This window comes from Pteronotus mesoamericanus, unplaced genomic scaffold (assembly GCF_021234165.1).
Source record: "Pteronotus mesoamericanus isolate MK-2021 breed Mesoamerican mustached bat unplaced genomic scaffold, CSHL_Meso_final scaffold_125, whole genome shotgun sequence".
Taxonomy (NCBI): Eukaryota; Metazoa; Chordata; class Mammalia; order Chiroptera; family Mormoopidae; genus Pteronotus; species Pteronotus mesoamericanus.
This window is the reverse complement of record NW_026555304.1, coordinates 11,862,868-12,151,225: the sequence shown is the minus strand read 5'-3', so window position 1 is coordinate 12,151,225 and position 288,358 is coordinate 11,862,868. Positions and strand designations below refer to the sequence as shown.

Here is a 288,358-nt window from a genome sequence, read left to right as displayed (position 1 = left end):
TAATAGAGTAAAAGAAACTGACTTACTCCTCCATAACAGATATCTAAAAAAAATACCAACTACATGAGATAGTATTTAGACTCTAGACAACAAGCAGTGTAGACAGGGATACTTGAGAATAGGGAAATAAATAGGTGAGCTCTACGATTATCACTACTTACAGGTAAGAGACCTTCCAACCTATAACACAAAAAGAAACCAAAAGAGAGGCCAGCTTACTCAGTAAAATGAGAAAACAGAAATGGATTTTAAGGAAGCTATAGCAACTAGAATTTGTAGGATGAAATATCAGAGAAGAGAGATATACTGATGAAGAGTCTTGGAGACCTGCAGAAAGGTCTCCTGAGTTCTAACTTGTGCACGCATATAAGAAAAACACTGGCGGTTGGGGAAAGACCAGAGAAAAAGAGTAAACAGAAAATCACCAAAGCCTGCACAGAGTTAGAAAGTTTCTGTTCCCATAAGTCAAGGTAGAAAAACTTCCTAATTTATGGCCAAGAAAGGAGAATAACCAGAATGATATTTATTACCCTGGCAGAGGAGCCAAATTAGTCCAAGACTAAAATGAGCTATGTATCTAACATAATAAAACAAACCTTGAAAGGATCAAATTACTCACAAATAACTTAGTTACATCCTAGAAAAAGCCCCCCAAAATTTAAAATAACATGACAAGATGTTATAAAATTTGTAATATCCAACATCTAACAAAAATTACTAAGAATGAACCCAAGTAGGGATATATAACTCTTATCAAGGAGAAAAATCAGAGAGTAGCAACAGAGTAAGAAATGACACATATAAAATTAATAATCAAGGCCATTAAAAAAGTGAGTGTGTATGTTTGAGAGGAAAAAGAGAAACATGAACGTGATGAGAAGAAACAGGGAATTTTTTTAAAAGTTCCAAACTAAAATTCTAAATATAAAAAAATACCTGAAATGGGAAAACCAACCAACCATAAAACAAATAAGAAAACACTCGATAGGATTTATAAAAGTATAGATACAACATAAGTATAGATGATATAAAACAGATTGGTAAATTTATGGCATAGTTAAGCTATGATAATTTTAAACTATAAAAGAAAAAACCCATAGTGAAAAAGGATTGGAAAATAGTAAGCAGAATTATCTGTGACCTGTGGGACAATAACAAGTTATATAGCATGTGTGGTATAAGTAGCATTTCAGAAGAAAAAAAGGAGGAAGAAAAAAAATATTTGAAGAAATAAAGAGCAATGTTCAAATTTTGATGAAATATGTAAACTCTGAGATCCAAGAAATTACATGAATGCCAAGGAAGAAATGAAGAAAACCACATTAAGGTACATTCTAATCTAATTGCTGAAAACCACTGACAAAGAAAAAATCTTAGACAGAAAAAAACATAATATGTGCAGAAGAGCAAAGATAAGAATGAATGTCAGACTTCCAGCCAAGATAGAGGCATAAGGAGATATACTTTGTCTCTTCACACAAACACAATAATGGAAACAACAAATTTTAAAACAAAAAAATAACCAGAACTGCTAGAAAATTGAACCATATGGAAGTCCAACAACCAAGGAGTTAAAGAAGAAACATTCATCCAGGCTGGTACAAGGGACAGAGACGGACAGCTCGGCAAAGAGGATGTGTGGCAAGGCAGCAGCTGGTGGACTGGGTGGTTCCACATTTGTGTGCAGATAAACCTTGAGGAACAGCATGGGAGTGATACATACCATACAATCCAGTGTTCCAATGCAAGAAAAGAAAGCCTCAAAACCTCTGGTTGTAAAAATATGTGGAACTTGTGGCAACAAGAGAAACTCCCAGCCTCACAGGGGAGTTTGTTGGAAAAACCCAAGGGATCATAGAAGGTACACAACCCACCAACCTGAGAATCAGCACCAGAAAGGGCACAATCTCTTTCTGTGGAGTGGGGGAAGTGACAGAAAGTGGAGTGAGAGCCATGCAGGTGGCATTGTCCCTGCTTGGACCCCTCCCCCACATACAGCATCACAATGCAGTGACCTGGGATGCCCTACACTGGCAAATACCTAAGGCTCCACCTCTTCCAACATAACAGGTGCACTGAGATAAAGAAATATGGTCCAAATGAAAGAACAGATCAAAACTCCAGAAAAAGAACTAAGCGAGAAGGAGATAGACAGTCCATCATATGCAGAGTTGACAACACTGGTAATCAGGATGCTCACAAAAATGGTTGGTTATGGTCACAAAATGGAGGAAAAAGTGAAGGCTATGCAAAGTGAAATAAAGAAAAATATACAGGGAACCAACAGTAAAAGGAAGGAAACCGGGACTCAAAGCAATGATTTGGAGCAGAAGGAAGACATAAACATTCAACCAGAACAGAATGAAGAAATAAGAATTCAAATAAAATGAGGAGAGGCTTAGGAACCTCAGGGACAACTTTAAACATTTGAACATTCAAATCATAGGGGTGCCACAAGAAGGGGAGGAAGAACAAGAAATTGAAAACTTACTTGAAAAAATAATGAAGGAGAACCTCCCCTATCTGGTCAAGGAAATAGACTTCCAGAAGATCCAGGAAGCTCAGAGAGTCCCAAATAAGTTGGACCCAAGAAGCACACACCAATGCATATCATAATTACAGTCCCCAAGATTAAAGTTAAGGAGAGAATCTTAAAACCAGCAAGAGAAAAGGAGACAATTACCTACAAAAGAGTTCCCATAAGACTATCAGTTGATTTCTCAAAAGGAATCTTGCAGGCAAGAAGGGGCTAGAAAGAAGTATTCAAAGTCATGAAAGTCATGGACTTAACATCCAAGATCACTCTGTCTAGCAAAGCTATCATTTAGAATGGAAGGGCAGATTAAGTGCTTCCCAGATAAGATAAAGTTAAAGAGGTTCATCATTACTAAGCTCTTATTATATGAAATGTTAAAGGGACTGATCTAAGAAATAAAAAAATATCAAGAACTATGAACATTAAAATGACAACTCACAACTATAAAAAACTGAACCTAAAGAAAAAAAAACACACAAAGCAAGCAACTAGAACAGTAATAGAATCACAGGAATGGAGATCAGAGGGGTGGGGGAGAGAGGGGAATGGGGGGAAAGGTACAGGAAATAAGAAGTATAAATAAGAAGTACAAAACAGACAGGGGAAGGTTAAGAATAGCATAGGAAATGGAGAAGCCAAAGGACTTATATGTATGACACATGGACATGAACTAAGGGGTGGAGGAACGTTCATTGGGGGGTGCAGCAGGGAGGGGAATAAGGAGAGAGAAAAAGATGGGACAACCATAATAGCATAACCTATAAAATATATACTTAAAAAAAAGAATGAATGCCTACTTCTAGTCATAAATTATATACAATGGTCAGAAGACAACGAACTGACAATTTAGTAGTACTGAAAGAGACACAAGATACTATGGCAGATTATGAATGAATCAAGATGGCGGAGGACTGAATGGAAGTCACACTGACCTTCTCCCAGGACCAATCTGGAATTACAACTAAATTGTGGAAAAATCACCTGGAACAAACAACTGAACAATAGTGAGAAAGGAGCTTTGTAACCTCAGACAGACAGAGAATCAGCTTTAGTGCAATGTAACTGGTAAGGAGTGCAGTAGAGACTTGAAAAGACAGGAGGCAGCACCAGAGGATATTGAAATGGCCAGCTGGGTCCCCCTGAGATGAGCGGGATCTAAACCATAAACAGATATCTCCAGCCTGCAGCACCAGAGCTCCAAAAGTGCAGATAGCAGCCAGCTGCAAAAAAGCAGCAGGGTTGCTCTCATTCAGAGATAGACAGCTGGAGATGCAAAATGCCATTTAAAGGGCCAACACATAAATTTTTATTTGCAGCCACTTACTCTGGTCTCTGGCAAAGGCAGGGGCAGAGTGCGCTAGAGACGCTGGAAGAGAGACTGAGGAAGGAGGCTTTGGAGTGAGAACTGAGACCTTAGCTGGCAGGATCCCGATGCTAACTCATCCCCCATATGGCACCAGCCATCTTGCTCAGGCAGACCGCTCCCCTGAGCATCAGCAGCATGAGAGGACCCAATAACCCGACCCCCAGGAGGGACTCTGCCCCACCCTGTGGTGTCTCTAAGCCCACCTGCTGAGTGCAGAGTGACTAGATTAACAGCTGAAGGAGACAGCCACAGACAGTAGATTCCTGGAAGCCTGAACAGGCTTGCCTAAGGTCAGATAGGGTCAACATCTGACATCATCAGAGGCAGATCCAGGAAGAAAAAACAGCGGTCTCCTACCATAGAATTTCACACTACAAAGTCGGAAAATCAAGACAGATCAATTTAAGAAGGAGAAGCAAAAGAGAAGAGTCTCACAAATAATGGGAACAGAAAGAAACACCCCTTCCATTGAACAGAAAGAAGGAATCCCCACAAAAAGGACTAAATGAAATAGAGGCAAGTAAACTATCAGATATTGAGTTCAAAACAATGATTCTAAGGAAGCTCAACAAGATCTGTGACCTCCAAGAAAATTACAAAAAACTACAAGGAAACTACGAAGAACTTACTGCAAACTATAACAGCATGAAAAAGGACATAGAAATTATCAATCAGAGACAAGAGGAAATGAAGAATACATTTTCTGAATTGAAGAACCCTGTAAAAGGAATTAAAAGCAGGCTAGATGAAGCAGAGGATCAAATTAGCGAGCTGGAGGATAAGTTGGGAAAAAAGCTCCCAGAAAGAGCAAGAAATTGAAAAAAGATTCAAAAAGAATGAAGAGGTGTTTAGAGAAATGCAGGACAACCTGAAACATAATAATATCCATATAATAGGTATATCAGAAGGAGAAGAAGAGGAGCAAGGGATAGAGAACCTGTTTGAAAAAGTAATGATGGAAAACTTCCCTAATTTGAAGACAGAAAAAGACACATAAGTCCAGTAAGCACAGAGGGTCCCATTCAAGAGGAACCCAATGAGGCCCACTACAAGACACATCATTAAAATGGCAAATATCAAAGACAAACAAAGAATCCTAAAGGCAGCAAGGGAGAAAGAGGTAATAACATATAAGGGAGCCCCAGTACGGCCAACAGCTGACTTCTCAACAGAAATACTACAAGCCAGAAGGGAATGGCAAGAAATATTCCAAGTAATGAAAAGCAAAATCAAAGGCCTGTACCCCAGACTGCTCTACCCAGCTAGGCTCTCAATTAAAATAGAAAGCAAAATAAGGAGTTTCCCAGACAAAAGAAGGCTAAAAGAATACACCTTCACCAAACCAGCATTGCAAAATATGCTAAAGAGCCCGCATTAAAAAGATGAATAAAAAGAGTCTATGAATACCCAGTTCCTTTCACAGTTGCCAATACTTGATATTACCAATATTTTTAACTTATTAATATGCATGTGACAGTGATGTGTTATTCTAATTGTTCCTTTATTATTTGTTGAAACTAAACCTGTTTTGTATATTTCTTGCCTATTTCTATTATTTTTAAAAAACTTTAAATTACTTTTTGGTATTTTTTACCTTAAGTTTTAGTGGGTTTTCATAACTGTTCTCTGGAGTGGGGAGGCTGAAAAGGCAGATAAACAAATATGATAATCTGTGTAATCTAGCTGAAATGATGTAACAAACATAATTTTAGAAGGAAAGGGAGATAATGAGGGAGTGTAATGGGAATAAAGTGAGGAGGAGAAGGAAGACAATGAAATATTGTAAGGAAACGTGGGGACCAAAGAAGACCGCTGAAAATTCTCTACTCTGTAAAAGAAATGAGAAAATAAGTAAAACACACGCACACACACACCCCAAAGTCAATTATCAAAGATCTGGAAATTAATCAAAGGCTTGTAGTCACCAGGGGAGTATTTATTCAGGAAAAATAGCTGTATCTTGGAAAGAACTGCCACCCTTGGGGCATTTTAGCTTTCTCTATTCCCATCTCCTGCTGTCCCAACATTTGCAAGTGAAGAGCAACAGGGCCCACCAGATGGAGCTGGAAAGGGCTCGATCTCTCTCGATCTTTTTCAAAGAGTCACTCTCAAAGAACTGCCATTATTTGACGTGTCCAGTGGTTCCCTGGAAGACTCCACTTGCAAAGCTCTACTGACATGCCTTGGAACTGCCCAGGGTGAACAACCATTTCCCTGAGGGATTTGTAAGGGAGGGCATTTGTCATAAAAGAAAATAAAGGCAATTGTTTAACTTCATCATTTCTTGAGGCAGTAGATAACAGAGCAAACAATAGTATAAACAAAAGCTTCAAAGGAAAAGCTGGAAATAGATGTGTGTAAGGCTTGAGAAAGCTCTGCAATATTACTTGAAATCCAGAAGGCCACACACAGGTGCAGAGCACCTGCCCCAGACAGTGTTCTTTCTTTCTCAGGAAAGTCATAGGAAGACCCTCTGCTTTCATCTCTGGCTGAGCGTGAGGCTCCATGGAGCAGGAAGTGAAGGCAAACACAGAGGGAGTGTTGCCACTTGGGGAGTGTTGAAGCTATGCCCCTCAGCACATACGGGCTGCATTTTTGCCAAAATTCAGTTGTCCTTACACAGTGGGGATCTACTTCTGGACGCTCTGTCATGTGCCATTGATCTACAACACCACACTCTTCTGAGTGCTATAGCTTTACAATCTTTTCTTCTTTTTCAGGGTTTTGTTGTTGTTGTTGTTTTTACTTGGGTACTTTTCATTTCTGAATGAATTTAGTATGAGCTTTATTTTATCAAATAATTATTTTTCTTATTTTCAAAATGATTACTTTGAAAATATAGGTCAAACTGCAGAGAACTGATAAATGTGTTAGGCCTTCTGACCAATGAACAAGATATATATCTCCATTTATTCGGGCTTCAAAACTTTTTTAACTAGTGTTTTTCATTTTTCAGTGTTTGGATTATTCCAATATTTAGCCAGATTTATTCTTAAGTAGTTTAAACTCTATGTTAGTTTAAATGGTATTTTTAAAGTTTCAATCTCATATTGTGCATAAATATAATTGGTTTGTGCACAGTCATCTTGTACCCTGCAAATCTTGCTAAATTCATATATTAGTTCTGGTAGCTTTTGTTATATATTCCATTTAGGATTTTCTACCTAGATGATCATGCCATCAGTGAATCAAACAGTCATAGTTCTTCCTTTCCAGATTGGATGTATTTTATTTCTTTTTTCCCCAATTTGCAGTGGCTAGAACATTCACTACAATGTCTAATAGCAGTGGTAAGGCTAGATTTCCTTGGCTTTTTATTGTCTTAGGGGGAATGTTTTAATGTTCTACCAATTAGTATACTGCCTTTAAAAAAGATTTTCTTTTACAGGCTGAAGAAGTACCTTTCTTGTCCTAGTTAGGTGAAGGTTTTGTTTTGTTTTGTTTTATATTCTTAATCAGGAATCATAATTAATTCTGTATCCCAAATGTGGACATTCATTCATTTAGTAAATGTTTATTGAACACCTAAGATATGCCAGATAATGTTCTAAATGATGGTGACAACAAGAAAAATTCTTGATCCTCTTCAGCTTCCCTATAGTACAACTAGTTGTATTATAGTACAAAGTAGGTAAAAACAAAAAGCACAATACACATATCAGTTTGCAACACATCGATACCACAGGTGGCCATGCTTGTAGCTTCGGGAAAAAAATCCCAGATAGTCACATAACAGTTCAAAAAGTCTGTGTGAGGGTTTATAAGGACAAGAGTCAAACTGAACTAAATAGACATATATCTCTGCACAAATGTCATTTATCATATGTTGGGTAGTTTGGAGGAAGGTAAAATGATTAGGATCTCAGAATTTTGGCCAAAACCTTGCTTTCATATTCTATAAAATCTGAACAAATGCTGCTTATTGTTTCAGGCATAGTTGTCTATTCCCCTCTCTCACCAAACCAAGAGAACACAGACAGCTGAGAAACACTTATTATTACTTTTTCAGTCACAGTTTTCATCTTGAAAAAGGGGCATTGGCAGGAGAAAGCTGGGAATGACCAGAGCCTGGATGTCACGCACTCTCCAGTTAGAACACAACAAAGTGTCATTCCTAATGAAGCCCAGACCAAGTGACCTCTTAACTGGGAGGCCTTGTACATTTATTAAAAATGTGTGTTATGTGTGTGTGTGTGTTTTTAGCTTGTTTCCCAGGTGCTCTTTCTGATTAACCTCATCTGCCATCCCTTCTTTTGCCCTGGCCTGTTGGATAATAGCTGAGGGAAATTGTGTTATGGGATCCCTCAATCGCTAAAGCCAACTCCACTCAATGACACTACTATCCCATTCAACACACTCCATTCTGTATAGAGCCATATAAATATAGAGCCTGTCAGACTCAAAAATAGAAGTAGATTTTTTTAGTATAAGGCTACTAGTTTAGCAATTTATAATCTATTTCCCAAAAGAGGGAAACCAGTACAGTATTTTTCTTCTCTTAAAAATTCCTTAGCCCATTTGCTACCAAAAAGCAACCTTTTGGGTTGTTGAAAGCAAAAGAGTTCTAAAATTACCCCACTATGCAGTTATGGCCTTCAGTGTAAGGAGATAAGGTATGTTTATTATGTTATCTCTCACCATTTGAAACTGGAAATTTTACAACATATTATATATTTAAAGCTAGCAGGCAGACAATTAAAAACAGGCTAATTTTCCCAGTATGCATTTTCTCCCCATTCTTACAAAGTCAGGGGTAAAGGAAAAAGGTAAAACACAAATCAAAACTCAGAATCCACTGTAACACAACTCAATCATAAGAGCACAAAATAGCACTGGCTGGTGTGGCTCAGTGGATTGAACACTGGCCTTTGAACCAAAATGTCACAGGTTCAATTCCCAGTCAGGGTTCATGGCTGGGTTACAGACCAGGTCCTCAGTGGGGGGTGTGCGAGAGGCATCCAATCAATGTATCTCTCACACATCAATGTTTCTCTCCCTCTTTCTCCCTTCCTCCTTATCTCTCTAAAATAAATAAATAAAATCTTTTTTTTTTTAAAAGCACACAATATTTGATTCTATCCATAAATCTGAAGGACACAGGATCCATCTTTGTCCACAGGCAACGTAGCATTCTTGGGAATCTCCTGGAAATACCTGCCCCCTTTTTCTCTCTTTCCCAAGCAGGCTGCAACATTGAAAGATGGACTGTTTTAGGATGGGTGGAGGGAGAGGAAAAAAGGGAAATCCTTCTGATTCTGCCTCTAGGCTGGCATAAATCCACAGGATTTATGTTCTTTTAGAACATAAATTAGAAACAGTGCTATGAAGATAAGTGCCAAGTGCTCTTCTGTTACCAGTTCATCATGGAACTTCTGTTGAGGGTCATGACAAACACTTGGCTACTTCCTCCAGATCCTACAGATGCAAAAAAGTACTTTATCATTTCTTTCACATAGAAACTTTAGGAGTTCTGGCCAAGTGGAGGCATAGGTAGAAATACTTCACTTCCTCGCACAACCAAAAGAAGGATAAAAGCCAATTTAAAAACAACCAGAACTGCCAGAAAATCAAACTGCATGGAAGTCCAACAACCAAGGAGGTAAAGAAACATCCAGACTGGTAGGAGGGGTGGAGAAAGGGGCAGAGAGGACACGTGGCAAGGGAACACTATGAACCACTAGGGCAATCCCACATTTACACACTGATAAGCCAGTAGAAACAACTGGGGAGCGAGATAAACCACAAAATCCAGGGTCTCAGCCCAGGAAACTAAAGACTCAAAACTTCTGGCTATAAAACTCTGTGGGGGTTGCAGTGGTGGGAGAAACTCCCAATTTCACATAAGAGTCAGTTGTAAAGGCCCACAGGATCCTAGAATGTACAAAAACCCACCCACCTGTGAATAAGCACCTGAAAGGGCACGATCTGCTTGTGAGAAGTGAGACAAAAGTGATGGAAAGTGGGGCAAGAGCTGAGCAAGTAGCATTGTTCCCCCTCTGACCCCTCCCCTACAGACAGCATCATAATGCAGCAAAGAGGGTTGCCCTGCCCTGGCAATACATAAGACTCCACCCCACACAATGTAATAGCTGCGCCGAGACAAAGAAATATGGCCCAAATGAAAGAACAGGTCAAAGCTCCAGAAAAAGAACTAAGGGACAAGGAGATAGACAATCTATCTTATGCAAAGTTCAAAACACTGGTAATCAGGATGCTCACAGAAATGATTAAGCTTGGTTGCAAAATGAAGGAAGAAATGAGGGCTGTACAAAGTAAAATAAAGGAAAATATACAGGGAACCATCAGTAAAGGGAAGGAAACCAGTACTCAAATCAATGATTTGGAACAAAAGGAAGAAGTAAACATCCAACCAGAACAGAATGAAGAGAAAAGAATTCAGGAAAAAAATAAGAATATGCTTAGGAACCTCTGGGACAACTTTAAATGCTCCAACATCCGAATCATAGGAGGCCAAAAGGAAAAAAGGAAGAGCAAGAGATTGAAAACTTATTTTAGAAAATAATAAAGGAGAACTTCCCCAATCTGGCAAAAGAAATAGACTTCCTGGAAGTCCAGGAAACTCAGAGTCCCAAAGAAATTGGACCCAAGGAGGAACACACCAAGACACATCATAATTAGTTACTCAATATTAAAGCTAAGAAAAGAATCTTAAAAGCAGCAAGAGAAAGGGAGACAGATATCTACAAAGGAGTTCCCACAAGGCTGTCAGCTGATTTCTCAAAAGAAAGTTTACAGGCCAGAAGGGACTACAAAGAAATATCCCACCCTGGCTGGTATGGCTCAGTGGATTGTGTGCCGGCCTGCAAAGGGTCACTGGTTCGATTCCCAGTTAGGGTACATGCCTGGCTTGCAGGCCAGATCCCCAGTGGGGCACATACGAAAGGCAACCATGCACTGATGTTTCTCTTCCTCTTTTTCTCCCTACCTTCCCTTCTCTCTAAAAATAAAAAAATAAAATATTTTGTTAAAGTATTCAAAGTCACGAAAAGCAAGGACCTACATCCAAGATTACTCTATCCAGCAAAGCTATCATTTAGAATGGAAGGGCAGATGAAGTGCTTACCAGATAAGGTAAAGATAAAATAGTTCATCAGTACCAAGCCCTTACTATATGAAATGTTAAAGAAACTTATTTAAGAAAAAGAAGATCAAAACCTATGAACAGTAAAATGACAACAAACTTACAACTATTAACAACCGAACCTAAAAAAACAAAAACAAAAATTAAGCAAACAACTAGAACAGGAACAGAATCACAGAAATGGCGATCACATGGAGGGTTATCGGGGGAGTCGGGGAGGGGGTAAATGGGAGTAAAGGTACAGGGAATAAGAAGTATAATAAGTAGGCACAAAATATACAGGTGGAGGTTAAGAATAGTATAGGAAATGGAAAAGCCAAGGAACTTATATGTACAACCCATAGACATGAACTAAGGGGGGTGGGGGTATGCTAGAGGGTGCGGGGGGTGCAGGGAGGAAGAGAGAGAGAACAAAGGGGAGAAAAAAAGTGGGACAACTGTAATAGCATAATTAATAAAATATACTTTAAAAAATTTAAAGAAGAAACTTTAACCTTTGAGCTCCCTTAGACATAAACGCTTCATCCAAATGTGCTATTTCCACTCACCAGATCTCAATAGCTTTCTTGCCCCAGCCCATTATCTTGATTGGAATGAATGTAGGACACAGACGTGGGCATTTCTTCCCATTGGAGCACCACATCCTTAGTTATCAGCCTGTAGGTATTTACGTACACCTCCCCATCATCATAGCAAACAAGCATTTCCATCCCAACTCTTTTAGGCAAGATGACAATGGCATGAGAACTGATATTGCCCCAAATATGAAATGGCATGTAGATATCATAAGTTTCCTGAATCAACATAAATTACATGGAAACCAGTGTGTGAACCAAAAATAACCTTTAATCTTTGTCCTTCTTCTATTGTGAGATCAACAAGCAGTGGCTTGTGCTGGAGATCTGCAAAAGACTTAAATGCCATAAATTTATGATATGGTTTAGGAGCCCAAGCTTCTGTCTCTACAGCATTCTTTAAGACAATCATAAAGAATTTGATCCTTTCATATTTGACATTGTAATGTATACAGCCTATGAAGTCCCCAGCGATGATTCAGCCTTGTTTCTTTTCCACTTCTGGGTCCTAATGTAATATTCTTTCTTAACCATGAAAGATAGTGAACTCATAGCTTATTTTTCTTTCCTGATGTTGTCACAAGAACATTCAGTCCCTCTAGCACATCCATCTGTTGAAATTGCTTCTTATTGAACAGATTAGAGACTTTGCCTTGACCACTTCAGTCCAAAGGCATGAGGGCATTTTCAGTTCCCATCAGGACATTTACACCCCATAGAGCTGCACGAAGTATTTCTGCATTGAATCATTTCTTGTATTTTCTGATTTCCAGTGTGTCACTATAAGGCTGAATGTTGGTTGAGTTTACATTTACCAATGAAATCTTACTTGCTTCATTGAATTTGGTTTGTTCTTGCCTAAGAAGTTCGCTAATAAATAGAGCCATGGCTGATGATTCTTCATCCTCTTCATCTTCATCAGTGGGAGATGTCTGGGATGTCCTGGGGTCCACAAATGGGGTGAAGGATGTTCTATTACTGCTCCCCATGCCACACTCAGTCCCGGAGTCCCTCTCCTGGAAATGGGTGGAGACGCGTCCCAGGCCCTCAGTTGGGTCCCAACCGGAGAATGACTCTGCTTTACCAGGTCCGGGAGGTTGACAAAGCCATTGCTGTCACTGTGGCAGGATTGCTTCTTCTCTCCAGAGGTCTCCCTTATCGTCAAAGTTCCTTCTCTTGAAATACTGCCGCTGACCGATTTCCCGTGAGAGGTCTCCAGCCGGTGCGTGCCAACCACCCTACGTCGTAGTGCTCCCTATCCCCGGGAGCTCCTGTTGGTATCCGTCCGGCTATGTAGCTGCCAGCCACCATCCCGTCATGGGTCTCGCTCTCTCCATCTTCCTCCTCTCCATCCCCTTCATCACTACCTTCCGACTCCTCAGTCAGTCACTTCGGCGGGAGATTGTTTCTTTAGTTCAGAGTTCTCTTAATTCTTTGGCTAATGGTATCAGATGAGCTAGTGGATTAGATCGGGTTATGTCACTGGACTCCTCTAGTTTAACCTTGGAAGGCTCATGGGGAAGCACAAGTGGACTTGCTGTTGGCTCGCACTCTGGTCTGCTCACGGGACCCTGCTTGCAATCGGGCTGCGAGCCACCTTGGGAGCTGGGCTGGGAGCTGGAAGTGCAGGAGCTGGAGGAACTGCTACTGTTCATCCTCTGTAAGGGGCTCTGCAACACTGCTCGGTTCTCCAGAGGTCAGGGTTGTTTGCTCTGATGGGTTGAAATCCTAGTCTGGGTTCCAGAGCACTACCATTTGCAGTAGAGTTCTTTCTGGCTATCACTGCAGATATAGAAGTCGTTCTCTGGGGCACTTTTGGTGCAGTGTCTTCTTCCTGTCAGAGCCAAGAGCTTCAGTCAAACTCCTAAATAAGTGGGGAGAGGAGGGTTTTCCAAGATGGGATCCGAGTTCGGTATGACATCTCAAAGCGGCAAGAGGTCACGTTCAGAGCTTCCTGAAACCCGGAGAGGTCCTTGGTGGGCTGCTCCTGTACTGGCTGGAAGGCAGACAAGAAAGGTCCCTGGGATTTTACAGCCAACAGATGTGGGATCTCCTTCGCCCATGTTGGTTTCTCACTAGGATTCATCCCTTCATGATGTTGATGCTGCGGCTTCCTCTCCTCAGGCCTCTGCCCGTGCCGTTGATGCTGAAGGGAAACCAAGTAGTCTCTCTCTTGCTTTAGCTGTCTCTGCAGTCTTTCTTCTTGTCTCTGTTCTTCCAATTGTTTGCGCTTATATTCCTACTCACGCTCTGCAAACTTCCTCTCCTCCTCCTGGCGCATCTGCTTCTCGTAGTGCAGGCGCTGCTCTAGCTCCTGCTGCTGCCGCGGCACCTTCTCTTGCCTTTGTTGTTCCTCCAGGCGCCACAGGAGCTGCTTCTGCTCCTCTTGGCACCTCTGGCGCTCTGCCAGCAGCCGTCTCTGGTGCTCCTGGTTCTCCTGGTTCTCCCGCTGCTGTTGCTCCAGTTGCTGCAACCGCAGGGCTTCAGCCACTCTTTTTTGACCAGCTGCAGCCTCAGAAGTCCTGCTGCAGTGCTGGCTCCCCTGGCAGGGTCAGAATGCAGTTGAGCTCTCCTGAGTCATTCTACTCTACTTCTGCACTTCCACTGTACTCATATTCTGTCTCATCTTTCTCTCCTCTCTTCTTGAGTTGAACGTGGACCTGTCATTCATTGGGTTGGTCTCCCATAAATGGATGCTTCATCAGTTGCTGTCGCTGGTCGCTGGTCATTATTCCTTACCAAGCAGCTCTCAATAAACAGCTGAATTTTTTTTTTTTGACCACTTAGACTTCAGCTGAGGGACTGGGTTCCAGGGGATGAGGAAGAGAGCTCTCATTGGGTGCATGTTGCAGAGAGGGGGAGCACCTTCTGTCATCTATATAATGGTGATTCCCAGAGACCACAAGTCACTCTTAAAATCATATGTGACATCTGGGTTTTTGTCACAGGCAATAACTTCTGGTGCAATTCACTTGGGAGGACCGATGAAAGTAGTCCTCCTGCCCACTGTTCCATCAAGCTGGGCACTGACTCCAAAGTCCACCGTTTACTGCATTTTCAGTTAGCAAGACATTTTGTCTTTTAGTATGTTGATGAATCACTTTATGCTGGTGCAGGTGACTCAGCCCTTGTAAGATCTCTCTGAAGATGTATGCAATCTACTCTTCCTTCCTTCAACATGTTACCTTTTGTGTTCTTGATCAGCTCAATGACAAAGCAAGCTCCACAAAACTCCATCACCAACCAAAGCTGGGAGGGTTCTTTTTAGTAAAAGCACTGTAGTATGTAGCAATATTCCGGTAGCTACAAGAATATTTTTCAACATGTTAATTTCTTGTTTGATTTCTTCCTCTTCACCCCCTGTGACATCTATAAACTTAATGGCTGCAAGCTGGCCTGTTTTGACATGATGACCCTTATGAACTTGTCCATCTGCTCCATTTCCAACAAGTTCCACCAATTCAAAGATCCCTGAAGGGTCTCTCAGTGCCAAGAGATCGATTTCATCCAGGCTGTGAGCCAGGGAATCGATCACCATGTCTATTTATTTGCCAGAGAAATGGACCAAAACCACCCTAAAGCTTCTCCCTTGGAAATTCGACCTTGGTCTCCTTCACTCGCGTCCTCGTGCAAGTGTCGCCCTAGAAGCACTGAAGCCCAGCCTCCACTACCCTCCCTGGGTCCACAGCATTGAATCCCAATCCTCCCCACCTCATTAAGTGGATTGGGGAACCCAACCAGCACAGACCTCCAAGCCAGAGCCGAGGTGCCTGTGCGCTGTGCACCCTGATTAGCCAAGTGCGCTCGGGCTGCGTGGATGTATTAAAATAGGACATATTTCTTTGCTTGTGCGTGCATGGGGTTTAAAAAAAATACATTTATACACCCTTTTCTTTTTATCCCACGACACTTTATTTTAGGTCTGTCTCTTTAAAACAGGACATAAACGAATTTTTGTTTTTAATCACCATGAAATATTTGTGTTTTAATAGGGAAAGTAATATGTTTATTAAAAATAAGTAAGACATTTACAAACTTTGTCCAAATGTCTATTGCTTGATTATAGTCTCCCATTTAGTGTTACGGAGGCAACTTGATTTTTTTTAAATTCATTTGTAGAATACCTATTTTCATCCGTCTAGAGCCTTATTAAGCAATGGTTCTAAAAGTGAGGTCTGGAGACCTAAGGGTCTCAGGATCCTTCAGGGAGTCCATAAAGTCAAAACTGTTTTTATAATATTACTAAGATATTTTTTTCTTTTATGGCATTAACATTTGCATTAATAGTGCAAACAAAAGCAATGATGCCTTAGGAAGAATCAAGGCAATGGCTCCAAATTGCACTAGGCACAGTATATTCTATTTGGTGATAAAGAGACGGACACATAAAACACTTCTGCAACATATCTAAGTACAATGGCTATCTTTAGAAAACCACTTGGGCAATTGTTTGAATTGTATACTGAACTAGCTAATGTTCAAGGAACAGTCTTTTTATCTGAAAAAATAAGTAACAAAGTATGGTAAACCAAACTTAGGTATTTCTCAAACATTTTTCTTCTTTTTTTTAATCCTCACCAGAGGATATGTTCATGGGTTTTTAGAGAGAGAGGAAGGGAGAGAGAAAGTAATGTTGATGTGAGAGAGAAACATTGATTGGTTGCCTCTCATACATGCCCTGGCCGGGGATTGAACCTGTGACTTAGGTATGTGCGCTGGCCTGGGAGCAGACCTGCAAGCTTTTGGTGTATGCGATGATGTTCCAACGAACTAAGGCACACGAGCCAAGGCTCAAACATTTAAACATTTTCATAAAAGTGAACTGAGACTACCACTTCAAGGAAAAAAACTGGCAGTATTTGTTGTCAATGACAATATTTGAGCTTCCAGGTGAAATTATAATTTTGGGAATCTTTTAACCACATGTGATTTGGCTAGCTTTTCAATACTTAGACTTTTCTGCTGATATCAATGGCAATATTAATAAATGTGATCATTAAAAATTTTATAATGTATGTGTTCACATTCGGAAGGTTTGAATAACTCAGAAAAACAATATATTTCCAAGTTATAATTTATGATGTTATATAGGGAAAGATTCAAATTATAAGACAGACAAATGGATTTTACTGTAACTGAACATGAAGAGTTATATAATATAATTTCAGTTCCCATAATATAATTAACCTTTAAAAACTACCACTTTTCAAGTTTTGGTGTAGTATTTTATTTATTTTTCATGAATTCATTTATTTTTTTTATTTTTTTATTTTTAAATTAACTGTATTGGGGTGATATTGCTTAATAAGATTATATAGGTCACAAGTATATATTTCTATGGCACATCTGTACATTGCACTGTGCCCCCACCACCCAAAGTCAAAATCATCTTCCATCACCATATTCGGTCCCCTATTTTATACTTGTATTTTTCCATGCCATTTATGCCCTTTATACCTCCCTTCCCCCACCAAGCACCACCATGTTGTCCATGTCCATGAGTCTTTTTGCCTTTTTGCTCCATCCCTCCACCCTTTAACCCCCCCCCATAGCTGTCATCCTGCCCTCTATGAGTCTGTCTCTATTTTGCATGTTAGCTAAGTTTGTCCATTATATTCCCCATATGAGTGAAATCATGTGGTATTTGTCTTTCTCTGACTGGCTTATTTCACTTAGCAAAATGTTCTCCAGGTCCATCCATGCCGTTACAAATGGTAAAATTTTCTCTTTTTTTATGGCCAAGTAGAATTCCATTGTGTAAATGTCCCACAGTTGTTTTATCCACTCATCTACTGATGGACACTTGAGCTGCTTCCATATCTTGGTGATTGTAAGCAACTAACATTTTTCAAGCTTTGGTGTACTATTTTAAAAACATCTGCAATTGTCTGCTAAAATACTCTCTAACTACATATTTGTGTGATGCTTGCTACATATTTTTCATATATTTTATCCAAAACAACATATTAAAACAAATTGCATGCAAAAGCAAATATGACTCCTTCTGCCTTCTAGTAAACCACATTTTGAAGAGATTTGTAAAACTGTGCAGCAATGTCACTTTTTCCACATTTTTTGTTTTGGAAAGTATAGGATTTTTTTCACAAAAATATGTTTTTTTATGTTAATATGCATCAGGCTTAATATTTTAATGAATGCATGCATATTTTTTATTCTGTTTTAATTTCTAAAGTGGTAAACACTGGGAGATATAATCTACATAAACAAAGCACTTTGCGGTCCTTCCTTAGTCATTTTTAAGAATGCAAAGGGCATTGTGAGACCAAGAAGTTTGAAGAGTGCTGTTGCCGAGTATATAGCCGTATATCAAAAGTACTGCCAAGGTGTGGCCAAAAGTGAGTCCTTTTTTGATTTTGCCTGTATGAGCCACCTTAATCCATACATCATTGTTTCTCTCAGGCATATTTTCTTATATATATAGCATTGATTATTGACTGTTGTCTGTGTACTCCCATTTAGAAACACCAACAATCCACGTCAGTTTTCATCATTCTCTGTCCTCCATGTCAATCATCTTCTCTCTCATCAGTCTTGTTTAATTTTCTTGTTACTTTATTCCATGGATTTTATTTCTGTTATTGTAATCCTCCTGTATTTTATACATCTTCATTGCAGCTTGTTCTTTTGCCTTTTATCTCCTCATGGCTTTCTATTTCGGTTTCATAGAGACAATGTACTAGTCTTTTCTTTTTTAGAAAAAGATTTTATTTATTTAGTTTTAGACAGAGGGGAAGGGAGGGAGAAAGAGAGGGAGAGAAACATCAGTGTGTGGTTGCCTCTTGCACACCTCCAACTGAGAATCTGGCCAACAACCCAGGCATGTGACCTGACTGGAAATCGAACTTGTGACCCTTTGGTTCACAGGCCAGCACTCAATCCACTGAGCCACACCACCTGGGGCCCCTCTAAGTCTTTTCTTATTATGTAGCATTCTTTGGCTTTAGCTAGATTTTCTTTTTTTCCCCTCTTCTTTTTTTAATGTTTTCCTTTGATAATCCTTTAATTAGAGAATTCTTTCAAATTTGTTTGTTTTGATGTGAGGTGACCTTGGCCCTGCTCGCTACCTCTGGTATGTAACAATTCCTCCTCTTTCCACAACTACATCTGGAAGACAGAATGACATGCACTGAGTCCCAATGTCATTAGGGCTTTTACCTGGTTCAGATCTACTTTGCTTGGTAATATGCACCCTTCTCTCCATAACCTGATTCTTGTACCTGTGGACCAACATAATACATGAGAAACTATACACCTTGATGTACCATTATCTGCCACCTGCCTCTTGTCCAGATCATTAATATGGCAACCCCTACCTCGGACGGATATAATCTGATGGTTGGGAGTAAGGAAGATTGTAACAGAGTACTCATGCTGCCTCATAATTCATACCTCTAGTTGAATTCTAAGTAATCTGTTTTCAGTACACTTCCACCTGCCTTGTACTTCTAATCAGCAGAGATTCACTGCCAGATAGTGCCAGTGGGTTGTCTATTAATCTTAGTTTTCAGTATTGATTTGTTTTCTTCTCTTTTTTCCCTTGTATCTTTACAACTACTGTATTTGGTTATGGGAGTAATGTAAGTTATTACAACTCTGTGAACACTATGAATACACCTCTGCATGAGTTCTTCTATTGCGAATACAGATCAAACTTCTTACAGGATAAACAGGGTATCTAATTCCCCTGTAAGGTGGCTGGGGCAGTCCCAATGTAAATGCCAATCAAATAGACAGTTGTCAAGATTAGGTCCGGGGTTTTAGGATCTTGAACAGGCCAAAGCAGGTAGTCCCAGGATGTAAGTATTAATGTTAGGGGAAAGACTCAAAGGTCAAAGCAGAAAAGGCTTCTTAGTCCAAGAAATATGGCTAATGATGCTCAAGGTCATTCATTCGATGATATTCATTCATAAGTATTCATTGAGTGAAGATTATATTATTAGTGCTCAAGCCAAGGAAAAGTAGAACTCAAGCAGGAAGAAGGAATAAAGTGAACAGGGGAGGTCTAGAACTTTTGTGGAAGTGAAGCTATGATGGTCAAAGCCTTTTCCTCTCAGATGCTGGGTTTCCTGACTTAAAAGAAACAGGATCAAGATAGACACTGAGAAACATTTCCATGGCATCATGCACACCCTGTGCATCTCTCCATTTGATCTGCCATCAATGCTAAATGGTCTTGGAACACACACAATTGTTCAAAGAAGAAACTGGCCTTATGCTCTAAATTATAGGAACTCAGTATTAGGTTCTACCAAAAAGCCTCTGGTCAGCTTCCCAAAGATACTGACTGGTCATTTTCTCTTTGTCTCTAAAGTGGGAAGAAACACTGAGGCACATTATATCCCTTGAAGAAACATGTCAGGTTAAAAGCCTGTCTGCAAGTGACTTTTAGAGAATGTATTTTCCACTTGTGACTGTCTCTTCGTGAAAGGCAGGATGAAGGGGAAGATTCAACTGAATCCAAGTCAAGCTCCCTTGGAAAGTCTCTCATAATTTCTTTCCTTACACAAGGAATAGCTCTGGCTTGGTATTTTCAGAGGTGCCTCTACTGTGTTCTCTTGGCTTCTCTGACACTGATTTTGGATGCTGCTTCCCTTAGCAAACATTGATTTAGGATATGTACAACTTAATGAAAAGAAAGCCAAAGAGGAATAAAAGCTTTAAAGCACAAAATTATGCAGATGGTAATGCATTCATTGCTTCTGCTGCCAGCAGAGAGAAAAAAAATAATGGTATATGTAGCAGCAGACAAATTTAGGGTAGACACCAGAGGAAACTAGACATTACTAATCAAAGGATGAAAATAACGTATCCTAGCTTTCCCAAGGGAGATTGTGTAGTTTCCACAGTAAGTTTTTGAAAGCAGTATTCGACAATGATATTTTTTGAAATATGCAAATAGAGTTCTGTTCAGAGAGAGGAGACAGTACTTGTTAATTGTCCCCTGCCTGTCCTTCGCCATCAATGATTATAAGTCACACATCTGTAATAATTCATTGACCTGAAAAAGGACTCTTTCCTCTATTTCCTTCTCCCTAAGCACTATCCTTTCTGAGTTGAAATCTGCTCATGGGTTGATATTTTGTCCTGAATTCGCTGTTCATTTATCAAGCTGATGAAAGTGTGTATACCCCATAAGACCTTTTAATTGTAATGAAATCCAGAAATCTTCCATTAATCAAACAAACAAACAAAAGAAAAAAATGAAAAAGTAGGTTTTAGCAGGGTGAAATGCAGACAGACTGTTTTGTGCTTGCATTAAAGTCCAGGCCCAAAAAGTTTACCAAAGGTTCTTTTCAGGTTCTTTCCAGGATCAGAGCAAACATCAAACCACCATAAAACAATCGGAGATGGGAACTATCATATTTTTGTCTCCAAAGTAGACTGACAAGTCTCAACTGTACTTTTTAGGTGCCACAATTCTATGATTTGTTCTTTTTTTAAAATATATGTAAAAAGATTTCTGATATATAATGCCTTGATAACGGTGAAATGTTAGGAATTTCTTCCCCAAGTCTTCTTCTACCCATGTATTCTCAAACCACACCTCTCCTGACAATTTCACAAGTCCCCTTAAATAACCACTCACCCCTGAGCATGTCATGAAGACACTTTGTGTTATGCTGACTAGTTGCATTATTTCAGGCAACATTTTTATGATGTTACAAATTTAATTAAGTGCCCTTCGGTTGCATTTTTTTTCACATCTTTCATCATAAGTACAGATATTTGTGCAAGGTCTATTTTTCACCAGATTCAAAGTTCATGAATGTGGGAACTTTGTCCAAGTTCACTTTCTATTGCCAACATATAGTACAGTGCCCAACACTTAGTAAGTATTCAACAAATATTTTAACTTAGTTTATTCATTCATTCATACATTTTGAATATACCAATGCTTCTATTAACACTCAAAAATGTTAATAATACTTATTATTACCACATATTCAAGTTTTCAGTCTTAATGTTTTATTTCACAATTAGCATTTATGTACAATTACTTCTACCTGGTCATTTGCCTCTTGAGGGAGGGTTTCTTTTTGTTTGTTTGTTTTTTGTTTTTTTCTTCTCATTTTCATTTCCTTCCACTGCCACCCATCCTTCTGGCTCTTTTAGCTTAGAAAGAAGTAAAATTCTCATAGGTATATTCTTCCTTGAAACATTGTGATCTCTCTGGAATCTAACCTATCCAATAGGTATAAATCTATAAAGGTTATTCATTCAAGTGGGAGAAACAGATTTCTTGGAATTATCCCATTTCTGGAATTTTGAGGAAATCCTGCTTATACTTGACCTTGTTCAGATGCTGCTAATTCCATTAGCAGGTGAGATGTTGAATTTCACAATCAGAGCTATGGCTTTCAATGTAAGTCCTTACAAGAAAAATTGTACTTTTCTCCACGAGTGTTTTAGAATGATAAACGCTGGGGCTTCTCCCAGCACTACTGAATCAGAATGCCAGTTTTACCAGGATCCTCAGATCACTTGTGTGTACATTAAAGTTTGAGAAGCACTGGTTTAATACATCAGTGGATATAATCAAATCAGAATGTCGATGGCTAATTAGGGACTATTTATTATCTGGTCCTCGTGTCCATTGAGGGAGCTTCTCCATCCCTTCTTACATTATTTGAACCAGAGACAGAATGCAAAATCTAAAATGAAAATGTCCTTACATGGCAAACCTGAAGAACCTTATGTAAAATGTTGTTGATCCACACCTCAAAATAATTCCACTTCAAAATCACTAGGGGATTTGGAAGGAAAAGCAGAGGATACCAGTGCTTGTAGATATGATCATGAGTGATAACTGTGTTCACCTGTGACAAGAAACACTAAAATAAGAAAACGGTAGCGTTAACTCGTTGAAAATCTTTGCCATATTGCCTACAAGTGTTGGTAATTGGAGCCTCATTTGCCAGCACCCGGCTATTTATATTGATTTTTCTAGTGCTGCAAACTGGAAGTTTGGGATGCAGAATCAAGAAATAATTGCAAGCAAGATCTTGCTGGATGGAAAAAAGAAAAGCATCTAGTCAAACTAAGAAAGCAATCCTCGATAATTTTCTATACTTGTCTAGACAGAAAGCAAGGCAAACTCAAAGCGAGGTTTTAGAACCCTGAGCATTTGCTGGTCTGCTTAAACACTTTACACATGATTCAGGGAAAATCAGTCACACTGTGTATACAGACAGCCTTAAAGACTTCCTTTTACGTAAAAGAAACTTATGGGAATGAGATTTAAGTTATTCATCCTCTTTACCATATGAGATTACCTCACTTGGTATCAGGTGTTCTTGAAAATAATCAGACACTTCCTTATAGCAAAGGAGAATTGTTGGATGTATGGCTTGGGTTTAAACCTATAAGAGGCATTCCACTCTGAGTGACCTCATGTCCCCAAAGCAATAATCGCCTCAGGGTGTCAGTGTGAGGGGAGCCCTGCCACCATGGACACTCCGCAGAGTATGGGCCAGCCTTCTTTCTCCCTGCTCAGACTGCTGGGGAGTGTGGTCTCTGGGGCTCTGGGAGAGAACTCGCCTGAAGGTGAGCCATTTCACTGAACGCAGTGAGGCACTGTAGGGTCAATGGAGGCAGTCTGACTTCCTCACCCGGGTGTCTGGGTAACTAAGGAGAGCAGTTTCTCACAATCTTGGAGGGGCCTGACAAAGTAGTGTTCTCATAGCCTTGAAACAGGGTCTGATAAATGGTTTCCATAACATGAAGTGGGCTCCCATGCGTGGAATCACACTATGTAATATAATATTTTTGACCATTGCCAGATTTGTTGTCTTTAGTGCTTAAGGGGATAGAGGCTTCTCACCAGATTCCCAGATACAGACACGCAACTTGCAGCATGAGCACATCGCGCACCCTTGAATAAAGGCGTGCCAAGCACCCCCACAGCTCCATGGATTTTCTTCTGTCTACCTGAGTCTATAGTGGACCTGCCAGGCCTTGACCAGCTGCTACACAGGCACACCTGCTGCTTGCTTTTTAAAAAAAAAAAATTTTATTGTTCAGATATATTTGTCTCCATTTTCCTGCCATCATTTTCCCCTGCCCCACCCACTCCCACCTCCCACCCTCAGTCCTTCCCCATTTTGGTTTTGTCCATCGGTCCTTTATACATGTTCCTTGACTAGACCTTTCCCCTTCTTTTCCCCATTACTACCCTCTCTCTTCTCCTCTGGTTATAGTTGGTTTGTTTTTTCTTTCAATGTTGCTGGTTATATTATTCTTGCTTATTTGTTTTGTTGATTAGATTCCACTTACAGGTGAGATCATGTGATATTTGTCTTTCACCCCCTGGTTTATTTCACTTAGCATAATGCTCTCCAGTTCCATCCATGCTTTCACGAAGGGTAGTAGCTCTTTCTTTCTGCTGTGTGGTATTCCATTGTGAAAATGTACCATAATTTTTTGATCCACTCATTTATTCATGGGCACTTAGGTTGTTTCCAATACTTGGCTACTGTAAATTGTGCTGCTATGAACTATGGGGTGCATAGGTTCTTTTGAATTGGTGTTTTGGGATTCTTAGGGTAAAATCCCAGCAGTGAAATTGCTGGGTCAAAAGACAGTCCCATTTTTACCATTGTGAGGAAATTCCAAACTGTTTTCCACAGTGGCTGCACCAGTCTGCATTCCCACCAACAGTGTACTAGTGTTCCCTTTTCTCCACAGCCTTGCCAGCACTTGTTGTTTGTTGATTTGTTTATGGTAGCCATTCTGACTGGTGTGAAGTGGTATCTCATTGTGGTTTTAATCTGCATTTCTCTGATGGCTAGTGATGCTGAGCATCCTTTCAAATGTCTCTGGGGCCTCTGTATCTCTTCCTTGGAAAAGCATCTGCCCAGGTCCTTTGCCTGTTTTTTTTTATTGTGACCCCACCTACTTTGATCTTCTTTCTCAAAATTGCTGCAGCTATTCTGGATCATTTATGGTTCCATATAAATTTTTGAAATGTTTTTTCTGTGAAATACATCATTGGTATTTTAATATGGATTGTGTTGAATCTATAAATTGCTTTGGGTAGTGTGGACATTTTGATGATGTTAATTCTTCCAACCCATAAACACAATATATGCTTCCATTTGTTTGTGTCTTCCTTAATTTCTTCCTTCAGTCTTGTGTAGTTTTCTCAGTACAGGTCTTTTATTTCCTGGGTTAAGTTTATTCTTAGGTACTTTATTTTTCTTGTTGCTATAGCAAAGGGAATTTTTCCCCTGATTTCTTATTCTGATATTTCATTGTTGGTGTACAAAAATGCCTTTGATTTCTGAATACTGACTCTGTATCCCGCTGTTGTGCCAAATTCACTTAGTAGGTGGAGTAGTTTTTTGGTGGAGTCTATAGGGTTTTCCATGTACACTATCATGTCATCTGCAAACAATGACTGTTTTACTTCCTCCTTTCTAATTTGGATGCCTTTTATTTCTTTTTCTTGTCTTATCACTGTGGCTAGGACTTCCAATACTATGTTGAATAGAAGTGGTGAAAGCAGACATCCTTGTCTTGTTCCTGATCTTAATGGGAAAGCTTTTAGTTTTTGGCTGTTGAATATGATGTTGGCTGTGGGTTTTTCACATATGGCCATTATTATGTTGAGATATGCCCCCTTTTACTCCCACTTTGCTGAGTGATTTTATCATAAATGGGTGCTGTACCTTATCAAATGCTTTTTCTGCATCTATTGATATGATCATGTGGTCTTTTGTTTATGTGATTCATTATGTTTATTGATTTGCAAATATTGAACCATCCTTGCATCCCTGGGATGAATCCCACTTGATCATGGTGGATGGTCTTTTTATGCATTGCTGGATGTGGTTTGCCAATATTTTGTTGAGGTTTAGCATCTATGTTCATTAGCGATACTGGCCTGTAGTTTTCTTTCTTTGTTGTGTCTTTATCCAGTTTTGGGATTAGGATGATGCTGGCCTCATAAAACAAGATTGGGAGTCTTCCCTCTTCTTGGAGTTTTTGGAATAGCCTGAGAAGGACAGGGGTTAGTTCTTCCTCAAATGTTTTGTAAAATTCTCCTGTGAAACCATCCAGTCCAGGACTTTTGTGTGCTGGGAGTTTTTTGATTACTGCTTCAGTTTCACCAGCTGTTAATCAGCCTGTTCAGTTTCTGCTTTTTCTTCATTCAGTGTTGGAAGGTTATATTTTTCTAGAAATTTGTCCCTTTCACCCACATTTTCAAATTTCCTGGCATATAATTGTTCATAGTAATTTCTTACAATCCTTTGTATTTCTGTGATATCAGTTGTAATTTCTTCTCTTTCAATTCTGACATTATTTATTTGGTCCTTTCCCTATTTTTCTTGATGAGTCTGCTTAAAGGCTTGTCAATTTTGTTTATCTTTTCAAAGAACCAGCTCTTGGATATGTTGATCCTTTGAATTGTTCTCTTAGTCTCTATGTCATTCACTTCTGCTGTGATCCCTGTACTTTCTCTGGGCTTTGTTTTTTGTTGTTTTTGCAGTTTTTGAAGCTGTAGGATTAGGTCATTCATTTGAAATGTTTCTATATTTTTTAGGTAGGCCTGTATTGCAATGAACTTCCCTCTCAGGACTGCCTTCACTGTGTCCCATAGGTTTTGGATTGTTGTGTGTTCATTTTCATTTGTTTCCAGATTTTTTTTATTCCTTCTTTGATCTCATTATTGGCTCATTCATTGTTAAGTGGGTAAGTGACTACAAATAAAAATTTATGTGTTGGCCCTTTAAATGGCTCTTTGCATCTCCAGCCGCCTGTCTCTGGCAGAGAACAACCCTGCCGCTTTTCACACCTGGCTGTTATCTGTGTACTTTTTAGGCTCTGGTGCAATAGGCTGGAGATCCCCACTTATGGTTTAGACCCCACTCTTCTCAGGAGGATCCAAATGGCTGCTTAAATACCCTCCAGCGCTGCTGCCTGTGGGCACCCAGCCAGCCTTCTTGAGTCTCCACCACAGTCCTTACCAGTTAGATTGCACTAAAGCTGATTCTTCTGTCTGTCTGAGGTTATAAGGCTTATCTCTCTCTATTGTTCAGTTGTTTGTTCCAGGTGATTTCTCCACAATTTAATTGTAATTCCAGGTTGGTCCTGGGAGGAGGTCAGTGTGACTTCCATTCACTCCTCTACCATCTTGATGAGACTATTTCCTTAAAGTCTTTATTTCTCTGAGCATGTCTTGATCCATTATATTAAAGACCACAGATATGTTCCTTTTTATATATACATATTAAAATATGTATGTGTATATTAGTATAAGGTACTATATATACTTTCATATATATTTAATCTATCATACATATGCATTGTATATTATAGAGTCATTATTTATATTTGTAAACATAGGCTATACATTATAGATTACACATATTTATGTCCTATTATATACATATATTTACATAATTTAATTTGTATACTGAATTTAATAAATTATATCTAAAGTATATTTTATGTTAGTGTTCATCATATATACTTTTTACAAAAATTAAATTATAAAAATAAATTTGCATATGTCCTCTTCAATAAATATATCACAGATATATCCCTATATCAGTGAGTATTCTCTGAAAATGTGATTTTTAATGGTTAATGGTATTCTATTATATGGAAACCACAATACATATTATATAAATACCACAATTGCGTATACCCTGATTTCTATTCTTGTCTTGATTTTCTCTTATTTCCAATTACTCTTCAGAAACAACAATGCTTTGTTGAATGTTCTTGTACATAAGTTTTTATGCACTGACTATTGCTTTCAGCCAAGATGGGAAAACAGAGATCAGATTTATACTCCCATGTCAAAGGATGACAAAAATAGGAGAAAATATGAAACAGTGGTTGAAGACATTGAACAACAGGCCGCTTAGCACAGTGATCCCTGGGAGGGGGCGGGGAACAAATGACAGCAATCCCACGACTGCCCCCAACTCGTTACCTGGGAAGAGATAACAGACCACCTCCCAGGAAGGGAGAATCCAGGCAAAGGTCAGGGGGTTGTCCTGGTTTCTAGAGATGGCGTTGGGGCTTCAAGAAATCTCAGGTGGCAGAAGAAGAGAGTGACAAATCTGAAGTGTCAAAGGAGAGGGCTGCACTATTCGACTGGTTACCAGAGTATTGCAGAGATCTGCACAGGAAGCCCACTCTCACTTGTCCCAGCACATGTGTGTGAGGAAACTCTGAGGACAAAGGAACAGGTGAAATAACCATGCAGTTCACGCAGGCCAGGAAGAGTCTATGTTCCCGAGGACCACTGAAAAAGTCTCATATGACCTGGGGTATCAAGAAGCGTGCTCAGAAGGGGAAAAATTAGCCATAGATTAGACGCTGCCCTGGATCCACCTAATAAGGCCCCAGAGCAAAGACCAGAAAGGACAAAACGATTCCAAGGAATTTACCTGCATCACCTGGTACTATTTGCTCATAGGCGAAATGAGGAAAAACTCCCAGAGGAATGCAGTACATCATCACAACAGTGCCACGCTGCACCTAAGGAGAAATATTGGGAGGAGACAAGACCACCCTGCTGAAGAGGAAAGGATATTCTGGTCCCTTAATATACATTCATTCGTTAATTCGTTAATATACATTCAGGTACATAAGGAGCACCTACCATGCACCATGCACCTCCATGCATTTTAGTACAGCCAACCCTTCTGCACACTCCATTCATAGAGCTGGGACTCAGCCAGTGTTTCAGGGACTGGAATGTAGCCAATTCCATTGCACCCCCTGGCCAGCCTCTCTGGAATATGCCAGGATGGTAAAAAAAAGTATCTGATGAACATGTCAAGTCTCGTTTCTTAAGATATGACCAAACTGCACTTGCTCTGAAGGCTTGCTTTGACTCGTGCTAAGCCAACCAGAGGACGAGCTGGTCAAGACCACCCTGTTATGACACTCGCTGACACTCTATGGCCAGAGCAGGACAGACAGGGTTCTCCTTTATTCCTGACCTTGGATCTCACACTCGATGAAGGGACCGTCTGGGATGTGTTGAATTTCTGCCATTCATTCCAAAATTGGCTGTTAGATGGTTTCAATTTGAGACACTTTTAAAGCCATGATTGCATTGAACTAGAATCTAATTGGGGAAAAGTAATTTCTGGCACAATCCCAAGCCAGGGGATTTTCTAACTTAGACAATTATCTATTGGGGCTGCCAACTCAGAAAGGAAAGCTTGGCAGCACTGAGCACAACTTTGCCATTGTTCTTTTCTGTACCCTGTATTTGATGAAGAGGCACACGGGACAAGGCAGAAGTTACTGGGATTTATTCCTCAGTTGTCTCAAGACCAAAGAATGAGACAGGTGTGCCAAGTGTTGAAGACACTCAGTGATGTCCAGCCCATTTTCCCACTCCAGGAGCTCAGCACATGCCACGCCTGTGCTCAAACCACTCCCACGCTGGAAAGCATGCCATTCTCGCATCTCAAAATCTACCCAAAATGTCCTGAAAACTCACCTTATCCAAAAGCTCCTGCTGTCTGCTCCAGCCCTCAGGCATTTCCCTCTCTGCCTGCCTGCAGAGGTTAGGGCCCTTAAGCATTTAGTGAGGTGTGGTTTCTAAAGGATCATTTGTTCTTTTCTGAATGTTTTGATGGAGAGGGCCACATCCATCTCAGCAGTGAATTCAATTCAAGGGCCTCCTTCCCCCTGAGTAGCGGACTCCAAGGGTCTCACTGGATCCTGGGCTTGCTTCCTTCTCAGCCTCCCTTGGGCTGGCACTGTGTTGAGGTCTTCTCAATGCTTGTGTCTCTCAACCACCAAACGAGAGATCCTTGAAGCCTGAGATCACATGAAGATGCACTAACATTTCTAGAGCAGAATAGAAAGTAAAAACCCCATGGATACTTATGGAATGAAAAGAAGTGAGACAGTGAATGAAGCTCAGTACGTTCTTATTGACCAAGTCATTGACTCTGGGGCAGGAGAGCAGAAGAACGATTGTTTTCCTCTGTCTTCAATGAAAGTTGAAGATAATAAGTAACTTGACCATCCTTAGCAAGCATGAGTTGTGATACAGGGAAGATAGGAGAAACAAATGCAACCGCTTGTTGCATCTAGCCCTGTTAAGACCCAACATTCAAGACCAGCTATGCAAGCACACTAGTCTCCATCTTTTGACAAACTGAACACAGTCTTTTTCTATTCTCCTTCCCCAGGGATCTCAACCTCTACCCCTTGAGAGGAAAATTGCATCTCTCAGTCTCATTTCATCTGGTAGGTTTAGGCTGGAAATATATCTTGGCAGAGACTGATAGCCTCACCTACCATACCACCATCATGCCCAGCCAAAAATAACACCTCCCTTCTTAGCAGCTAGGTGTAGCCAAATAACTGGGTGCCGGCCAATAGAGAATGAGCAGAATCCGAGGCACACGGCCTCTGCAGCATTTTCCCAAAAGAAGGAAGCATGATCTCCCCTCTCCTTCTGTCCTTTTCCCAGAAGCTGTAAGGTGGAGGAGGGCAGCACAACAGCCTGGAAAGAGGCAGCATCCCGGACATCAGACTACGTATTAGCCAGTGCAGAAAAAGGGCCTAAAGAGAAACTCACCCTCCTGAACCCAAGGGTCTAATGTGCATCTGGTGGCTCACGTGTGGCCTATTTGACCTCACTATAGAGCTTCTGAGAGTTGTTTTAAACTTAAAAATAATTATTTAATGCACAAGAATTATGCAGTGAGAATCAACTGCCTACCAGCCAATAGTAGTGCATACCTTACTGTCCTCAGCTGTTCATTTATGGGCACAGATGAGTGAGTCACTGTACAGAAGCCGAAAGAAATTCATTATACACATTCAAATGATCTAAATTTAAGTCTGCTATGTTCCTGACAGTATGGTAGGGATACAGTGAAGGATGAATGACAAAACATAAACATAAATGAGAGTTCTTGATTATGAATTAGGATTAGTGCTTTCAGGTTGCCATTGTGGACTCACCCTTACGTCAAAAATAAAACTGGGAATGCTGATCTCAAATATATAGTTTGTTTTTAATTTTAGTTTAAGTCACATATTCAACTAAAAAAAAGCTTAGGTGTTCCTATCAACAATTCACCCTCGAATTTGCTTCTGAAAAATCAGTTGAAGGTAAGAAATAAAAAGCATTTTCAAAAATGGTCTGCATGACTCCAACAATGAAACATGAGGAAATCATTTAAGACAAGAAAATGACAGGCTGAAATCTCAGGAATATAGATTCTGTAACAAACAGATACAGGGAAGTCCCTGCCTTCTGGTGTTCATGCCCTTGTATGATCCCCTGCCCCCTGAGTGTGGATGGAAGCCGTGACTTGCTTCTCACCAGTGGCAAAAAGGCAGGATGTCACTGCCACAACCACATTGCATTTACATGATTTTCCTTGCAAATAACCAAAATTCCATTTCGGATGAAAATGAACCCAAATATGTGAGCAGCACAAAAAGGCACCTGTGGCAAGATTCCAATTCTAGGAGACACCCTGAGTAGGTAAAGGAGCAGAGACAGAAAGCACATCAGGGGTTGCCAGGGGTGGGTGGAGTGGGGAGTGAGTATTTAGGGCGCAGGCTTTTCTTTTGGGGGATGGATCATTCTGCAACTAGGTAGCGGAGTCCGCTGCACCGCATCGTGAGTGTACCTCATGCTCAGGTATAACACAATTTAAAACATAAACAGTCACTTTTATTTTTTACTTAAATAAACCACATGGCGGCGAAGATAAAGGGATACCATAAAAATTACAATAAGCTCAGCGCATGGGGGTAAAACAAGTTGTGATGGGAGTGGGAGAGCCCGGGGAACAAGTGGCTCCAGCGCCGGCCCTGGTGCGTTGTCCTCCTCTCCGGCAGGGCCTGGGGCAGGCTCCAGGGAGGGCTCTCCAGGCCGGGGTGGCGGGACCTCAGTCAGGTCAGGAGGAGCTGCACAGGCCTGCGCCGGCTCCAGACCTTCCGCTGGAGCGGCTGGGGGAGGTGGCAGGACCGGTGGAGTAGGACACGCCTCCGGGTCTGGGGCAGCCCCTGCATCGGGCTCCTCGGGCCAGGCGACAGAGGGTACAGGTGGAGCTGGCGCGGCCTCCTGGGCTGGTGCTGGAGTTGGGAGAGGAGAAAAGATCACGCACGTGCCCACATTTCCCTGTGGCCCCTCCCCAGCACAGAGCTCAGCCTCAGCCCAGGACCCTCGCCAGGATTCCTCCCCACAGGCAGTTCAGCAGGTGGGTGTTCTGAGGCTGGTCTTGGCTCCTGGCCAGCCTCTGTGGGTGCTCCCTGTCTGTCTTGCACCCACCCTTCCCCATAAGCTCACCTGCACCTACACGCCCCGATTCTCTCCCACATTGCCCACCTTCTCACCTTTGGGCTCTGCCCCTTCCAGCTCCAGGTCATCTGGCTCAGTGTCTTTAATGGGGACAGAGTGCTCCAGGCGGGCATCCAGAATCCTGAGCTGCTTGGGGAGCCTGGACAGCTTCGCGGGAGGAGTCTTCCTCCGGCCATTCCTGGGCCCTGGTTCCCCGGGCCCCCAGGTGGCCACATTTACTTGGGGCCTGCTCCGGTCGTCCCTGCTGCAACTCGCCTGCCCCTCGCTGACAGAGGAGGGGCGGGGGTCCCTGTCATCCAGCATTTGCTCTTCCTTGCCCCGGGCTGAGCTCTGCAATGACAGGGACCAGCAGCCTGGCCAGAGGCCTCAGTCCCGTCCCACCCTCGTTGCTGCTGCTCTGCCCACTGCGCCTTCTGCTTTCTGTCCAGGACCAGCCCTGTGCCCGCACAGACCTTCACCCAGGAGAAACGAGATTCACCTCCAGGGCTCGCGATAAACCTCGGCAGAGGACGCCACCCATACTCCACGTCCACCCGGCCAGCCTTGACCTGGGGTGTGGACGTAACCGGACCACCAGGCTTCTCACCTGTTCCTGCTCAGGGCAGGCCCTCCCATATGAATCCCCCCTCCGTCAAACACACAAGCGGGAAGGGACATAGGGCTGCTCAGGTGAGACCCGAGTGGTGGCCTGGCCCGAACAAAGCCGCCCTGGGCCTCCCTGTGTTACCTCTGGGTCCCTCCGTGTAAAGGGCCACAGGCGCCTGGACTGAGTCCGCACCCAGCGGCGGCCGCGGTGGAAAATAGTATCGTGGCTGCCCCTTTGGAGGCCACGGCCACGGGAAATGGGCATACAACACGAGAACATCCTTCCCTCGCAAGTGACACCAACCAAGTGGGCTGGAAAGGGGCAGTTTTAGAATGTGGCTGCCTGGTTACCAGGGTTCCAAGTTCACTTGGGCTCTGTTGTCAGGAAGTGAGGTCACCGCCTGGGTCCCATACCCCCTGTGTCACCTCAGACAGGAGCAGTGACTTCACTTAAATACAAACCACAACCAGGAAACATTCCTCACACCCAAGGCCAGAGACAGGTGTAGCATCCCTGTGGTACAGAGAACTCTCGAGAGTTGGTGTTTTCTAAAGGGCAAGCACGGTGCTTCCAACAAGAGGCGGTGCACACTCCAGCACGTGTCCGGGATGCCCGCCCTCCCAGGTGTTAACACGCACTGTGCGCACTGGGGGCAGCGCAGTGCTGCCTTCAGGCTTTTGGTCTGGTGGCAACCAGCCCTGAGGACAAAGTAGGAAGCAGAGGCGCCAGCAGGGCCCCTGAGGAGGGCAGGGAAAGGCCCTGCTCCTGGAGAACAGTGTGCAGGACGCACCAAAGATCCACAGGTACACACCTTCCCCTGGAAGTGCTCGTCCTAGGAGGTTACCCACAGAAATTCTTGAAAAATTTTTCAAATATGTATTTTCAGTACTACTCATCAGAGAACAGACGAAAGAACCAGGAATTGTTGAGGGGGGCAAACACTAATGTCCATGGAGAGAGAGTGGGATCCACCGATCCTGTTACACTTCTGCCAATAGGTGCCAGAACTTAGAGAAAAGAAATTTCTGTTGTTTAAGCCACTCAGTCTGTGGTAGTCTATTATTGCAGCCTGAGCAGATAAGACAAGGGGGAATGAAAACCTCTTCTTAACGAAGAAAATCAACTGATAAAATTAGAAGAAATGATGGTAGTTTCAAAAAATCACTCTTTGGTATCCATGGTAAAAGTTGATTGGGTCGAGAAGCATAAATAAATGGTAAAACTAGTGGGTGGAAATTTGAGGATTCCCATGATATTTATAGCTTCAAAGTACCTTCCCACAAAATGCATATATTAGAATTTTTTAAAAAGGTGATTCTCATGGAGAAACTTGGCAAACATCACCAGTACTGGACCAGGTGACCGCATGTGCCTCCTGGGGTGACACACTGAGAGCTCAGCATCACTTCTGTGGTATTGCAGCCGAAGGTGCACAACCTAGATCTAATCATAAGGAAACATCCTACCATCGAAAGTGAAGGGAATTCACCATATTATATATACCAAATATGCCAGAGCTGGGAACGCAAAGATAGGCTGTGGTACTGTTCAAGATTAAGGATGACTAAACAGATGTGACAACAGAATGCAATGTGTGAGATTGATTTTTTTCCAAATGATAATTATATAATAGAAATTTATCAATATTAATTTCCTGATTTTGATAATATACTGATGTTTTGTAAGAGAAATCTTTGTTTTTAGGAGATATACACAGATGCACTTAGGAATAGAAAGAGATCGTACTGCACTCATTCTTCAACACTTCAGTAAAAATTATGAATCTATAACCAATTACCTATCCCCATATGCATCCATCTATATGAGAGAAAGGGAAAGAGAAAGTTAATGTAGTAAAGTGATAATGCTTTCGGGAATTCATTGTGAAGGGCATCCATCATTCTTGTAGCTTTTCCATAAATTTGAAATTATGTGAAAATATAAAAATTATGGAAAAGAGTTTAGAAACATAATTTATTCATTTTTACCGTATAAAAAACCAGAATAATATTACTTTCACACAATAGTACAGTAAATAATTTTACTTAACCATGTAGGAAACCTTTCCCTCCAAGTGTTATAAATTTTTCACAAAGGTCACCCTGGACAGAGCTACATCACAAGAATGCTCTGAACAGGTCAAATATAGGAAGAGTATATTTCCATGATTAGCCCAGGCTACTCAGGGCATATCTCCGCATCATCCAGAGGTGAGATGTCTCTGACCATAAGGAAAAAGTAGTAGATGGGTCCTGGACAGCCAATCAATTGAATCTGTTAAACCACATACCATTTTTTTCAAAGTAAATTCAGAAATATTAGTGATGGTGGTAATATTAATAATACCTAACATGCACATCACATGCCATGTGCCTGGCATTTTATATTTTATTTAGATAAATTTGTTTATTTTTAAAATATAGACTTTTATTTTCTTGTACTTTTTAAAATTACATTTATTGGGGAAACATCAATTAGTAACAGTTTATAAATTTTAGGTTTATAAATTTATAATATGGTATCTATATACTCTATTGTATGCTCCCCACCCAGAGTCTAGTCTTCTGTTACTGTGTATATGATCCCTTTACCTTCTTTCTGTCCCACTCTAGTAACTGCCATTCTGTTGCCTGTATCCTTGCAGTTTTCTCTGTTTTTATGTTTGCTTTGTGTATTCAATTGTTGCTTTTTTTTTTTGTATCCCACATATAAGTGGAATAAAACAGTTCTTGTCCTTTTCATTCTGACTTCTTTCACTTGGCGTAATACCCTCAAGGTCCATCCATGTTGTCACAAATGGCAATGTTTCTTTTTTATGGGCGAGTAGTATGCCATTATAGGTATGTACCACATTTTCTTTATCCAATCGTCTATCAGAGAACACTTAGGTTGTTTTCATATTTTGTCTATTCTGAATAATGCTCTCATGATCTTAAAGATATGTGTGTGTATGTAAAGATACACATATATATTTTTATATATGTGATTTACACATATATGTAAAGAAACACATATATATCTTTAAGATTAAGTTTTTTCAGATTTCTTGGGTAGATATTCAGCAGAGGGTTTGCTAGGTCATATGGTAACACTATTCTTAAGTTTTTGTGGGACCTCTAGGCTCTTTCCACAGAGGATGAAATAATTTACATCCCCTCTTGTGGTTTTTGAGGGTTCCCATTTCTCCACATCTTCTTCAATACTTATTATTTCTTGGCTTTTCACAATAGCCATTCAAATGGTTATGAGATGATATCTCATTGAGGTTTCATGATTTACATTTCCCTTGGTACCAGTGATACTGAGCATCTTTTTACTGTATCTCTGTATTTTCCTTGGAAATGTGTCTATTGAGATCCTCTGCTCAGTTTGTAAAATTAAATTTTTTTATTGTTGTTTTTGAGTTGTATGAGTTTTTAATTATATTTTGAATATTAGCCCCTTATTGGAAGTATTGTTTGTACATATATTTTCCCATTTGTCTGGTTGCTTTTTTGTCATAATGATGGTATCATTACCATCACTGGTAATGATAGTGTAAACACTGTCTTTTGCTGTAAAAAGCATTTTTGTTTGATGTACTCCCATTAATTTATTTTTGCTTTTATTTCTTTTGCCTTTCAAGTTCACAAATACCCTTTTGAGACAAAGGTTGATAACTTTGGTGACAAAGTTTTCTTTTATGTATTTTGTTGCTTCAGGTCTTCTATTCAAGTCCTAAATTCATTGTGAGTTAATTTTTTTTTTTTTTGTACAGCATCAGATAGCAGTCTAGGTTTTTTCCTTTGCATGTGGCTTTCTAGTTTTTACAACTCCCTTTGTTGAAGGTATTTCCCTTCTCCACTCTATGCTTTTGGCTCCTTTGTTGAAAGTTAGTTGTCCATATATGCGTGGCTTTATTTCTGTCCTCTCAGTTCTGTTCCATTCATTTGTGTGTCTGTTTTTCTGCCAATGCCATACTGTTCTCATTATTGTAGCTTTGTCATAGTTTGAAGTCAGACAGAGCCTGTGGTACCTCTGGGGGGTTTTTCTCCCAGGATTACTTTGACTATTCAAGGTCTTTTGCAGTTCTAGACAAATTGGAGGATTTTTTTGTTCAGTATCTGTGAGAAATGCCATTTGGATTTTGATGGGAATTGTATTAACTCTTTATATTGCTTTAGGTCATTGAATTTCAACCAGTGTGCCACAATACACAGGTATGCCTCAAAAATTTTTAAAACGTGCAATACCTGACTATCTAGTCAGGGAAACTGACCTCTTTTCCTTTAGATTGTAAAATTAAATAATGACCATAGCCAACACAACTGTAGCAGCCATGCTGAGAATGGCCTGTCTAGAACCATAAATACATAGGTAATATAATAAAATTACATCTTATCAGTCACATTGCTTAATAAGTTTGTGTCTTACTGGCTTATTCTTGGTACTAGAAATCCTTATATACAAGTATAGGCACCTGATTTTTTGATTTTTTATTTGTTTTATTTCTTGAAAAATATTTTATTTGGTTAATTATACATAAAATTTACCATGGTAACCAGTTTTTCATGTACAGTTCAGTGGCATCACCACCATCACCTCATTTTCCCAAACAGACACTCTGTCCCCATTAAACACTAACTCGCTACCACCACCCCCAGACCCTGGCACCCATTGTTCTAATTTCTGTCTCTATGATTTGACAACTGTTTGTGCTTCATGTAAGTGGAATCATACAGCGGCTGTCCCTTGTGACTGGTTTGTTTCCCTGAGCATAGCGTCCTCCAGGCTCGTCCATGTTATAGCAGGAGTCAGAATTTCCTTCGTTTTTAAGCTGAATAATATGCCATTGTGTAGATAAACCACATTTTGTTATCATTCACCTATGGATGGACAATTAGGTTGCTTCCACCTTTTTGCTATTGTGACTAATGATACTGTAAACACTGGTATATAAGTATCTATTTGAGTCCTTTTGGCGATGTACCCAGAAGTGAAATTACTGGGTCATTCTATTTTGTGGTAGTTTTATTTTTAATCTTTTGAAGAACTTCCATATTGTGTTTCATAGTTGCTTCACCAAATTACATTCTCACTAACAGTGCACGAAGGTTCCAGTTTCTCCAATCCTCAGCAACATTTGTTTTGAGCTTCTTTTTAAAGTATATTTTATTAATTATGCTAAAACAATTGTCCCATTTTTGTCCTCCCCTTCATCTCCCTCTTCCCAGTACCCCCATTCCCTCCCTCATTCCCACCCCCTTAGTTCATGTCCATGGGTCCTACATAAAAATTCATTGGCTTCTCCATTTTTGATATACTATTCTTAACCTCCCCCTGTCTATTTTGTACCTACCAATTATGTTTCTTATTTCCTGTACCTTTTCCCCATTCTTCACCTTCCCCCTCCCCGCTGATAACTCTCCAAGTGATCACCATTTATGTGACTCTGTTCCTGTTCTAGTTGTTTGCTTAGTTTGTCTTTGTTTTTATTTTTTTAGGTTCAGCTGTTGGTAGTTGTGAATTTGTTATCATCTTACTGTTCACAGTTTTGATCTTTTTCTTAGATAAGTCCCTTTAACATTTCATATAATGAGGGCTTGGTGATGATGAACTCCTTTAACTTGACCTTATCTGGGAAGCGCTTTATCTGCCCTTCCATTCTAAATGATAGCTTTGCTGGATAGAGTAACCTTGGATGTAGGTCCTTGCCTTTCATGACTTTGAATACTTTCCAGACCCTTCTTGCCTGCAAAGTTTCTTTTAAGAAATCAGCCAATAGTTTTATGGGAATTCCTTTTTAGGTAACTATCTCCTTTTCTCTTGCTGCTTTTAAGATTCTCTCCTTATCTTTAATCATGAGTAACTTAATTATGATGTGTCTTGGTGTGTTCCTCTTTGGGTCCAACTTGTCTGGGATTCTCTGAGCTTCCTGGACTTGTATGTCTATTTCCTTTGCCAGATTGGGGAAGTTTTCTTCACTACTTTTTTCAAATAAGTTTTCGATTTCTTGCTCTTAATCTTCTTCTTCTGGCACCCCTGATTCAGACGTTGGAACATTTAAAGTCGTCCCAGAGGTTCCTCAGCCTCTCCTCATTTTTTTTTTTTAATTCTGTTTCTTCTTTCTGTCCTGGTTGAATGTTTATTTTTTCCTTTTGTTTCAAATCATTGATTTGAATCCTGATTTCCTTCTCTTCACTGTTGGTTCCCTGTATATTTTCCTTTATTTCTCTTTGTATAGCCTTTGGTTCTTCCTTTATTTTGTGTCCATACTAAATCATTTCTCTGAGCTTCCTGATTACCAGTGTTTTGAACTCTGTATTTGATAGGTTGGCTATCTCCTCATTGCTTAGTTCTGTTTCTGGAGTTTTGATCTGTTATTTCACTTGGGTCACATTTTTTTTTTGTCTCAGCGCACCTGTCATGCTGTAAGTGGCAGAGCCTCAGGTATTCGCCAGGATAGAGCAATCCACTTTGCTGCACTATGGTGCTTTACGTGGATGAAGGGTCAGAGAGGGAAAAGCGCTGCTTGCTCAACATTCACCTGGCTTTCAGTCACTTTCACTGCTTCCCACAAGAGAATTGCCCCCTTTCAGATGCTACCCTGGTAGTGATTCTTGGGCGGGTGCGCTTCTGTACATACTAGGAACCCTTGGCCCCCTCCCATGGACTCTCTTGTGAGACTAGGAGTTTCTCCTGCTGCTGTGAGCACCACAGGTTTTTACAGCCTGAGGTTTTGAGGCCTTGCTGGAACCCTGGGTTATGCAGTCTGTCTCGCTTCCCAATTGTTCAGCCCAGTTCATCTGCACATGAATGTGGGACCACCCAGTCCACCAGCCACTGCTTTGCCATGGGTCTTCCCAGCCTCGGCTGTCCATCTCTGCCCCTCCTACCAGTCTTAACAAATGTTTTTTCTTTAACTCTTTGATTGTCAGGCTTCTATACAGTTCAATTTTCTGGCAGTTCTCATTGATTTTTATTTTTTAATTGGCTGTTATCTTTCTTTCAGTTGTGCAAGGAAGTGAAGCATATCTACCTACACCTCCATCTTGGCCAGAACCTGCTTTTTTTTCCTTTTTTTTTTGAGATTAGCCACAGTAACAATCCTAATGGATGTGAGGTGATATGTCATGCAATTTTGATTTGTGTTTCCTTGATGATTAGTGATTCTGAGCATCTTTTCTTGTGCGTGTTGGCCATCTATATCTTCTATTCAGGAAAATGTCTACTCAAGTCCTGATGGCCATTATTTCCATGAAAAGAACAACTTTCCCAGCATGTGTATATTATTTTCAAAATACCTCTGCTTAATTTTGCAAGCAATAATTTGAAAACTAAAACATGAGCTCCCCTTCTGGAGTTATCATCTCATTGACATGACATCCCTGCTTGGGGAAAAGGGCTGTTTACTTCAGTGCCTTGAACTGTGGGCAAATGTTTAAACTCCATCTGCTGTGTCCCATGTTGTATTGTTCAGAGTTAAGTGCTGGTTTTAATTTTTGCCAAGAGTATTTCCTGTTGCCCTGAAATTGCTGTCACCCCCTGCAGGCTGTCCACCCTGGTCATGTGTCTGGCTCTAGGGAAGCACTTTCTACTCCTCTATGGTGCACTGCCCACCTTCCAAGACATTAGGAGGCCCACCAGAGCTCTCCTGATGTAGCAGCTGGCCCACCACAGTCTCCCTCATGCATTGCAGGTGAGGATCCTAGCAAGCAGGGTGCTCAGAGCTTGCTTGGCTGTTTCTGTGTCATGGGTGGGAAGGTAGGTTAGCAGGCATGTTTGTCCTTTCTTTTGCAGCTCTAGAAATCGAGGACATTGTTTTTGCAAGTTAGAAACTTGAATGAGAAATAAAGTCAGTAGTGAAAAACCAAGAAGTGACTGTTGCTGGACAAGCCTGGACCTGGGATTTATCTGAGAACTGTCTTGTTGTACCCCTTCTGCCTGCCCACTGACCCTCAGGGCCCAGTCACCCATCCCTCCTGGGCCACACAAGTTTTCTTAGGACAGTTCCACTGTCCTCACTAGGGGACAAGCTGTATGGGATGCACCCCTGTCCTTTCTGACCTGGAAATTCCATGTGTATCTAACATGCATCCTGGATATCATTCACTCATTGCAGATTTTTGACTTTGCCTTGTTTTCAGGCTCTACTCCTACTCCCTATATGTGCCTGGCACCATCACCCCATTTCTCACCTGGGCTCTGCCTTGACATCCTTTCACACCAGCTCTGTGATCCTGTTAGGAGACATGGTCCCTTTGGTGGCGGCCTGGCCTTCCCTCTACACACACTGACTCCTCTCTGGGGGTCTACACACATGCGCTCCCTCTACCTGGACTGCTTTCCCTAGTTCCACAGGACTCACCACCCACTTCCTGTGCTTCTTCTCCATGGCATGGCCACCCTAGCATGTGCTGTCACCTCTCTGCCTACTTAGGACATGAGCTTATGTGGACCTCATGCCATCTTGTGGAAAGTTGATGAGCCTGAAGCCCAACACCTGTCTTTGCTTGCATCCAGGTTCTGTGGACGTGCCCGGGGCTTGTCCCTTAGTTTAAAGGGAAGAGTGGCTTTCCAACCCTGAGGGATTTAGGCTGGCCAATGGACCATGAGGGATTCATGGACTTGGGGTGAACTCAGCTGTCATACATTGCATGTAGTCCCTGTGTAGCTGGGGCATTTGGCCCTCAGTTGTGAACCTCCAGAGGGTCCAGTGGGTGGCTGAACCCGCCGTGCAGGAAGCCTGATTTCTGGGACACACCTGCAATCATAGGGCATCACCCCAACTGATATGGGCACAACTGAACTCAGGCCTACTGAATGCTTGTGTTCTGCTTTTAGGCTCGAATGTAGAAGGAAGCAAGGAAGCAGTGAGGAGGAACAGGAATGGGAGGGCTGGTCCACAAGCACAGGTGTGAATTTATGGGCCCTTGTGGGAGATCTGTGAGGACAACCAGTTACTGGCACAGAAGCAGCTCTTGGAGATTGCAGGAAGGTGAAGCAGCTTTTCAACAGCCTGGCTGAGCAAGAAGGTGAATGGAAGGCCCTAACTATTCTTGGACTTCTGGCTCAGCACCAGATGCAGAAGAAACTTTCCAGCTGAGACCCGTGCGTAGTCAAACGCACGGGCCATGCACACCCACCTGGGTTCTGCCAGCCCCAGACTGGGCTGCTGTTTGTCCTAACAGCCTCTGCCCTGAGGCGCACCGAAGCTGGCAAGGCGCGGTGGGACACCGCCCCACGGCCCTACAGGGTAGAGGACCCAAAGCCCCACGTCCTTAGAAGGAGGGAGAGGATCACCCCCACTGGAGGGTGGGATCAAATGGGATTGTGTCCTGTTAGCACCTGTGGCGATGAACCCTCTCCTGCCAGGCTTCAGCAACAGCTTCTGACAAGGGATCTCCGGCAGCAGTCATATTTGGGCATTGTTGGAAGTGGCCCTGGGCCAGATGCCACCCAGGACATGGCCTGGAGCTTCCCAGCACAGGCAGGGGTCAGAGGTCTCCACCCAAACCCCCAGCAGCCTGGCTGCAGGGAAGTGGGTGAGTTTAGGAGGCCAAGGGATCTCCAAGACTGACTGTCAGCACAGACCCCTGCCACGGGGAAGAGCTAGGCACCTGATTTTTTTAAAAGCCACTTTGGAGCAAAAAGGGTAGGTAATTATTATCACCATTTTTGTAAATCAATCAAAATTATGCCTATTTTTTGTCAGATTGGTAAAAAATGTGCTTTTCAGTGTGCCGCTCGTTAGTAATTAGTTTATGTATGCCATGAGGGAAAAAAAATGGTTGAAAATTGCTGGGTTTAGTAATACATCCATTTTAACAATGTTAATTCTTCCAATCCATAAATGCTCATATTGCTCCACTTCTTTGTGTCTCAGCCTCTTTCAACAATGTTTCATAGTTTTTAGTGTGCAGGTCCTTCACTTGGTCTGTTATGTTGATTACTAAATAATTTATCCTTTGTGTTGCAGTTATAAACAGGATTGTTTTCTTCGTTCCTATTTCTGATATTTTGTTGTTAGTATATATGAACACAAATGAGTTTTATATATTGATTCTATATCCTGCACCATTACTGTATTTGTTTATTATTTCTGAGAGTCTTTTGGTAGCGTCTTTAGGGTTTTTTCAGGGGTATCCAACCTTTTGGCGTATCTGGGTCACACTGGAAGAAAAGTTGTCTTGGGCCACACGTTAAATACACAAACACTAATGAAAACTGATGAGCAAAAAAAAGGTTTTAAGTAAATTTACAATTTTGTGTTGGGTGGCATTCATAGCCATCCTGGGCTGCACTCTGCCCACGAGCTGCAGGTTGGACACCTCAGATAGAATCATGTCATCTGCAAATAGTGTCACATACTTCTTCATTCCCAATTTAAATGCCTCCCCTCATCCCTTGCCTGGTTGCTCTGGCTAGGACTTCCAGTACTCTGTTGAGTAACAGTGGCAAGAGTGAGGATACTTGCCTTGTTCCTGAAAGCTTTTCCCTGCCGGTGTAATGTTGGCTGTTCGCTTGCTACATATGGTCTTTATTAGGTTGAAGCACTTTCCTTTTATACCTGTGTTGTAAATGGATGTTGTATGTTGTCAAATGCTTTTTTCTGCATCTATTGAGATAATCATATGATTTTTACCTTTCATTTTGTTGACAGGGTCTACTGTGTTGATTAACCTGCGTATGTTGAACCATCCTTGAATCCTTGGATTGACTCTCACTTAATCCTAATGTATTATCTTATTTTTTAAGATTTTATTTATTTATTGTTAGAGAAAGGGGAAAGGGGGGAACAAGAGGGAGAGAAACATCAATGTATGGTTGCCTCTTGCATGCCCTCAATGAGGACCTTGCCGCAACGCAGGCATGTGCTCTGACTAGGAATTGAACCAGCAACCCTTTGGTTCACAGGCTGGCACTCAATCCACAGAGCCACACCAGCAAGGGATAATCCTGAGGTATTATCTTTCTGAAACATTGTTGTATTCCATTATCTAGTATTTTGCTGAGGATTTTTGCACCTATGTTCATCAGAGATATTGGACTGTAACTTTCTTTTGTTGTGATGTCCTTGCCTGACTTTGGCATCAACATAATGTTGGCCTTAAAGTGAATTAGGAAGCATTTCTTCCCTATCAACTTTTTAGAGGTGTTTGAGGAAGATAGGTATTAAATATTCTGTGAATATTTGGAGATTTCTCTGGTGAAGCCTTCTGGTCCTGGACTTTTGGGATTTTGTGGGGAGGTGTCTCTTTACTGTTTCAATTTCCTACTAGTGATCACTCTACCTTGGTTGTTCAGGTCATCATGATTCAGTCTAGGAAGGTTGTGTGCTTCTAAGAATTTTTCCACTTCTTTTAGTTTGTCTAATTTGGTGGTGTATACCCTTTTACAATATTCTTGTGTAATCACGAGTATTTCTATGGTATTTGTTGTAACTTCTCATCTTTTATGTCTGATTTATTTATTTGAGTCTTCTCTCTATTATCTTGATGCATCTAGCTAGGAGTTGTCAATTTTGTTTATCTTTTCAAAGAACCAGTTCTTTGTTTTATTTTTTCTTTTGTTTTTGCTTTTGTAACTTTTTAATCTTTATTGTGTTTTCTCCATTACCATTTCATCCCCTTATACCCCACTCCCCCAGAAATCACCACGCTGTTGTCCATGTCCATGAGTCCTTTTTCTTTTTAGCTCAATCCCTCCACCCCCTAATACCCTCCCACTGGCTGTCATCCTGCTCTCCATCTATGAGTCTCCCCCCATTTTGCTTGTTAGTTTAGTTTGTTCATTAGAGTCCACATATGACTGACATAATATGGTATTTGCCTTTCTCTGACTGGCTTATTTCACTTAGCACAGTGTTCTTCAGGTCCATTCATATTGTTGCAAAGGGTAAAATTTTCTTTTTTTTATGGCCGAGTAGTATTCCAGTGTGTAAATGTCCCATAGCTACTATATCTATTCATCTACTGATGAACATTTGGGCTGCTTCCATATGTTGGATGAATTGTAAATAACACTGCAATGAACATAGAGGTGCTCATGTTCTTTCGAATAAGTGTTTTGGATTCCTTTGGATATATTCCCAGCAGTGGGATCGCTGGGTCAAAAGGCAGATCCATTTTTGGTTTTTTGAGGTATCTCCATACTGCTTTCCACAGTGGCTGCACCAGTCTACATTCCCACCAACTGTGTAAAAGGGTTCCCTTTTCTCCACACTCTGTATTTTGTTTATTTACATTCTAATTTTTGTTATTTCCTTTTTTTGCCGACTTTGGGCTTTACTTTTTCTTCATTTTCTAGTTTCTTAGGGTGTAATGATATATTGTTTATTTGAGTTTTTCCTTATCTGTTAAGGTAGCCTTGTGTTGCTATAAACTTCCCTCTCATGTACTGCTTATGCTGCATCCCCAAAATTTTGGCTTGACGTATCTTCAATTGTCTCTATCTTTTGGATTATTCATTCATCTCTTTTTGACCTAGAAGTTGTTCAGTTGCATGTTGTTTAATATCCACATATTTGTGACTTTTCTTCTAGTACTTTATTTTTAGTTTTATATCATCTTGGTCAGAAAAGATACTCAATATGATGTAAATTTCTAAATAGTTATTGAGACTTGTTTTGTGTCCCAACATATGGTCAACCCTTGAAAATGTTCCATGTGTCCTTAAGAAGAATGTCTTATGTATTTTGGGATGAAATGTTCTATAAATATCTATTAATGCCAATTTTTTTTTGTTGACTTTCTGTCTGGATGATCTATCCATTGCTTTAAGAGGGGGATTAAAATCCTTTACTATTAGTGTAACACTGACTATTTCACCCCTTAGATCTGTAAATATTAAATATTTTCTTAATATGTTTTGGTGCTTCTGGGTTGGGTACAAAAATATTAGTAAATGTTATGTCTTCTTGATGGATTGTGACTTTTATCACTATAAAATGTCCATCTTTTTCTTATTACCTTTTTTTGTCTTGAAATCTATTTTTCTTTGGACACCACTTGCTTGGAGTATCATCTTCCACCCCTTCACTTTAAGCCTTTGTTTTTCTTTGACACTGAAATAGTTTTTCTGAAAGCAGCATATTGTTAGGTCTTGATTTTAATCCATTCAGCTACTGTGTGCCTTTTGGTTGGTGAGTTCATTCCATTTACATTTAGGGCGATTATTATGTGAGGACTTACTACAGTTATGTTACCTTTTTTTGATTGTGCTTATGTTACCTTTTTGGTTCTTTTCCCTTGTGGTTCTGTCTGCTCTTTTAGTTTGGTGGTTTTCTATGATTTTTTCCATTTCTCATTTTTTTTAATGTTTGGTGTCACAAATCTAGATTTTTGTTCTCTGGTTACCATGATGTTTATGTAAAATGTCTCATAGATAAACTAATCTTTTCTCCTCTTACTGCATCTTATCTTCATTTCCTTACACAAGTTCAGTTTTTTTTCCTTCTAGCCTTTTGTTTTTAATTTCACAGATTATACCTTTTTCTGTTGTGAGTTCATTAAAAAATTGCAATAGCAATAGTTATTTTTACTGCTTTGTTCCTTTAACTTTTATAAGGGTTTAATACCCTATTCTGAAATAGGGTTGCAATATTTTACTTCTGTTTTTCACCTTACTCAAAGTTTTGTATATTTTTATCTTTTTGTTTCAGATAGAAGAGCACCTTCCAACATTTCTTGTAATGCACGTCTTATGGTGGTAAATTCCCTCAGCTTCTGTTTTTCTGTGAAATTCTTTATTTCTCCTTCATATTTGAAGGATAATTTTACTGGATATATTATTCATGGCTGGTACTTTTTTCTCTTTCAATATTTTGACTATATCACGCCACTCTCTCCTTTTGTGTTGGTTTTTGTTTTGTTTTTGTTTGAGAAATCTGATAATAATCTGCTGGGGTTTCTTTTGTAAATTATCATCTTTTTCCTGGCTCTCTTGAGAATTTTTGCATCATTAACTTTTGACAGTTTATTATAATGTGTCTTAGAGAAGGTCTTTTTGTGTTGAGATAATTAGGTGTTCTATTAACTTTCTGAACTCAAATGTCCAATTCCTTTCCTGCGTATGAGAAGTGCTCATCAATTATTTCTTTGAGTAAGCCCTCTGTTTTCTTCTCCTTCTCACCCCCTTCTGGGATAGCTATCATCCCATTATCCTTATGTTATTTCTAATGGAGTCAGATAGTTCTCACAGAGTTTTTTTATTTTAAAAAAAAAGAAAAAAGAAAAAAAACTTCTTAGTTTTCTCTCTCTTCTTCTACCTGAATCACTTCTAGATTTCTAACTTTGAGCTCACTAACTCTCTTTTACCTGGTCTGCTTTATCTCTAATGCTTTCTAGTACATTCTTCATCTTATTTATTGAGTTGTTCAGCTCTGGAATTTGTTTGGTTCTCTTTTTATACTTTCCATCTCTTTGGTAAAGTACTGTTTTTGTTTATTAATTTTATTCCTGAGCTCATTGAACAGCTAGGGTTGTGGGTTCAATCCCAGGTCAGGGTACATGCAGGGGTCAGCCAATTAGTACATGGGTACATGGAATAACAGGTCAATGTTTCTTTCTCTCCTTTCCTCTCTTTCTAAAAATCAATTTAAAAAAAATTTTTTTAATGGTTGGATTTTTATCTCCAAGGTTGGGCTTTATCTCTGACTGTCAAGTTGTACAATTCTGTGAATATCAGCTGGGGTTCAGGTTGGGTGCCTCTCCCCAGAGTCATACACTTATGCATTATATTTCAACAACATCTAACCTAACATAGTATGCCAGGTTCTGTGCACAATGCTGAGAATGCAAACATGAATAGCACAGCCCTTCCCTCTCAGGGGAGAAGCACCACCTGTACACAAACACAGATAAAGCGCCGTAGGGACTGGAACATGTGTTGTGAGCAGGCACATGGGAATCAGATCAGAACAGGCTTAGCTTGGCCTACGGATGTCAGGGAAGGCTCCTGAGGGAGGAACAGGGTCTTGGAGGTGGAGTAAGACTTCACCAGAGGAATAGCAAAAGGAAAGGCATTCACACAGGCAGAAGAAGACATGAAAGTGAAGAGGGACACTAAGAATTACAGGGATTTAGCCCTAAGCAAGAGTGTAGGGTTTATGGGAACTGTTACAAGAGGAGGCTAGAGAGGCAGACAGGGATGAGATCCTTAGGCAATGGAGAATCCCTGAAGGTGGAAGAGACAAGACCATCTTCCATGTGAGCACGATCATTCTAACTGTAATGGACTGAAGAATGTGAGACTGCAGGTGAGCATAGCACTTGGGGAAGCTGACGAAATTGAGCTCAGTGATGGTGGGAAAGAAGAGTACTCGGGGGGTGAACTGATAGGACTTAGTGACCCATTGGATGTGAACATAGTGTGTGGCATGCTGAGAGTACGAGGCATGGCAGATGTCTAGGAGTCCAAGTTTCCCACTTGGGTTACTGGGTGGATTATCCTGAATGTCGCTAACTGAGCTAGAGGACATAAGAAGAGAAGCAAGTTGGAGAGAAGAAAATCATGAGTCTAATTTTGAACATGTTGACTCTAAAGACCCCTGGGGTACTCAGAGGCCATGTCTAGAAGTTACACCTGTGACACTGAAGCTCAGACCTGAGGTTAATGTGCAGGCAGGAGTTGCAGCCATGAACATAGGTGATCAGCCTGGAATATTCTACATTAGAGAAGAGGCTGGAGGCAAAGCCCTTCAAAATTTACAGAATGAGCCCTGGCCATTGTGACTCAGTGGACAGAGCATTGTCCCATGTCTGAAGGGTTGAGGGTTTGATTCCTGGTCAGGGCACACATCTAGGTTTCAGGTTTGATACCCTGTCTGGGAGCGTACGAGAGGTAACCAATCAGTGTTTCTCTCTTTTCCTTCTTCTCTATCTAAAAGCAGTGAAAAAAAAAGTTCCTAGGTGATGATAAAAAAAAATTTACAGAATGGGCTGAGGAAAGGGAGATGGAGAATGAGGAGCTGCATAGGAGGTGACCAAGAGAGAAGGGTGCCATGAAAACAGAGGGAGAAGAATGTTTTTGTACGAAGGAGGTGAAATCTAATGACTAAGTATGACAATGAAACAGTCATTGGGGATTTTACCTAGAGTGACTCTACCAATGTGCAATAATTTCGGGGAGAGAATGAAGATGAGGAAATGGAGATATCAGGTGCAAAGGTGAAAGGTGAAAGGGAGGAGGAAAAACATGGGGCCAAGGGAAAGGTTTGTGTGTATTGGTTTATTTTAAAATGGGGGAAGCATCCATGACTGTGGGCAGAGAGGAAGAAATCAGCTGAAAAGGAGACGTTACAGGAGATGAGATGTAAAACAGAGATAGAGAAGGACTGATCTCTAGCAAAAGAAACTTCATCGCTAAAGGTATGGGGCTGAAACATTATTTACTATGGCAGATGAGAAATGACCTTGGAATGAGTCAGTCAACATTTGCATCCTTGGTCTTCAATTCAGTAGTTGTGTGCCCTTGGGCTTTTACTTAACCTCTTTGAGTTGCAGTCTCCTATAAAATAAATAACAATGCCAGTTTTGCAGAATCACTGTGAGAATATGAGGGAGTGCATGATATCTTGTTGACCAGCTCAATAAATGGAAGGTAATATTTTTGCATCAGCAGAACTGCTCCACAGCCCACAACTTCCTAGTGCTTTCATTCTTGTGATGAGCTATGGGCATGAGGGATATTAGTCTGTGCTTTTAACCATTGTTGCTCTTCAGCAGACATTTTCCTTCTCTGATAGCTTTGCATTCTGGGTCAGAAGGGCAGGTGGTGCCCCAGAGCAGCAAGTGAAGAAGATTTTCTAGGATGAAAAATCAGCTTGCCCGTCTCTATCAAATGCAATGGAACTGCTTGTACCAGGGCCCTCAAGACACAGCCTAGCACCTAACCTTGACCCTTGGAATTCCCAAACTCCTCAAATTCAGAGAGAGCCTGGAGCTCAGTGGATATTATAGATCACTGGTCCAATGATGCTCTCGTCACAAGGGAAGAAAATGAGGCCTGGAGAGTTGAGCTGACTTGCCCTTGGTCACCCAGCTTGCAAACAGTGTTGGTTCCAAAATCAGTCTAGAACTCCAGCCTCTGTTCCAACATAGCCTTTGCCTCCCCATCAGGACTATCTACATTCATGCATCTGTGTCCCAGGCTGTCCATCTCCCAATTCAAAAGCCACAGGTCCCGTAGCAAAAACAAAGGAAGAGATTCAGGGAAGTGGAACTGGGGGAAGGAGATATGAGTCAATTCCTAATTAAGTTAAAATAAAAGAAGCCTAAGGTACCAGTTGTGGCTCAGTGTTTCTGATATCTATGCCCCAAACTGCTTTCCAGTTTTATCTCCCACTTAACCCCCAACCATCCCCTTCATTCCTCCTGGGACAATAAATAAAGATGCAGCCACCCTGGAGGCTGATGAGCGCCAGAATGTGTGCTTCAGTGGTATTGCATGGAGCTCTGCCTACGTTGCAGGCATATGCTATACACTGGATTTTCCTCAAGTGATTCAATCCTCACATGATCTGGAGAGGTAAATACTGTTTATTACCATTAACTGATTCTGCATATGACAAAATGAGACCTGAATTTCCCTGGCATCTACCTAAAGGTAGATGTAGCTTTGCTACATGGATGCTGACATGCATGTGCCCAGCTTCCTCAGTGAGCTCCAAGCTCCTTGAGGAAAGTCTGTGTCTGGTTTCCCTTTATACCACTGGTGCCTCCCACCCACTCTGCATCTTACCTCCCTCCAGAGTATTGTCTTCAGAATAAGAGGTGATCCTGCCCCTCCCCTGTTCGAACTCTTACCCACTTCCCTGTTGGCCAAATGACTGAACATGGCATCCAAAGTCCCCAACAAGAAGATGGAAAATCTGTTGTCCCACTGAGAGACAGTGCTTTAGATTCAACTATGACTCATATGTTCCCCCTGAGTCTTTGTCTTTGCTTCTCCCCATGCCTGGAGTTAGTCTACTTTTCACCTGTCATAGTGTTTTAAGGCTCAGATATTGTGCAGCCTATTCTAATATGGCCTCCACCTCTCAGGTCATAATCACATCCCCTGCTGGGGTCCATGTACCTCGGGTTAGTGACTTAATTCATTGCCTGACTTCAAATGTTTTTTGTTAGTTATATACGCATACAGACTTCGAGCTCTTTCTTCAAAGGCAAGAACCCCACATTGTTTATTTGTGTGACCATGCCTTGCTTAGCATGTTTGAATAGCTGGAATCTTATAATAAAAATAAGGCAAATAATTTCCAGAGTTCATTGATCCTTACCATACTACATGTGCTAGCACTGAGCTAGGTGTTTTAATGCAAGGCCTCAATTAGTCTTTTAAACAACTCAATGACATCTGTTATTAATCACATTTTATTAATAAAGAAATTGAGTCATATATGGAAATTAAGTCACTGGCCTAGGTTCACATAATTATTAAGTAAAGTTGTGGAGGTAGGCTTCAAACCCAGTAGCCTGACTCCTAAAACCACACTACGACTACACTCTTCAGAGGGCAAAGAGATGCATGAATAACTAGTGATATTCATTGTACTGTCACTTTGCCTGCTGTGTCCCATAAACATGGCTAAGATGAAATCTCAGCCCCTTGGAGCAATCTAAACATACACAGTGGATGAAACAGACTACAAATGTCTTTCTCAGTTCAAAAAATGATTGCTTTACCCACACAACCCCTCATATACTTGTCAAAACCCACACTTTTGGGAAGGAATGGTTATGCTGGGGTATGAATACACTGAAGGAAGAAGAGGGAAGAGAATAGGGCCATAAGATCAGAGTTCTTGTGTGATGAATCAAAGTTACAAGGAACCGGGCTTTTCCTGGGCTCACAAGCCCTCTTTTAAGGGAGAAGGAAGTTGGTGAGTCAGAGAAAAGAGCCGCTTCTCTTCTGAGCTAGTGGCCACTTCTCTCACCTCCCACTAATCACATCCAGTTACTATAACCTCCAGTTATATGCACAGGACTTTAGCGTAGAGCACAGCATGGGGAATATAGTTGGTACTTTCCTATAATGAAGAAAAGTGGATCATCCAGTTTCCGGGGTGAAGCCCTTTTAGTTACGTACCAAGATGTGGGTCAGTTAATTAGTGAATGAAGAAATGAATGCGACTGAAAAAATCAAGAAGTGATATAAATGTAGTTTGAGCGAAAAAGGCAAAAACAAACAAACAAAAATAACCCAGCAGGCATATCCCCCTAGCCCAGAAAAAAAAATCTGCCAAAGCTCCAACCATGGGATTCTTAAATGGTAAAAGGGGAAGGGAACAGGCCGAGCCTTTGTTGTGGCTGCCATTCATTTGTTCTACACAAACTTACTGGTTGTCCATTATGTACCTGATTCTATTCTAGAAACTGGGGTTTACAACAGTGACTAAAGCAGATTTTAAAAACTATGCATCTTAGATTCTAGCAGAGAACGCAGGATATAAATTAGTAAAACTCATACTATGTTAGTGCTGACAGATGGTAAGGGGACAATTAAAAGCAGAGGTTGTAATTTTGATAGAACAGCATCTGACTTATCTACTGCTACATGACAAATTACCCCCAGATTTAAGAGATTAAAAACAACGGTAAGTTTTATTACCTTTCACAGTTTCTGTGGGAGAAGTGAGCAGGGTATTTCTGACGCAGGGTTTCTCATGAGGTTGCAGTCAAGATGTCAGTGAGGGCTGCAGTCTTCTGAGACACCCAAGGGGAAACTGCTCTTTTTATACTTATCCTCAGAAGTCACATAGAACCCATGATATATTAAGTATTTCTAACTGCTTAATGAATCACCCCAAAAGTTAGTGCCTTAAAACAAAATAAACATGAATGGATTAGTTTCTGTGGGTCCCAAATTGAGAGAGTCCAGTGGATATTGTCTTTGCTCTGCCATGACTCCAGCTAAAGACACAAAGCCTGGGTTTCTGAGAGCACCTGAGCTTGATTGAGACTAAAGGATCAGGACCAGCTGCCAGGGAGCTCACTCGCATCGGGCTAGCTGCGTCTTCTCCACGTGCACTGCTTGGCACATGGGCCTTGCCCAGGGCTGCTTGAATGTCTTCAACATGTCAGCGAATTCCCCAGAGCAATGATCCAAGAGAGAGAGCAGAGTGGAGGCCAACCTTTTAAATCACTTACAACTTGACCTCAGAAGGCACATAGTCTCACTCTTTGAATGGAGAATGGGAGAGGGAATGAAGACCATATTTGTTTGCGTTGCAGTTTATTAAATACATATTTATAAATTGCTCATGATGTGCCAGGTTATAGTTTAGGTGCACTTGTGGGGATATAGCGGTGACTGAAATAGACTAAAAAGTATCATTTTTAGTGAAAAAGACAGAAAATAAGTTGGTAAAATGTATAGTGCATTAGATGGTAACCATCTAATGGCATTATTAAAGAAAACTAAAATAAGGAGGTTTCTGTACTTTGTAGGATGGCCAGGGAAGGAATGAGAAAGACAGATGAATCAAGACCTGAGAAAGATGAGGGAATGCAAACATCTGGATGAGCACTCCGGAGAAAGCAGACATAAATACAAAGGCTTGGAGGAGGGGCACACTGAGTATGCCTAAGGAATATAGAGCAAGGGGTCCAGGGTTGGCAAAGCACAATTAATGAGGGGAGGAGGAGGAGGTGAAGTCAGATGTAAGACGATCCCAACTGTGTAGGCCTCATAGGTACCCCCCCACCCCAAGCCCTGGTCTCCCCTGGATGCAGGCAGCCGTGGCAGAGGGGAGAGCGACCTCTGCTGAGCAGACATAAGAGCAGTGGGTGAGCAGCACTGGCCTGACAGAAGGAGTAGGAGCTACAGGGGTGAAGCATAACAGAAATGAGGGCCCTGATTGGTCTCTTTGTCTAGCCTTTTCTCTGGTTTGTTCTCAGAGCCCAAAGGAGCACTATAAGCATCCTGAGATTGATATGATCACTTATTAATGATGCAATAATACCATTCATTCACTCAACTTTGCCTACATTCACCCATGTCCACATATATGTGGACATATGTATTTAAGCACTCAGAATTTTATTCACTCATGTATTCATATATTCAACACTTCTTTCTCACTAAACTCTCAGTTATTAAAAGGCATACAAGGGTCATTTCTTATACTTTCAATTATTCAAATTTAATTCATTTGTCTAACTTTTGCTAAAGTCAGTTCTTTAATTTTACTCAAATTATATTTGTTCCCAAGTTTCATTTCAATATTTTCATTGCAAGAACTACCATGGAACTATGTGATTTCTTATGTTGCCAATAACAAAAGGACGTGGACAAGACAGCAAAGGAAAAAGGAACCAAGAGGTAAACTGAGCTGGGACAGACTCTCTTGGTTGGATACATAATTCCAGATCATATTCTCCTGCTTGTTCCACATCATTGGGGTTTTTATTAACTGAAACCAAGATTTGAATCAACCAAAAAGAAGACCAGACCAGTAAGAACAAAGGCTAAGTTTGGTGTTGAGATAACCTGGTCTTTCCACGTTAACACCTCTTTGCACAGGGATGTATATAGTCACCTCCTGTGCTAGACTGAATAATGGGCCCCCCAAAGACGTCCACATCTAATCCTCAGAACCTGTGAATGTTACCTTCTGTGGTAAAGCAACATTATATGTGGTAAATGTGATTAAGTTAAAGATTCTGAGCACTGGGTGGTGTGGCTCAGTGGATTGAGTGCTGGCTTGTAAACCAAAGAATTACTGGTTCGATTCCCAGTCAGGGCACATGCCCGCATTGTGGGCCAGGTCTCTAATAGGGGCACACAAGAGGCAACCACACATTGATGTTTCTCTTCCTCTCTTCTCCCTCCTTTCCTCTCTCTCTAAAAATAAATAAATATTTTTTTTTAAAAAAAGATTTTGAGATGGGGAAATTAAACTGGGTTGTATGGGTGGACGCAGTGTAATCATACTGGTTTTTTTAAGGGAAGGCAAGAGATCACAGTAAATAGTAGGAGATTTGAGGATGGACAAAAGGGGTTATAGTGATGTGTGGAAGAGGTCATGAGCCAAGGGATGCAGTTAGCCACTGGAAGCTGACGAGGCAAGGGAGTGGACTCTCACCTCAGAGACTCTAGAACACAACAGCTCTGCTTGACTTTAGTTCAGTGAAAATGATGTTTAACTTTTTAAAAATGTTTTATTGATTATGCTATTACAGTTGTCCTGATTTTTCCCCCTTTATCCCCTTCCACCCAGCACCTCTGACTCCCTCAGACAATCCCCCCCACCATTGTTCATGTAGATGGGTCATGTGTATAAGTTCTTTGGCTACTCCATTTCCTTTACTGTACTTTATATCCCCATGGCTGTTCTGTAACTACCAATTTGTACTTCTTAATACCCTTTCTTCCTCACCCATTCCCACACACACCCCTTCCACTGGGCAACCATCAAAACACTCTCTGTATTCATTTTTCTGTCTCTGTTCTTCTTGATTGCTTAGTTTGTTTTTTACATTGAATTGTTTAGATTTGTATTTTTTGCCATTACCTTGTTCATAGTTCTGATCTTCTTCTTTTTCTTATACAAGTCTCTTTAACATTTCATATAATAATGGTTTTGTGGGGATGAAATCCTTTAGTTTTTTCTTGTCTAGAAAGATCTTTATCTTCCCTTTGATTCTAAATGACAGCTTTGCTGGGTAGAGCAATCTTGGCTGTAGCTCCCTGCTTTTCATGGCTTTGAATAATTCTTGCCAGTCCCTTCTAGTCTGCAAAGTTTCTTTTGAGAAATCAGCTGGCAGTCTTAGGGGAACTTCCCTGTAGGTAACTAACTTCTCTCTTGCTGCTTTTAAGCTTCTCTCTTTCTGCTTTTAAGCTTCTCTCTTTATCTTTAACCTTTGGCATTTTAATTTTGATGTTCCTCGGAGTGGGCCTCCATCTTGTTTGGGACTCCCTGTGCTTTCTGGACTTAAATGTCTATTTTCTTCACCAAATTAAGGAAATTTTATTTCATTATTTTTTCATATAGATTTCCAATTTCTTGCTCTTGCTCTTCTCCTTCTGGCACCCCTATGATGTGAATGTTGGACCTCTCGAAGTTGTCTCAGAGGCAGCTTACACTTTTTTTTTGGATTCTTCATCTTCTTCTTGTTCTGATTGGTTGTTTTTGCCTCCTTATGTTCCATATCATTGATTTGATTCTAGGCGTTATCCACTCTAATGTTGTTTCTTTGTAAATGGTTTCTTTGTAAATGGTTGCTTTGTAAAAAAAATATTATTTATTTTTAGAACGAGGATAAGGAAGGGAGAAAGAGAGGAAGAGAAACATTGTACACACCTCAGTTAGGGACCAGGCCCACAACCCAGGCACATGCACTGACCAGGAATCAAACTGGTGACCTTTCTCTCTGTAGTACAATGCCCAACCAATTGAACCACACTGGTAAGGGCATCCTTAAACTGTTCTTTATTTCAATTCGTGTATCCTTTGTTTCTGATGGGATCTTTTTTATGCTGCTGAGGTCCTCACTAAGTTCCTTGAGCATCTTTATAACCAGTGTTTTAAACTCTGCATCTGATACATTGCTTACCTCCATTTCTTTTAGCTCTTTTTCTGGAGTTTTGATCTGTTCTTTCACTTGGGCCATGTTTCTTTGTCTCCTCATTTTGGCAGCCTCCCTGGGTTTCTTTCTATGTACTAGGTAGAGCTGCTTTGACTCTGTGTCTTGGTAGTGTAGCCCAATGCAGTGGGTGTTCTGTAGGGTCCAGTGGCACAGCCTCCTTATCACCCAAGCTGGGTACTCAAGGTACGCCCTTTGTGAGGGCTGAGTACGCCCTCCTCTTATAGTTGAGCCTTTGTTGCTGTTGGCAGATCAGTGGGAAGGATTTACCCGGGCCAGTCAACTTCAAGGATTGGTTGTGACCACTGACCACCAACCTCTACCCTCCCTGGAGGATCAGCTGTGCAGGGTAAGGTGGTGGTGCTCCAACATGGTCTGTAGCTGTCCACTGGGTGTTCTGGCCTTGGGGTTTCCCATGTAATGCAGGCCAAGGTCAACTCCCACCTGTGTTTTGCCTGGGGCCACCCTTCCGGAGCTATAAAGCAGTCTGATATGGCAGCTGCCAGTGCTAGGCCTGGAGCTCACTGAAGCCATCTGCCACTTGTTTGAGGGGATTTAGGAAGTTGTGAAGCATGAGCCAAGACCAGACATTCGGATGGAAAAGCAGCTCGGGTAGGTGAGGCAGGGTCTCTGGGGCTCTCTAAAGTGGGTCAAACAGTGTTAGCCAGGTTGATGAAGTCTCAAATACAGCTTCAGCTTGCCAGCTCAGCGAGGGAAGGGTTTAGAAAAGGCACAGTGGCCTCCGTTTACCTTGATGCCAGATATTCAGTTTCTCTCTGTATACCACTGGTGCCTTTCAAGCTTCTACTCCAGTGCGGGAGCTTAGAGGGAATGAGTCTGAGTAGGTGAGTCCATGTGTGGGTTCTTTAAGAGGAACTGCTTGGAGTTCCAGGAGTTTCTTCCACCGACTCAATCCCTACTGGTTTTTGCAGCCAGAAGTTGTTGGAACTTATCTTCCTGGCACTGGAACCCTGGGCTGGAAGGTCTGGTGTGGGGCTGGAACTTCTTACTCCTGAAATATCCATCCCTAATTTATGTCCACCACACATGGGCGTGGGACCAGCCCAAAACGTGTTTGCACCCCTCTTACCAGTCTGGATGGATGTGGTTTCTTTAATTCCATAGTTGTCAGACTTTCATTCAGCTGGATTTCTGATGGTTCCGAGTGATGATTGTTCTACATTTTAGTTGTAATTTTGATGTGGTTGTACATAGAGGTGAACCATGTCTGCCTATACTGCTGTTTTGACCAGAAATGATGTTTGAACTTTTGGTCTGCAGAACAGTAAGAATAAATGTATGTTGTTTATACCACTAAGTTTATAGTAATTTGTTACAGCAACAATACAATACGCCATTTTTTGAGGAAGGACAGAACTGACCAAAACTTCTCCAAAACTGACAGGAAGCCCAGGGCTGTGTGGAGGCTTGATTCAGAGCCTTCGGAGACTCCACGCCTGCTCCTGCAGCAGAGGTGGCAGCGCGGGCACACTTTGGGTGCACAGAACGGGGCTCTGACACTTAAGGTGGGCAGATTCAAAAGATGTAGGTGTTCTCATTCCCTGAGGGGTCCCCGGGCCTCTAGCAGATTCCAGCCTGCCAGGGTTGGTTCCAGCCCTTTGTTCGTGCACAGCTCAACAGGGCAATGATACCTTCATTAATAAAAAGTTTAAAAGTGTTAAGTACTGTTACTTCTGTGTTGACCATAAGAAGGTGCTGTTCGCCCACTCATTCTGGAAACTTCAACCTGGAATTTACCAAAGTCAGAAAAGGAAAGGAAGATAAATGTCCAGTATCACAATCCAGTTAACCTGATTTATTTGTCAACTTTCTCACTTTCAACTAGTACTTTACTGTAAACAGGGAAACCTCTGGTCCTCATTCTGGGGCCACCCACAGAGGAAGAATCATATTTAGCCCTGCCACCCAAAAGCTTCTTGCTGGATACCTCAATTCCCATCTTGTCACCTCCCCTCAGGAGGGTCTCCTGACTGAGGACCATACCATTCAGGACTCAGCCCTGAGCCACACCTCCCCAGCAGCATCTCCCATAGTGTGTGAAAAGGACCACTAATGTTCAAACATGTTGAGCCACACCGTTCTGAGCAAATATGGTTTCCAAGAGGTGTGCAAGTCTACCATAGGTTTCAGAACTAAAATCTGGTCTGGGGTGACAGGGGCACACGTGAATGTGTCAGAACTGAGATGTCTTGGAATGATGACAGACAGTCAGGCGCTCTCAAACATGAGGTGAAAGCTGTAACAGACCACTTTGCTATTAAGTCTGAGTGAAAATTTAGATAATACATGTTTTCCAAAACGGGAGTAGTTAACAGAACTAAGGAAGTAGGTCTCGTCAACAATTCACTCTCACATTTTCTCCTCTGAAAACAAAATGCATATAAATTCTTCTATTTATATGTATATAAGCAAACAGCACCATCTAGTGTACTACTCTTGTAACTTCCTCAAACAAGATTACTGAAATACCTACATAGTATATATTCATACATATTATATATTCATACACATGTATATGTATATATACACACATTGAAAACAAAGCAGAAGCGTATATATTACATATATACTATATAAAATATAAAATATATAGCATATATATTATATATATACTATATACTCCTGAAAGCCAGGAGTATATAATATATACTCCTTCAGGAGTAAGCATATATATAATATAGTATATATAATATATAATATATAATGTGTAATGGTGGTTAGCCCTGGTAAAAAGAAAAGTGGAGTTAGAAGGATATTTATTGCAAAATATTTATTTGCCAGTTCTAGATAAACATTGATTCTTTACCACATTTGTTTATCTTCTTCTCACATGAACCAACCTGACACGTGAGACATGATGAGGATTCTAATTCCTTTGTTCCAATCTGACAGAATAATTCAGATAAATTCAGCTTCAGATAAATTCATCGAAACTTACGTTTGATTTTACTTCTGGGCTGTTTTCATTCTGTTGTCAACAACAGGCAAAAAAAATGGTGAGTAGTAAGTTCATTTCGTCCTAACTTATGTCAGTTGTCCCCAGGAAGGAGACATCATTTATAGGTGAAGGGGTTACAGAGAACAACATATGTGACTAAATCTCCTCAAGAATCAACTCTAGATGACAACAGTCACCATCAATCAAAGAATTAGTACAATTTCTGCATTTAGTTACAGCACTGTGGGTGACATGAAGGAAAATAGCATAGAATCAACTTAAATCGAAAGGAAATTTGTTCTCAGCATTTAAAGGTGATTCACACTGAATCTAGGAGCACAGATGCTTCTCCTTCACAGACTTTGCATGTGTGCTTTGCTGTCTTTCTTAGCAGACTGGACTTCTGTGTCCCTCAGGCAACAGAGCAGATGTGTCTTCTCAATGGTGTATACACTTCTGCCCTGTTTAGGAGACCAGCCAGACTGAGATTGAAAAGAGGAAATAGGAAGCTGGGGGGACCAGCCCAGTAGGTCATGTCCATATAACTGACATTTTAGGGAACATCTAGCCTAGTAGTTTCTCTCTCTCTCTCTCTCTCTCTCTAAGATTACACAGACACACTTTTGTAGTTATTCATGCAATCCATAAGTATACATAAGAAAACACCAAAATATCCTTCTAACTCCACTTTTCTCTTCACCAGGGATAACCACCATTACACATTATATATGTATGCTTCCGCTTTGTTTTTAATGTGTGTTTATATATAATATAGTATTATAGTATTATATATTATATATACTACATTATATATATATTAGTATATATAATATATATGCTTCTGCTTTGTTTTCAATGTGTGTATATATATATACACATATATATGTGTATGAATATATAATATCTATGAATATATACTATGTAGGTATTTCAGTAAACTTCCAATAAAGCAGATTACCCTCCATAATGTGGTAGGCCTCATCAAATCATTTGAATGTCTTAATACCAAAGAAAGAGGTTTCCTGAAGAAGTAATTCTCCCTCAAGACAGCAACATAGAAACCCTGCTTGAGTTTCCAGCCTGCATATTTCAGACTCAAGACTGAATCATCAACTCATCCCTCAGTCTCCAGCCTGTTAGAATTCTCTACATTTTCCAAACTTGTAAACCCAATATTGCAGTGGTTTTATTTCTCCAGAGAACCCTAATAAAAATTTTGTACTGAGAGTAGTTCTAAAGGAACAGAATCTTAAAGTTGGGTTTTCTGAATTGGTTCTTGGGGTTTCTGGAATTGGTTTTCTAATCTAATTAGATTTAAAGGTACTAATGTCTCTATTTCCAGTAGTAAAGAGAAAGCTAATAGTCTGTGACATAATGTGGCAATAAAAAACAAAATATCACCTTTGAATATTCCTAATCAAAAACAATAAGAGGCAAGACTCTGTGTGGCCCTGTATTTGATACTTTAGAAGGTTTTGTCTAACTAATGAATATAATGAGATGGGCTGGTTGCTCCTATTTGCACTGTACAAAATGCAGAAAGTAAAAGTGCAGGGATGTAAACTCCCAGTAACTTTACGTTTTCTATGTCTGCTATGAAAAATCGTTCTCCCCTATAGCTGTACAGCTGAGATAGCTGAAAAACAAACATAGACTTTCATCCCAAGATAGCTGAATTACAACACAAATGGAATTCCCATTCTCACAGGGTGTCTATGATTAAAGTGAAACATTGATTGGGAAGAGATGTGATCCTGAAAATTGAAATGGGGATACATGGGAATATCCTGATGAAATAGGACATTTAGCCCTAAATTCTTCTGAGTCTTCTTTGCCGGTAGAAGCAGCCACTCCACTCCCTCTAAGATTTGCCCTGCTTTGTCCAGGGAACCTATAAGGGCCTCTTTTGAAGTAGTGGCCTTGTAAGGCAATGCTGATGTTCCTTAAGACCCACTCCCACCACTTGCCTTGCTTCTAGACTTTTCATTGAACTCAAGTCCCATCAGGCCCCTAAAACTGAGGTTTTGAAATGTGACTCATGAGGAATATATACTATGTGAATATATATGAGGAGGTGCACCACACTCTAAAAAACTATGTGAGTTTTCTAATTTGTACAGGCAGAAATTCAAAAGATAGAATCTGGCCACGATGGAGGCATAGGTAGAAATGCTTTGCTTCCTACAACAACTAAAAGGATAACAACCAATTTAAAAACAATAAACAACCAAAACTGCCAGAAAATCAAAATGCATGGAACTCTAAGAAAGAAAGAGTTAAAGAATTATTCATCCAAACTAAAAGGAGGGGCGGAGACAGGCAGCCAGGTAGGCAGAGAGGACCCAACGCAAGGCGGTGGACTGCCCAGAGCAGACTGTGCTGGCGTGGCTGACTGGGAAGCTACAGACTCAAAACCTCTGGCTGTAAAATCGTGTGGGGGCTTTGAAGGCAGGAGAAACTCCCAGTCTCACAGGAGAGTTCACTGGAGAGACCCACAGGGTTCTAGAACATACACAAACCAACCCACCTGGGAATCAGCACCTAAAAGGGCACAATCCACTTGTGGGAAGGGACGGAAGTGATGGAAAGTGGGGTGAGAGAGGAGCAAGTGAGCAGCATTGTTCCCTCTCTGACCCCTCCCCGACAGACAGCACCACAAGGCAGCAAAGAGGGTTACCCTGCCCTAACAAACACCTAAGGCTCAGCCCCATGCCATATAATAGCTGTAATGAGACAAAGAAACATGGCCCAAATGAAAGAACAGATTGAAACTGCAGAAAAAGAATTAAGTGATGAGGAGATAGATAACTTATCTGATGCAGAGTTCAAAACACGGGTAATCAGGATGCTCACAAAAATGATAGAGCTCTGTCACAAAGTGAAGTTAAAAATGAGGGCTATACAAGGTGAAAAAAGAAAATATACAGGGAACCAACAGTGAAGAGAAGGAAACCAAGATCCAAATCAACAATTTGGAACAAAAGGAAGAAATAAACATCCAACTGGAACAGAATGAAGAAACAATAATTCAAAAAAATGAGAAGACACTTAAGAACTTGTGGGACAACTTTAAGCACTCCAACATCCGAATCATAGGGCTGCTGGAAGGAGAAGATGAAGAGCAAAAAATTGAAAACCTATTTGAAAAAATAATGAAGGAGAACTTACCCAATCTAAAAAGGAAACAGACTTCAAGGAAGTCCAGGAAGCTCAGAGAGTTCCAAAGAAATTGGACCCAAGGAGGAACACACCAAGGCACATCATAATTAAGTTACCCAAGATTAAAGATGAGGAGAGGATCTTAAAAGCAGTGAGAGGAAAGAAGAGAGTTTCCTACAAAGGAATGCCCATAAGACTATCAGCTGATTTCTCAAAAGAAACCCTACAGGCAAGAAGAGGCTGGAAATGAGTATTCAAAGTCATGAAAGGCAAGGAGCTTCATCCAAGATTACTCTATCCAGCAAAGCTATTATTTAGAATACAAGGGCAGATAACATGCTTCCTAGATAAGGTAAAATTAAAGGAGTTCATCATTGCCAAGTCCTTGTTATATGAAATATTAAATGCACTTAGCTAAGAAATAGAAGATCAAAAACTATGAACAACTTGACTGGTGTGGCTCAGTGGATTAAGTGCTAGCCTGTGAATCAAAGTGTCTCTGGTTCGATTCCCAGTCTAGGAAACATGCCTGGGTTGCAGGCCAGGTCCCCAGTAGAGGACACTTGAAAGGCAACCACATATTGGTGTTTCTCTACCTCTCTTTCTGGTGCCCCCTCTTTGAAAATAAATAAAATCTTAAAATAAGAGAGAGCGACTTGGCTCAAATATTTTTTTTAAAAAAAAAGCAAAGCCAAAACTATGAACAGTAAAATGACAACAAACTCACAACTATCAACAACTGAACCTAAAAAACAGACTTCTGGCAAAGGTGGAGGCATAGGTAGATACACTCTGCTTCCTCACACAACAAAAAGAAGGACAGCAACAAATTTAAAAACAAAAAATAACCAGAACTTCCAGAAAATCAAACTGTATGGAAGTCAGACAACCAAGGAACTAAAGAAGAAACATTCATCCAGACTGGTAGGAGAGGCGGAGATGGACAGCCAGGGCAGAGAGGATGTGTGGCAAGGTAGCGACTGGAGGACCAGCTGGGTGAGGCAGTGGCTGATTGACCAGGCAGTCCCACATTTGCATGTGGATAAACCACAAAGAACAGCTGAGGAGCGAGACGGACTGCGCAACCCAGCGTTCCAGTGTGGGAAAAGAAAGCCTCAAAACCTCTGGAGGGAAAAACCTGTGGGGGTTGTGGTGGTGGGAGAAACTCTGAGCCTGACAGGAGAGAGTTCATTGGAGAGACCCACGAGGTCCTAGAACATACACAAACCCACCCACCCACCCAGGAATCAACACCAGAAGGGTCCAATTTGCTTTGGGTAGCAGGGGAAGTGACTAAAGCCAGCTGGGAGCCAAGCAAGTGGCATTGTTCCCTCTTGGACCCTTCGCCCACATACAGCATCACAGTGCAGCAACCTGGGCTGCCCCACCCTGGTGAATACCTAAGGCTCTGCCCATTCCAGTATAACAGAAGCCCTGAGACAAAGAAATATGGCCCAAATGAAAGAACAGATCAAAGCTCCAAAAATAGAACAAAGCAATGAACAGATAGCCAACCCATCAGATGCACAGTTCAAAACACTGGTAATCAGGATGCTCAAAGAATTGGTTGGGTATTGTTGCAAAATGGAGAAAGAAGTGAAAGCTATGCAAAGTGAAATAAAGAAAAATTTACAGGGAGTCAACAGTGGAGAGAGGGAAACTGGGACTCAAACCAATGATTGTGAACAGAAGGAAGAGATAAACTTTCAACCAGAGCAGAATGAAAAAACAAGAATTCAAAAAAATGAGGAGGTTTAGGAACCTCCAGGACAACCTTAAACATCCAAATCATAGGGGCGCCAGAAAGAGAAGAGGAAGAGCAAGAAATTGAAAACATATTTGAAAAAATAATGAAGGAGAACTTCCCCAATCTGGCCAAGGAAATAGACTTACAGGAGATCAAGGAAGCTCAGAGAGTCCCAAAGAATTTGGACCTAAGGAAGCACACACCAAGGTACGTCATAATTACATTACCCAAGATTAAAGATAAGGAGAGAATCTTAAAAGCAGAAAGAGAAAAGGAGACAGTTTTCTACAAAAGAGTTCCCATAAGACCATCAGCTGATTTCTCAAGAGAAATCTTACAGGCAAAAAGGGACTGGAGAGAAGTATTCAAAGTCATGGAAGACAAGGACCTACATCCAAGATTACTCTATCTGGCAAAGCTATCAGTTAGAATGGAAGGGCAGATAAAGTGTTTCCCAGATAAGGTAAAGTTAAAGGAGCTCATCATCACCAAGCTCATATTATATGAAATGTTAAAGGGACTTAACTAAGAAAAAGATGATCAGAAACTATGAACAGTAAAATGATAACAAACTCACAACTATTATCAACAAAACCTTAAAAAACAAAAAATAAAAACAAACCAAGCAAACAATTAGAACAGGAAAAGAATCACAGAAATGGACATCACATGGAGGGTTATCAGTGGGGATGGGGAGGGGGAAGAATGGGGGAAAGGTACAGGGAATAAAAAGCATAAATAGAAGGTACAAAATAGGTGGAGGTTAAGAAAAGTATAGGAAATGGAGAAGCCAAAGAACTCTTATGTATGACCCATGGACATGAACTCTGGGTGGGGGGGAACTCTGGTGGGAGGGGTGTACAGGGAAGAGCAGAATAAAGGGGAGGAAAAAAAATGGGACAACTGTAATAGCATAATCAATAAAATATATATTTAAAGAACTAAACCTAAAATACAAAAACTAAGCAAACAATTAGAACAGGAACAGAATCTCAGAAATGGAGATCACATGGAGGGTTAACAGTAGGAAGGGAAAAGGGAAGAATAAAGGGGGCAAGGCACAGGGAATAAGAAGCATAATTAGTAGGCATAAAATAGACAGGGGGAGGTTAAGAATAGTATAGGAAATAGAGAAATAGAGATTTGATTTTTGGCTTCATCCACTCTACTGTTGTTTTACTGTAAATTGTTCTTTATTTCAATTCGTGTATCCTTTGTTTCTGATGGGATCTTTTTTATGCTGCTGAGGTCCTCACTAAGTTCCTTGAGCATCTTTATAACCAGTGTTTTAAACTCTGCATCTGATACATTGCTTACCTCCATTTCTTTTAGCTCTTTTTCTGGAGTTTTGATCTGTTCTTTCACTTGGGCCATGTTTCTTTGTCTCCTCATTTTGGCAGCCTCCCTGGGTTTCTTTCTATGTACTAGGTAGAGCTGCTTTGACTCTGTGTCTTGGTAGTGTAGCCCAATGCAGTGGGTGTTCTGTAGGGTCCAGTGGCACAGCCTCCTTATCACCCAAGCTGGGTACTCAAGGTACGCCCCTTGTGAGGGCTGAGTACGCCCTCCTCTTATAGTTGGGCCTTTGTTGCTGTTGGCAGATCAGTGGGAAGGATTTACCCGGGCCAGTCAACTTCAAGGATTGGTTGTGACCACTGACCACCAACCTCTACCCTCCCTGGAGGATCAGCTGTGCAGGGTAAGGTGGTGGTGCTCCAACATGGTCTGTAGCTGTCCGCTGGGTGTTCTGGCCTTGGGGTTTCCCATGTAATGCAAGCCAAGGTCAACTCCCACCTGTGTTTTGCCTGGGGCCACCCTTCCTGAGCTGTGACCTGGTTTGGTACTGGGACTCCTTGCTCCCAAGATATCACTCCAAAATTTTTATCCACCACACGTGGCGTGGGAACATCCTGTTCCATGTCTGTGCCTTCCTACTAGTACAGATGGATGTGGTTTCTTTAATTCCATAGTTATCAGACTTCCATTCAACTCAATTTCTGATGGTTCTGAGTAATGACTGTTCTACATTTTAGTTGTAATTTTGATGTGGTTGTGTGAAGAGGTGAGCCTTGGTGCCTACATTGTTATCTTGACTGGAAGTCTCTTCCCATTTTTTATTTTGTTTTTTTATCTTCCTGGTGTGTTGTAAAAGTTCTTTATATTTTGGAGATTAAACCCTTGTCTGATGTTTCATTGGCAAATATGTTCTCCTGCACAGTGGTTTCCCATTTCATTTTGATGATAGTTTCATTTGCTGTGCAGAAGCATTTTAATTTGATGTAGTCCCATTTATTTCTTTCTTTGTTTCCCTTGCCTTAAGAGATATATCAGCAAAATGCTACATGAGTTATCTGAAATTTTAGTAACTATGTTTTCCACTTGGATTTTTATGGTATTGTGATATATTTAAATCTTTTATCCATTTTGAGTTTTTCTGGTGTATGGTGTAAATTAGTGGTTTAGTTTCTTTCTTTTTTTTTTTTTCTTTTTTTCATGTACCAGTCCAGTTCTCCCAACAGCATTTATTGATGGGACAGTCTTTATTCCATTATATGACTGCGACTTATTTGTCAAATACTAATTGACCATAGAGATGTGGGCTTATTTCTAGGCTCTTTATTCTGTTCTATTGATCTATGTTTCTGTTCTTATGCTAGTACCAGACTGTTTTGAATACAGTGGCCTTGTAGTATAGTTTGATATCGAGTATTGTGATCCCTCCTATTTTGTTCTTTTTTCTCAAGATTACTGAGGCTATTTTGGGTCTTTTTTGGTTCTATATAAATATTTGGAATATTTGTTCTAGATCTGTGAAAAATGCCATTGGTATGTTAATAAGAATTGCATTGAATCTATGGATTGTTTTGGGTAGTATGGACATTTTAATGATGTTAATTATTCCAAAACATGAACATGGTATATGCTTCCATTTATGTGTATATTCCTTGTTTCTTTCTTCAGTGTCCTATAATCATCTGAGTACATTACATGCTTTTTACCTTCTTGGTTGACATTATTCCTAGGTACCTTACTTATTTTCGTTGCAATAGGAAATGGGACTGTTTGCTAAGTTTCTCTTTCTGATAGCTCATTATTGGTGTCTAAAAACAACATCAATTTTTAAGAATTGATTTTATATCCAGTTACTTTGCTGAATTCATTTTTTATGTCTAGCAGTTTTTTTGGAGGAGCATATAGGGTTTTATATGTTGGTGAAGATAAAGAGAAAAGGAACTCTCATGCACTGTTGGTGGAAGTGCAGATTGGTAGAGCCACTATGGAAAACAGTATGGTGGGTTCTCAAAAATATTAAAAATGGAACTTTTATGACCCAGCAATTGCATTTCTGAGTATACATCTGAAGAATCCCAAAACATGAATGAATATATGCACCCCTATGTTTATTGCAGTATTGTTTACAATAACCAAGATAAGGAAGCAAATCTAGTGCCCATCAACAGATGAGTAAGAAAAGAATATGTGGTACATATATACAATGGAATGTTACTTAGCCATAAGAAAGAACAAAAACTTACTATTTGTGACAGCATAGATAGACTTAGAAAGTATTATGCTAAATGAAATAAGTCAGTCAGTCACAGAAAGACAAATACCATATGATTTCACTTACGTGTGGAATCTAAAGGACATTATAAATGAACAAACAGAACAGAAATAGACTCATAGATGAAGGGAACAGGTTTATGGTTGCTAGAAGGGATAGGTGTTGGGAGACTGGGTGAAAAAGATGAAAGGGTTAAGAGTACGAATTGGATGTAAAGTACAGCATAGGGAATATAGTCAACAATATTGTAATAACTATGTATGATGCCAGGTAAATACTGAAATTATCAGAGGAACAGTTTGTAAAGTATATGTTTGTTTAACCACTATGCTATATACCTGAAACTAATACAAAATAATATTGAATGTGAACTGTGATTGAAAAATAAAATTAAAAAATAACATGAACATACCCTCTCACTCAGAAATTCCACTTTTAGCAACTTACTGGGGTATATACTTTCCCCCTTCAAAACTGGTGTTTGCATAAGGATGTGACTCAAATGTTATTTGTAATAGCATATATATATACACACACGCCCATCCACACATCATTAGGAAACCAGCTAATTATATTTTTATAAAATCAAGAACATATTATGCAGCAACATTTTAATATGGAAAATCCCATATATACAAAATAGGAGAAATAATAGAATAATGAACCCACATTTATCCATCATGGACCTTCCAAAATTATCATCAACAGACAACAGTATAGTGGTTACCAGAGAGAAAGGGTGGTGGGTGAGGTAGAAGAGAGTAAAAGGTAGGGGATAAATGGTGACAGAAGACTTAACATTGAGTGGTGAACACACAATATAGTATGTAGATGATGTGTTAAAGAATTGTATACTTCAGACCTATAAATTTTATTAATCAAGGCCACCCCAATAAATTCAATAAATGTTTTTTAAATTTTGTTTTAAAAGAATTAACTATCAGGGCAGGGCAAGATGGTGGAGGACTGAAAGGAAGCCACACTCACCTCCTCCCAGGACCAATCTGGAATTACAACTAAATTGTGGAGAAATCACCTGGAACAAACAATGGAACAATAGCAAGAGAAGGGTCTTATAACCTCAGACTGACAGAAGAATCAGCTTTAGAATAACCTGACTGGTAAGGAGTGCAGTAGAGACTTGAGAAGGCGGGCTTGCTGCCCAAGGGTTGCAGTGCCAGAGGTATATTTAAACAGCAAGTTGGATCCCCCTGAGCAGAGTTGGGTCTAAACCATAAGTGGGGATGTCCAGCCTACAGCACCAGAGCCCGAAAAGTACACAGAAAACAGCCAGCTGCAAAAAGAAGCAGAGTTGCTCTCTCCCAGATGGGTGGCTGGAGACGCAAAGAGGCATTTAAAAGGCCAACGCATAAATTTTTATTTGCAGCCAACACCCCAGACTCTGGCAAAGGAGGGGGCAGACTGGGCTAGAGACCCCTGGGGAGAGACTGGGAAAGAAGGCTTTGTGGAGAGATCTGAGGAAATAGCCAATGGGATCCCTGTGCTGACTCATCCCCCACATGGCATCAGCCATCTTGCTCAGGCAGACCACTCCCCTGAGTGGCAGCAAAGTGAGAGGACACAATAGCCCCACCCCCAGGAGAGACTCTGCCCTGGCCCGGTTGTGCTTAAGTTTGACTGCTGAGTATAGAGCAGCAGTGACAAATAGTAGATCCCTGGCAAAAGGGGGCGCAGAGTGCTCTAGAGGCACTTGAGTAGAGACTGGAGATGGAGGCTTTGGGAGAGAACTGAGAGAGTGGTCAGAGGGACCTGGGTGCTGACTCATCCACCATATGGCAGCAGCCATCTGGCTCAGGCAGACACTCCCCTGAGCAGCAAGCAGCTGAGAGGATCCAATAGCCCTGCTCCCAGAAGGGACTCTGCCCAGCCCTGTGGTGCCTCAGCCTGACTGCTGTGTGCAGAGTGACTAGATTAACAACTGAAGGAGAGGGCCACAGAGAGTAGATTCCTAGAAGTCTCGAACAAACTGCCTAAGGTCAGATGGGGTCAATATCTGACATCATCAGAGGCAGATCCAGAGAGAAAAAACAATGGTCTCCTGCCATAAAAGTCCACACCACAAAGTCAGGAGGTCAAGACAGATCAATTTTAGAAGCAGAAGCAAAAACGAAAAGTCTCACAAATAACGGGAGACAAAGAAATACCCCCCAATCAAAGGGATAGGAGGAATCCCCAGAAAGAGAACTAAATAAAATAGAGGCAAGTACACTATCAGATATTGCATTCAAAACAATGGTTCTAAGGAAGCTCAATGAGTTCAGTGAGCTCAGAGACAATTACCAAAAACTACAAGAAACTATGAGGAACTGACTGCAAACTACAGCAGCATGAAAAAGGACGTAGAAACTATCAATAAGAGGCAAGAAGAAATGAAGAATACAATTTCTGAGTTGAAGAACACAGTAGAAGGACTCCAAAACAGGCTAAATGAAGCAGGGGATGAAACCAGCAAGCTGGAGGACACAGTAGAAAAAAGCTCCCAGAAAGAGCAAGAAATTTAAAAAAGACTAAAAAGAATAAAGAGGTGTTTTAGGGAAATTCAGGACAACCTGAAACATAATAATATCCATATAATAGGGATACCTGAAGGAGAAGAGGAGGAAGGGACAGAGAACTTGCTTGAAAAAGTAATGATGGAAAACTTCCTTAACTTGAGGAGAGAAAAAGTCACACAAGTCCAGGAAGCACAGAGGGGCCCATTCAAGAGGAACTCAAGGAGGCTCTCTCCAAACACATGATAGTTAAAGTGACAAATATCAAAGACAAAGAGAGAATCCTAAAGGCAGCAAGGGAGAAACAGGTGGTAACATACAAGGGAGCCCCAATACTGCTAGCAGCTGACTTCTCAACAGAAACACTACAAGCCAGAAAAGAATGACAAGAAATATTCCAAGTCATGAAAAGCAAAAGCAAAGGCCTGCAACCAAGACTGCTGCACCCAGCAAGGCTCTCAATTAAAATGGAAGGCAAAAAAAGGAGTTTCCAAGACAAAAAAAGGCTAAAAGAATGCACCTCCACCAAACCAGCACTGCAAGATATGCTAAAGGGACTGCCTTAAGAAGATGAAGAAAAAGAGTGAGAGAGAGGAACACAGGTACAAAGGGAAAAAATGAATAAGTACCTATCAATAATAACTTAAATGTAAATGGATTAAATGTTCCAATCAAAAGACATAGGGCAGCAGAAGGGTAAGAAAACATGACCCACACATAGGCTGCCTACAAGAGACCCACCTCAGAACACACCTACACAGATTGAAAGTAAAAAGATGGAAAGAAATATTGCAAGCAAATGAACAGGAAAAGATGGCTGGGGTAGCAATATTTAGTCAGACAAAATAGATTTCAAAACAAAGTCCATAAAAAGAGACACAGAAGTACACTTCATAATACTCAAAAAAAGAATCCATCAAGAAGATATGAACACTGTAAACCTATATGCACCAAAAATAGGAGCACCCAAATTTATAAGGAAAATCTTGGAGGACTTCAAGAAAGATGTAGACAGCAACACACTGATAGTAGGGGATTTTAACACCCCACTGTCAAAAATAGATAACTCTTCCAAACAAAACATCACCAAGTATATTGTGGAACTGAACAACACATTAGATTAAATGGACTTACCTGACATATATAGAACCTTTCATCCCAAATTAGCAAAATACACATTCTTCTCAAATGCACATGGGATACTCTCAAAGACAGAACACATGATAGGACACAAAACAAGCCTCAACAAGTTCAAAAAATTGAAATCATAACAAGCATTTTCTTGGACAAAAAGGGCTTGAAACTAGAAACAAACCTCAATGAAAAAACTAAAAAACATTCAAACTCATGGAGAGTGAATAGCACACTATTAAACAATGAATGGGTCAATAATGAGATCAAAGAAGAAATCAAAAAGTTTCTGGAAACAAATGAAAATAAATACACAACATTCCAAAACCTATGGGACACAGCAAAGGAAGTCCTGAAAGCAAAGTTCATAGCAACGCAGGCCTATCTAAAAAAGATAAACACATTTCAAATAAATGACCTAACCCTACAGCTTCAAGAACTGCAGAAACAACAACAAACAAATCCCAGAGTGAGTAGAAGGAAGGAAAAAATTAAGATCAGAGCAGAAGTGAATGACAAAGAGACTAAGAGAACAATTCAAAGGATCAACATATCCAAGAGCTGGTTCTTTGAAAAGATAAACAAAATCACAAGCCTTTAAGCAGACTCATCAAGAAAAATAGGGAGAGGACCCAAATAAATAGTATCAGAAATGAGGAGAAATTACAACTGACACCACAGAAATACAAAGGATTGTAAGAAATTACTGTGAACAATTATATGCCAAGAAATTTGAAAACCTGGGTGAAATGGACAAATTTACAGGAAAATATGACCTTCCAACATTGAAGGAAGAAGAAGCAGAAAGCCTGTAACAAACCGATTAACAGCTGGTGAAATTGAAGCAGTAATCAAAAAACTCCGAACACACAAAAGCCCTGGACTGGACAGTATCACAGGAGAATTTTACAAAACATTTAAGGAAGAGCTCACTCCTGTCCTCCTCAGGTTATTCCAAAAACTGCAAGAAGAGAGGTCTCCTAATCTCATTTTATGATGCCAGCATCATCCTAATCCCAAAACCAGATAAAGACACAACAAAGAAAGGATGGAAAGAAATATTCCAAGTACAGGTCAATATCACTGATGAACATAGATGCTAAAATCCTCAACAAAATATTGGCTAACCGCATCCAGTGATACATTAAAAAGACCATCCACCACGATCAAGTGGGATTCATCCCAGGGATGCAAGGATGGTTCAATATACACAGGTCAATAAACGTAATATATCACATAGACAAAATGAAAGACAAAAACCACACAATCATATCAATAGATGCAGAAAAAGTATTTGATAAGATACAGCACCCATTTATGATAAAATCACTCAGCAAAGTGGGAGTAAAGGGGGCATACCTCAACATAATAAAGGCCATGTATGAAAAACACAGCCAACATCATACTCAAGGGGCAAAAACTAAAAGCTTTCCCATTAAGATCGGGAACAAGACAAGGTTGTCCGCTTTCACCACCTCTATTCAACATAGTATTGGAAGTCCTAGCCACAGTGATCCAAATAAAAGAAATAAATAAAAGAAATAAGACAAGAAAAAGAAATAAAAGGCATCCAAATTGGAAAGGAGGAAGTAAAACGGTCATTGTTTGCAGATGACATAATAGTGTACATGAAAAACCCCATAGACTCCAACAAAAAACTACACGACCTAAGAAACAGAGGCTGGTAAGGAGTGCAGTAGAGACTTGAGAAGGTGGCCTTGCTGCCCAAGGGTTGCAGTGCCAGAGGTATATTTAAACAGCAAGTTTGGCAAAACAGCACGATACAAAGTCCATATTCAGAAATCGAAGGCATTTTTGAACACCAACGATGAAATATCAAAATCAGAAATCAGGGGAAAAATCCCCTTTGCCATAGCAACAAGAAAAATAAAGTACCGAGGAATAAACTTAACCCAGGAGATAAAAGACTTGTACTCAGAAAACTGCACAAGACTGAAGGAAGAAATTAAGGAAGACACAAACAAATGGAAGCATATATTGTGTTCATGGACTGGAAGAAATAACATCATCAAATTGTCCATACTACTCAAAGCAATTTATAGATTCAATGCAATCCCTATTAAAATACCAATGACGTATTTCACAGAACAAACATTTCAAAAATTTATATGGAACCATAAATGATCCAGAATAGCTGCAGCCATTTTGAGAAAGAAGATCAAAGTAGGAGGGATCACAATACCTGATATTAAACTATATTACAAGTCCACTGTAATCAAAATAGTCTGGTACTGGCATAACAGCAAACATAGATCAATGGAACAGAATAGAGAGTCCAGAAATAAATCCATGTCTCTGTGGTCAATTAAAATTTGACCAAGGGGGATCAAACATAAAATGGAGTAAAAATAGCCTCTTCCACAGGCGGTGTTGGGAGAACTGGATAGTTACATGCAAAAAAATTGAAATTTGACCACCAACATACACCATACACAAAAATAAACTCAAGATGGATAAAAGACTTAAATATAAGTCATGACACCATAAAAGTCCTAAGGAGAACATAGGCACTAAACTCTCAGATATTCCACCCGGCAGTATGTTCACTGATATGTCCCCTAGTGCAAGGAACATAAAGGAAAGAATAAACAAGTGGGACCTCATCAAAATAAGAAGCTTCTCCATGGCTAACGAAAACATCAGCAAAATGAAAAGCGAACCAACCATATGGGAAAATATATCTGCCAATGATACCTCTAACCAGGGTTTTATCTCCAAAATATATAAAGAACTCACATGATTCCCATCCATGAAGACAAACAATCCAGTTAAAAAATAGGCAAAGGACCTGAATAGGCACTTCTCCAAGGAGGACATACACAGGGCCCAGAGACATATGAAAAGATACTCAGCATCATTAGCCATCAGAGAAATGCAAATTAAAACCACAATGAGATAGCACTTCACACTGGTCAGAATGGCCACCATAAACAAATCAACAAACAACAAGTGCTGTCGAGGTTGTGGAGAAAAGGGAACCCTCGTACACTGTTGGTCGGAATGCAGACTGCTGTAGCCACTGTGGAAAACAGTTTGGAATTTCCCCAAAAAACTAAAAATGGAACTGCCTTTTGACCCAACAATTTCACTGCTGGGATTTTACCCTAAGAATCCCAAAACACCAATTCAAAAGAACCTATGCACCCCGATGTTCATAGAAGCACAATTTACAGTAGCCAAATATTGGAAGCAACCCAAGTGCCCATGAATAAATAAATAGCTCTAAAAACTATAGTACATTTACATAATGGAATACTACACAGCAAAAAGAAAGAAAGAACTACTATCCTTCCTGAAAGCATGGATGGAACTGGAGAGCATTATGCTAAGTGAAATAAACCAGGGGGTGAAAGACAAATACCATATGATCTCACCTGTAAGTGGAACCTAATCAACAAAACAAACAAGTAAGAAAAAATATAACTAACAACATTGAAAGGAAAAACAAACCGACAGTAACGAGAGGGAAGGAGGGATGGAGGGGTAACGGGGAAAAGAAGGGAAAGGGTCAAATCAAAGAACATGTATAAAGGACCAATGGCCAAAATCAAATTGGGAAGGATTGAGGGTGGGGCATGGAGGTGAGTGGGGCAGGGGAATGTTATGGCCAGAAAATGGAGACAAATGTATTTGAACAATAAAAAAATAAAAATTAAGAGATAATAAATAAATAAATAAAAATGTAAAGGCAGCAATCTATTCCATAAGGCAGAATAGTTTATGAACCAGAGGGAGTAAAGTATGATCTAAAACTTGAGTTTCCAAGCTGTGCACTGAGGTGCATGTGGTACCTCAGTGAATTTCCAGGTTCTCCATGGAATATTTTAAATTTTCAAAATAAACCCAGTGACATCAGTCATTCACCACTTGCAAACGACTAGCTCACTATTACTTTGTGTTACATTCTTATCAATGATGTAATATTTTTTCAAATCAGTTTTCAGTGGAGCTATGATAAAAAGCAAATCCAGCCCAAAATCAATGTAAAAAGGGAGTTAGGATGGCCCTGTTCAAGTAACCTAATTCCAGGGTTTGAAGAGTTGTGTACTACTCAAGTTACACATCTTTAGCCCTGTGGTTATTTGAAAATGAAATAAAAGTATGTTTATTAAAAAAAAAAGACATCTATCAACTTGAAAAAACAATTATCATTTTGCTAATCTTTCTCATCTATTCTTTCACCTTTTCTTTTTTCTATTTTTTTGGGGGGTGGTGGGGCTGGAATAATTTGAAGCAATAGCAAATTCCACTATTATCTTATTTTTTCTTTAAACATTTCAGTATGTATGCCTAACAGAAAGATCTTTTAAAAACACAGTCACATTGACATCACACCTAAAAAATTACAGTAATTCCTTGATATCCTTTAAACTCAGTTTATGCTTTCCGGTGGTTTAAAAACATGACATATTTTTATTGAAATATATTTAACATATAACATCGGGTAAACTTAAGGTGCACAAAATGTTGAATGATACATATGTATTGCAGTAAGATTGCCTACAATGGATTAGCTAATCACTTCACATAATTATCATTTCTTTTTTGTCATTAGAACAATAAAATATAGTCTCTTAGCAAGGTTAATGATTATAATACAATACTGTTATCTACAATCACTGTATCTTGTATTAGATCTCCAGAGCTTATTTATCTACTAGTTGCAAGTTTGTGCACTTAACATCTCTCCTATTTCCCCATGCCTAGCCTCTGGTAACCACCATTTTACTCTCTGTTTTGACAAGTTTAGGTGTTTTAAAATTCCATATATAAGTAATATTACACAGTATTTGTCTTCCTCTGTCTGACTTATCTCAGCAAATTGTCCTTAAGTTCCATCCATGATGTCAAAAATGGCAGTATTTCCTTCTTACTCATGACTGAATAATATTCCTTAAATCTGAGACATATATATGTGTCTATATAGACACATATATATGTATATATGTATAAACCTACATATGTCTATTTATGTATCTCAAATTGAAATATATATAAAATTCCTCCGTTGAATGGTTTTTTCCGTGTCTGAGCTATTGTGATAATGCTGCAACACACATGGGAGTTCATACATTGTTTCAACATCCTGTTTTCATTTCCTTTAGATATATACCCAGAAGTGGAATTTCTGGATTATATGGTAATTGTTTTTAATTTTTTAAGTAATCTCCAGAATATTTTCCACAGTGGCTGTGCCAATTCACATTCCTTCCAACAGTCCACAAAATTCCCATTTTTTCCATATTCTTAACAATACTTATTTTGGTGTCTTTTTAATAATACTCATTCTAACAGGTGTGAAGTGAAAGTTTATTGTGGTTTTGATTTGCATTTCCCTAACGATGAGTGATGATGAGCATCTTTTTGTATACTTGGTTATTTAGATTTCTTCTTTAGAAAAATGTCTTATTTAGTTTCTCTGCCTGTTTTAAAATCAGGTTGTTTGGTGTTTTGTTATTGAGTTATATGAGTTGTTTATATATTCTGAATATTAAAATTATCCAATATATGGTTTACAAATATTTTCACTCCCATTCTGTAGATTATCTTTTCATTTTGTTGATTGTTTCTTTTGCTCTGCAGATGATTTTAGTTTGATACAGTCCCACTTGTTGATTTTTATTTTGTGTGTGTATGTGTTTTTGGTGCCATATCAAAAAACTCATTGCCAAGACCAATGTTGAGGAGATTCTCCTCCATCTTTTCTTCTAGCAGTTTTCTTAGTTTTGGTTTACCCTTTCATTGTTCCTTTCTGAAAACACAAGCAAATACATTTAAATATATTCAAATTCTCTTTCCTTTTTCTTACACAAAATTTGCATACTATAAAATCGTTTCACATCTTGCGTTTTTTACTTAATAATATAGCTTGGAGGTCATTCTCTATCTGCATATAGAGATCTTCCTGCTCGTTTTATAGCTGCATTGTACTCCACTGAATGAATGTAATAGATTTTTGAGGGTTTTTTTAAAGTATATTTTATTGATTTATTACAGTTGTCCCAATTTTCCTCCCCCCTTTATTCCCCTCTGCCCTGCACCACCCCCACCCTCCAGCGTTCCTCCCCCTTAGTTCATGTCCATGGCTTGTTCACATAAGGTCTTTGACTTCTCCGTTTCTTATACTGTTCTTAACCTCCCCCTGTCTATTTTATGCCTTCCAATTATGCTTCTTATTCTCTGTACCTTTTCCCCCCTATTCTCCCCATCTTCCTCCCCACTGATAACCCTCCATGTGATCTTCACTTCTGTGATACTGTTCTTCTAGTTGTTTGCTTAGTTTTTGTTTTTTTAGGTTCAAGTGTTGATAGTTATGAGTTTGTTGTCATTTTATTGTTCATAGTTTTTGCCCTTCTTCTATTTGTTAGATAAGTCCCTTTAACATTTCATGTAATAAGGGCTTGGCAATGATGAACTCCTTTAACTTTACCTTCTCTGAGAAGCACTTTCTCTGCCCTTCCATTCTAAATGATAACTTTGCTGGATAGAGTAATCTTGGATGTAGGCCCTTGCCTTTCATGACTGCAAATATGTCTTTCCAGTCCCATCTTGCATGTAGAGTTTCTTTTGAGAAATCAGCCGATAAGTCTTACGGGCACTCCTTTGTAGGTAACTCTCTTCTTTCCTTTTGCTGCTTTTAAAATCCCCTCCTTATCTTTAATCTTGGGGAACGTAATTATGATGGGCCTTGGTGCATTCCTCCTTGGGTCCAATTTCTTTGGGACTTTCTGGTCTTCCTGGACTTTCTGAAAATCTGTTTCCTTTGCCAGATTGGGTAAGTTCTCCTTCGTTATTTTTTCAAATAAGTTTTCAATTTCTTGCTCTTCCTCTTCTCTTTCTGGCACCCCTATGATTTGGATGTTGGAGTGCTTAAAGTTGTCCCCCAGGTTCCTAAGCCTCTCCTCGTTTTGGGGTTTTTTTTTTAATTCTTGTTTCTTCTTTCTGTTCCAGTTGGGTGTTTGTTTCTTCTTTTGTTCCAGATCATTGATTTTAGTCCCTGTTTCCTTCCCTTCACTGTTGGTTCCCTGTATATTTTGCTTTATTTCACTTTGTGCAGCTTGGTCCTCTACTTTGCGACCAAGCTCAATCAATTCTGTGAGCATCCTGATTACCAGTATTTTGAACTCTGCGTCAGATAGGTTATCTATCTCCTCAACGCTTAGTTCTTTTTCTGGAGTTTTGATCTGTTCTTTCATTTGGGCCATAATTCTCTGTCTGGGTGTGCCTGTTATGTTGTAACGGGCGAAGCCTTAGGTATTCGCCAGGTCAGGGCAACTCTCTTTGCCGCCGTGTAATGCTGTCTCTGAGGGAGGGGTCAAAGAGAGAACAATGCCACTTGCTCAGTCTGCTCTAGGTTCACTCTCCAACGAACTCTCTTTGCGACTGGAAGTTTCTCCTGTCTTTGCAACCTCCACAGTATTTTACAGCTAGAGATTTTGAGTCTTTACTTTCCAGTCAGCCAGCCCCTCCCCACCCACCCACAGTCCGCCCAGGCAGTCTGCCACCTTGCCTTAGGTCCTCTCCACCTGCTTGGCTGCCCGTCTCTGCCCCTCCTACTGGTCCAGATGAATATTTCTTTAAGTCATTGGTTGTTGGAGTTCCATGCAGTTTGCTATTCTGGAAGTTCTGGTTGTTTATTGTTTATAAATTGGTTGTTATCCTTCTCTTGGTTGTGCAAGGAAGCAAAGCATTTCTACCTATGCCTCCATCTTGCCAGAATTCCAATTTTGGGGGGCTTTTTTTAGTTTCCTATGACAGTTTTTTGGATTGTCATGATTGGTTTTGTTACTTAAAGCAGTGCTATAATGAATACATTTGAAATGTGTGGCAATTTTATAAGATCAAAGTTATTTGCATTAAATGCAATAATAAGGTTATAAACATGTTCCAGCACCATGGTAATTATTTATTGTTAGTAATTAGTAACTTACTCCTGAGTTGGCTCCTTACTGAATATTATTTTATTTACCCAGATGTGCACCTCCTACTGTCACTAAGATACACATCACCTATCCCAGTGTCTACTACACAGTTGCAATCTAATTATAAGCCTCGCCTTCCTGGCCACAATGACTGATCTATGCATAGGTATCTAATCTCATTTGGGTCCAGTAAAGGACTTCACACATTTAATCACAATTGATTGGCTTGGATTTAGTAATATGACCAAAATTATGCCATTCAGTCTCTTTTCTGGATTCTAAACTTGCGACTTATAAGAGGGAATCTCAATTCATGTACAGTGGAGTATGTGAGACATAAATCTGGGGATAGCCATGTTCTCTAGTATCATGTAAGAGGAAAATGTGAGAAAAGGAAGCCAGTCCATGGAGAGATGCAGAAAGTGGATAGAGAAGGAAGAAGTTCCTGGTGGCGATATCTCCTGAGACAAGCTAAATCTTTGCCTTTCCTGCTTTTTCTTTTTTTTTTTTTTGCATGAGCCAATAAATTACTTTTATTTTTTAAAAATATTTTATTTATTTATTCTTAGAGAGAGGGGAAGGGAGGGAGAAAGAGAGGGAAAGAAACATCAATCCATTGCCTCTCGCACATGCCCTGACCAGGAACCAGCCAGCAAGCCAGGCATGTGTCCTGACTGGGAAACAAACTCGTGACCTTTCACTTTGTGGGTTGACACCCAATCAACTGAGATACACCAGTAAGGACTCTCTTTTACTTTAAAAAATAAAAAGGAAATTAGGTAGTGGATTAAGAGATTATAGTACAAGTTGAGTTAGCCAACAAGAAAGCTCATACTGGAGTGAAAACTTACTTTCCTACTTCATTATTTTCTCTTAGTTCATTCAGTTTTTCTTTTTCTTTTTTCTTCCCCCAACCCCTTACAGAGATTGAATTCATTCAGTTTTTCAAACAGGAAAATTCACTGGACTCCTTGGCCAGGTAGCTCAGTTGGTTAGGGCATTGTCCCAATATACCAAGGTTGCAGGTTTGATCCCCAGTCAGGGCACATATGAGAAGCAACCAGCAAATGCAAACATAAGTAGAAAAACAAGTAGATGTTTCTCTCTCTCTCTCTTTCTCTGTTCCTCTCTCTAAAAACATTCAATACTTTAAAAAGAAAAGAATAGTTCACTGGGCATAGTAGGTGCTCAATAAATGATTGTTGATGATTAAATTGAGGAATGAGTAAACAATAAACTCATCATCATGAGTTCTTTTCGGTAATGGTTTTCTCAACAATCCAAAAAAGTAGATTACAATTCAGCATGAAATAGAATGTTTCCTAAATCCAAGAGTTCCTGCATTTCAAATTGGTTCTTAAATAACTGGTAAAACATCCTTTCTTCATTTATTTACTACATTATTGTTTGCTACTAACTATTGATAAATTCATAAAGAAACAGTCAATGACACAAAGACATGAAGTGAACAAATGGTGTTGGAAAAATGACACGAGTAGATTTGCTCGATGCAGGGTGGCTGCAAATCAACAAGAACTTTATCTACATGTTACTAAATAACAGTATATACCACAAATGTATATTAAGAAACCACTCTGCAAGTAGAGCAAACATGTTCTATTCATCAAAGGATGCTTACTCTTATTTGCTATAAAAACTTGAATCCATAGTATGTGAAAGAGGCATTCCATTTGCAGGGACTTTTGTTACAATGCAGCAAAGATATAAATCATTAAAATAAGTAACACAACTTGAGATCTTTAATCTCAAGTACAAATCTCAAATATAGTATTAGTTGGGGGCCTACCAAGACATAGAAAATAAATAACTTGAATGGGAAAAAAATTAATATAAAAAACTATTAATGGGAGTGCCCTTCCAGTTGCCAGATGGGATGCTTCCTAATTCATGATTAGCTTAATAAAGCCAATTAAATCCTCAAATTTACTCAGTTAAATTTTTTTTAACTACTCAACATTAAGAACATCATGACTTATAAGCATGCGTTCCTTCCGATTCCTGCCACTGTCCTCCTACAGATGTACCTATGTCTTTGCTTCCATCATGTCTACAGATGCTCTCCTCTTATTCAGTCAAGCCTTACCTGCCTACGTCTGCTTATCCCCTTCTTCCCCGCTTTTCCCCACCTCTGGAACAGTACAGCATTGTTCACTTCTCCTATCTCCTGCATATTTCACTTCTTCCTCTCTTACTTCTCTATACCCGCCCCCAAAAAAGAAACTATTAGTCATTACAGACAGTAACTAAAGGTGAAAAGATAACTGTAAAGAATACCCTAGGGTTCAGGGAGAGTGCTCAAGGAAGGAACAGTCTTGACAGGGTCCCCTTTGCCATGGTGAGGATTCAGGTCTGTCCTGAGAAGATAAGAACCCAGCCCACTGGATAGTGAAGAAGTTTACAGGGTTGCCTGAACCAGAGCTGGTCCAGAGTCACTAGGCAACACCCCTCCAGGTTGCAAGTGGGAAGAGACTATCAGAAACACATGCACAGGGAGTGGGGGTATCAGGGGCCCACTGGGTAATTCTAAGGCCAGAGTTTGCAGTGTTCACATTGGGAGGACCATTGGAAACAACGCTCCGGGGTGCAGGTGAACTGAGGCTGTCAGGTAAGTGAATGGACGGAGTCAGAGCACCAGGAGCCCATCTCTGGGCGGCACAGCGTGAGGCCTTGGGTACATGGTGTTCTCACAGGAAAGGCTGCAGCAAAGTGGTCACTGGGGCTGAACTGAAGCAGCAAGCTCACCAAAGGACCACACACTCCTGGGAGCACAGCTGAGACAGAGCATCGCCGAAGTCCCCGCATGTGCATTCCTGGTCATCACAAAGTTGGAGCGAGATGAGGCAAAAACCACAGCACATTGAAACCAAGAAAAGAAGCCTTACACCTGCAATGTCCTCCAGAGTCCTTGTTTTAAAATGTTTTATTATTATTCAGGCCTGATGAGGACAATAGATCAGGAGATGGTTGCCATTGAAAAGATAGTTCGTTACTTGCAGTTCCCAAAAGCAAAGGGTCGGCCACACAGCGCAGGGCCACACGGGGAAGCACCAGGGTCAGTCAGGAGGCAGAGGGAATGAGGGGAGAGCATGGGTGAGAGTCTTTATTGTGGCTTCCATGGAAAGGAATGGAAGGGGCGGATTAAGTAGGCTACACAGGTTTAGAATTGGCTAGTTTGAATAATTTCAGTGGGCTCCAGGGTGCGGGGGCTACCCCAAGTTGTTGCTTGCTGTAACTGAATGTAGGTCTGGCTGCCTGCCACTGTGAAAGCCAATACTTGAGAGGCAAGTGCTGATGTAAAGGAAAATGGCTTATTTTCAGGTTCAAGCCACCTGGAAGATGGGGGACTCATGTCACAAAGCCCATCTCCTGGGAAGATAGGGGACTCACATCTCAAAGCCCATGTCCATGTCTCAGTGGAGGCAGAGATTTTTTTTCTTTTTAGTATTGTTTCCATTTTAATTTTTTTCAGGGTGTCATTTTTTTTTTATTGGTCAAGTACAGTTGTCTCCATTTCCCCGCCACCACTTTCCCCCGCCGCCCCCATCCCCAGCTCCCAGCCTCAGTCCTTTCCCCCATTGGCTTTGTCCGTGGGTCCTTTATACATGTTCCTTGAGGACTCTTCCCCTTCTTTCCCCCCCTTACCCTCCTCCCGCTTCCCCTCTAGTTACTGTCAGTTTGTTCTTTATTTCAATGTCTCTGGTTCTATTTTGGGAAGCAGAAATTTTTATAAGGAGGAAGAGGGTAATGGAACAAAGAGATCAAGGGAAGGAGTTGAAAAGTTCTCCACATGCAGATGAGCACAGCCAATTCCAATAAGGTGACAGTCCCAAGTGCGTCATCCTGGTTTAGTCATCCTGGATTCATGTCATCTTGGATTCATGTCATCCCAATTTAACATCATCCTAGCTCCATGGATGAAAGTCAGTAAATCCCCTGGAGCAGAGATACCTGAAGGTTGGAGTTTGTATCTTCTGAAGTTATTTCCCAGGATTCTCATAAAAACATGCTGTTTATCTACAAGCTACATAGTAGTCAGAGGCAGCACTTAACAGAAACAATGTCAAAAGAATGGTGGGGTGGGTTACAATTCCCCACTATTACAATCTTCCACTGTTACAGTAACTGGTCCCGACGTGACTAATGCAAGGGAATAGGGGCCCACAGTGTTAGCCACATAAAGGAGTAGTGAAGAGTATGGAACTTGCATCCTTGAGTTGTGCATGTGAAAGTTGTGCTTGTACGCAAGCCCTTCACTATCTCTTGAAGCTGACTAGCTGGAAGTCCTTTTGAGTCATAAAGGCCCCCAGCTGTCAAAACCTCAGAAACACCTGCTTAATTGACAAAGCTTACCATGTGTTTACTGCACAGGAGAAACGCTCCATTACCAGAGAGCAAGTATTGAAGGGTAGATTTGCAGCTGAACTGAATCCATGGATAACCAGCACAACTACAGAGATTGCACATTCTGTTTGAAAATTTGCTACCAGTTGAGTTCATCTCTGATTGCTCTCTTTGTCTATTTTATTACATGACATCATCTTTGGAAAATTGATCGTTCTTTTCTTTGTCCTTGAATTGGTCATTTTGGCCTTCCCCCCAGTGTCTATTCTATCCAAATAATAATCAATTTAAATCAGTCAAGGATATTTAATCCTTTTGCGAGACAGTGGTTCAAGGAAGAATAGGTCTAAGCTAATTTGGGTACACAAACTAAAAGGAGAAGTTTGCCAGGGCTTCTGAAGATGAAGACATTCTAGGTTTCTTTAGGAAATGCCACTCTCTTGCGGCTGGCAACCAGTCTGACAATGTGGGAAGCCAACCTAAGGGCAACACCCACACAGAGGAGGGTAGAGCCAAAAGAATAGCTCAGGGAGAAGTCCTGCTTATACCATACCTAGAACTCAGGCTGGCCCTGACTTATCTGTTATGGTAAATAATATCCTTATGATACAAGACCATTTGAATCAAGGTTTTCTGTTACTTGAAACCAAAAGCATTGTAAGTTCTCACTATACATTAGTCATACTTCTGTTGTATTATTGATTACTCTTCATCACAACTATTATGAGATTATCTTCCCAACTACACTATTAGCTCTTTGCCTTGGGCTTGTCTTAGTTATCTTAATCTTTCTAGTTTATAACATAATGCCTAACACAGGGAAGTTACTGAGTAAATATTTGTTGACTGTGTGAATGGTTCTGTCTTTTACATCTTGAGTGCAAGAATTAAGGAATTTATGAGAAACACAGGTTATATATCCTCAGAAGCTTAAAGGGTAAAGAAAACTATAATACACTGCGATTAATACTCTAAAAAACAAATCCATTGGAAAGTAACCAAATGTAACATCCAAACCAGAATAAGACATATTCTGGGTAAATCATTTGTAACTGTATTCACACTTTTCTCTCTTGTTACTTGGACTCTGGAACATTTTTTAACTTTTCATTTTGAACTAATTTTAGATATACAGATGAATAGCAAACTAGTACAGAGAGTTCCTGTTTAACATTTACTCACCTTCCTCTAACATTAGCATCTTATGTAACTATGATACATTTGTCAAAACTAAAAAGTTAACACTTTTAAAACTAAAGTACAGAGTTTATTTGGATTTTCTAGTTTTCCACTAATGACCTTTTTCTGTTCCAGGAGCCAGTTCAGAATACCACATTGCATTTAGTTCTAATGACTCTGTATCTCCTACAGATGACGGCTTCTTGGTCTTTGTCTTGTATGACTTTCAACACTTTAGAAGAGTATTGATCAAGAATTTTGTAGAATGTCCTTTACTTTTTTTGGATGTCTAAGCATTTTAGAAATTCTTTTGTAGTAATAATGCCTTATAAATGCAGGACATTCTACGGTTTACAAACCAACATCAGTACATTCCCTTGGTGATTCTTACCTACATCTGGAGAAGTAACTCAGGGAGAATGTTTCTCCCTGTAGACAGGAAGGAAATCATGAAAAGATGCTGTAAGGAGTAGATGCAAGGACAACAGCACCTGCTGGAATGAAGCCAGGCCTGAAAGGAGCTGGGCTCAACCTTGTGAGTTACCCTCACAGGTCAGATTCCTTACCTCCATGGGCCTAAGTAGTTTCTAACATCTCTTTCAGTTCTAAAATCCTCAATTATCTATGTACTTCATTTCCTCTGCCAATACTAAACTCAATGACACTAATCATTAATAGCTAATAATAAAACCCCAAAGTTTCCTTTCAGAGATAGCTTTTTACTGTTCTTTCCATTCTCAGGAGCACAGAGTTAGACAAAGAAAGCAAAATGAAACCTTTTACTTCTGCTTTTCTCTGGGCAATGCTTTCTTCAAAAGGCTGATAGGATATATTGGCACCAAGTTACCCCTTCGGCCTAAATTACTTCTTGGCGAAACAACTTTTTGAAGATGACAATCCTTGTTTCAGGAAAACCAAGGTCCATTAGTGACAGCAGTAGAGATAAATAAACCAGTAATGCACTATTTTCAGATCAAGGTACAGCTGCAGAACTCAGCCAGGGTGACACTGGTGGTCAGAGACATAGTAGAGAAGCAAAGAAAAATAGTAAAAGGCTACGGAGTGGGAAGGGCAGGGAGAGGGAAAAGTACAAGAGGAAAACTTAAGGACAAGCAAAAATAAGTTCATCCATTCATGAATACCAACTGGGTACTTTCTATGTACCAGGCTTTGCGATAGATTCTAGATATATACAGAACAAGATAGATATGGACATTGTTTTCAGGGCATTTATAGTCTACTAAAGAAATGGACAAGAAACAAATATAGGCATACATTTTATTATGCTTTGCTTTATTGCACTTCACAGATACTGCATTTTTCACAAATTGAAGGTTTGTGGCAACCCTGCATCAAGCAAGTCTACTGGTGCCCTTTTTTCCAATAGCATTTGCTTACTTCGTGTCTTTGTGTCATGTTTTTGTAATTTTCACAATATGTCAAATAATTATAATGAAAGATTATGATTAACTGAAGACTCAGATGATGGTTTGCATTTTTTAGCAATGAAGTATTTTTAATAAAGGTACGTACATTGTTTTTTAGGCAACGATATTACATTCTCAGTAGAATACTGTATTGTGTGAACATAACTTTTGTATGCACTAGGAAACAAAGAAATTTGTGTGACTTGCTTTATTGTGATACTCACTTTATTATGGTGGTTTGGAACCAAACCCACAGTACCTCTAGGTATGCCTGTAATTAACAAAATTGTAACAAATGCTTTAGAAAAATAAATTGTGCACTGCATCAAATAACCAGAAGTTAGGTCAAGGTTTTCAAATTGGGCTGGAATAGTTGATGAATTAACATATTCCCAGGTTGAACCAGGGAGTTTGAGGGAGTTGCTGGGAGACCAGTGTGAAAACTGTGGTTCGAGTGAAAACTAAGCCAAGGAAATCTGGGCATCTACATTCAGGTTAGGTTCATCCCTGGAATAATCTGAATGGAAATAAAACTGGCTGGGTGTTTAGGTTGATGAGTTTCTGTGGACTGGCCAGCCTGCAGTGGGATGTGTCCTCTGAGCCCTGCCCTACCTGTGTCAGCTAGAAGAAAACATCAGTCTTAGGAGCACTGTAACTCCTCTCCTCCCATTTACACGGGATCCACCTGGCCTGGTAAGAACTCTCCTAGCACCACCAGTTCTGGCCTATTCTATGCATTCACCAATTATAGTGGAGGCCTACTATATGCCAGGCCTTATGCCAGCCTGTGAAGATATTACAGTGCTGCAGAAGGCAAGGAGCTTAGCATCTAATTCAGAGGTTCTCAATTTTTCTTGTTTCACAGCACACTCAAGTTCTCAATAGTTCATCCACAGTACCCTTAGGCCAAAAGAACTTCCTATCATTCCCTTTGTTTAGAAGTTGGGTCCAAACAACTTAGTAAGTATTTATGCCTGATAGCTGTTTGAAGATATATGCATAAATTTCAAGAAAAATTAACATTTTTGTTTCACTCCAGGATGTGCATGCCTGTTGAGCACTACACAACTTCTCAAACCTTAAAATCAGATTGGACCCCACCATCCTCATTTCCTCCTCCTCAGTGATTTTTGTGTGGTTTTGGCTTTTTATTACAACTGTTGAAAACCCAGCTTTACAAAGATATGACATCATCCAAAGAAATGCACTGGAAAAGAAATGTGGTATAAAGCGAAATCATATGCTGTCTCCACTCACAGGCAAGATGTCAAACCGATGTCTCCTGTTTCCCTCGGATATTTAAAATGTTGTGTTTATTTTTATAAAGATTTTTTTCATTGACAGTCAAAATTATTTAGTTTCAGGGGTTAAACATTTATATGTTATAAAGTGATCACCCCGTAAGTCTAGTAGGTACATTTCTAAAATAGGTTTATTATACCAGCTCTTAAAAAGTAGCACTGGAAGAATTTTATCCTGTGATGAAAATGTTCCATATTTTCATGGCGGGGGGTGGATAACAGGGGTGGATAATCAGGCAAAACGCACCTAACTGTGGATAGATGGTAGGTGATAAGTGATAATAGAGTAGCATAAAATGTTAAGAATCTAGGTGGTGGATATAACAGTGCTCACTGTGAAATTCTTTCAACTTTTTGGACGTTTAAAATGCCATCCTAAAATGTTGGAAATTTTTTATTTAATTTGAAAATAAAATCTAACTCTACACTTAAGATCTGTACATTACACTGTAAATAACTCAGAAAAAAAAAAAACCGGGCAAAACTGAGAGGGGGGTGAGTTAAAAACGGAATATGTTAAAACAATAATTCTTTTGGATCCTAGATATGGTTGTCCTCGGTTTAAAAAAAAAAAAAAAAAAAGATCCTTGGTAACTGGTTTTCCTGAGTAGGTAAGAACTAGCGTCAGCCCAACCTGCTATGAAGGGCAGGGACTGCATTCTTCCTAAATAACACTTTCTCGCATCGGACCTATCACACTCTCTCTACTAGAAGCGCCTTTGTCAGCATCGCTCAGGCAATCTGCACTTTTCTGCAGCATCCAGACCTAAGGAGCCGCGTAGAAACCGAGAACCGCAGGGCCTCACCTCGGAGCGGCCAGGCGAACGCAGGCAAATTGGGTGGGCACCCACCCAGAGCCGGTACGGAAAGGAACTCCGCGCAGCCCCGCCTCCCCTGAGCGCCGCCGGGATTGCGCCGGATCCCCGGCGCCCACCACGGCACAGTCCCGCCTGGCACCTCCTCTACGCCCCGCCCGCTCCGGCCGGCGTGAATCCGGCCCGCGGAAGCCGGGCGCGATGGATGCCTCGGCCCCGATCACGCGGCAGGTTAGCGGCCTAATCGCCGCTGCCCCGGTCCCAAGCGGCCGCGAGCGCGGGCAACCACTGGCGGCCGCCGTGGCCGAGCTTCTCGTGCTGGACGCGTCTGGGAGGCGGGTGCCGTTCGGCGCGCTGTTTCGGGAGCGCCGAGCCATCGTGATCTTCGTGCGGGTGAGCGCGGGCGGAGGGGCAGCGCGGAGCCGGGGGCGTCGCCTGCTGGCTGGGAGGGAGGTTGCCTGCACAGCCTCGGCGGGGGGCACATCGGGACCCTCGGACGGTCTGGGGTCGAGATTGGAGTCCGCCCGGCCCTTCCTGTTGTCGTCCGCTAGAGGCGTCCTGAATGCGAAGCGTCCCCTGGCTTCCGGTAACGGGAAGGGACTAACAGCCCTCCAGGCCAGGGCCATTTTCTCAGCGAGCGAGGAAGCCTAGCCGGGACGGTGTGCGGCCCAGTTTTAATGCGCGTTGTGCGTCCCTTAACACCTTTTTCTGCCCACCGTGGGTGTTGACTTAAGAGTCTCGAGAAACGAAGTACTCAGTCCTTTCTGGACCCTGTGAGGTGTTAGTTGCTGACTTGTTCTTTTTGCCGTGTTGGGATTTCAGCATTTCCTGTGTTACACCTGCAAGGAATACGTAGAAGATCTAGCCAAAATCCCCAAGAGTCTCTTACAAGTAAGTTTCCTGAGAGTGAGCAGCAGCGTGCCCTGCTTCAGGGCAACCTTGTGAAAGTCACCCGTCATTTGGAAGAAGTGCAGTGGGGTCGGGTGCCGAGGGCACTGCCTTTCCAGCCCAGATGCTGACAAACCCAGATTATCACTTTTCCACACATCTCTGCAGCACCTCCAAAAATGAGAGACACACTTTAGAAATCTATTTCTGTCTTAATGTATTCGTAACTGCTTGCTTACAAACATACTAACCATAGTAGTAATTTTGATGTTACCTAGTAAGCTGCCTATTCACAACTGTTGAATGATAATGACCAAAAGTACAAATGCTGGCAATTACTGATACTTCTGTCCTTTATTTTTGTAATAAAAACACTCCAAATAATTGTTCATTATATGAAAATATTAATATATCTTAAAGGTGAAAAACTGTATTTGTACACATTCCACATCCCTGTGGCAGCCAAATACATGTGTTTGTCTTCAGGCACATGTATGTTGTCCCCAGGTGAGCTTTTGAGTGAAGGCATTAGTAAAACTCAGGTATGTTTGCAGCTGACCTTACAAACTGTGCAGTGAAAAAATAAAACTGATTAAATAACTAATAGTTTTTGTTCTTTTTTTAAAGTATACTTTGGGGAGGGGAGTACAAAGAATTATTGACAATCTTATTTTAAAGCTGTTACTTAGCAAAAGATCATCTGAATTAAACATTTTAGCATGTATTTCTTTGCTTTGACCCATACAATTTTGCTCTTTATTCCATCCTTCTAGAAGCCTATAGATGGCATTAGAATGGAACAAAAGAGCTGGTTATGGGGAAATTGTAGAAAATATAATTTCTAATAATATGTACATGTGGGTTTTTTTTCTCCTAAAGGAGGCAAATGTCACCCTTATAGTGATTGGACAGTCATCCTACCATCATATTGAGGTAAATATCACAAATTGAAAAACTAACAGACTAAAATTAACTAACAGACATCAAAATTATATGATTTGAACCACTAACTATAGTTAAAATTAGATTATAATTTTAGATTATAATTATAATCTAAAGTTAGATTATAATTACTTTTTTTTAGTTTCTTATAAAAATCCCAAATATTTTCTTTTTGTAGCCTTTCTGCAAACTGACTGGGTATTGTCATGAAATCTATGTTGATCCTGAGAGAGAAATTTATAAAAGATTGGGAATGAAAAGAGGTGAAGAAATTACCTCCTCAGGTAACACATGACATGTCTCAAGTAGAAAACACTGATAGTGTATTTTTACATTTGAATCTATGCATAAGGAAATAAATGGTAAATTAATAAATCAGACTGCTTTTTATGACTCTAGTAAGTGGTCCAGATATACCAGGCTCTAAAAGATTCATTTCCTGGGTGTAATGACATGGAAAGCTGTTTGTAAAGAACTAAATGAAGTTAAAAAGCAGGTTGCAAGACACCGTTTTCAATATGAATCCAGTCCTCTGAAAACTAGAAGATCTATTCCATAAAGATCTGTAGCATGTATGCGTGAATACAATGAAAAAGGTTGTAAAAGATATTGCAGTACTTACCCCAAGGAATGGAAATGAGAAAAGTGGCTTTTTATAAGTTTTTACAATGAGTACATTTTACTTTTGTAATTAAAAGAAAAATAATTGCTTAAGCTAATATATTTTTATACCTCATCATGACTTGAATACCCTATGTTCTTTAATTGATGAAATCTTATTTTTTATTTGAAGCCCAACTCAAAGGGGCTCTTAATAGCTCTTCAGGCAGAGGTAATTGCTTCCCTCATTGTATTTTAATAGCACCTTGTACTTCATTATATACTTAGTTATTGCATGTAAAGTGACTGGGAGTATTGTTAGTTGAAGAGTTTGTTTTATTCACCTTTATGTGGTCAACATTCCCTGCCCTTAGCACAATTCTTTTATAATTAATAAAGCTTAATATGTGAACTGTTGTATGTGTTTTAGGTAGGGGAAACTTGGCTCCTGAAATGCCAAATACGAGAACTCAACTTGAACTCAAATCATTAATTCTCAACAAATATTATTGAGCTCTTGTTTGTTGACAACCACTGTGTTGGATGCTCCAGGAAGATAGTGATGAAAAACACAGCCCCTGCCACCCCAAAGCTCAATAATCTGTTCTGAGTGACAGAAGCAAATAGCTAATTACAATCCAGTATAAGGGCCTGTAAAAGAAAACATGTTCTGGGAATACCTGTGCTAGAAATGTGAGGGGAGCAAGTATCTGGGAAGGCTTCTCAGAGGAGGTGTCATCTAGGCTCACTCTTAAAGGAGTTCGCTGGGTGAAATGAGGCTGAAAAAGGGTGCTGCTGACAGAGCACAGGCAAAAGCACACAGGCATGCAAAAACTTGACTCTTTAGAAGAAGTGCAGGTCCCTGCATCTGGCCAGAGTGTAGGAGCCAGTTTGGGAATTGGTATGAGCAAGAGACAGGTTGTAGCCATTCATGCTGAGTGGGGGCGCGAGAAGCCAAAGAGCTTCGATTTGTTCTGAGGCAGTGGGGGAGTCATACAGGTATTTGATGTGGACACATGATCCAGTCATGTGTCCACAGTGGAGAAGGAATTGGAACTCACCAACCAGAGCCTGTTTGTGACAAGGTTGTAGTAATTTAGAAAGAAATGACAGGGCCTGAAGTAGAGGTGGGTGGACAGGAGGGGATGGATTGGAGAGCCATTTATGAGATAGAGTTGACATGGTCCATTTACTGATGTTTTTAAAGAAAGCAACTTAAACTTTATTAAAACTGTTGATGAGCTAGCATAAACACAGAGTTTGTTCTTTTTCTCTCCTTAGCGTAGGAAATTTCAACAGTATCAGTTGTGGACTGTGCTTTTTGATAGACTGATATCCTGTGCTGTGACAGAGGCTCAGTATGTGTAAAGTCTCTGTGACATTTAGCACTTTAGCTGTAAACTGCGGTTTTCACTTTAGTAGCACCTCACCATGCATTGCCACAACAAAGACACAGAATTGCAAAGAAAACAGATGAATTCTAAACAGGATATACCCTTGCGATTATGAGAGGGTATAGTCAAATCTTTGAAACTTCTTTGACCTGTGTTAAAGTACTGTATTTCCAAATGGAAAACACTAGGTTCTTATAAAATAATTTTAAAAAGTTTCTCCCTGAAACAGAATATATCTCAGAATCAGTCTCAGAATAGTCCTACTTGAAATCAACACACTAAAAAATACAACACAATTATAATGTTAAATTAATGGGACATTTTATAAAGAAAAAACGTAAGAAAGCCATTAAATGCAAGGGAGTTATGTGTTTCCCCAATGGTATTTCATTGTCTTATTTGATAAGCAAATTTATGATATTAAATCTATAGTGATGACTATAGGTGCGAAATAAGTACAATGCAGAAAACATGCCTCTTATAATATTTACTTCACCTAGTGTTTTAAGGTAGAATTTTGATCTTGAGTCCAAGAATCCAACTACACAGGAAAAAACTGAAAAACAACAATTGTATGCATAAGAACTAAATTCAAACTGGCAAAATTAGAGTCTGCTTCACAGCAAAGATTGTTAAGTTCTAGGTTGTGGAATCTCCTTCAGTTGAATTTCTATCATTTCAAAAATATCAAATGACCCTTCCTTTGGACATAAGGAAATAGGTTGGATTTCTGAATATTTATTGTAGGTATAGAATCCTATAAAACAGTAAAAATGACTTTTCCCCATGTCTTGAGGCTAATGAGCCTATATTTGTTTCTTGGTAAGATGAATGTCCATTCTAAGGTAAACATGAAGGGAACAGAAGAGTTCAAGAAATAAAGGAAAATAATAAGTATCTGGGAATATTAAGTCAGGCAGGTCAAAGGCAGCATAATCAAAAAAATTAAAAGCAAGTCATAAAAGACAGGGATAGGAGAAAAATAAAGTTACATGAAGGATAAAGTGAGTAAGTTTCTTCACTCAAAGAGAGTGGAAGTAAAGTATCAGTCACTGTGAGAAAGGAAATAGAAAAACTGACAGCCAAAGAAAGATGGAGAGGTAGCTGTCATAGTTAAAGCTAAACCCCAGAGTCTTAGTAGCATGACATGGTCAAAGGTTTCTTTTCCATCTCAAGAAAGACTCACCTGTTTGGGTGCCTTGTGTCCAAGCAGCAATTCAGAGAGACAATATGGAAGGACCCAGGCCCTTACCACCTTGTGGCTCTGCCATTTTTAGCCCAAGGCTCCCAAGATTGTAGAAGAAACATGGAGAATCACTTGTGGCAGATTTTAGGAGCTGCCACACATCATTTTACTTACTGGTTAGAACACAGCTACATGCCACACCAAACTGTCAGAAAGACTGGGAGATGTAGTTCAGTTGTGGGCCCAGGAAGAAGAAACAGGTTTTGACCAGCATATAACACTGTGCTACAATGTGTCTTGAGGAGTTAGCTACCTACATGTAGGTTAGAGACTAAACAATGAATAAATGGAGAATTTAAAAGGAAAGCACCACCAGTTTGAGAAGTCTGTAGCAGACAGTTTTCTGTGGCAGATAATCTGGGCCTGTCATCACTTTTTCCTTTCAAGCAGAAATCCTCAACCTGGGACAGTTTTTCTCCTCAGAGAACATCTGACATTGTCTGGAGACATTTTTAGTTGTCACAACTTGGTGGATGGTGTGGGTTAAGGCATCTAGTGGGTACAGAGGTCAAGGGTGCTGCTAAACACCCTACATTGCATAGGACAAAGAATAATCTGGACTAAAACATCCACAGTAAAATGCTGAGAAACCATTCTTCGAAGGAAAAAGAAAAAGACAATTCAAGTTAAGAGGTACTAACTAAAAGATAATGTTTTATAGAAGTACTAACATGTTTTTAAATAACTAATTGAATATAAAATGATAACATCTAAAGACACTTTTTAATATTTCAGGACAGAGTCCCCATATAAAGTCAAATATACTCTCAGGGAGCATTCGGAGCCTGTGGCGGGCAGTGACTGGCCCTCTTTTTGATTTTCAAGGAGATCCAATTCAGCAGGGTGGAACCCTCATTTTAGGTCCAGGTAAGCACCAAAGCTCAGGCCTAGCAAGACACTTCTTCTGCCTTTTAGAAGTCCAGAGACCACTTGCTTTCTTCATAAAATAACAATCACATAAAAATGGGCAACTTGACATTTTCCCAGTCAGGATGCTGTGCTTTTGTAGGGGACAACTTTTGTTTTCATGTGTGTAGTTTGGTGTCTGTATGTTGGATGTAGTGTGTCCATCATTCTGTGCCCGAGTGTTTTCAGACATTTGGGATAGGAAAAGCCAGTCTTGATTTGGTGAACTGTATATGGCTATAACACTCTTTAAAAAAATTCAGTGGAGGTGAACATTTCCAAATAGGAGAAAGTCATCAAGCACTTTTTTTTTTTTTGGGGGGGGGGTCAATGGACAAATCAATCTAGTTAATTATATCTAACAAAAGTAGGAGACTTGCTTAGTGTCAGACAGCAAGTCAGCCCCAAGAAAAGCTCGTTCAATAACAGTAAGCCACATGCTCTAGCTTTGTTGATCAGTTTGGACCACCGGAAATTCCTTTAGCCCCACTCTGCTGAATGGTTGAGTGTTGAAGCTTTACCATGTTTAAGTATTGCAATCAGGGACAAACACCCATACATGACAGTGTCAAAATACCTATCACTATGTTGTAAACTATTTTTTCTTAGTCCTTCTTTCTCTTTAAAATTGTCTACATTTTCCCTGACCAGTGTGGCTCGGTTGGTTGGGCGTTGTCCCACAGAGTGAAAGGTTACCAGTTCGATTCCCTGTCAGGGCGTATGCCTGGGTTGCAGGCTAGGTTCCCCAGTAAGGGTGATTGATGTCTCTTACGTCAATGTTTCTTTCCCTCTCCTTCTCCCTCCTTTCTCCCTTCCCCTCTCTCTAAAAATAAATAACATTTAAAAAATCAATGAATAAAATAAAATAGTCCATGTTTGCCCTAGCTGGGTGGTTCAGTCAGTTGGAGTTGTCCCATACACAAAAAGTTTGCAAGTTCGATTCCCTGTCAGGGTACATACCTAGGTTACGAGTTCAGTTTTCATTTGGGGTGAGTATAAGAGGCAACTGATTGATGTTTTTCTCTCTTAGCCTTCCTCTCTCTCTAAAATCAATCAACATAACATTGGGTGAGGATAAAAATGTCCACATTAGTGAGCGTAGCTTCTAAGAGTTACAAAATTTACATTTATTTTAATCAATTCCAGATAGCTAAACAGACGTCTTTAGAAAAGGCGATTTTGACCGAACATTATGACTTTCGGGCTTTTTGCATCGAGAACACTGTAGCTAGCTAAAAACCTGTTATTTAATCTTCCTCTCTCTCTCTCTCTCTCTCTCATGAATTTACATCAGTTAGACTAGCCAAAAAAGAAGCCGTGTTTTATGAGAATGAGTCCTATAATTTATCCCAGAACAGCATTGAGTTATATTTCTGAATGACTCATTTCCATCCTCAGACCTGGGAAGGAGGCATCTTTCTGAGTCCCTCATCTCCATGTCTTGGCATCATTTGACCACATATTCAGTTGTATAAGAATGAAGAGTGCAGGGAGAGTGTCATTTGTGTCCCAAGTTGGGAACATACTTAAAAGAAGATTTTAATACTGCCTACTGGGAAAAATGTAGCTTCTCTAAGGAAAGAGCTAGGTGTACTTAATTATACAAATCTATATCACGGTGAACCCAGTATTTCATTTTGCCTCATTTGCATTATTTGGATAATAAGCCAATTTATTACATTAAATCCATAATGATAATTTACTGTAGACAGCAGATAAATGTAATGCAGAAAACATGCCTCTGATAATGTTTCCTGAATCTAATGTTTTCAGTTAAAATTCTGATCTTGAGACCAAGGAAGAGAACTAGACTATAAATTACGACTTTTTATATTTTAGCAGATAAAAGGATTGTAAACTTCTAAGGACTTAACTTACTGTCTTAATGTCCTTATTATCAGCCTCTTTTGGTCTGTAGTTATAATGCAGATAGACATTTAAATCAGTATTTGAGAGTGGATTTTTGTGAGTGATTTATTCCATTATTACATTTAAAAACAGCCCTGGCCCTGGCCAGTGTGGCTTAGTTGGTTGGAGCATCATACTGTACACCAAAAGGCTGGGGGTTTGATTCCTGGTCAGGACACATACTTAGGTTGTGGGTTTGATTCCTGGTCAAAGCATGTATAAGAGGCAACTAATCAATGTTTCTATCTAACATCTATATCTCTTTCTCTCTCCCTCTCTCTCTAAAATGAATAAACACATTTAAAAAATTAAAAAATACAAAAAACTAAAACAGCCCTGGGTGGGTAGCTGAGTTGGTTAGAGTGTTGTCCCCATACACCGAGGTTGCGGCTTCCATCTCCAGTCAGGGCACATACGAGCAGCAGCCCATGAGAGCATAAGCAGTAGAACCACCAATCAGGCAGTCTCTCTCTCTCACTCCCCTCCTTCCCCCTGCTCTCCCTCCCTCTTCCTTTCTCTCTCTCTAAAAATCAATAAATAAAAAATTTTAAAAGATATGATTTTCCAGTTGACATCTATTTTAGTTCCATATTCTGCCTGTTTGACAGGACATTTTATTTACTTACATTGAATAAAATCTAATAGAAGGTTCTAACTTAAGAACCTTTCCCCTTGGATCTCATAAGACATTAAGGATCACTGTTATTTAACCATATCTTTGTCATGCTTTATTACCTTAATTAAAAATTATTATGGTATTACATATGATATTACATATGCTTTATTACCTTAATTAAAAGTTATGGTATTACATATTACCTGGAACATATGTACTCCAGGTAATTAATTTTTCCCTTTAGACTAATTAAAAGTTGAAAAGCTTCCTTGATTCTAGTAAGCAATCAATCTAGTAGATAATAATAAATGCCAACCTCTGCCTTTTATTCTTATTGTCTTCTAGGTCCCTACATCCATTTTATACATCGTGATAGGAATAGATTGGATCACAAACCCATCAACTCTGTTTTGCAGCTTGTAGGAGTTCAGCATGTGGACTTCACAAACAGACCTTCGGTTATCCATGTGTGACAATACAGACTGACTTTCAGATGGACGCTTGAGATATGGCCTTGTGTAGTATCTAAATTGTTGGTTCCTCGCAGCCTTTGAGGAGTTACGAAGACATAGAGACATGTACCAGTTGATTTATCTTTTGAGAGGCACTGATTGTCAAAAATGTGATGTATATTTATAATTTCATAGATTTTAAAGTTTTAAACAAATAAAATTTTATTTTTACAAAATAAAACTTTAAAAGCTATAAAATTATAAATACCATTCTTTACCTTCTATTACGCTATATCTAGTCAGTAAAAAGGTGGGGTTTTTTTTTTTGCCATGAAAGTCATAGATCCTTATAAAGAACATATAAGGGGAAGGTTAGCAACTCAACACCATTTTATTCAGTGGAAAAAAGGATATTAAATTCTGAATTATTATTATCATATTAACCAATATAATCACATTTTTATATGTATTTGTTTATATTTTTGTTGCTTAGAAAAAAAGACAAAAAATAACTACACCAGAATACTGCCTGTAGGTATCTGTAAGATTTATTTTCTTTTTCACACTTTTCTGTGTTTCCCAACTTACTACATCGTGAGTATGATTCATTTTGGGGCCAGGAAAAGGTCTTTAAAAATTTATGAATATATTCCTACACAACAAGTTCCACAAAGGTTTAGTTATATAGGTGTAGTCCACATATTTCTATCCTAATAGTTTAACTCGGAGGAAATAAGGCAAACCACACCTTCCATAGAGCCTATCCAAAGCCCCTTGTCACAACACACACTATCCATTTCACTAGGACTTTTCTTTTTGGTAAAAGGAGAAAAATTTATTTTAGATGTTTAAGATACATATTTTAAATATGGTGGGCATGCTTTTTGAAAATGAATTTTAAGAATTGTTGAAACTAAAAATATGTTAGAACTTAAATGTGCACTATGGTTTGGTTGTACATTCCGGACAGCTTCCGTTTCTCACCCCCAATTGCTTTTATTTAGTGGAGTATTGTCATCTTTTATTTTTCTAGAATCTTAATATCATATCCCAAAAATTCTGATGAAAAGTACACCAAAATCAAAATACAGAGTGGGGCAAAAGTAGTGGTTTACAATTGTTTGTATGAAAAATAATACAGTTAATAATTAAATAAAATAAGTAAAGGAAGTAAAGTAAAATAATAAATAATATAAGAACAAACTCTGTTTCTCATAAGAATAAACTCTGTTTCTCATACTCACAACTGTAAACCTACTTTTGCCCCACACTGTGTTGGTAATTTTTAGCAAGTAAAATGAATTTACAGTTCTTTTATATCAAGCATATGAAGTCACACAAAAAGTAAATAATGTATCTAAATATTTGAATGTATTTTCATATACATGCACAATCATGTTTTTAATCAGTAAAAATGAAATTTCTCATAAAATTGAAATTAAGCAATTTTGTGCTGTTTTACAGTAAGGAAAGACTAGTGGTAACCCCAGTTCCCTTCACTGATTTTAGACTTAAAACTGCTGAATCATAGCTTACACAAAATTTTATATTTATAAATGAAAACCATATTTTTCTAAAATACATAAACGTTCCTTATGCGACTTTAGGAAGGTACAGTTACATAAAGACAGTGCAGTGGTAAATTGCCTACCCAAACAGACATTTAATATAAAAACTACTTATAATAGTTGTTACGCAATATATAAATATGCTGCACATCCAAATGTACTGGACTCAAAATTTCTTAAAACCTTCCTGCAATAAGTACATAAAAGTACTAGATAAAAGAATAGCAATCTAACGCTTTAATGCTGCTAATTATTTGCCAGGTACTGTTTCAAATGCTTTAGCTCTGTAGAATTGATATCATCATCATCATCCCCATTTTAGAGAAGAGACATCTTTTTTAAAGATGAATTTACAAGAAAGTGAAGAAATCCCACCAGGCTGATGAGCATACACCGAAGCCACCGGCTGCCCTGAGGGTTGTGGCCATCCCAGGAATTAGAGAAGGCTGTCCCTTGGCCAACTCCAAGGACTTGCACGGTGGAGTTAAAACAAAAGCCACTGCATAGAGGACGACCTGAGACCTATGTGTAACGGCTACAGTCACATCCATCCATAGACCAAGTTGCCCAGTGAGGACATGCTGTTAGCCCTCTGCAATGAACCATGGGGGCAACAATTATAATAAAATGAAAGTGTATGTTTAATTTTAAAAATCAAATACTTTTGTTTCTCAAGAAGATTGATGATAGCACTGGCTGGTGTGGCTCAGGGGATTGAGCACCAGCCTGAGAACCCAAAGGTCACCAGTTCAGTATCTGGTCACACAGTACATGCCTAAGTTGGAGGCCGGGTCCCTAGTTGGGGGACTGTGACAGGCAACCATCATGTTTCTCTCCTCTCTTCCTCTCTTCCTCTCTCTCTAAAAGGAAATAAATAAAATTTTTTTAAAAGAAAGACTGATAATAAACTAGTAATTGAATAAAATGTTCATGGTACCATCTACAGTGGGGGGAAGAGCAAAGTGATAAAAATGTTCACCTGAAAACTGGAAGACAAACTGTGAAGAAGCAACATCATCTACTTTCACAGTTCATAGTTGTATTAAGAAGAGTGTTCTAGTGATATTTAGGGCGTGTAGTTGCACAAGATACATTAACATCATTCTGTGAATAATTTTGCATTTATATCAGAGTCCTTTTAAATTATTTTCATGCATTTTCAATTCCAAGTTTTTCTGTGCACATATAAAAAGTGGAATGGTAGCTATTCATGTACTAGCTGTATTAGCAGAAAACTTCAAAAACAGTTACAGGATGAAAGTTTTATATTAAATTCATTCCTGAAAAGGTTATTTAAAAAGATTTCTTTTCGGCCAGTTTATAAAACAAAAGCAAACCTCTGGAAATTCTCTCAAAGATGAAACATCTGCTATTATGATGAATACTAATCCAAATTCAGTTTAAAAATTCAACACTGAAGAAAAAATGATTGTGTGGTGACAATATGAGTATAAATTTGGATGAATACACACTGTGATGAAAATGTTCATCCTAAAAAAAGAAACCCATGGAGCAGAAGTGTACTTGGGATTTTTTGTGATGCACACATAATTTATAAATGTCCAAACAAGCAAACAATCATATTATAGCTGTTAAAGTTTACCAATTAAAAAAAAATTTATTGTGAAATATCATGACATTAAATTTACCATTTTAAACACTTAGAAGGGCAGTTCAGTGGCATTAAGTATATTTGTATTGTTATGCAGCCATCGCCACCATCCACTTCCAGAACTTTGTTATCATCCCATACTGAAACTACAGTTTAAACGCTGTTCCCCACTCCCTCATCCTCCTAGTCCTTGGTAACCGCTGTTTTGGTTTCTTCATAAATTTGAATACTCTAAGAACCTCACACAAGTGGACTCATAAATATCCTTTTATGTATAGCTTATTTCACTTAGCCTAATGTCTTCATACTTCATCCATGTGTAGCATGTATCAAAATTTTATTCCTTTTTAAGGCAGAATATTCCATTGTATCTATGTAGCACATTTTGTTTATTCTTTTACCCATGGACATTTGGATTTTTTTCTACCTTTTGGCTATTGTGAGTAATGTTGCTATGAACACTGGTATAGAGATATCTGGTTGAGTCCCTGCTTAGATCTTTTGTGGATGTATCCAAAAGCGGAATTGCTGAATCATATAGTAATTCTACGCTTAATGTTTTGAGGAACCACCATACTGTTTTCCACAGCAGCTGCACCATTTTACAGTACCAACAGCAGTACACAAGCCTTCCAAATTATCTAACACTTGTTTTTTTATTTTAAATAATAACCACTCTAATGGATGAGAAGTCATTTCTCATTGTAGTTTTGATAAAAGTTGCCGGTTTTTAAAAATGTATGCACAAGGTAACCAAACAACAAAGTATCTGTGAAAGCTGATGTTAAATAATTATTTCTTAAAAAGTGGCACAGCAGTCTGCACTTTTTTGTTGCCCACCACCGAGCAGACATTAGAAATGTTTGAAGCATTGAAGAACTACTCTAAATCAACCTGTGTTGTCCTCATTGATAATGAACAATTTTTTTATACATGGGTTCTGCATGTTTTGAGTTCTTTTGTTTAGCAAGTTGGAAATCTTTTATGAATTTATTCAATGAATGGTGTGCCAAAAAAAACACCTGACCTTTGGAAGCTTTTAGCAAAGCATATGACTGAAAACAAACCACAAATGGAAAGACATTGCAATTTGGCTCTCAAAAAAGGAAACAAAACAAAATAAACAATTGAAGGCTCAACTATGATAAAAGATTTAGTTTTGAAATTCTATAACTTTGCTTTACAGCCGTACATATGTTTTTGTATCCCTACCTGAATATATGTTTATTGATTTTGGAGAGAGAGGGAAACATTGATGTAAAAGGGAAATATCGATTGGTTACCTCCTGCATGCTCCCCAACTGGGTATGTGCCCTGACCAGGGATCAACCCCACAACCTTTTGGTGTACAGAACATGCTTCAATCAACTGCGACACTGGGCAAGAGCTACAGGTCCTATTTTTTTTTTTAAGATTTTATTTATTTTTAGACAGAGGGGAAGGGCGGGAGAAAGAGAGGGAGAGAAACATAAATGGTATCGCTTGGTTGCCTCTCACATGCCTCTTACTGGGGACCTGGCCCGCAACCCAGGCATGTGCCCTGACTGGGAATCGAACCGGTGATCCTTTGGTTTACAGTCCAGCACTCAGTCCACTGAGCCACACCAGCCAGGGCTACAGATCCTATTTTTAATTGAACAAATGTGAACTCTGCATAAGAAAGGAATGAACATAAATAAATAAAGTGATTGATTGATTGATTAATTCTCAGTCAGGACACAGGCCAAGTCCCCAGCTGGGGGTGTGCAAGAGCCAATTGACAGATGTTTTTCTCACACATTGATATTTCTCTCCCTCCTCTCTCCTCTCTCTAAAAATAAATAAAATCTAAATCTTAACATTAAAAAAAAGGACATATGCAATGCATAAAGCAATAAAAAAGATTAATACCAAGAATGTATCAGAACTTCTACAACTCAATTTTAAAACAAGATAAACAACATAATAGGATATGGACAAAAGAAAAGTCACCTATTGCAAACTTAGAGGGCACCATGTAAAGACCATCCTCACTTCTGACACCAACTCTATGTGCTGGGGTTTCCCAAAACCATACTCAGGTTTAGTAATTCTCTAAAAGGATTCACAGAACTCCTTGAAAGCTGTTATACTCACAGTTACAGTTTATCACAAAGAAAGGATTAAAATCAATAGGACTTCAAGATCTTTAAAAGACTAAAATATGAATTATCTGAAACTAATAGAAAAATATTGAATGTAAACTGTAATTGAAAAATAAAATGTTTTGAAAAGGAAAACAAGAAATAAATGACCTATTGAGTCAAAATAAATACAAACAAACATTAAAATGAGCCAAGGAAAAAAAAGCACATAAGGCAGCCCGAAAAGAACCAAATGCAGAGCTCTCAACTGCCTCTTTGGAATCAGGACAGCATTATTTTCCCAGCATCGATGCTTATGTGTGGAACATTGCCAACGAGGGAAGCTTATCCACACGCTGGTGTCCAGAGCCTTTGCTGGGGCTCCGTGGTTGACTGTCCTGGTGGCTGACTTCAGGCTCTAGCTCTATGGAGGCTAGGCTGATACCAAACTCAAATGATAACTCTAAACTACTACCATAAATGATGTCATCAATCACATCATTATGACCCAAGGCCCTCAGGCAAACAAAGACACTCCCCTTAGCAGGACGACATTCCAAGGGCTTAGAGATTACCTCTAAGAAGCTTACGGCAGAGGCCAAATCTCTTTTGGGGACAGATCACATTCTTTACCATACAACCACAAGTTCACAAGGAAAAAAACCTCGTAAATGGCTTATGAACACATGAAAATGCCTAACCTCACTAGCAATTAAGAACTTACAAAATTAAAGCCACAATGAGATATTATTTTATATTCAGGAATTTGGCAAAGTATGAAAGTATGACAAGTTTTGAGGATACAGAGCAGCTATTTTCAACTGGTGTTCCACATTGGTGCCAATTGGTGTCAGACACACTGGTGGGCTGCAAGAATTTTTAAAACATGCAATACCTATCTAGTCAGGGGCACTGACCTCTTTTCCCTTAGAATGTCAAATTAAAAAATAACAAGAGCCGACACAATAGCCATCTGGTGGAGGGAATCAAAATTACCTATTTTTTGTCAGATTGGCAAAAAAAAAATATTTTTTAATGTGTCAGATTGCAAAAAATATATTTTCTGGCACCCTTATAATCTGGACATTGGAGCTTTAAACATTCCAATGTCCAGATCATAGGGGTGCCAGAAGGAGAAGAGGAAGAGCAAGAAATTGAAAACTTATCTGAAAAAATAATGAAAAAAAAACTTCCCTAATTTGGTGAAGGAAATAGACATATAAGTCCAGGAAGGATAGAGAGTCCCCAACAAGACAGACCCAAAGAGGACCACACCAAGCCACATCATAACTAAAATGCCAAAGGTTAAAGAGAAAGAATCTTTTTTTAAAATTTATTTTATTTATTTATTTAGAGGGGAAGAGAGGGAGAAAGAGAGGGAGAGAAACATTAATATGTGGTTTTCTCTTGTGCACCCCCTACTAGGGACCAACAACCTAGGCATGTGCCCTGACTGGGAATTGAACCGGCAACTCTTTCATTTATAGGCTGGCAGTCAGTCCACTGAGCCACAACAGCCAGAGCAAAAAAAAAATCTTAAAAGCAGCAAGAAAAGTAGAGAGTTACCTACAAAGGAGTTCCCATGAGACTGTCAGCTGATTTCCCAAAAGAACTTTGTAGGCTAGAAGGGACTGGCAAGAAGTATTCAAAGTGATGAAAAACAAGGACCTACAACCTAGATTACAAATTTTAGTAATTAGCTTGTGTGTGCCATGAAATGAAAACAGTTGAAAATTGCTAATACAGAGTCATCGGTGTTCTCACACACTGATGGTGAGAGCATATTATTTTTTTTCACTTCACAAATTTGCGTGTCATCCTTGCACAGGTGCCATGCTAATTCTCCCTGTATTGTTCTAATTTTAGTATATGTACTGCCAAAGTGAGCACTAACTTTTTAAATTGATATGTGCATGAAAAAGGGGGTCTATTGAAAGTAACCTCATAGGGTGATTTGATCTTAAATTTGTAACTGGGTAGGTCTGGAGGGTAGTCATGGCCCAGGCCTATGACTTTACTATAACTTTTAGTAAATGGTTTGTCTTTGCCTTAAGCAAGCCCTCTTCATTGTTTTTGTGCTAGGTTAACACACCTTTGAAATAAGTGTAACCATCCTTAAGAAAGCAGATAATCTTGTTAACTACCCAGTAATTCAAGTCCTGATGCTGCAAAAGTGTTATTCTTCAGAGCACTTGAGATCTTATTCCCTGGCATGTTTCAGGTTAGATCAAATAAACTCTTATAAAAATGCTCTGCAGGCTTGGACATTTCTTATGTTGACAGATATAACTGACATATAACATTATATTAGTTTCAGGTGGACAACATAATGATTTGATATATTGCAAAATGATCACAAGTCTAATTAAGCATGTCACCACATATAGTCACAAATTGTTTTTCTTGTGATGAGAACTTTAAAGATTTGCTGTTTCAGCAACTTCCAAAAACGCAATAGAGTATTATTAACCATAGTTACTGTGGGGGTTCAGTATGAGCCACCCCAAGATGTGTATATGTGGTATGTGGATTGTTTTGAGCTAAAGGCAATTTCAGAGCTAAAGAGAGTTAAGCTCCTTCCTACACTACCTAGAAGAATCTGAATTAGGGGCCTTGCCCATAATAAAAGATTATCAGAGATAACCTCTCCTTACCTATCTGTAGGGCAAGAAAACTACTATTTACTGAATATCTGCTTTTTTTATCATCCTGCAATGACCCTTCAAAGCCCCTGAGGCACCTTGCTTCATCCCTAGCTCAGGATGTCTTACATACCCACATTCTATTTCTGTTCTGAACCCATTGTGCATGTGGAGTCTCTCTCTTACGTATTCAGGGTCCTCATACATATGTATGCACTAAATTTGGTAATTTCCACTTGCTAATCTGTTTCAAATCTGTTTGATTATTAGACTAGCCAAAGAATTTTGAGAGTAGAGTTTCTTCCTTCCCCACATTACCATGCTGTAATTACATTGCCACGATTTTTATTTTTTCTTCACTGATTGATTCTGGGCTGAGAGAGGGAGAGAGTGAGAAAGAAAGAGAAACACCAACATGCTGCTCCATCCATCCATGCATTCATGGTGAACTTTTGCATGTGCCCTGGTGGAGGATGGAACCCAAAACCTGGGCACATTGGGACAACATTCCAATCAACTGAGCCACCCGACCAGGGCTGAATTCTTTATTTTGTAACTAGAAGCTAGTACTTTTGGCCACCTTCACCCATTTGCCCCAATCCTACCCCACATCTAGCAATCACTGATCTGTTCTCTGAATCTATGAGTATTATGAGTTCAATTTTTTGTTTTTTACATTTCACATATAAGTGAAGTCATAGAATATTTATCTTTTTGTCTGATTTTTCTTAGCATAATGTCCTCAAGGTCTACCCATGCTACCTAAAAGGCCGCATTTCTTTTTTTATGGCTAATAATATTCAATCGTATATAGCCCATCTTCTTTATCCATTCACCCATCAATGGACACTTAAGTTGTTTCCATGTATTGGCTATTGTAAATAACACCACAATGAACACTGGGGTGCAGATATCTTTTTGAGTTAGCGTTTTTGTTTCCTTTAGCTAAATACCCAGAAGTGGAATTGCTGGATCACTTGGTAGTCTTATTTTTAATTTTTTGAGGAATTTCCATATTGTTTTCGACAGTGGCTGCACTAATGTACATTCCCACCAACAGTGCATGATGGGTTCCCTTTTCTTCACATCTTAGCCATATTTTTGACAGTAACTATCCTAACAGGTGTGAAGCAATAGCTCATTGTTGTTTTGATTTGCATTTCCCTGATGATTAGTGAGGCTGAGCATCTATTCATGTACTTGTGAATCAGCTGTAGGTCTCTTTTGGAAAAATGTCTATTCAGAACCTCTGCCAATTTTTTTAATCATACTGTTTTATGTCGAGTCGTGTGAGTTCTTTATATCTTGGATATTAACTCCTTTTCAGATACATGATTTGCAAATATTTTCTCCAATTCCTTAGGTTGCCTTTTATTTTGTTAAAGGTTTCCTTTGCAGTGCAGAGAAGCCTTTAGTTTGATGTAGAGTGGACAAATTGGAGAATTTAGAGAATAATTTGGCAATATCTAGTAAAATTGAAAACACGTACAGCTCCGGAGTATTATATAAACCAGATAAATGCACAAAAAATGTCTATAGCAACACTGTCAGAGCTATAAACTGGAGACATCCTAAATGTCCATCACCAGGAGAATGAATACATGGATTGTGGTAAAGTACACATTGCTTAAAGTACCTACATATGAGGTCTGTCCAGAAAAAGTCTTAACTAGAATGGTTTGCGTGACATCAATGTAACCTGACAGCCAAGGAGAGTGGACTGGAATGCACATGCATGAACAATGACAACTTCATTGTACTAGTCAACGGGAGTGGTAGACACCATTGAGTGTGTGTACTATGTGGACGTTGCATTCAAACTGAGTGAGTAGAACAATGAATCTGCATCAAATTTTGCATTAAGCTTGAACATTCCTCCATAGAAACTATTCTGATGATTCAGCAGGCCACAGCTATGGGCAGCTGATGACTGGCAGCTTCATCACGACAAAGCACCTGCTCGTGTATCACACCTCATGCAGAGTTTTTTGGTAAAACATCAAGTCACCCAAGTGAGTCAGTCCCCCTACAGCCCAGATTCGGCACCCTGTGACTTCTGGCTTTCCCCAAAACTAAAATTGCCTTTGAAAGGGAAGAGATTTCAGACCATTGATAAGATTCAGGAAAATACGACAGGGCAGCTGATGGTGATTGGGAGAACTGTGTGAGGTCTTAAGGTGCCTACTTTGAAGGGGACTGAGGCATCATTGTCCTATGTATAATGTCTCTTGTATCTCCTTCAATAAATGTCTCTATTTTTCATATTACATGGCTGAACACCTTCTGTGTGTATATATATATATAGATATATCTATCTATCTATGTATTTTGCCATGCATAATGTATACTCTTTGCCCAAATTTTTGAGGGAAAAATAAGGATACGCACTATACATGGGTAGTACTAATTCTGTATCTATATAAATGTTTTTAATTCTTTTATTTATGCCTATCCATTAAAAGTGTAACTCTAGAAAGCAATAATGATATTTGTATGCAAAATAATAATCTGGAATATAACTGTTTTTGTTTCTAAATATAAATTAAAAAATTGAATTAAAACATTAAAATGAAAGTTTTTTTCCCCTGAACGTTTGGGCCCCAAACATGGGTGTGCATTGTACATGGGATTGCATTATACATAGCCTGTTTGTTATGTATTTAATTGGTTTGTGCCTTACATTATTATTCAACATTTGCCTTTATAGCCTAAATGTTGAAAGAGAAGGCAGTTAATAATTTTACATATATACATGTAAATTATACATGCAAAAGTAATACATACAGGTTTACTAAGCTCTAGTTTTGGTTACCACCTGGAATGACAACAGAGGGCATCTTTCTTCTTTGCAATCACAAGGTAGTAAAGTACTGCCTTATGGTGATATGGCCTGATAATCAAGGGAAAGATATTTTCCAGTGCCTATTACATGTTAGAATAAAGGAGAGTTAAAGGACAGATTGCCCCAGTGCGTGTGGCTCAGTGGATTGATGAGCACTAGCCTGGGAACTGAAGGGTCACTCATTCAGTTCTGTGTCAGGGTGCTTGCCTGGGTTGCAGGCCAGGTCCCCAGCTGGGGTGTGCAAGAGGCAACTGATCCATGTTTCTTTCACACATTGAAGTTTCTCTCCCTCTTCTTCTTCCTCCTTTACCTTCTCTCTAAAAAAAAATAATAAACAAATAAATCTTTAAATGACAGATAAAGAATTTCTGCCTTCAATCACTCAGAATATATTTGGGGAAGGCAGGAAGAATGTCAGGATAACTAAGAAAATAGGTAGTAGATAATTAACAGCCCTCTGCAAGGTGTAGTAAACCTTGAAGTGGTCTTGGAGGAAAACACACCAGATTCAAGTGCTTGAAGCTTTGCTCATGATTTAAAAAAATTTTTTTTAAAATTTATTGATGTTAGAGAAAAGGGGGAAAGGTGGGGGTGGGAAGAGAGAGAGATGGATGTCAATTTTTGTTGTTCCATTTATTTATGCATTCATTGGTGGATTCTTGTATGTGCCCTGACTGAGGATCAAATCAGAATCTTGGCACATTGGATCCAACCAACTGAGCTACCCCGCCAGCATTGCACATGACTTTTTAAAGGGGGCTGAGAAGGACCACAGTGTAATTAGCTTTAATCACCATGATGAGGTATTTAATCAAAGCTCTTATGGAAGTAAAACTTGTTTCTAGAAAATCATTTTAAATATTACGCCAATCTTTTAACAGTACCATTTTAAAAAATAGGTAAGTCCTCAGAATATTTTTAAGGCTTCTTTAGAAATAATTTCAACTCTGTTATTTATCTTCACTCTGAGAGCAGCCTGTAATCACTAACATTTTCTGATTTTGACTTCTAGGCCTTAAAATGCCATATGTGAGTATATTTACTGGCTTGATGTAAATAAAGAATAGCTTCATATTTCCAAGCAACATGCATACATGTCTCATAGGCATGACATTCATCTTTCTGCTTCAACCGGTAGCTTTCTTCTCCTTTTTTCTAGGCTGAAAGCTCAGATTTTGATAATTTGTTGTTCATGTCTGTACTGGCAAGCATGAGGGCCTCCTGGGAATTAATTCTGTTGGCCACACAAGGAAAATGGATCAAGAGCAAACACTTTTAAAAATGCACGTGAAAAAAATGATTCATGTATACTGTGAAAAAAAATACAGTATCAGAGACATTCCAGTTGAGAGACCTGTGACTGCAGATAAACAATTTGAGTATCTTTCTGCTTTTTTTTTTTTTAGGAAAGAAAATGTACCCACTGTCCTAATGTTGAGAAATTATTCTAATACTGACTTAGAATCTATGAGCTACAGTGTAATCACACATATGCCTGTTAAAAATTTTAAAAAGTCATTCTGTTGGGTTTTTTTAGGTCATTTAAGATAGAAATGTGAGCCACACACAGGATACATAAAAACATATATGCTTGTATATTATATCTGGATACATAAAATATTGAAAACATTGTGTACCCATAGGAGGGCAAGTGGGTGATTTGGGGACACCAATGAGATGGATTTATTTTATTTTCTTTTTTACAGTGAGGGTAAGGGAGGGGGAAAGAGAAGGCGAGAAATGTTGATGTGAGAGAGAAACCTTGATTGGCTGCCTTCTGTACATGCAACAGGGGACCCAACCTGGGACCCAGGTATGTGCTCTGACTAGGAATTGAACTGGTGACTTTTTGGCTTGTGGGATGATGCCCAGCCAACTGAGCCACACCAGCTGGGGCAAGATGGAAATTCTTTAATATACATTATTTTGTACTTTTGCATTTTGAAACATGTGCATGTATTATCTACTTAATGAACAAATGCAGTTATTTTTATAACTAACAATCATCCTAAATTGTCATTGCACTATAACTTTCTACATTGTTTAATTCTAATTGGTTATAGAAGATTCACATAAAAATGTGGTAAAACAAAGAACATCAACCTCATTGTTTTATAATCCCAGTTCTCATGTTATTTTCGCTAATATTATTTTCTGTTTCCCCAAAACTTAGCAAATATGCTGATTCATACTGGTAAGGGGCAAATGTAAGTTAAAGCAAGGAGATGCCATTTTCTAGCATGTGAGAGGAGTTAAGGAGGAAGTGCTGCCAAGGAGCACCACTCAGTGTGGAATTCAGAGGTGATTAGAGAAGACCACACATCAGTTAATATTTGAATGGTTGTGAAAAAGAGTCAGAATGAGCCCCACAGAAAAACAGTGGTCAAGGCATCCAGGAATAGGCAAGGATATGGAGGAAGATGGCATTCTGGAGACCCTCGGAGGGTATATGTCTGAGCACATGACACAGTAAAGGAATCACAGGAAATATCATAGATGAGATCAGAGCCGGGTCATGGAGGCCTTGTATGCTTACTAAATACCATTCCCCCCTGAAAGGTGCTGGGCCTTCCTGGAAAAATAGCTGAATCCTAGGCAGGTCAGGAAAAGGACAAATTAAATCTGGAACATCCTGTGCCACAAAGTAAGAAAGCACTAAATTATTCATGGGGACATGTCAAAAGGACACAGAAGCCAGTATGAAGTGGCACCCACTAGTCAATCTGAGATAATCTGAGCATCAGAATAAATAATGACAGTAAGGGATTATATCCCACTTTAGAACACAAGAAAGAAATAATCCGTAATTCATCCTATCCATCCACGTATGTGCATGCATACATACATACATACATACATAAAAGGAAGAGGAAAGAAAGCCCTTTTTTCTATAGAATACCAATTAACAAATCTAGAAGATAATTAAAAAAATCATTAGTCTGGACCATTATAGTAACAACTGATTTAGAGTCATCAACATGTACCAAATCATGGAAGTAGAAGTTTGGAGTTTTAAAGTATCTTTCCACAAATTATTTATTAATTACAGAGGGAAAAACTGTACCTTTACAATGGAAAAACCTGGCAGACAACACCTTAATAAACTCAGTGATCAAAGTTCATGAATTTCCCAGAATAGGGCAAATGTCATCCTGAGCTTCCTAATCTGATATAGCACGGATGCACCATCACAGCAGCGAACACCAGCAAATATGTAATATGCACACCCGGATGCTAATCCTCAGAGAAAGGATTGCTTCCTGAGCCAGGAAAAACATGCTATAAAAGACACTATTAGGACAATTGGTGAATTTTGATGATGGACTAAATAGTTGATAACCGTATTGTGGGAATAGTAAGTTTCCTGAATTTGACAATGATATTATGGTTATGTAAGAGAATGTTCCTGATCTTAGGAGATACAGGTCATGACATATATAACGTTCTTTCAGATAGTTCGGATTTTAAGACTTTTCCATAGGGTTTGAAATTTTTCAAACTAAAAAAAAAAAAAAAATGACTCTCATAGAAATATGTAGGATAATCCAGAGAATAAATTTGAGAAGACTTTCCCTAAATGGGGCTGGAAGCTGTTAGAACACTTTCTGAAAAATTTTTAGTCATTGATTTGAGAGAGAGAGAGAAATTGCTTTGTTGTTCCACTTCTTCATGCATTCATTGGTTGCTTCTTGTATGTGCCCTAACCAGGGTGAACTGGGATTGGGACGATGTTCCAACCAACTGAGCTAGCCGGCTAGGGCCCTATTAGAACATTTTAATTGGCAGAATGATTTGACAAGACTCGACATTTTGACAATTTACTAGGGAGCAGGATGGTCCATGGTCCATGATGGCCAGAGGAAAAGTAATACCTAAACTCTTTACTTGGATTTTCAAAATATATTTTAATGTTATTTTGGTAGCCAGATATAACTCAGAAACTTAAGTTTTCTTTATATATAATATTCAATAGTGTGCAAAATAAGTTAATACACTAAGTGTAAAAACATAACTGTTTTTCTTTTTATATTGTTAAATGACAATCTACTTTTACAGATAATTTCTAGAAGCAAATTGCCTATAGTATGCGTCATTTCAGCCTTGTGCTTTTGTCTTTTGCATAGCCCCTAACTTGGGATAAAATAATTCACTGCTGACTTGAATCTACATTTAAAAATAGAAAGAGGAAATTAATGAAGAATACACCTTAATCTGCCCATCTTGTTCTCTAGTGTCATTGCAGAGGGGAAAAAAATTATAAACAGTGAAAATTTCCCACCATTAAAAACGTAAAACGGTAGATCTGCGCATATTACTTTTTCCTATCCTCCCTACTCCTATGGAAAATGATGGACAAGAGTGGAGAACCAAGACTGGGCTAGGACGTCCTCATTGGTGGGAAAACTCGTAACAAAAAGACATAAAAAATCACCCAGTATATTGAAATTGGTAGCCAGTTCTCTTCCAAAGCCAGAGAAGTCTTTGCAGGGAATTTTCTTCCCAGACACAACAGGAGATAGAGGATATATGCTTTTACACCTACCTGTACGACTATAGAAGTGACTTGAAATTTATTCCTTTAATATACTTCTAACAGTGTGGACAAGGGCTGAGTCAGACAAGAATGTCTTTCTTGTCCTACAACAATTGGAAAGAAAAATGAGTGTTGTGAAGGTGAAGGAGGTTATTAGCTATTTCAGATGACTGATTATCTCTGTTTACTACCTGCCCCAGCCCACTCTGTCCTACTACCAAGCCCCACAGGGAGGAGAGCTCGGCGGGTTGGCCCAGCCGCGAGATTTGGCCTGGCCAAAAGGCCGGGAAAACTTGGGGCTGCAGAAAAACTTGCAGAGCCCGAAAGAGAACAGCCAAGTTCTGTCTGAAGGGGACCAAGACACCAGACAACAGAGCTCATCCAACTCAGTCCGGGTGAGTGAGTGAGAGGGAAATTTCAGCTGAGCTGTGCTGTGTCAGTGGCAACAGAGAGCGGCAAGGAGGGGCAAGGGAAGAGGGAGATTGAGTGGGGTAGCAAGGGGGAAATCTGTACGAGGGCCTGACACAGGGGAGCCATGTTTATGTTTACACGAACTATGTTTTTAAAAGGCCTACTGACAGAATAACATTGAATGTAAACTGCTTCTGAAAAATAATTAAAAAAATAAAAATAAAAGGCCCATTGATTCTATATTTTGCTCAGGTGGTTGCACAAGTGTATATAATTTTAAAACTCACTTATAATTTTGAACTAACATCTAAGATAATAGTTTTTATTGTATGTTAATTATACTTTGATTTTTAAAAAGCCCATTAAAAGTAGATATAGTACAAAGTTTCTGTAGCTTAATTTTACCGTACCCCAGAGCTTACTTTGAACATAAGTTTAATAAATCTTCATGAGGCCTCCTTTACACTTGTAAAAATGAGATGAGAGACTGCATGCCCACAGTCTGGACTGAAATAAAGAGGAGAGTTTATTTCAAAGTTTAGTTGGGCCTCAGTGTATATGGAAGTACCCCAGAGGTAGCAGATTTTGCTTTCTGGTCAGACTGTAATAGGTCTAATTTCTTGTGTACCAGTAGGCCTCTGGGCATTGTGAGAAGCCAGGAGGAAAAACTGAAATTGGTCTGGACAATAATTTAAAATACTATCTCCCCTGTGAACAAAAGAAACTGAGAAGTCTATACTTAAAGTCTGCATTCCTTGGTATGGATATTGGCTGTAACTTCTAGTAACAATGGTGGGATATAAAAACAATGTACAAAATAAATAACTTCTCTGTTTACCAGGAATGTCCAATTTAAAACTATATTGGAGGGGGGAAAAAACAAACACCCATTCGCAATCACAGCAAAATCATGTAATACCTCATAATAAATCTATGGTGGTTTACTTACTGAAGGATATAAAAAAGGACTCAAATAAATGGAAATATAAACCACTTCCTTTAAATAAATTCAATATTTTAGGAAATTCCTTTTAAAGTCTGGCCAAGATGGAGGTGTAGGTAGAACACTTTCCTTCATCACACAACCATAATAAGGATCATAACTAACTTCAAAACTGAAAACAACCAGAATTGCCAGCAAATCAAACTGTGTGGAAGTCCAACCACCAAGGATTTAAAGAAGAAATATTCATCCAGATGGGTAGGAGGGACTGAGATGGGCAGCCAGGGCAGAGAGATGCAGTGTGGCGGCGGCGGCGGCAGCAGCAGCTGGTGGAATGGGTGGTTGCACATTCATGTGTGGTGGATAAAAACCAGGAGGGGCACCTGGGGAGTAAGTGATCCCAGCCCCAGGCCAGACCATGCAGCTCAGGGTTCCAGTGCTGGAAAGATAAAGTCTCAGAACTTCTGGCTATAAAAATTAGTGGGGGTTGGGGCAGTGAAAGAAACTGCGTCTCAGTCTCTCAGGAGAGTCGATTTAAAGGACCCACATGGTCCTAGAATGTACACAAATCCACCCACTCTGGGATTCAGCCCTAGAGCAGCAGCTAGAAGTGTGCCAGTCGCATACCGGAAGTGGGGGAAGTGACTAGAAATGGGGCGAGAGCCAAGCAAGCAGCATTGTTCCCTCTCTGACCCTTCCCCTATATATAGCGCCAAAATGCAGTGACATGGGTTGCCCTGCCCTGGTGAATACCTAAGGATCCTCCCTTTACAAAGTAACAGGTGTGCCAAGGCAAGGAGTCAAAGCAGCTCTACCTAATACACAGAAACAAACACAGGGAGGCTGCAAAATCAAGGAGCCAAGGAAATATGACCCAAATGAAGGAACAGAAAAAAACTCCAGAAAAATAACTAAGCAAAATGGAGATAGCCGACCTATCAGATGTAGAATTCAAAACACTGGGATAAGTATGCCCAGAGAACTTATTGTGAACGGCAAATACATAAGGGAAGAATCTACAGGGAACCAACAGTGAAGGGAAGGAAACCAGGACTCAAATCAATATTTTGGAACATATGGAAGAAATAAACAGTCAACTGGTACAGAATCAAGACATAAGAATTCAAAAAAAGTGAGGAGAGAATAAGAAGACTCTGAGATATCTGCAAACATGCCAACATCTGATTCACAGGGATGCCAGGAGGAGAAGAGGAAGAGCAAGAAATTGAAAATTTATTTGAAAAGATAATTAAAAGAAAACTTGCCTAATTTAGTGAAGGAAATAGACATAGAAGTCCAGGAAGAACAGAGTCCCAAACAAGATGGCCCCAAACAAGATGGGTCACACGATGACCCATCAGAATTAAAATGCCAAAAGTTAAAGATAAAGAGAGAATCTTAAAAGCAGCAAGAGAAAAGAGAGTTACCTACAAAGGAGTTCCTGTAAGACTGTCAGCTGATTTCTCAAGAGAAACTTTGCAGGGAAGATGAGACTGACAAGGAGCATTTAAAGTGATGACAAGCAACAACCTGCAACCAAGATGACTCTCTCCAGCAAAGCTACCACTTACAACTGAAGAGTAGATAAAGTGCTTCCCAGACAAGTTAAAGCTAAAGTAAGATATCATCACCAAGCCATTATTATATGAAATGTTAAAGGGACTTACTTAAGAAAAAGATTAAAACCATGAACATTAAAATGACAACAAACTCACAACTATCAATAATTGAATCTAAAAAACAAAAACAAAAACAAACAAAGCAAACAACCAGAACAGGAACAGAATCATAGGTATGGAGATCATTTGGAGGGTTGATAGCTGGGTGGGAAATGGGGGAGAATGGGGGATAAGGTGCAGGGATTAAGAAGTATAACTGGTAGGTACAGAATAAACAGGGGGATGTTAAGGATAGTATAGGAAGTGGAGAAGCCAAAGAACTTACATGCACGACCCACAGAAATGAACTAAGGGGAGGTATTGCTGGAGGGAAGGTGGGTACAGGGTGGAGGGGGGCAAAGGAGAAAAAATTGGGACAACTGTAATAGTATAATCAATAAAATATACTTTTAAAAAAGAAATTCCTATTAGGGAATACTGTAAATAAATCAATTTTCTCAAGTTAATCTAGAAATCAACTGCTATGCCAGGTGAAATTATAGTAAAACTTTAAAAATGTGAGAATATAGAGAAAAATTGTGATATCTGAAAAATTTCAAACACAGAAAAAAAGCAGGACAATGAAAAAACAAGAAACCGTTACCTGAATTCAATAATTCTACTTGTTTTTTTAGAAGATTTTATTTATTTATTTCTAGAGAGAGGGTAAAGGAGGGAGAGAGGGAGAGAACATCAGTGTGCAAGAGATATATTGATCAGTTGCCTCTCCCATGTCCCCACCTGGGGACCTGGCCTGCAACCCAGGCATGTACCCTGACTGGGAATTGAACTGGTGACCTTTCATTTCGCAGTGCAGCACTCAATACACTAAACCACACCAGTCAGGGCAGCAATTCTCTTTTTTTTTTAAACTAATAAGTAAATTGTATTTAATTAGAAGCATTCAGAATGTCAACAAAACAGCTGCAACTTCTTTATTTTTACAATTACAGAGAGGTACTCAGTTAACAGAACAACAATCATTTTGTATAAGCTGCATCAAAGACAACTGAAGATAAAGAAACTACTATTCCCATCTATAACTAATTTGGCCTGTGCACCAATAAGAACCTGCTTTAAATTTCCATGCTAATTTACAACCCCCATACTGTACCAGGCAAGGTTAGTGGCTATTGAAAATACCACCAGGACAGGGCTATCTAAAGACACATTCAGTATTGTGATAACTACACCAAAGAAAAAAGACACTGTCCAGTTTAAAAACAAATCTTACACATCTTTTCAATTTTTTTCTTTAAAAGCAGTGAGTTGTGTACAGGGGTGGGGATAAAATGCTTTGTAGAGAAGAAAAAAAAGGCTAGAACCAACTTCATCATCCTCATCTCCTCCTCCTCCTCCTCCTCCTCCTCTTTCTCGTCTTCCTTCTTTTTCTTTTTTCAGCCTTGACAACTCCCTTTTTTCCATTAGCAACAATACCCTTTTCATATTTCTCCTTCAGCTTAGCAGCCTTCTTTTCATCAGTCTGCTTGTCAGCTGCACCAGTGTGACTCCACATCTCTCCCAGCTCTTTGCAACATCACCATGAATAGGCCAGGATGCTCTCCTTCAATTTTTGGGTGATACTCAGAACACAAGACAAAGGCGGAAGGAGGCCTCTTGGGTGCATTGTGATCCTTGAACTTCTTTTTGTTTCCCCTTTAGGAGGAATATAAATTTTCATTTCTCTTTCATAACAGACCTTGTCCGCCTTTGCCATATCTTCAATCTTTCCTTTCTCTATAGCAGATATGGTCTTGTGTCTCTCTGAGCACTTCTTAGAAAACTCTGAAAAGTTGACTGAAGCATCTTGGGTGCTTTTTGTGTTCCTTCTGGCAAGTTTGCACAAAGAAAACAGATGATGACATTTTGCCTTGTGGCTTCTTAGGATCTCCTTTGCCCATTTTTAGTTATTTTTCCTCAGTGAGCACAGAGTCGCCCAGAGTCCATCCAGCTCGCACTTGTCCCAGTGCTGTCTCCACTGAATTCAATAATTCTTACTATTAAATACTTTGCCATAGTTGCCTTATAGATAGATGAGCAGGTTGATGATAGAATGAAATACAGAGTATATATTTACTGAACCATTTTAAAGTATTACACTCTAACACGCAATAAATTCTTCAGTATGTATTTTCCTAGATAGGTTAGTTGCTGCTATAACAAAATTATCATAGAATGGGTAGTTTAAACAACAGACATTTATTTCTCACAGTTCTGAAGGCTGGGAAGTCCAAGATCAAGGTCCTGGCTGATTTGGTTCCTAATGAGGATCCTCTTCCTGGCTTGCTAACAGCTGTCTTGTAGCTGTGTTCTCACATGACAGAGAGAGAGGTCTCTCTCTCTCTCTCTCTCTCTCTCTCTCTTCTTCTTCTTCTTCTTATAAGGGAGCTAATCACAACATGAGGGCTGCACCCTCACTGCCTCATCCAAACCTAAATTACCTCTGTAAGGACCCATCTCCAAACACCACCACATTGCGGGGTGAACCTTCAACATACGAATTTGGGGAAACAATTCTGTCTATAGCACTAGAATAAGGCCATTCTACATAACCACATTATTATCATATTTCCTTAATATCTCCTGATGCCCAGTCCATACGTAAATGTCTCCACTTGTCCTAAATGTGTCATTTATAGCTGGTTTGTTCCGACCAGAGATAGGGCATTGAATCTCGTTGTTATGTCCCTGAAGACTCTTTCCTTTTGCCACAGGTCCCCCATCCACTTGACCCCAGTTTTTTCCTCATGACATTTACTTGCTGAAGAGATAGTTTGTAGAAATCCCCACATTAAAGATTTGTTAGATTGTTTTCTTATTCATTTATTTCTACCTGGTATATTACCTCTAAACTAAAGTCAGATCTCAAGACTTGACTACATTCAGGGGAAACATTTTTATCTGTAATATTTTATTGGTGATGCTGTGTTCATCAAGAGGCATATAATCTCTTTTTGGCTCACTCTTTAGTGAAGCAAAATTTGATGTTTAGTTTAAGGTGGTCATAGCCATCTTATAAAAATATCTTTGGCCCTGCCCGAGTGGCTTAGTTGTTTGGAGCATTGTTCTGTGCACTGGGGAATTGTGGGTTTGATCCCCAGTCGGTGCACATGCCTGGGTTTTAGGTTTGATCACTGGTTGGGGTACATGCCAGGGGTGGGGCATGTGGCTGATTGATGTTTCTCTCACTCTAAAAAAAAAAACAAACAAAAAAATCAGTGAACATATCCTTGGATGAGGATAAAAATATATATATAAAAGACTTTGGCTTTCTCTCTGTCCTCCTGCTGTGCAAGATGCCAAAAGACAGAACGCTAGGGGAAGAGGATGGTGTCATGAAGAAGCAGGAGGCCAAGAAGGTGGTAAATCCAGTTTGAGAAAAGGCCCAAGAATTTTGGCATTGGACAGGACATCGAGCCCAAAAGGGGCCTTGCTTGCTGACAAATGGCCCCACTACATCTGGCTGCAGTGGCAACGAGTTATTCTTTATAAGCATCTGAGAGTTCCTCCTGCCATTAACTAATTGTTAGGCCTTGGACCACCGAACAGCTACTGAGCTGCTTAAGCTGGCCGGCAAATACAGACCAAAGATAAAGCAAGAGAAGAAGGAGAGGCTGAGAAAAAAGCTGCCAACAAAGGGGATGGCCCCACCAAGAGCCCACCTGTCCTTTGAGCAGGGATTAACACTGTCAACCACCCTGGTGGAGCACAAGAGAGCCCAGCTGGTACTGATTGCACATGACGTGGACCCATCAAGCTAGTTGTTTCCTGCCTGCGCTGTGCCATAAGATGGGGCTCCCTACTGTGTTATCAAAGGGAAGGCCAGCCTAGGGGGTCTAGGCCACAGAAAGACCTGCACCACCACTGCCTTCACACAGGTTAACTCAGGAGACAAAGGAGCTCTGGCTAAATTGGTGGAAGCTACCTGGACCAATTACAATGACAGATATGATGAGATCCACCGTCACTGGGGCATAAGGTCCAAAGTCAAGTGGCTTTCACTGCCAAGCTGGAAAAGTCCAAGGCTAAAGAGCTGGCCACCAAGCTGGGCTAAGTGTAGACTGTTCAGTTTTCTGTACTTAAAAGTAACAAAAATTCTCCTTCAAAAAAAAGTATCTTTGGAAAAGAAAAACGGTAAGGAGGAACTTACCCACTGGACACCAAACCATACTATATAGCTACAATCATCTATATAGTGTATATTAGACATACACCAAAAGACCAATACAAACATAGGCTAGAATCAGGCCACAGTATAGGGAGAACTCTATATATAAAAGAATAGTATTTCAAACTAATGGGAAAAAGATGGGCTATGTAATTAAAAAGTGTTGGAAAAAAAATAGATCCTTACTTAATCGTATGTCCTCCAAATAAATTCCAGGTGAATTAAAGAGCTAAATATAATAACATCTCTAAAAGAAATAGAAGCAGATAAAGAATACTTTTAAAATATTGGGATGGGAAAAATAAGATGCAACACTTACACTCCTTAAAAAAGTTGGTGTAATTGATTTGACATTAAAACTTTTGTAGCAACATGAATGGACTAACATGACAAAGAATATGTAGATAGGTCATATTAGCAAAGGTTGAAGGGCCGATATCCATAATATATAAGCAGTTACGACCTATCTAAAAGAAAGTGAAAACAAAAAATGAGCAAAGAACATGAATAAGACATTCTTAGAAAACATACTTCCAACATCTAATGACCACTTTACAATATGCTCAGCTCCACTGGTGATCAGGGAAAGGCAATGAAAATAGTGAGATATCATTTTTGTTCTCAAACTTAAAAGTACTGATTATATATCAATGATTTCAAGAATGTGTGGAAAGAGATACCAACAAATAGTGTTAGTTTTATCAAAATTTAAAAAGTGATTACCTTTTCATCCAGCAATTCCATCTCCTGTGGATATAAATCTGTTATGATATTCACTGCAGCCTTGTTTGTAATAGCAGCCCCTACCCTGCTCCCGCCCCACACACAACCTCAGTATCCACTAAAGGAAAATAAATTATGGAAAACATACAACCTGTGCAGCCATTAGAATGAAGGAAGTTGGCAATAAGGGCTGACAAGGGAAATTTTCAAGATGGTGTACTAAGTGAAAAAAAAAAACAGTTCATAGAACAATACGCACAATATGAACAAATTAATTTTTAAAAAATCTTTTTATCTAAATACAGATTGTTAAAGGTGGTGATCTATGAGGGCAGGATTGGGGTGTGAGGATGAAATTTCATATGTATATATACATCTGTTTTAAAAAAATGTTTTTAAAAAAGATTTTATTTATTTTTAGAGAAAGGGAAAGTGAAGGAGAAAGAGAGAAAAAGAAACACTGATGTATAAGAAAAACATTGATGGGCTGGCTGCCTCTCTCACGTGCCCCAACGAGGCCTGGAACTGCAATCCAGGCATGTGCCCTGACGGAGAATCAAACCTGTGACCTTTTGCTTTTTGGGATGACGCCCTACCAACTGAGCCATACCAGTCAGGGCACCTCTGTATTTTTATGTAAATTTTAAAAATATAGTCACGGCCCTGGCTGGGTAACTGAATTGGTTAGAGTGGCGTCCAATATGCCAAGGTTGTGGTTCCGTCTCTGGTCAGGGCACATACAAGAATCAACCAATGAATGCAAAAATAAGTGGATAAACAAACTGATGTTTCTCTCTCTCTCTCTCCCTGCCCCCCCGCCCCCCTCCCTTCCTCCCTTCCTCTCTCTAAAATAAATAAAGAAAAATTTTTAAAAATATGGTCATATGTTGAGACATTATTTGGTCATTTGGGATAAAATCAGAGAGAAAGAAAAATTCCTTACTCAAAATCTTGAGTAAGGAACAAGAAGGAGAATCTTCAAGGTAAAAAGCCAGTATCATAAAAGAAGACTTACATTTCTGAAGTTAACCAGCCAGGATGAGCACAAGCATCTATTCAGTCTTGGTAGAAGCATTTAGCCAAAGAGAGGATGAATGTGCTGATCTTCATATATCTTTTTTCATTTCTCCCAGATTACTAAATTCTGTTCCACTGACATACTGAATATCTGAGACTATGTCAAATGCATGCCAGCATTTTTCAAAAAGTGAATGAAAGAAAAAGTTCTATACTGCTTATTCAGTTCCCTAGGCACTGGTCTCTTTGGCCTTGGGGTGAAAGCATTCTCAGTGGTACTCTGATCACAAGACTCCAAACAACCAGAATGTTCACTCCTTTCCCCTGTATTATTATTATTATAATTATTTTTTTTGAGTGTGGGAGGAACCACATAACCAAAAAAAAACCCCATGTGTTAACATCAGGAATATTGTTTTAAAAATTCTCAATTGTACGATTTGGTGTAAGGTCCATAAAAATTAATAAAAACTTACAATATTTACACAACTATAGAGGTTATTCAACTTCAAAAACCCATCTGCAAGAAAAGATCCCTTTAAACTCTGTTCTCAACCTGTGGAGAATGGTGCTGGGTCCAAGAAAGAGCCGTGGGTTTTCAAACCAGACTCACTGCAGGACCTGGGATAAGGACTAACCTGTAACCCAAAAATGGGGGATTCCACTCCTACAACGACAACAGTAACACCTAACAGCATTTGTGTGAAGCCCCTAGCGCCCTACCCAGCATGTGATGGGAGCTCAATAAATATCCATTTTTTCCCCTTTTCAGTGTTTTGAGAGATTTTCAGTCTCAAATTCAGGAACACAGGGGATTTCAAATTAATGCTCAGATTACCAGAATATCCAATGAAACACAACCAATTTTCTTAACTATGCTAGTGAAGATTGTAGGGTGTGTCCATTTCCCCAGATGCCTGCACCTAAGCCCTCTAGTTTTAGCCCTCAGTTTTGACCTTAAACAAATGATCTTCACATAATTAAAGCTGTAATCCACTGATTCTAAAATTTATATTATCATTTAGAAATTTAGCATCACGTGTGTATTGAACAATTTCTACACATTTCAGGGTAAGATTTAAAATTTTCAGAATGACTTATCTGAAATACACTTTTAAGAAAATGCTCCGAAACTGTTTTCCTTTCAGGGTGAATTGTACCGAGAACTCCTCCCCTCCTTTTGTTGCTCTTCACTGTGCTGCCCAAATTGTTGAGGATCACAACCAGGTGCATCAGTTCTCTGAGTTCAGGCGGTTCAGAGAAAAGCAACTTAGAGTCCTCCAGTGTTTGCGTCCTCCCCCGCAGCTCTGCCACTGCCACTGGTGCGGGTCCCAAGTCCTCACTCTGAAAGGACAGCCTTGGACCAAATAATGTCAAGGCTCTTCCAAGCTCAAAAATCCTATGATTAATGGTCAAACAATGAAAAACAACAAACTCACGAACCAACTAAGCAAACTACGTTTCCTGTGGCCAAATTCTCAGAGTCCAGAGGTAACCTTTTTTGAAATGCAGGAAGATTCAAATTGTTCAAGGGAAGTGCGACAACAAAGTAAGTATCTGTAAGGAACAGCACTTTTAGCTACTAAATTAAGACCTAAGAGCAAAATATGAATAGGGTTTAAAACTTTAATATGTATACTTAGCACATAGACTTCCTTTTCCAAAGAATGGAAGATATTTCTGCATAATTATAAAGTACAATCATATACTTTTTCTCTTAATGATGTTATACTAACAAAGCCATTAATAAAAGTATATATTTGTAAAATGTAAAAAACACTTAAATGTAAAAAAAAAGTGTAATTATCTGTATTTATGATGTTTTTCTTTTATTGAGAACATGCATTTTGTCTAGCCCAAACACTGTATTTGAAGGTGAGAAAAAAATAAATTGATATACGTGAACTTCTTGGCACTTTAGTTTGCCATTTAGGTAAGTCACTCTCAAATAATCAGAATGTTAGGCAGTACTTGAATTTCATTCTAGAAAGCCAAATGGACAACTCTGTAATATTTATTCAAAACAAGATCTACTGAGATGTTAACTGGACTTACTGTGGTGATAATTTCGAAATATTTACAAATATCAAATCATTATGTTGTATACCTGAAACAAATATGTTATAGCCAATTTATACCTCAATGAACAAAACTGACAGCAGCAGCAACAACAACAACAACAACAACAAGATACGTATTTTTGTAAAATTCCAGATAGTTCGGGAAAGGGTGGCGTGTCTACTGCTGAGCTCCTAGGCCAGGGTGAAAGGTCTCCTCTTCCCTATTAAAACAAAGGATGGACCTGGGGCCAGCAGGTTTTTGCTTAGTGAAGTTATTTGCATTGCATTTCACAGCCTTTAAGTCTCTAGCTCTTTTGCTGCCCCTACGGACAAAAACACAGATCATTTTTAATTTCAGGCCTTCACCATTTTCCTTATGGGAAATAAGGGAAGAATGGACATGATTACTAAGCTTCTGGTCTAAGTAGCTGATCTCTACTTCCAGACTGTTCCACTGAGACTGTCACACTGAACCCTCTACCCCCAGCCCCCTTTCCTCCTTAATTAGCAGTGTTTTAGATAACGGCCTTCAACAATAGAAGTCAAACAGCCCATCCGGGAGGCAATCCGTCGAAATTTGCATTTCTGAGAGGCTTCCTGGGGGACTGACTCAATTCACCTTAATCTTCTTGAAGCTGGCTGTAATTGCGGAACCACGGGATAAAACGTGAAAATGCTGGCAAAAAATTAGGAATACCGGTAGTTTGCAAGATGTAGAATTTGGGGATATTTTTAGCTAAAAAATGTAAAGACTGTCCTCCAGTCTGCTCACCCTTTTAAAGGCTACTACGGAAATTTGTTGAAAGGCCTTGCCAAATGACAGTGTTGGTTAAGTTCCAGAAAGTTCTGGCGTTATTTCAACTCAGTGGGAAAGCAAAGGCATATGACTACAGTTTGCAAGATAAAAAGTTCAAGAATTAAATTCACCACTTGCTTTAATACTTCAACAACTTGACCTGTAGATACCTTAGGTAAGAAAAACATTAGCATTTGGCCTATAAATTATTGAGTCAATGCTGGTACTTGATTCCGAGACGAGGAACTACGGGATGCAAACCATTGCTGTATATCGTGCCTCCACGGCAGTTTTATCGACTCCTTAAGGAGCCCTTGCTTGTTCTTTTTTACTAAGCATAAATCATTAAAAGTTGACTCAAAGAGCTCGTTAAGTTCTGAAACCAAATCTGTCTTAAATCTATATAGCGGCGGACAATTTAATCTATCCAAACCAGAAGCCATGGCAAATGTCCTTCTCCAGCTGGCGCGATTACAAGGAAAACCAAAAACTCCTTTAAAAACTATACATGCCAAAGAACCAGAGTTACTAGGACGAGGTTGCGAAGCTTTGGGGGCTGAGTTGGGAACTGGGGTCTTTGCACTCGAAGAACACATAAGACACAGTAAAGTTGGGGCGCTGGCAGAGTGTCGCCCACACACTTCTATCCTTGATTGGCTGAACCACTCAGACTTTTCTTTATGGCGTCACCGAGTACCTGCCTGTAGAAAGGCCCCGTATCCGTGACGTCACGCATCATTGACCAATGAAAGGCCTCAGTCTGCGGGCCCCGAGGAGGGTTGTGGGCCCTTTTTTGTGAATGAAGCTCCACGGAACAGCCCTCCTGGGGTCCCGGGCGCCGCGGTCCGCTTTACTCTGGCGCCACCGCAGCAGTGTCCGTGGTGGTCGCGCGCGGTCACCCGAGGCAGCCCCAGCCGCCCGCCGCAGCACCGTCGCCTCCTCCGCGCCAGCGGGCTGCGGGCACCTGGGGGCGGGCTGGGGGGCGCCGGCAGCGGCAGGAGGCGCTGTAGCCAGGGCTGCCGCGCGGGTCCCGCGGCAGCTGCAGAAGGGAGTGGGGCAGGCGCCGTGGGCCCTGCCCCTCCTCTGGCTCCTGCGCGGCAGCCTCCCACCGGGCTCGGCCGGCGCCCGTCGTCCCCGCAGCGCTTCTCGGCGCCCGCCGCTCCAAGCGCCCGCGCGCGTGGCTGCCGGGGGCCTCGGCGCGCGAGCGGGCGCGTGGGGCCATGGTTGTGGCCCCTTGACGGGCCGCGGCCGCCTCCATGAAGCGGAAGAGCGAGTGGCGGGCGAGCTGGGCCGCCGCGCCCCCCTGCTCGCGGCGCGGCTCTTCGTCCTCGCTGGGAGTGAAGAAGAGCCGCAGCTCCTCGTCGCAGGAACTGCATCGCTTGGGCCAGCAGGACGACCTGTACCTGGACATCACCGGTGAGCCGACGGACTAACGCGTGGCGGGACACCCGAGACACGCCGCACCCTGCGCGGGGGTCCCAGCACTCCCTTCCCCCTCCCGCCCCCGGCAGTCGAGGCGCCTTCACCCACCCACCCCTATAAAAGCCCCAGCTCGCCACACCCCCCTACTGGAGCCTGGCGCCTGGGGAGCGCCCCCCTACCCCTAGTTGCCATCTGCGTTTGTGGCGAGCTGTAACTTTATCCTTTTGGCTCCCTCCTACCCCAGCAAGGTGGGCCGAGGGTCACCTTTCTACATGGCAGGCGTCAGCTCGGCACTTCGGGATTTTTGTAAGTTCGGTTGATGCCGCCTCCTGGGGTTGCGTGTTGGGTTGGCCCCCCCGAGGAGCCTGAACCTGGAAGTCACCCCCGAGGATTCCCCGAGCGCGCGGAACACGCCGGCATGGGAGCTGTTTGTGTGGCGTTTGCCAAACCTCCGCTGCTGGATAGGAAATGGAGTCCCGCTTGGCGCGGCATGCTCCGGCCGGGCTAGACAGTCATCTCCCCGCCCTGTTGCTCTGTGCACCGCCCACTCCCCCAGCGCGCGCGCACGCGGTCTTTCCCCTCCTGGGCCACAAGACACAACATGTCACGTGGATGGTATTTGAACCTGGTCAGCTTGCTGAATGCCCAGAGTTGTCACTTTTGAGAAATCTCAGCCAGACACCGCAGGTAGAAAAGCAGTGCGTTGATTGTTGCTGTTTTATTGTTAGTGCTGATCCTACAATTTTCGAAGGCCAATAAATCGAATTTGGCAGCTGTTGGGTTTGCCAGGATTTACACTGAAGCTTGTGAAGGCATCAAATGCACTGGTTTATGTGGAAACGCTTTGTAAACATTTCAGCCGTCTACAGTTTTAAGGGAATTTGCGGTCTGTTTTCTTTGGTGCGTTCTGTGTAAACCTTCGCATTCGTGGGATTTTTATAAACTGTTTCCCGCCCTTAGCCACTATTGATGCACGAGGTAAGCTGGAGTGGTCAGAGCATTAATTTCGAAAGTGTTCAGACAAACACAGAAATGTCGTAGAAATTATTTTCTAGGTTAAAGGACAGTTTATGGTCCTTAAAAAAAAATGCCGAGAGTAGAGCGTAAGGTTTCTCAGCGTTAATCGGTGGCTCTTGGGAACCGAGGGGGAAGGAGGAAGTGGTTACCTTAAGTCCCTGTCCCTTGGGGGAACCTGCCCGGTCCATGGTAACTCTGAGTGTGCTGCCATAGGAGGTGAAGCCAGCTGGCAGAGGATGAGACCAGGTCCCACCATGGTGTGTACTCCGTGGAAATGGCCCAGTCGAGGGGGACTGGGGGTGGAGGACCCACGCATTCCTTATTATGCCTTTGTTATTTACGCCTCTTCAACGGAACTTTGTCTAATAGCATTTAATTTTAGGGCAAATACTGCACTTACAAGGTACAGAATTCTTAATTTTAAAGGTACACAACAGTGTATAGTGAAATGTTGGTCTTAGCCACCAGGTGTTCTTCCCCAGAGGCAATGTGTGTTCCTAGTTTCTTGTGACTCCTTCCAGAAATAGACTGAGTGCATACACATAGATATTCTCTACCATACCCAGGAACAGTAGCATGTAACATCTTGTTTCGCGCATTGTTTTTTCTTCACATAATTTCTTAGCAAACCAATTGTTTTGTATTAGTACAGGCAAAACTGCCTCCTTTGCCTTTTTTTAAAAAAAGATTTTATTTTTAGAGGGGGGGAAAGGGAGGTAGAGAAATATGGATGTGAGAGAGAAATATCAGTCAGTTGCCTCTTGAACATGCCCTGAATTGGGGTCCGGCCTGCAACCCAGGCTTGTGCCCTGCTGAGAAATCTAACTTGAGGCCTTCTACTCTGCCGGCGGATGCCCAGCCAAGCCACACCAGCCAGGGCCTCACTTAGGCTAAAGTAGATATGGCTTTAAAATCTGTAAGTATGAAGAAGTATATATGGTTTTAAATGTACATATGTTTTAGAGCTTGTTTAGACAGCCCCCTGTTTAACGTTTAGGTTGGCTGCAGTCAAAAAGCAAGATTTTGACAACAAAGTCATTGGAGTGAATATTCCTTCTTCGTTGAGAAAAATGTGATGTGGCTGGCTTTCCTGAGGCAGTGACCAATGAATTGACTTCAGAAAATATCACAAGAATATTGAGGAAAGAGTTGGTGCAATTCAAATGCTGTTATTTGGCTTACAAACCTAGATAAATGGAAGGGTGCAGTCTGAGTGTAAGATCACTCAAGGGAAGTAAGGGAGTCAACTTTCCCTGAGATTTCTTCAGGTTTCCCTTAGTGATAGCCTTGGCTTCCTGGCAAAAAACAAAACAAAACAAAACAAAAAAACCTAAATCAGTCTGCTTTGGTGTGATATTCCAGACAAAATAAAGTGACTTTGGATGCAGTTTGTGTTTTACTTTTTATTGGGCTTGGAAGGAAGACTTGAGGCCTCATCCTCAGCAAATGGCAACCTGGTCCCATTCTTGCCAACTTGTTTTTCTCTCAGTCATTGTTTTCACAACTTAAAAAGCAACCCATGCACATTTTTATTAGCAAGGTTAGCAAAGGGGATATGTATAGTTAGTCTCCCTCCCCCCTAATATTTTCTTTCCCTTCAGTTTTCTTTGTCTGAGTTGCTACAAATTGTGCCATACAAGCAAGAACAGCCCTCTTTTTTTATTTTAAAAAACATTTTATTTATTTAGAGGCACGCTCCCACCTGGAGACTTGGCCCACAACCTAGGTATGTATGTTCCCTAACCAGGAATTGAATGGGCAACCCTTCGGTTTGCTGGGACGATGCCCAGCCCACTGCGCCACACCAGTCGGGGCAAGACCAGTCCTCTTTTTAATGCCTGAGTGGTATTGCATTGTGTGGCTGAAGTGTGATTTTATTTAATGGTAATAAATGGTTACTTGGGGGGTTTCCAGACCCTCCTGCAAATGGCCATCGTGGCATCAGTGTGTATGTCTACCCTGCACGTATGACTGTATCTGTGGAGTAAAATAAAGTGAAGAGGCTGGACAAAGTATAGGTAGGTTTATCCATTCATCAGTGGACTTTTTTGGCAATTATGAATAATGCTGCTATGAACATTTGCATGCAAATATGTTTTCAGTTCCTTTGGGTATATACCTATGAGGGGAATTGCTGGGTTGCATGGTAATTCCAGTGTTTAATCTTTTGAGCAACTGTCAGACCTTTTTCCAGAGCAGCTGTTCCACCAGCATTCCCACCACCAATGGATTAATTAGTCCACATTTTTGCCAACACTTGTTACAGGATTGTGACAATTCTTTCCCATTGGGGTTGGTTTGTAAAACATTAATGCACATTATCATTTCTGCCAACTCCACCTGTAAACACATTAAATTTATTTTTTTTAATTTAGTCCCTTGACATTTTTATTGCACCTATTTTACCTGTAAATTGAATTCCCATAGGATTCTAGGCAATTTCATGTATGTACATTTAATACAGAATGCTTAATGCCTGTTTTGTACCTTTAGTCCTTTGTTATGTGGTCACTATTGTTCAGTGTCCAGCCAGCCACCCACCCAGCTACACTGGCATTTACTCTTATTGGGAGCAGACTGATGGGAGTATTATTCCTACCCCAACTCCATCAAGCTGTTATTGACCATGTACTGAGTTCTTACCATGTTCAGTGACATGGATTTTTAGTTAAGCTGTATTCCTGGTGCAGTTCCAGTGCACTATATGAAAGAAAGGTCATAAATACAGTATAAAGTATATACATTAATGTTAAACAGATGCTGAGTAAAGGTAGTATCAGAATTAGTTGTTACCAGTGAAGGAAGCTGGGGGGAGAAGGGAAGTGAGGATGATTTTCAGTTGGATTTGGAACTAGATAACTATCAAGGTGGGAGAAATACCAAAGGTGAAAATGTTGTTGGTATAGCTGGGTTTTTTATTTTTCTCATCAGCCTTCTTGTGGCCAGAAGTATGAATCTGTTTGATCTCTGTATTCTTATTCCTTAAGTAGAGCCCTCCATAAATGACAGTGGGCGTTCTCCTTTCCTCTTTATTAATACAGGAAAAAATTTTTAAAGACTTAACACTACATAATCTGTTTGAAAATTTATAGGATGGATTATTGGTACAGAATTTCAATTTATTTTACTTGTTTTTTAAATTTCTGACTAATAAAGAGAATTGATAATAACTGCTAGCTAAAAAAAATTCTTTGTGTTTTGTCTTAAATTTTTTTAAAGTGTTTTTTTTTTCTGTGTCTGCCATGATATTCTACCTTTTAAAGAGTGTCTATAGTATAGCAGTAAATCATTTCATTGGAGAAGCTCTAGTCGAGGTCAGGGTTGTCATCTGAAAGCACTGGATTAATGGTGTCTTGGATACTCAGCAAATAAAAATAAATAGATACACCACTACCCCCTGCCCCTTCTTTTTAAGATTTTAAAAAAATCATTAGATATCATTAGGGAAAATTTATTCATTAATTTAAGAAGTATTTGTTGCATACTTACTATGTAAAACAGTCATGCATGTTCATTGTTTGCAGTGGTGATGAAAGTATATTTTTTTGATAGAAGAGGAGTGCTGGTACCTGGGCCACTGATTCGAGGAGGAAATAAATTCATTTTTCTTTTAAAGTTTCTTGTAGTAGATTATTGCGTTTCAAGAATGTGCTGTTCATTTTTCTTCTTGCTTATGATTTCTGTACTTTTAAATTTGTGCATAATATGAATTGTCTTCATTTATGTGCTTACTTCTTCTAATGGTGTCATGTATATCAGTTGTAAGTATAATTACTTAGACATTCCAACACTACACACAGACAAAAACCTAACAGTTTTAATGTTATTGCTTCCATGGACAGAAGAAGAAAGGAACATGGCAGTTGCCAGGCAGTGCAAACTCTAACTTCTCTGTGTCTTGGAATGAGAATGAATTTCCCCAGTTCCTGCTGGAGTTAGGGAAGACTGGCATGAAATCATATTGTAGATATTTAGGATGGAATGACACTCGAAAGTTTCTGAGATTGTCTCTGGGGATCTCTAAATTGATAGGGCAGATGTTTTGTTTTTTGAAAGAATTTCAGGTGATCATCCAGAAATGTCACAACCATCTACTTTTCCCTTGGAAGAAGCCAAGAGCAGAGATCAGTAACTTTGGCCAAATTGATGGTTTCGTTTTGGGTAAGCCATGACTACCAGACTTTTATGCCAACACATAACGCTGTTTCACACAGTTGTACATAAATGGTTTATTGAATATCAACTGGTTAGTCCTGTGGTAGTTAGGCTAGTAGACACTGTCATCGTAGATGCTCCAAAAGTAGTATCTGCAAAGTTGAGCTTAGAAAGATGAATAATTAACCATGTTACTTTGGAGAAATGAGCAGACTAAGTACACAGTGCAGGTTCTCCAGTGCTGTTGCTGTTTTCCAAATTGGCTGTTATAACAGCCCAGATTTTCCTGATATTTCATTCATTCAACAAATGTATAGTGAATACCATGCCAGGCCTTTTTTTTTTCTTCTCAAGTGCTAAAGATAGGTCACTGCTGGAGGTTCCCTGTTCTCAAGGGGTTTGTTTTGTGTGTGAAGTTAGGGGAAAAGAAAACAAAAACTGAGAGGACCTGAGGGAGAACCACTGTGTAGAGGAACCACATCGTGTTTGAAATCTTTGGGAAAGAAAAACTTTGATGGGTATAGTTTGTGCAGCGCTAATTCTCGTGGTTAGACATGAGGAAACCAGTGTAAGCTAGTGTCTGCCCACACAGGGATTGAACACAGCAAGATTATTAATAACCTTTGGAGTTGCGATTTTTCCATCTGTTTAGAAATGAAAAGTGCTCAGAGTTGTTGGGAGGACGAAATGAAGGGATTGCATGTGAAGTGCCTGGCCTGGTGCCTAATTGACAGCCAGGGCTCGTCGATGTCCTTAGCATTATAAGTATGCCAGGAGTGGGCCAGGTCGGGGACACAGGGCAGAGACAGTCATCACTGCTCGAAGGGTGTTTAGCTCAGAAGCAGTCATTTCCTCAAATGTGTACTTGCACAAAAGGTTCGGTGAATCAGCACAGTGAAAACGGAGTGTGTTCCTCTCTGCTTCTAAGCATGGTCTTCATGGCACTAACGGAGGCTGGCTCAGTGTTTGTCAGAGCAGCAGAGGAGGTTTGACACCTTGTTAATTTTTCTGCCTTGAGAAAACATGAAGGTTTCTCTTTTAAAGATTCTTTGTAAGAGAAAGAATAAACCCAAGCCATTCCTTTGTTTTTGAAGCTATTGTTACAAATTTTTATTATACTGAAGAGTTTGCATGTTGCCTAATATTAAATTGCAAGTAAGCACATTGGGGGATCTTCTGCAAAGATGCAAAGGCGTCATTGGAGAGTCTCAGGTGGAAGGTTATAGAAAATAATAGATTGTTTACTGAGAGAATACCAGTTTTTCAGAGTGTTTAATTTAAAGCATGACTGTGCTCTAGTACAACCATTTTAAGAGAATATTACACAGATCCAAAGATTTGATACTGGTGGTGCATATTACTGGAAGACAGCTTTTTCAGGGGGATGGTTAAAACAAATTGCGTCTCAGAAGGCCTTTCCATGCTTAATGTGTAGCACAGAGACCCAATTTATTTGAAATGTGTGGGTGCTATATAGAAATAAGAAATTAAATCTTTAAATCTACTTTTTTATTATACTGGGAAAAATAATTTGAGTAGCCAGTAGTTCCTTTTGAGCTAAGGAATACTTTTAATCTTAGTAAATCCTTTAAGGTCCTTTACATTAAAATTACTTTTATAATTATCTGTAACTTGAAATGAAAGCATGACTGGAGTGGTTTATCTGAATATTTTAAAGCCATTCCTCTCTTAGGACAGGCACTTTTATGAGAGAGGTAAGTAGGTTCAGGGGATGTTGTGGACACAAAGTGGAGGGATTATATTGAATATTGGTTCAGTAGTATGTAACCAATCTTCCAGTACTGTTCCTTTACATTATTTGGTTTTCTGGGGTTAGTCACTTAATTTTCAGAAGTGCTGACTACTGTATTAGGCAGGGATTACGTTCAAAATCATTTTCCAAGATAAAATTGTTTTTAACATCCTAAATACAAGGACATTTAACTGGAATGTATATGTCTCATCTGGATTCTTGAGTTTATATGAAAGTTTTACGCCCTTCTCTCTCTTTTCTTTTTCTATAGCTTTTCATGGATACTGCACCAACAAAGGTATTCAGATCATTGACTCTACTTTGCAGTTCTTTCTGATGATTTTAAAACTGTAGATTTAATCTGTTAGTTGTGATTCTTGGTTCCGTCCCTTCCTGTTTGCTTGTCTTAAATTTAGTCTTAGGTAGCAGATTCAGTTTTTTACAACTGTAGAGTATCTTTTGTACGTTTATGACTTTATATGAAAAGTTTTGTTGGTTTCTGTGTCTAGGTAATGCTGAAAGTAGTTTCTGTGATATTTTATTGGGTCAATTACTACTGCTAAGTTTTGGATGGTGGATATTTTTGGTAATACTAACCTTTTTGTGTTTTAATTGCATCTCACTTTTGTAAGTTTGATGACAGGATACTTATAATGAGTTGTTATTACTAGCTGTTCTTGATCCATCCCAGGTTACTTAGTTATTTCCAGGCATTTCTTGGCTTAATGGACAGGTTTATGTCTTATTTACTGTGTTTGGCAAGAGGAGAAATAATCATGAATGCCAACTTGAACTTAAAAAGTATTCTGATTCTCTTTAGTTTTCAAGTTCTTCAAATAAGGCAAAAACAAATCTGAATGGCCCCATATATACATATTTCTTTCCCCTAATTTTCACTTTTAAATTTTTTTAGATTTTTTTTTTCAGAGAGAGAGGGGAAGGGAATGAGACAGGGAGAGAAACATCAGTGTTAGGTTGCCTCTCGTGTGCCCCCTACTGAGGGCCTGGCCTGCAACCCAGGCATGTGCCCTGACTAGGAATCAAACCAGCGACCCATAGCTTCACAGGCTGGCACTCAGTCCACTGAGCCACACCAGTCAGGGCCCTGATTTTTAAAAAGACTTCTGACTTTATTCTCTTGGTCTTTTATTCAGCTCTTTTAATTCTTAATATAATTTATATTCTAGAATAGTATTTGTCTTAGAATGCTTTATTCACCATTCAGTTCAAAGATTGGGTCTCATTGTCTTCAAGTCTGAAAAGCTGAAGAAGCTAGGCTGGATAAATTTATTTTAATTGTGCAATATCACATATGGAGATTATTTTTTCTGGTAGTTCACGTTTATACCATTAAAATTTGGTCGGCACTGTGCTTTTCACAAAAGAAAAATATCTTGTTCCTGATGTCAGTGATGTTTGTTGTTCCTTCAAGTTCTGCTTTGAAAGTAAGATTACTTTCTTGGCACTGCTGTGTAATTTATGTCATTGATCTTTTTATACCCAATCTATAATGCCATAATATCATTACAGATCCTGAATTCTTCAAGGCCTCTATTTTAGGACTATCACAGCTGAATCATCCTCCGCATTTTGCTCTATTATACTCATTTGTATTTGTATAAATTGTGCTATGGAGTTAATCAGTATATTCATTCAACAAATATTTATCGAGCAACTACTTTGAGCAAGAGATTGGGCCAAGTATTATTGAGGAAGGAAGAAGGGGATGTGAAGATTTATAATGACCTGTTCCTTATCCCTGAAAGACTGAGAAGGAATAGGCTCTGTCATCATCTCAGTGAAGACAAGTAATGAAGAAATCAGTCAGTGTGTAGTTTTGTTCTCTCCATTGAAACAGTGCCAGTTTGACAGAACTTTGTGATGGAAATGTCACTTGATAATTCCTACACAAAGTGAATTATTTTTTCCAATATGTGGTAAGAATGATTTGTCTTATGGTGTCTTTCTTGTGCTTGCTTGCGTGTATGTGTTAAACTTTAAAAGAAACCAGGGTGTAAAAAGCTTCATTTTTTTATATAACCACATATCTGTGTGTGTGTATGTGTATATATACACACACACGTGTGTATATATGCATATGCATATAGTTAATATACTGGAAGCCCTATCTCTACTAAAACGGAGCCAAAGTGAAAGGTTTACGTTCCTATTAATTCTATATCTCTAATTTGAATCTCAAATTATCCAAGAGGATATAATTTAAAATGAGATAGCTTGTTTATTCTTAAGAATACATTATTTATTGGTAAGAAGTAATTCTAGAGCACCTTTAAACCAAATATTGCTCCTTAAATTGAAGGCACTAAAGATGAAGATTGCTAAATATTTTAAGAACTAGATTTGGCGTCTGTGACTTGAACTGAAAAACATTCTGATTTTCACATTTTAATAGGTGCTGAGGAAGAATTGCTTTGACATGAATGTATAATAGAATTAATATTATGGTTTTACATTTTTGGGCACTGTTCTCAGTCTGCTTTTGGAACTTTTTATTGTAATCCTGTCACTAGAGAGCTTGTTGGAGGCTCCCGATACCTGACACTGAAGCATCTTAACATGCATTTCTTTCTTTTTTGACAGTAAACTGTCAAAAAGCTTAGAATTTAGCTAGCAAACACAACTGAGGTAAGATTTTAACTCCACTGTTAGTACTATATTCTCCTTTTTAAACTATTGTGTTTGAAAGGGCTTGAAGCACAAATTCACTCAGGACGTGTTTGAGTGCATTTTATAGTCTTATCCTTACAGTGGCTGCTGCCAGCATGCGCAGGAGGTTTCAGGCTCACTCCCCGATCTCCGGGCAGTGACACTAGCGCACAGACTTGGTTATCATAGCTACATCTATACCCATGTCCACGTCCATATCCATGTCCATATCCGTATCGCGCAGAGGATCTTATCTGTGAATGCCACTGGACACTCAGTAATGGATGCCTTTGAATGAATGGGATCTTTGAAAAGAAGGCTTGAGCCACTATTTGAAAAGGTTCTCTTATTTTTCTCCAGAACCAGCAGGAACTGTTCTTGGTCACTGTTACCACACAAGTCTCTGCTTTCTTCTTCTTCCTTCTGACAGCACCTTTGCCCCGACTGTGGTGTCTGTGTGTGGGTGGGGGTGGGGGTGATTGCTGGGATTGGGAATCGACTTTGCCCCAGCATGGAGGGAATATGCTTATGTCTTTTTCGTACCCCCAGACCTGTCTGACAGTGCTTTTCTTACATTCTGCCAGTAATAATTATCAAGACATAGCAGTTAACCTGAATTAAATAACAACTTGGCTCCAAAATGAAAAAATACTTTTATCTAATGACATGCCTCTTATTTAGGAGAGCTGTGAAAGGATAAACCTTAAAGCATCCTTTAGTCCTGGCTGATGTGGCTCAGTGGATTGAGCGCCAGCCTGCGAACCAAAGGGTCACCGGTTCAATTCTTGTCCAGGACACATGCCTGGGTTGCAGGCCAGGTCCCTGGTGGTGGACGCGTGAGAGGCAACGACACATTGATGTTTCTCTCCCTCTCATTCTCCCTCCCTTCCTCTCTGTCTAAAAATAAAATCTTTTTTAAAAAGGAGGCATCTTTTATCTATTAGGATTTATTCAGGATGTTTTGATCAAATTAATTTTTAGAGATTAAATTTGGGGATTCAGAAGGCAATCATTTCCAGGCACAGTGTTAAAGGAATTTTTTTTCTTAATATGACACTTTGGGGAATTACTACAGTAAAAATGTGGGGGATATTCAGAAGGCTAAGCAATAAAGGTGGACTTTAAAAAAAATCAAAGCTTTGTATTAAGCCCTCTTTTAAAATGATTTCAGAAAACAAATATATAGAGATTTATACTAATACAGAGATTTGTGAATTAGATTATTAAGTTTTGTTTTATGCCTCAAGAATAATTTTTAATGTCAATTTTGTGTACCTGTCATACACCCTGTATAACATAATCCTATGCAGTTTTGCTTTTCTATAATTATTTTGTCTTAAAAATATTTTACTAAAAATAAGGAGGCATGTATAAAACTACAGAACACGCTGAGTAAAGGACTCCAACACAAGCGCAGTTGACTCTTGAACGACACTGGCAATAGCGGCATCCAATCCCATGCAGTCAAAAATTGCATATAACTTGACTCTGCAAAGCTTAATTGTCCCCTGGTATCTGTGGGAATTGGTTCAGGACCCCCTTGGATAAGAACTTCCATGAATGCTCAGGTCCTCTATGTAAAATGCCATAGGTCAGTGCATCCAGTGGGTCTTGGATTTGTGAACTAACCACAGATTGAAAACAGTACAGATAGTTATTGAAAAAATCTCTTACAAGTGCACGCAGTGTAAACCCATATTATGGGTCAGTTGTACTTTCCTTGGGAGATGATCCCAGGAAACTGTCCAAGGGAGGGCCAGGAAAGGCAGACTAAAGGTGGCTCATTGAAGCAAGGGTACTTCTGTGGTAACTGGACTTGAATTCCACAGGGAAAACCTGGGAAGCCAGTGGAGAGCAAATGAGGATTGAGGGGACTGGGGCACTTACATACCGCAAAGATTGAGTGGTAATTTTGAAGTGCTGTGAGAGTGGCCAAAATGGACTTCATAGGCCAGAGAAAGCCTTGAAAGAATTGTTGGTGCACTGGCAAAGTGTGCCAAAGCGGGTGGGGCTAGGGTTGGGGCTCTTACAGTGCCTCCCGCAGTAAATTACAGTGTTGATTTGTCCCCGTGTGCCCTTGGTGGCATTATTGTAAGTTTTCGACCAGTTAGCATTCCACCATTATCCCAAGTTGAGTGTGTCCTTGTCTCTGTCATGTCCTGGTGGGACACTTTTGATAGCAAATGTTGAGAAAAGGGGAAAAGGAATGCAGGTGACAGGGAGGGTTTGCTAGAACCTATGGGAGAGTACTAAGCTGGAAGTTTAAAACAGCTCAATGAGGAATTATTTAAGAATACTAGGTAAAGATCAGTGTGCAGTTAAGAATGGTTGGAAAGTCTTTTGATTACTATGAAAGGCTTTATAAACATCACTGTAGCTTGGAGGTTTGACTAAACAATTGTGTGATTAGCACCTAGAAGAAGTAGGGACAGAGACAATCCTGACTTCAGTGAATGTGAAGCAACTGGAACTGCTGAGCCATAGCTAGTGTAGAATGCCAGGACTGGATCTCCATGGAGACTTTGCTGATTCTGTGCAAGTTCCATTTACAGGAAGTCCTCATCCCAGCTAAATGGAGTTTGTGCCTGCATGTGAAGTCAGCCACCTTATGTCATTTATTTCTAATAAGACCAGATAACAAGTATTAGGTACTCTGGGGAACATTTCAAGATAAATCTACTTACTGAATGGCTCAAGAGTTTATAATCTGTGTGCCATGTGTGTATAAAGTGCTATGCAGACACAAAGTTGGGAAATCACAGTTTACAATAATGTGGTGTACTTTTTGTTTTTTTCCTTTTCAGACACTTTGTCCTCATCTTATCAAAGCCTTGCACAGCTCCTTTCAGTTTTCTTTGGGAATAATTCAGTCTGCTATTCTTAGTGGAGGGGGAAAATGTCATACTTCTGATCTTGTAAGAGTTGGAATTTAACAATGCTGAAGCTTTCACATGGGATCAAGATTCAACAGTAAAAGCCTTGACTTTGAAAGCCTTAGAAATATTTTCTTCTTCATTTTCTGGAATATGAATGGATAGCTTTTAGAACTTAATTGAAAAAGTAGTGCCGATGACCTTTCCTGTCCTTTAATCATGTTTCATGTTTCTGAGGTGCGCATTTGTGATTCTGGGATCACCACACATTCATTTTGGTCCATGCAAGCGCCTTTATCAGGCTTTCTATGTTACTGAAATATGGCCACTAAACAACACTTTGTATGTGTGTACAGGTGAGATGTATGTATGTTTGTATCCTCATGCAAATTACAACGCATTATTCCCATTGTTTCGGTACCTTGCTTTTTTTCACTCTTCTTAGTCGTTTGCTTGGCACAGAATTGGAACAGAAGGAGCTGAAGGATCCTAATGGACAAGGCTTTCAAGCTGCTCTAGGTTGAGATGTGATGATAATAGCTTTTGGCCAGTCAGTATCTGTTGGGTGCTACGGCCCATGCTGAGACCTGTGTCTCACTTTCACCCCCAAATAAAGTTTCTCAGATACAGGTGCTCATTATTTAAACACAGACTCTCTCTCTCTCTCTTTCTCTCTCTCTCTCTCTCTCTTTCTTTTTCCCCTAGTTTTGATACAGGTGTTATTTCACACATCTCTCTCTCTCTCTCTTTCTCTCTCTCTGATCATTTATTCTACTACCAAGGATGTTTTCTCTATCAGTCTGTTTAGACTTGTTTCTAACAACCCCAACTCCTCCATGGCCCCCCTTTTGTCTTGGTAGCTTAAAAACAAAGACTTAATTCTTGTTTCTGTTTCACGTCCACTGTGGGGCAACAGGGGTTCTGCCTGTTGCACTCCTTGGGGTCCTAGGCTGATAACATCCTGTGCCAGAGGAAAAAGGGTGCTGTGGAGTGTCTTCAGTCAACAATTAAATGGTTGTTTATACTCATAGCACATTGGCCAGAATTAGTCACAGGGTCCTACCCAACCCACAGGGGGACTGAAATGTGCTGGTAAGGCAGGGAGCCAGAAACATTTGGTAAATAGCTTTCATGACTATGTTTAGACTTTTATTTTATTTGTTTGTTTGTTTAGATTTTATTTGTTTATTTTCAAAGAGAGGGAGAAAGAGGAACGAAACATCAATGTGAGGTTGCCTCTCACACGCCCCCTACTGGGGATCTGGCCTGCAACCCAGGCATGTGCCCTGACTGGGAATCAAACCAGCAAGACTTTGCTTCACAGGCTAAAATATTCTTTTAAATTTTTGTTTTAATAAACTTTTATTTTGGAATAATTTAAGATTTACAGAAAAGTTGCAAAGAAAATACAGAGCACTCCTATATATCCCTTACCCATTTTCCCTAATGTTCTCTTACATTACTGTAGTACATTTGTTAAAACTTGGAAGTCAACTTTGATGTCAACTATTCATTAAAGTCCACACTTTATTTGGATTTCCCCCATGAATACCTTATTGTTTCCTCTTCTAGGATACAATCCAGGATACTACATTACATTTAATAGATTTTTTTTTTAACTAAAATATTGTGTATTCTACATATGGTTCCTTATAGCACCCCACCAGTGCTGTTCTCGAACAGCTGTGTGGTTCGATTACCTGCTGCTAAGAAGCGTGACTCCAAGTGCAAGAGTTTGGTAAGAAAGGAAAGGGGTTGTTTCTTTAAAGGTTATACAGATTTAGAATAATGGCAGATTTCTGATGTTAAGTCCCACTCCCCTTAAAACACCCCAAAAAGTCCTGGCAGGTGTGGCATAGTGGATTGAGCGCTGGCCTGCGAACCAAAGGGTCACGGGTTCAATTCCCAGTGTAGGGCACATGCCTGGGTTGCGGGTCAGGTCCCCAGGACGGGGCACGTGAAACGCATCCACACATTGATGTTTCTCTCCCTCTCGTCCGCTCTCTAAAAATATATAAATAATTAAAAAAAAAAAAACCCCCACCACAAAACACATAATCCTGCTTCCCTATGCCAAACCAGGCCTGTTTCAGAATACACGAGTCAGAGGTCCCATCTTTCAGAAAAGCCAGAAGTCTGTAGCTCGGCACTGCCAGTCACAGTTCAGCCCTAACCATCCCTCACAAACCCTTGCTGGGCTTGGCGGGTCCCCGCACAGCTCCATCAGCTCTGCGCCATTTTCTCCAGGCAGGCTCCCGAGGGGGCCACTCTCTGATTTTTTTTTTTTTTACTCCAGACCTTGTGATTTGCTCTTACTCCAAACCATGTGGCTTCCCCTTTACACACCAGACCTTGTGGGGGACTCCCTTCTCTTTCAGCACACCCTCATTTTAAAGACTCAGCGCCTGATTTCCTGCAGGATCTCATATCCAGCTTCTCCTCTAATGGGTCAGTGTCTGCCATTTTTGCCAGTTCCCCCATAAGTTTTACCTTCTTTTGACTGCCATTTTCAGTCAGGACAAGAGTTCTCAGTGACACTGGGGCATCCACCTCCCCTGACTGTGTCACAGGTTACTATGCTTTTAAAGTCATGTAAACCTTTCACCCTGGGTGGCAGTCCTCTTCCCTTCAGGAAAGGCATGGCTATAACTTGCCATTGTTATGCAAAGTACCTTAACTGCTGTATCATCCACTTCCCCCTTCCCTCAATCAAGGGTTGTGGAGCAAACACTGCTGTTTTTAGAGGACCCCCACTCTGTACCCCATTACGGTTCTGTACCACGCTGTTCTCAACTGATAACCATATTTCATTGATTCTAAAATATCGAATACAGGGTGAGGCAAAAGTAGGTTTACAGATGTTCATATGGAAAATAATACAAAAATAATAGTGAAAGTATAAACCCTGTGTTTTACAAACTCAAAACTGTAAACCTACTTTCATCTCACCCTATATATTAAGTACTTCAAGGAAAGGAAACATGCTGCCAATTATAACTAAGTCACAGATTTTTAAGATACTGCATAATTTCACAGATACTGAAGTATGAAATCTCTACATGTTAAATTGATGGAATATAATATACCTTGGAGATCTTTTTATTTTGTAAGCTTTTCTCATTCTTTTATAACCGCATAGAATTTCACTTTATCATGCACATGACAGTTTTAATCAAGCCCCTATTGATACTCATTTGGACTGTTTTCAGTCTACAAAAATAATAGCGTATTGAATAACCTATTACATATGCCATTTCATATGTACAGATGTGTAACAGGCATGGCTCTTCAAAACTGAACTGCTGAGTTAGAGGTGTGTGTGCGTGTGTGTATATATATAAATTTTTTTCTTTTTTTTTTTATAATTTTGATAGATGCTATATACCCACTTACAATCCCACCAGCAATGTGTAAGAGGACTTATAACTTCACCAGCAGAATGGGTTACCGAACTTTTGGATTTTTGCCAGTCTGACCAGGGGAAGATTGTGGTCTCAGTGTAGTTTTCAATTTTATTTCTCTTAGGAGCACAGGTTGAGTTTCTGAAAATATGCAATACATGTCTTTTGTCCATTTTTCTATTGGGCTACTGGCTGCTTCCAGTTTATATGCATTAGGCTCTCTAAATACTAGGGAAATTATTATTTGTTAGGATTTACAAATGTTTTCTGTTTGTCATTTCCTTGATTTTTTTAAAGTTGTGGTAGTGATGTGTCTTTGCTGTGCAGAGTTTATAGGCGAGTCTCCTAATCTTTGCATTTATTGCTTCTGGATTTTAGGTTATAGTTGGACTCAACGAAAGTTACTAAGGAATTCTTAACTGTTTTCTTTCATTTCTCCTTGTGCTGGCCCTTTATACTATTGTTCTTGGGCATTTTACTTATGTATGTATTTTAAACTCCCCAATACATTGTTGTTAATAATGATCTTTCCATGTAGATACCTTTTTTTAGTGCCCTTTATACCTTTGTATAGATCCAAATTTCCAACTGGTATCATTTCCTTCTTCCTGAAGGATTAAAAAAAATTTTTTCATATAGTGCAGGTCTGCTAGTGATGAACTCTTTAACTTTTTGAATATCTAAAAATGTCTTCATTATGTGTTTATTTTTGAAAGATTTTTGCTAGTATAAAATTCAAGTTTGGCATTTTTCTTTTTCTTTTCAAGATGTTGTTATAATATCTCATCATTTGCATTGGTTCCAGTAAGAAATCTTATACCCTTATCTCTGCTTCTGTAAGTAGCATAGACTTTTTCCTCTGGTTGATTTTCAGATTTCCTCTTTATCACTGGTTTGGAGCAATTTGATTATGGGACAGTTTTCTTCATGTTTCTTGTGCTTAGGATTCATTGAACTGAGTGTTGATCAGTTTGGAAATTTTCAGCCATTATTCCTTAAAATATTTTTTTCTGTCTGCCCCCTTCTCTAATATACAATTACTTCTTTGTATTAGGCCATTTCATGCTGTCCCACAGTTACAGATGCTCATTTAAATTTTTAGGTTTTTTTTTCCTTTCTCTTGCTCTGTTTCATTTGGAGAGGTTGACTGCTATGCCTTTGAAGTTCACTAATCTTTTTTCCTGTTTTCTTATCTGTCATTAATCCCATCAGTGTATTTTTCATCTCATAGGTTGTAGTTTTCATCTTCAGAAAAGCTTGATTTGGACATTTTAAAATCTTCCATGTTTCTACTTCTTTAAACTCAAGTTTAAAAATAATGACCCTCTTGAGATATAATTCACATAGCATGCTACCCACCAATTTAAAGTGTACATTTCAATTTTGGGGGGGAGGTAATAGTATATTTTATATAGAATTTAGATATTTTTAAAATGGCATGGGGGGAGTATGTTTACAGCGTTGTGCAATTAAATTTTAGAACATTTTTATTATCCCAAAAAGAAGCCTTGTACCTAATAGTAGTTCTTCCCATTCCCTTTACCTTCTCCTCCATCCCAGCCCTAGGCAAGCGCTAATCTACTTTCTGTCACCATATATATCCTAGTTTGGACATTTCATAGAAATTGGATTATGCTATTAGTGATCTTTTGTGACTGGTTTATTTCATTTAGCATGTTTGTGAGGTTCATCGACGTTGTGGCATGTATCCATACTTCATTTGTTTTTATGACAGAAGAAAGCACCATTGTAGGACTGTGTTACATTTTGTTTATCTGTTTATTAGTTGATGGACATTTGGGTTGTTTCCACTTTTAGGCTATTATGAATAATGCTGCTATGGACATATATATACAAGTTTTTATGTAGATACATATTTTCATCTACTTACTGACATTTGAATACAGTTATAGTAACTTTTAATATCTTTCTCTGCTAATTCTAACTTGTGCATAGGTTCTAGGTCTATTTTGATTGACTAATTATTCTCTTCATTATTTAATTCTCTTCTTTTCTGCTTCCTTGAATGCCTGGCAATCAGATTGGGTGCTGAATTTTACCTTAGTGGGTTTAGATATTTTTGTATTTTTATAAATCTTCTTGCATTTCATTCAGGGATGCAGCTAAGTTACCTGAGAACAGTTTTGACTCTCCAGTCTTTGCTTTTATGGTGGATTAGGTGGGTCGTGGTCAACGCTCAGTCCATTATTGAGGCAAAAGTAACCCAGCACCTTGGAACTTAGAGATTTACATGATGGCCCGGGAAGACACTTACCCTCGCAAGCCTTGTGTGAATGCCTAACACTGTCTGTTCTAATCCTTTCAGATGGGTTTCTCCTGGGCCTCTAGTGGTTTCCTCAAATGTGTGTTTTGTACTCTTAAACATTTGGGACTTTCTGCACATCTGGGATTCTCTCTTTGAAGCTTCCTCCTGTGTCCTATGAACTCTTGCTGCCTTGGTTTCCCTGGACTCAGCTGCATCTCTTCAATTGGGAGTCTGCTGGGTTATCTGGTCTCTGGTACTCTATCTTGGTTGTCTGTTTTCTTGTCTCTTTTTATACTTTTATTTTCTTACATTTAAGTATTTTCTTTATTTGAAATTTATTATGTTGTGAAATCATGAAGCTACTTTTGTTTTATTTTCTTATAAGTGGCTACCTAATACCATTTATTTACTCAACATCTGGTTGGATTTATCACCTTTATCATGTATTACATTCGTATATGCATCTGGGTCTATTTCATAACTTCTTTTCTATTGTATATATTTCTATCAGGTGCCAGGAACATTCTGTATTAGTAACGGAGGTCTTTTAATATAGTTTTAACATCTGGTATTGCTCTTTTTTTAGACTTTCTTCTTTTTGAAATAGAGAAGTTTATTACTTATAGATCCTGTAGGAGGTACATGAACGTCAGGGGGCCACACCAGAAAGTCAAGTCAGGGTGCTGGCAGAGAGAAGGTTTTTTTTGTTTTTGTTTTTTTATCCAGTATTATTTTGTATTATTTAGTTTCAGATGTACAGCAGAGAGAGCCTTTTAGACTTTAAAAAAAAAAAAAAAAAGTTGGCCTGGACCGGTATGGCGGAGTCGGTTGAGTGTCGTCATTCCACACAGCCATAGGTTGCCAATTTGATTCACGGTCAGGGCCCGTGCCTCAGTTGTGGGCCTGGTCCCTGGTTGGGGTGCATGCAGGGGGAAGCCAATTGATGTTTTTCTCTCACATTGGTGTTTTTCTCCCTCTTTTTCTTCCTCCCTTTTCCCCTCTCTAAAATAAAATAAACAAAATAATACAATACTGTAGTAGTCACAATGGTATGCTATTGGCATAAAGATAGACTAATGGAACATAGTAGAGCCCAGAGGTAAACCCTTATGTATATAGTCAAATGATGTTTGATAGAGGTGCGAAGGCTTACACAATAGGGATGAGTCTCTTCAACTAATGATGCCGGAAGACTGGATATCCATATGCAGAAAAATGAAGTTGGACTCCTACCTTACATCATACTCAAATTAACTCAAAGTGGATTAAAGACCAAAATGTAAGACCTGAAACTATAGGACTCCTAGAAGAAAACATAGTGGAAAAGCTTCATGACATTGGATTTGGCACCCAAAGCACAGGCAACAAAAGCAAAAATTTTGTGCATCAAAGAACACAGTAGAGTGGAAAGACTCCCTACAGAATGGGGAAAATATTTGTGAATGATATATGTTACGTGAGTTAATATAAGGGGTTAAATATCTGAATACATAGAGAACTCATAAAGAACTACAATTCAACAGCAAAAACAAACAATCCAGTTAAAACGTGGGCAAAGCACATTTCTCCAAAGAAGATATGCAAATGGCCAACAAGCTGTATTAGAAAAAGACCCCCAGTCTTCCCTCCTGTGTGTCTCCTTTACTGTCACACAGAAAACCTCACTTCTGACATTTCCAGTTATCCAATGTGTGTTTGTTTCCTTACACCAAGCAATTCTTTGACACCAACTGGGTGTCCTTGGGAAGAACTTTCCAGAGCAGACAGACCAAAAGAAGAGGCTGACAACTCCAGCATTATGTCAAGAGTTTATTAAGGGAGCTTACATGCAAGGTGATATCATGCTGGGCACTAAGGAATTATATAGGACAGGGCAGAATGGATAGGGGTATTGAGGCATGACTTGCCCCAGATAAGGGGAAAACACCCTACATATATGCTCAGGGTAGGGCAGGGACGTGTCCTAGGAAGCAGCACACCTGGGGTACAGGGAGGGGGTAGACAGACTCTGCAGGGTGTGGGAAGCAGTCTGTTCTGGCGCAGACATAGCTGGATCTAGCATGAGTGACTTGGCAGCTGTGAGGCAGGGTCAGGCAGCAGTCACATTGTGGAACAGCCTCGCCTCTGCAGTCCTACAATTTAACTCATTTTTTAAAAATGTAGTTAATTGATGATGCTATTACAGTTGTCCCAGTTTTTCCCCCTTAGCCCCCCTCCACCTGGTACCCCCATTCCCTCCAGCAGTCCTCCCCTTAGTTCATGTCCATGGGTCAGGCATATAAATTCTTTAACTTCTCCATTTCCTGTACTATTCTTAACTTTACCCTGTCTATTCTGAATCTACCATTTTTTACTTCTTAATCCTTGCCTCTTTTTCCCCAGTCTCCTCCATTCCCCTCCCAGCTGATATCCAGCTGGTGTCCCTGTCTATGATTCTTTTCCTGTTTTGTTTGTTTGCGTAGTTTGTTTTTTAGAGTCAGTTGTTGATGGTTGAGAATTTATTGCCATTTAATGTTCATAGTTTTGATCTTCTTTTTCTTATAGAATTTGCTTTTACATTTCATATAATAAGGGCTTGGTGATGATGAACTCATTTAGCTTTACCTTGTCTGGGAAGTGCTTTATCTACCTGTCCATTCTAAATGAAAGCTTTGCTGGATAGAGTAATTTAGGTTGTAGGTCCTTGCTTTTCATCACTTTGAATACTTCTTGTCAGTCCCTTCTAGCCTGCAACATTATTTTTTAAGAGTTTATTTATTTTAAGAGAGAGGGGAAGGGAGGGAGAGAAACATCAATGTGTGGTTGCCTCTCATGGGCCCCCAACTGAGGACCTGGCCCACAACCCAGGTGTGTGCCCTGACTGGGAATTGAACCAGCACCCCTTTGGTTCTCAGGTCGTCACTCAGTCTACTGAGCCACACCAGCCAGGGTGCAAAGTTTCTTTTGAGAAATTACCTGTCAGTCTTATGGGAACTGCTTTGTAGGTAACTCCTTTTCTCTCGCTGCTTTTAAGGTTCTCTTTTAATCTTTAACCTTTGGCACTTTAATTATGATGTGGCTCAGAGCGGTCCTCTTTGGGTCTATCTTGTTTGGGACTCTTTGCTTCCTGGACTTGTATGTGTATTTCCTTCACAAAATTAGGGAAGTTTCCTGTCATTTTTTCAAATAAGTTTTACATTTCTTGCTCTTCCTCTTCTCCTTTTGACTCTCCTACGATTCAGATGTTGGTACGTTTGAAGAGGTCCCAGAGGCTCCTTAGCCTCTCCTTGTTTTTTTTTAATTCTTTTTTGTTCTTGCTGTTCTGATTGCTTTTTTTTATTTCTTGTGTTCCAAATCGATAGTACGTGAAGCTCCCATGTTACCAGGATTTTTATGGAGGCTTCCTCACATAGGCATGGTCAGTTATCAGCTCCGCTTCCAGCCCCTCACTCCTGTAGAGATTTGATTCTCAGCTTCATTCACTTCACTGTTTGTTTCCTGTAGATTTTTCTTTATTTCATTTAATATAACCTTCATTTCTGCCTGGGTCTTTTTATGCTGTTGAAGTACCCAATGAGTTCCTGGAGCATCCTGATAACCAGTGTTTTGAACTGTGCATCTGATAGGTTGGGTATCTCCACTTCATTTAGTTCTTTTTCTGGAGTTTTGTTCCGTTCTTTCACTTGGGTCATATTTCTTTGTCTCCTCATTTTGGCAGCCTCCCTCTGTCTGTTTCTGTATTAGGTAGAGCTGTTTTGACTCTCTGGCTTAGTAGTGTGGCCTATTGTAGAAAAGCACTCCTGTAAGTTGTATGGGGCAGAGCCTTAGGTAATTGCCAGGGCAGGGCAGCTTGGTCACCACTCTGAGGCTCTGTGTGGGGGAGGACTTGGAGAGGGGACAGTGCCACTGCCTGGCCTCTGGGGTTCTACCCAGGAGGAAGCCACCTCCCATCACTCTCCCCAATGCCAGCCACCTTAATCTCTTCCTGTATGCCACTGGTGTCTTTCCAGCTGTTGCCCTGCTGCTAAACCCCAGAAGGAGTGTGTCTGCCCAAGTCCCAGATCTGTTGCAGGTCCTTTAAACAGAGGAGTCTCCTGAGAATCCTGCAGTTTCTTCCGCTGCTCCAATTCCCACTGGTTTTTGCTACCAGAAGTTATGGGGACTTATCTCCCTGCCACTGGAACCCTGGGCTGGGTGGTCAGACCTAGGGCTGGGATCCCTTGCTCCCGAGGTACCTGTCCTGATATCCTCCATGATTTTTATCCGCCACGTGTGAATGTGGGACTGCCTCTTCCGCATCTCTGCGCCTCTCCACACCTCTCCACACCTCTCCGAGTCTCCGCCTCTCCTACCAGTCTGGATGAATGTGGCTCCTTTAAATCCTTGGTTGTCGGACTTCGATACAGCTTGATTCTCTGCTGTTTCTGGGTGATACTTGTTTTGTAGTCTACTAATTTTTGTCATAGTTGTGCAAGGAGGCGAGGCATGTTTACCTACACCTCTGTCCTGATTGGAAGTCTCATTTTTTTTTTTTTTCTTCAATTTCATTATGTTTTGGTGTTAGGTGCATGTTAGATAATCATATACTTTACATAGTGTTTCCTTCGATATTTCCAGTACCCAACTGGCACAATACATAGTTACCGCTTAACTCAGACACTGCTTGGAGATAGAATCAGATCCCACAGGTTAATGGCTCAGTCCCACAAGACGACCACCCCTCCTGTGCTTCCGACCTATTAGTAATAGGTCAGAGGTCCCTACAACCCCCTTTTCTGGTTTAATTAATTTGCTAGAACAACTCATAGAACTTAGGAAAACTGTTTACTTACGTTTACGAGTTTATTAAAAGGGTATGGATAGGATACAGATGGAAGAGATGTGTAGGGAAAGGTATACGGGCTGGGGCATGGAGGTTTCATTCCCCCTCTGGACCTGCCACTCTCCAAGCATCTCCATATGTTCACCAACCTGGAAGCTCCCATTTCAGGATTTTTATGGAGGCTTCCTCACATCGGCATGGTCAGTTACCAGCTCCGTTTCCAGCCCCTCTCTCCTGTAGAGAATTTGGGTGGGGCTGAAAATTCCAAGCTAGTAGCATGGCTTGGTCTTTCTGGTGACCCAGGAGCATACCCGAACCTACACACCTCATTAGAACAAAAGATGCTCCTGTTATCCAGAAAATTCCAGGAAATTTAGTATGCTGTGTCAGGAGCTGGGGTCAAAGACCTAATATTAGAACAAAAGTTACTCCAACTGTTCTAATCACTTAGGATTTTAGGAGCTCGGGAGGGAGACCAATATATATATTTTTTCTATTATTTCTTATAAGCATATGAAAAATATTCAGCATCACTAATTACTAGGAAAGTGTAGATCAAAATCACAATAAGGTATCACCTCACACCTGTTAGGATAACTACTATCCCTGCCAGCCCGTCACCCCACCCCCATCCCCCAAAAAACCTAAATAACAAGTGTTGGTGAGAATGTAGAAAAATTGGAACTATTGTGCACTGTTGGAGGGAATATAAAGTGCTGCCACTGCTGTGGAACACAGCATGGAGATTTCTTTAAATATTAAAAATAGAACTCCATAAGATCCAGCAACCCCACCTCTGGGTATATATGCCCAAAAGAATTGAAAACAGAATGTCACCCAAGAGATGGTGGCACAACCATGTTCACTGCAGCATTTTCTGTAACGGCCAAGAGGTGGAAGCAACCTAAATGTCCATTAACAGATGAATGTGTAGAGGAAATGCAGTCTATACTTAGACTGGAATGCTACTTAAACCTTAAAGAACAATGGTAGTTCTGTCACATTCTACAGCATGGATGACCTTAAGGACATTATGCTAAGTGGAATAAATCAATCATAAAAAGACAAACGCTGTATAATTCCCCCTGTGAGGTATCTAAAGTAGTCAAACTTTAAAAAAATATGTTTGTTTATTTTTAGAGAGAGGGGAAAGGAGGGAGAGAAATATCAATGTGTGGTTGTCTCTCATGCACCCCCAACCAGGGACGTGGCCCGCAACCCAGAAATGTGCCCTGTCTGGGAATCAAACCAGAAACCCTTTAGTTTGCAGGACGGCAGTCACATCCACTGAGCCACAGCCGCCAGGGCACAAACTCTTAGAACCAGAAAGTAAGGGAAGGTTGCCATTTTGCGGGGAGGAGGAAAAGGAGAGTTGCTGTTCACTGGGTACAGATTTCCAGTTTTTCAAGATGAAAAAGTTTGAGAGATGTGTTGCATAACACCTGCATATAGTTAACACATACAGTGTACACTTAAAAATGGTTATGGTGGTAAACTGTTACGCTGTTTTTGATGATAAAAAAAACCTTATAGTTTTAAAAAAACTCAGTTTCACATCTATTTCTATTTGCACCTAATCTTAATATTGCTATTTGTGTAGGTATTCCTTCCTGGAATATGTTAGGCTCCTGGAGATCAAGAATTCAGATTTCAGAGAATGTTTTTCTGTATCTTAAGCAAATAAATGCATCTGACAAATGTTAAGGGCTACTTTTAGGAGTGGAACAGAATATTTGAAATTAGAATTATGTAGGATGTGTGGTGAAGCACAGAGTGCTTGCACACATTGATTCAACTTAAATAAACAAAAGAAAACAACAAAATAAACTGACCAGGTGTAATTTTTATCAGAATTTTTAGTACTTTGTATTTTTTTTTCAACGGAAAGATTTACACTTATGCTTTCAGGCAATGTTTTTCACTTGTAACTATCTAGATAACACTAAAATGTAAAGCTGCTCCATTGTCACAAGCTAAATATTGCTTTGTTATAAAATAGATAATGAATATAATCCAGCATTGAAATCAAAATTCCAGAATTTTTAATGGTTTCTCCTTTTATTTAAAAAAAATCAAACTTCATATTTAAAAAAAGACTTACTTAAAATTATGTTAAACTTAGCCAAGAGCCTTTTTCTCCTCAAAGTACTGTATAAACAAATTTTTCTTAAAATCCTTGGATTTACGGCTTTGTGTAGGACTGCTGCAGGGAGCTAAATATTACTGCTGTGAAAATCTGTCTTGTTAAAAAATGACCTGTAAATAAAGGAACTGTGTGTCGTTGCTGACTAAGGCGTTCTGGCTGTGGTAATTGAGTACTCTAAGTAGAATCCCATTCATTCTGTTTCTTATTTTCCACAAAGTTGTGTCGCTTTCTGCTCTTCTCTGCATTCCCCAGAGTGTTTCTTATGTGGTGTCTCAGCACCCCACCCCCACCCCCACCCCGGCCCAAGCCCTGCAAGGAAGCAAAGCTTTGGAGGGAATTGATCCTGGAAATGTTCTAATAAAGCAACAATTTACATGATGCATTGCAGTGTTTTTTCCCTCATCTTTCGTTTTGAAAAATAAAATCATTAAGTTTTGAAAAGCCATATCCTATAAAACAAGCAGTTTTGGAATTCAGTTACCTGAGCCATTTAATTATTTTTTCTTTTAAAATACTTTATTTATTTTTAGAGAGAGGGGCGAAGGAGCAAGGGAGAGAAACATCGGTGTATGAGAGAATCAACCAGTGTGCGAGAGAATCAACTTGTTGCCTCTCTCACACCTCCCAACTGAGGACCTGGCCTGCAACCCAGGCATGTGCTCTGACTGGGAATCGAACCAGCAACCTTTCGGTCCACAGGCCAGCACTCAGTCCACTGAGCCACACCAGCCAGAGCTCATTTACTTATTTTTTTTCTCATAGGCTTTTCTTGAAGCCACATTGTGATATAATAGTGAGAAATTGGGGCCTTTTTTGTTTTAATGCTTTAGGGCAATTACTGATATATATGCTCCTATATGTGAATTGATTCAGAATATATTGGTTATATTTGCTCAAAGCTTTGTTTGTTGTTTTTTAAAGTATATTTTATTGATTATGCTATTACAGTTATTCCAATCTTTTTCTCCCCTTTATCCCTCGCTCATCCTGTGCCCCGCCCCCCCCCCCCCCCCGCCCATTAGTTCATGTCTATAGGTTATACATATAAGTACTTTGGCTTCTCCATTTCCTAAACTATTCTTAACCTCCCCCTGTCTATTTTGTGCCTACCAACTATGCTTCTTATTCCCTGTACCTTTTCCTCCATTCTCCCCCCTTCCACCTCCCTGCTGATAATCCTCCATGTGATCTCCTTTTTTGTGATTCTCTTCCTGTTCTAGTTGTTTGCTTAGTTTTTGTTTTTTAGGTTCAGTTGATGATAATCATGAGTTTGTTGTCATTTTACTGTTCATAGTTTTGATCTTTTGCTTAGATAGTCCCTTTTACATTTCATATAATAAGGGTTTTGTGATGATGAACTCCTTTTACTTTATCTTCTCTGGGAAGCACTTTGTCTGCCTTTCCATTCTAAAGGATAGCTTTGTGGATAGAGTAGTTTTGGATGTAACTCCTTGCCTTTCACGACTTTTAATACTTCTTTCCAGCCCCTTCTTGCCTATAAGCTTTCTTTTTAGAAATCAGCTGATAGTTTTATAGGCATTCCTTTGTAGGTAACTCTTTTTTTCTCTTGCTGCTTTTAAGATCCTCTCCTTATCCTTAATATTGGGTAATTTAATTATGGTGTGTCTTTTTGTGTTTCTTCTTGGATCCAGCTTCTTTGGGACTGTCTGAGCATCCTGGACTTGTATGTCTAGTTCCTTCACCAGATTGGGCAAGTTTTCCTTCATTATCTGTTCAAATAAGTTTTCAATATCTCGCTCTTTCTCTTCTCCTTCTGGCATCTCCATGATTTGGATGTTGGAATGTTTAAAGTTGTCCTAGGGGTTTCTCATCCTCTCCTCAATTTTTCAGAATTCTTGTTTCTTCATTCTGTTTCAGTTGGATGTTTACTTCTTCCTTCTGCTCCACATCATTGATTTGAGTGCTAGTTTTCTTCCTGTCACTGTTGGTTCCCTGTATGTTTTTCTTTATTTTCACTTTACATAGCCTTCATTTTTCCCACTATTTTGCAACTATACTCAACCATTTCTGTGAGTATCCTGATTACCAGTGTTTTGAACTCTGCATCTAATAGGTTGGCTATCTCTTTGTCGCTTAGTTCTTTGTTTGGAGTTTTGATCTGTTTTTTTCATTTAGGCCATATTTTTTTGTCTCAGTGCACCTGTTAGTTGTAAGGGGCAGAGCTTTAGGTATTCTCCAGGGTGGGGCAACCCATCTTGCTGCATTGTGGCGCAGTATGTGGGGGAGGAGTCAGAGGGGGAACTGTGCCGCTTGCTGGGCTCTCACCCACTTTCCATCACTCCTCTTGCGTCCCACAAGTGGATTGTGCCCATTTAGGTGCTAATTCCCCAGGTGGGTGGGCTTGTGTACGTACTAGGATCTGGTGGGCTCCTTCAACAGACTTTACTGTGAGGCTGGGAGTTTCTTCTGCTGCTGCAACCCCCACAGGTTTTTGCAGTCAGAGGTTGTGAGACTTTATTTCTCCACACTGGAACCCTGGGTTGAGCGGTTTGTTTCGCTCCCCAGTTGTTCCTCCTGGCTTATCTGCACAAGAATGTGGGGTATCCCGGTCTGGCAGCCGCAGCCTTGTCGCATGCCCTCTCCACCCCTCCTACCAGGCTGGATGAATGTTTCCACTTTAACTCATTGGTTGTTGGACTTCCATACAGTTTGATTTTTCTGGCATTTCTGGTTGTTTTTTTGTTTTTAAATTGGTTGTTAGCTTTCTTTTGGTTGTGTGAGGAAGTGAAGCGTATCTACCTATGCCTCCATCTTGGCCGGAACGCCAGGACTGTCAGGTTATATTTGTTCCAAGCTTTCTTTTACCAGGTTTTCAGCTGAGTGACCCTGTGCAAGTTAATGTAATCTTCCTTAGCACTGGCTCTCTCATCTGTAAAATGAGGGCAAAGATACCTATACCATAAAAATAGCTGAAAAAAAACTGAGATAATATGTACAAAGTGACTAGAGTAGGATGTACTCAGGAAATGAAAATTTCCTTTTGCTCTAGCCTTGGTGTGCCCTTCCTCCATTTATTTTTATTAATTTGTTTATTAAAGAATTTCTGAGCGTTGTAATTAAGCACTGTGCTACGTAAAGTATATTTCTGACCACAGGTGCTCTCATTCTCATCAAGCAGCTGAGAAAATCAGAGTTCGATGTTCGGATCAAGACTCTTGGAACCAAAGGCTCTAAAAGCAGAAGGAAGCCGTAGCTCCCTTACTTTTGTTTCTCAGGCAGTTGGAGGCCTTTTGTTTCTTGTCAGAGGGTATAGATTAGAAATTGAGGGACTGATTTACTCTAAATCTGTGCTGTTTATTATAATAACCACTAACCTTGTTAGCAGATAGTGAACATTTCCATCATCAGAGAAAGTTCTACTGGGCAGTGGTGATGTAGGTAGTGCGAGAGTTGCATCACTAGTAGATCAATCAATATTTTAAGATAAAGAGAGATGAGATGTGAGAAGAGCTCTAAATTATTCTGCTACATTTATGAGACTTGAAACAATTCTTAGTTGGAGCCCTATGACATGGTTTTAGTAACAGTCAGTTTTCTCCTTGTTCTCAATCCAGAGTACTTTTCAAACAATGTGTTTGATAGAATATAAAGAATTGCAAATAAAATTTCCATTTAATGATAAACCCTATTTCTGTGAAATTTCCTCTGTGAAGACCTTAGGATTCAAGGGAACCATTTTTCCCCTTTTTAATTCTTTTACAGATTGAGAAAGGATGAAAATACTATTTTAGACATCTTTGGAAGAATCTGTTAGCTACGTTATCTTTTCTGGTAGGTCTTTTTTTTTAAGTTGCAATGCAGTTTACTATTCATGGTCAATACTATACACTTAACTAGGTCAAGATAAGTCTTAATTTTATTCTGTATAAAAATACTTTATTCTGTAGTCCTTTCACAGATCTATACAAAATATTTTATATTAATTCTGCAGTATTTTCATGGATCTAAAAATCTTTTTGGCCACCTCATCCCTCCTACCTCCACCCCTTTAAAGACTGTAGATTGTGTATAATAAAATGCACAGGTTTATATGTACAGTTTGAATTTTAGCAAGTGTATACTCTTGTGAACTACTGTTCCCTCTGGGCTCCTTTCCCTCATACCTCAAACAACCACTATTCATTTCCATCAGTATAAATTAATTTTGCCTGCTTCGAACTCTATGTATCAAGAATTATACAGCATGACCTTTTTTAAAATTTCTTTTTTACATTTTTTTATTGTTCAAATACATTTGTCTCCATTTTCCCACCACAACATGCCCCTGCCCCACCCACCCCTACTTCCGACCCTCAATCCTTCCCCACTTTGGCTTTGTCCAGGAGCCCTCTATACACATTCCTTGATTCGACTCTTCCTTTTCTTTTCCTGGTTACCTGCCTCCCTCCTTCCCTGTCGTTACTTTCAGTTTGTTTTTTCTTTCAATGTTGCTATTATATTTTTCTTGCTTGTTTGTTTTGTTGATTAGGTTCCACTTATAGGTGAGATCTGCATGAACTCTTTTTGTGTCTGTTTTCTTTTGCTCAGCAGGGTTTTAGAAATGCATCCGTTTTGCTTTGTATATCCACACTTCAGTGTTGTTTTTGTTGAGTAGTGTTCCATTATATGAATATAGTACAACCTGTTAATCCATTCCCCTGTTGACGGAAATATGTTTTATTTCCATTTTCTGGTATTCCAAATATTCATGCATCAGTCCTTATGTAAACATGGGTTTTACTTTCTCCTGGGTGTATGTATATATATTACTAGGAGTTGAGTGGCTGGGTCATAGGGAAAGGTGTATGTAACTTTGTAACAAACTGCTCAGCTTTTCCAAAGCCTTAGTACCATTTTACATTCTCATAAGCAATGTTTGAGAGTTCTAATTGCTTTACCTTCAACAATCGGTGTTGTCATTTTAGCCATCTAGTGGTTGGAGGTGGTATTTCATTGCTGATTTGAATGCCTTTTTCGTGAGCTTGTAGGCCATTCTTATAATTTCTTCATAAAGTCTTCAGATCTTTAGTCCTGGTTATCCTTTAAAAAAGTTAATATGTACCATTAATCCTCTCTTTTTTAAAATTTTTTATTCTACTTTTTTCCATTACCTTTTATCCCCTATACTTCTTCCACCTCCACCTATCTCCCTCCCTCCCACTGTCACCACAATGATATCCATGTCCCTGAGTCCTTTTTCTTTTTTTCTCATCCCCATTCCCAGCGCTGTTAGCCTGCTCTCAATCTAGGAGTCAGTCTCTATTTTGCTTGCTAGTTCAGTTTGTTCATTATATTCTATATATGAGTGAAATCATATGGCATTTGTCTTTCTCTGACTGGCTTATTTCACTTGGCATAATATTTTTCAGGTCTAGCCACGCTGTCACAAAGGGTAAAGTTTTCTTTTTTACAGCCAAGTAGTATTACATTGTGTCAATATCCCATAGTTGTTTTATCCACTCATCTACTGATGGACTCTTGGGCTGCTTCCAGATCTTCGCTATTGTAAATAATGCTGCAGTGAACATAGGGGTGCTTATGTTCTTTTGAATTAGTGTTTCGGGTTTCTTTGGATAAATTCCCAGAAGTGGAATCTATGGGTCATGAGGCAGTTCCATTTGTAATTTTTTGAGGTAATTCCATACTGCTTTCCACAGTGGCTGCACCAATCTCCATTCCCACCAACATGCAAAAGAGTTCCCCTTTCTCTACATTCTCTCCAGCACTTGTTTGATGATAGCCATCCTGAGAGGTGTGAGGTGATATATCTCATTGTGGTTTTAATTTGCATTTCTCTGATGATTAGTGATGTTGAGCATCTTTTCATGTGCCTGTTGGCCATCTGTATGTCCTCTTTGGAAAAGAGTCTATTCAGGCCCTTTGACCATTTTTTAATTGGATTGTATGTTATTTTGGTGATGAATTTTATAAGTTCTTTATAAATTTTGGATATTAACCCTTTATCAGATGTATTGGCAAATATATTCTCCCATTCCGTGCATTGTCCTTTTATTTTGTTGATGGCTTCCTTCGCTGTTCAACAACTTTTTAGTTTGCTGTAGTCCCATTTGATTATTTTTCCTTTTGTTTTCTTGCCCTGAGCAGATATAGCTGAAAAAATATTGTTACTAACAACGACTGAGATTTTACTGCCTATGTTTTCTTCTAGGATTTTTATGGTTTCGAGTCTTAATATTTAAGTCTTTAATCCATTTTGAATTTATTCTTCGGCATAAGAAGATGGTCAAGTTTCATTTTTCTGCATGTATCTGTCCAATTTTCCCAACAACAATTATTGAATAAACTATCTATAGCCCATTGTATGTGCTTGCTTTCTCTGTCAAATATTAATTGACTATAAAGGTGTGGGTTTATTTCTGGGCTCTCTCTTCTGTTCCATTGATACACGAAAAGTGTCCAGCCATTGTTAATGTAATGAGAATGGTTTGCGCAACATCGCTGTAATCTGACAGCCAAGGAGAGTGGACTGGAATGTGCATGCATGAAAAATGACAGCTTCATTGTACCAATCAGTGGGGGCAGTAAACGCCACTGAGTGAGCGTGTGTACTGTGTGACTGTTGCAGTCAAAATGACTCAGTGAGTAGAGCAACAAATCTGCATCAAATTTTGTGTTAAGCTTGAACATTCCTCCACAGAAACTACTTGGATGATTCAGAAGACTTTCTGGGACGATGTAATGAGCGCAGCACAAATAAAAGTGTGGCACAAACAATTCAAAGATGGTCAAGAATTTGTTGAAAGCGGCCTATGTCCTGGAAGGCATGCAACAAGCAAAAACACCTGAGAATGTTAAATGTGTATGGGCTACAATCAACAAAGGTCGGTGACTGACATTGCAGGAACTAAAAGCTGACCTGGGGATTCCAGAAACTATTGTCTGAGATTTCGATGTAGGATCTTGGCATGAAATGTGTCATGGCAAATTCGCTCCACAGCTGCTTCTACCACAGCAGAAGGAACATAGTGCTGCAGTTACTAATGACTTGATACAAACCGCTACCAATGAACCAGATTTCTTCAAGAAGGTTATAACTTTGAAGGGGGGGACTGAGGCATCATTGTCCTATGTACACTGTCTCTTGTATCTTGTCTCTTCCTCAATAAATGTCTCTATTTTTCATATTGCTTGACTGGATACTTTCTGGACTGGCCTCGTGTGCCTGTTTTTATGACAGTACGATGCTGTTTTGATTACTGTGGCCTTATAGTATAGTTTGATATTAGGTAGCATGAGTCTTCCAACTTTGTTCTTTCTCAAGATTGCCATTGCAATTTTTGGCCTTTTGTTTTTCCATATAAATTTTTGAAATACTTGCCCTACTTCTCTGAAATACATCATTGGTATCTTGATAGGAATTGCGTTGAATCTATAGATTGCCTTGGGCAGTATGAACATTTTTATTGATGTCAGTTCTTCCTATCCATGAGCACAGTATGTGCTTCCACTGATATGTATCTTCTTCAGTTTCTTTCTTCAGTAATCCTCTCTTCTCTTTACCATTTTCTTAAAAACCACAGCCAAACTGGCATGACAGTTGAAAAAAAAGTGTCTCTGACAGGTTCCTCTATACAAAAAATTACTTATTGTCATGACTAATGGCCTAGAATAGTGCTAGGTTCTAAACATTTTTAGGAGGGCCATGAAATACCTTTGGAGGAAAAGAAAGAGTATTGTGAATAAAAATTTGCTTCTGATAAGGCAGTTATATATTCAACATAACTCATTAAGTTTTTTATTATTCACTGCCAAGAAATTTGAAATGAGACAGATTGTATACTTATCATTCCTCCCCTTTGAAATGCTTATTGTGGTAGATAAATTAGAATTTATTGAAGTTCTTGGCTTAGGATCCTAGGAAAATATCTGTCTGCTGAAGTTGACTGCCTTACTTCTGTGTGACTTCTCTTTCTGGCTCAAGTGTCTGACTGCCATGACAATGATCCAAATGTTTTAGGACATGCTAATGATGCCAGATCTCAACTCTGTATCACACTGATGGAAACTGCCCTGAGCTAATTTGGTTTTGAATTGCTCTTAGGACTTCTTGACAGATAACAGTAACTGCAGGAAAACCCCAGGTAGATGGGGTTCATCCATTCCTCCACAATCTTGCTACCAGCTTATATATAATGAAAGGTAGCCTCAGATAAACCATTTTTCCACACAACAGTCATTTAAATAGTCTTAGCAAGCAGGCACAAAGCATAACAAACTGCCCTATATAAGTTTAGCTCTTGCAGTTTTAAACATTCTGACCATTCCTTTTATGAAACGTTCTGCGGGGGCACAAAAAATCATTTTCTAACCAATGTTCAACGTTCTTCTGTCTGGGCTGGTAAGCAAAGTAACATGAGACAGTAACAGAAGAAAATGTCTAAAACTTAACTTCGGATGCACATGCTGGACTGCCATAAGAATATGAGTCCCAAGGAAACATTAGACAATTGTGGTTTATATGCCATTCTGGACAAAGGAGAGAGAGGCAAGGGTCTGAGATTTCAAAGTAGATGCAGGCAATTTTTTTGGCTAGAGAGAGCAAATGTGTGAGAAACAAATTCTTAGTGGTGCACCCAGAAACAGTGGGACTCTGAGGGATGGCCAACAAACAGGCTTTTGCAAGATTTCTGCCACATTTAATTTATTATGATGCTAAGGTCATGTTCCTTTTCGTTAAGCACACTTTCCTATCTGGATTCCTTAAGTGGGGTGGGGGTGGGGTGGGATGGGGCCGTGAAAGGTTTTTTCTGAGTCTTTCGTTTCTTAATAATTAGCTTAAAAATCAGTATCCCTAGAAGTATATTTTGAGGTGGCAAAATGTGTTGCTTTGAAATTGCCAGGAATGGAAGTCGTCCCAGCCTATATGAGGACCCAAAAAAACCTGGAATTTATTTATAAAAAATTGTGTATTCTTACACATTTAAACTTCAGTCACTTTCCACATACTCTCCATTTGATGCAATACAACTATCAAGCCTGCTCAAAATAATTTTTGAACTGGTCGATTTTGATGCCCTTTAGTGCTGCTGCCTTTTTTTGTTTCACCTCTTCCACATCAGCAAAACATTTCCTTTTGAGGACTTTTTTCATGGGGGAAACAAAAAACAAAAGTGCTGAGATCATGTGAATGGAGGGTGGGGCATGGGGTCATTCTGGGGGTTTTTTTTGATCAAAAACTGCTGAACACTCAGTGTGGTGTGGCCAGGTGCACTCATAAATCACCCATCATGAAATGGGCAAACGTATTCAAGGAGTCTTCAAAAAAATTCACTGAAGCAGAACGCAGCTTCTCACAACAATGCCAGCTGGTACATTGATACAGATGGGTTCCTAGAACAGTCACCTAGCAGGAAAAGGTTGTATGGGGCCCATCCTTAAGATTATTCTGGGTTTTTTGGGGGTCCCCCTGGTATTCCTGCCCACAGGCAATGTTAGTTTCCCCATAGCCTCACCAACACAATGCCTTTTCAAACTCCTTTGATTTTTACCAGTCTGAAGGAAAACTAGAATCTTATAGTTTAAATTGGCATTTTATTTTTTTAAGAATATAAAATTGGAGGTGGACATCTTTTGTGAGGTGAATTATATTTTTCCAGTTTATCTCTTTATGTGTTTGTTGCCACCAGACCCTTTTAAAAATAGGTATCAATTTAGCAGTTGATTCCCTTATGGCTTTTATATTCTCATTTAGAAAGACCTTTTCCATTTGGGCACAAAAAGGAATTTGTGGTTTTGTTTTTCACATTAAAGGTCTTTGATTTGTCTGGAATTTTAGAATAAACTTAGGATGGTTTACTTTTGGGGTAAAAACGTGTATGTGATGTATAATTTACATATTGTACCGGGATTATAAATATAGTGTAATTCTTGGGAAAGTGTTGTTGCTGTGTTGCTTGTCTCTTTTAAGGGAAGGTCATTGCAAAATTTTTCACGAATTATTAAAGTAACACTTTCCTGTAGGAAATTGGAAAAGTCAAAGGAGGGAATGAAAACCACCCCAAATCCCAGCACCGTATTATTTATAGCAAAATTGAGACTAAACTCATACTGTATCTTTTTCATTTGAGACTAACAGGAACATGGATTTAGAAAAGTTTAAATGGTTCCTTAGCATGGTTTCAGAATTTTTGTTTTTTAACCATACTTAAGGCTTTTAAAGGAATGAATGACCGCAGTAGTAGGCTTATTCAATTTTGAACTATTTTGAAGACATCCATTGTAAATAAGACGCCAGCACTCCCAAGGAACCTGACACTCTGAAGACGCAACTGCCACCCGCGGAGGTCTCGGCGCTGCTCGCAGGGGCGGAGGGAGGTTGGCTTTTCAGGGACTGCGCCTCCCAGCCAGGCTCAACTGCAGCACCCTCTGGTGGCGGCGGTCAGGGCGACTGAAGGGAGGCGCCCGGAGGTGCTGTCGCTCGGTCAGGCTCACCCCTTAGCTAGCCCTGCTTTTTCGAGAGGTTCTTTACTGGCTTTCGGAGCTGCTTTCACCAGGCCGGCTCCCCACGGCTCTGCTGCATAGCCCTACTGTGAGCAGCGCAGAATTTTGGCGCTGGAGGGCGTGGCGCCGCAGAAGACTGCCTGGCGTCCCCAGCGGCGGCGTCCCCATGTCCCCGAGGCGGGGCAAAGCTCCGTCAGGGCGCCAAGGGGTGGCTTCCGCACCCCTGTCCCTCACCGCTCCTTTTGGGGCCGTCTGAGAAGTTTTGAACTTCCTGGGTTGACTCGCCCCGGTATGCGAGGGAGTGGGTGGCCGAGGGCGAGGCTGTTTCCACTGCCTGGGCGCGGCCCTTTAAACTTTTTGTTTTTTAAACTTCGGGGGTGTGGTTGAGGCGTCTCCTCTCTCTGCGGCTGGTTGTTCTCTGGCCGTCCGGTCCTTCCCTCGTCCCGCCTTCCAGATGCTTTGGAGTCATGAGCCGGGAGGGCACAGGGACCCGCCTGGTGGCCGAGGTGATCAAAGGTGAGTGCGGAGGGTACCGGATGCCCCCAGGGACACCTGTATTTACATGGCATCAGGCGGCGCCTGGACTTCGACGAGGCCCCAATCTCTTGCCAGAAGGTGCCTTAAATTTTCGGGGCCAGGGCCAGTGCTGTCTCATGGGCGTGGGTGGCCGCCTAGGCTCCTAGTCCCCGCATGTGCTCTTGCTTTGGGGAGAATGTGAACAGACGTGTGCATAAGGGAGCCCCTAGCTGATAGGTGAGTTACGTCTTTCCACCGAAGGTCTCCACGCAAGGGAGCAAAATCCGTGGTCACTGTACATGGGGATCAAGGGTCATTTGTGGTTGGAAGAAGAGTAAGCCCGTCATCCATCTGAGTGTTTGTGGTTGGGAGACATTTTATTGGAGGCGTTTACAAGGAAATAAACATAGCAATTGTGTGGGTTGAATTGCTGACAATTGTTTAAATTATCGTTTGGGCAAAGGATGTCCTTTGTTTCTTACTGTTTTAAAGGCTGGACTTGATTTTGCCACAATTTTTTAGTGTAAGTATTCTAGCATTACTAGTATTCCTACTACTAGGTATTGCAGATGACTTTGCTTCGCAGAGGATTTTTAGGCAACTTTTTTGGGGGTAGGGCGAGGGGAGGAACTAAAGGTTGGAGCCTCTAAATTTTTAGTACTGGTTACCATTCTTGTTAAGCCTTACAGCAGTTACACAAGTTCATCTCCCACTCATTGTGCAGAAACCTCATTGCTTCTGCTGCGGTGGTAATTTGCCTAATTGTAAAAATCACTGCAAAAGTAGTAATGATCCCTAAGAACAGTTGGGTAAGAACATAAGGTTCATTTTGTTGTTTGTGTTCTATAGCCTTAAATGTTAATTTTGAAGCAGTTTGGAAAGTGTTCTTTATCGACTCAAAATAGTATCTTATTGAATGACTGTTTAGGATGTCTTGAAAGCACAGTGATACATAGTGAAAGTCATCTAGGTTGATGACTAGCCATCAAGCGCATGCTGCCATTTGCTCAGGTATCTTAACCCAGGGGAACTAAACTTCTGCGGTGAGAAGTTCCTCCGGAAATCAAGCCATATTGATCCACAAAAAGTCACTTGTCATTATTGAAACTTATGGTTAAAGACAACTTCTCTTTTAAAAAATGTGCTTATTATCACTCATCAAAATATTCAAAAACATTTTGAAAGTATTGGCACCCTTATCAGAAAACTGCGTGGAAAAAAATAAAAAAATTGACTTCATCTGAAAAGAGTTGTATCATGACATATGAAATTTTTAAAAATTATCTGAAGGAAGGAACATTGCAATTTTTCCATTTCAGATCGCCTTTGTTTTGCCATTCTCTACAGCAGACCAAAGAGTTCATCAAGTGTACATTATTTCAGCATAGATAATGAACTTGAATATGAGAAGTAAGTATTGCTTTTTAAAAGATTGTCAGTAATTTTTTTTATTTTGAAGAATTTAAAGGTATGTTTATAAACAGGATAACCATGGAAAATTACAAATCTGTTGACTGATAATTGCAGGGTGTTTTTTCTTTAACTAACCTTAGTAATAAAATTAGACCCTTAGGGGAAAAAATCCAAATGAAAGAATCTTCCTAATTAACAGTTTGTATTTGAAATTCTAATAGTTTACAGTGCTATGAGATATAAACTAATATACTAAGATGTGTTTTAACCAGTGGAGATGTGTGGAAAAACAACCTTTTTATTCAGAAGGTATTTTCATGTTATTAAAGTTGGATTTAGCTGTTGAATCACTTTTAATGTTTTTTAATAGGCATTATTTACCAGAATATCTCTTCCACTGCACTAGTTAAGGCAGTACCTTGAGGTTATGTGATTGATAACAATTTGGTGTGTGCTTCCTTATCTCAATTTAACCTGGTAGCTCCCAAAAAGGCATATTCAGTGCATCTACAATATATATATACACACATTTTTGTTTTTCACTTTTAAAGCTTCTACGCAGATTTTGGACCACTCAATCTGGCAATGGTTTACAGATATTGTTGCAAGATAAATAAGAAATTAAAGGTAAACTCTTTTTTACCTAAGATTTGACTTAATTGTTGTTAGCCTGATCTTGGGGAGGGGAAAGTAAGGAAAGCACATCTCTGAAAAAGGAAATGTCATGTTTTTTATTGCAGTGGTGTCTGGGACGTGTTCGTGGTTTTTTGTTTTATATAGGCACAGTATATATGTTAGTTTTCCAGAGTTTTGATTGAACAGTTTAAGTTTGGGTCATGTGGTTCAGGTTGGGATTGGTGATACTCAAATACTTGAAAGTCAAAGTGGAAATTGGTTAATAAAGTAAACCTCTTAATTATCTGACCTAATGGAACTGAAACCTAACAAGAGAAACTTCCCTTGCTATGGCCATTGTTCTTTCTGCCTTCACTTTGATAGAGAAGGAGGCTAGCAAACAAAGAAAAATCTGCTCATCTTACTTTCTCTAATTCCATATTAAATCTCCCATGATGTTGTACTACTTGTGACTCTTCACCTTGACTTTTACACACAGGAGTAAGGAGCAGGGGAAGCAAGGACAGACCAGCGTATCCTTAAGGCTGTCACTGAGAGTTGCAAAAGTGTATTTCTATTTAGTTTTAACTTAGACCCCATCCATTTATTTTAAAAACTTTCAAGTATTGCTCATACACAATAGGCAGTGTATATACTGCTAGCAATTCCTAATTAGTAACTATAAATTCTCAAGTTAAAAATATTGGACTTGAGGGCAAGTCCTTTTTAAAAACAGCTTTATTCAGTCAGTTAATTTACCAGGCAACTACACAGAAGAAATACAATTTCTTTTCAATTAAAATTAAATTATATTAAAATTTATGGTTGAGTAAGGCAAATTCTTTTCACTTAAATATCAAACCTAAAATTTCACATCGTAAATGTTAGAAGCATCTGTCAGATGAGCTACTAATCTGTAAAGTGGAAGCTGTGGCATTGCCTTTTTTTTTTTTTTTGTATTATATCTATATAGAGATGGAAACTCTTCTTTCTGGACTTTTGTCTCTCTTGGATAGGAATAGAAGCATTTATAGTCTTACGTATGGATGTCCCCTCTTGCCCCACTCCTCTTTCCAGTTGTTAGTGGCAGGTCTTTTGTTTCATACAGAGCTATGAAACTAAAAATAATTTCCTCTGCCCCCACTTGTGTTCCTTTGCTTTAATTTTGAAAGAATTGTTTCCCGTCCTTAGCCATCTATGGACTTTAATCCTTTGGGTCAACTAAGAATGTATTGGTCCTTTTTTTAACAGTAGGAAAGTGAAAGAAAAGTGCTCCCCGCCCCCCTCCCAGCTTCTTATATTTTCTTTCAGAGGTGGTCTCTACTTTATGTATCTGTTCATATCTCCTTCCCTCCTCTTTAATTGTATATTCCCTCTAATCCAGGAATATGTCTCTTATGGGGAGGTACATGGCACTGGGGGGTATCAAAGTTAATCTTTTTAAATGTCTTGCTAATATGAATCTGAGCTTTGGAATTTATCCTCACAAAATAAAGTTTTAGAAAACTTGAAATTAAAAAGAAAGTACTAACAGTTGTATATCTTTATGCAGTCCCTTACAATGATAAGGAAGAAAATTGTTCATTTTACTGGCTCTGATCAGAGAAAACAGGCAAACGCTGCTTTCCTCATTGGATGCTACATGGTAAGTCTTTAACTACTTTCCTGGTGTATTAGTGAAAATGAGGACACAATGGTACTTTGTTGTTGGAAATTTGAAATTATTTTTTCTAAGATAATGTCTCAATTTTTTTTTCTAGAGAAACATATTTTGCTTTTTAAAAATTGACCAACTGGAAAAGGCTGTGCGTATGTGGTGGCGGGGGTTTGATATCATAGATCTCTGTACCTTCTGCTCATTTTGCTGTGAACCTAAAACTGCTTTAAAAAAGTCTATTTCAAAAAAAATTGACCAGCTTGTGTGAAAACTTCGGTGTTGTGTCAGTTAAGGTTAGAAAATAATGCCTTCAAAACTGTTAGTATGATTCTAAGATTATCTTCGTTCTCATCAAAACATCTAGCCAGGAGGGCATGGTGTGTCAGTGTTGTAGGAAAATGGATACCATACTACATAGCTTACATACAGCTTTGAGTGACTGGTCTGTTTGGGCCACTGGAAATATGTTTTGGAATAGTCAGTACTTACCCAGGAGTTACGGAATTCATTTATTTGTAAATATCTTGGAAGATTTTTTTGAGTCAATTTTTCTGAAGCACCTAGTGCATGCGTTTGCAGGAGTACCTAAGCAGTAGTTTGTCCTCCGTCAGCTAAGAGCAGGGTCTCTCGTCGTTTTGGTGGTGTGGAAGCAAGCTACCCCATTCAGTGAGAAGGATAGCAAGTGGATGTTTCTTCTATTCCAAGCCACATAGTTGTAATAGGTACTCTCCTAGATTAAAAAAACAAAACAAAACAAAAAACTGATTGTTTTTGTTCCTGAGATGAGTTCTTTCTTCCCTCAGCTTAAGTAGTTCCTGTCATGCTCCCTCCCTTTTAGGATATACCAGTATTCTTTTCTGATACATAGTTTGATAACCCGGAATTTACATTAATTAGACCAGAAGTTGGTGGTACTAGTTAAAATTTTCTCAACATTTAATAATTTCTTTTTTCCTATGTCTAAGGTATATAATTAACAACAAAGGTTGAGGCCTGTTGGTTTTGTTTTCCTGTTTGTGCTTACAAAAGTAATTGAGAAATGCTTCTGAGATAAACTTTAAGTTTTATTATCATCTCTGATTTTATGGAACACAGGTTGTAGATTGTATTTATTAAAATTTGATTTCTTAAGCTTACCCAGATGTGGTGGTGTTTGTTTTTTTCCCATCTTTTCTGCTGTTTGTTGCACTTAGCAGCAAAAATCCTTGGTGTAGGTGGGAAAGAGCCTGATAAGTTCCCAAGAAAAAGAGTATACAAAGGCGGCTGTTTTAACTAGGATGTTTGCTCCCATTCCTTGGGGAGAGGAACCCCATGATTAGAGTGAATCAGGACAGCTTTACAGAAAAAGGGGCACAGCCAGGTTTTGGGGGGTTTACAGCATATTAAAGGGAACCCTAAAGAAACGGCCCTTGGAATGACAATAAAAGTTCTTAGGCTGTGCAGGAGAAAACACAAAGCTCTGCCTGGGCTGTTTTAGGCCAGCAGTTTGTCTTGAGTCAGATGAGATGTCCCCAAGGGGTGGGTCCTGAGGAAGCAGACATGGCAACTTCAGTGTGAAGAACCCCGGAGAGGGTAGCTGTGGACATGGTGGGAAACAAGCATTGTTATAAAAACAAAACTCTTGATAATTTTATAAATAAGAAATCTCTTTAAATTTTTTTAATTGTCAGTTAAAAACAGTAATCCCTTGGCATATTTACTAAAAATTTGTTGGCATATTTGTTTGCAGTTTGGCATTGGCCTTTTGACTTTTGTATTGTGGCATTGTTAAAGACCATAAATTCAACCCAGTAAATTTAAAGGTATAGTTGGTTTTATTAATAATTCATGCATCAGACAGAATCCCATCTGGTAAGTAGAAAGGTGCTCCAGCTGTTATGAATGAATGAATGAATGAAAAGAAATGAAAGGTTTTTATAGGTAGAGGGTCAGACAGGAAGGTATAAGAATGCATTATTTCAGGCAAGGTCACCTTCCCTTAGGTAAGGAAGGCAGGGGGGTCTTTTGAGGTAGATTGCTTTTTTAATGCTGACCTGGAAGTTCCAGGCTGAATGGTTTAGCATTCCATTCCTGGGATGGCTGAACCTGCAGTTAGGTTAGGTATTAAGTCTTGGTGGGGTTCAGCAACAGTGACTCCATTTTTAATAACAGGCAGAAGTTAATTTTGGGGGGATTTAATATATTTCATATTATAGATCCTTTTAGGATTCTCTGCTTTCAGGGTAGCACTGATTTGATTGGTTAGGAAAGTGCCAGGTAAGCAGTTTGGACATCTCCTTCAGTTCATTCTTCGGCTCAGCTAAAAAGCCAAGTTGGCAGGAGGATTACAACTCTTGGCTGTAGCAAAAGCGTTTGCAGCCATGAAGGGCTGACTGAAGTGGGAGCGTGGAGCTGTAATGACGCTAGGTGGGGAAACAGGAGAAAAACAGCTAGGAAAAAGAAATTTATTAATAGTAGCAAAGGGGTTGCAAGATAGTAGAATATGGATACCTCAAAAGAGTAATTAAACATCAAAGTAATAGGTAAGCGAAGGTTTGTTCTGGTGAAGTCTATAGAATTCTGATTAGAGATTTGTAGAGAGGTGAGTGGGAATTCCCTGAAAATTGATCTTCCACCTTGATAACCTTTTCTGGAATTGTTGAAGAATTCTGGAGTTGGTAAGGCTTTTTAGTGAGTGGCTTGGGTTCGGGGGGGGGGAGGTGGTAATGTTAAAACAAACAACAAATATGGAGGGAAACTTGAGAAGTCCATTCCAAATGGACTGACTCCTTTCATTTTGCCCTTTTAGCCTCTGGGCGTCCCAAAGGAATCGTGCTCCCTTCATTTTCCTTTACTCAAAAGGACCAGTATGGGGTGTGGAGGGAGTGTGAGAATGAAGCACTAGTATTTTTATTTTTATTTTTTTTACCCTACAACAGATGAGATTAGGCTTTACAGTTACTTAAAATGGGATTGATAAGCGCATGCCCAGCTAGTGCTTTTGTCACATGGTCGGGCAACATCTGTAGTATCAGAAGTGAGAGGAGCAGCTTGACTGTTCATTTCTCTTCAGTGTATTTCCAAGTATTGTACTTTATGTGGTCTTGTAAATGGATTTATCAAGTATCACAAATGGTGAATCTTTGGTAACAAATTAGCCTGAAACTAAAAATCTTTTGAACCACACTGTAAAAAGAGTAGAAGACATAGAACATAACTGAAATTTTCTTTTAAAAGATGAGTGAACTGTATCATTTTATGAAATAATAAGTTTGCTACCCTGTTGTGATAAGTCAGTGACTGTTAACCTATCTAGACTGGGGGAGGAGGAGTATTTAACCTGTCATTTCAAATATAAAATTTTGAGTGGAAAAGTAAGTTCTTTTCACAACAAATTAATAATTAAAAGAATATTTAAAAAATAAAAGTTAGAAACTTTGTCATTTTGTTGTAAAAAATTGATATGTATGAAACCTATATGTGTACCTTGGAGAAATTCGGGAAATTTTTCTTAAAAAAAAAACCACCAAAAAATCCCCTCATTTATATTTACAGAAGCAGGACACATGCGCATGTATTCAATATGTGTACCATGCAATTCCCTAGTACAGTTTTATCACCTGATTTTTTCAGCAAGTGATGTTTTATCATCTTTATACCCAGGTTATATTTATATTTCCCCAATTGATCAAAAATGTTCAAGCCAATATCTCATTGAGGTTGTATGTGGTGGTTGTGCTTTTAATCTCTCACACATGGTCTCCTTTGCTAATACTGATTTATGGAAGAGGCCAAGTTATCTTGTAGACTGTTCCAGCTTTTGAATTTCTCTGCTTTTTTCCCTGTGATGTTTTAAAACTTGTTTCTTTGTTCTTTATATTTCCTGTGAACTAGAGAGATTAAAGCTAGGCCCGAATCCCTTCAGCGTATGGTTTTTTCGTTATGGCTTAAATGTATTCTCTGTGGTGTTATTTAAACAAGTTGTAGTCTTATGTTTGGTTCCCCGTCAACATTTATTTAGTGTTTTAAACAACAATTGATAATACTTGCCTGAATCAGTAATTTTATTAGAGTTTCAGAATAATGTTTTTAAAATTATTTCATTCATCCTTCATTTATTTACAGGCTTTCTTTTATGGGAATTGAGCTTTCCCTCGTCCAGTTGGGGCTCTTTGGTTCCCCTGAAACCTAATTTTTTGCTGAAAAGACAGAATGAATGATCATTTCCCTTTAATCACCAGTTTTCAAAGTAAAGTGTTAACATTAATAGCCACAAAACTAAATTTTATAACTTGCTTTAAAATCATGTAAAACAAAGTATCAGTGGGTTTTGAACTCATTTGCTAAACATTTTGAAAATGTGCAGCACTTAGCATTAGATTTAAAAAAAAATTTTATTTTATTTTATTTTATTTTAGACTTTAAAGAAAGGGGAAGGAAGGGAGAAAGAGGAGAGAAACATCAATGTGTGATTGGCTGCTTTCTGTAAGAACCCCGACCAGGGACCAAACCTGTAACCCAGACATGTGCCCTGACCGGAAATTGAACCAGCCACATTTCGGTTTGCTGGAGGATGCCCAACTAACTGAGCCACACCAGGTGGTTTATCCATATTTTATAACAACATCAGATTAGCAATTGGGAAGTTGGAAATTAACTAGCCAAATGTACATCATTGATGGATGGGATTAGACAAATGAGTGTAATCATTCCTGCATTTTCATTTACATATCATGGTCAGGTACTTTTTTTTTTAATTACAGCACACATTAAGAGTTCAAATAGCTGAACTTAAAACTAAGCTTTTAAATAAAAAAAATTTAAAATGAAGCATATCAGTCACATTAACTGATACATTTATTCATATTTTGGGAACAAGGTTTTTTTAGTACAATTGCAATATGCAATAATTCATTTTAGAAATAATTGTTGCTATCTTTTTCTTTTAAATTTTTTGTGTATACTTTAAATGGAGATGGTGTGCTGTTTCACTAGTAGGTGCAAACATTAATTTTTGCCAAACATTTATAAGAGGCCATTGTATACTATATGAAGCTTAGGGGGTTTAGGTTCAGACTAAGCTGACTTTTAATTTTATTTTTGTAGAGTATCTTATACAAATTAAGCATTCACTAAATACCATTTTCTATTTCATTTTCCTGATTATGTCTGCCATTATTATACCTTAAAATCAGATTTCTATATCAAAAAACAAGGAAGTTACCATGGTATCTTACTGGTTATCAATTTTGGTTCTATCTTACAGACCCAACATTTGTATTTTCCTGCAGGTAATAATACAATATTCAGCTTTTCTGTAGGTTACGTGTGCTTTTGAGGGCTAGCTTGGGAAATTAACCATCATTTCTAACATTTTCTGTGGTTAAAGCAGTCTGAGTTTAAAAGACACAAGCAAACTGTTGTTTGCAAATTTGCTTTCCTCCGATGCTCCCTCGATTACTTTCATTGAGCTAATTACGGTAACATGGAAATTCCCTGTTCAACGTGTTTTACTCTATTTTTATAGTCTTAAGAATGTCTTGCCTTGTAAACATTTATATTGAAAACTATGATGCTAATTAAATTCTAGGAATATATTACTAATTCAGCAGTCTGTCAGTAGAATCCTAAATTGCATTGAGTTGAGATTGCTTCAACAGTTACAACAGCCCAGGGACTTAATTTATTTTTTAATGGTGATTTTTGAATGTGTGGTTTACTTTCTCTTAATGATTTAATTATTTTGGACACAGCATAGTCAATGCTGGGTTAAAGTGGCTGGCGGGTAAAGGACCCACTTGAGAAGTCAAGACAAGGGGAGCAGGGGGAGAGGATCTAGAAGCAGTGGGTACAAATCCAGTTTAGCAAACAGTCTAGACTGGGGAATAGAGACTGGAGAACAGAACCAGGTGGATGGCCAAAGTCTTTGTAAACACCCACCCAGGCAAAATCTTTTCTTGAGTATCTGTGAAAGGCAGAGCAAACATCAACCAGGCACTAAATAGGACCAGGCTCTAGGTAGAGTGAGGTGTGTTGGAGCCACAGAGAAGGGGGACAGGATCCCTCAGGCTCTGCCCTGTGGTTGAGGCAGCTGGCGTAGTCATTACAGTTCATCAAAACTTTATTTACCTTTTCACCTTAGTGAGCCTGATGATATTTCAGCTGCTTATGATACTTGCTAGGTGGTATTAACTTTGGGAGACAGTAAAAAAAAATGGCCCTTTGACCATTTATGATATTTGATTTCAGATCTTTTAAGCTCTGGAATTTTGAGGGTTTTTAAAGAAATTATATGGTATTAATTATGCTATTACAGTTGTCCCAGTTTTTCCCCTTCTGCCCGCCTCTACCCAGTTCCCACCACTCCTTCAGGCAGTCCCCACACTGTTGCCTTTGCCCATGGGTCATGCATATAGTTCTTTGGCTGCTCTTATTTCCTGTGCTGTGCTTTATATTCCCATGAATAATTTATAACTTCCAATTTGTGCTTCTTAATCCCTTCACTTTTTTCACTCATCCCCCTGACCCCACTCCCATCTGGCAACCATCACAAAGTTTTCTGTATCTGTGATTCTCTTTCTGTTCTGCTTGCTTGTTTATTTTGTTTTTTAGATTCAGTTGTTGATCGATATGTATTTATTGTCATTTTATTCATATTTTTGATCTTCTCCTTAAAGAACACCCTTTAACATTTCATATAACACTGGTTTGGTGGTGATGAACTCCTGTAGCTTTTTCTTGTCTGTGAAGCTCTATATCTGTCCTTTGATTCTAAATAATAGCTTTGCTGGGTAGAGTAATTTTGGTAATAGGTCCTGGCTTTTCATCACTTTTTATATTTCTTGCCAATCCCTTCTAGCCTGCAAAGTTTCTTTTAAGAAATCAGCTGACGGTTTTATGGTTGCTCCTTTGTAGCTAATGAACTGCTTTTTTTTTTTCTTTTCTTCCTTCTTTTTTTTTTTTTTTCTTTTGCTGCTGCTTTTAAAATTCTTTCTTTGTCTTTAACCTTTGGCATTTAAATTATGATGTGTCTTGGTGTGGGCCTCTTTGGGTTCATCTTGTTTGGGACCCTCTGCACTTCCTGGACTTGTGTTTCTATCTCCTTCACCAAGTTTTCTATTGTTATTACTTCAGATAGATTTCCAATTTCTTCTCTCTCTTCACCTCCTGGCACCCCCATGATACAGATGTTGGTGTGCTTGAAGTTGTCCCAAGAGCTCCTTACACTATCCTCACTTTTTTGGATTCTTTTTTTTTTTTCTTTTTGCTGTTCTGATGGTTGTTTTTTGCTTCCTTATAGTCCTGCTTTGATTCTTGGCTTCATCCACTCTCCTGTTGATTCCCTGTAAATTACTCTTTATTTCAAGTATGAATCCTTTGTTTCTGACTGGATCTTTTTAATGCTGTTGATGTTCTCACTAAGTTCGTTGAGCATCCTTATAACCAGTGTTTTGAACTTTGTTTCAAGTAGCTTCCTTGTCTCCGTTTTCTTAATTTTTTTTTTTTGAGTTCTGTTCTTTCATTTGGACCATACTTCTTTACTTCCTCATTTTGACAGCCTCCCTGTATTTGTTTCTATGTATTAGGTACAGCTGCTACGTGTCCCAGGTGTGATAGAGTGGCCTAATGTATTAGGTGTCCTGTATGGTCCCATGGCACAGCCTCCCCTATTACCCAAGCTGGGTACTTGAGGTGCACCCACCATGTGGGCTATATACACCCTCCTGTTATAGTTAGCCTTAATTGCTCTTGGCATGTCCAAGGTCAGTCACTGCCTCTGTTCTGTCTGGGGTCATGCAGCATAAACTACAAAGTGACCTGCAGATGGCTGCTAGTGCTGGGCTTGGAGGTGCCCAGGGGAAGCCAAGCTGTGGACCAAAGCTGGCTGCTGCTGGGGCTGGGGCTGGGGCTGGGGCAACTTAGCATGAGGTAGGGATTTGCTGAAGCCAAATCTTGCTTGTTTGAGAGATTTTAGGAAAATCTGAAGGATGGACTAAGAGAGGCCATTCGTATGGAAAAGCCACTGGTAACAGTTTGGGTTGGCCTGAAAGTTCGGTGGGTCCTGGCCTCAGAGAATCACCAAGATAGGGCAAAGCGTGTGAGCCAGGTTTATAGAGTCTCAGATATTGCACCTGCCTGCCATCTATCAGCAGGAGGAGTCAGAAAAGGAACAATGGCCTCTGCCAGCATTTCTGTCTGGGAGAAAGCTGCTCCTGAGCTCTCTCCCTGATGTGAGACAATTCATTTCTCCTTGTATGTCTCTGATGGCTTTCAGTCTGCTGCCCCAGTTCTGGAGCTCAGAGGGATTGATGCTGGTAAATCTGTGTGGGCCCTTTAAGAGGAACTGTCTGGGATTCCAGAAGTTTCTGTCTTCCACAGCCTCAATCCCCACTGGGTTTTACGTCCAGAAGTTACGAGGACTTCTTTTCTTGGCACTGGAACCCTGGGCTGTGGGTTCTGGTGGGGTTGGGACCCCTTGCTTCTGAGACATCCCTGCAGGTTTTTATCTGCCACACGTGTGTTGAGACCAGCCTGTTCCGTGTCTTTCTTCCTCCTACCAGTCTTGGTGTGGTTTCTTCTTTAATTCCATAGTAGTTGGACCTTCCATTCAGCTCGATTTCTAATGGTTCTGAATGATGGTTGTTCTGCAGTTTAGTTGTAATTTTAATGTGGTTGTGCAGGGAGGTGAGCCGTGCTTACCTAGGCTGCCTACTTGAGTAGAAGTCTAAACTCTGGAATTTTTTATCCCTTTTTTGTTTCAATACTTGTTTTAGATAGTGTGCGGTTGCGGGGGTGGGTGTGGGTGTGTGTGTGTGTGTGTGTGTGTGTGTGTGTGTGTGTGTGTCTATAAATAAGGACTGAGCAGTAGGCCCTTTTCAATCAATAACAAGCAGTGTAGCCCTGGCCAGTGTGGCTCGGTTGGCGTGTTGTCCCATGAACCAAAAGGTTGCAGGTTCGATCCCTGGTCAGAGTGCCTACGAGAGGCATCAAATCAGTGTTTCTCCCTCACATGGACATTTCTCTCTCTTCCATCCTTCTCCCCTCTCTAAAATGAATAAGCACATTCTCTGGTGAGAATTTAAAAACAAACAAAAAAACAAGCACTGTGATCTTGGGTGAGCGGTTAATATCACAGGTTAGATAGCCGTAGCCTGCCAGTTACGTAACTCAGGGTGTTTATAAATAGTAGTTTGTATGTTTTTGCCAATATTTGAAAATTAAGAGATTTCATTTTTAAAAAATTAAGATTTTTGCTTTGTCTTAAAAAAAAAAGGCCCATACCCCTAAGATAGTAGATCCATGTGCACTTTTACTCTGGGCAGTTCCCTCACATTTACTAGCTGCCTGGCTTTGGGAGATATGTTTTACACTTCAGATATTCAGTTTCCCTTTATCTAAATTGGGATCATTATACCAACTACTATCTATCTATCTATCTATAAATCTTTATATACATATAGATATATAATGGCAATTTTAAAAATAAAGACTTGAATATAAGGCCATCTGAAATTTTTAAAAAATGATTTAGGATTTGTTCTTATTAGCATTTGTGCAGAAACTGAAAGTGATTTTATTTATTTTTATCATGAAAAATTATGTATTATATATAGTCCTTCCCTGCTCACCTTTTTTATTCAGCAATTGGATCTTTAAACTTACTTCCAGCTTGTATTGATTCATGAATATTCTATGTTAATCTGGAGAGTGAATTTTTTTTTTTTTTTAGATAGATCAGTCAAGTTCTCAACATAGGAAAGACTGTGTCATCTGGCTCACATAAAAATAGTTAAATCTGGAAACATTGTGACATTTCTCCATGAAGAATATTTGAAAATAGTTTCTCCATTTATCACGCTGCCACATTTGTTGTGGAATTTAAATACTCAGTGTTGCTTTTGAGTCAGATATGATGATTTATAATGTTTTTGTTTTTAAAACTGTACCAGAGGCTCTCTAAGTACATAGATTAAACTTCAAAATGTTTTGTATAAGAATAGAAATACAAAGCACATGTCTAAATAATTGTGTGATTATTAGTCATGTTTTATTATTTGAGATTGTTAGGGTTGAAAGTATGAATGATCAAGTTGGGATCCTTTTGTTTCAGTCCACTCCTTCAGTCATTGCTAATGGAATCCCTCCTGGGTTTTGCAGTGGATAAGTAATGCAGGGCCAGACAGATGGTAATTTCAAACATGGGGGTGGTGGTAGTCCTAGAAATGGCTACAGTTTTATTCAGCAAAAAAGAACCTTGTACTATGACTGTGAAATTCACCACTAACCTAGTTTCTCAAGCATTTTCCATCCCCGTATTTCATTCTTGTGAGATTGCTTTTTTGATCCTTTGGAGAGATTTCTTGAAAGGGACAGACACACACACACAAACGACAACACGAACTCCTTACTGCTGATTCTTTTAAGCTGTGGGGCTTCTGCACTCGGCACATTTTTTTAAATCCACTTTTAATAAACTGGAATGATTACTTCGTTCCTTACTGTTTATTGTGGTACTCTGTTATCTCTTGTTGCCTCACAAATTATCCCAACACTTAATGGCCTCAAACGATAATTAGCATTCTCTCAAACAGTTTTTATGGGGAAGGTATCCAGAAGCAGCTGATTCAGGTAGGTCGGCTTCTGAGCCCAACTGGGCTGCAGTCATCTGGAGGCTTGACTGGGCCTGAAGGGTCCACTGCTAAGATGGCCCGTTCACGTGCCTGGCAAGTTATTGCTGACAGTTGGCCCAAGACTGTCAGTTCCTTGTCATGTGATCTGGCTTAGTGCCCTCACAAAGTGATAGTTCGATTTTCCTGGGGTGCGGGGTCCAAGAGAAAAGAAGGCAGAAACCACAGTGTCTTTCATGGTCTTCCCTCAGATGTCACACTTGGCTGTAATTGCAGTATCCGGTGGTTTATACGGGGGCGCCCTGTTCATTGTGGGAGGGGCACACGAGGGTGGGAATACCAGGAGGTGAGCAGTTCGGGGGCTGTCTTGGAAGCTGGCTGGCTACCACGGCTGTTTAGTATCTTGTTTCTCATTTGTAATTTCCTATTTTTGGACAGCAATGTGGAATTGGAGTGGCCATTTTAAACCCATAGCTTCTCATGAAAATACACAAAAAGAATTTGAGCATCCACTTAGCTTCCATGTTGCTAGGAACACAGGGATGGCTTGCTCATAAAATTGCATTGATTTAGAGTTGACTGATTTGAGAATTTGTGTTAATAGAGGAGCCGTTTATAGGATTTTCCTTAAATAACATTTAGAATAATTTCATTTGGGAAGGCCTTCTGACTAGGAAAGAAGATGAATGGGTGTAAAATTAAAAATTTTAGATTGTTAGCAAAGTGCTTTGATAGTTGTGTCTCATCCCTTTGGGGCTGCTATAACAAAAAAAAAAAAAGCAGAGACTGGGTGGCTCATAAACAACAAAGGTATTTCTCACAGTTCTGGAGGCCGGGAGTCTGAGATCAGGGTGACAGTGTGGTCTGGTGACAGCTCCCACCTTGTGGAACTGGTGAAGGCTCCCTCTGGAGCCTCTTTGTAAGGCTCTAACCCTCTTTATGAGGGCTGCACCTTTATGGCTAACCACCTCGCAAAGGTCCCATTTACTAATACCAACACCGTTTAAAACTTAGAATTTCAACATATGAATTTGGGTGCGGGGACACAAACATCCAGGCCATAGCATTATGTAAATAGATTTAGCATTATGTAAATAAATTTTTTCTTTTTTTAAGATTTTACTTTAGTTATTTTTAGAGAGAGTGGAACAGAGGGAGAAAGAGAAGGAGAGGAAAAACCGATGTGAGAAATAGCTCGAATGTGCCCTGACCAGGGATGGAACCCATAACCCAGGCATGTCCCCTGACCGGGAATCCAACCTACAACCTTTAGCTTCATGGGACAATGCCCAAGTACTCAACAGTGGTCAGGGCATAAATAGACTTGTTTTGAATCTGTAAATTTCCATCAATTTATCTCATTATACCTAGAGATTAGCTATTCATTTATAGGCATTCCCCAACTGAATTTTGTTTCGTTATCTTTTTTTAAAAAAAAATTATTTACTGATTTTTTAAGTATATTTTATTGATTATGCTATTACAGTTGTCCCATTTTTTTCTCTCCTTTATTCCCCTCCACCCTGTACCGCCCCCTCCCACCAGCATTTCCTCACCCTAGTTTATGTCCATGGGTCACACACGTAAGTTCCTTGGTTTTTCCATTTCCTATACTATTCTTAGCCTCCCCCTGTATATTTTGTACCTATCATTTATGCTTCTTATTCCCTGTAGATTTTCCCCCATTCTCACCCCTTCCTCTTCCCTATGATAACCCTCCATGTGATCTTCATTTCTGTGATTCTGTTTCTGTTCTAGTTGTTTGCTTAGTTTTTGTTTTTATTTTTTATGTTCAGTTGATGATAGTTGTAAGTTTGTTGTCATTTTACAGTTCATAGTTTTGATCTTCTTTTTCTTAGAGAAGGCCCTTTAATATTTCATATAATAAAGGCTTAGTACTGATGAACTCCTTTAACTTGACCTTATCTGGGAAGCACTTTATCTGCCCTTCCATTCTAAATGGCAGCTTTGCTGGATAGAGTAACCTTGGATGTAAGTCCTTCCCTTTCATGACTTTGGAATACTTCTTTCCAGTTCCTTCTTGCCTACAAGGTTTCTTTTGAGAAATTAGCTAGTAGTGTTATTGGAAGTCCTTTGTAGGTAATTCTCTCCTTTTCTCTTGCTACTTTTAAGATTCTCTCCTTATCTTTAATCTTGGATAATGTAATTATGATGTGCTTTGGTGTGTACCTCCCTGGGGACAACTTTTTTGGGACTCTTTGAGCTTCCTGGACTTCCTGGAAGTGCATTTCCTTTGCCAGATTGGAGGTGTTCTCCTCCATTATTTTTTCGAATAATTTTTCAATTTCTTGCTCTCCCTCTTCCCCTCCTGGCACCCTTATGATTCAGATGTTGGAATGTTTCAAGTTGTTCAGAGGTTCCTCATCCTCTCTTCATTTTTCTGAATTCTTGTTTCTTCATTCTGTTTCTGTTGGATGTTTATTTCTTCCTTCTACACCAGATCATTGATTTGACTCCTGGTTTCCTTCCCTTCACTGTCGGTTCCCTGTATATTTTTCTTTATTTCACTTTGCATACCCTTCACTTTTTCCTCTATTTTGCAACCATTCTTAACCATTTCTGTGAGCATCCTGATTACCAGAGTTTTGAACTCTGCATGTGATAGATTGGCTATCTCTTCGTCGCTTAGTTCTTTTTTTGGAGGTTTGGGTTTTTTTAATACTTTTTTATTTTTTTAGATTTTATTTATTTTTTGAGAGGGGAAGGGAGGGAGAAAGAAAGGGAGAGAAATATCAATATGTGGTTGCATCTCGCATGCCCCCTGCTGGGGACCTGGCCTGCAGCCCAGTCATGTGCCTTATACTGGGAATCCAACTGGCGACCTTTTGGTTCACAGACTGTGCTTAATCCACTGAGCCACACCAGCTAGGGCCTGTTTTTAGAGTTTTGATCTGTTCTTTCATTTGCTCCATATTTCTTACCTCCTTGGACTTGTTAAATTGTAAGGGGCAGTACCTTAGGTATTCACAAGGGTGGGGCAACTCATGTTGCTGCATTGTGGCACAGTATGTGGGGGAGGGGTCTGAGAGGGAACAGCGCTGCTTGCTTGGCTCCCAACTGGCTTTCCGTTACTTCCCCTGCTACCCACGAGCAAATTGGGCCCTTCCGGTGCTCATTCCCTGGTGGGTGGGTTTGTGCTCATTCTAAGACGCTATGGGTCTCTCCAAGGAACTATCCTGTGAGGCTGGGAGTTTCTCCCACTGCTCCAACCCCCACAGGTTTTTATAGCCAGAGGTTTTGAGGCTTTCTTTCCTGTGCTGGAGCCCTGGGCTGCACTGTCTTGCGTCCCCCAGTTGTTCCTTCCTGTTTATCTGCACACAGATGTGGGACCGCCAGTTGCACCTCGCCCACTCGTTCCTCCCACTGCTGTCTTGCCACAAGTCCTCTCTGTCCCTGCTGCCCGTCTCCACCCCTCCTGCTGGTTTGGGTGACTGTTTCTTCTTTACCTCCTTGGTTGTTGGACTTCCATACGGTTCAATTTTCTGGCAGTTCTGGTTGTTATTTGTTTTTAAATTTATTGTTGTCCTTCTGTCGGTTATGAAAGGTGGCAAAGTGTATCTACCTACGCCTCCGTCTTGGCCAGAAGTCTTTCTTTTCCTTTCTCTTTCTCATTTTATTTATTTATTTTTATCGTATTTGTCCCAGCTGGATTTAAAAATTACATTTTTAAAAGTTCTTCACTAGGAATTAGATTTTGTTTCCCCCATAGTAACTTTGAATTGAACTTGTATTCCAAGGCTAACCCACAATTATTCAATGTACTAGAGACTATTTCTGTGTTTTGATAGATAGAAGGAAATAATAGCATTGCAGTTTTAGTTATTAATGAAACAAATCTTGAGCACAAGAAATTATCATTAATATAATGCTTAAGGAAAATTTTTATATAATTTGAGAGATGATCTTATTAGAAATTTAGGGTAAATCTGAAAGAGGTCTCTGGATTTCATTTAACTACTTTACTTAAATTATGAATATATACATATACATAAATGAATCCAACCCTATTTTCACCTCTGTTGGCCTGAAGGTAGTCTTTTTTTTCTGTTGTAGGGGTTTTTTTGTTTGTTTAGTTTGGTTTGGTTTGGTTTTTGTTTTGTTGTTTTGGTTTTAGGAGTGTGTTTTTGGAAGGGGTCTGCTAGGAATTCCAAAATAAAATGAAGAAAAGACTGATGATACTGAGTAAGTCTTGGAAGAGAAAAGAAGCATGTTGGAGACTAGAAGAGAATGAGAAAATTGGGGAGGCGAGCTGGATTTGACATTCAAAGAAATTTTTTCATAAAAGAATTGTTTCACTGTTTTTCCAAATAATTAGTAATAAAATTGACTCTCTAGTCAATTAATAGGTTAATACTTAAAAGATATGTGTTTAGTAATATGTTGAGTGAGATTATAGATAATCTTTTAGTTAATTCATGATAAATTTTATGCTTATGAATCAGTAATAGTATACTTGTAAATTTGTTTGATACTAGGTAACAAAGCAATACTTGGAGTAAATGGAATGAAATCATATTGAGAAACAGGTTATATGTTGGGAAAAATTTCCATTTATGAGTCTTCAAACAGAAAATTGGTAAAATACTCCCTGGAGGGTTAAGTCAGTGGTTTTTGGATATGTCCTTCTCTAAATTTCAAAGATCCTTGCTGGATCTTAGATTTTTATAATTTCTTTTAATCCAATGATCTATTTATATCATCCTTTTATCAAATTTTTCTTTATATAGATATAGGTTCAGTGAATTAAGACCAGTGAATCACTGGTTTTACACCATGTATAGTGTATAAAGCAAGAGTTATAATGAAACATAACATGGATTCCCATTTCAGAATGCTCACTGTTTGCTTGAGGAAACAGCTCATATAGTAAGTAATGGAGATAAAACTTTTATAACTTTTTCAGTGACTTACTTTTACCACTCAGAATTGAAAGCATATCATCCCAAAGTAAGCTTTAGAATTGAATCTAATACTGGTGATATATGTGCCAAATCTAATGCTTGCGGCCTCCTTCCCAACCCTCCATATATGAATTGAAAATGCCCTGCCCTGCAGGAAGATTGAGTTGGAAAAATACTTGTCTCTTCAGACAGAACAAGGATCAGAAAGGCCCAAGCAAACTTAATGGGGGATGAGGTGGCTTCTTTAGAAGGAAGGTCAGTGAAGTGCTCAACTCCCAAGTTTGTAGAACAGCTTACTTAGGAGGAGGAAGGGAAAATGATATTGGTAAAATACCTCTGCAGCACTAGAATTCAGAAGACACTGGAACAGCATCTATAAACTACTGAGAGAATTTTTGATTGCAGAACAAAAATAGCATACATAGTCAAAAATATCAGGGCAGGGAACAAGACAATTTTGGAAATGCAAGGAATAAATAAATACCAGCTGTGGACCTCAGATGCCAAGGTATCTACTTACATTGAAGCATAATGTACTTGTGAAGATGAAGAAGGAAATCAGTACACTTAATCAAAATCTTTGTTCTGCTTGTGTGTCCCTTTCCACCTCATCCCAGTCCCAAGCCACCCCCCAAATACACCCCCCACACACTTGTTTACTATCATTTTGGTGAATTTTTAGGAAGGGGGTGAGGTAAAAGCTTGTGCTCAACCTAACACCTTGATTTGGGAAATCTGTGTTTAAATTGCTGTACTTATTACCACAGAAGTTGTTATGGAAAGCTGTTGGTCACCGTTCTTACTGCGAGCAAATAAACCAGATGTGGCAGATTTAAATGAAAAAAAAGGGAGTCACCAACAGGGTACTACTGGGTGACTCAAAGGGTCCTTGGGAAGGCTGGAGAACCAGGCTTAGTGGACTAGCTGGAAATTGTACAAAACTTCGCAGTGACAGCACTGCACCTTCATTTAGAAGTAAATCGCCTTTTTCTTCTCTTTCCAAATGTAGGTTATATATCTGGGGAGAACTCCAGAAGAAGCATATAGAATATTAATGTTTGGAGATACATCCTATATTCCTTTCAGGTAAATATAAGAATGATATGGTAGATTCATTTCTTGAGGCCCTTTCCAGAAATGCCTTGGTGTAGTTGTTTCTTAAAAAGGAAGACTTAGTAAATAGTCATTTTAAGGTGGGTGCAAATAACACCATAGGTTATTATTAACTGCATAGGTTACTCTGAAGTAACACTATTGATATTTTGTTGTGGGGGCTGTCCTGTGTATTGTAGGGTGTATAGCAGCATCCCCGGCTTCTGCCCCCTAGATGCCAGTGACACCTCCATTCCCACAACAGTTATCAAAACTAAAAATGTCTCCAGACTTGCCAGATGTTTCTGGTGGTGGTGGTGGTGGAGGAGGGGGCGGGAGTGGGGGGCGTGGGGAGGGGTTTGCTCCCGCCTGAGAACCACTCTCCTTGATGGAATAACCTGATGAGAATCCTGGACTGTGGTACTCAGAACTACCACAGAGGAGTTTGGTTCCTGGGGAGTTACAAAATAAATTTTCCTACTAGTCCGGAGTTAATTTCTGGGGTAAAAACTAAACCCCTTTTCCCAGGGACGCTGTGAGCAGAGATAGTGGGTGAGGTTGCTAGTATTAACCCCACTACTACAAAAGTCAATAGCCGTGTTCAGAGGTAGGTAAGTAATGTCCTCATACAAAGGGATGAGTCCTCATCCTCCTCTCAAACTTACCAAATGATTGTGCTGAAGACATTTTCCAAAAAAGGCTTTTTCCTTTAAATCAAATTAAGTTCTAAAAGTTTCTCTGTTTACCAAATACTTGACTTAGCTATATAATCTGAATACTTATATCATGCTAAATATATAATAAATGTGTGAAATAATTTTACTTGTTGCATGCTATATGGATAATTTCAAATACTGCATTATTCTTCCACTCATAAATTTACAGTGGATTTAGGATTGTTGCGTGTACCACAAATGCTTGAATTGGAGGGTATGGTCTTGCCTTTAAAATGTGAGGTTCTAAATCTGACTTGATGGTGGACAAGCTTTGGAATGTTGCCCTACCCTTATGCAGAATCTCCTCTTTAAATAACTTTGTAGAGACTGTTCATGGACTTAACTCTATGAAATAGAGATTGGTTAGGACAGTCTGCAGTTACATATTGCACTCAAGACTCTGTATTAGTGATTTAGCAAAGTAGAAGAATTTCTTTGAATGCAATACCCCCTTCTTCCTAGGGCATGGATCATCTTAAGTATTCTGTTATTTGAGGTGGGTAGGAAGAGATGAATGTTATTTTCTAAGCTGGAGAGTGCCCCATTTTTCTTCTCAACCTAAAATATAGCAACAACCATGTACTTTCTCTAGAAAAAAATGCTTGTATTTTTGGTCCCTGAGTGACAGGTACATTGATATAGTGATAATTTTGTTTTACAGAACTCTTCTTTATTCTTTATATTGCTGATCCTTTATGATAGTGCTATTCTTCAAGTTTCTAACAATGTTTTGAAATATGAATAAGCTCACATATTTCACCTATTCAAGTGAGGATCCATGAAACACTGTTGATGTAAAAGAAGTTGTATGTTCATGTAAATATTGAGGCCAAAAATAGAATAAATATTTAAAATTAGTGGAGTTCAGCACTGAGAAATGAACTTAGTTACTTCTGGTCTCAGGAGTAACTAATAAACAGGACTTAGCTAGAAACAGTTCAGGTTTGTGAAATTTGAATCTCTAGTCACAGATGCCAAACATTTGATTGATCTAAAACATTATTTCTCAAACCGGGGCCTGTGACACAGGGCCAGACTGTGGACTTTTTGTTACTAGCTTATGATGAGATAAGCACAGGAATTGAGTGTAAAAGTTTAGAGACTTTTATAGTAATTTAATAGAATGTGTTTATGTTTGTCGCATCAAATAATAGAAGAATTTTGGCTTATGTTTTTTTCAACTTTTCTAGTAATTCATTTTTACTTACAAAAATAAGATTATTGAATCATTGTGTGTATGTAATGGTAGAATATTGTTGTATTTTATATTGTATTTTACAAAAGTATCAGCCTATAATGTTAAAAAATTTAGTGCTTCACAACGTTTTATTGTTCTGTAGAACTTACTGATTAGATAAAACATGGAATATTTTGGAAAAAAAACTGCATTACAATAGCATGTTGTCCTTGCCACTTTAAGTTCATAGAATATAACTGCTAACAAAGTATGTTAGCAAGAGATCGTGTAAGGAAAGCATTCATTTACCATCAATAACTTTTATGCTTCATAGCAATATTTAATTCAACTTAGATATAATTCTTCAACTACCAAGTTTACATCAATGTATGATTTCTTTTTTTAAATTATTTTGTATTACGGTTTACTTTCAATATTATTTTGTATTAGTTTTAGGTGTACAGCATAGTGGTTAGACAGTCACATTCTTTACAAAATGGTTCCCCTCATATTTCAGGTACCCACCTGGTGCTGTACATAGTTATTACATTATTATTGCATATGTAATATATGATTTCTTAGTGAATTATTAACTGTTTCTCTGCCTGTCTAAATAAAAAAAATAGTATAAAATAGAGTTCAGCATTTTCTTTTGATACCTTAGGATTATTTTTATAAAGAGGATATAGTTCTATTCTTTGACATACCTAGAATACTCTTGCTTCTTAGTAGATTTCTTTGGCAGGGACAGTCTCTGCGCGCTCTCTCTCTTTTTACTTTTTTTTTTTTTTTTTTTTTTAGAGGTGGTATTGCATAGTTGCTAATAGCTTGGCATTGACATTAAACAGACCAGAGGGCGGCACTCAGCTCTGCTGTTAATATCTCTGTGGTTCTTTACAAATGTGAACCTTGGTCTCCTAGTCTGTCTGCGGGAATGATAGTTGTTTCTCCCTAATAGCGTTGTTAGGATTAAGTAACATCCTACATATAAAACATTTGACATAGTGCCTGGTCCTTAGTTGACATTTGTTTTACATTTGTATTTTTCTTTTTTAGATGTATAACTACATACATTTTTTAAAAATCACTAATTTTATTTATATAACCCAGTTAACTTACTTCTGCATATGCAACTACCATCCAGTTCAAGATACAGAATATTGCCAGCGTCCTGACGACGCCCTGCACCCCCTTTACAGTCAGTAATCCTTTCAAGCTATGAGTTCTGTCACCATCGGTTAGTTTTTCTTGCCTTTGTATGTTATATAAGTGGAATCATACAGTGTGCATTTTGGAGAGCTGGAATCAAGCTTTTTAAACACCATCTGGGAGACTTATCCATGTGTGGCGAGTATCAGTAGTTTTTTTTTTGTTTTTTGCTGTTTTTTTACTTTTGTAGCATACCGTTCTGTGAGTATGTCACAGTTTATTTATCCACTGTCATTTTGATGGGTAATGGGTTATTTGCAGTTCTGGGCTATTAAATACATTCTCACATGAAAGCTGTTACTCTTAAAAACTAGTATTTGACATTATTTTGCATTTTCTAAGCAATCCTCCATCATTGATTCTCATCTGATTTTCGAAGTTTGTTAAATGATCAAAGTGCCAAACCCCCTCTTCCCGCCAAAGGCCTACCCCCAAATTCATAGCCGCTATTTTACTGTTTGGAAGAGGGCTGATTGCTTGGGGGTGGGGGGAGGTGTTAATGAAATAAACATGAGTGGATCAAAGAAGATTTTTGTTGTCTGTTTGGATAGTGTGATGTATGAGGCAGAGCTATAAGCCAAGCCCAGATTAGAGCTTGTGCAATCATTATTGACTAGCGCAGGGTTTGGCCCAGAGTTCTCCAAAAATATGCATTGAATGTATGTATCAAGTCGTCACAAAGATTAAATCAACATGTCTTAACCTAATTGGAAAAGAATTATCAATAGGTTAAGAAGATAATCGCAGCTAACTGAGGAGACATGGCTAAAAACACTGGAATGTAACTTGAAAGTTCACCTCATTTCTACTGATAATCTTGATTTTGATTTAGAGGGAAGTACTTCATTTTCTTGACTTAGCTTCTCTAAAAATATTCCTTATTTCATGAAACAAGTATTTATGTTCATTTTTATAGGCCAGGGGTTCTTAAACAGAACACACACATATCACACACATTACCTGGCCCTACCCCTAGAGCGTCTCTCTCAGCAGGTCTGGGGTGCAGCACGAGAATGGGTGTTGCTCACAGCTCTGTTGATACTGATGTTGCTGGTCCAGGGACCCCACTCGGAATCACTGCTGCAGGTCATGTTGTTTTTCTCCTTCCAGAATATTGTCAACAAGCTATTGGTAATACAGAGACTTTTTCCAGCTTTTAGAGGAGCAGCATTTTAATTCAGAATCTTATAGAGCAAAGATGACATGTTATAAGACCTCATGTGCAAGCCTCATGAAGGCCAACATACAATGTACCTCAGTAATTCTAACCAATTCAGGCAGTAACATCTAAATCTGTTTTAGCTGAGATGGTTGCTTGCTCTTGTCCTCATTTTTACTTTATGTTGCTATAATCATCTACATTCTTAAGATTTGTGCAAGAATGAAAATTTTTTTATTTGGAATTTAAAAAAATATTTTTATTGCATTTATTGAGGTTATATTGGTCAATAAAATCACATAGGATTCAAATGTGTAAATTTATTTTTTAAATCTTCATCCATTTCCTTTTTTTAAAGTCTCTTATTGTTGTTTTAGAGGAATTAAAAAATTTTTAATGTGCAGTTTAATTTTTCAGGTAAGATTACAATATGAAAACACAACCAAGGCAGGCAGTTTTTAGCTCCAATAGCTGTTCTCTTCCACCTTGGGATCAAATAATTACCATTCAGATAGGTGCAATTGTTTGGCATGTCTAGAATGAACATAATGAAATTAATTTTTGTCTTATTTAATTCCAAAAATTTTCACTTTGTAATGGCTCAAGTTAGTCGAAAAGGAGAAGCAGGTGGAAGTGGAGGAATGGCTTATTTTTCTGGACAAAACCTTCACAGATATTAAGAGACATCTAGTAAGATTATTGATGTATTGGTGCGGTGTAGGGCAGAGTTGCCTGCGAACTAACTTAAGCACTTTCCAGGAGTAGAGTGATTGTACTAAGGGTTGTTGATGCCTTGTATCCTGTGATTTTATCAGTACCGTCATCCTTTAAGAATAAAGATCTTATCCACGTTAAATTGTCAAAAATTGTAAAACCATAATTAGAAGAGAAAAATGCTTTTTAGCTTGCACATAATATTTCAAATATTACCTTTATTTTTTTTCCTTGCTTGGATGCAGATATACACAAACACACACATGCTCCCCCTGCCCCCGATATATATGTACAGAATCAAAAAGCAGTCTTTCCTGGTAACAGTTTGATCCGCCCCCCCCCCCCCCCCCCCCAGTATAAAGAAAAATTCAAGTGCCTTGACCTTTTGGGACAGGAGTCCATATTATTGATTAGTAACTCTTGAGCTCAGCCATCAAAGCCAAAAGCGATCCAGAGAGATCATTTACAATTCCAAGTGGTTATTATAGATCCACATCTATAAAACGGTATCTACTGGAATAGGTAGAAATGACAGTAAAATTTATAACAGTGCTCACCTTTTATTTAAAAACCAAATGGCAAGAACTTTCTTCCCTTTGTTTCCGAGACTTGCTCCAAGTATGTGTTTGATTTTAAGTTCTAGTCAGCTTTGTTTTGAGGTCAGTGTACTGCAAAAAATTAACTGAGCTATGTATTTCTATACTTTTGGCATTTCAGAGATGCTGCCTATGGGAGCTGCAATTTCTTCATTACTCTTCTTGACTGTTTCCATGCAGTGAAGAAGGTAAGTGATTGGCAGGATGCAGCCACTGATACGTTGGAGAACTGAATTACAGTCCAAGAAGGATTAGGCCTTCTTCCCCAGAGACCTTCCAAGATGTGCATGATATCAGAGGTATTCCATCTGCCCACTAACTTAGTATGACCCCACACTGGAAAGCTGTTTATTTTGAGTCTGAGAGCTGCTCTGCATGAGTTGGAAAAGCCACTTGAACAATAGGGAAACAAACAGGTATAATTAGGTTCTAAATCCAGAATTGATTTTGAGTATATTGTGATTTCAGAGAAAAACAGAAATGCAATAGAATACTGATGTCCAAGTTCTCTTTGATTTATATATTTATAGGTCTGATTCCCACCAATCCTATTTACATTTTTATCACACACTGTCAAACACTTCATTTTTGTGTCTTCAAGCAATTTCTAATTCAACAGAATTTGAATAGTCCATTAGCCTGTTGGTAAGTTTTAAATAGAACTAAGTAGGTCACTACTGCTTTGTCAAAGCTGTCTGTTTATCATCCTCCCCAAGGGTATTTTTATTGATTCTTAGAGAAAGAGGAAGGGAGGGGGGTGGAGAAAGACAAACATTGATCTGTTGCCTCCTGTACGAGGGACTGAGCCAGCCAGCCAGAGGTCAAAGCTATTTTATTTTATTTTTTAAAGATTTTATTTATTTATATTTAGAGAGGGGGGTAGGAGGAAGAAAGAGAGGTAGAGAGACATTGATGTCAAGGGAAATATTGATGGGTTGTTTCTTGCATATCCCCAGCTGGGGATCTGGCCCGCAACCCAAGCTTGTGCCCTGACCGGGAATCGAACTGGGGACCTTTTTGTTTGCAGCACAGTGTGCAACCAACTGAGCCACACCAGCCAGGGCTCATGGCTATTTTAAACTAATGCCTGTGTTTTATAAGCAGGGCTGCTTGCTTTCTTTGACTCCAGGGAACACCCTTCATATGATGTTCTAAATGAACAGGGTCCCCTGGGGTTACATAACACAGCAGACCTTGTCTATCACACTCACTCCCTTGGGTATATATTTTGGGTGTCAGGGCAGGACAAGAAACTAGAATTGTAAATCAGTAAGCTTTTAACAATGTCTCAAGTTTGTATTTGAATTGTATTTTCAGAAGCAAAAAGAACCCATGTTTACTTTCTTGTATACTGAAACTTGGTGGCTCTCTAAGAATTTTGAAGGAAATTTTGTAGATTACAGTGAGAGGACTAATTAGAATACAAATTCTGAGATTAATTAGTATATCTTTTTTCCTGTGTCAGACATCAAATACGGAGTTTAATTCTTGTGGGTTTAAGTCCAGGGATTCTGTGGTGTGGAGCTGACTGGGGTGATTGCCACTGGCAATGAGGCAGCTCGGTCAGGCCCTCAATTCAGGCAGGTAATGGGTTCCATCAGATGAGGGGCAGCAGGTATAAATGATTCCTTCTGATTGCAGTTACAGTCCTTGTCAGCTGGACCCCAGGAAACTGCTGATGTTGGCAGGCATACGGTCCTCACACTAGGGCTCCCTTCTCTTAGCTCTCACCACCTTTAGAAAAAGAGCAGAGAAACTATAAGGGCCTAGAATATAGTCTATTATAACAGTGTATAGCTGTTTCTACTGTTAATTCTTGGCTTAGTTTTTGTTGTTGCTGTGGTTTTTTTAAGCAGGTCTAATTAGGAACTGTAGGTCAAAGATTGCTCTTTTCACACTACATTTAATTTTATTTAATTAATAAAAGTATTGACTAATAGCTTTTGATTTTCAATTTAAACATCTATTTGTGACTGATTTAGAACTTCACATATCTGAAACATTTATAAATTTAATTATGTCTTCATTTTAGTGCTATTTCTAATAGGATCTCCTTATGAAATTCAAAGGAGAATAGAAATTTCCTATAAACTGCATTTTATTGTAAGGAACATCTCTAGTCCAAATATCATGACATGTATTGGGTATTTGGAATTCAAAGATAAAATTCATGATGAATTTGGTCTTGGAATTAAAATTTAGATAACTACATTTCATAAAATGAGGACTTTTTTTGCTTGGTATTGTAACCTTCATATTTTACATTTGTATTTTAGTAAATTTTGAAAACTGGGTTTATAATTCATCCCTTTTGAATGAGATGACCTTTTTTTGTTTTGTTTTGTTTTGTTTTTCCATTTGTTGTGGTGACATTGATTAATAATTGTCACCTTGTTGATCAACAACTCTAACTTACCGTCTGGCTGAGAGGATACTGCTCAGAGGCCACTAGTTCGCCCTTGCCTCAGAAACAGAGCCTCTGCTTATTTCACTCAGCCTGCTCTGCTCACTGCAGCTCAGAAGAACAGAAAACTGACGTATTTTTTCTTTTTGAGAGAAGAAATTTCCTCAATTTTGAATTTTAGTGTTGATCTCCAGGCTGTCTGTAGTAGAGGGAACATTATTAATCTCTTAATCCAAGAAGAATTTAAAAGTGAAATTTGTGGGCTTTGTTTGGGATGAACCTACCCTTCTTTTTCTGTATTATTTAAAGCCTGAGTGGTGTTGATCTAATAAATTGGTGGGATTACTTCGAAGGCTTGATTATTTAGCTCTACACAGCTAGGATGATTGTGAAGGAAAATAAATCATCAAATGTTATTAAAATAAATATTGTTATTATCTAATTTTCCAGATAATGGAAGCCTTTAAAAGATATAGCCCACCTCTTTTGAAAACTGTTCACTTGAATGTAATCTAGATATAATAATGCTCTTTCGGGGGTGCTTCCTGATATTAGGAAATTGGATTGGAAATTGTTTCCTTACTTGTATCTTTGTTCTTAAAAGCTTTCCTTTGGATTTTAGGCAATGCAGTATGGCTTCTTTAATTTCAACTCATTCAACCTTGATGAATATGAATACTATGAAGTAAGTTTTCAAGGATATTGGTTTTAATTCTTTTCTTTGTGTTTTGCTTACAGAAGTAGTATTGTTTTTAAAAATATTGAACAATTTAGATGTGCATAGAGTAAAAAAAATCCAGTTTTTATCTTCTTACTGCAGTCGCAGTTCTCCTTGGGGATGTCTGCATTTGATGCATCCTTCCACAGTGAATGAGTGTGCTCCTGAGCACTTTTCTTTAAAGTTTAGTTTACATTTTTTTTTAGTACTGATGACTTTTCATATAGTGCTTAAATGAGGTAATGTTTGTAAACCCCTTAGCATAGATTCTAATGACATGAATAAATTAGACATCTAATTAACCTCTGGAAAATGTTTTTATCATTACCATTTGTATGAAGTCAGGACACCTCTGATTGCAGATTACAGAAAGTAAACACGTGGCTTACATAGAAGGGAAGGTTTATTGATTTCCATAAGTAAAAAGGCCAGGATCACACATGACCAGATTAGGTACTCGGGCACTTACCAGAAGCTGGGCTGAAGCCAGCTTTGCCCCAGGCCAGCCCTGAGCCCCCAGCAGCTTTCGTTCACCGTTTGGCACACTCTCCAGAAAAGGGCATTCATGGCTCCAGCAGAAGATCCGCAGTCTTCTCATTGTCCTGGCTTAGATCTTTGGTCCAGCGCTCAACTAGGCGTGTTTCTAGCAGGGGTGGGGGAGGAGAGGATAGATGGGTGCGTAGAATACAGTGGTCATTCCAGGAGCTAGGGTGTTGGGGTCTCCCTATTAAGCCACATGGGCCAAATAAAGAAGAGAGTCCAGGCAGGAAAAACCGCAGATGTCCAAGACACTTTAACACTGGTTATTTGTTTTTGTTTTTGTTTTTTAAGAAAAGTAATTTGATTCTACCATTTATTCCGCCCTCCAAATAGATAATGAATAAGGTGTTTATACTAAAGGTCTTTTTTTGGTCAAGAATGCTTGTGGAATATTATCTTTTTATCTTACTACAGTTATCTTGAGCAGATATTCTCACTAACACTGGAGTGATTTCACAAACAGCACTTCATGCAGCAGTATCTTGAATTCTCACACATCTGTTCTTTCACAGTTAATTTCTATTTTAAACTCTTAGGCAAAACTGAACTATTTCATTGATGAGAGTAGGGTCAATAGTTACAGTCATTACTGGGATATACCAGAAAGGTAACCCATATCCAGTGACTCATTGGGGTGCACCCTTTCAGCCTACCTTTACTTTCCTGTAATAGTGTTACATTTCCTAAAATACAATATGTATTTAATTACCATATTACACTGTTGACTGTAACTTAATTATAAAATTAAATATTTAAAATATACTTTCTTTTCTATGTAAGCAAAACGGCTAAAAACACCATTTGATGTTCCTTCAAGTGTTGCACAGCGGTGCCTCCGTGTCACTAGGGAGTAGTACCAGCACTGCTTGGCTTCTCTCTCACTAATGTGGAAGTTCCAGTGTGGCAGGGAGTCACCCACAAGTGTTGTTTACTTTCAGTGAAATTGCTTTGAAAGACAGGGAACTGCTTAGGTAACTACAGACACAGGTAGCCCACAGACTGGTTTTGTTTAGTCTCCACAGTGTATTTAGAAATTTTGGATTAGTGTTTCATTGATTCCATGGTGCCCATTTTTTCCCCATTTTAACGTCTCTGAATTCAGGATACACCTGCAATTCAATGAAACCTAACTTAAGGTTTCTTGTAAAAAAACTTCAGATTTCTGGTTTCACTTCAAAATCAGAACACCCGGAGACATTGGTCCTCATTCCTGGTTAGACTTTTTAGTGTGGAATAGGGGCTCATCAGTTCTTTTCCATGACAATTAAGTAATTGGTTTTAGGTTACCTTCCTGGCCTTAGATCAAGCAACCCTTGATGTATTTCCTACTTCTTAGGTACACATATACATACCACATTTGCAAAACTAATTGATCTTATTTTTATCATTAGTTCTCTTCTTCACCATCAAGAGCCTCCTATTTCCTGCTTAAGTCTTTGTGTAACTACTTCTGTTGTTCAATTTGAACTATATCTTATAATAATTGTTATGGTATGTTTAACCCAAAGGACTTAATAAAAGGAAATAAAGTGTATCAAATTTTAGGTTTTTTTCCTGGATACGTACTGTGATCTCAGTATATTTACAATTTCAAATTTCCTGGTGGTTTAGGGAAAATTTTTCAGTGACCATCTTATTTAAATGGCTAGGAAAATGATAGAAAGATGTCTTTCTACAAATAAAAAGTAAATATTGAGATGCCAGGAGCTTAATTAGATAGGTTTTTCTCCTTTGGGTCAAGATTGCTCATATTGGAGGCTAGTCATTCAGGAAAACGGATGTTTCCAGATCCCTCATAATGGAAAAGTTTACTTTTTTATTAATCAGCAGCAGCTATATGAGAATTTACATGGATAAAATAACCAAAGTACTTAGGTAATTTTTGGATAGTAATAGTTGACTTTGTTTTCCAAAAGCTGAGTATCTCAGCAAAGAAACACTTTTAAAAAAAAGTGATTTGGACCAGGAGAAGTCAACTAATGTTTCCCTGGGAATATTCATAGCAGGCTAAATTTTAATTTCCTGTCTCATGGTCATTTGTAGATAGCTTTTGTGCTAAAGCAAATGGATTTGAAGTTCTGCAGGCACTCAGTATTGAGAAGGGGTATAGAGAGAAGATTTAGTCTAAAAATGATTTGTGCTGGTCTTCCCTTTGCAGAAAGCAGAAAATGGAGATTTAAACTGGATAATACCGGGCCGATTTATTGCCTTCTGTGGACCTCATTCAAGAACCAAACTTGAAAGTGGTATGCAAAAATATGGGACCAGTATAGTTTTGTTATTAAAGTATCTATCCTATGTTTTGTTTTTTGTTTTGTTTTCAAAGAGGCATAAGAGTTAAATTAAGCCTGATGGTCTTAATTATTTAAGTGTACATGATCATTTCAGTACTTATTCTGCCTGTATTTTAACTTTTTTAACTTATCTTTTTACAGTTATAATCAAATTGGTATTCAGTCCCCAGTCTAGACACTGTTTGCACACAATTACAGGTGAAATGGTTATTTTTTTATTTTCTTTCTGCATTTTAGAATATTTGGTAATTTCTTTGTGTAGGTTATCACCAACATTCTCCTGAGGCTTACATTCCCTATTTCAAGAATCACAACGTTACTACCATAATTCGTCTGAATAAAAGGATGTATAATGCCAAACACTTTACAAATGCTGGTTTCGATCACTATGATCTTTTCTTTGCGGATGGCAGCACCCCTACTGATGCGATCATCAAAGAATTTCTGGATATTTGTGAAAGTGCTGAGGGTGCCATTGCGGTGCATTGTAAAGGTATGTTTCTAGGATTGGGTCAAGAATGGTGGGCAGCTCTAGCCAGGTGGCTCAGTTGTTTGGAACATTCTCCTGTACACCAAGATGCTGTGGGTTCAATTTCTGATCAGGGCACATAGCTAGGTTAAAGTTTGATCCCCAGTTGGGAGGCAGCCGATCTCTCTCCCCTCTAAAATCAATGAACATATCCTCAGGTGAGTATTAAGAAAAAAGAATGGTGGACACATGTGTATATATGTGTGGAAACACCACATTCATTTAGGTTATATGCCCAGACACACAATGCCTTTGTTTTTACAGAATGCCTTTTTTATCTATTGTAAGTTGCTTTTTTTCCTTTAAAACCACCTTATTGTGGTGTGATTTACATAAAAAAGCTCTACATATAACAGAGCGCTTTTAAAACCTTAATTTCATATGAAAACTATAGTACATTACATTGTGTTCATATGTAACCCTATAAAAGCTTATCACATTGAAATGTATTCATTTATTCATTAAATATCTATTCAGTGCCTACTGTTTGGTAGATTCTAGGATATGTCAATGAACAAAGCAGAATTTAAGAGCTTGTTTTTGTGGAGTTTATATTTTAACAAATTGCTATGTTTTTAGCCATTAGAACACTGCCTGGCACTTAATATAAGAATGTACCAGGATTTATTTAACTTTTCTCCTCTTCTTAGGTAGTTGATTCTGAAGACAAGGAATATATTTTTGTTAAGAAAAATCCAACTTTGGGGGAAAAACCCAGCAAATGTTGGGAATAGCCAAAATCTAATCTCTTAGAGTTACCATAGTATAACAGTTTCAAACCTTTTCATCTTATAGCTTGTATAAACTAATTATTTAATTTCTGTGGCACATCAAAAATATGTATATTTTTACTGATCTGACAAAAAATAGGTATAATTTTTATTAATTCACACCAGACATCTATTGCTGTGTTGGCTGTTGTCATTTTTTTAATTTTATAATCTAAGGGAAAAGAGGTCAGTGCCTCTGACTAAATAGTCAGGTATTTCATGTTTAAAAAATTCTTGGGGCACACTGGTTGAAAATTGTTGCATTAAAGATTTAAATGTCCAGCTTTCTCCAAAACAATCACAAGCTATTCAAAGAAATAGGAAAGTATAACTCATTCAAAAGAAAAAAAATGAACGGAAACTGTCCCTGAGAAAAACCAGATGGTGCATTTACTAGACAAAGATGTTAAAACAGCTGTCTTCAGGGTGCTGAGGGAGCTAAAAGAAAATGTGAACAAATCACAAAAACAGCAAATGAACAAAATGAAAATATCAACATAGGGATAGGAAACTAGAAGGAACCAAAAAGAAACTCTGAAATATACAATAACTGAAAGGAAAAATTCACTGGTGAGATTCATAAGCAGGCAAAAGAAAGAATCAGCAGACTTGATTGTATGACTGTTGAAATGATCAAGTGTGAAGAATTGGAAGAAAAAAGATTGAAAATTGAAAAGCGACCTTAAATATCATAACATGGACCAATGTGTGGATTGTGGGAGTGCCAAAGGGCAAAGTGAAAGGAAGGAGCAGAAAGCTTATTTGAAGGAGTAATTGCTGAAGTTTCCAAATTTGAAGAAAGACCTGAATATAAACATCTACATAACTTGGTTGCAACCCCAAGCAGAGTAAACTCTGAGGACCCACACCCAGATGCATTATAATCCATCAGTCTGAAGTCAGAGACAAAGTGAATCTTGAAGGCAATAGAAATCAACTTACCACATGCAAGCGACCCCAGGAAGATTGTCAGTAGATTTGTCATTGGAAACCTTGGAGGCCCGAAGGCAGTGAATTGCTCTATTAAAAGTGCTGAGTGAAAAAAGGTGTCAACCACAAATTATGCATCTGTCTAAATTTTCCTCAAAAATGGGGTCGAAATTAAGACATTCCCAGGTAACTAAAAGGTGAGGGATTTTGCTACCTATGGGCCTTGCCTTGCGAGAAATACTAAAGGTTGAATGAAAAGACAGTAGCTAGTCACTCAAAACTTTAGGAGAAAATAAAGATCCCTGGTAAAAGTAAATACATCGGACAATTATAAAGGCTAACTTACTGTTACTTAGGAGTAGACACAGCCATGTCCCCAGTGCCTGTGGGTGGTGGTGGCAGTGGCCCTGCCAATCACTGTATCGCTCTCCGGGTCATGCTTCCATTTTCTTGAAAGATGAGACATATTTGTAGCCAGATATCTCTTGTCCAGTCCTATGGCCCAGAAATCTGAAAGCTCTCCTTTATTTCATCCTGTGACTGTCCCTTTACAGCCCAAACTGACCGTGTCTGGTGGGGTAATCCCATCACTATTTTTGTCTTCTGGTGATTAAGTCCATGGGTAATATCTTTATAGAATTGCTTGTTCAAACACACCCTTGATGGTGTCTTTGAAACATGCTTTCTCACTTTTTGCAACATGGATAGGCCTCGAATTTTCAAAATGTTTAGTTTCTGGTTCCTCTTTGGTTAAAAATCTCCAATTCATCCCTCTTCTCATATTTTACTGTGTCATTAAGAAGAATGCAGGCTGCACCTTCAACACTTGGCTTATACATCTCCTTCGCTAAATATCCAAGGCCGTCGTTCACAAATTGTCCCTTCCACCAAGCACAGGGACACAATTTAGCCAGGTTTTTTGCCACTTCCTGAAAGGATTGCCACCTTCTAGTTTCCAATATTACGTTCTAAAGTTACACCTGTGTCCGCTCCAGAATCAGTGCCAATGTCCATATTCCTGCCAACAGTTTTTTAAAGGCAGTCTAGGGTTTGTTTTTTTTTCTTACATGAGCCTTAAAATTCTTGCAGCCTTTACAATTCCAATTCTAAAGCCACTTGTGCATTTTTCTGTATTGTTACCGTCATAGTACCAAAACCTGTAGTAGTGAGGGTTTTCCCGAGAACCAGTAGGATGTGTATTATATATAGAAGGAGAATATTGTAAGAATTGACTCACACAAATATGAAGTCTATCAGGTACAAAACCAGCAGTGTGGGCTGGCAGGGTACAGACCCAGAAGAGCCAGTGGTGCATTGAAGTCTGAAGGCCATCAGCTGCAGAATTCTTTCTAGCTTGAGGAGTCTTTTTGTTCCATTCAGACCTTCAACTGATTGAATGTGGCCCACCCATGTGAGCGGTAATGTGCCTACTCAAAAGTCCACTCAAATACACCTGCCAGGTTGACACATAAAATTACCATTACAGGAAGTAATGATAGTGTTTAGGTGAGAGTAAAGGAAGGTAGCAGGAGTAGAGTGAGAAGAACAAAAACTCGATGTGAAAATGAGTATAAAAGTAGAGTAGAAAAAACTGTTGGCTGAGGGGGAATGTTTTGCAAGATTTTAAGTCTGTGTTTTTGGAAACATGATTTTACCACTAACAGTAAACCCAGAGTAGAAAACACTGCACTTACCGAGCGAGAATCATCATTTTAAGTGACTTTCAACCTTGGCAATGCATAGAGTCATCTGGGGGATTTTAGAACCCTCTCTGTCCAGGCTGCATTGCATACCAATTAAGTCAGAATTCTAGAAGTAGAACTATTTTTTAAAACTCTACAAGTGACTGCAATGTGCATCCAAACTGGGGAACCGTTGTTGAGGTAAGCAGAATCATGGCAAGCCTTTTGAAAAAATTCTTCCTGTCCATCATAGTTCTGGAGTACAAGAGACCAGGTGTCATTTGTTTCTTTTCCTAGCTGGCCTTGGGCGAACGGGTACTCTGATAGCCTGCTACATCATGAAGCATTACAGGATGACAGCAGCCGAGACCATTGCTTGGATCCGAATCTGTAGACCTGGCTCAGTGATTGGGCCTCAGCAACAATTTTTGGTGATGTAAGTAGATGGAGAACTTTCATAGTTCCTCAGATAATGAATGCTTGGGTCTGGAAGGTAATTGGAAGTAGAATTTTTCTTAGTCTCCACTAAGAACAGATATTCTAGTAGGAGAAAGCTGTTCATTTGTATCTTTCTGGCAAAAAGTTATTTTGATATTATTTAAATGCTGTCACAGGAAACAGCCAAGCCTCTGGTTGGAAGGTGACTATTTTCGTCAGAAGTTAAGGGGTCAGGAGAATGGAAAACACAAAACAGCCGTCTCAAAACTCCTCTTGGCTGTTGATGACATTTCAATCAATGGTGTCGAGAATCAAGACAAGCAAGAACCTGAACTGGTAATTGAACCACCTCCATCACTCTGTTGTTGTTACTTTAAATGCTGTTGAGAACACTTGAGGGCATGGAGGGAACTGTAGATAAAAGTAATAAAGCACATTTTGAGGGATTCTTGTCACATTTTTTATACTTTTAGCCCTCTCTTGGGACTTTTTACTCAATAGTTAGAACAAGGTTATGTGCCCTTTAAACTGAAGTTCTTTTTTATTCACTAGGCACTGGCGGAAGAGGTATGTGAAGTGAGCTCTTTAGATGGACCTAGTGACACCCCTCTTCCCAACACTTTTTCCCATTTCATAACAGCTGATTTAGGGAACCAGTTGTTCTCAAATGGAGAACTTTAGAGAACCAAGAGTTCAGGGGGTAGCTGTACTCTATTAAGTGGTGGTAAGTAGATGGTGAGATTTAAAAAAGACTATTTTCAATATTGAAAACCCATTATACCTCTTCACTATCTGTAAGTTTTATAACAAGAGTGCTATTGGGTTCCGAGTCTGTGAAAGGTAGTGTGTTTGGTTTTCTTAAAACGTGACCTGTAGCTTTATTTTGAACTCAAAATATTTTAGAGTTCAGCTGAAAGTTGAAGTATATATTTGCCTGTGTTCTGTGGATAAATGTAGATGCTATGCTTTACTGCATTAATAATGGCAACTTAAATCATTAGCTCAGTGTTCTTCTACTTGTACAGTACAGTGATGACGACGAAATCAATGGAGTGACACAAGGTGATAGACTCCGGGCCCTGAAAAGCAGAAGACAATCAAAAACAAACGCTATTCCCCTCACGTGAGTTTGGTTTCCTTTGTGTGGGTGATGTTATTTAGTATGTGTATAAGGTCCTTTGTGAGCATTTTGTCCTGCACATTTTTCTCCATAGTCGCATGTCCATTATGCCACTTAGAAATGGTTAGTAAGTCATTTTAAATTGAGGGGTGTTGCCTACGAAGCTCCTGGCTATCCTTCATCTCTGTTGTCCTATCCTAGGCACACTGGTCTGTATATAGGAAAGCAGTGTTAGGAGTGTATCTTCTCCAGGTGTGTTCTCTCTGTGACAATCTCACAAGCATGACACCAGATGTAAGCTGCAGAACAGTCGATATGTCCATAATTATTTAAAATTGTGAATTTCTCTAAATTTACTACTGTATTACAGGTAATTTCTTTAAACATGGCAGAATTTAATCAGTGGTGACATGGTGGCTTAATGTCATATTACTTGAGGGCAACGAAAGATTAAACTATGTATTTGTATGAATTTTTTGTTTGAGGAAGTTTCAGAAGGTTTAGCAAGGGGATAGGAAGTTTGTAGTCAGCAAAGGTATGTTTGTCCACTTGTACTTGCCTTGTGTAAGTGATAGTTTTGATTCAAGCTCATGAAACATCCAGTATGGTAAAAAAAAAAAAAAAGTAGAATAAAAAAACTTGGCCTTTGTACTGTTTTCCTAGAATATTCTTTAGTAGATGGCTCCCACCTTTGACACGGAATTTCTCCCTTCCACTAACCTCCTTTATCATTGTGGGGCACCAGATTTCCAGCCTCCTCCCCTTTTTTGTGATGGAGATAGGCCATTTATTCAGTAAGCATCTTGTAATATGGTAAGGGACTAATGATGTAATAGATGTTCATGACAGAGAAGAGCAAGCCTTCTTTTTGGTTAAAAGTGTTTTCTTTACTAGTATCTCTTCATAATCTTAAGTCCTAAAGTAGAACTGCCCACGAGGCATGTGTTATTGGTGGGCTGCTGTCTTGAGAAGTTCTTAAAAGATACAAAGAAAAGAATCAGGTTTTCCGACATAAAGTGCCATGTGAGTGAAAGACATCAGTATTGCTCATAGGCATAATTTAAGCATGATCTTTGCAGTGGTGCTTCCATCAACTAGGATGCTTTAAGACTGGTGCATTTTAATGTAATTTATTTAATTCCAAGTGCCATTTTGTTTTTAATTTCATTAAAAGTCTGTATTTAAAGTCTTAATGGTTATTTTTGTTTATAAACATTACAGTCTCTCCAGATTATTATTCTGAAGCCAATTTCAGACATGATGGAGAAGACAGGCAGTGCACAAAGCAGAGCTTCTCAAGTTTCAGTCCATGTTTGAGTCTCCTGGGGGAGCTCATTAAAGTGCAGACTGTGGTCAGTGGGTCTGGGCTACAGCCCCAGATGCTGTAGCAGATGCTGCTGGTCCAAGGACCACACTTAGTAAGCCCTAGAAAATGGATGCTTTTGTGGGTTACTTTTTCATTGGGCCCAGGTTTTTTGTTGTTTTTAAGAATCCTCACCATAAAGTTTATTCCTCAACAGTTCATTGCCTTCTGTTCAAAAGTCAAGTTGGGAATCAGGAGATGGCAATTCTACTTAGTCAAAAGTTTTTGTTAAGTAAGGCTTATAGGAAGCTTTCTTGTTCCTGACTGAGTCTGCTACCTTGTGAATATGTTTTTTGCAGTCCAAGTCACTTGATGCTATTTCCCAGAAGAGTTGAGGCTATAAACTACCCTCTCATACCTGATAGGTTTGTGGTTATATAAAAGAAAACAGCAAAGGAAGACTAAAATTCTAACTATTATTGGAAACCAGAAGGTGACATTAGGTGCTATTATATTCACCTTGGTGTTTGGTGTTCAAGGTCCCTGGAGTAAAAGTTGAATGTGTTCAATGACGGTTGAGTGAGTCGCTGACAAAGGCTGGGGGTCAAAATCAGCCCCGTTGTTACCATTTGTTCAGTCACACAGTGACACGCCTCCTTACCCCTAAAAGAAATAAAGGGCCCTGGCCCTTTGCTTTGAAGCACTCTTGGCGTAAATTAAAACCAAGTAAAATACTATAGTAAAAGTTTCTTTTTTAATGTTATTGAAAAGGAACTGTTTCAGGATTCCCTGTAATTATAGTCCTAAAAATAATAAAATAACCCCAAAACTGAACTCCTTCCATACACACACAGCTACCAAACTTGTAGGCCACACTTTGAAAGGAAAAGGCAGAATGCTGTTGTTTTTCAAAGCTTTTAATTGTGTGTACAGACCCTGAGGGTGTCTGGATTAATCTCAGCACATTTCCCTTCTTCCTTTACAGCATGTTGTTTATGCCTTCTGCTTTTTGAAATCCTCTTTGCTATTAAAATTATCTCTGTTTTGCTCTTACTTGTAACTCTTTGGGCTCTAGGAAAGGAGGTCAACTGGAGATATTCTTTCCCTCTGTGTCTTTGTTATTATTTTACAAATAAAAGTCCCCTGAGAGAGTTTTAAACAGTAGTTTAGATTGAGAAATCTAAATTCAATTCCTGCCTCCTGATTTTGACTCATCTGTTAGTGCAGGCAAGTTATTTTTCTGCTCTGTTGGTACTTAGGTCCAAGTGAAAATACTTGTAATAGGGAAAGCTAGTGAAAAATACTCCGTAAGTACTGGTGGTTCTTAAGAGAAAGTTATAGTACATAAAATATAATTCCAATTACTGGTTTCTATTTTATAGTCAATATATGGGGAAACTTAGTCATTGGAAATTGTACTGTACTAATTTTCTCAGAAAACCTGTCGGATCCTAACTCCCATGCAGACAGTAACTCATGTAGCACTGTGACCTCGAAGTGCTCATCAGGAGTGATCACAAGTGTATCATTCTCTCTGCATAAGCAGGTTTGTTAGATTTTATAACTTCATCTGTGCTGCTTTCTTTCTGCACACTGATCATTTCTGCTAGGTTTGTTATGGTTAAATGGAATGTTCTCTGAGGAGTGGAAGTATATCCTACACGGGAATATGTAAAAAAACAGATAAAATTGAAAAGTCTTAATATCCCCCCTAACAGTATGGTGTAGATGGGTGTGTTTTCATCATTTGAAAATAATTCGTATACCATGAGTTTTATTAGAGGGACAAATAAAACTATGATGTAGACGTTATAGATATTCAGACCATTCTGCCTTTAAGATAACTGTTAAATTAGTAACTACAAATGAAAATTGGGATGGGTAAAGAGTCTTTAGTGTTCCAAGGTCATTTATTGCATTCTGTATAAATATTCCTTTGTAACCCTAACATACAGTAGATTTTTTTTTTTTTTTTAATGGCAGGAGTAAATGAAAGTGTAGATTAGACTTCATTTCATGCCCATATAGGATCCCTGTGCCTAGCACATAGTGTTCAGTGGTTAAGATGACAAGGACAGTAATAAAGATGGTATATTAAGACAAATCATTCATTTCTGACTTGATCGGCCCAATACTTTGCACAAACACTCAGTAGAGCTTTCCACATTTGGTCGCAGATGTGTCTGGGTGGCCGTTTGGAAATGTAGTCGATGGCAGGAGTTGCCACACTTCCAGCTGGGAGGAGGGTTGCTTTCTTACTGCCAGAAGCTAGGCCAGTGGATTAGGAAACACAAAACTGAAAGCTGTATTTGGTTGCCTGAGAAAATCAACTAAGGAAATACATGTACAGTGCAGCAGGTCCTTGAATAACGTTATTTTGTTAATAACATTGAGAAGATGCTGTAGGAAATTAACTTTTGTTAATCTCATTGCCTAAGATAAAATTGGTTTTGTTATATGTTGTTTTGCATAAAGTTGCAGAACCATCAATGATAAGTGAGGACTTACTGTATTAATACATAAGGGAAATTTCCTTCATTTTTGTGTTGTCCAGGGTTGGCTATATTTCTGTAATCCTTGTTTCAGAATATGCAATTTGCCTAAACTCCTGGGTGATAACAGTTTATGGCTCCATTAAAGTAAGATCAATTCTGCTATGCTGTGTCCATTTATAATTGTACTTCCTAGGGAATGGTTGATAGTTACCGGTCCAGGGTCTTTTTTGTTTGTTTGGTCAGTTTTGCCTCCTTTTTCTCTGGTTTGGTTTAGTATTCTGTGTGTGCATATCTTGTGCTTTTTGAAGAATTTGTTTTTGTTGTAGAACAACAACTCTGATTTCTGTATTATACAATTAAATTCACACGGGAGCAGTTACCAAACTGGAGGTTGGGTCTGCTTTTTTGTTACCAAATATCACATCAGTTTAATACTGAAGATGACATGTTTTCCCTAACATAAAATGGCCAAACTCGATCCTTATTTCCCACCCATTTGCATCATCACAGGGTGTCTAAAATTTACACGTGGCTTTATTTATTTATTTATTATTTCGTTTATTTTGGCTTCTCGGTTTGAACATCTGTTCTTTCCCCTTCACCCCTTTCCAGATGTTCCCTAGCTGTGCTGACCTCTGCACTGTGTAGTGTTGTCATCTGGTGGATTATCTGTGACTACATTCTTCCCATCGTGCTATTCTGTCTCGATGGTTTAAGAACACAGTAGCCATCAGGACCCTTTGACCAATAGCTGCTGTGTAAGTGTTCCATTCCATTTCTCTACTAGTGCTCACCTCTGGTGCCCAGTGTGTGTCTCCTGATGCATGTTTTTCTCATTACCAGCTCTCCTAGCTTTATTGATTTGCCTTGTTTCAAAGGTTCTTTTTCTAAAGCTCCTAAATTAATGGGGTGGTCGTGGGGAGGGAGGCCTTCACTATTCTTTTCATACATGGGATATTAAAAACAACACACTTGGTTTTTAAGTTGTGCTTTACTCTTTACAGACTTTTTTAAAATTGCAATTTAAAAAGACACTGACCTAGCTTCTTTACCCTTATCAAAAATACTTAAGGTTCACTTGGAATAATTTGGGGTGCTTTTCTTTAAATCGGTTGTCTGTAGAACTTTTTTCTAGTTTTCTAGAGTAAGTATCTTTAGTATATCCTTTCCAATCTAGCAAACATAATTTTCCCACTGATTTTCTGCTGTTAGTAAAGGTTTGACTTTGCAGCCTGAAGGTCTAGTGGATTGGCATCCCATTTCCCCACTGGTTCTACCAGTGAACAAAGTCTGTTCTCGGCAGGCTGCTGCTTCCCTAATAAGTCTTCTGTCTTGAGAGTTTACAGAATTTTCTCCTCTACCTCATTTTACTTCCGCCACCCCTGTCCTGATAGTTAAGTATAATTTTCAAAACTTGACATTAGTCAAAACCAGGAAAGCAGAGAAAACTGGAGTCCTTCACTTGTGTTTGTGTTTCTGCCCGATGCTTGCTGCTCGGTACTCACTCCTACTTTCCTTCTTTCCCAAAAGTAACCCACATGCCTTTACTAGGTTAATATAGACAGAATTTGTATTCTTGATATCTTTCATCCTTAAATGAGTACCTTAATAGTGAAGAGACTTCTCTTCTGCAGAAGGGTGTGACAAGAGAGGAAGCGCGCAGGCAGGAGGTGCGCCCTGTGAGGCTGTGGTTGGCCACCACCCTCTTATGTCTTTTTTCATTCTTTTTTCTCTGAATTTTTTTCTTCAGCTCATATTTCAAGAATTTCTTTTCTTGTTCCAACTTGGCCTCAGGAGTTACAAAGAAATGCAGAAGTTCTTTCTAGGACCTCCTCCAAAATAAAATTCCATGACAACCAACTCCAGTCTTTGTGGTTTCATTCAAATGGCTAGAAAAGATTATGAAATCTTGCCGACTTCTTTTCAAAGTTAAGGAGGAGCTGCTTAACGTGTTTCTATTCATGATATTTTCTTAAATATCTTATTAAATACAAATTTGTAACATAGGTTGATAAGTTGTGTTTCTGATATAGATGTTACCCTTTTAGGTGTTTTTTCCTTTATTTCTCTTAGTAATCTTAGATTTCTAGATATTCTCATTCAAGGGCATTACATACTGTATAGATTGATCGCAAAGTGTTTGCAGTGGCAAAGCTGTCTAGAATAGGTGCGATTCTAACTGGGTAGAGACGTTGCTAATAAAACCTATGTGCTTTGTGATTGTATTACTTTCCCAAGGTAAATCTTAAATGAGGTCCATCAGGCTCTTTTCTTTTTACTATTCTATGTAAGGTTTAACCTTTTTCTCTTATTACTAATATTTGCCATTGGATTAGATCCAAAGCGGCGTATTCAACCTAGCCTGATTGATTACTTTGGAATTTTCAGAAACAAAAGCTTTCAACAGTAACAATGATATAAACAAGTATCATCCTTGTAGTTGTCTTTTGAGGTGATTACTCATGGGCACCATCATTGGCACTTACCTCTGTCGGCCTGAGAGGCTGTTAGGTAGCATGTCTGGAGATCTCGACGTAACAAGGACACGGGAGCTGCTGTGTCAAACCCTGAGTGGGAAAGGTGCATGTGGAGGTTGCAGGGCCTTGGGCCTGTTGCTGGGAAGCTCATTTTGTATCGGTGGCCAATGACCAGTGCACATAGTGTGTCATTGCACTGATGTATTCTTTTCTTGGAATTGGGAATATTTATGCTGAAAGCATTTTGTGTCTTGATAGGTGAGAGACCTGGCTTTTCAGTTTTTGCTTTGCCGTAGCCTCAAGTTGCTGACATGATTGTGTCCAAAATCTAGGAATACTGGGGCTCAGAACAAAATGAACTGCAGTGTGGGCAAAAGATAAAAAGGAGGATGTAGAATTCTGCCGGAAAGATGGAAGGTAGAAAATACATATGCTGAATCGTGCTCCACAGAGCCGTGCGATTGGCCTCGTTTGCAGGGTGGACGTAGTGCCGTCCCTTTTACCCCATGGCAGAGGTTGCCAGCGAATAACCTGATCAGGTGTTACTTGTAGGATATCACAGGTAATATCTAAGTGCTGGGTTTTTTCCCTACTTTATTGATGAATAACCTACAGATACAATAACTGCTCTGTTGTTATTACAAATAACTGGTGACCTGAGTCTTCATTAGTGTGACGATGTATTCCAGATGCCTGTCATGCTCGGAATTTCAAAGTTTCACATTAATTATTTACACTAAAGATATTTTAAAATACTTTAAAAAATAGTTTTCTGTCAGACTAAATTTTATTTCACAATAATACCTTGTCTTGCATAGTATTTAAACATTTCAGTATAGGTAATTTAAGAAATCAGGGCTTAAATTTCCAAAGTCAGCAATGTATTTATTGGCTCTTGTTTTTCCTCATATTAATGATTTTACAGTATGGTAGTTGTCTATACTTCTGGCCATATGGGGCCTCATTTGAAGAATAGGTATGGTATTTCAAAAAAGCCAACAGGAGTCTCATCCTCTCCATTTTGTAAAAATGGGGATAAAAGCCACAAGCCTTGCAAGCAAGGTGAGAGGTTTCGGGGCAAACAGTGGCAGGCCCGTGCACGGGGCCTGGGCTTCAGAAATGGCCGTGGAAGCATCCTGGGCTGGTTTTTGTTGTTGTGTTGTTTTTCTTTGTGAAAAACTCTAGATTCAGATTTTTAACAAAGAGCACTAAATATCTCTCCTCCCCCCCCCCCCATTTTATAGAATCAGAAAGAATTTTAAAATAAATCCTTGTTTTTGGGGGTAGAATTCATATGCCAGGGCAGTTGGTGTCTTTAATCGCACAGCTGTGTCTGCTTATCCTTTTTCTATTTTGCTGGAATAGTCAACATTTAGGATGACAAAACTTTATGAGAAGTCTTGAGTCGAGCATTGGCTCATTTACCCAACATATCTTTCCCTCAGCAAGATAGAAGTCCCGTTCCTTAAGGCCTTCGAGAATCCTACATGGATGAAGCAGGAAGAGCTGAGATAGCAGCCCCTTCCTCAGTCCTCCCCTCTCTTCCCCAAACAGCTGGAACACCTGCTGGCCTCCAGACTTCTGCTCTGGTACAAGAGACCCCATTGTTTTTTTAGCGATGGGAAATTAGCATTTTACTAAATAATGAATATTTAGGCTTTGGGTAATCCTAAGATTATACGAATTTACTAATCTAATTTATACTATTTTAAGGACCTGGCTTTGGTTATTAACTAACAGTGGCAATGCAGGCATAGGAGATAGGACTACTGGTTTGTTGTAATGGGTTATTAAGTCTGTTGTTACTGGCTACCTTACCTTACTTTCGGATATGAGAACAGGAAGCTTTTTCAAGTAGGTGTTTTCTCTTATAGAGAAATCAAAGTTGAATATTTAAATGTGTATGCATACATTTTAGTATTTCAGTCATTATCCCTTGATGTTTTCTGCTGTTCTCCCTGTGACAATTGAGCAAGGAATTTAAAAAGACCCTCTAGCCCTGACTGGTGTGGCTCAGTTGGTTGAGTGTGTTCCGCAGCAGAGCGAGGGGCTGGAGGTTCACTCCCAGCCGGGTACAGGCCTGGGCTGGGGTTGAGGTCCCATGTCGCGGGCATGCGGGGCATTCGGGAGGCAGCCTATGGATGTTTCTCTCTCTTTCTCCTTCTGTCTCTTAAAACAAAACGAAACAAAAAACACCCTCCACTTCACACATAGGCTTGATCTTGGGGAGTTCTTTCTCATTCGTTAATTTGCCTTGGGGTACTTTACTCCCATAGGCATCACTTCCTTGTTTTTAGAGTTTAATTGATTCAAGTCTCACAAAATTTAGCAGTTTTACTTTTTTGTTAATGGGTATTTGGTGACTAGTATGTAGTTGTAATCCAGACAAGATTCAAATTTGTTTGAACGTGTTCTTAAAATTTGGAATATTTTATAAAATTGGTATTGATTTAGACTCTATTGCCCTTACTCTCAGCTCTGAGGAGTGAATATTGTATAGATATTTATATTCACATTCTTTAGATTTTAGGTCGTTTAAATGAGTTCCTGCTTTCATGGAATCCTGAGAATCTATGTTCTTTGGGACACTGATTTATTTTACTGATTGATTTCTTCGGTGTGGGAATTGTTGAAAATGCCAGGTCATTCGTTTTCCAACAACAAAATACTCTAATTATCTTTGTGTAACCCTCAGAGGGAAATAAGATGCCTCATTTCAAAAGAGCTTGATGTAAAAATATGTTTCAGTTTGTTGGCAAATGTGTTTATGGAAAAGCCTATCAATTCTCCATGAAATAATTTGCACTGAAGTGGAAAAATGCCTTCCTGTCAAGTATTTGCAAATTGTTTCAGTGAATATAATCTTATTTTTTTTCCAACTGTTTTCAGAGTAATTCTTCAGTCCAGTGTTCAGAGCTGTAAAACATCTGAACCTAACATTTCTGGCAGTGCAGGCATTACTAAAAGAACCACCAGATCTGCTTCAAGAAAAAGCAGTTTTAAAAGGTGAGAAAAGAATCCTACTCTCCTGAAAAGTCCCAAGCCTTGGTTTTCCAGTTTAATCTTCTGGAGCTAGAAATGAAGACAGGAAAACAGAGTCCCTGTGATGGGAAATTAATCAAATGTTTTTGATTAGTTTGTCATCCAAGAAAATCTGGACCATTTTAATGCAGGCTTTTGTTTAGTTTTGTTTTTCAAAGATGATTCTCAATGCTGGCATGTGGTCTCTGAGTCATAATATGGGAAAGTTGAGAAGGTTGTATGAATAAGTTCTTAATTAAGAATTTCCACAGCTCTCTGTCAGGACTTGGAGGAAATCTTCTGTGTATCAGAGTCAGCATGATTGTTGGGGAATTGGCTGCAAATAAGTGTGATGGTTGAAATAACATGAAATTGAGTGAGTTGCGATCCTTATTTACCCAGGGACTGCCCTCCTGGCCACAGTCCACACCTAAGGGGGCTCATTCTTTCACTTTGAGGTCAGCATCTTTCACTTCCTTCACCAATAAGGGGAGAAATGGAATTCTTTGTGACCAAAACACTTACTGTTGTCTTTGGATGTTTGTCATGAACTGAAGGCAGACATTTTATTTTAATGTATTCTAAAAACAGGTCCCTCTTGAGGAAAGAGCAGGTAAGGCACATGTCGCCTCAGGAGTGAAAGGCCGGCACCTTTTCGTGTTTGTGTGTCTTGGCCTGGAGGCGGCAGCCTGTGTGGTCCGTCAGAGGCGCTGGACTCCTGGCACAGCGAGTCCCTTCTGGTAGACCACAGGCAGCGGAAGATGACCCAGACCAGGCTTCGATAAAACATCCTGCACAAATTTCTGTGCTGCTTTCGAATTTTTCTGCCCCCATGTCTTTGAGGTTTCGGCCCGAGGCGCCCACCTCCAGTGCTGAGTGAGTCTCCGCTGTGGTCTCCAGCAGTCTGTGTCCTGAGGGACTTTCAGGCAAACAAGGGGGCTCTGTGTGTTTTGTTTCATTAAAAAATTGTTCATCTCTGCTGTTTTTCCTCCTTGCTGATTCCTTTGTATAATTTTAATTATATGAAAATGTGATTGTGCTCCAGGACAAGTATTTGAGAGTCAGGCACTGACTCATGATTTTAGAAGTTAAAAATTTTCATTAGAAAGGTATCAGATATTCCTAATAATTCCACTTGAGAAGAACAGTAGAGAAATACCAAAAATCAAAGAGTTGGGTGCATTCTAATATAAAGGCAGAATGTTATATATAACAGTGAGAAAGAGGAAGTGGTCTAAAGATCAATGAATTATATACCTAATGAATCTAGGGTCATGTTTTTAAAGAAAAATTTAATGATCTGCATTAATGCTCCTGAAGCAATAAGTGAAAAGAGCTGTACATAATTGTTATGAAGTATTACTCTAATTTTGTATATGTAGAGTGTACTTTATATATGTGTATAGACATGTATAGATATATAAATACTCATAAACATAATTTCAATGCATATATTTCCATATATGTATTGAAATAAGATAAAGGAAAATATGCCGTAATATTAACAGTTCTTCTGGTTGGTAGGGCAGTTTGGAATTTTTTCTTTTCTTTTTTTACCATATTTTCCCCCCAACTTTACTATAATAAATGGAGTGAAATAAGAGTATTTTGACTTAGACAATTTTAGCTGAATTAAATTATTAAAAATTCAAATAAGAAGCCTACTGTTAGTGATAGTTAGGCATGTTTTGAATAGACATAATCTTTTTAGGTATAATTGCTCAGGCTTCCGTTACAGTATAGTGTGTCTGCACATTTAATCTGCTTTCTCCTTTTTTGAATTGTGCCCTTCAGGTATCAGAGGACTAGTCCAGGAGCCGCACAGGGTGTGCCCTGTCACATCTTGTTCCTCTGAGGGTTGTGGCCATGGGACAGTTTTTCCATCTAGGTCTTGTCTAGTGATCTGAACTTGTATTTCTCAGCAGAGGTGCTTCCTGTGCAGTGAGCATCTCGCTGAGTTCCCTGGACCGGATGCTCTGAGGGGTGTCTAGTCGAGTTAAGACTGAATATGCCTGATTAAATATTGAAATGGCCCAAAGCAGTTTCCAGGCATTGGGGAAAGTGCTGAAAAGCAAAAAGTCGTCTTTTAATTTTCTGTAAAGACTTTCAGAGATTGGGAAGGGTGAAGAAGTGAAGTAGTGAGAGTTACCTGGATCTCACTGTGTTTAACCAGCCCCCTTTGTACAGAGTCTCCTTTGCCTCCTTTGGAGTTTTGGCCTGTGTTCACGTCACCCAGTGAGCCACCTACCGCTCACAAAAGAAAAATACGTTATGTTCAGGTCCCACTCCCAGCTTCGAGGGAATAGTGAGAGTTGAGCAGATAAGCCGCAGCCTGAAGCTTTTATCCTACTGAATAGTATTCATTTTTGGTTGGAGAGCAATGAAGGAATTAACACATGTGTACATAATCTGATTGAAGACACAACAGGACGAGCTAAGATTATTCAGTAATTTTAAAGTATTGAATAGAATTCTTTTCTTTAGACAACAACACAAAAACAAATAGTACACCCTTTCAGTGCATGTTCATAAATAAGGTGCCGGGGTTGCCAGTCTGCTGCCACTCCCACTTGTGAAACCTTCTCTTTTGCAGGTTTATGTTGTTCACATGTCGTCATCATCATCTTCGTTGTGACATAGGACCTTGACTTTCCATTTCTATGCCTTGTTCTGTTCTTAGAGGTTTCCGGGATGAAGACCTCACCTAAGCTCACTCTCCACTTTTACGGCTCTCTTGACTTTTGACAGTTCACTGAGGGGCTCTACAACTTTGGAGAATTTGTCCACAAACACGTTAAAAGAGCAAATATTTGACACCTCAAAAAAATAGGACTATTGTCATAAGCATTTGTTTTTCTTACGGCAGATGGTTATTCCCCGATGCATCCATTGACCATAGGCCATGTCTCACCCTCAGTCTTCGTGAAAAGCTCTGCTCTGGCAGTGTCAGCAGCTCAGGGTGAGGAGTGCCTGGTGGTGGCTATTGGGCAGCTGACCCTCAGTGCCAGGCCGGTCTGTGTGTACTTCCTCATCCCTTTCTGAGCGGCAAGAAGTAAACTACTGTGTTCCTACACCTTCCACTTCTTATAGCTAGAAACCTTTTTTAATCTTTCTTTAAGAATAAATCCAGTAAATTGGCCTGTTTTTCAGTGTTCTCGCATTAACTCTCTGGAGAGTTTAGATTGAGTCTTGAAAATGTCACCATTGTGCCTCTGAGAACCCACCTCACTGACATCATTCAATTCCTGTTTGTACGCAGCTCGCCCACTGTGTGCGTGTTTCTGGCAGCTTATACTCTTTCATTGCAGCAATCTTTCCTTTCTTGCATTTTTTTTTTTGTTTTAATTATAACTTCATCCATTTGCTAAGAAAACTGTCATATACAAGAGTTTTTTTATTCCAGGTTGCATCACTGGGAACCATCACTTTCTGCTTCACCTGCCAAAACTGCCTAATGTTCATTGCTTTGGGGGCTTTTGTCCTAATTATTCATATTGTGAGGCCTCTTTACCAGCCCTATATTTAGGACTTTTTATTGGGGGGGGAGGGTGCTTTTTAATTCTTCTCATTTCTGGTTCTTGCCATCATCATACCTGTCACTGCTTGTCCATTAGTCAGCTCTCAGTGACTGCTCCATCACCTCTGGGCTTTAATTTTTGTTACTGCCATTATCTCCAAAAGTACATCCTTGTAAAAGCCCCAGAATGTTATATCTAAATCCTTTTTTTTAATGGTGGTTACCTCTGATCTTTTAAAATGTTAATCTCCCTTTGAAATTCCAGGTATTTTCCCACTTGCGAACTGACCTGGACTTATATTCAGTGCTCTGTTGAAGTCTCGAAAAGCTCCGTGATGGATGTAGATGGGCTGCTCTGATTATAGAGCGTTGTCGTTATCATCCCAGTGAGGGTCACCTCCAGATTAGAATTTGTTTTTCTGACTCTTTTCTGTTGCTTTAGTTTTTCTCTGAAGTTGCTATTCAGTTTAAAGTGTAATGTAATAAATTGTGGAAGGAAACTAGGGAGGTAGGGTGAGGGTCCATCAAGGACAATTATTGACAAATGCACAAGGGTCTTCTGGCGGCTTTGCCTGGCGCGTCTGGTGGCACCTCAGCCAGGAATCGGGGGGCGGTGCCCTCACAGCTGCGCGGTGAGCGTGGAAGAAGGCGGGGAGCAGGTGTGGGGCCCGGCGCGCTCCGCAGAACTGGAAACTGCTTGATGTGCCAGAGCTTTTTCTGTGACCGAATTCTGGCTTTGGCAATAATCGAGTAACACTTCTTTATCTTTTCATCTTTTCGCTTTTCCCGCAGCCTGGTTCCTCAGAGGGAAAGAAGGAAAAGGAGTGCTTTGCAGCAAATGCCCTTAATGGCATTATGGTACTCATTGCTCAGCTGCTTCTGCCCTGCCCCCCTCCTTTTATTTTTATTGTTTTTATTTTTTTTTAATTTTTATTTTTGCAGAACTGAACCTTTTTCTGCTCTGCCTCTCTCTCCTGTTTGTCTTTATGGTTGGTATTGTACTGTTTTTTCCAAAGTATTTGTCATTAAAGAATTATACAAAGAGTATATACTTTTTAGCATGTCGATATTTTTTATTATGTTGCCTTCCTTGTCTTTGATAACTACATATGGGACACTTGAAAACCTTCATGGTAAAATCCTTTTTTTTTTCCCCCCGTAGTCCCTCCATTTCAAGGACTAAAACAGTCTTGCGTTAAGTAAAAACCTGTGACCAGAACTGAAAGAAGACTCTAGGAACAGAAAACTACAACAGGACTTAGCACAATTTATTTTGGAAACAAAACAAAATTGCAAAAGCCTTAGCTGCTTTCCACCTAAGAAGTTTATTCAATGAAGAAAATGTCCACTGGAGTTTAAATAACTACGTGAGTCTGGGCACAAGGAATGACTTCAAGACAGCCCAACTCTCCTTTTGTAGAAATGTCTCAAGTTGAACAACAAAAAAGCTGTTGTAAATTTAGTCTCAGGTGTAAATATCAAAGCCCTCTGTTATCCAGAGGGCTGACTACTCTGTGTGGTGCATGTGTGTCCCTGTGATGGCAATCATTTTAGCTGCTGGCCTTCAGAGGAGTTACAGATCTGATGGAGGTTTTTTACCTATTTATTTCCTGTTCACCCTGTGTCAAAATTTATAAATATAAAACAGGCATTACCGAAATGGTACTCTCTGTAATTTGATACTATTTGGTGTAATCATCTTCACTTTAATATTTGTGATGTTGTTGTAATGTTAAGTGTGTTAAGTACCCAAGCTGCTTGTCTTCCACCAAAGAGTGCTTTATTACCAAGACTCTGTGAAAACCACATTTGAAGACTCTTGCATGTTGTGATACGAAGTGGTAGCAGGTACACCGGTAATGTAAAACTTGCCAGAGAAAATCAATAGTAGCTTTAGAAGAAGACTCAGGAGGAGAAACTGGCTTCAGAGTTGGAAGATTGTTGTGAGTCATCCCTTTTTATGTCATTTAGGGACTACTTGGTTGCCTAGTCATACCGATTCAAGTCATATTTCCTTCTGTGCATGGGAAAAACCCACACTTTTCGGTGTGTCTCCTTTGAAACAGTAATCCAAAATAACAGTGACTTAAAAAAATACAACTTACTGCTTTATTAGGGTCTTTCTCTGTAGCATTGTGGACTTTTTTGGTAATGTGATTAGCCCAAGGCCATTCACACACCCTTTGATTTCAGTGACAGTTATTCACATCCAGATTTCAGTTGTTTGTACATAAGACACTCACTGTTGCCTTTGGTTAGGGAATCAACTCTTTGTAGAGTGCCTTCTTCCCCTACAGAAACACAGCAGAGTCTGTGATGTAAAGCAATCACCAATACAGAGTTTATTTGCTGCTAGGAAAAATGGGGCCCAAAATAAAATAAGATTTTTAAGTAAAAGAAATGGTTTTAGTTATTGTTAAGCAATAACGGTCTATCCTAGTTTGGAGAAAGGGAGGCTACGTTATTGAAAGGCAAAATGCCTTCACGTTGTAAGATGAATGAATCAGATCAGTAGGCAATTTCATTTTTTAGAAGCTGCCTTTTAAATAGCTGTGTGAGAAATAAGAAGTGGTTGGCATGGACAGATTAAAGTCTGTTAGTACAAAAATAAGTGGAAGGCCCTGGCTCCATATTGGTGTTTATTCTCCGGGAGTAATTGTGAGGTTGACTTGCTTTGAGGGGAGATAGAAGCCGCCGTTGTTTTGGCCGCACAAGCAGTGCTTCCCCATAAGGCAGTGTGGGGGGTCGGGTCATGCCAGCTTTCACGCCTTGGGGACTGGATCTCAGAAAAACAGTGGTTTTTCTATCCCTGGAAATTCACAGATACAAAGACCAACTTTGCCTGATGGGAAGGCCACTTTTCAATAAGCTTTGGGTGAGAGCAGAAACATTCCATTTGCTGGATTGTTCTGGGAGAGAATGCTATGTATTCAAACTGCCCAGGCATAAACATTGTATTCTCAGGGCAAATCTTCTTCCCTTTATACATATATTTAAAGGCCATCTCCTGCATAAGTAATTCAGGTAGTTGTGAGAATCAAATTTCCAACTGAACTGTGCCTGATTTGGCTTTTTATTATGTCAGAACAAGTAAAATGTGCTATCCCCTCCCAGCGAATAAGCCCTTTGGTGTCTTGGCCAAGAGTGAAAAATTTGGACTTCAGTGTTAACCACAGTACTTTATATTTTACTAATTGCCTTTTTGTGTTGGCTGCTCACGTTTCCAGCAAGAAATGCTATCACTGTGGCTCTTTCTAAAAATCCTTGTGTTTAACAGGCTTGTTATTGAAATTAGTCATAGGAAACTAGTGATTTGTTAAGGAGTCATTTCTTGGAACACAGAAGGCCATAGCAGCAGTGTTCAAGTTTGGGGGACATACCTGGAATCTAGGAAGTCTCGGGGTCAAATGGATGGAAAGTTCTTGCTATGAATAGAGTGGACTCTTCCCTGTGCTCCTGCAATTGAACAATCAACACGTTCTCCTGAGATTCTAGTTTCAAGCCTTCCTTATAGGAAACCTTGTTGCAATGGAATAGGAAACAGGGCATGTCAGGTGGAGAGATTCCTTTACCTTAAGAACCTTAGATAGCTTTAAAAGTACACCATGACCATTTCCATTGGAATTAAAATGAGAAATATTTTTAGGTGCCCTTGCAGCTTTCTGAGGACTCAAATCATCAAAAGTCAAGGACAACCCAAAGGAAGGGTGTCTGCAAAATTGGGTACCAGGAAGTGTAGCTAGACTTCTATTTCGTGCTTCTTACAGAAAAACTAGGAATCTCTGTGACCTGTGGCGAAGAGGGCCGATCCTGAGCAGCGCCTCACTGAAACAAGTAGCCTTACTTGTCAGATGTAGCTGCTTTCTAGTGGCATGCTGCTCTTCCAGTCTACAGAATAGTTCTGTTCCAAATTTGATCCCCTTCCAATCACCCACCTTCTTTCTTCCCTGACCTCCTCTCCCTCTCAGGGGTGATTTCTACCTCTTCTCTTGGGTCCAGACGAGTTTTAGAGGAGTTCTCCAGTGTTCTCACAAGACGAAGGTGTTTCCTTTGGGAGCCTGATCCCTGGCGGGCAGGCTGTGCAGACCCTCAGGCCGTGTTGTGCCAAGAACTCTGGGAGCCTTTCCTTTGCTTGAATCTGTGTTCATGACACATGGGCAATGTGTTCCTTTGATGTTTGTTCTAAAAGTAGCTCTGCTGCTTCTCTTCATGCATTTTTAAAGTACTTACTGCATTTTGGAAAGCAGTGCTCGTCAAAAACAATTTTAGAAACCTATTTTGATTCTTTAATAGTCATCTCCCACTAAAACTGCCTTGTGAGGTTAGTTGCTGCTCTTCTATTTCTCTGAAATCTGAGTATTCTCCATGTTGTTACATGGAAATACTACAGGTGTTTTTAAAAGACTGGACAGTTCACCAATACTGTGTAGGAAATTACCTCCTCAACTGCCTATTAGAATGAAATGTCAGCAGATATGTCATCTGATTATAGTACTGCAGTTTTATATTAATAATTTGCATACTTTATCTAACCTGCACTCATGTACAGATTATTAAAAGTTTTAAAATGTAACTGATTAATCAGTATTTGGTCATTGTCTTGATTTTTTTAATTAAAATGTATATTTCTAATCATATTTTATAAAGCTGAGAGAACTGGTCGAATGAATGTTTATTTTCCTGAAGGTATTTTTAAGATAAAGCTTCTTAATGGCGTGTAAATTTTGCATATCTATGTAGTTTGATACATGTTGTATTTGAAAAATCGTGTGTATTGTAACTGGTTTTATACAAAATATTGAATAGTGGAAATTGTATAATTATAATCATGTAATTAAAAGTGTTAACCAAACAATCTTTAGGTTTGTTCGTATTCATTTAGTGACCATTCTGAATTGTGGGAGTGCTTACTGTGGTTGTGACCCTCAGTGTTTGTTTGCCCGGGCTGTGATAGCAAAACACCACCAACTGGGATGCTCAAATGACAGAAATTTATGTTTTCACAGCTCTAGAGGCTAGAAGTCTCAGGTCAAGTTGTCGGCAGTGTTGGTTTCTTTGATGCCCCCTCCTCGGCTTTTTCTCTGTGCACTCTGGTCCCTGGTTTTCCTCTGTTGGCCTCGTCTCCTTTTCTTATGACACCAGTTGCCCTGGGTGAGGGCGTATCCTAATGGTCTCATTTTAACATAGTCACCCTTTGAAAGCCTTGTCTCCGAGTTCAGTCATATTCTGAGGTATTGGGGGCACGGGCTTAAACTTGAGAATCTGGTGGTACAGTTCAGTCCATCCCCAGGATAAGACAGTGAACAGGCGATGGGACGCCTGTTACGAAGTCATTCTGCACATGCCCACCACCTGCTCCAACGATGCAAGGGTTTCACTTTTGGGAAACAAACCATCAGGCCCAGTGGTCAGAGACGGCAGTCCGTTCATTTTACCAGCCAAGGTCAGGATCAAAGTGCTGGGTGAAAGGCAGGACCAGTGCTTGAGCACCCCGCCTCCTGATGTCTGCGGTGCTCTTTGCCTGCCTTCCCTCTTGATGGTCTCTTGCAGGACAGGATCCTAAAAGCCTAATGCCCAGGTCATCATGCAGAGGTTGTGTCGGACATAGAAGCCTGTTCCTAAGGAATGCTGTCTAGCTCCCTGAGGAACTTGGCTTGGATTTATGCTGGCATAGGACTTTGCAGAGCACAAAGCAAAGGGAACTGCTGCCCTCACCCCTGTGCAAACTCCTACTGCCAGAAGGGGATTCGCAGGCTCTGCCCTCTTTTGAAAGCTACAGCATCCTGTTCCTCCCACCTTGGGTGACCATGGGGCCAGTGCAGGGTGTGCCCTTCTGGTGACTGACTGGAGCTGGTTTGGTGGGCGTGGGCCACGCAGCTCGAAGTACATGAGCTCTGTGAAGAGGCAGCAGGCTCGGTGGCAAGGCTCTGATGAAATCGCCACGTGTGCCTGTTTCTCCTGGGAGCAGCTGTGTCTTCCATGGCTGTGCAGTGTGTGTGTGACGGGCCTGAGACCCTGGCCCCGAAGGTACTTACTTTCCTTCTTGTTGACCACACTGTCCAGAGCCCGTCTGCCACACAGACAATGTGCTAAGCCCTCTTATCTGGGTAAAATGGGAATAAAAAGAATTCCTACCTTAACAGTAAGTATGAGAATTAGGTGCGATAACACATGCTATGTCCTCAAAACGGTGTTTGGCTCATAGCTCTCAAGGTAATTTCTTTAATACATTTAATTTTCTCTAGGTAATTGGGTAAAGACAGATCTTGGTAGCAGATTATGGTCCCTCCATATCTGATATTTTTGGTATCTGCAGTATAATTTCATGTGTTTTAGTAGAGGTCAAACTATTTTGACTTGTGAAAGAAGAAATTCATGCACTGAGGGTAAGTCTCCAGAGTGGTTTGTTCAAAGCCCGGGCAGGGGCAAACCCCAGGAGCTTCCTGATGGCGAGCTCATGAGGGAGGGGCACTCAGTCGTGTGTGTTCTGAAACAAGCCCTGGCAGCTGTTCTGTGACTCTAGGACCTTTATCTGCCTTCTTGCCCTCACTCTTCATCTGTAAAATTGGGCTAGTAAGTGCATCGTGTTTAGATTAAAAGGGGTCGAAGTATGTGTGCCTTACCTTGGGTCCCTGAGCCAGCGTGCAGCGTTTAATACCCAAAACTGCTTGCTTTTCTTCCTCCTGTGTGTGTTAAGTGCAGTTGTGGGTGTGTTGGAAGATAGCACAGGAGGAGGGAGGGGTTCACGCGCTTTTTGCCTGCCCTGTAATATGCCAGGGCAGCTGAAACTCTCCTCATCGTTGGCCATATAGGTGCTTTTCTAGCTTTTTTACTATTATGACATTGAGTGAACATTCTCATCTGTGAATTCCTGGGTGATGCTGGTTATTTCCTTAGGATAAGTTCTTCCAGAAGGTATTCCTAGGTCAAAAATATGCAAAATTTTAAAGTCTTGATGTCCACCACATCAAAAAGTAGCTTGGGAACATTGTTTAGAGCATGGGTTCTGGCCTGAGACTGTCTTGATACAAACTTCTGCCTCTTCATAACTGTGTTCTTAGAGCCAGGATGACAATATCTAATATGGTTGTATGAGGATTACGTGAATTAATATTTTGTTAATTACTTAGAGCAAGTGACTGGCACATTATTAAGAGCCATATGTATTGTTTAATTAAAAAATTATTACCATGATGCTCTCCAAAAGGACTTGGACAATGTGCAGTCTCCCGTACTTCCCCCCTCACCAGCAGCTGTCATTGCTGAATCTGTTCATTCATAGCAAGACCTTCCTTGGCCCAGTGCCACTCCCTGATCTATATAGTCCTCTTTTAGCTGCCCCATTGTGCAGCTTTGGGGTCTTTTGTCTTTCAAGTGGTTGGCCAAGTATGTCCCTGCTACAGTCTCACCGTTTAGCCCAGCCCCCTCGCCGGGGATGCTGGCCCAGCCCATGTGGGAGGAGGTTCTCCTCACCACCCTTCTGGCACATCTGGCCCCCTTGCCTTGTCTCTAACTGTCTCTCATCTCTTTGCTAGCAAGTCTGCGCGGCTTTGACATGCTTCTGGATGACAGGGGCACCATCCACACGGAAATGTCCAGGTAAGGAGGCCTCCCGCCCAGCAGGGCCAGACCCACGTGGGCTGGTGACCACCAGGGCACTGGCCTCGACCCCTCAGATTTTTATGATGGCCACGTATATCTGTAGGCAGGAAGAGGCTTTGTGGGAAAAGAAATAACGGAGGGAGTAGCACAGTTTGTGCTTTGTTTTACTTGGAGAAAGACAATGGTTTCTTCTCAGCGCGAATGTGCTTCTCTAAGGAAAACAAGATGACTTTTCAGGCAGGACAATTCTTCCTTGCGTAGGGCAATCTGGAGAATGCAGCCATTCGCCGTCCCCCGCCCCAACCCTGCCCCACACATTAATGCCAGTCATGTTTCCAGCCATTGGACAATCCAAATGCCCCCACACATTTCCAGCCACCTTCATGTGGGGAAGAGCTGATGAGCTTCCAGTACAGCCTCCTGGGCAATGTCATGAAAACAGCAACGGATGCTCATGGGACCCCACTGGAGGAACGTTGTTGTCCTGCCCTGGGCTCTGGCCTAAGCCCCAATGGGCAGAGGAGGGGTAGGAGGGAAGGTTTCACCGATGCAGGATGGCACTGGGGCTCAACCCTGCAACAGTACTCATGCCTTTAATGAAACTGGGGGTCCTCTGAGACTTCAGGTTGGTCTTGTGTTGGGAGCAAACTGCCATCCTGCCTGGCCCTGGCTTATTCCCTAGTAGGGGTGTCCAACCTTTTGGCATCTCTGGACCACACAGGAAGAAGAGTTGTCTTGGGCTACACATTAAATACACAAACACTAACGAAAACCAAAAAAAGTCTCAATGTTTTAAGTAAATTTACAGTTTTGTGTTGGGCCACATTCATAGCCGTCCTGGGCCACATGCAGCCCCGGGAGCTGCGGGTTGGACACCCCTGCAGTGCAGCAAGTGCAGAGAGGTCACCAGCCTCATTGTCTCCGGCCCTGAGATGGGTGATACAGAGCTGGGTGATACAGGGGAGAGCCATGGGTAGGGCAGGACAGGGCGGGGCGCGGGGCGGGCGACTGCTGGCCCTCCCGGACTGCTCTTACTCAGAGTCCTTCAACTGTGACCAACCTCAAATTTACCTTGCATTTAACCAAGGAGTTTAGATGGAACATGCCCTTGGGTTTTTTTTTTCCTTCAACTGGTATGTTAAACTAGTCCTTGCCATCCCCAGTAACTCCCTAAGACAGGTTCAGTGTAGCCAACACAACCCAGTGTACCTCCCCCCTTTTCCAGCGATGGTTGGCTCTCACGGGCTGTAAGCTTTCTAGACCGCCTTTTAATCTGGCTCGGGCTCCGCTGGGACTAGACCTCCAGGGAAGGTCTCTCCCGGACAGCACAGCGTTCACCAACGGATATTAAAGGTGCAATTTAAACCTGATTCCTTAGGTTGACTCTTTTACTTGGTATTGAGATTTCAGCCCAGGGCCAGTTTGGCTTTCCCGTGTGTGGCCTAGGGGGACGACTAGGTTGGGGAAGGGACCAGGCAGGGACCTTTCCGGTAGCAGTTCAATCCCAAGCCCCAGTAGGCAGTGTTTCTTGAATTTTCTTATTTTCGGCGCCCCAGTGACTGACTACCTGATGGAAGCTGAAGTCCCTCTATCTCCCCGCAAAAGTTTAAGCAAAATTGTTGAAGGGCTCATAAACAGGCCCTCTGGCCTCAGTGGCTGTGCGTCATCCAGCGCCTCAGGTGCCGGTCCTACAGATGCTGTCTGAAGGGCGCCCCCTGGAGGTGTGCAGTAAAGAAGCATATTTGCCAGTCATCCCAAGGCCCCTCCAGGCCTTCCAGGGACCCTGGTTGAAAATCCCTGAGCAGCCCTGGTCTGAGTTCCCTGGGTCGGGAGCCCCACCCCCGCCCCTGGCCTCTGCATTTTTCTGCTCCCTTCCTACCCACCTTACCCTCTTACCGAAAACCTCTCTCTCCAGTGTCCCTGCTCAGTCTTCTTTCTCTCCTTCACTGCCAGAGCATGCAAGTTCTGACCATTTTGCACTGCTGAACATTTTAGGTCTTACCTTAGATATTTAAAAAGTTTTCCTCCCTGTTGCTCTAATGCTGCCAGTAACTCCTGGGAGAGCAGGGCCACCAGCACTGTGTGCCCACATGGCTGATCATGGTCCATCGTGGTGCGACAGAGTATCCCTAGGGAGGTGTCCTCCCACCCCCTTGCATCTGGCTGGTGGCTGTTCCTCCAGAGAGTTTTCCCAACCTCAGTGTCTTGAGAATGCAGAATGCCATGAGGGACTTAAGTGTAAATTGATGTTGCTCCTTACTCACACGACAGGCACTTCCCAGCTTACATGATTTTGTGCTCCCAAGTAAACCCTCCGAAATCGGGCCTTTTTTTTTTTTTTTTTTTTTTTTTTTTTTTTGCAAAGAAACTGCTTAGAAGGCAGTTGGTTATCTGCTGCACTGGCTCAACCTGCTCTCCTTACACATGGGACCCACTTTGCCCATAGCAGAGCTGTCTGTGATGGTTTGAAAGCCACTGTGGTTTGGTTGGGGCGAGTCCTATTTATTGCCTTGAGACACGGGAAACTTTGTGGCCAAGAAGGGCCTTGGGGAGGTGTCAGGAGCTGTTAGGCCTTAAGGCTGCATGAGGCCCCAGGAGAGCCTTGCTTCTGTTCTTGTCTCCACCTTGCTGGTGACTTTGAACCTCATCTCCCAGTCTCTGTGACCTCTTAAGTCTTGCTGTCTCCACCTGTGAAGCCCTAACAAAGCTTTCTAAGAACACTGCTAACCCTACCGTGCTCTGGGGCAAACTCACTTTTGCTGTCACTGCACATGGTCAGTGTGGCAGGGTTGCCATGGCTCACACAGCAGCACACATCACATAACGATGGCTCCGTTGGTCCCTGCAGTACATGTGCCCTCTGGCCTTTCCCTGTCCCTCCTAGTAGGTTTGTCCAACGTACTGGTCATTTAACTGGAAATTTCAGGAGTGGGTAGAAAGACCACTGGGCAGGGGAATTTAATCTCCCTGCTTCATCTTCTCATCTCATCCCTGCCCAAGTATTAGCTCGGGAGCACGGAAGATGGATGTCCTCCCCTGTCCCCTGACTGTAAAGTGGTGAGACAATTACAGTATAGCACACAGCAGCCCCTTCAAGAGATGGTGGTTTTCTCAAGTTACCCAGGTGCTGCAATTAAGTGTGGAGAGGGATCATTCCACCTTAAAAGGCATCCAGATCGAGGGCAAGGGGGGCCCGGGCAGTGGCTCCTGTCAGTGGGGAGAGCAGCCCCTTTCAGAGGGTGAGTAGGCTTCTGGAGAAATTGATTTCTCAACTTAGTTGGTGATTTCAGAGTTTTGCATTTTGATCTGTATTGTATTTTACAATAAAGTGTTTTAAGTACCTGCTTCTTTCCTTCCTCATTCTTTTTACCACATAATCACAGGCCCCTCTGGGAAAGAGAGTAAGGCAAAGCCTCACACACGACACATGGACAGTGGTGCCCGCTGCCCACGGGCCCGCCTTCCACCCCGTCTGGAGAGGAGGGCCAGGCCCAGGTGGCTCGTCATACAGTATGATCTGACGGGACAGCAGCAGCAGCAAAAGAACGGGCCCTGGCCTGTATGGCTTGGTTGGTTGGAATGTCATCTCATTAACCAAGAGGTTGTGCGTTCACTTCCCAAAAAGGGCACATGCCTAAGTTCCAACCTGGTAATGCTGTGTTGGAAGGGAGGGCGGAACGGCCCACAGCCAGCAGTGTGGCACTCCATGGAATAGCTTGGAAGAGGGCAGTTCCTGACCTTACTCTGAGGGCTGACCTTTCCCATCTTGGAGTCCAGCTGCTCCACAGGATTTGCCACCACATGGTGTGATTTCAAAGGAAAACACTGTTTTCGCCCCGGAAATACCAATGCACTGGGATGGCATGGAAGAGCTAGTGAACTGAGGACCTGAACCAGTGGCCAAAACTAGGGAAGGGGCGCCTATTACGGCTACTCCTCGCACAGGATGAAAACGTTAAGTGCTTATCACTATTAGACCTGGTTTTAGCCTTCCTGATGCTGAGGCCGTCCCAGCTGGCAGCAGCTTCTGGAGCAAGCCCGCTTCTTCCCAGGCCTCATCACATGCAGGGGTGACAGTTGTTATGGGTCTTCAACTGCTGCCCTGGCAGCCTGAGGTCCAACAGTGAGCTCCTGGCTGAGAAGGGGCCCGGGTCCCACCGGGGCGGGCACACCTGCCGTGGAATTTAAACATGCTTGACCTCTGCTTTCCGAGGAGTCTGTCATGCCCCAAGTTTTCTTTCATGAGGTTAACTTGCCTGGTGTAACATTACCAACTAGAAACATGCCCTGCCCCATGACAGCACATCTGCACACAAGCCCCTCAGAGGAGTCTGGCAGAACTTTGGAAAGCCTTGCCTTGTGTTTACACCTAAAATACATTACCCTCCTGATGCCCCTTCTGATCTTTCCTGCAGCACGTTAGGGATTTCCCCTGCCCTTTGCTCCCATGTCTTTATGGGCCCATGGGGCTGCCAGCAGCCTGGTGACAGAAACCCTACACCCTCTGCCTCACCACATCGGCAAAGAGGTAGCGCTGGTGCCCAGACAAGGCCTTTGCAGGCTCAGGATATTCCGGTTCCCGAGGCTGCTCCGGGTATAGGAATGTTCCGTGTCCTGGGGAAGACCGCAGTGTTTGCGAACATATTAAACCTAGTGTTACGGGCTTTGCAAGTGTTACCACAAGACTAGGGGTAATGTCCTTGAAAGGGGTCTCTGTTTTACTAATCTACAACGCCAAGGACAAATGACTTAACAGGAGAGCTTCATGTCTGCTGAGTAGTGACACAGCCTCATGTTGCACCAGTGGGTATTTATGGCTGAACCTGACAGTCCCCCTCACAAGTCTTCTTAACTTAGATCAGGGCAACCCATTCATTGTGTCTTTTCTAGGGAGAGGGAATAAAAGGGTAAGTTAATATACCTTAGCACTTGGTTTTAATGAGGAGAGACCAAAAGTGGGCTGTCCCCCACAGTGAAGATTCTCAACTGCCTGTCACATGGCTAGGGGTTCACCTTCAATTTCTCAACAAAATATGACTTTTAGTGGAGCTTTTTCTCACATTCTTTTTTAACTCTGGTGTGACCAAAACAATTCAGTTTTCTATACACAAGTTCAGAGGGAATACCAACCTTTATTTACACTTCAGTTCAACTTAGAGCCATCTTTGACGGTATAGCAGAGGAGGCAAAAGCCCTGATTCTGGAACCAAGGCTCAAATTCTAATACAAGCATATTAACTGCAAAAACAGGCAAATGTTACCCATGGTTCTCCAGAGAGCATCACCCCAGCTTCCAGCGGCCATTACAGCCGCCTCCGCCCCAGCCCCAATGCAGGGCACTAAACCTCACAGGGACTTGGGGAGTTGCTGGATCTCTGAGGTTGCCCCTAGCCCCAAACATTCACCAAAGGAAAGAAACAGGAACCTGAACTGGTGCATGGACTGACTGAGAAAAACTATGTAGGTGTTCAATAAACCCAACAGCCATTTACAAGTCTTGCCCGGGACAAGGATGGAGCGCTTCTGTACAGAGGTGCTGAATTCTGACCCCAATTTCAAAGGAGAAAAGAGTATGGAATTAAGTTGCAATGCTCTTTCACCTGGAACGCTTTTCATTTGGTGGGTTAAATAACATGATTTTTTAAATCATATACTTAATACTCGTCTAAAATCCACCCAAAACACTAAATATGCACACTTATATCAGACATGTGTTGTGTGTGTACACACACACAGAAACCACGAGGTAGTTTAAATCACTATTAAAAAAGATCAGAACTTTCCCTAATTCTCTGTCAGAGTGGTGACTGGTGGCTGCACGATAGCTGTTTAGAATTGTTGGTTAAATGAAAACCAGAACTCAGAAAACCCTGGGAGAGTGTAACATTTACAAGTAAATGGTAAATACAATTGTATTTTAACTTCTTGGTCTCTGCAAACTAGGCTGTGACTGCTTTAAATTAATGATTCAAGTTATATGTATTTCCTCTATTACTAAAGGACACAGCCTTCCAATATCTATACAACTTACTGAGTAGACTCAATAGATTCTATTTTACAATCTCTATGTACACAGTTTAAACATCATTTTTAAACTTCATTTGGAAGTCCTTAAATGAAAAAATAATCCCCATTCTCCACCTTCTTGGGAATGTGCCAGAATAACCCCTGACTGAAGCTGCAGCACTGAGTATCTGAAAAAATCCCTATCTCCCCCAGTCCCAGGCCGAAAAGTGCAAGGAATTCACACTAAAGGGGGAAAAGCAACATCTATTGTCTTAGAGTCTGACTATCTTCCCGGGAGCAAGAAAAGTCTCTTCGCAGGTGTGCCAGTGCGGTTCTGAGTTGCCAGGGAAACAGAGCTCTCAAGCCAGAGCAGGAAAGTCTTCAGGGTCATCAGGATTTGGAGCAACTTCTTGCGTCTAAAAAATAAAAGTTTTGAAACCAACTGTCATTTCATCCATTCCTACTTAGGCAGAGCACTGTGTGAAACCCGGTGCCTGCTGTCACCTAGGGGAGGGGCAGGGCCCAAGGCTGCCTCTCCCATCTCACTCCTGTCCCCTCTACAAAGTGCCTGGCAAGTGCCTTCCCCTCCCCTTCCCCCTTTTTGTATCTGGCACTTCCTTCATCCAATAAACAAGACAGAATGTTTACTATGTGAAGCTATAAAGATGGTTCCAGACGATTCCTGCCCTGGAGGAGCTCACGAGGTGAAGGGAGAAACAAGTTGGAAAAGTCAGCGGTACCTACAGAAACAGATGCCCTGCGAAGAGGATCCCCCCACACTAGGGGTGTCCAAAGCAATCTGGTGGCCATACACGCTGCAATCAGGGAAGGTTTTTCTGGAAGAGTAGTTTCTCCCAGAGGTAAGCCTCACTGAGCAAGAGAACATGGACTCTGAAACAGGGCAACTTGACCATGAAGGGGGTGGGCGCCGGATGGCAGTTCTGAGCTGGAAGAGCACAGGAGGGCAGCAGGGGAGGGGCGGGGGAGGGGCGGGGGAGGGGCAGGCACATCACCACGCTCCACGCTAACGCTGCCGGTGGCTCTAGCTCTGCTACTGCAAAGGAGTGTATTTTCTACTCTCAGAATAGAACCCTTTTTCCATCTTGCTTAAGTATAACAAACTGTAGGTGCTCCTCCCTGGGGCTGCTCCTGGGAGCCAGGGAATTGGGCAGCAAAAGGGATGCTTCCCAGAATAGCCACAGAAAACAGGCTGCTCCTGCTCATTGTCATAAGGACTCCTCCACAGGGCCCACAGTGGCCACAGGTCTTGTGCCTGACTCCCACTGAATGGGTATTTATATGTTTGTTCACAGAATGTTTACGAAGCAGCTACTATGTGTGCACTTTCCCTAGGCCCAGGGAAACCGATGAACACAGAAACCGATGAACACGGAAACCGATAAAAGCAGTGGTTACTGTTGTCCACTGACATAATCAATAATCACACCAGTGAGAACACAATTACAAATGGAGATTATACTTCAAAGAGAAGAAATAAAATTCCTTGCTCAAGGACCCTGAGCTGGTCTGCAAGGAAATGCAATCAAAGAAGCCGCCTCTGAGTAGGTGAGGTTAGAGGAGCTGTTCAGGTAGGCAGACAAGGGTCCCATGGGGTAAGGAGCAACTTGGCTGCAGAAGTAGAGGTAGAGCAGACTTGGCTGAGGAGTGTGGAAAATGGTCTGAGCCATAGAGCACTGTCTGCGTCACAGGGCACAAGGCATACCATCGGCCATCATGAGTAAGCAACTGTCAGGTGACCTGTTTCAACGAGGCCCGAGGATCCTGTTTCAGGCAGATGAGTGAGTTTTTCTCTGGTTCTGAGTGCACGTTCAGGGCAGAGGGGGGCCTCCCTGGAGACTCTGGAGGCCAGGGCTGCAGAAGTTCTGTACCCAACCGAGGCCCACGATGCTGACATCACTGTTCCGAACAGCACCTCAGACCCTCACTAGATGAGGAAGAATCCCTAACAGAAATGGATGGCCCTCCGAAATTTGACTGGGCTGGCCCAGGACCTCCTTATCCTCTCAGGTTCTTCAGAAAACCATCCAGGACGTAGACTACAAATACCTACCGCCGCTTCTGCTCTGGGTCCGTAGTTCTCTGCCCTCCTGATCCTTCCCCGGCCTCCCCGCGTGCCGCCTCTGGTTCCACGCCCGGGACGAGGGAGGTTACCAAAATTAATCTCCAGCTGGGATGTGATATCATTGGCCGCTTTCCGGAAAACGTGGGTATCATCCTCACAGTCATTCTTCGCCATCTGAAACACAGTTACAGCATCAAACCCAGACACACAGCTATCTCCATGGACACGCACTGGGCTCAGGGTCCTAGCGATGGGCTACAAGGGAGCTAGGATGGCCTCATGGCCGGAAGTAGCCCTCCCTGATGTGCCACCCGCACTGGGCTGCAGGGCGGGGGTCACATTTCACAGCCACACGTTCTTGTATTCACAGTCTTAACCGAAACAACTTTGAACTTACTGTTACTTCAAGTGAGACCAAATGTCTACCAGTTTAGCAGGTTAAGATATAAGATCTGACGTGACTAACAGCAATTAAGGTGAATATTTTATATCCAAGTGTTATTTTGATAAGATTAAAAAGTTTTAATTTCTGCCTTTTGTTTTATTTGTTCACAGATGCACAAAGTAGCTCTTTGATAAATAAGGAAATATTCCTCTTCCTTGAAGAGAACCTGATGGAGAAACTCTTTCCAATGTGGGCACTGACTGTACAAATACCATATGTTAAAAACTGCATGATTTGCAATTAACAATTCTTACTCAAACACTGTGAAAATAGTAAAACAACACAGTATGGGTATCTGAGGATTACTCCCAATTCTGTTAAGAATGCCAACTGCTCTTTAAGAACTGCTTTATAAAATACTTTGAGACAGCAGATTTTATTGTAAGAGGTGAGATAAGTTCTGTCTCAAAAGAAAACTATAAAATGTAAACCTAGAGAAAATAGGCCAATGGTCTTGGATGAGAATCCCCAAAGTGCTATACAGTTAAATGTTCCTACAAGTTGTCAAGGAAATAAAATCAAATTTCCCTGCCCTGGCCAGGCAGCTCAGTTGGTGAAAGCGTTGTCCCAATTTGCCAAGGTTGTGGGTTTGATCCCCAGTCAGTGCATACACAAGAAGCAACCAATGAATGCATACATAAATAAGTGGAAGAACAATTGATGTTTCTCTTTCCCTTCCTCTCTCTAAAATCAATAAATCAATAAAAACATTTTTTAAAAAATCACATTTCCCTGAGCACATCAACCCCTTTTGGCTATATGCTCATTACAGGTTTCAAGTTTGACATTTATATCCCTTCAACATCCCATATTAAAATAAAGCAGAGGCCTTACATAGATGGACTCTTGAAGTGAAAAAAGGTGAAGGAAAGGAAGATTCCTGAGAACTGGCAAAAAGATACACACAAAAAAACAGAAAGATACACACAAAAACCAGTAAGATACTCTGTATCAAAACGTACTCCGATAAAAAGATACATACAAAAAACCAGTAAGAAGCAAAATAATAAACCACTGCCTTCTGGTTTCAAAAACAACAGGAGCCAGGGGTGCCTCTGCAGTAAGAAGGGACAATGTGCAATGGATGCTGAGCCCGGTAACAGAGGCCGAAGTGCTTGAAAGGGCCCACCTCTATTTGCAGGCTGTTAGGTCTAAGCTTTGCAAACAAGAGACTTGGAAGCACGTGAGAGGTGTTATTCAAGTGTTTTTATCTCTTAGCATCCCCAAAACAAACTAGTGAGATTTTTGGCTTATGTTGCTTTAAGAACAATTCCCAGCTAAAATCTCTAGTGCTGTAATATTAACAAGGACCAAAGATGTCTGTGTGCTTTACTGAGACCAAGTTCAATGACTCAGCTAACCCAGTTGCTTCAAATATTCCTGGAGCCCTCTCTCTGGAGCCAGGGAGGATGAATCTGGTGTGGATTAAGGAAGAACAGCTTCTATTTTTACCTAACATGTCAGCTGCACATTTGTTTTAGGCAAGGCTTTATTTACAATCCCCCAGAACAAAAAAGAACAAAGAAAGTGAAGAGGAAGAGAACCAACCCAGCTAATTGATGTCCTTGTAAAATAAAAAAATCCTCTGAGATTTCCATGTGTCACTGGCAGTCAGACAGCTCAAAAGTTGCTTGTAAGGTCTCTGAGAGTTTACACTGACCCAAACGGGAGGGTGGGAGGGGGCCCTGTGTCATAAATGATCCTTTAATGAAAGCACTTGTACAAAGGCACAACTAACCTATGTGTAAATGGGAACACAGACAAATCTACCTGGTACAGCATTCCTGGGTTTCAAAGAGAAAATAAATGCATAGCATCCAGCAGGAGGAGGCTGCTCATCACCATCATTGACAGAGACTGGTACCAAGATAAACAGCTGTGGTTGAATGGTAAAATTATAAATTTTCAAATTAAAGTAATTAAGTTCAGTAACTTACACAGAATGCAATCAAATGACTTGCTGATCATCCTTATCAATATATGCTGACAGACATTTTCAAAGCTGAAGTCTCAGCTAAAGAGCTGAACATAAACCATGAACAGTAAGGCGCTCACAGGAAAGAGGCACTGGGAGCAATCCCAACTGGAGGCTGCAGGGCTTGTCCAAGCACCTCATCTGCGTGTCATCTGTTGTGCAAAGGGAGCAAAGCTGCTGCAGTAACACAAGGAAGGGCCTCACAGGGCAGAGCACCCCGACCAGTTTAAAATGATCAACCCCTCCCAGTGAAATGCTCTAAGAATTGGATGTGAGGGTAGTCTAATCATGGAATGCAGAACAGTCATCCTTTGAAATGGCATCATTCATGAGACACTCCATGTACCTCTTTTAAGATGAAAATGAAATGCAATTAACATACAGTATTTGCACAGTCTCAGCACAGTTTTGATGTGAGAATAAAATTCACTACTACTGCTTTGTTTTAAGTGTCAACAAGTCAACATTCAATTATTTCACAATAAAGATTCAGTAAAATTACGCACATGTCATTTCGATTACTCTTGGGTAGCAACTAGAATGCCAACTACTAATGATACATTTTCAAAACAGAAGTGGAAAGCCCCATTTCTTTTCCAATAAGGTAACAGTGGAGATTACCTCCAGATACAAAACGTCATGCTTACATCATCTCTATATTTAGACTTGTGTATCACCACTGCTTTGGAAGGGACAGAGGATTCAGGTTTCCGGATGTTAAATTCAGGCTTCGGTCTGGTCTGTTCTTGAAGAGTTTTCCACTCATCTAGGGTCATCTCTTGAACTTGAGTTTCTTCTTCTACCTCCAATTCAGGAACTCTAGAAAGTATATAATGATAAAGAATAATTTTTGATGGATCTGAAATGTCTACTTTATCAAAGAAAAAGTCATAACCATTAGTTGAACATTACAGAACTGCACCTCAAATCTAAGGTAAGAAAATCTTTGAGCCATAGGTTTCCTTATTTTATTTACATGATTTTATGCCATCATTGTCAACCGAAGATACTTCCTGTCTGTGTTCAAAGCAGTCTTTGAAAAACAGAAACATTACCATCCCAATGACATTTACATTGTACTTGACCACCAGGCACTCCCTTTCCAGGTGGCAATACACATAAAATGAGATAATTGTAGAAGAAAATGGGAGAAGCTATTGAGATAAAACAAGTAAAGGAAACCATGAACAGATTATAAAACAATGAGCCACAAATGCCTACTTTCATAAATATCCAGTTTGAATTAATAAATTTTAAAAAGAAAACAGAAGATAAACATGTAAGTTAATGAAGTCCAGAAATAAACCCTCACATTTATGATTGACTTATTTTTTTGGACCAGGATGCCAAAGACAAAAGGAGAAGAGTCTCTTCAACAAATGGTGCTGGGAAAAGGAGATATCCACATGCAAAAGAATGAAGTTGGACCTTTACTTCACACCATAAATATAAGATCTAGAAGAATAAAACTCTAGAAAACATAGGCATAAACCTTCACAATTTTGGATTAGGCAATGGTTTCTTCTATATGACACCAAAAGCACAAGCAACAAAAGAAAATGCAAACAAACTGGACATCACCAAAAATGAAAACCTTTGTGCTGCAAAGGATACCATCAGGAAAGTAAAAGGACAACCCAAAGAATGGTAGAAAATATCTGATAATCATATAACTGATAATAGACTTACATCTACAAATACATAAAGGACTCTTACAACTCAATAAAGAGAAATGACCCAGCTAAAAAATAACCAAGGTTCTTAATAGGCATGTTTCCACAACTAGGTCTATAAATAGCCAATAAGATGTTCCAACTCATTAGCCATTGGAGAAATGCAAATCAAAGCCATAACAACTTACACTACTCCACATTGACTGGGATATTCAGACCCAAAAGGACATTTAAAAAACTGTTGGTGAGGATATGGAAAATCGGAACCTCATGCATTGCTGGTGGGAATATGAGATGGTATGGCCATTTTCGAAAACAGTCTGACAGTTCCTCAAAAATGTAGACCTAGAACTGCCATCTGATCTAGCGATGCCACTCCTAGGTATATACCCAAGAGAAATAAAAATATATGTCCATGGGAAAACTTAAACTAGAATCGCATAAAGTTCAATAATGCTATTTTTATCAAGTGTATTTATAATAGCCAAAAAATAGAAGCAGTCTAAATATCCATCAGCTGATGAATGAACAAAGTACAGTATATCTATATTATAAAAATTATTTGGCTGTAAGAACAACTGAAGAAGTGATACATGTTACAACAAGAATAAATCTTGAAAACATTGTTATGTAAAATAAGTCAGTTATAAAAAGTTTACATATTATTCCACTTATATGAAATATCCAGAAAAGGCAAATTCCTAGAGATTGCAAGCAGATCACCGGTAGCCAGGGACTGGGGGGAGGGTGGAGAGGAACTGGCTGCTTTCGGGTACGGGGTAATGGAAATGTTTTAGAACTAGATGATGATGGTGGCGGCATAACACTGCAAAATGTACTGTACGTCACTTAACTGTACACTTAAAATGATCAAAATTATTAACTTTATGTTATATGTATTTTACCACCAAAAGACGTAATATGCAAAAAAGATATGAAATACTAATATATCCTACGATATGGATAAAACTGGCAACATTATGCTGAATGAAGTCAGACACAAAAGGAAAAATATTATACATCCCACTTCTATGTGGTACCTAAAATGGGCAAATTCACAGAGACAAAGTAGAAGGGGCATGGTCAGGGGCTGAGGGCGCGCGGGAATGTGAGTTATTATCTCATGGGTACAGATTTCGGTTTGCAACAATGAAAAGGTTTTGAAGGTGGACAGTGGAGACGGTTACACACAATGTGAATATAATTAATACCACTAAACTGTCTACTTGAAAATGGTTAAAATAGCAATTTTTATGTTATACATACTTTACCACAATTTTAAAAAATTGATACCAAAACCCCCTGAGTTGTACAGTTTAAACTGATGAAGTATATAGTATAGGAATTATATGTCAATAAGGTTTAAAGGAGAACAATCATTAAGAGGGGAAGCAGAAATCTATTGTACCGTCAGTGAAGAGCAAATGTAATTTAAGGTTCTAGATTACAGGTTAATGATATGAAAAACATAAGCAAAATCAGGAGAGAAACCTAATCACTGAGGAAACAAAATAGACACATTTGTAAAGTGACTGTAAATACCAAGCTGATGGTAGAAAAAACATCCAAGTAGTGGATGCCTCTGAAGAAGCATGAAGGAACTTTCTGGGATGATGTGTTACATTCTATATCTGGATAAGAGTTTGGGTCCCAAAAGTATATGCATTTATCAAAACAATGAATGTACACTTATTTTTTACATTTCATGATAAATAAGTTTTGTATCAGTTTAGCTGATGGGTAAGGTGTTTATTATAAAATACTTTATAAACTTTGCTGTGTTTAAAATTATGAATAATAAGTGTTGGAAAATATTAAAAGTAAAATATATCCCAAAATAATATTGGCAAAAATATGAAAAGACATTAAAACTTGTAGTAGTAAAGTACTGGAAAGAATCCAAACTCATCCTGAGGGAAATTTGGTAGAAAAAAAATATAGATATTAAACAGCAGAATACTAAGTAATTTAAAATGTAATGAGAAATCTCTCTCTATATATTGCTATGATGCACCCCCTGGATGTATAGATGAAAAGGCAAGGTGGAATGTAATGTATGTTAGTATTCACCTGGAGAAATACAAATATATATACATACAGTTTTTTAAAATTATAATATAAACCAGGGAAACACCAGGGATAGAAGCTATATCAGATTGTACTTTTGAAAACATGTAAATATTTTATATACTTATAAAACAGACTTAAATTAAAACTTGATCTCTGAAATTAAAAAAAAAGAATTAAGCACTGACAGGTATGGCTCAGATGGTTGTGTACTGTCCTGCAGAGTGAAGGTCACAGGTTTAAAAAAAAAGAAAAAATTTCCTGAAATTGTTTATGAAGTTGGTAATATAACCAACAAAAGAACCTTTTTAAAAAAGATTTCACTGATTTATTTTTAGAGAGAAGGCAGTGGAGGGAGAAAGAGAGGAGAGAACCATTTATGTGCCAGAAAAAACATCTATTGGCCGACATGTACCCCAACCTGGGACAGGGCCAACCCAGGCGTGTTCTGAACGGGAACCCAACCAGTGACCCTCCACTCTACGGGATGACGCCCAACCAACTGAACCACGCCAGTCAGGGCAGAAGAAACTCTTGAAAGTGGCTTTAAAACAGGAATTTACTCATTTCTTTCTACATAACTGCTAAGCAATCATATTATTGGAGGTAGTACTGGTAATACTACTTGTGACGCTGTTTGTGTTACAAATAAGTATAATGTTACTGACAACTGGGGTTTTCAGCATGAAAGAAAAGAAACAAACATAAAATATTTTAGCCATGACCTGTGTGGCTCGGTTGGGTGTTGTCCCGCAAAACAAAAGGCTGCAGGTTCGACTCCCAGTCAGGGTACGTGCCTGGGTTATGGGTTCAGTCCCTGGCTGGGGCACGTGCAAGAGGGAACCAGTCGATGTTAATCTCTCACATTGCTGTTTCTCTCCTCTCCTCTCCCACTCCCTCCCTTCCCCTCTCTCTAAAAATAAATAAATACAATCTTTAAAAAAATAGTTTTAAAAATTTTAGCTAAAACTCTTGTAGTCCTAGTCCTGGCTGGTGTGGCTCAGTGGATTAAGTGCAGGCATGTAAGACTGAAAGGTCACCAGTTAGGTTCCCAGTCAGGACACATGCATGGGTTGCAGGCCAGGTCCCCAGCTGGGGCGTGTGAGAGGCAACCAATCAATGTTATCTCTCACACACTGACGTTTCTCCCCCTCTCTTTCTCCCTCCCTTCCTGTCTTTCTAAAATAAATAAATCTTAAAAATAAATAAATAAAACTCTTAAGTGTCCTAAATTTCAAATGGAAATATTAAATTAACTCACAATATATTTTATCTTAAAAATATATTTGTGTGTCTATTTTCAAGCTCTGTTAGTTAAATGTCTTATAAATAGTCAAGAACCTAGTAACATGAACACTCCTAGTGCCGCCCAGGCCATGGTCTCCAAATACCACGTTCTATTAAAAAACTATGACTCTTTGAAAAGTGGCTCGGTATGATATATGGGATAGGAAGTAGAGATGATGAGTCTGGAAAAACATGTCTGACCAGAAAGCAAGGAAGCTGTCAAAGATCAGTAAATGTGTATCAAAAGGATCAAGAATCAATTTGAAGAGGCTCCCTCTAGTCAAATAAATGGGTCAGTTTAAATAAAAACGCAGTGGGGCTCAAAATACCAAATATGTTTAAATCTCTAAGTTCATATTGACACTTAAAAAAAGGTTTGGCATCTTTGAAGGATGCTAAGGAACCAACTCATTCTGAAAATGGGTAAGTAATGAACTTATACCTCTATGCCATCAACTAGTTCTATTGTAGACCATTCCAGCTAATAAACAATGACAGAAATTAGGCTACCAATTTGCAGCCTCAAATCAGTGACCTTCTATAACCTATGAAACAATTTTGCCAAAAAGTTGAACCTGAATTTGATCAAACTTCTGTCTCTCAATATTAATTTTCAGGAAACACACAAAATATGCAGCACAGAGAAACATGTTCATCTCTTCTACAACTCTGTGTTCTGGGATGTCATGTTGGTAGTTTTTTTATTTTTATTTTTTAATATGTTTTTTTTTCAAGTATTTATTTTTAGAGAGGGGGGAAGGCAGGGAGAAAGAGAGGGAGAGACACATCAATGTGGGGTTGCCTCTCCTGCACCCCCTACTAGGGACCTGGCCTGCAACCCAGGCATGTGCCCTGACTGGGAATCAAACCAGTGACCCTTTGGTTCACAGGCTGGAATTCAGTCCACTGAGCCACACCAGTCAGGCCTCATGTTGGTAGTTTTAAATCAGCCATGGTAAGAATGTTTATACTACAGAAACCAGCAAGTGCAATAGAAGTGGGCTTTTCATCCCAGAGAACCAAGCATGGAGTATTTACCAGCACACCATTGCCCACAGGGATGCCATCACTAAAATTCTGAAAGAGTTCTGAAACTCTTAGGACATATGACCTAGTTCCTTCAACAAATAAAATGCAAGGGAAAAAAAAAAAGGAAACACATAGATTAAAAGTGACTTAAGGAAAAAAAAAGTAACAGGATCATCAAGATAGTATGATATTACTATAATACAGACAGATCAACAAAATAGAAAGTAGAGAAATATACACACACATACACAGGCAACTGATTTTCAACAATGGTGCTCAGTGTGCTAGAATGACTAGATATGCAAAAAAAAGGAACTTCTATCAGTATCTCAAAACTTACATAAAAACAACTCAAAAGGGATCATATAAATGCATATTACTTTTTAAAAAAAAATGGATGAGAAACCTAAGTATAAAACCCAAAATTGTAAGACTGATATATTAAATTTACCCTTCAAAGAATTCTAAACCAAGAGGTGCACTGAACATACAATCTAACTGAATGCCAAAAGTTTGAATGTTTGATTAATATTCAAAGCCAAGATCAGCGAGCATCACCATTTTTTGTGTATTTCTCACATACAAGCCTAATTTTGAAATTACCAAAAAATTATAACTGTGCAATTAGAGATTTTAGTAATAATTTTAACATTTGACAGTGCAGTGCAGAAACAAGAACTCAGCATGGTCTGCCCCCTGCGCCTGAGCAGTTCCTGCGATTCTACTAGATTTGTCGGCTGGTTCTGCCAGGATATTGCAGACAATGAGATAGCCACCAACTCATTATTTTTGTCTTCCAGAGTACTGATTAATTAAAAGAATTATTTTGTCTAATATTATCAATGCTAGAGTACGTCAGTTCTGTACATTAGAATGCTATAATAGTAAATTTATTATTATTCTATTTTATTATTTTTTTAATCCCTATGCAAGGATATGTTTATTGATTTTAGAGAGAGAGGGAGGAGGGGAGGAGGGGAGGAGCGGAGGGGAGGAGGGGAGGGGAGGAGGGGGAGAGAGAGAGAGAGTCAGAGAGAGAGAGAGAGAGAGACATCGATTGGTTGCCTCCCGTACACTGACTGGGGATCAAACCCTCAAAATAGATAAGTGCTCTCACTGACAATCAAACTTGTCACATCTTTTGGTGTAAGGAACGATGCTCCAACCAACTGAGCCACTCGGTCAGGGCTCTATTATTCTAGTTAATGTTACAAGAATTTATAAAAATTATTTATTGGCTCAAAAAAGATACATTTTTTTCCTAGAAGTATCTAGTTAACTCACTTTCTCAACATTCATATACACTGTTAACCCATTTCCTTAGTTAACTCCGTGTCTAAATATTCATTCTAACTGTTAATCTACTTCTTTAAATTTCTTAGTTGTTTTGAATGATAAGTTAATAACTTTCAAAATCATCAATCACTGTAGCATTTTACTCTTGTAAGGAGTAACAATAATAATAGCAGATATTTATATCGCACTAATGACATGTCAGTTTCTACTCTACTGATACACATAGAGATTCTCCCCAACCCACCCTTGTAACAACTCTCTGATGTAGATCATATTATTATTCCCATTTTACAGATGAATGAAACTGAGACACAGGGAGATTAAATAACTTGCCCAAACCAGAAAGTGGCAGAGCTAGGATCTGAATCCAGCATAATGGCTTGGAGCCCATATTCTTAAACCAAGAGACACCCTGCCTCTTAGAAGCTGAAGGATGAGTAAAAGTTACATAGGTGAAGCGGGGAAGGGGGTTTGGAAGAGAGGTACAAGAAAAAAAAAGGAAACAGTACTTGTAAAAGCCCTATGGCAAGTGTGGGGAGGGAAACATAAAAAGGGCCACCTGGGGATCCCAGAGAACGCACTAAGTAACTCTGCAGGGGCCACACCACAGAGGACCATGCAGGGCAGGACAAGGAACAGAGAAGAGGCATGAAGCCACTGGGGCCTGAAGCAAGGAAAGCTACTTTGGTGTGACAACAGGCTGGTACAAGATGACCATGCAGGGAGCCCCATTAGGAGCTACGATGATAGAGCAGATGACAATAGCTGACACTATGATGGTGAGTGAAGGTAGTGGATATTAGAAAAAGATACCAATCATCAGGGCAGACTGACAGACTGGATTTTGCGGAGGAAGGGCATCAAAAAGAAGGAAGTCTCAAGGATGACTCCTACGCTCTGGTTTGTGAAACTGGCTGTACGGCAGTGCTTGTTCTCCAAGATGGAATACCTGAGGTATGTGGGCCTCAGTCCTGGACCAGTTGTGCAGGAGGAGCACTGGAGACGTTCAAGGGGAGGTAGCCAGGAGGAAGGTGGATACAAAGGCCTGGAGTCCATGCTAAAGTTTGGAGTCTGAGTCATATATTCCGGAGTCGGTATATAAATGACCATTCAACCTGCGTGGTCCATGAGTTCCTATAAAGACACACTAGAGAAAAAGAAGGCTTCAGGCAGAACGGTTAAGTACTCAATATTTTAAAAGGCCAGAGAGACAAGGATAAGTCTGCAAGGGAGCTGAAACGAAGAAGGAAAGCCAGAGAGTGCAGGAATCACAGAAACCAACAGCAGGGTGTGCTTAAGAAGATTAATGAAGTCAGATGTTCTTAGAGTTAAAGGACAACACAGATCAAAACATCCCTTAGGCCTGGAGATCTGTGGTGACTGTTTCAAAAGAGCAATGAGTACTGAGCCAGACCTAGACTGAAGTGAAGATTAAGAAAGAAGGGAGAAAATGAAGATAGAGCATACACCTGAAAAAGGTAGTTGACTGAGAATGTGGGGCAAGAGAAGATTTAAAATAGGAAAAATTGAGCATGTGTAAAATGCTGATTTTTAAAATGTTGTTCAGAAGACCAGAGTTGGGAGAAAGGAGGGGAGTATACCTAAAAAAGGAGAAGCTCCGCGACAGTGTGAGGCTTCTGTGAAGTCAGCAACCAATGGGCTTTAAAGCCTGCAGAGATGGGAGGAGAGATGGCGCCTCCCTTTTACCACAAGGCAAGAAGGCTAGAAGGCATGCAGGTACAGGCAGGGCTGCACCTTTGGGAGTAGGAAGGTGATGAAGCTCCCATCTGATGGCTCCTAATTCCTCTCTTATGTAGGGGACAAAGTTATATCTAGGAAATGAAAGAGCAGGTATAGGCAAATGGGGACAGTGACCAGGATTTGAGGAGCCAGGAAGGATTAAATCAGTCATGGTGGTGGGGAGAGGAAGAGTGTACCCAAGAACTGGAGATTGCTGGGTGGTGTTGGGGGCTCATTTCAGAATGCTGGTGACCAAGAATGTACAGAGCTCCCTGTCAGCCCCACTGTGACGTGTAGTGCTCTGCCTGTGGGTGTAGGCAGAGAGAAGGCAGATAGCAGGCAGTCACCCAGGAGGCGGATTCTTCTAAAAGGGTACAACAAAAAAATCTAAGGGGCAAGGAAGTTTAAAGAATTGGCAAGAATGCTAGAGATGGACCAGGGACGTTAGCTCCATGAAGAAAAAAGGGAGGAGAGAATAAAGGGAAAGAGAAGGGGTTATGACATGACAGAGACTAGTCACAGCACAGGCTGCTGATGGAAAGAGGCATGGGCACAGGGCAGAAGACTTGAATTTATGCCATTAATTATTATTACTAACCATTCATTAGATTATTTGAATTATTAATTAGTTCAATTACTCATTAATACATTAAGTAGATCAACCTCTGTGATATGATAAAAGGCTAAACTTTCTGCTCTGTGAAGAGATCTTACAAATCAGTAAGAAAAGAGCACCAACCCAATGGGAAAAATGAATGAAACACCTACTTGGCTGGAGACCCCTCTTCCAGGGGGTCAGGGGGCTCCTCCACCAGCGAGGGCTCCTCCACAGGTGCAGACGGCTCCGTATCACTGAAAAGCAGTGAGAACCATTCCAGTCATACAAACTTGTTTACATCAATGCTCTTAGATATTCAAGATAGAAAAAGACATTTCAATGTCTTGTTTCTTATATATACACATATAGGTAATCCACATCAAAATGAAAGAGAGAAAATGCCCTTATTCGCTAATCCGTATCAATCATCTCCACAAACGTGAAAGGTACTTGGAGAAACAGAAGTTTTTCTGAATGGCCTAAAATTAAAAACAGATTATAAAGGATGAGGAGAATTATTCAAAACTCTTATAAATTTAGGAAATTCCCAATATTAACAGGGGCCACAAAATGACTTACAATAGGTAAGAATATGCTGTATCAGACTTTTTATTTTTTAAAGGTTTTATTTACTTTTAGAGAGAGGGGAAAGGAGGGAGAATACGAGTGAGAGAAACATTGATTGGTTGTCTCTTGCACACCTCTAACTGGGGACCTGGCCTGCAATGCAGGCATGTGCCCTGATGGGAAATCGAACCAGCCACCTTTAGGTCTGCCGACTGGTGCCCAATCCACTGAGCCACACCAGCCAGGGCTTTGTATCAGACTTTTAGAAAATGGTAAAAGAGTAAAAACATTCCACAAAAATAAGTGTGTAGAATTACAAACAAGCTGGTAGTAACTATACTAGAAAAATAAGGCTTGAAACTGATTTATATACCATCGCATCTCTAAACACAGCCTACATACTAGAAAATTATAACACATTGTAAAACAATTTGAATTTTAATATATATGATCTTAATCTTCTTTTTTATGGTAACATTAATCCTACCTGAACATTACTTAAAAACAAAAAAGTCCTACTCTGATGTGGCACACGCCTGGGTTTTGGGCCAGGTCCCCGGGTGGGGGCATGCAAGAAACAACCGATCACTGTTTCTCTCCCTTTCTCACTCCCTTCCCCTCTCTCTAAAAATAAATAAATAAAATATTTTTTTTAAAAAGCCCCAGCATAAGAAATTTCATTTTCAGGAAAATGTTAAAATTAGTCAATATAATTGAGTAATATAATGGATATATAATGGATATTACATATCCATTAGAAATATTTTACACTACATACATAACACAACTTCATAAAATAAGCTATTTTTTCAAAAGTAAACATAAATTGAACTGTAAATAACAATAGACTTTTTACATTAATATTTTTAAATTCTCAAGTCAAAGCTATTGTAATCAACTTTTAATAAAACTCAGTTTTCAACATAAAATTTGAATGATTTTCACTTTTAAAAAGGGTTCTAAATCAAATACACTTGTGTTTCTTTTTAATTTTTATTTATTGATTTTAGAGATAGAGGAAAGAGGGGTAGAGGAACATCTGTCTGATGTTCCACTTATTTATGCATTCATTGGTTGATTCTTTTCTTAAATCCTCACCCAAGGATATGTTTATTGATTTCAGAGAGAGAGGAAGTAAGGAGGGGTGGAAGGAAAAACATCGATGTGATAGAGAAGCATTGATCAGCTGCCTCCCATACGCACCCTAACTGAGGATTCAGACCTGCTACCTGGGTATGTGCCCTGACTGGGGATCAAACCCAAAACCTTTTGGTGAACAAGATGATGCTCCCAACCAAATGAGCCACCCAGCCAGGGTCATTGGTTGACTCTTGTATGTGCCCTGACCAGGGACTGAACCTGCAACGTTGGTGTATTTGGATGACGCTCCAGCCAACTGAGCCTACCCTACCACGGCTAAATGCACTCATGTTTGGAAGGACATCCTTGCTGCTCTGCCCAATGGAGGTCCCTTCACAAAGGCTGCCTAGGTACATCAGCCTGACCCTGTGGGGTCATAGGAATTATTAGCATCCAAGAGCCCCAAAGTCCAGCAGCAGCCTCAGCATTAAATTACTCCAACTTCCTCTTTATTCCCTTGGCCACATAATAAACCAAGGGGATTAAAAAAAAAAAAAGAAAGAAAGAAAGTGTACCAACAGTTCATAGCTTTCAACAATTAAAATTCCTTAAATGGCTACAAAGACATGGGGAAAGGAAAAAGAAGCAGAATACAAAACAAAGAGACTTGGTAAAAACCAGTATTTCTAAAATTTGAGCAATTGTCTTCAAAGGGAAAAAAAAATCATACACCTCCCCCCTGTATTGACCTAAATTATTTTTTTATTATTTTTTATGACTAAAACTAACATTGTATTTACAGCTCTTATAGAACCATAATGACAACTACAAAACAATAAAGTTTTAAAATTAAATACAATTTATTTTGGAAGATTTTGTTATTTTGTTTAAAATAAAACACTAATGTTGGATTAGTTAGAAGAAAGACCTAGCTTCAGAGCTTAGTCTATATATTTTTTAATTTTTCATTTATTGATTTGTTGAGAGAGAGAGCAAGTGTGGGTGCGTAACATCAATTCATTGTCCCATTTACTTATGCATCCATTGGCTGATTCTCATAATTGTCCAGAGCGGGGATCAAACCTGCAACCTCGCCATATCTGGATGATGCTCTAGCCAACTGAGCTACCTGTGCAGAGCCCACGTCTATATTTTGACTTCAACTTTTCTAAGATAGAACATGCCTGTTTGCACAAGCATGTTCCACAAAATGATGTTAAACACCTCAAGGCTTTGTTTTCTAGTTCATTCAATCAGACTTCACATTTAACCAAATCTATGACAGTGAACAGATTTTAGCCAACTGTTACTTGATATAACTACATAAACTGTCTTCCTCTTCACAACAGAAATTGGAAGGCAGGATTATTGAACATTACATTCATGGGTGTGGGTATCTATTTCAATTGGTAACAAGCAAATAATATCTGACATTGTACTTTTTAAATTACTGTTGATGGAACAAATTCTATTTTGAGCACAGGAACTCACGATCAAACTGTTCTGAAAATCGTAACACTGGAAATGGCTCAGGCACACCATTGTGAAAGCAGCTTGTCCACAAATCTAATTACGCTGCCAATATCTTCAAACAGGAATACTAAACTACAGCAAAACCCTCATACCTACACTGAACTGTGCAGTGTCTGGCCTCGCCAGCCTTATCATTTACTGTATTAGGCTCACCTCTGCTCTTGTTTATTAATCAAAAGTTGCACATAATTCAGCTGTACTACATGGTGTTCATGATGGCAAATCAAAATTACAATTTATTAAATAAATAATTGAAGTCTTACTCTAAGTAAAATCTTTCAATTATAGATTATTACCACCTAAGAGCTCTGACTTTGTAACTCACAAATCAATCCAAAATGAGTACCACAGAGCACCTTTCATCTTCACATCAGACATGCCAGTCTGCCAGGAACACGTGTGGTCATCTCTTCATGCTACAAGGCCAAGGCTGACCTCTTAGGATTAGTTATCACTTGGAGCCAAAAATAATTTTAAGTTCAAATGCAAACTGAAATAGAGTGGTAGCATTAAAGTAGTAAATCAGATGATTCAAAGAGGTGCCTATATTGCTTTTTAAAAATACATTATCACTATATATATATATATATTCACATATATATTCGTATATATATTCACAGTAAAATAAAACAAAATAAAAAGGTTTATAATCAAGATCCTATGGAGGCATCTTGGCCACCAACATGCCATCCAGACTGAGGAAGACCCAGAAACTTCAGGGCCATGTAAGCCACAGCCACGGCCGCATCGGCAAGCAAAGGAAGCACCTGGGAGGCTGAGGTAACGCTGGTGGCCTGCATCATCACAGGATCAACTCCGACAAATATCACCCAGGTCACTTTGGGAAAACTGGTATGAGGCATAACCACTTAAAGAGGAACCAGAGCTTCTGCCTTACTGTCAACCTTGATAAACCGCGGGCATTGGTCAGTGGGCAGACATGAGTAAATGCTGCCAAAACCAAGACTGGAGCTGTGCTTATCACCACTGAAAATCCCATGGAAGCCCAGATTGAGAACATTCAACAAGTTTTTTTCCTTTCAAGGACAAGACATGTGCAATGGTAGTAAATCTAGTGTTACATTTGATATTATTGTGTACATTTGTCTTTAAGAATAACAATTTAGGAAAAATGAATTTATATAAAAAGTTTATATTCAAAAGAAGAAAAGTGGAAGTCTGGATCCTCTCAAATGTTTAAACTTGTGGAAAGCCTGCCCTGCAACATGACCAAGGGGGACCCATTCATCACCCTACACTACCTTGAAGTACTTCCTGCCTATCTATCCCTTTGCAGACACCAGGAGGGGATCGTCCCCGCAGCAGTGAAACGACAGACACAGCAGAACCACGTACCTCCTTTAAGGAGCAAAACTGGAACAGATCTGAGACACCACGATGCCTCAGAGAAATGTCAAATTTGAACCTCAGGTAAAACTTGTCACTGAGCTTCAATCTGCAAAATGATTTCAGGAAATGAAGATGCAATGTATGTAAGAACTTTGGAAAGTCACAGAAAAATGAAATATAGAATATCCAGGAATTTTAAAAAACATTCTGAGGCTTTTGTAAATGTAGTGTCAGGTGCTTGGAGCATCGGCAAACACACAAATATATTTGGCTAAAATAAAACAAAAGTATCTTAAAAACAGTTTTCAAATCTAATTACAACAGAGCAAACCCATTATTTAAAGTTAAATAAAAGCCTAAAATCAATCTCTACTTAAAGGAACACAAGTATAAAGGCACTGCAAGCACAAAGAGGACATAATTTTCATGAAAGACCAATTAAGATTTGAGACCTCCACTTAACTGTAGGTTCACAGAACGCACGCATTTCCACCATACCTGGTATCTTTACCTGATCCCCAGGTGCGAACTCCACATCCACCCATGTTGTCTTCAGTTCTGATTGCTCTAGAGAAAGAAAGGATATTCCCTTAAACTGGAAGCTGGTCTCTAGTCAATCTCCAACTCAGAAAAACTGATCTAAAAGTTATCCCAGGATTAGCTCTTTCAGGAATGACAGTATACTAATATAAAGTCAGCTAAATATTACCACATAACACATTCCTATTATGTATGACTAAGATCTTAAACTGAAAATAGCATTTACGAAGAAACTTACATTTTATCACTCCCACCATATCTCTCAAATTCCCGTTTCCCTCTCTGGTCAAAACGGTCAAAAGCTCTGTTCCCGGGACCACCTCTGCCTCTGCTCCGCAGGCCCCCTCTTGGGCCTCCACGTCCTCTCAGTGGTCTGTCTCGATCCAATCGGTCAACCAGTCTAGGAAAACATGGGTATAATAAAAAGTGGTGAATTAAAGAGCTGAGGCTTTTTTAAAGAAAAAAATTCTAGCAAGACATTATGGCTATAGCATATTGGAAAGAGTGGTGTCTTGAGTAATGAATAGTTAACTTTTACTGAACACACTATCTCCGGCATTGTTCTGGGTGCTTCACAAACAGCCATTTAATTCACACGAACAAATCTGTAATATACAACTACTGCCCACAGATGAGGAAACTGAGGCACAGAGGAAGTAGGTAATTTGCCCAAGGCTACTAAGTAGGGGGGCCAGTGAGAAGCAGGTCCTGGGCAGGTCTTATTACACTAATCTGTAGAGGGTCACCCATTTCTCTCTCTGGATTTGGTTTCTTCATTTATAAAATGAGAAGGTTAGATAAACTAACTCTAAGGTTCATCTGTGCTCTAATACTAAATATTTAAGTTAAATTTGGAATGTTATGTATAATAAGAAAAATAGTTAAACTTCAAATTATGTCTCCTCCCAAATATATAACTAGCCAGTGACATTTGGGGCTGAAAATACTACCCTACAACAACCGGACTTTTACCCTTATTGCTCCACATAAACTTCCAAGGACAAAGCCCTGGCCGGAGAGCTCAGCTGGTTAGAGCTTTGTCCTGATGTGCCAAGGTTGAGGGTTCAATCTCCAGTCAGGGCACATATAAGAAACCATCAATGGATATATCAATAAGTGGAAAAGAAATCAATGTTTCCCTCTCTCTCTGAAATCAATAAACATTTTAAAAATTATAATAAACTTTGAAGGCCAGCTAAAGACAACCTCTTGGTTGTTAAATCCAAGAGTAACTTTTGTCTTTAAGTTATTTGACCCCTATTCACCATGTGACACGGCCAAGCACTAATTTTCCTCTGACCTTTCTGACTTCTATTTCCCTATCTGTCCATAAAATATTATTTTTGTAATTGGTAATATCCATATATGGTACAAAATGACAAAGTACTCCCCTTGCTCCTCGGCTACTTATTTGCACTTTTCAGAGGCGGGCAGATCCAGAGTCACCCAAGAGAAAGTTCTGCAGCTTGCCTTTTCCACCTATCATATCTGGGCTCTCTGCACACAGGTGCCTCCCTTGTTCTTCTGGATACCCATCCCCCATATATTGTCCTCGCCCCTGTGCTAATGCTACCTGACCCTCGTTCATGTGACCCCATTTATCTTCCTTGGGGGGTCTCTGATTCAAGGTCACAAAGCCAGGGACTCTGTGAACAAACCCCCGGGTACATGCCCAGCCCTACAGATATGTGACCAGCAGTGACCTCCTGCTCCCTCTATGGTCCATAACTCACAACACAAGAGTGCCTAAGCCAAGAACTGGGCCCTTTCTCCAACTCCCCTTCCCCTTCACCGCACCCACTGGTCCCAGGGTCTGCTTGCCCACTTCTTCTCACAACTGTCTCTGCCTCACTGCTGGTTGCCATCCCTTTCCGTGAGGACTCACCTCTCTGCCACTAGACTCAAAACTCCTGAAGCAAGGACCACATCTTTTCTCATTGTTAAACCCTCATTTAATAGGACAAATTGTATTTTTTTAATTTGTCAAGGCTTTTAGAAGCATTCAAGCTATAAGAAACTACTTAGTGAAATTGAATGGGGCATTATTAATGGGTCCAATGCCAGAACTAAAGGTCTACTTTTATGGCTGAATATGTTAACATTAAAAAGCTACTAGCCCTGGCCAGTGTGGCTCAGTTGGTTGGAGCATTGTCCTGTGCACCAAAAGGTTGTGAGTTCGATCCCCAGTCATGGAAGCCTACAGGGGGCATCCAATCAATGTTTTTGTTACATTCGTGTTTCTCTCTCTCTCTCCCTCTCCCCCTTCTCTCTTTCTAAAAGCAATGAAAAGATGTTCTTGGGTGAGGACTTAAAAAAAAACTACTATACAATCATGCATAAAAGATACAAAACTCAATTCTCCTTACCCGAAAAGATAAAAGAAATAGAGAAACATGGATCATTAACTTCATGCCAGCCTCTAATAAGGAGAAATACCATTCTAAATAAATTTTACAAGTTGCCTTTTGTCTCCCACCTCCCCTAACCAAAACTTTTTTTTAGTTTAAAGGGGGCTCATTTATTATCATTGTTCCAAATGTACAAAAAAAAAAAAATAGAAAATAAGCCCCCAAACCAAATTTTAAGAGAGTTTACTGTTGTAAAATCTGATTCTATATTAAAGTACCTAAAGCAGAGTTTTAAAACAATGACAAAAAAAAAGTTCTTAACCAGGAAGTTGGATAGGACCATAAAAGAAAAGAAACCTACCCCAAAATTGAGTCCTGGCTGGTGTGGCTCAGTGGGTTGAGTGCCGACCCACAAACTGAAAGGTCACAGGTTTGATCCCTGGTCAGGGAACATGCCTCGGTTGTGGGTCAGGTCTCCAGTTGGGGGTGTGGAAGAGGCAACCAACTGATGTTTCTCTCCCTCTCTTTCTCCCTCCCTTACCCTCTCTCTTAAAATAAAATCTTTTTTTTTAATTGAAAGGAAATGAAGCAAAAACATACATGGAAAATAATGCCAACAGCCAAAGTCAAGTATAAATTTACATGAAACCTAGATCAGATACAGACAAAATTACAAAGTCATTTAAACTATAATAGTGATGAAAACTGCCGTAAAAATAGCTCTCTGTGTTCTGGTATATTTTTTAATTCCTTAAACCATTTTTTCTTTACAAGTTTACCTCCAGCCCCAATTAAATATATTCTCAATTGTTTCTTTACTTTCCCCTAATTATAAAATATATCTTCTTGTCACAGGTTGGTGAGATTGAGGAATCCTGTACTCCACTTCAGAAGCTTTGTAATGCACTCACAAGCCAAAGGAAGGAAAATAACCTTTCAGCCAAGCATCCCAATTTATATACTTGTCATCCACTCTCCTATAACAATCCTAATACATAGACATGAGTATGTTTTACAGGCAGAGGGAATGAAGCACTTGGGCAGGGGGTGGGGAGCTGGTGTTTAATGGGCACAGCTGGGGAAGATGAAATGGCTCTGCAGGAGGATGGAGATGGTTACACGGCAATGTGAATGGACTTGATACCACTGAACTGTACATTTAAAAGGGGTTAAAAATGATATGCATTATGTATATACAGTTTTTAAAAAAATGTTTCCTTAGGAGGAAGGAAAAAAATTTAAACATGTAATTCTTTCAGAACTGGAACTGACTTCAAATGACCAGCAGTAAACTTCAGAAAAGAGAAATTGTGTCCAGACAGAGGCAGACTAATTTCCTAATAGTCTGTATTCTAAGAGTTCACCTAAATTCATCATTTGCAGCCTAAAGGAAAATTCCTACTGCATTATAAACAGCAGTTGTGTTCCCAGACCATATGCACCAAGTAACATGGCTGATCCCTACACACAGCCACACTGACAGTTACTCCCAGCATAACTTATGACATTACTTCTATGTGAAAACATGAGCTCTGCCTTAGTGGAATAAAAATCCATGTCAGCTGGCTGTGACCAGAATCCACACTGCTGAAACTCTGGGTCTTTGTTTCTTCGTCCATAAATTGAGAAGACAGAATTAGTTAAGACAGTCTGTTAAGATAATCAAAATTCTAAAATTGTGTCCAATAAACATGTACAGGTATTATAGGAATGAAAGGTGATAACCATTTTCACTATCAAATAAGCAAAAGTCAATATAACTCATTATATTTAAGTCTGGAGAAAGTGCTATGAGAAATGCTTTTATAGATCATTACTGATAAGAGTAAATTGATAGATGACTAGGATAGCGATTTGTCACTATGTATCAATATCCAATTTTTGTTTATTTTTACACTACATGTACCCATCCAACCTCACAATGAAGCACATCTGGGGCCCAGATTTGGATCCATGAGAATGACTGCTTAATGCCCCTAACTAGGACTCCCACTTCCAGAACTCCATCTAGGAAAGTCCCTACATCTATAAAAAGCTGCTCACTGGGAATTATTTATAAAGCAAACAACTGGAAGTTGAGTGAAGGTCTAACACTAAGGAAATGATTACATTATAATACATAAAAACAATAGGTCATAATAAAATGCTTACCAAACATTGTTAATGACATGGAAAAGACTTCCACCATGTCAAATGGAAAAGGAGATAAAGTACTTAGTGTGTATGCATTATCATCTTAACCTCTAAGTATTGGGTTGGCCAAAAAGTCTGTTTATTTTCTGTCAAATAAAAGACACATTTTTTCATATTCACCAATAACTTTATTGATTTGGATATTTTGAGTATGTCGTCTATCACCCACTATTGGCTACTATTGGGTAGAGGCCAGGGGTGCTGCTAAAAACATCTTCCAATGCCTAAGACAGCCCTACAGCAAAGAATTATTTGGCAAAAATGCCAATAGTACCAAGAAACTTTGCAAACCACTTTTGACTAATTGATCAGTCACAGTGTCTTCTCCATACACTGCACAAATCTTCTTTTTCTTTGCATTTCAGTTGTGTTTTTACCTTTCTTGAAATAATACAGTATAATACACCAAAATGTTGCACATTTTCTTCCATCTTCAATATTAAAATGGCTGCACAAAAATTCACCAATTTTGATAAGTTTTTTTCTTTATGCACAGTGATATGACAGCTGTCACAATATAATCTAACAAAATTGTTTCAAATGAAGTTAAAGACAACTAAGCACTCCTACAGCCATCATACAGAAAAAATTAAATGAACTTTTTGGCCAACCTAATATATACGTATGGGTTAAAAAAAAAAGGGAAGAGAATAGGTCAATCATCTCAGATGGCAAGATATGTGGTTTTAATTTTCTTTATAATTTTACATGTTTTCCAAATTGTATGAAGAGACTACAAATTGTCTTTATTAAAGATCTTATGGACCTTTATTAATAGAAGAGTACTTTTAAAGAAAGCAAGGAAAGTATGTTTTCTGATGACACATGACTTATCAAAAAAATTTTAATTTCCTCAGAAGCAAAAATTCCTACATATTCCTAATGTGATATAGTGAGGACATGGGCCATCACTTCTGTGGTATTCCTGCCAAAATGCATGAGCTCGTTCCATAAGGACACTGGACAAACTCTGCTATTTTCTACAAAACAAATGGCCTCCACCCTTCAAAAAATGTCCAATTCATAAAAGATAAAGTAAGACTAATGAGCTGTTCCCATTTAAAGAATACCAAATGCAATGCACATTCTTGGACTGGATCCTGAACCAGACTTTTTCTATTGCTAAAAGGACATTACTAGGACAACTGGTGAAATCTGAGCTGTTTGTAGAGTACATAATTTAGAGAATTAAATAGAATTGTATTGATGTTAATAAATTTGATAATTGTGCCATGCCTTTAGGAAATATAGTTAAAGTATTTAGGGATAAAGGAACATTTCTGTACCTTACTCTCAAATGACAAAAAAAGTGTTTGTATGTGAGAGAAAGAGAGAGAGAATGTGTACGGGGAGAGAAACTGAGAAAGAAAAGGAAAGAGAGGAGTATAATGAAGCAAATGTGATTAATATTAACATTTAGGGTATCTGGATGAGGGTGTATGGAAATTCTTTATATAATTCTTGCAACTTTTTATAAATCTGAAATTATTTTTAAAGAAAAAAGAACAAAATACCTCCATATCCTATATCCCACACAATCCCTAGCCATACATACATAGCATTAAATCCATACATGTATGTATGGATTTCACTTAACAGGGATCTTGTTAACATATAAAGATCTTATCCTTTTTAAAGACTCATAATTTTGCAACTAAAAAATCCTGGAAATATGGGTTTGTGCTTTTGAGCTATAGTTTTCTCATTTCCACACAATTCCTGAAGTGAGAAAAAATAATACACAAATGCTTCTTAAAAAATACGCAGCTCTGATCCAGAAGGCTGTTTGTAAGCATGCAGACTGTGGCCATTATACAGCAAATCTAAAGTAATCACCAAAACAGGCAGAATTAAGCCTTTCTCTAACCCTCACTTCCAGCATGGTGGCAGACACACCGCATCTTAAAGTTCTGAATGTGTAGCTGCTGGGGAACAGATCTGCAGAAGTCATCCCCTGCTCAGCCCTCTCACACTCAGCTACTCTATACTGGACTTTTTTGTTTGTTTGTTTAATGAACTCCAAAGTATAGTTTTACAAAGCCATATTCTTTGGCTAAAACTTGTAGCCAGGATCCTAAATAGGATTAGTAGTCAAGAAGTTCAAAGACTTGGGAATAAAGGCTCCCTGGACATTAAACTATACACTGTTCTGGTTTCCTTAAGCCTTTTCTTAAACACTTTTTTTTTTAAATCCTCTCCCCGAGGATATGTCCACTGAATTTAGAGAGAGAGGAAAGGAGATAAAGAGAAAAATATCTATCAGTTGCCGCCCGTTCGTACCCCAACCAGAGATCAAACCGCAACCTAGGTACGTGCCCTGGATCGAACCAGCAACCCTTTGGCATATGGGATGATGCCCCAACCAAACAAGCTACTCGACCAAGACATCTTAAGTCTTTTTTACTTTATTTTCCTTTAAATATGATTCATAAGTTATTTCAGTTTAATCTAAACTCAGTGCTACGGAGGTTTAAGAATTAAAAACTTTAGGCACCAAGCACCCATCCTGTCAGCGCCAAGCATAAGACACAAAAACATGCCACCTGTGTACAGGTGGGCACAGATGGTCTGCATGATGCCACACCCCTCAGGAGCAGTGTCAGACTGCGTCAGCCCAAGACCATCTTCTGGGTCAGAGCACTTTGTAGAGAAGTTATGGGAGCCAGAAATTGTTGTTACATGTCATGAGTTTTTCTTCAAATTTCATCATGATAGTCTATGGACCTGACTATGGGGCTAGCAATTTGTTTAAATTCATCAGTGATCTATAGCAATAATGCTAAATCAAAAATATAATTATATCCCTAGCCTAAACTTCAAAAGAAAACTTACCCACTTAAACATACTCCTGTGCAGTTTTATAAGGGTACTTTTCATAGTTACTAATAATTTAGTTTTCATCATGAAATAATTGCCTGAACCAAGGCTTAAAGTCATGCAGGAGATAAATGTAAGATCCTTCACATGGCACCTAAGGAAATATGATTTGTTTTCTAAAGAGGCAAACAATACCCAGGCCCAGCACCACGAAAAGGTCACAAAGGCTAGTCGTTCGCTGAAAACCTTTCTGGTTCTCAGCCCTTCTGGCCAAGATTTGTCTGCAGTACATACTTCTCATCCGTAAACTTCTCAGGTGTAGAGTCTGCCTGCCTCTCAGTGTCGCAGGGTTGATAGTCCCTGTAGGATCTCCGCTCTGCTCTGTCCAGCGTCACTTCTGTCCCCCGGGTATCACTCCATCCCTGCTGCTCCCCTCTTCTAGTAGTTCGCTTCTGGCCTGCCAGCAAAAAATCAAAGGGGAGAACTGGAACGCAAGGTCTACGACAGCATATTATTTACAGGTACTTTTACATTTCACTTTGCTAGAATCAACATCATGGGAAAATCGGGAAATTTGGAAAAGTTTAGAGAAGAAAAGTTGTTGATATTACTATGGCCCAGCATCAACTACTTTTTAATAAAAGGTTTAAGTTACTATTGCATTACATGCTTTCCCTTATGTTCTAGAAAGTATGATTAAGGTAAACGAACTATACCAACTAATCTGTAATTATAGGTATCTCACAGTGACCCTTGTGATAGATATGGATATAATTGCTAAACCAACTACATTTCACAAAAGCAGTTTTATCAAAACATGGTAGCTAAGCTACATCCAGAAAATTTTAGAATACCCTGTACTTTTAAGTTGTATTTTTAGAACCTCAACTATGATTTAGCATCAGCTCCTAAGGCTTTTGGTTTTAAATATAGCTTGTACCATTACTGTCTTTTTTATTTAGAAACCGGTTTTCCTGCTATTTGATGGTATTTATGCATTTATGATCATACTTCTCAAATATGAGGCCAAACTTGTACTGCCAAGTCATATAAAGGCCAGTAAGCATCCAAAGGGACATGTCATCCATGGAGCCAGCACTCAGCTGGGATGGGGACTGAGTGTTCCAGTCTCTCCCTCTCTCCTCTCACCTTACTTTACTCCCTGCTCCTCCAGTTTGATGCTTTAAAAATGTTACACAGATGTCTGATAGGCATCTAATACTGAAGAACTTTTTCCAATATTTAAAGCATCTTCCAAAACTGTTAATCTTTTTATATATTTTAAAAGTCCCCATCTCAAACACTATGTACAATTTTTATTATATTACCTTTATCTATAAATCATCCTTCAATTGGTTATATGGCTATAAAAATACTAAATGTATTTTAATTAATGAGTATTTTTGAAATCGCTGGTTTCCACTCCTACTTAGACAAACAACCATGACTTTTAAGGACTATATTGGGTTGGCCAAAATGTTCATTGGTTTTTTTCTTTTGTGTAGCCGTTTTAATATTGAAGAAAATACACAACATTTTCAGCACATTATGCTTTATTATTTCAAGAAAGATAAAAATGCAACTGAAACACAAACATAGATTTGTGCAGTGTATAGAAAAAGTGCTGTGACTGATCAAGCATGTCAAAAGTGGCTTGGAAAACTTTATGCTGAAGATTTCTCACTGGATGATGCTCCATGGTTGGGTAAATCAGCTGAGGTTGATAGCGATCAAATTGAGACATCATTTGAGATCAATTATATCACATGGGAGATAGCCAACATACTCAAAATATCCAAATCAATAAAGTTATTGGTGAAAATGAAAAGTGTGTCTTATTTTACAGAAAAAACTAAAGACTTTTTGGCCAACCCAATATTTATACATATTTTTCCATTTTCCCACTTAATATTTTCTATCTAAATTTTATAAACTGGGCGCATGTATTAACATTGTTCCAGTACTTTACTGATCTCATTTTAAAGCAAAAATCATGTCTGTGACACCATTAACATAAAATTCTGCAATTTATTAAATGCTAGTTAACATCAAGTATATTTTCAAATGTGAAAAGTTGTACAACAGATCTAAGTTCAACCTTAAGTTAATGTCCCATAACCTAGAAATGCTTAAATCCAATTTACATCTTGTACTAAAGTCACAATCTGAGCTTGTGACACGTTTAGAATATGGGGGAAATGTTACATAGTATTATATTTTACTGCAGAAACTGAGTAAACAGAGACTGACGCTCAAGCCCAGTTGCCCAGCAGTACACAATGCCAGATGCAAGGGTATACCCTTTCTCTACCAGAGATGATTTGGAAGAGGCATTTGAAACGTAAGATAAAAAATTTTATTATGAAAGTTAATTATCTAACAAGTTGAAAATGATAATAGACCATGACATAACAGTCATAAGCAAATGTGTCACCAGTAATAATTTTCAACATTTTCCTCTCAATGTAAAAGTTAATTTATTACAGCTTCAAATTTCCTACGTATAACCTGTAATTTTTTTAAAAAATCTTAATATCTATTATCAATTACAGAATTAGGTGCATATACCACCTTCTCCTTCCTCAAGGTTATCAATTTTTGAGTTGTATCAATTAAATTTGGAATTCACCATTCAAAACTTAAAATGACATTCATTGCATGCTTCGTATTAAAACTTCTTCCAAAGTTGTGTATAAATTTAAAATAGTTCAATATGACTGGCTACTTATTAGGGTAATTATCAACACCCTGCAAATTTTTCACTCTATTTCCAAAACCCAAAAAACAAAGATAATAGGAGTACAATTGTTTTCCCACAATTTAGTACTAAGAGATTAAGATTGCAAATGAACCTTGTTTGTTTTTCTGTGCTGGATCAGCAACTCCAAGTGGATAGTGCAAAGGCTGAATTGCAATAGCCCTTCACAATATAAGGCTGCTACGAGCAGTTGTTCACTGATCTATATCCAAGCCCCCAAAGGGACAGAATATAATAAAATTTACAATGAGATTTCCTACAAAATAAAGTTGACCTTTGACTCAAAGACAACAGTTCTGAAAGGCTAAGAAAAGTAAGGACAAAAAGCCTCTGAGGACTTCAAGAAAGGATTTATTGAGCAAGGCTCACACAAGGGTCAATGTACAGTTGACCCTTGAATTTGTGTCAATTGAAAAATCCACATATAAATGGACCTGAGAAGTTCAAACCCACATCATTCAAGGGTCAACTGTATACTGTTAAATACTGAAGGACAGTAAAAATCTCCATGGGAAACTCTTACAATTTCCACATCCTTTTGAAATTAATAAATGTTTCCATTATATGTCAAACATGTTTTGACTTTGTTTCTTGCCAACACTAAGCATCCACTCACAATATTCAAACTACATTAAAACTTTTGAGTGTTAGAAAAGTACAGTCCATGTCAATTAGGGCTGCAAAACCTGGAGATAAGTTTAGTACAGTAATTACATAAATAGAAATGAATGAGCTGTTAGCTCCTGACATAACACAAACTTGAAGAAGAACTAGAATGACAAAATTTCCACTTTTTAACTACAGAATTAACTGAAGAGCTTTAGTATAGATGTCAAAAGCCAGATCACCTGGCTCCTGAATAGAAAAAAAGGTATAAATATACCAGATTACAATGCTAAGTGAAAGAAGCAGACTACACCCCAGTTTATATTGTTCAAATTTAAAAAACAAGAAATGGCTCTGTGCATTTATGTCTATAAATACAAGGTGTTAACAGTAGGAAAAATAAGAGATTTTTCACTTTATGCAATTCTAATTTGCTTAAAATCTTTTTAACAAACATGCATGACATTTTTAATTTTATAAAAGTTACAAAGTGATGTTAATAGTACTAAATGCAGTTTCACACTATTCTCAAGGATAAAATATATTTTCATTTGTTAAAAAATAAAGGGAGAGGAAAAGCTTAGTCTTTCTCTATTCTTTTATTACTATATCTAAATAAATTTAAGAGAAAAATAGAACATAATACAAAATGTATATCATATCTCAAGTTTCATTCACTGTTTAAATATGTTCATAAACTTATGGCCTACCAAGGCATCTTGAAATAGCATTTTAAATAATTTTCAGCATCTGTATTACAGTAACTTGATTTTCCCATTCTTAGGTGATAGCGCTGGTACTTTTCACACATAATGGTAAACATTACCTAGTTGCAGGAGTCAAAGCCCCAATACTTAAAAGTTGTTTTCTCAAGGTTGGAATAAACAATTACATTTTTTAAAAATTTTCTATTCCTGTTGACATTCAGTATTATTTCAGGTTCAGGTGTACAGCATAGTCGTTAGACATTTATGTAACTTAGGAAGTGATCCCTCCCATTAAGTCTACTACCCATTTGGCACCATACACCGTTATACAATACTACTATATTCCCTATGCTGTACTTTACATCCCTATGACTATTTTTTAACTGCCAATTTGCGGTATGCACAATTTTTATCAAGCCAGGAACTAGCCAGTAAAGCTGAATTGAATATTGAATACACGGCCAAACACTGGCTGCAGTGATGGAGCTACACATCTTAATCTGAACACTCAGGCAAACCTTAGGGCTACCGCCTCCCGTTAGCGTTACGAAAATGGTAAACACAGGTGTAGTCTTAATGACTATACCATTGATGCAGTTCAGGTGAGAAAGGAGCTCTTAAGCACCTTTCCTCCCAATATGCAAACAGTAGTACAGTAAGCCTTGAGCAGCCATTCTGTCTAAACAGGGGGTGGGGAACTTTTAATATCCTTGTGGAAAAGGTTAAAGAAAGAAGCCTGAGTTAATTACAAGTTACACATCCCATCAACACCACAACCGGTATTGAAAAATAATGCTGGCTCAATAATGAAAGCTACGCCAAGCGGATGGGTTACAGGCGCCGGGGACCCCTAAGCATTCCGCTCGGGCCGACGTCACAGCCCCCCCGCCCCACCCCCCACGCAGTGGTCACCGGGCCTTCCTTCCATCACAGAGGCCCGCACACCTCACTCCGGCGATTCTTCACACATCCTGGGCTTTCGCCACCACTCCCAGGGGCCGGGTGCGCCCAGCCTCCCTAAGTGGGGCTCCCTTCCCAGCACGCCTCTCTTTGGTTCCCGACTTGGATCTTGCAGAGGGTGGGCTGGAGGATGGAGAAGGTCCCTGCTAGCTCTAGACTGGTGAGCCCCGGTGTAGCGACCCTAGTTTTTATCCCACACACCACCCCGGCAGTATCCCTCAACTTTGCCCAACTTGTGAAGGCTTAGTTCCAGGGTTTTGAGACCCCCTACTCCAAACCTGCGGCCCTTGCCCCAAGAAGGGACTGGGAAAGGTCGGAAGGGATGTGACACCTACTCTAACCCCGTCCTCTTTTCCTACCTTCTTCCACAAGGACCCTCAGCTCAACCCAACTATTCCCAAAGCCTTCTCCCCTTTTTGGAACAGGGTCTAGTGACCACAGACTCATACTGGGGGTACTGGGACGGCTTTAGATCGGTGACCTTTGTGACCCCATTCTCATTCCCCTCCCGCCCACCGGGCCCAGCCGCAGCGTCCAGGTTCCCGCCGCGGCACGCGTACCAGGTGTTTGCGGGCCGCCACCGGGGCTGTCTGGCTGCTGCGCGCAGGGAGCCGGGAGGCCTTTGCGTTCCTTCTGGGACTCCCGCCGGGCGCCGCCCGCGCCAGGTCTGTGGCCCGAGGACCCGGCCGGGCTCCTGCCGCCACGGTTGCCGGCCCCGGCCCCAGCCGCCGCCACCTCGTCTCGCCTCTTGCGCTGCAGCTGCTGCTGGCGTCGGCGCTCGGCCTCGCGCAGGATGTCAAACGGATCCGACTCGTCGTCCAGCAGTTGGTGGAAGCGGTTAGCTACAACGCACCCGAAACTCTCCTGCATCGCGGCGCCTGCGGCGGCCGCGGCCACGGGACTCCCCAGAACGCCCTTCATACCGCCGCGGCCACTGCGGACCTGCCGAGAGCAGCCCACGCGAGGGAGTCTCAGCGAAGCTGGCGGCAAGGACCCATCACGCACACCGCTGCAGCCCTCCCCGCCGGGTCCCCTCTTTCCCCGCGTCAGCCCCGCGCTGCCACAGCCTCTCGCCCAGCCGCCGCCAGAGAGCCAATCAGAGCACGCGGATACGCCCCTTTCGCTAGCGGGCACACCTGGAAGCCCAATCAGAGGCCGGCTGCTGTCACGTCCGGCAGTCTTCTGCCCCACCCCTCGCCTCACAGGGATGGGCCGAGCCCAAGAGGCGGAATTACTGGGAGGGCTCCAAGTTTTGTGGTCCCCGAAGATCTGCCTGTGTGGGTGGGTCACAGACCTTATTTGAGTTCTCTCTAGGACTGGGTCCACGTTCATTATTGGCTAATCTTCTCTGAAGCGTATGTATTCATTTAGCCATTGAACAACTAACTATGTGCTAGGCATTATGTTTGGGGAGATACAAGCTCCGTGTTTTCATTGATCTTGTAGTATATAGACAGAAAAATGTCCCGAAGGAAAGGCACAGACTTCTCTATAAGATAGCAAAGGAATCTGAAGCTTTCCCTAGAAAGTGCTGATTAAGCTGAGATCTGAAGGATAGCGAGGAGCAGAAGCAATGGTAAGTACAGAAATCTTAAGGTGGAGTAAGCACAGCCCATTCACAAGCTCAAAGACCTGTGACCTGGGTTGCAAAGAGTCAGGGGAAGGCCTTACTTGGTCTTTAGTCTAGGACCAGTAGGTAGCAAATTTTTTAACATGAGCATGTGCTTGAAAAGACTACTCTGGCTGCAACATGAAGGGCTTGGAGGAAGTTCAACTAAGCAGAAGATTGTTGCAGCGCTCCGGGAAAGAGCTGATAATACTGACTTGGACTAGAATGATGGAGGAAAGATAGCAAGCAGTAGATTGGAGAGCTATTTTGTAGGTTTTATCAAGTCTTGGTGATACACTCTATATGGATGAGGAGGAGGAAGAGGGGGTACGATGACTTCTGTTTTTCTGGCTGGTACAGCTGGAATGGTGGTACTATTCACAAAGAATTAGAGCACTGGAAGAGAATACTTTGAAGATCATGAATTCAGTCTTGGACATATTAAGGTTTGGGGTTTTGTTTACTTTTCTTTTGAGACATTCAGTTGAGGCCTGGAGCTCTGAGAACACCAAGAGCTGGACTTCTTCCAGGAACTCTTGCCTAGGCCCCGGGGCAGACACTTGGCTGCCATCCTAGAGCTTTTTTTCCCCTCTAACATTTCCTCAGAACCTGTATTTTGTTAGGGCATTAGATCGCTGTTTGCCCCAGGGGAAGTTGGGCCCTCTTTCAGCCTCAAAGTTGATTAATTTTAAATCATGCATTGTACTTCCATTCCCTTGCTAATGGTTAGTGTAGGAAGAGGCTTGTGATGCAAATCTGGCAGGACAGACCCGAGGGGAAGTATTCTGGAGGATATCTGGAAACATTTTTCTTATACCTAAAGAGGGATTGGGAAGGCATCTGCTATCTTCCCACTCTGTTCTTTGATCCTTTTGTGAGGAGGACAGGATGCCTTGAGTTATCATTCTTTATTGTGACTATGAGGATGGCAGAGCAGAGGCATGGAGAAAACTTAGTTCCTGATGTTGAGCTGCCCACTTACCCTGCTCAGGAACCTTCCAGCTCAGACTTATTACTACATAAGATGATAAATGTCATTCTTGTTTAAGCTACTCTTAGTTGTGCTTGTTTCTTGCATCCAGAAGAATTCTGTTAGAGCATCTTGCTCAGATGCATCATTACCCTTTTTTTTACTTTAATAAAAAATGGAAAAGGAACACTTAATCCTAATTGTTGCCAGGTCTGTGTTTTACTCACTTATTCAATTTTCTGTCATTCCTCAGGAGGAAAGGGATGATGCCTGTCTTTTTCATTGCAATGTATATCCCCAGTGCTTAGCATTCTATGTGGTTCTATAGTAGATTCTCAAAATTTGTTGAATGTGAAGATTTTGAGATAGTTGGTCGTCATCTTCTTAGTCAGCATGGGTTTATGATTAAAAGGCTGTATTTTTTTAACCTAAGGAATTGAGAGCAGATGCTCAAAGAAAACTTGTATGTGACTGTGTATAGCAGCACTACTCATAATGGCCAAAAGATGGAAACGACCCAAGTGTGCATCAACTAATGAACACATAAACATAATGGATTAATATTTAGCTGTAGAAAGGAATGAGTTACTGATGCCTGCTACAAAATTGTTGAATCTTGAAACCATTATGCTAAGTGAAAGAAGCCAGACATAGATATTATATGATGTCATTTATATGAAATGTCCATAATAGGCAAATCCATAGAGGCAGAAAGCAGCTCAGTTGTTGCCAAGGGTTCTGAGGAAAGAGTATGGGAAGTCACTGCTTAATGGGCATGAGGTAGTGTGTTGGGGTAAAGAAAATTTTCAGAAACTATATAGTGGTAATGGTTGCACAAAATGTGAATGTACTAAATACCACTGAATTGCACAATTTAAAGTGGTTATGTTACAGGAGAAACTCCGAAAAACTCGGTTCTCGCCTAGTTTACTAGGCAGTAAAAAGTTACAGATCAGTGAATCCATTAGTGTGCGAGCAGGGTTTATTGGCGATCCCTTCTCATGGAAGACAATGGCCTAGCTAAGGTGGGGGGTGAAAGGTATAGGCAAAGCAGGGCAATGGCAGTGAAAGTAAGGGTGGCCAAAGGCCAGGGTCACAAGCGCACACCCAGGTGGCCAGAGGCTGGGCAGCCAGAGATCCAAGAGAGAAAGTTTTTTGTTCTAAGGACTTAATGTAGTTGGTAGAATGGAATGAAAAAGTTACATACTGATTGATAGATAAAGGTGGTACCAGCTTTCCATGGGGGATGTGACTACCCAAACTTAGGTATATGTTGGGGTCTGTTAGCCAGAATCCATATCTTGCTCCAGACCCCCTTTGTTCATCTTGTTGTAAAATAGGCATGTGACAGGAGGCAGTTAATTAAAGTTGGGGCAGCTACCCAAAGTTATTTGTGTAAGCATTAGGGACTCCCTCATAAAACAGTGACCAGAAGTAGGCAATTAACCAGAGTTGTTTATGGCTGCTTCTATGGGCACTGTGGACCCCATCCCATCTTCCAGGCCTTGGGATGAATACACAGTTTCAAAGGCTTTCTTTCACATATAGTGGAAATTATACATAGAATTTCAAGGACTGCCCTGCACCCATGTTAGCATGGTGTTTCCTGTGATGTTTGAACACCTGGCAGTATTATCAGACCAGGTTCAGGGCTGCTAAGTTAATGGGTGAGACATGTCTCCCTCCTCCTCCTTGCCTTGATTTTGCTATCTATCCTACCTAACAGTTAAAATAATAACTTTTATGTGTATTTTATGACATTTTTTAAAAAGCATTTATTATGGAGTTAGACCCTGATTTGAACCCTGACTTGGCCACTAACTTTGTGACCTTGGTCATGTTTCTCATTTTTGCCTCAGTTTTCTCTTCTGTAAAATGAAGGCAATAATGGTACCTACCTCAGAGGGTTATTGTGAGGATGAAGTCAGATAATGCATACAAAGTGTTCAACACTATGCCTGGCACAAAGTACAACTCCTCAGTCAAAGTTACTGTCAACATTACTACTCTCATGATCATCATTTTGAATCAGGCCTAAGACTAGATAGAGTCAGAACAATGCCTCATCATTAAGAAGTGAAGGAAATTTTCAAAGATTCTTTATGCCACAGAATCACCATATGCACCAGAGACCACACTTTTAGAAGCATTCAAGCCAAAGTTGTCTCTGGCATTGTAAGCTGCCTATCACCAAGCCACAACACCAAGGAATCATTACTACTCAAGAGAAGGGCCTATATTCTTCCCATGGGACATCTGGAGACATCCCATTCCTCCATTCTCCTCCTATCATTTCTGACATAGCCAACCACAGCAAGTTCTTAAGGCATGCCCTGTGAGTACTCCATTCTAATTCCCAAATCATAACTGCTTAAAATAGTTATCAGTAAATCAATACTGGTTGCTTCAGGATTAAGAACACTTTTAGCCTGGCCTGTGTGGTTCAGCTGGTTGTCGGCAGTAAACCAAAAGGTTGTGGATTCCATTCCCAGTCAGGGCATATACCTGGGTTGAGGGTTCAGTCCCTGTTGGGGTGTGTACTAGAGGCAACCGATTTATGTTTCTATCTCACATCGATGTTTCTCTCCCTCTCTTCTCCTCTCTCTAAAAATCAATACATAAATTGTTTAAAAAAAGAATGCCTTTAGAACCATGGAAATAGAAATGAGTAGCCTCTAGCTGGTATTAGCTCTTATGGGGCTATTGATTAATGTAGAACTTACTGGTGGTAACTTATTAAACAGCCTCACATTTTTTCCTGATCATTTTTCTGGGAGATTACATTCATGAATGTGTTCCTAAAATACAACTTCACCACATTAGCATAAGTTACTTGCAACATTATATTTAATGTGGTCAGTTGAATAGACTGAACTTTCTAATAATTCCAAGATATAAAAACTATGTGTAGTAATTGTAATATCAAACAGAAACAAATCAAAACCACATATGCACATCCATATAGCTTAAATAGTAAGGCATACCAAAAAAAACTGAGATGTTGATGCTGAATAATACCACCATTCCTTCCACAGCCATTGTTTATTGGCACCAGTAGAAATTCAGGGAAGTTTAACTACATACAAAATGTAAACTACCTTGAGTTACTTAATATATGAATTCCAACCAGAGTTGCATTCCATATACTCTGTTCTACAACTGGATTACTACTACCTCTTTGCTTGCTTTGTCTCTTCTGTAAAATTAGGATGATTATAATTGGTCCTGTGCTCCTCATATTTTGATGGGATGATAAAACCAAAGAAATGAATTTAAAAGGTAAAATGAAATTACATTTCTTACAGTTGTTTCTACTTGCATAATATACACAAAACCAAATATATTTTTCCTAAATCTAAGAGGATTTCCCCTGTCTTTTATGCTAGTTTAGTCAATTGTGATAAGATCAATGAAATTATAGTTTCTGGCTTAGCTGTTACAAGGTTGATAAGTGTATTCAAACTCAGTTTCTCTCAGCAAATGAATAAAGCAAGTACATAGTCTCAAAGTTAGGGGTTGTAGAATTATAAACCATTAACAACCAAGGTGCTATAAGAGAACTTCTAGCAAGCCAAAATCTATTTATGATGGCCAGATGTTTTAAATCTGGAAAGCACCTGTATCTAACCTACTAATATTTGTGTTCTTGGTGTCAGTGGTGGTTTTTTTTCCATCCCAATTTTCTGGTAGCAACATGATTCTCAGAGCAATGTACAAATAGAACAGTTTTTTTTTCTCTTGAAGTTCCTATTATTAAAATTTTGAGATTGATTATAACTTTCATCAAAGCTGAATAAAATAATTTGGAATTTAGAACATTTGAGTTCTACATATATTCTGGGTCCTTCCAGCTGTGAGCCACAGAAAACCCACCTGGAATAAGTAAAACAAAGGACTTTGTTGGTTCATGAAGAAAGTTCAAGAATAGATCAGACATAGCTGGATTTGGGATAAACCACGTTAGAACCTGATCTGTCTCTGTTACTGCCACTCTTTGTGCTTTATTTTCTTCTGTATTGGCTCCCTTTTTACAAATTTTTCTCCCCACACATGGTCATGGCACTGCAATGTTTAAAGACTTAGAGTTGTTAGTCCAGCAAGAAAAGAAAGAGGATTTTAATGTCAACATCGGCACGGTGTCCCAGAATTGAACTAATAACTACAGTAAAGGGTATTTATTTATACTTACTTTTTTACTGAATGGAAGGTCTGGATTTTCTTCATTTATTTTCTTTTTAGTTACTAAAACATGCTTCAAACTTGTCAGTTTGAAAACCAAAGCTATTACGTAATCAGTCTTTTTAAAAAAATTAATCTTTATTTATTTTTTCCCATTGTCATTTATTTAGTCCCTTTATACCACGCCCCGCCCCCCCCCAGCAATCACTACACTGTTGTCCATGTCCATGAGTCCTTTATTCTGTTTACGCAGTCCTTCCATCCCCTTACCACCTCACCCAGTAGCTGTCACCCTTCTAATAGTCTGTCCCCATTTTCCTTGTTAGTTCAGTTTGTTCATTAGCTTCTGCATGAGTGAAATCATGTGGTATTTGTCTTTCTCTGATTAGCTTATTTCACTTAGCATAATGTTCTCCAGGTCCATCCATGTTGTCACAAAGGGTAAATTTTTCTTCTTTTACAACCAAGTAGTATTCCATAGTGTAAACGTCCCATAGTTGTTTTATCCACTCACCTACTACTGATGGACACTTGGGCTGCTTCCATATCTTGGCAATTTTAAGTAAGTTCAAAAAACATAGGAGTACTTATGTTTTTTTATATTAGTATTTTGGGTTCCTTCAGATATATTCCCAGAAGTGGGATCGCTGGGTCAAAAGGAGATCCGTTTTTAATTGTTTCAAGTATCTCCATACTCCTTTCCACAGTGGCTACACCAATCTGCATTCCCACCAACAGTGTGCAAGAGTTCCTCTTTCTCCACATCCTCGCCAGCAGTTGTTTGTGGATTTATTGATGATACCATTCTGACAGGTGTGAGATTATGTCTTAATGCACGTCTAATTTGCATTTTTCTGATGGTTAGTGACATTGAGCATCTTTTCATATGTCTATTGGCTACCTCTATGTCTTCTTTGGAGAAGTGTCTGTTCAGGTCCTTTGCCCATTTTTTTAATTGGGTTGTTTGATTTTTGATGTTGAGTTTTGTAAGTTCTTTATAAATTTTGGATATTAACACCTTATCAGATGTATCAACGAATATGTTCTCCCATTCTATGGGTTGTCTTTTTATTTTGTTGATGCTTTCCTTTGCTGTGCAAAAACTTTTTAGTTTGATGTAGTTTCATTGTTTATTTTTTGTTTCCCTTGCTTGGGGAGATATACCTGATAAAATATTGCTACAAGCAATGTCCGAGATTTTGCTGCCTGTGTTTTCTTTAAGGATTTTTTTTTATCATTTTGGGTTTAACATTTAAATTTTTGATCCATTTTGAATTTATTCTCATGTATGGTATAAGAAGGTAGTCTTGTTTAATTTTCTTCACATATCTGTCCAATTTTCCCAACAACAATTACTGAGTAAACTATCTTTTGCCCATTGTATGTGCTTGCTTCATCTGTTGAATATTAATAGACTATAAAGGGGTGGGTTTATTTCTGGGTTCTCTATTCTGTTCCATTGATCTATGTGTCTGTTTTAATGCCAGGACCATGCTGGTTTAATTACTATGGGCTTATAGTGTAGTTTCATGTTAGGTATCATGATTCCTCCAACTTTATTCTTCTTTCTCAGCTGTTGCTATGTGCAGCCTCTTGTGATTCCATATAAATTTTTGAAATATCTGTTCTAGTTCTGTAAAATACATCATTGGTATCTTGATAAGAATTGTGCTGAATCTATAGATTGGTTTGGGTATTGACATTTTAATGATGTTAATTCTTCCTATCCATAAACATGGTATGTGCTTCCATTTATTTGTTTCTTTTTCTATTTCTTTATTCAGTGTCTTATAATTTTCCTAGTACAGGTCTTTTACATCCTTGGTTAGGTTTATTCCTAGGCATTTTATTCTTTTTGTAGCAATTTTGAATGGGATTGTTTTCTTAATTTCCCTTTCTGTTAGTTTGTTTCCCTTTCTGTTAGGCATATAAAAATGCAGCTGATTTCTAGGTGTTAATTTTGTATCCTACTGTTTTGCTGAATTCATTTATCAGTTCTTGTAGTCTGTGGGTAGAATCTTTGTGGCTCTCTATGCAAAGTATCATGTGATCTATAAATAATGACATGTTTACTTCTTCCTTTCCAATTTGGATGCCTTTTATTGCTTCTTCTTTTTAGATTGAGGTGGCTAGGACTTCCAGTACTATGTAAAATAAAAATGGTGAAAATGGACACCCCTGTCTTATTCCCCATCTTAAGGGGAACACTTGTAGTTTTTGCCCATTGAGTATGATGCTGACAGTGAGTTTGTCATGGGTGGCCTTTATTATGTTTAGGTATGTTCCTTCTAATCCCACTTGTTGAGAGTTTTTATTGTAAATGGGTGCTGGATTTTATCTAAAGCTTTTTCTGCATCTATTGATATGATCATGTGGTTTTTGTCCTTCATTTTTTTTAATGTGATGAATCACATTAATTGATTTGTGAATATTGTACCAACTTTGAATTCCCAAAATAAATCCTACTTGATCATGGTGTATAATATTTTTAATGCATTACTGTGTTCAGTTTGCTAATATTTTCTTGAGGATTTTAGTGTCTGTGTTCATCAGGATATTAGCCTATAATTTTCTTTCTTTGTAGTGTCTTTTTAAAGAAAACATAGTTTTTTTCCTTTTTTTAAAAGATTTTATTTATTTATTTTTAAAGAGAGGGAGAAAAAGAAGGAAACATCGATGTGTGGTTGCCTCTCATGTGCCCGCTACTGGGGGCCTGACCTGCAAGCCAGGCATGTTCCCTGACTGGGAATCAAACCTTTGGTTTATAGGCTGACACTCAATCCACTGAGCTATGCCAGCCAGGGCTCTTTGCAGTGTCTTTATCTGGTTTTGGAATTAGAATACTGCTGGTTTCATAAAATGAGTTTGGGAACCTTTGCTCCTCTTGAATTTTTTGAAATAGCATGAGAAGGAGAGGTGTTAGGTAAAATTCACCTGTGAAGCCATCCTGTCCAGGATTTTTGTTTGATAGTATTTTGATTACTGCTTCAATTTCACTTGGCGTAATCTGTCTATTCAGAGTCTCTGATTCTTCCTGATGTAGTTTAGGAAGATTTTGTGTTTCTCAGAATTTATCCATTTTATCCTGGTTGTCCAGTTTGTTGGCATATTGCTCATAATATTTCCCTACAATCCTTTGTATTTCTTTTGTCTCAGTTGTTATTTCTCCTCTTTGATTTCTGATTTTATTTATGTGTGTCCTTTCTCTTTTTTTCTGGATGACTCTGGTTAAAGGTCTGTCAATCTTGTTTATCTTTTCAAAGAACCAGCTCTTGGATTCATTGATCTTTTGTATTGTGTTTTTAGACTCTATTTTGTTTATTTCTGCTCTGACCTCAATTATTTCTTTCCATCTACTCACTTTGGGCTCTGTTTGTTGTTCTTTTTTGAGTTCCTGTAAGTGTGAAGTTAGATGTTTATTTGGCTTTTTCTTTCCTTTTCTTTCTTTCTTTCTTCCTTTCTTTCTTTCTTTCTTTCTTTCTTTCTTTCTTTCTTTCTTTCTTTCTTTCCTTCCTTCTTTCTTTCCTTCTTTCTTTCCTTCTTTCTTTCCTTCTTTCTTTCCTTCTTTCTTTCCTTCTTTCTTTCTTTCCTTCTTTCTTTCTTTCTTTCTTTCTTTCTTTCTTTCTTTCTTTCTTTCTTTCTTTCTTTCTTTCTTTCTTTCTTTCCTTCCTTCCTTCCTTCCTTCCTTCCTTCCTTCCTTCTTTCTTTCTTTCTTTTCTTTCTTTCTTTCTTTCTTTCTTTCTTTCTTTCTTTCTTTCTTTCTTTCTTTCTTTCTTTCTTTCTTTCTTTCTTTCCTTTCTTTCTTTCTGAGATAGACCTCTAACGCTATGACTTTCTCTCTCAGGATTGCTTTCCCAGTGTCCCACGGATTTTGGGTATTTGTGTCCTCATTTTCATTTGTCTCAAGTTATCTTTTGATTTATTCCCTTGATTTCATTGTTGACCCATTCATTGTTTAATAACATGTCATTTAGCTTTCATGTCTTTGCATGTTTTTCAGTGTTCATTTGTGATTGATTTCTCATTTCATAGCATCGTGGTCAGAGAAGATGCTTGATATGATTTCAATCTTCATAAATTTACTGAGACTTGTTCTGTGTCCTGACATGTGGTCTATCCTAGAAAATGTTCCATGTGCCCTTGAAAAGTTTGTATATTTTGCTGCTTTGGGGTGAAGTGCTCTGAAGATACCAATAAAGTCCATTTGATCTAGTGTGTTGTTTAAGGCCGCTGTCTCCTGTTTGATTTTCTCTCTGGAAGATCTATCCATTGAAGTCAATGGAATGTTAAAATTCCTATGACTATATTTCAGTTGATCTCTCCCTTTATGGCCATCCAGATTTGCTTCACATATTTAGGTGCTCCTATGTTGGGTTTGTAAATATTTACTTGGGTTATATCCTCTTGTTGGATTGTTTCCTTTATCATGTAGTATCTTTTTTCTCTTACTATAGCCATGGTTTTAAAGTCTATTTTATTGATATAAGTACTGCTATCCCAGCTTTTTTCCCTTTCGATATGCATGAAATATCTTTTTTCCAACACTTTATTTTGGTCTGTGTGTATCTTTCAATCTGAGATGGGCCTCTCAAAGGCAGCATATGTATGGGGTGTTCTCTTAGCCATTCAGCTATCCTATGTCTTTTGATTGGAACATTTAAGCCATTTATATTTAAGGTGATTGTTGATAGATACATATTTAGTGCTATTTTATTGTTAGACTCTTTTCCTCTGTTTTTTCTTTCCCTTCTTCTTCTTTCTTCTTTCTTCTTCTCCCTTTAATATTTGTTGCAGTACTCATTTGGTGTTAAACTCCTTTAGCTTTTTCTTGTCTGGAAAGCTCCTTATTTCTTGTTCAATTTTAAATGATCGCCTTGAGATGACTAACAAAGAAAAATGACTTTGAGAGGGTAGAGGGAGGAGCAATAATAAGAGTATGGAATCAGGGCAAGGCAGAGATAAAATAATAAAAAAGGGAATGAATGAAGAGAAGGAAAGCGTATAGTATTAGGTTTAAATAAATTTTAAAAAATTATAGTGAGAGAGAGAAAGAAAAAGGGAAAAATAAGTAAAATTTATAAAATCAGAACCAAGTTGTAGGGAAATACCCACCACAGCACTATCAACAACAAATGAACTAAGGTTAATACAGGTAGCATGGGAATAAGGGGAAAAAAGAAAGAAAGAAAAGCTTAAGAAATGTCTAGAGGAAAGGGAAGTAATTTTTGAGAGCCTAGAGGAAGCAGGAATACTAAGAGTGAGCAATGAAAACCAGGCTAAGACAGGGAAAAATAAAAATTTAAAATGAAAAAAAGAAAGGGCAGGAGGAAGGCAAAATGGAGTAGCAGAGGGAAATGGTAAAAGTTGAGGTCTGAAATACAAAAATAGTGAAGATCTAGAAATAAATTGAAGAAATGCAACAACCACCACCATATCCACAACCAATGAGCAAAGACTGATAAAGATGGAGAGAGAATAGGGGTATTTTAAGAAAAGGAAAAAGAATATGAGATGACTGATAACAAGAAAAAAGGTTCTGAGATTCTCGAGGGGGAAGAAAGTAAGAGTGTGGAATGGAAACAAGTTGCAGCAAGAGAGAAAATAAAATTTAAACGTAAAATGAGGAAAGAAGAAGGTAAAATGGAATAAGAGAAGGGAGGAACAACATATGATATTTGAAATAAACTGTAACATAAAAACTAGTGACCTAATAGGCACAAACTTGAAGGAGAAGAAATGAATATGAAAAAACTATGCAGGAGAGAAAATAACTCAAATCATGAAGGAAAACCAGGGTGGAATTTGTCTCAGTAGATTCTAGTGTTTACCACTGCCTTCTTTTTCTGGATCTGCACCCTGGTGCTGTCAGATGGTGTCCCAGTGTGGCCCTAGGCAGCCTGTTCAAGACTACCAGTGATCCACAGTCTGTGGCTGGCTCCTTCAGTTATTAAAATAGTCTGTAGTCAGTAGTCAGGCTTATGCACCACAGCTTGGGCCAGAGTACTTCCTGTGGGCAGGGCTATTGCTTCCCCTCAGGCTATTGTCACTCGGAGGGGAGTGCTCTACCTGAGAAAGATGGTTCTTGCTGTAGGGGGAGTGACTCAGCACCTGGATCCTTGTGGCTGCTCTCTCAGTTCTCTCCCCAAAGCCACCAACCCCTGACTCTCCTCAAGCATCTCTAGTCTACTCTGCCCCTCCTCCTTTGCCAGAGCCCAAGGTAAGTGGCTGCAAGTGAAAATTTATGCATTGGCCCTTTAAACAGCTCTCTGTAACTCCAGCTGTCTGACCCTGGCAGAGAGCATCCCTGCCACTTTTTGCAGCTGGATATTATCTTGGTTCTTTTCAGGCTCTGGTTCTACAGGCTGGAGAGCCCACCTTGGGATTTAGACCCCACACTTATAAAGGGGAACATCCCAGCCACTGAAATATCCCTTCAACATTTCATCTGCTGCCCATGGGAGCCCAGTCAGTCCTCTCACGCCCCTCTGCACTCCCAGTCTCGTTGTGGTGAGGCTGTTTCTTCTGTTTGTCCATGGTTATAAGGCTTCTCTCCCTCTATTGTTCAGTTTGTTTATTTTGGATGATTTCCCCACAATTTAGTTGTAATTTGAGATTGGTCCTGGGAGGAGGTTAGTGTAGCTACCACTCACTCCTTTGCCATCTCGATTCTTCAACATGCTTACTGATTTTAGAGAGAAGCGAAAGGAAGAAGAGACAGAGGGAGAGAAACATCAATGTGAGAGAGAAACATCATTTGGTTGCTTCTCATATGCACCCCAGCTGTGGATGAACCTTAACCCAGGCATGTACACCAACCAGGAATCGATCCTGTAACTTTTCAGCCATGGGACAATGTTCCAACCAACCGAGTCACACTGGCCAGGGCAGAAAGGTTATATTTAATACAAACAATCATGTGAATACAGGAAGCTGCACAATCATTCTCTAATCTTGCAAAAGATGTTTAGCAGCTGCAGCCCTCTATGGAAGAGAGAACTTGCTTTCTCTTCTCACTTTTCAGAATGACAGAGAGAATTTTCTTTCCTGCCTCAGGACCTTTCTACCTGTTGTTCTCTCTGCTTGGAGCTAGCTTTCCCCAATATGGCTCACTCCTTAAATTCTTTCACATCCCTGCTCAGATGCCTGCTTATCAGAGAGACCTCATCTGACCAGCTTTATGAAAGCTCCATTTCCCACTTTACTTTCCTCTATAGAATTTTCCACTGCATATATTCGTTTGTCATTTGTCTCCCTCCACTGGAGTGTGAGCTCCCTGAGAACAGAGACTTTGTTCTCAGAAGATACCACCGCCATATCCTCAGGGCTGAGGACCATGATGGAGAGTTAGCTTAAAGAAACAGAAAATTATTAAGTAACTACACCAAGATAAAGCACTTACTTGGCATTTAATAAATATTTGTTGAATGAATGGGAGTGGAATGACTAAGAACTTATTGAATACTTTCAACTAAATGGAAATGCTAAGCAATACAGTGTACCTGATTCTCTTGCTTAGCATCACAGATCATTTCTGCCATCATAGTAAGTCTTTTAAAGTGGCTGGGTTTCTGAAGTCATTACACAATTACCCTCTTAAGGCTGAGTGAGCATTTAAAAGCACAATATCAAAATTGTTTTGCCAATGTAACATTTCTGTTGCTGGCAGAAATGTCATTAATATGTGGCCTGGGTGAAGTCAGGCTGTGATGAGCACTGCAGCACAATGGGAAGAGGAGTGGACTTGGTGCCAATCCTAACGCCACCCCGTGTGAGCCAGATGGCCTGAGCAAAGCCACTTAATCTCTTTGAGATTTTTTTTAACTGTAAAATGCAGATACCCTTCCAAATCTACCTAATGAGATACTTATTTGGCCATTGCCAAGTAAGAAAATATGTGGAGGTGTTTTGCATCATTATAAGGTGTTATAAAATAATGTCAAAGTAGTAATTGTCAACTTTTGAGTACCTGGTTTTGAGAAACCAGGGGTCTCTGCTACTGCTATGAGAGAAGTCTGCATCTAAGTTCACAAAGAAGCTTTCCCTGTAGGTTGGGGACAGGGGCAGTATATACATTAAAAATGTGCTCATTTAACCAATGATGCCATCATTTCAAAACCGTGCTTCAGATACTCATGTAATTTTTAACACAATGGGCTGACTCATGTGTCTTGACAATTTAATTTATATCAAGCAGTATGTTGAGCCATAGACCCCATATAGTAGATACTTACCAGTTAGAGGCCATTCCTCTGCTTATATGTGTGTCCTCTTGGGCCTTATTCTTTTGTCCATGGCTTTTTAAAAATTTACATAAGTAATATATGAATATTTCCACTGGAAAAAATGTAATGTAGAAATGTACCAAGAAAAAAAAGAAGAAATTATCTTTGCATACCATCACATATCATATTAGGTTTCTCTTAACACACACTATAAACGAATATCAACAAGGGAAAGATAACCATTGGGGCAAGAAAAAAACATTAAAACTATATGAGATTACTTTGCAGACATCAATGCAAATAAATGTGAAAACCTAGAGCAAATTAATAATTTCCCACAAGAGTTAGAGAGCTTAAAGAAACCAATATCCATAGAAGAAACAGAGAAAATTATGAAGTAACTACACCAAGAAAAAGCACAAGACCCATATGATTTCACAGGGGAATTCTACCAAACCATTAATGTAGAGCATTACAGAGGAAGGAAACTTTCTAATTTCTCTTATGAAACTAGTATAACACTGATATCTAAATTATATACTGTACCAAGAAAAACTATTGGCCAATATTACTCATGAATATTGATACAAAAAATTTTAAACAAAATATTAGCAAAAAGAATTCAATACTACATTAAGAAAATAATACACCATGACCAAGTGGGATTTATTCCAGGAATGCAAATCTGGCTTGAAATCAATATCATAGCCGATATTAATAAATCTAATAGACCATTATTACATAGCAACTAAACAAGCCTTTCAATAGGTTAACACCTATCTATCATAAAACACTCAAGAAGGTAATAATTAAAGAATACTTTCTTACCATGCGAGAAAAAACGTATATACATACCTTACTCCTAAAGCTAGTTCCTTATTTAATGGAAAAATACTACAGGCAATTCTTTTAGGATTTGAAACAAGACAGGGATGTGCACTGTTCACTATCATTCACCATTGTACTAGAGGTATTAACCAAAACAATTACACAAGAGTAATCAATTAGAGGCATCAGAATGGGTAGAGAAGTAAAAATATCTGTATTTGCAGATGATATGATAGCATACTTGGAAACTTCCAGAAAATAATAATAAAATTAATTTAAACGATAAAATAATTCACTGAGTAGCAGGATATAACATTAATATACAAAAATCAATAGCCTTTATATACACAAACAATAAACAGAAGACATAATATTAGAGAAAACGTGATTTACAATAGCAACAAACAAGATTTAATATGTAAAATTACACTTTTTAAAAGATTTTATTTCTTTTTAGAGAGTGGAAGGGTGGGAGAAAGAGAGGGAGAGAAACATTGATGTGTGAGAGATACATCTATCAGTTGTCTTTCACACACCCCCAACCGGAGACCTCGCCCACAGACCAGTCACGTGCCCTGACGGGAATCGAACCGGTAACCTTTGATTTTGCAGAATGACACCCAACCCACTGAGCCACACCAATCAGGTCTGTAAGATTAAATTTAAAAAGGAGAAAGAGCAGTAGAAGAAGGGCTAAAACACTACCGAAAAATATGAAAATAGAGTTGGAAAAAATAAAGAAACATCCTCTGTTGTTGGATGGAGTGACTGAACATTATAAAGACGTAAGTTCTTTTCAAGTTAATTTGTAAATTTAATGCAATCCCAATAAAAATACCAACAAGCCATTTTAGAGAGTCAGAAAAGTTGATACTAAAGTTCATATAGAAAAACAAACCTGCAGGTATGACCAAGAAAACACTCAAAGAAAAACTGTGTGGGGACTAGCATACTAGCTAATAATACATATTGGTCACTATAATTAAAACATATAAGTTACTGGTGAATGAATAGGCAAATAGTGGAATAGAACATAAAGTTAAAATTAGACCCAAATACATAGTAAACAATATATGACAAAGATGGTGTCTTAAGTCACTAAGGTAAAGATGAAATTTCTAATAAATTTGTGTGACAAAATTTTTTTTCAAATTCCTCACCTGAAGATATGTTTATTGATGGTGGGGGGGAGAGAGAAACGTTGATAGGTTCCCTCTCCCACATACCCCTACTGGGGATCCAACCTACAACCTTTTGATGTGCTGGATGATGTTTCAACCATCTGGGACCCCTTACTGGGGCATGACAAAAATGTACTGAATCAAGTAAAAAACAACTGACAACCTGGGAGAAAACAGAGCATATATGCCATAGACAAAGGCCAATATAATATAAACAGCTCTTAAATTTTAAGGGATACCACACCCATGAAGATGGCTATAATAAGAAAGACAGATAATAGCAAGTGTTGGTGAGGATGTGAAGAAATTGAAACCCTTATACACTGCTGGTGGAAGTGTAAAATGATGTGGTTGCTTTGAAAACAGTTAGGCAGTTTTTTAAAAAGTGGAACATATAGTTACCATATGACCCAGAAATGCTACTTCTAGGTATTACTCAAGAGAAATAAAGATGTACATCCACATAAAAACTTGTACATGAATGTTCATACCACCACTCTTCATGATAGCCAAAAAGTGGAAACAATCCAAATGTCCAGAAACTGATAAATGGATAACAACATGTGGTATTTATCCATGCAATGAAATATTTTCCAACCATAAAGAGGAATGAAATATATATATATATATATATATATATTTATACTTCAACACAATAAGCCTTTAAAACATGCTTAGTGTAAGAAGACAGTCACAAATCCAAATTGAAGGATGTTCAACAGTATAATTGATCAATTTCTTCAAAGGTGTCAGGATCATGAAAGAAAAGGAAACACTGCAAAACTGTTATTGACTGGAGGAAAATAAGGCCAAATGATAACCTGCTCTCTGAGAGATTCTAGATAGATTATGGAAGAAGAATAAAATGGAAAAATTGGTGAAATTTGAATAAGGATTGTAGTTTACTTAATAATCCTAATGTTAATTTTCTGGTTTTGATCATTGACTATGGTGATGGTATTAGAGGAAGCTGAGTGAAGGATATTTGGAAACTCAGTTATTTTGCAACTCTTCTGTAAGTCCAAAATCAATTATGAATGAAAAGTTTAAGAAATATATATCAGCAATAACTGTACTGACGCCATTCTCCAAAGTTAATCTCTGACACAAAGAAGTAAAAAGGAATAGGACTTAAAAATGGATTTGTCCTTACTTACCTTAATTAAATGGTAATAATTAAGATAAAATGTCACAGCAGAAAGTTTCTTTAGATACATAATGTACTAACTGCCTTTGACAAAAGCTTACAAATAGGACACCCGACAGATGTTCAGTGTGATAAAAATCCAAGAGTCAATTCAATGACCTCTTTTAAGATTAAGTGCATGTTGAAAGTATTAATCAGCTGCTTCATTTAAACCTGTTTTGGATTTTATTCTAACATGCCAAATTAGTATTATTTAGTCACAGTCACAATTTATTTTAAACTTGATTCCAAGTCCAGCTGATAATTCATTACTGTGGATCTAAAATAATGAAGCTCATGTCTTTTGTGGAGCATAAGGGAATAAATATTAGTACCTCACAGCCATTCAGTCACAGTCAGGGCTATGTAGAAGAGTAAAACTGCCCATCTCCTAATTCTGCTGACAGTGGGGTGTTGAGAAATGCTTAGAAGATGGGGTTAGTCCCCCCGAATCACCACCTGTGTCAACAAAAGCAATTGCAGATGTAATGATAGTAAAATCTATGTGTATGAGTAATTGAAACTGCCCCAATCTTGTGTGAATTTTGCACATGGGTTTGCTATTTTGTATTGATATGTAACACACTCTGTAAAACCATCATGTTTGATATGAAAAATAGTATCAAGACAAGTCCCTTGGCACTGCCTTTCAACCAGAACTGCTGCTCCCAGCACTGTCATGTGAGAATTCTGGATCCCTTGTGTCCTTATATTACCATGAATATGGCAATATAAGTGAATGTGACTACAAGCTGAGAAGGCTTATCAGGTTATGCCTGGTGTTATTAGACTGCTAACAATGATTTGTATTTGGTTACTCAAGTTACACAGTCAGCCAAGAAAATTTTAACATGCTCCCATGAAGGCAAGGCTCAGTAAGATGATTATTTTCTATGTGGTTTACATGGGCCCCAAATTCACAAGTCTATTGTATTTGTAAGAAATTGTAGTCCTCTTGTTAAAAAATGTCTTTTGTAGCTGGGGGCGGGGGGGGGGTTGTCTGTTTGTTTGGGCTTACAGACAGAAATTTAATCCTCACAGTTCTGGAGGAGGGAAGTCCAAGATTGAGTTGCGAGCACCATCAGCTGAGGGCCCTTTTCTGGGTCACAGACCTCTGGCTGCATCCTCTCAGTGCGGAAGAGGCAATGGACTCCATTGGTAATCCCATTCATAAGTCCTCCACCCTCATGAAATAATTACCTTCCAAAGGCTCTGCCTACTAATACCATCATCTTTGGGGGAGTGAGGATTTCAAAATATGAATTTGAGGGAAACACAAACATTTAGACCAGAGCACAGTAGTTTTCTATGTAAAAGTCTAGAGTTCTTCTAATTGATTAAAACCCAAACAAGACCTTCTGACTCTCCTATTTCTGCAACCACATTGTATAGCCCCTACATTCTCTCTGGCCTCCTTGGCCCCCACATCCTCATCTCCAGCCTCTCCCCGGTGCCCTCACCACAATGGTTGTCAGCCTACAGCCTGGAGATTATTTCAACCAAGCCGAACTCTGGTCTGGATTTTTGTTTTTTTTTTTTTGAGGTTTTAGTCACATATCATGGTCTGTGTAGGTGTAAAGTTACAACCATGCAGTGGAGAACATTTTCATAAGCATCTTTTCAACATGTGGTACTGGAGTTGATGGCCTGGGCATCACAGGAGGGCACTTACACATCCAGACTCTGATGACAGTAGAGACTGACTCTTCACCCTTGCCTATGTCTACACCCTAGGACTCTTCACCCAGTGGGAAGGAGCTTGGCTGGAGGAAACCTAGAGCACGAACCTAAAAGCTGGGGCCCTGGACCCAAGTGTAGACCCAAGTGTCCAGATCTACAGATGGTACTAGGTCCAACAAAATAAAAATTGAATTAAAAAAAGGACATATAACACAATAAACAAACAAGGAATAGATAAATATACAATGTAATAGAATAGACCCATGCTTAATGGGCTTTAGCATATAATAATTATAACAACACTGAGAACAACTAACATTTATTGAGAGCTCACTACATACCACATTCCCGTTGAACCCATTTTACTTACTGGGGAACAGATTTAGAGAGGCATGTATAATGCCCAAATGGACAGAACAGTGCCATGGCTGTGCTCTTACCTATTTAACTATTGTATGATAAAGGTAAAAAAGATCTCAATTCACTGGGGAAGGGATAAACTTTTTCATAAGTAATGTTGGAAAAATCGGTTCTTAGTTTAGGTAACACTAGCTGCTATAGTGTTAACGTTTAACAATGTAAAATATTACTTCTCTCTCACTTAAAGTCCAAAATGGGTGTTCCTGTTTGGTGGTGGTCCTCTTCCAAATAATGGTTCAGGGATCAAGACTTACGCCATCTTAGGGTATTAGCACTTTAAAAGCATGGTTTCCAAGGGTGTGTGCTCAACTCCCTCAACTCCGTCAGCCAGAAGAGGAGAAAGAGCATGGAGGATGCAAGTGGGAAGTCTGTATGAGCCGGGCCTAAGTGAAGGGTCATGATTTCTACTGACATTTCCTCCGTACAGCTTAGCCACATGGTCACACTTCACTGCAAAGAAAGCTAAGAAAGGTGGATTGCTGTATGCCCAGGAAGAAGAAGTAATTACGTTTTGATGAGCATCTAACTGTCTCTGCTGCAGCTATCTACTGGGATTTTCAAAATAAGCTGGATTTGTACTTTATATCATATTAATGATAACAGATTTAAGATGAGTTAATAAGCCAATACCAAAATCAACTATGAAAGTATCAGAACAAAATTTTTTCTATAATTGGAGGTGGAAAGGCCTTTAGCTAATCACAGAACCCAGAAGCTATCAAGGAAAAGATTGTTAGATTAAACTGTATGAAAACTAAAAATATCCGAACAATAAAAGAGACTGTAAACATTGTAAAGAAAGGAACAGATAAGCTCTGGCTGGTGTGGCTCAGTGGATTGAGTGCTAGCCTGTGAACCAATGAGTTGCCAATTCAATTCCCAATCAGGGCACATGCCTGGGTTGCAGGCCAGGTCCCTAGTTGGAGGTGCGCAAGAGGCAACCGATCAATGTTTCTCTCACTCTCTTCCTCCCTCTCTCTAAAAATAAATTTTTAAAAATCTTAAAAAAATAAAATGACATAAGAAAACATTTACATCATATATAATTGACATTAGATAAATATTTAGTATATACAAATACTTACACATCCATTGAGAAAAAGACAACTCAGTAGATAATACACCAATGATATGAACAGGGAATTCTCTGAAGAAAAAAAATCAAATAGCCAGCAAGCATGTAAAAGGGTGCCCAAATACAACATAATCAAGGAAATGCAAATTTAAATAATAAATGATTTTTCCCATTAGTTTTGCAACAATAAAAATATTTATAATGCTCAAGATTAAAGTAAATGTCAGGAAATAGGAACTCTTTTATACTATTGGCAGAAATATAAGTATAAAACCACAGCATTTTAGAAAGGCAATTTGGTAATATCAGTTAAAAATTTCTATAGCTTTCAACATAGTAATTTTACAAACCAGCAACATTTTGCACATGCATCTAACATGGAATAGCTAAGAATGTTCATGGCATTAATGTTTAAAATAGAAAAAAAATGAAACATTCTAAATGTCCATCAACAGAAGAAAAATATGGAATAATATTGTCAAATATACTGCACATAGCATGGAATACTAGGCAATGGATATAAAGAATGAGGCAAAGCTCAGTATACAACATTTTTCTCCAGGGCATATTTTTCTAAATGAGAAAGCAAGCCAGAGCAAAAGTTTAATCTCTATGTTTTTAAGAAAAGCCACAAAATATACCATGCATTTTTATATGCATATGTTTGTAAGTGCATTTTAAAAGGCCTGGAAAAATACAACTAAACCGACAACAAAGGTTATGTGTGGGGATGGGCATAGGAACTAAATTGAAAGGAAACCATTGGATTTTGCTATTGGGACATCACTGACTTTTGAAGGTAAAAGTCTCTTGGGAGTTATGGGACCAGAAACAAAACTGAGGAAGTAAATGAAGGAGGTGAAAAGGGGAAGCGAAGATATAAAGAACCAAGACTCAAAGTCCCAGAGAAAATGGAATAGAAATGTACAATGAACGCCAGGCACAGAAAGGAAGAGCTTGGTGCGGATAAGCTCAGCTGGTCTAGCTGGTGATGTCTGGAGATAAAGGAACTCCAAAACTCCATGGCAGTCAGAATTCACGTGAGATGGCTTCAAAGATCTCATCAACTCTAGCTTTTATCCAGGTCAGGAAAAAAATCATCACAATAATAACAGAGAGGAACTTTAACAACTTATTGTATGTATGTTGAGGACAGTTTTCTGTATTAGCAGATACTTCACAATGGATTGCAAAAGTGGGTACAATTTTTAAAATTAATTTATTTAAAAATTGATGTCTATTATGATATTTTTAGTGAAGTCATCAATTTGGCATTTCAACTGGAATGTTCTGGAATTAATTGTTTTCCTTAATTTCCTCTCTGACTGAAGGCCAGGCAGGGATGGCACGCTCTACCTTCCCCTCCTTTTAAGGGAGAGAAACATTTGCTGAGCTAGTGGGTCTACTGCTGAAGGGACAGGCAAGGAAACCCATGAGGACCGTCAAGGTGGGATGACTGAACTTTGAGTAGCTGGGAGAACAGCAGCACTGTTTTAGCAGAAAACTCAGCATTGTTTGTGTTGGTACTTTCTGAGGTTAAGACTCTTTCCTCTCATCTGGAAAAAGCAAAGCAAAAGGCAACATGTTCCTATGAGAGTTTCTTCAATAATATGAGGGTTTTAAATAAGTATTTTTTCAACTGAAAGGGAAATTGTGATTTTAAAAAAAGTTGTATTGGAGTATAATATACATATCACAAACTTCCCTTGGTTTATATTTATTTATTATTTATTTATTTTTTATCCTCACCTGAGGACATGGGTATTGATTTTAGAGAGAGGAGAAGGGAGAGAGAGAGAAGGGGAGAGAAACCTTGATGTGAGAGAGAAACATTGATAGTTTGCCTGGATCAAACCCGCAACCCAGACATGTACCCTGACCAGCAATCAAACCCGCAACCTTTCAGTTTACAGGGATGCTCTAAACAACCAAGCCACACTGGCCAGAGCAAACTTACCTTGTTTTAAGTGCACAATTCAGTTTAATAAATTTACAAAGTTGTGTACCCATCCCTACAATCCAATTTTAGAACTTTTCTTTCACTCCCAGAAGACCCCTATGCCCAATTACAGTCAATCCCATTTCCACCTCTAGTCCAAGGCAACCACCAATTTATTCTCTGCCTATAGATTTGTAAAAAGGGCAACTTTATACAACAAAATAGTTATAACATTGTGGAGCCCTTACAATGTCTTCATCTGCAAATAACGTTCAGTTTCCTGAAACCGAACCCCACAGAAGAGAGCCTGGAGAATAAGAGTTGGTGGTTCTCCAAGTCCCACAGAACTGTTGGTCCTGGAAGTGAGGGAACTTCAGTCCTCCAGGTTTCACAAGAGTTTAGAGTAACTGTGGATTACTTACATTTTGGCTCTTCTGCTATCTGTCCACTAGTAGGAGTAGAACATATTCTCAGGACTGTCCAGGTTAACTACTAAATAAAACACACAAATACATAATCTTTTTTATCTCCCAAGGACAAATTTTATCTCCCAAGGACAAATTTTATCTCCCAAGGACAACTTGTGAACACACAAGGAGGAAGAGAAATGTTTTCCAGCTGACTTATAATTTATAAGCCACTTCTCAATTAGTGGAATTTGTCCTCTACATTCCATACTGGTTGTTATAATACTAGTGTTGGTTTTTTCCTCCCTGCTCCCTTCTCCACTCTCTGCTTTCAAATTAGGACCTCTCAGGTCTCCTACAAAAACAGAGCAATCCTATTATTATTCAATGAACTGTACCTTTTACTGGTTGCTCCCTTGACCTAGCTGGTGCTAAAAATCAGTACTTGTAAGTTCTTTCTTTAAATTTTTTTAAATTTTCACCCAAGGAGGTTTTTTTTTTTTTTTTTTTTTTTTTTTTTTTTGAGAGAGAGAGAAAAACATCGATGTGAGAGAAAAACATCGATTGGTTGTCTTCATACTGGAACTGCAACCTAGGTATGTGTCCTGACTGGGGATTGAACCCACAACCTTTTGGTTTATGGTACCATGCTCATACCAACTGAGCCACCTGGCCAGGACAGTACTTGTAAGTTCTTGATTAAATTATTGGCCAAGGTCATACTCTCTCTATGGAAGATGGTAGGTTGTAATTTTTTCTAGTTATGAGCACATACAAAAAATCTACCCAGAAAAAGTTCAGCCATTGTTAATATAACGAGAACAGTTTGCACAACATTGATGTAACCAGACAGCCAAGGAGAGTGGACTGGAATGTGCATGCATGAGCAGTGATGACTTCACTGTACTAGTCACTGACACTGTGGAGTGAGCATGTGTGCTGTGTGGCCCTTGCATTCAAAATGATAGAGGGAATAGAGCAACAAGTCTGCATCAAATTTTGTGTTAAGCTTGAACATTCTTCTGTGGAAACTATTTGGATAATTCAGAAGGCTGCAGTTATGGGCATCTGGTGATTGGCAGCTTCATCACGATAACATGCCTACTCATGCATCACACATCTCGTGCAGAGTTTTTTGGTGAAACATCAAGTCACCCAGGAGACTCAGCCCCCCTGCAGTCCAGTTTGGCTTGTGACTTCTGGCTTTTCCCAAAACTAAAGTCACCTTCGAAAGGGAAGTAATTTCAGACTGTTGATGAGATTCAGGAAAATACGACCCAGCAACTGATGGCGATTGGGAGAACTGTGTGAGGTCCAAAGAGGCCTATTTTGAAGGGGACTGAGGTATCACTGTCCTGGGTACAGTGTTTCTTGTATCTTGTATCTTCTTTGATAAATGTCTCTATTTTTCATATCACATGGTTCAATGCCTCCTGGATAGACCTGGTATTATTATATACTCTCAGGGTACATTTAAAAAAAATTTTTAAGTATATTTTATTGATTATGCTGTTACAACTGTCACAATTTTTTTTCCCTTTGCCTCCCTGCACCTGGTACCACCCTTCCCTCCAGAAATACCCCCCTACCTTAGTTCATGTCCATGGGTCATGCGTGTAAGTACTTTGACGTCTCCCTTTCCTATACTATCCTTGACATCCCCCTATCTATTTTGTTTCTATCAATTATGCTTCTTGATCCCTGCACCATTTTCCCCTTTCTCCCCCTTACCCCTCCCAGATGATAACCCTCCAAATGATCCCCATACCTATGATTCTGTTCCTGTTCAGGTTGTTTGCTTTGTTTTTATTTTTTAGATTCAGTTGTTGATATTTGTAAGTTTGTTGTCATTTTAATGTTCATTTTTTAAATCTTCTTTTTCTTAAATAACTCCCTTTAACATTTCATGTAATAATGGCTTGGTGACGATGAATTTCTTTAGCTTTACTTTGTCTGGGAAGCCCTTTATCTGCCCTTCCATTCTAAATGATAGCTTTGCTGGGTAGAGTATTCTTGGTAGTAGGTCCTTGCTTTTCATCACTTTGATTACTTCTTGCCAGCCCCTTCTTGCCTGCAAAGTTTCTTTTGAGAAATCAGCTGACAGTCTTATGGGAACTCCTTTGTAGGTAACTCTTTGCTTTTCTCTTGCTGCTTGTCACATTTTCTCTTTATCTTTAACCCTTGGCATTTTAATTACGATGTGTCTTGGAGTGGTCCTCTTTGGGTCCAACTTGATTGGGACTCTTTGTGCCTGGATTTGAATGTCTATTTCCTTTGCCAAATTAGGGAAGTTTTCTTTCATTATTTTTCAAATAGATTTCCAATTTCTTGCTCTTTCTCTTCTCCTTTTTGCACCCCTATGATGTGAATGTTGGACCTATTGATGTTGTCCCAGAGGCTGCTTATCCTACCCTCATTTTTTTTTTTTTTTTGGATTCTTTTTCCTCCTTGTTTTTCTGATTGGTTGTTTTTTGCTTCCTTATATTTCAAATCATTGATTTGATTATTGGCTCCATCTACTCTTCTGTTGTCTCCCTGTATATTGTTCTTTATTTCAATTAGTGAGTCCTTTGTTTCTAGCTGGGTCTTTTTTATGCTGCTGAGGTCCTCACTAAGTTCTTTGAGCATCCTCATAACCAGTGTTTTGAACTCTGCATCGGAAAGATGCTTATCTCCAGTTCACTGAACTCCTTTTTTGGAGTTTTGATATGTTCTTTCATTTGGGCCATGTTTCTTTGTCTCCTCATTTTGGCAGCCTCATTGCATTTGTTTCTATGTATTAGGTAGAGCTGCTCTAACTCCATATGTTGGTATTGTGGCCTAATGTAGTAGGTGTCCTGTAGGGTCCAGTGGCATAGCCTCCCCTCTCACCCAAGCTGGGTATTTGGGACATACCCTCTGTGTGGGCTGCGTACACCCTCCTCTTGTAGTTGAGCCTTGCTTGCTGTTGGCAGATCAATGAGAGGGATTTACCCAGACCAGTCAGCTGCAAGGATTGGCTGTGACCACTGACCGCCAACCTCCACCCTCCGTGGATGATCAGTTGTGCAGGGGCAGTGTGGAGGTTCTCCGAAGTGATCGGTAGCTGTCCACTGGGTGGAGAGGCTCTTGGGTTTCCTGAGTGGTGCAGACCAAGGTCAGTCCCCACCTGAGTTTTGCTGGGGGCACCCTGCCTGAGCTGTAAAGCAATCTGAGACGGCTGCTACTTGTGCTGGGCTTAGAGATCTCCTGGGGAAGCCAAGCTGTGAAACTAATCTGGCTGCTGCTAGTGCCCAGCCTGTAGCTCACTGAGGCCAGCTGTTGCTTATTTGATAGGATTTAAAAAGTTGTGAAGCATGAGCCAAGACCAGCCATTCATATGGAAAAGCACCTTGGGGGACCCCTGCAAGTTGGGTGGAGCTGAGCCTCTGGGTACCTCTAAGTCAGGTGAAACAGCCTTAGCCAGGGTGATGGAATCTCAGACATGGCACCAGCCTGCTAGTTTTGTGGCTCTGTGGGAAGAGGGCTCAGAAAGATGACAATGGCCTCTGCTCACCCTGATGCCAGATACTTCAACCTTCCTCAGTATGCCACTGGTGCCCTTCAAGTGGCAACCTTGGCACTGAAGCGCAGAGGAAGTGAGTCTGAGTAGGTCAGTCTGTGTGTGGGTTCTTTGAGAGGAACTGCCTGGGGCACCAACAGTTTCTTCCACTGACTCAATCCCTGATGGTTTTTGCAGCCCGAAGTTGTGGGGACTTACCTTCCTGGCACTGGAACCCTGGGCTGGGGTGTCTGGTGTGGGGCTAGGGCTGGGCCTGCTCACTCCTGAGATATTCCTCCTGCTCCACATACACATGGGTGAGAGACCAGCCTGCTCTGCATCTGCACCCCTCCTACCAGCCTGAATGCATGTGGTTTCTTAAATTCCAAAGTTGTCAGATTTCCATTCAGCTGGATTTCTGATGGTTCTGCGTGATGGTTGTCCTATATTTTAGTTGTAATTTTGAAGTGGTTGTGTGAAGAGGTGAGCCATGTCTGCCTACACCATTATCTTGACTGGAAGCCACTACTTGCCCTATTTACTAAAAGCAACTCATGGACATAGTGGAATTTTGTTAACCCTTTCAAGTTATGTATGGCTCCCAAATATCACCAACACAATCTGTTGCTAAGACAAAGTTGTGTTTATTTCTTGCATTGGTAAAGGAGAACTACAACTTCTCTTAGCTTGGTCAGTCTCTCAAAGAGAGGAAAGTCATGTCAAAACTTATTGAGAATTTGAAGTTAGGCTTAAGAAGGTCTTTCAATGGATTGATTGGAATTGGGTAAAGATCAGATAAAACAGTTAAGGATTGGTGGGATGAAGCACTTTTTATAGAGAGAGTAACTGACGACAGAAACCATGTGTCCCCAGAGGGTTCTGATGACAAGTTCCAGGTTCTAATCCTGGCTTTGGATTTATTAGACACTCGTGTTTCCTTTTAGTAACTCTGTTCTCTAACCTGGTCTGATTGGCATACTTCTACCTGCAACCCAAGTTAGATTTTTTATTTGAAACCAAAAGAACTAGATCTAAGAAAAGTAGCAATACCACCATTGCTCAATAAGAGATATTTGGGCATTTGTGACAGTAGATATGGCAAATTGATGCTAAAAATTGTTTCTTTATTCTCTTGAATTGATGAAACTCTCATGGGCAAGATTCTTGGAAAATATTTTGAGAAGGCTCTTTTGGATGAAAAATGTACCTGGTCTGTGCAAGTATTTTCCTGTTGTCAGAGCTTAAACATCCCATTGAAATAATATGGGAAACCATTTCCCCCTAGATTTCTGTCTTTCTTAGGAGATTTTTGGAACTCGAGTTTGAGTCTCTTGCCAAAGATAACATTGAGAAAATTATTTTGGAGAATTTATATGGTAAAATATCTTCTTGTCACTCCCAAAACAAGTGATCGGACATTTTTAACCTCTTTAATCTATATCTATCTGTGAAGTTGTTTTACCTGTACTTTATCTGTGAAGACAAATTATTGAAAAGGATTTATGTTATGCTCAGTCTCTCAAGCTAACTAGGATAAAATATTTTGTAGCAACCAAGCAGCTTCAAGAGCTCTTATTAATATTGTATTTCCAAACTGAAAAAAAAATTTTGCTTTGTTTTTCAGATTTTACCTTGAAACATTAAAGTATATTTAAAAAAGAGGCCTAGAGGTATATAGCTTTCTCTGTAGAAGAGGTCTACATTTTTAACAATAGGAAAGACTACTGTAATAATATAGTAAGTGTTCTGAGATGGGATTAAGTATTCTTCAGAGTTAGTCTACACCATGGGCTGTTGACCATGTCTGGGGCAGAACAAAGACAGCAGGAATATGATGACTTGCTCACTTCAGACAACTTTCTAGTTGCATTAAAACAGCCAAACAAGTAGATCTTGCAAGACCTTAGCTTTGCTCCTGGAATCACCCTCTGCCCACTTTGCATGTTCCTGGCATGTCTTATATTCTCTTGTGGCAGAGAGAATGTGGAGTTGCCAGGTTACTGTTGATGAAGAGTAATTTTTAGAAACAGAAAGCCAGTGTCCTTGTTCTGAATGATTCATCTTGCACTCTGGGGCATGTTATGAATGTTAAACAGTTAACTATCAGTTGGTGCTTAATCTTGCTTAACCCGTAATTTGAGCGTGCACTTTATTTTTTTTTTACTTTAAGTAGAAAATAGATGGTTTACATTTTCTTTCCAGCTGAGTCAGAAGTAAAATGGTGCAATCATTTGGCATTAAATTGTAAAAACAAAATGTTTATTAAATTAAGTGAAATGAAAGGTGAACTTTCAACTTTCCACATCAACTATTCATTAAAGTATCCAATTGAATTTAAACCCTAAAACCTGAAAGTTTTGAAATAAGAGGAATGTGACTCAGAAAGGTGAAGGCCCCATTTTTTAGCCTCTTCCTCTTTTTGTTCAGATTTGAGGTATAATCCATGGGCAATTTTTGGAGGCATCTTTTCAAAGGATTTATTTATTTTGTTATGTTGGATAAGCCTCAATTTTTTTTTATCTATAAAGTGGGAATAATACTATTTGCCTCACAAAATTGTTGATGGCAGAATGTGAGGCTTCCATTCACTTTATTGTATTTGTAGATATTATTATTATAGTAGGCCTCCAGGAAATGTTAGCTATATACTATTTTATTTATTGAAAAGATACTGTCACTTGGTTCAAAGTTCAAAAGATACAGAGTTTTTTTTAAAAAAGATTTTATTTTTAGAGAATGGGAAGGGAGGAAGAGAGGGAGAGAGAAACATTGATGTGTGAGAGAAACGTTGATCAGTTGCCTCTCACACGTAACCAACTGTGGACCTGGCCCAGAACCCCGGCATGTGTCTGACTGCCAGTGGAACCAGAGACGTCTTGTTTCACAAGCTAATGCTCAATCCGCTAAACCACACCAGCCAAGGTGATACAAAGAGTTTCATATTGTATCTTTTGAAATCTTTCCACTTATTTCCCAGAAACATAATTCTCCTCCTCCGAGATGCATCGTTTTCTGGGGTATCTTGCTTGACATATTCTGTACATCTAAAAGCAAAAATGTATAGTCTTCCCCTGCCTTAAAAAAAAATGAATAAAATCTTATTATATTACGTTTTCCTTTTTGTCATTTAAAAACGTACCTTAGAAGTTGTTCGTATCAGTAGGATTTTTTAAACAATTGTGGCTAAACTAACTTAGGTATAGCTGTGTGTGTGTGTGTGTGTGTGTGAGAGAGAGAGAGAGAGAGAGAGAGAGAGAGAGAGAGAGCGCGAGAGAGAGGGAGGGAGGGAGGGAGGAAAGAACGGTGGGAGAGTGTGAGGGAAAGAGAGCGCGAGAGCTAGAGCCAGCTGGTGTGTTCTAATTTAATTGCCAATTCTAACCTCTAACTACTGTATATTCATTCATACATTTTATTCATTCATTGAACAAATATTTTTTGAAGGCCTACCACGAGTCAGGCAAGGCTCTGGCAATACAACCAAGAACAAAACAGTCACTTCTTTCCTATTCTACTGAGCTTGAGGCTGGACATTGCATTTTGCCTCATCTGCTGTGTGGTGCCTCAGAGGCCCATGCTGGCCCTCGGTGGCTGACACTCAGGTTCGAATTCCCAAGATTGTTCGGCATCTCTCTGGTTCTGGGTGGGGTCCTGAGGCGAGAGACAGCAGACAGAGGAGTCTGAATCGACGGGAACCCTGTGGGGGGCCTGGAGCTTCTCGCGAAGCCAAACGCGGGGACGGAGAGGATTCGGAACTGGGGGGAACCACTGGCGGGGCGGGGATCCTCCAGGCAACTTTGGTGCATCGGACCCAGGTGTGAAAGCGGACACAGTCGTGTCCTCTCCACGCCGTGAGCAGTACACGGGGACCTCGGAGACTACGTCTTTAATTACGTTTTACAAAGACGGACCACCAAGGCCCAGGATGGCTGTTGCCCACCTACGCCTGGGGTGGGGAGAGTCGGGGAGCGCGGACAGGGTCAATTCACAGCGAGTTCAACAGCTGGGCTAATGGAAACCGATCAAGAAAATCGACACCTCTAGGCGTCCACTGAAAACTTGTGTAGTGGGAAGGCTTTCAGATCTGCAGAGAAGTAGCGCGAGCCGAGTGCCA

At 39.6% G+C, this 288,358-nt stretch overlaps 3 protein-coding genes, 1 non-coding gene and 2 pseudogenes across 9 annotated transcripts; 3 read left to right on the top strand and 3 right to left on the bottom strand.

Annotated features, from left to right (window-relative positions):
- Positions 1-9,252: 9,252 nt before the first annotated feature.
- LOC129082308 (traf2 and NCK-interacting protein kinase-like) lies at positions 9,253-15,117 on the bottom strand (annotated as a pseudogene).
- A 73,131-nt stretch (positions 15,118-88,248) lies between these two features.
- Positions 88,249-99,551, top strand: PRXL2C (peroxiredoxin like 2C). The gene is made up of 6 exons (XM_054588107.1): positions 88,249-88,543; positions 88,973-89,041; positions 89,918-89,971; positions 90,159-90,264; positions 93,956-94,087; positions 96,996-99,551. The coding sequence occupies exons 1-6, from the start codon at positions 88,352-88,354 to the stop codon at positions 97,121-97,123; spliced, it is 681 nt and encodes a 226-aa protein (XP_054444082.1). The 5' UTR covers positions 88,249-88,351; the 3' UTR covers positions 97,124-99,551.
- A 4,616-nt stretch (positions 99,552-104,167) lies between these two features.
- Positions 104,168-104,274, bottom strand: LOC129082389 (U6 spliceosomal RNA). The gene has a single exon (XR_008530409.1). It is a non-coding gene; the product is annotated as a U6 spliceosomal RNA (small nuclear RNA).
- Positions 104,275-118,710: 14,436 nt separating this feature from the next.
- LOC129082273 (60S ribosomal protein L7a-like) lies at positions 118,711-119,468 on the top strand (annotated as a pseudogene).
- A 5,957-nt stretch (positions 119,469-125,425) lies between these two features.
- Positions 125,426-216,574, top strand: CDC14B (cell division cycle 14B). Of its 6 annotated transcripts, none has more exons than XM_054588100.1 (14): positions 125,426-125,594; positions 162,976-163,066; positions 163,621-163,696; positions 165,237-165,329; positions 181,880-181,956; positions 187,655-187,721; positions 190,560-190,622; positions 193,354-193,441; positions 193,752-193,982; positions 197,698-197,836; positions 198,015-198,174; positions 198,864-198,961; positions 208,123-208,239; positions 212,934-216,574. In XM_054588100.1, the coding sequence occupies exons 1-14, from the start codon at positions 125,435-125,437 to the stop codon at positions 212,968-212,970; spliced, it is 1,497 nt and encodes a 498-aa protein (XP_054444075.1). In that variant the 5' UTR covers positions 125,426-125,434; the 3' UTR covers positions 212,971-216,574. The 6 variants fall into 6 exon arrangements, with proteins under 6 accessions (XP_054444075.1, XP_054444076.1, XP_054444078.1 ...); XM_054588101.1 differs by lacking the exon at positions 208,123-208,239 and adding an exon at positions 203,369-203,514; XM_054588103.1 differs by lacking the exon at positions 212,934-216,574 and adding an exon at positions 203,369-203,514 and having other exon boundaries at positions 208,123-208,207.
- Positions 216,575-224,520: 7,946 nt separating this feature from the next.
- HABP4 (hyaluronan binding protein 4) lies at positions 224,521-258,084 on the bottom strand. Its single transcript, XM_054588099.1, has 8 exons — positions 257,592-258,084; positions 252,295-252,457; positions 244,881-245,042; positions 244,601-244,669; positions 239,743-239,826; positions 230,530-230,701; positions 227,451-227,636; positions 224,521-225,795 (listed from the first exon to the last, which is right to left on the bottom strand). Exons 1-8 carry the CDS (start codon positions 257,950-257,952, stop codon positions 225,739-225,741), a joined length of 1,254 nt encoding a protein of 417 aa, XP_054444074.1. The 5' UTR covers positions 257,953-258,084; the 3' UTR covers positions 224,521-225,738.
- Between the last annotated feature and the right edge of the window lie 30,274 nt (positions 258,085-288,358).

Bases quoted from the DNA above. Each gene is read 5' to 3' on its own strand.
- CDC14B (XM_054588100.1), top strand. From the start codon at position 125,435: ATGAAGCGGAAGAGCGAGTGGCGGGCGAGCTGGGCCGCCGCGCCCCCC. The intron at 198,175-198,863 runs GTAATTGAACCA...CTACTTGTACAG, and splicing joins ACAAGCAAGAACCTGAACTG to TACAGTGATGACGACGAAAT. The intron at 208,240-212,933 runs GTGAGAAAAGAA...TTCCCCCCGTAG, and splicing joins AGAAAAAGCAGTTTTAAAAG to TCCCTCCATTTCAAGGACTA.
- PRXL2C (XM_054588107.1), top strand. From the start codon at position 88,352: ATGGATGCCTCGGCCCCGATCACGCGGCAGGTTAGCGGCCTAATCGCC. The intron at 88,544-88,972 runs GTGAGCGCGGGC...TTGGGATTTCAG, and splicing joins CCATCGTGATCTTCGTGCGG to CATTTCCTGTGTTACACCTG. The intron at 94,088-96,995 runs GTAAGCACCAAA...ATTGTCTTCTAG, and splicing joins AACCCTCATTTTAGGTCCAG to GTCCCTACATCCATTTTATA.
- HABP4 (XM_054588099.1), bottom strand. From the start codon at position 257,952: ATGAAGGGCGTTCTGGGGAGTCCCGTGGCCGCGGCCGCCGCAGGCGCC. The intron at 244,670-244,880 runs GTAAGTTTCTTC...TTCTTTCTCTAG, and splicing joins TATGGTGGGAGTGATAAAAT to AGCAATCAGAACTGAAGACA. The intron at 227,637-230,529 runs GTAAGCATGACG...ACTGTGTTTCAG, and splicing joins AGTCTAAATATAGAGATGAT to ATGGCGAAGAATGACTGTGA.